The following is a 288,358-nucleotide window of genomic DNA, read 5'->3' as shown; positions in this document are numbered from 1 at the left end:
ATGGACAAATCCACTAAATGCCAAACTAGAGGACGGTAGCAGTTCAAGGAGTAAAATGCAAATCATTTGTTGTTGCTGAAAAAAAAGAATTAAAACAATAGAGAAATTATTACTTTGAGCTGATATAGATGCCTCACACTATACCTCCTCTTACTGGAATATATATATTTTTTCTGTCTTGGATTTTTTTTATGTGGAGCTCATTTAGTTAGAACTACCTTTCCGAAGACAGGTGGGCAGCCAATCTCTGTCCTTCATCCTTTACTAATTGCTGAGTTCAAGCTATCTCGTCGCCTTAGATCCTAACACTCATATTATGGGCTGTAATAATGTGAGTTCTACGGTTGATTTTTTAAGATGCGGAATTAAAAACCCAAGTTTCCCGGAGCGGAAAAACCTAGTTTCCATACTGAAATCGATTCAGCTGTAGTCAGTAACTACAATCAAGCCCATTAACGATCTTTCTTCTGGCTATCTAATGCTATGGATATCAACTCCATTTCAGCATAACTACACAAGCAGGATATACTTATTTCTAGATAAATAAATCATTAGTTGAACCGGTAAAAATCTGTATAATCAAGAAAAACATTTTGCTTATGATAGTTACTTATTACATGTACCTATATAATAAAGATAATTGTGAAACATATATCTCTTAAGTATGTTTAATTCTATATTTGTATTACTAAATATATTAAATGATTTTTTTTAAATACATTTAAAAAAATATTAAATGACTTCCGATACTAACACTAGGATAATGGCATGTGGCAGGCGTCTATAAAGTTCTGAGAGTAGAACTAAGCGAGTTCGTACGGAGACATACCGACAATCAGATGGACCAGTTGGGAGATTTTGGAAGTTGTTGTCCTGCTAGGATGGTTGTGCGCAAAAATGTCTCTGGTATACTAAGAATGATGTTAGACACAAACCAAAATCAGTTAAATGTCGGGCATGGGGCCTCGTTTTTAACATAAAGAACAAAGGACGGGATACAATCAGTTCATTAACTATAGGATATCATTCCGAATAGTAACAGATAACTTCTGAGTACCCCATCAAACAAAAAAGAAGTGATTATAGCTAAAGTTGAAGAGGAAACATCAATATTAAACACCAGAAGACAGCAGATGGGTTGAGCGTGGTGATGAATCCTGGTTCCTGTTATTTAAGGTGGACGAACAAAGGTAAATACGAAATTATGAACAGACAATTATTATTAATAATAATTATGCTTGGTGACAGCAATTCAATCTAAGCATAGCATCGACTTCCCTTTAATTTTTGCGGATTGCCATGACAACAGAGAACTGGAAATTCATCTACATATTTCGCATAGTAGTATAGTATTTTCATATCATTATAATTTAGATATAGAAGATTGCCGATTTAAGTCAAAATTAAAATTACCTGAGAAATTTCAGAAAATATTATAAATGCAAAATTATATTATAAAAAACCTCCGTGATAGAACCGATTGCTATATCTATATTAGCGAAAGGACATCAATCTGTTCGTCAAGCACTTCTGCAAGTGAAAATGATAATTTAAAAAAATTAGTTTTCTGTTTTTCCGTAAAACATCATTACAACATTATCTGGATAATTTATGAATTTTCATTTAAATCACACATTAAATATATTTATTTTATTTAAATATTAAATATTTAGGTAACAAACGAATTTCGTCATCCCTACGAGACCATTGACGAATTATTGGAGGGTTCTAATGAAATTAAAATGCGCTATAAGTTTATCTTTCGTAGGTTGAATTCATACAAAAAATATAAAAAATCTGTGAGATTAGCTGTGAGATTAGAGTGTGAAATCACCTGAGATTAGCTCTGTTAACACATTTCTGAATGCTAACAATGTCAAGTTCTTTCCTAACATCCTCGTTTTTAACATGATATTGCCATCGATGTTATTTATTTACGCCCTTAATCTTTCTCAGGACTCTGATATCTGCGGTCTCTGGTCTTTGGTCAAGTGTTTTACTTCTAACCCAGCTCTCAGATCCATAAGCCGTAATAGTTTTAGAATATAAAACAAATTTAAGGTTCATATATATTTTTTAATTTTAATTTTTTTTAAATATATATAATTCTGACAGCCCATCGTTTGAAATAAAATAATAAGATAAAATAAAAATAAAAACAATTTCAAAGAAACACCATTTTCAATTATGAATAATTGAATTTAATAAGTAGTTTCGAAAGACGTTCAGTATAGACTGCTGAATATTGTCCTTCCCATACATAAAAAGCATATAACACACACACAAACGAAATTCCCTTTCTTCTGCTATATATTTCTCTTAGCTACGACAGAGAACTATATTTTTGTAGAGATTTTTTAATCAAATTGTTATTTCCGAGTCGCCAGAACCATAGCGCTGTGTCTTTAAATGACAGATTCGTGGAAAGGCCTCCGTTACGCATCAGCTATCGAAACTTAATTACGGCTATTAACTTGTGCAGCGGGCTGAAGAACCAAACTCCTTATAAATGGGGATAGATGAAGCAAAGTACGAAGTGATGCCAAAGAGACTTCATATACGCTCATAAAAAAGAATTTACCTTGGCCATAAAATACAATAGTTTTTATAAGACTTTGAAGATACTCTTTGTGTGGAGACTTTTTTTCCTTGTTGGTGTTTTTAACAGGCACAAAATATAAAGACTGTCGAATAAATATTTCATTGTTTGATAAAAAAAGACATTGCACAAGGACAACTCTGACCTCCAAAAAGGACTAGTTAGTTAATCAAAATTCCCCGAAATATGAAATGTGTCATGCTCTGTGAACAGCAATATAAAGAACACAAAAATGCTTTGGTATCAGCAATTACATATTATCTACTGAATAGTTTAGTTTTTTATATGATGGTAAAACCAAAGAAATACAAGTTTTGAATTCACAATGGCTTTCACACAAATTTTGAACTTTTTCAATCTGCAGTCATGCCATGACAAGTGATATTTAACGTATATATTTTAATTAATCTACACATATAAATCTAACATTTTATTCCCTATAAGGAGTATGCTAAGATGATGTAGTCCTATCTTGCTTTTGGAGAGCGAGGGGGGGGGGATTCAATCTCCAGCAATCAGAGATAGCTGGCCCAAGACTATCACCAAGTATAAACGGCATCAGTGAAGAGAGACATACAAGTGTCGCCATCTCCCCGTCTCTAACCCTAACATAGAGACCGGTTAGATATATTCCACAGGTCTGCACATACTTTTAATCCATACATACTTATTTTAAAAAAAAAACAACAAAAAAACGCAAATAATAATAGGCCACAATGATGCAAAGAGAAACAAGTACTGGAGCAAATATCTGATCACACTGTTAACAGCAATAAAGGATTGAGTTGTTTGGACTTATGGCCAAAACAAAGAAGGGTAGAGAGCACTGATATTAGTGCCTATTCTTTGTGTGTGTGTGTGTGTGTTCTTTTAACGGATTTACTTATTTCGATATAAATGTAGAAAATATTTTACCTTGGTTATAATAAATGTTAAAGATACCAAGCTATTTTAAACCTGGTTTTACTCCATTTCCCAAGTAAGCAAACAGACAAACAAGTCAAGTTTGCGCCCGCAAGTGTTGCAAGTCTTGCTGACCCTGCACGTAGTGCAAGACCAAGGCAACTCATGGTAAAAGTAGAATTAGCTCTGATCACTAATCTTAATATTTACCCTTGATGCAAAGCACATCTCCTGGAGGAGATGTATGATACTTTGTATTAAAGGCAAGGGGCCACTACCAAAACCGGTTTCGACCTTATGAATAAGTAAAGCCGTCTCTAAAAATTCGGACGATCGCTAGGCCACTCAATCGTGGGCGAAAGACCGTCCATCTCAGCGTTGGCCTTCCACCCACCACCACCACCGAGCAGAACCACTCATGTTCCGAAGAAAAGCATTCACCGACAAAGCCCCTCAGCGGGCCGTGCCGGAAACCACTTTCCCCGGAGACTCAAATTTCTCCCTTAAGGCAAAAACCTTAAGAGAGCGAACTCATAATAGCCCCCACCGGTTCCGATCACTATGGCGGTGTATTTAAGTAAAGACTTCTCTAAAAATTAGGACGATCCCTAGACCACTCCATAGTGGCCGAAAGACCGTCCAACTCAGCGTTGTTCTACTCGGTGACAGACTCACCCCGTCACCGAGAAGAACTTCTCAGCGTTGGCTCAACCCAGTGGCAGGCTCACCCCCACTACCAGCCAGAGCCATAATCTAATCTCAGCGGTGGCCCTACTAAGATACAGGCAAAAACCTATCCCCAAGGCCAGCCCCCACCAGTTCCAACCCCTATCGAAGCTCGTCAGTGGGAGCCAGGTTGAAATACCAAGATTTTAGTAATACAGAGCTTATAAGTATTTTACCAGAACGTCTTAACCTTATTAAATAAAAATCTCAGGAGAAGATATAAATGTAGAAAGTATTTTACCTTGGGTATAATAAATGTTAAAGATACCAAGCTATTTTAAACCTGAGTTTCCAGTAAGAAAAATGAGTTTCCAGTAATTTTAAAAATCAGTTTCCAGTAAGAAAAACTCTCCTATTGTATGAGACTAGCTAAATTACCCCCCCCCTCCCTTCATTCACAACCATAATAGACGACTATTGTAGTTTTCAAATGCACAACGTAACATTTCCTTTCCTTTAAAAAAAAAAAAAATTTAAAACTTCTAAAAGATATCAGTAATGAAATTTAAATTTTAGACATCATTGAACAGTACGCAGAAAATTATTAATAAATCAGAGTTCAAAATATTACATCACATCGAGGATATGAGGATTACTGTATATCCTCTTAAACCGTATCCAAAAGCATCCTGGAAGATACCCGTGTGATGGCCGGGAGAAGAATAGCTCCACTGTAGCCCATGCATGTTGTACGAGGCGACTAAAATGGGTATCCTGGGAGGGTAATGGATGGCAATGCTGTAGCCAATGAAGTTCTAACTGAGGCTCGGCTATTACTGTTACCCTCCTGCCATGATCAGACCTTTATATAGCTCAATAACACCTTATCCTTACACTGTCCGCTACAGATAACGGGGAACATGAAAAGCATTCTTGCTTTGCCCATCTAGCCAGTCCTTTTAAGGACTTATAAAAAAACATCCTCACTATGGGGAATGAATGTGCGATCCATCATGGGATATTACCAAGTATAACTTTACTCTTGCTAGTTTACTCTGCTGTAAATAAACTAGACGGAATGTCTTCTTTGACTCTTAAATTAACAAATCATAATAAGCAAATGAATAACGAACAAGAACTAGTCATAGTAAATCAATGAATACGTTAGTAAATAAATAAATAAAATAAAATAAAACCGAAATAATTATACAATTCAGTAAAGTTGTAAACGGACAGTATTCGAACGCCAGAAAATTAATTTAAAGAATTTAAATTACAAAATCATATAACCTCAATAAAGAGAATTTGGGTTAATATTATAATCGGATTTACGTGTAGGGCTTAAGCTTTGTAAGCCTTGTCTAAACATTTTACCGACTGCTGTCGATAAAATTATAAACTGAATGCATTAAATAAATGTTAACATAATTAAACTTTTTTTTTTCATTAAATCTGCGGGTTTAATTCGTTTTTATATTTCCATTTGCTTTTTCCTATTTATAGATTTTCAACACTTACTTTGCTATCCTGCCTTAGGGCCATGAGTAATTAAAATGTGGGACATTTGCTATTTCCATATGAATTTATGTTAGTGTGTCAGCTACATGCTATGTAGCGGTATCTTAACCTTTTCGTCAGTAATGGGGTATTATTACGGTGACAGTACCGCTTTGCCCCGTTTGTCTGTTATGGCTATTAATTTCCGGTGCTTTCATTGAAGTTTGAACTTAGTATTACCTATTTTTCGTTCAAAGAAATAAATATACTTATATTTATTAATATTATACTACAGTCATTATCATTTAATAAATAACTAAACTGCAATAGACAAAATATTATATTGTGGTTTTAATCTTACTGAAGCGTCAAGAAAACAATATTTGCACGTGAAGTAGCTTCAGGCTACTTGCATATAGAGACTGTAGATTTCACCTCAATTGCCACGGTGTCCTATAATGCACAGCAAACTTAATTTCGGAAGTATATATTGCTATGCATTATGGGAAGGATCCAGATCGAGTTCGACTTTGATGGAAGTCTCATCAGTGGGAGCTAGATACGATAAGACACTGAAGTAAAATCAATGCATAACTCATTTTATATTTTTTACCACTATGAATCTACAGTATTTTAGGGAAAATATTAATGCCATACTTAATTACATAGTTTGATGTATTTGAAAACTGTGTATTTCAAGATGTCTGCACCAAACTATCGATCTAAAAAGTACGCTTTGTTTCATACTGACAGTTCCAAAAATGGTCAAAAGCACCTCAAAGTGAACGCACGCCATTCCCGACTTCATATTCCGCTACAATAGGACATTTACCTTCTTTGAGGAATCTATAATGATGGAAAACACATATTTGGACATTCTGCAAAATTATGCCATTTTTCGGATTCCAAGAATACCTCCCCTATCATGACAGCGTACAATCAGATTATACCAACCCTGTGACCTTCGCGAATGATCAATTGAACTGGGATCAGAAAAATGGGCTCCATCGTATGGCCTGTGATATTTTTTCTTTGGTTATCTTACGAACTATTTTAATGTTCTTCTGATCAGTATTCGAGTTTGACGGTAATCTGGTTTTCTTTATAATTTCTATTTCTAGTGTTCTTTCAATATTTTTCATTCCGACTATATATTAGTATATATTTCCATGATTTTTTTTGTTCTTTCTGAAAAATTTGTATATTATTATTATTATTATTATTATTATTTGGTTATACCTATTCAAGAGTTATTATGTGATATTATTTTTTTGTTATTGTAGTTTTTGCTCAGATAATGCTGTTTATTTGTTCATTCTTTTGTCTTTTCATCTGCTAACTTTGTAGTAAATATATAAGATTATATTTATTGCAAGATGCATAAACAGTTTATTATTTCTTCCGCAAACCAATTATTATCCCCCATAATTTATATAAGATTATACAGTACAGTAACCAGAGTATGAAGCGCCTGTGACAAGTGTCTAACTTGCGCCCCCAACCCAAAAATGACAAAAATTTGAAAAATTTAAATGTAATATTTAAATTTTACTAAATGCAATATGTTCAACACACTACAACTCATCAAAATAAGTTGCACTGTGTTGCAGAATTTGTGTCTAAAGCGGCGTATTGTCGAAATTTAAAAATAAATATAAAATAGAGGACTTTTATATCTATTTATTTATTTTTATTTTTTACGTTTTGCGCCCCAAACCTAGTTACGCCCGTGGCGAGCGCCTCTTTTTCCACGTCCTGGTTACGGCACTGAGATTATATATTTATTGTAAGATGTAAGATTTAAGATGCATAAACAGCTTATTATTTCTTCCACAACCCAATTATTGTCCCCCATAATTTATCTGGTTATTTACATTTCATTTTGAAACAATTATTCCCTATTTCAACAAATTTCAACCTGGAAGGTAAGAAGTACCTTACAGACTGGTCCTTATAAGGATAAGGACTGGCTTAAAGGGGCGAAGCAAGAATGCTTTTCATATTCCCCGTTATCTGTAGAGGACAGTGTAGGGATAAGGTGTTATTGAGCATTTAATAAAGCTCTGATCATGGCAGGAGGGTAACAGCAATAGCCGAGCCTCAGTTAGAACTTCATTGGCTAAGGCATTGCCATCCATTACCCTCGAAGGGTATTGGATTGAATGTATCAATCTGCAATACCTTCTTACAGACTTGTTAATTAATTTTCAATCTTTTCAAGTATCTAATTAAAAAAATTAAAAGGTGTATTCTTTGTTTAACAAAATTTAGAAATTTCTTGCAGAGTTTAATATTTTAAAAATTTTATTTATAAGTAAGTTTAATAAATAAATTTAATAAAATAAAATAACAATAAAAATTTAATGAAATATATAAAATATTTCAGTATCCATTAAGACTATTAATTATATTTCACAAGATTACAATGATATTTAAATACTACTAAAAACAGAGAATACGGTTCGCTTCATCTCACCCACACTCTATCTCAATTTCATATTCATATACAGTTTCGAAAACATTAATAAATTAATTAGATTTCTCTTTCGATATTTTAAAATAGTTTAAATCGTGATATTATTAAGTACGCATTTTCTCATTTACTAATTTAAAACAGATTAAATATCATTTTCTTGCCAAATAGGAAAGATAATATTTGAAATGAGAGACCAAAACCAAGACAAAAGGGATTGAAAATATATAATGATAGTAGAAAAAAAGGAGCTTCCGCAGCTCAGTCGGTATGGACGAAGCCTTTCGGTTGGAAAGACCTGCGTTCGATTCCCGTCAGTGACGTGAGGAGCATTTATCTGGTCTCTTTCGAACAAAGGTGAGTTAACCGGTCTCATACGGGGGTGAAGGGTTTTTCCTCCCGGTAAATCGGGTTTTTCATCCCTCAAAATAGGCAAACAGATCCTGTGAACACACACGGCTACAGTCATAAAATATACTACGGCAAGGAAGGCAAACCACCTTGCTCATAATCATCTCCCTAGTATGGTAGCATATAGCTACCCCTACCAGCCGTATCGCTTTTCTCCTAGAAATTCATATTTTCAGTCAAAACTGAAAAAAAATCACTCAAAATGCTAATAATAATAATAATAATAATAATAATAATATCCCAAAGGATATTTTTCACACATTTTTTTTTTTTCTACTGCCATTCAGCCAATCTTCAGATAAGATTTTTCTATTTTACTTTTTCTCCATTGCATCTCATTTCTCTCCTACCATGAACTGAAAAATATTTCCAACATCTTCCAATTATTGAAGAAACTTTGCAACCCGTACTGGTCCAATCCATCCTCATACTTCACATTCCATAGTCCTGATAATCATCACAGTTGCGTATCTCTGCAGTTTCTTCATTATTTCTGCACTGCATGAGACTCAGGCAAGCAAACGTGAATTCCCACTTATCAATGTCGTTTTCAACATAGCAGTAATCCTTTGTACTGTCTTCGCTACTTTAGCACTATATCTCCCCTGAATTTCAACTCCTTGTCTAGTCTACATTTTTATATAATCATTTTGCCTTTTACTTGCCTCAGAACTCCTTAGGATTTTCTTCATAATTTTTACTTTCCTTAATCATGCCTCTCCTTTTTCCTGCCTATTATCTGCACTACTAGTACATTACCTCGCCCTCTTCTTCGACATATTTCGTCTATGCAAGCTTCTGCTTTCTGATGTCATTCATCCATTTATCTCGATTTACTCTTCTAACTCTGGGAATACAGTTTATTCACAGAATGCGGTGTATAAGTTCTCCCAATGTCATTATCTCTCTTTCTTCATATCCTTTGCAAAGACAGACATTTGGCCATTTCCATTATCACAACTTGAGATTCGCTCTCTCCACATGGATTTAAGGTGACCACTTCGTTTACAGACATCTGACATTCTCACCAAAATCCGACACCTTTTATCCAATACTGCTTTTTTATTTATTCATTTGTTAGATGAAGTAGACCAAACAAGAGGAAGAAATTCGAGGAATAAATCATCGAAATCATTTTGAATAATTATCCACCCCATCCTCCGTTTTGTTCCAGCTGTGCGGAAATTTTCAGGATACCCTAAACAACACAAGAAACCAGATTTAGTTGAAATCGGTTGAATGTTTACAAGGGAGCGGCTTCTTTACAACCTTCTTCCTTATTTTAGTTTGATTGGCCTATAAAGTAAGTCAGGAGTATGAACAAAGTCAGGAACAGTTATATTCAGGGGTGACTCGTGCATAGGCACTGCAGAACTACAACGCCCTCAATTTTTCTCGATATATAAATACATTTATTAATTTATTTATATTTGGTTGTAATATTTAATTTTATTCATCAACAATCCTATATAATTCTCTTATTTTGTATAAAAAATAATAAAAATCCATCTTGTAGCAATTAGGAGGGCGAAGGACGCTAGCAGCACTGTGTTTTACACAGTGTCATATTGCTACGCGCGCAAGCATATGAACGTCATAGTGAAATACGAGCTATTAGCGTAATGGGGCACTGTCCGTCGCGCAGTTCCACTGTTGTTTATATGCAGTTTATATGCGCCAGTAGTAGAGTGTTCGTAATGCTTATCGTGTTTACTCCGTCTCTTTAAATATTTGGACATTACCATTAAAGGATTTAATGGTAATGTCCAAAAATTAAATCCATTCCTTTAATTACAATTAAAGGAATGGATTTTATTTTTAAGTAATTTTGAATTATATAAACTGTATAATTTTATCGATAACAAACAATATTTTTTCATATTTAATTTTTTTTTAAAAATTTTTCCATAATTTTGATATTTTATCCAAACACATATACACTGTACTTACAGTGTGTATGTATATTTCGAAAGTTGCACCCCCCCCTCCCCCCACGATTTCAAGCCACGAGCCGCCACTGGTTATATTCCAAATCTGATGGAAATCAATTGATAATCTTTATCTTTTGATTTTAACTTAGTTTTAATTATACAGACAAAAGGATGAACATTTATAGTCCTGACTAATCGCTATCACAAATTCCTGACATAATATCCGGCCTGAAAGTTACAGCGATATCAACAAATGAAATTTTTCGACATTTTTCAATTCCAAAAGGTGGATCGACTAGGAGATAGTTCTATAGAGTAGGGATTTCTAAAACGGAGGTCTCAAAAAAAAAAAAAAAAAAATCACGGAGAAGTGATTTTCACGTTTTTTCGATCTTTCATCAAGCAATAACATTCCCCCCCCCCACCTCCTTCCGGAAGAAAATGAATTTTAATCGCAGAGCTCAATAAAATTGACCGTAGTACATTCGAATAAATTTGTTAGAATAAATGGGAACATTAGCTTCTTATCTAGCATGCTGTAAGAATGGACTTAATCTGAGCGATGGTGAGAACAGAGAATGGCTACTATTATATCAAGGAAAATGTAATAGGCGTTTTCCTCTTCTTTTTATTTTATTATTATTTTTTTTTCATTTTATCTTTTTTTCTCCATACCGTACTAGCATGGTCATGGGATAGTCGGTCGTGGAAACATATTCTGAATTTTCTGTGTAACAGATCAGTACTATCATAGGCCCTCGAATAAATAATTTCAGCTTAGTTCAAGTACTGGCTGGCATATAGTACCGGCATACATGAATGAGGCAATGGAAGTCGGTACTGCTAGTACCATTGCGACATCCTATTTCAACTGTGAGAGTGCAAAATGAAACAGCATCGTTAGTGCAAGAGTCCAAGTAAGGAAGAACTAGCACAATAAACGGCGTAGAAGTTATGAATACGTTGTTTATTCTATTCTATTTATACAAAAAATAAAATGGTATATTAATAGATTTCAACAAAACTCTATAATCTTTTATCAAAAAAATATAATTTAATATTTTTAATAAAGTATTATAGTTACATTAAATTTTATTATAGTTTTATTTTATTTTTTATTACAGATCGGCAAAATAGTTAAAACAGCATTTACAGTATTCTGGTACCGAAAAGTAAAAATTTATAAATTTTTCTTCATTGAATAGCGTAAAAGTGGATTATCTAAACACCTTTTATCATCTTACTCTTCACAGAACTGCAATAAGGAAATTGCCGTTCCTTCTTACAACGATTTCAGAGAAATGATAAAAGCGCGCTGTGTGATTATGCCATCCAAGTTTCCTTGTAACTGTGAGAAATCTTCCAAGTTTGGTGTCCGCCTAAATGTTTGTGCAAGGTGAATTCCAATGATTGCCGCTTTAAGACAAATCCTGTAACACGGGAAGTCCGTGGAATTATGCCATTAGATGGCAGTACCGTCGCTATCGCGCTAAAACTAACGCACTGCAGTAAAACCTGCTGCAGTTATCGAATTAGGTCTATCGGTGCATGGGCGGGCTGTCATGCCACCGGAGAGTCGCGTGGTTTGTGGCTCATCTATAACTAGGCTTTTGTTTTCTGAATTCACTGTGTGAACCGTTTGGGAACTTCAAAAACGCCCTCCCTTCCCTTTGCTTTCGTATGCTAGATGTCTATTTTAGTTTTGTAAGTAGTCAGGAAGTTCAACTTCCTGTTGTTCTTTTCAAGTGACGTTTCTTTCCAGGACAATGAGCAGCATATTGATTTCCTGCCGCTACATCTACCTAATTTTCCGTGACAATTTTTCGAATAATAACTTTAAATTTCAATACTTTGCAATAACATTGCTTTTTCTCAAGAATCGCTAACTTAGTACTAATGTTTTACATCTTATAATGTGTTTCAGATCTCGAAACCTATTAACGTTCCATATTTTCCAGAGTTTAAATCGTTTGCTACTTTCCCAAGTTTGAATGAATGTACTGATCGAAAAACTACACGAATATGTATGCATAGGTAGAAGATAGTGACGCAACACATTTGTTAAAAAAATAATAAATGCTATTTAAACAGATTGGCAGTAAAACAATAATTATATAATGAGAAACAATGAACGAATAAAAACTGAATAAATAAATAAATGAACGAAAGTTTGTAAAAGGCGCTATTTTTACGAGTAATTTTTCTCTAATAATTTATTCTTGACAAAAAAAAAGTACAAATAATTTAAATTGCGTAAAATGATTAAGCTAATGATACTGTCAAAATTAAATCATCATTTTATATGGGTATGAAATTTGGATTTATAATAGCAAAACCACCATAAATATATATATTTCCAATTATACAGCGATACCATTAAATATACACTTGCAATTATAATAGCTATCCCATGAAAAATATAATAAATAATCACTTAATTATATAGTCCAAAACTTTCTATATTTGGCTATAAAATATGGATGAATTCATAATATTTCCCATATAAATATGGCGATAATATAAAAATAAAAACAAACGTTGATATACCATTATTTATTCTATACTAATTATATCTTTAATAAACTATTTAAAAAAAATTTTCAACATTATAATAGTGAGATCGCAGTTCATATTTTTGAAATTATGAGAGCGATTTTTTGGTTCCCACTAATGGGACCTCAATAAAGGTCTAAACTGGTCTGGGTAGTGGCCCTTCCCATTATTCATAGCATAGTATACGTCCGATTATACACGTTGCATTATGGGATACGTACTAAGGCAAGTGATACGAAGTCATTAGCTTCTATATATAAGTAGCTCAGACATGAATATATTTCACACGCAAAACATTGTTTTGCTTCCTTGGGAAAAGGATTAAAACCAAGTACAGTATATAATTTCTTGGTATCTTTAACATACTCACATGCTCATTAATTATTATTGCTATTATTATTATTATTATTATTATTATTATTATTATTATTATTATTATTATTATTATTATTATTATTATTATTAAGAGAGACCTCCAGGGAGTCAGAGACTCATCGAGGGAGGCCACATACTACATACACCAGCTATCATACTTATTCTTGAATTCATTCACACTGCTTGCACTCGCAATCCAATGGCAATTCAATCCAATCCATTATACTTTGCGTATGTGCGTATATAATTTAAATATTCTTATATTTAATCTAAATCTCATCAATCTCCAATCATCATCAATCTACGAAAAAAATAGTTTCCAATACCATCATTTACCATAATGCCAGTTTTATTGTACATGGATTATATATATTTACAAATAGGTTCATTATTAATGTTTATTTTATTGTCATGAGCGACAAATAACAGTTTTCCATTATTGATTAAAAAAAAAAAAATATATATATATATATATATATATATGTAATGAAGTATTTGAAAACAAATATATCGGTGTAGATTCGTTTCGCAAGATATAATACGTATTTATTGATGCCTGTCTCTATCTATTCGTCTATCATTACATATCACGTGACTCTCTCTTACGAAAGGTTGTAAATCTCTCGTAAACCTCGCGCGGCAAGCTAAGAATTTAATTATCATTATTATTATTATTTTTTTTTTACTTAGTTCGGAACTCTGTCAAAGAGCCCAAACATAGAACTTTTTCAAGCCACTTCAACAAAGAGGGCAGTATCCTTGTGGTGAAATCTGTCTCCCAATTAAAGACAATCACAAGCTCCCATCCCACGGGTAAGGGGGTATTCGAACTCGCAAATTGGTGGTTGATTATTAAGTTCAAAAGCTTACATGAACTTCGGTTAGTGTTCAAACCATGTTCAGATTTATTATCGTTATAATTTAAATCTATATCGTTTTTAAATCTATAAATCTTTAATAAATATAAAATAAAATAAATATAAACACGATATTTTAGGGGCTCAAAACTCTAGTGGCCGATGTAAGCAACTTCAAATCAGTGGCTATTGTGTATTGTTAATTATCTGTAGTACTTTAAATGGTTAAGTATCTCCCGTCCTTTCTGTGCATAGTTCAATGCTTTTTTTTAAATCTCCCTCCTCTCTATACTCATTTCACTTTGAAAATATAATTTGAATTCCAAATTTACTTTAAATTCCATAATATATGTTTTATATTGTGAACAGCAACCTGTAGAATCGAACGTAACGTATGTTATCATAATTAAAATGACACGGAAACTTTGTTAAATCCGCTTTATCTCGTTCGCATTCCTTGCGAAAGACCAGTGTCATATTACGGATTTGTGCAGATAAAAGTCCTTCAGTTGTCGAGTGATTTCACTTGTAAATATGTTTCATGTGTAAGCAAAATTCTTTCGAAGTCAACGTAGAGAAAGGTATGTGACCTCAATATCATGTTGAAATGGGATAATTGTTAATTTCTCTGATATGCATGGAAGGTTGTTAGAAGGAATATTCTTTCCTACCTGTACGATTATGATAACGTGCATATTAGATTTAACGTGGGAGGTGCTGACGGGAACGGTCGTTTCAAAATGTTTTTTTTCTTTTTCTTTTGTAAAGAAATAACGACTTCAAATTAATAAAGAATAGGCAGAGCAATAATCAATGTCATTTAGAAATGAACAAGGACATAAACACTTAGAAATTAATAGTGTTTGTGTCCTTGTTCATTGCTAAATGGCTTATTGATCAATGCTCTGCCTATTCTTTCCCAGGCACTTGTTAGAAATTAACAGTGCTACGTGCCACTGACTTTTCATGTTCAAGAACATTTTTAAGAGGCCCTTTGAAAAAAGAAATACATTTAATACATTAATTTATTTCTTCTTTCGAATTTATGCCTGAAATAATTTCTTTCTTTAGATTGGTTCCCCCATTCTATCACTGTTCGAAATACAATACTGAAATTACATAAAGGTAATTAACTTTTGCACTTGATGATCTCAGATTGTTCTCGATGCATTCTTTAAATATTCAGCATTGAAAAGCAGGGTGCGAAAAAAAAAAAAAAAAAAGGTTCGCATAGTTTAATAGCTTCTGATAACCGAAAGTTGATGGTTACTACAAACCGAGATAAAATGCCCGCCTGTGTGAATGTGGCCTTGATGCATCCCGTTCTTCAGGTCAAGGAGAGTGTAGATCTTATTGCTTAAATTGCCATGTCTTAATCTTTGGACGGAACCCAAGATTTTCCGTCTCGTCGATCATACAAATGACAATTAACTTTTATTACAAAGCATATTTTCATGCGTTGTGGGAGTCGTACGCAACAGCATAATCACGTGACTCAGTACGTCATTGCAGTGTAATTGCGTACTCAACACGGAAACGACTTCAATAACCTGTTCGGCACTTCTTTTTTTTTTTTTTTTTTTTTTTTTTAACACCCTATAAACTCTGACCGCTGACCTCGTTTTATCATTGGCTCTTGATGGACGGAAATCAACGTGAAACATGAGTTCCCCCCGGTAGCCGTAGCGAGCCACCACATGTACTATCACGTGGATTTCTACTGCGTAATGGCTGCGTGTCGCGATTAGTGTAATATGATAACTACGAGAGGGCGTTATGTAAATAATGCGTTGTAAACTGTCCTCATTAGTGTTACGTCATGAAAAAAAAAAGTTTGTTTAGCTAGCTAGGTAAGGGGTCAGAAAAGACAGCAATTAGGGATTCTTTCTATACGAAACAATTTAGAAAATTTTCTAGTATATCCAAATCATAAAACTGTGCATTGTAGGTTTATAACATTACAATGCATGTTCAATACTAGCTATTAATATCGGTATACTCCACGTTTCGTATTTAGAGTAGTGCTTTCATCAGGAATTTATATTAATTTATGAGACCACTGCATCATAGAAAGAAAGTTAATAAAAATACTAAACATTTTAATCCTGCTACTTCTGTGACCTCTAGCAATCAGAGAGAGACAGACAGACAGACAGACAGAGAGAGAGAGAGAGAGAGAGAGAGAGAGAGAGAGAGAGAGAGAGCATGATTGTTTAGATAGATAAATGATGTTACAGATATAAAAGCAGTTTTACAAAATATTTAAAAAAATCCATATAAATACTAATAACCATAATCATACGAAATCGTTCGATGCTGAGGCTTTGGACTCCCTGGAGTATCAAATAATAATAATAAAGAATGGATGACCATTCAGATGACCTCAAGTATAGCATCATAAGCTGAAGCACTCTTGATATTAAACTTCAGGTCATCTGATTGATCATCCATCCTTTATTCTATGTGATTGGGATTATTAAATTAATGTTCTTAATTATTTATTTAGTCAGTTACTTTTTTTTTCATTTACCTCAGAGACTTTTTGCAAAATTGCAACATTCACAATCTATACCATCATATAATCCATATAATAAACTGAGTTTCTTTTATATTTTGAACACTAGAGGTAGCCAAGCAAAGATGTTTAACATTGCTTTGAATGTGATGGGGTAATTCTACTGGTGCAAATAAATTTAATATTAACTCCTGATGAGTGTACTGCTCTGAGTGCCGTGGAGTTTATAAGCCATAATAAATAGCTCTTACTCAATTAGGTGTTGCAGTTCTCATAAATCTCCAATATGAATTTTACCCAACATCTAATCTTATCACACACACCATTCTTAACACTTCATATCAGTTATCATACATATGATTTCACGTAGTATATTATTTCAAAATAAAGAGTAACAGGAAAGCTTTAAGTATTTAATGTTCTTCTTTTAAGAACAGTTAAACACTTTTATGTACATTTTTTATTAGAATTTTTTTCACACAAAGAATAAATTTAGGATTGATGATTTTTACTCTTCAAAAATCGTAGAAAAAACATTATATTATTCTATATTCTATTCTATTCCCTCAGCTATACAGCTGGTGGGGGTAGCTATATGATGCTACCATACTAGGGAAATGATTATGAACAAGGTGGTATTATATTATTAGAGAAAAAATAAATATGTACACAGCATATTTATACGCATTTATACACATTTTTATTTCATTTCAATTTTCACCTTAATTTAAATCAAAACTAATTTTTATTCAAATTCTTTTTTTTTTTTTTTTTTTTTTTTTTTTATGTGACGCCCACTCATGAAAGGTTGCAAACCTGAGTGCATATGCGTTGGTAAGAATTCTTTCTTTCTTTCTTTCTTTCTTTCTTTCTTTCTTTCTTTCTTTCTTTCTTTTTTTTTTCTTTAATTAATTTTTATAGTTATTTCTTCATGTTTACCTGGTCCGGAAACCATGCTGTAGATACTAAACAAGATTTTTTTTTTTTTTTTAATCAAGTCCCTTTGACTTCTATTATGCACGTTGATGATCTCCCAACGGGAATAGCAGAAAATTTTATTTATAGACGTGCTGTGTTACAGGCAAAATCTGGGACCACATCGTATCAAAAGGGTAATATTTCGAACACTGTTGATTTTTTTTTTTTTTTTTTTGTGGGGGTATTTCAATCCTTTTTTGCAACATTATATATTTTGAAATCAACAACTGGTCTGTCTCATAAGGAAGTGGCAAGGTTTTTCCTCTGGATACTCGACTTTTTCATCCAGCAAATTCGCCACGCGAACACACACACATCTACAGGCATATACTTATTGTTGGATAAGGAAGGCAACGAAAAAACCGTCTTATTCTATCATTACTCCCTGGTAAAAGTAGCATTGCTACCCTACCGATCATTAGGTTGAGGAGAGAAGAAGGGAAAGAATAGACATAATGAAAAAAAAATAAAATAAAATAAAAACAATGGATATGAAGGCGTTTATGATGACCAGATATGACTGTCCAGCCTTGGTTGATGTTATGTAAAACAAATGCCAACATGTGCACTTTCACATGACTAGCATTTGGCACACGTTCAGGACAGGAAACATCTTTTTAGTTTTGTATGGGATTAGGTAAGACATTGAGCTAGAAAAGGAAAAAAAAGCATCTAAATGGTACTGTATCATACGCGGGGTTCATACTTGTCGTCACATGGGAAAGTGGTTATTTTTAAAATCGCGACTGCAGCAGTAACATATCAGATAACAATGGGATATTCTCGATCCTTTGTAGGTGCATTTCGCAAACTACATAAGCAGCTATTAGATTCGCTTTATCTATTAGAAGGAAAGTTATCTGACTTTAGTTGAAGGAATTTTCATATTTAGTATTCAGAATCCTTAAAAAAATATGTTAAGCCCTTTCAATTTTTTGTTACAATTGGATCATTTGCAGAGGTAAATCCGTCGAAATGACATTATAATAACTTTGCTCTGGCTGAGGAGAATTCAGTGAAGAGATTGGGGATGCACACAAGAAGATGCCAGTGTGGCTCACTTTTGGTTTGAATTGGATCTTCCTTCCTTCCTTTCTTTTCCTTTCCCCCCACAAAATCGCACCTATGCGATTCATTGTGACCATCATGTACAAATTATTTTACAACTATCTGCCTGCTGGACAGATTTTCCTCAAAAGTTTTATTTGGAATCAGTAGAAAATAATCGATCAGTTCTAGTTTTTAGCATCATTGTGGATAATGGACTTTATAAAATTTGGGACTTTGAATATCCATAAAAAGAGATTCATGTGGTTCAGTTTTGGTTTTAATAGGAGTATTTTTATGTAAAAAATGGCTCGATCTGATTTATATAATTACTTTACTTGCTAGGTGAAATTTCGTATCTGAAATTGAGATCCAAAATTTGTCTCATTTCAAATTTAGTTACGATTAAACCATTTAAAATGATAAAATCAGAAGGAAAATTGTAATTTTTCTGATGTTCCCTGATTTTGTCATTTCGTTGGATAAGAGACAAAAAATTTCTTTTGATGATATATATTAAAAAAAAAAACGGAGTCGAAGTTTAATGAAACACATTATAATTTTGATCAGCTGGTTGGTTAGAATTCTTTAAATAATGCATATTTGTTCCAGAGGTCATTCTCACGGACGAAAATTGAGCTCTGAACAGTTTTAACATGTATTTTATGTAAATAATTACAGCCCCCCCTCCTTTTTTTTTCTTTTCTGAGCTATAAGTGAAAAGTGTTGATCCCCAAAACTATTAGAAATTATAATTATTTAGTACGCTTCGTTGCATTCATATTTATTGTTAAAGCAGTTTTAGGTTGGAAAATAGATCGATCACTGAAAAATGATTCTCATCCGTTTTAATAACATTTTCATTAACAAAAAAAAGATATAAATTTATTTATTTGTATTTATTTATTTATTTTGCTTACAATTGCTAAACAATTTGAAATCACAAGTTTAATTCCTTCCTAGGGAATGTCGCCGCAGCTCACTTGATCATGACGATGCCCTTTTGGTTAGGAAGCCATGGTTTCGAATCTCATCTAAGATTCGAATGACCTTAATAAAGGACTATAGCAAACGGTGAATGAGCAGATCTCATACTGTGGGAAAAGGCATTTTCAATTCGTAAAATTAGGTAAATCAGCCCAAAAATTCTCGATTTACAACAGACATAATTGCTTAGTTGTGTCTATTAAAAGTAAAATCATGCTACGGTATATAAGCTAAATACAGCTCTATAAAAAGGAAAACTATACGATAATAATGACGTCATTATAAAAATCCCACAACGAAATCAATACCTCTTATATATATAATCGTTTGCTATCTTCAAGTCTTAATATTATATGCATATAAGACGTCAGTCGTTAAGATATCTTTAAAAAAAATAAAAATATATTAATTATCCTTGACCTGTCGTATGTTTCTCTTAAAATAAATCCAACAAATTGTGACTTAGTTGTTATTATTCAGTACTGTTCCATAAAATCCTAAACTGGATTTTCTTTGATCCTAAATATTTTCTTTGATCAAATTTGATCACAGTATTTGAACAGAATGACAACCACTGGTCACCCGATGTACTGGAAGGATATTGTGTATTGCCTTTCGCATTTTTCCGTCAATGCAGAAAGAACTTTCATACCTTCATAATTGAATACCAGAATAAATGATTTCCATAATATTTACAGAGTTAGACATGAAATTAAACTCAGTGTTTGATAATATTTGTTCAACATTTCAGGGCTCTTGCTTGGCTTCTCTCAAGCGTGATAAATTGTCCTTTTATGTACCACAAGGAGACTTCTATGTTGCTAGAAATCAAGATCACAATTGCTTTTGTACGTAAAATCACCATTCCTGCACACTAACTTGATGTTTTCTTTCTCTCTCTTATTTGCGTTAGAAATGTATTTTAACAGGGCTGTCCAACGAGGGCCGTAAAAAAAAAAAAAAAAAAAAATTATCCGAGGGCCGAATAATAAATACAGTACATATGTTATATACATTGGAACAATATAGTGGTGTAAAAACACCAAATAAAATTACCAACATCGAGATTATCGATTAGTGATAGAATTAAAATATTTAATACGCATTGTTTCAAATTGTTATTTTATTTTTTTTCGCTCGTGTAAATCAAAACCTCACAGGCGGGCCTAACAAAATCGCACTGCGGGCCGCATCCGGCCCATGGACCGTGTTTTGGACAGCCCTGGTTTATATGATTATTTTACATTTATTAGAAATAATACTAAAACTTAAATTATACTGAAAAATGTTAAATAATTTGCTAAATATTTGAACTTTCTTTAATTTTCTAGAAATATTAAATTCGTCTTTTTATATTCTATAACAAATTAATATAATTAAAATCATTTTTGTAAACGTCCGTGGGTGGTCATGTATTGATAATTCTTCCTCTACATCTGCATAATCAGATCCCTTAGAATTTTCTTCAATCAGATGAAGAGGGAAGGACTAAGCCCATCAACAACAAAAAAAAAGTCGTTTGAAATAATAATCTAACCAGATAGATGCTAATATTGTTTTATTTTATTAGTGTACGGATGTTTTCAGAATTTAGCTAACAATCCGCAGCGAAGGGTGGTGAAATAAGATACCCGAGCTAGTGCGTTCAGTCAACATCATCATCATCTTTCTTCAGTACGGATGAATATTTTTCCCTTTTGGTCGATCTTTTGCATCTCTCTACCATAAATGTTCATCGCATCTTGCATCTCATCTTACGGCTAGTCTACCTGGTTAATTTGTTCTTGGTGTTCATTCTGTTATTCTCATTGTGCTTTCAATGCGTAGCCATATAAGATCTCAAAACTAGAATGTTGATTTAACGAAAAGTAAGACATATATGTTTACTATCTAAATCAGAGGTCTCCAAACGTTTCACCGTGAAGGCCACATTGAGTACTTCAGCACTGTTCAGCGGGCAGTAGTAATAAAAAACTCTAGAACTAGATATATGAGCTTTATTGAAAGCAGATAAAAACTGATTACAGAAGAGTATGTGAGAATAAATTATCGTATATTAATGACGACGAACACTATCAGCAAATTTTTGCTAGTCGTTAGTTTTTCAACCGAATATACATCGACAATTTACATGTAACTTTTTTTTTTAATTTCGTATAACTTCGAGTTCTTTGTCAATGAATACAGATCGGGAAATTTTGTTTTTATTTCGTTTTTTGCTCGTTAGTTCATTTTAACCGTGTTTTACCGACTTTTTTAAGTGTTCTTATTTCGTGCGACATAAATTTTTTTTGTTGATAAAAAATTTTATTCGGATGTAACTTTTTTATTTCGTTTTGAATTCTTTAGAATTTTTTTTCTTCAATAGTCCATTTTAACCGACCTTTTACAGTCAGAAAGACCGTAACTTGGATTTCGGTTACTTTTTGCTATTCGGGAATATATTTTGAACACAATTTTAATTAATGCATTTGAAATCTATCAACATCCCGTTTTTTGTTTTTTTTTGTTGTTGTTGTTTTTTTTGCGGATTCTTATTGAAAAATTAGTCCAATTGGCGGGCCGGATAAAATCATATCGCGTGCTGCATCTGAACCGTGGGCCGTAGTTTGGAGACCCCTGATCTAAATCAACGATTAATCCCAGATCAAAAGTAGAAACGTTTTAAGTAGTCAATACCTTTCATTTTAAAAAATATATATTTACATTTACGATATATACAGTATCTTGAAATGAAAATTCATGAAAGCTAAATTATGTACAAATACAGTTCAAATAGGTATATGTACGTTTACAAACATTATTTTAGACATTATTTTGTATTGTATCGCACGGTTGCGTGGAGCGATACATAGGGCGAATCGACAGCTGGAGCGTTTGTAAAAATGTTTAAAAAGCGTACCAACTAATAAACGGCAAAAGAAAAATAAGAGTATGATCGTGAGTGTAAACAAAATGAAAGAGCTAGTATTGTACGGAGATTCTTTAGTAAGAGGTGTGACAGATGAGAGTTTGACAAAATCGTACCAATCTGGTGCGAACATTAAGGATATAAGCGAGTCTATTAGAATGAAAAATCAGAGGGTGAAAGAATTGATAGTAGTAGCAGGAACGAATGATTTGAAAGGAGACAAAAATGGCTATGAGAGAGGATTTGAAGGAATTCCTTGAGGTAGCAAAAGAGAAGAGTGAGAGAGTTAGGATGGTGAGTCTGTTTACCGCGGTATGACAATGAAGAGTATAGAAGAAGGGCCATAATTGCTAATGACTTTATGCGCGGATTATGCAGGAGGAGTGGTGTGGAATTTGTGGACGTGTGGAGTGAGTTAGATGGGCGAAAAGATTTATATAAGATGGATGGTTTACATTTGAATGAATTTGGTGTACGGAGACTTGAAAAGGTGTTGAATGAAGTGTAAGTGTACAGAACCAAGGAAACTAGAGTTATTGAGGGGGGGGGAAGTAGATATGCAGACTTTAGGGAGACAGTTGAGGGTATAAATGTGTGTAATATACCCGAGCGAGTACGAAGGACAACAAATCAGAATGGGATTCTGATTAATTCTGGTTAGTATAAGGCATCAAAATAGGGATGGGACAAATGGGCTTCTGCAATTCATGTATACTAATGCCAGAGCATTCGGAACAAGAAGAAAGAATTTTTGGCCTTGGTTGGCACATCCAGGCCATGGGTTATTGGCATTAGTGAAACATTGCTGACAGAAGATGATATAGCTAGTGGGATTGAATGTGAGGGGTATAGTGTGTTCAGGAGTGACAGGGAGAATAAAGTGGGGAGGAGTGTTATTGATGATAGCTGATGAGCTGCAGCCAAGGAGAATAGAAGCGGAACTGCAGGATAGAGAAAAGAGCACATTTGAGGCTATTTGGTGTGAAATTGCGGCTAGCAGAACCAAATAGACAATTCGGTGCTGCTATAGACCAGGTATGGAAAAGATGGTGGAGATAGTATGCATAAACAAATAGAAGAAATGAGCATAAGAAGGGTAATTATTATGGGAGATTTCAACTATGGTAACATTGACTGGATGGAGGAGAGGATACATGGGAGGAAGGAATTGGATTTTATGCGGTTATTAAGGGATAACTATCTACGACAACATGTAATAAAAATACTAGGGGTCAGAGAGAGTGCTTGACCTAGTAATTGCATCTGAGAATTTGGCTGTAACGAATATGACCACGTTGCCACCAATTGGTGAGAGTGATCATAGGGTCTTGACTTGGGAGGTGGCTAAAGGTGTGGAATTTACAATTAAGACAGGGTACATATGGAATTATCGGGCTGGTAAGTATGACAAGCTTAGGAGTTTGATTGGATCAGTGCCATGGCATGTACAACCTCAAGGGCTGGATGTTGATAGTGCATGGGAGGCAGTTAAGAAGTGTTTGCATGAAGCAATGGCTGACTATACCTAGAGTATACCTAGAGTCCGAATAATAAATCAAGTAGGGGTTAAATGGTGAATAACACCATTAAGCTTGAGCTGCAAAAAAAAAGAAATTCCCTCCACAGTTGGAGGGAATTTAAGGAGAAAGGTGACCAGCAGGCACATGAACGGTATAAAGCGCAACGAGTGTGGTAAGAAAAGCAAAAGCGGATTATGAAAGAACATTAGCCATACAGGCTAAAGAGAATCCCAAGCAGTTTTTTCGATATGTTGCAAGTAAAAGAAAAATGTATACGGCAGAATGATTTTAAAGAATGCCGATGGAAGGGAGGTAACCGAATCAGGTGATATAATTGAATTACTGAGCGGACACTTTGGCAAGAGTATATCATCCAGGTGGTGACATTGCAGGAATGAAAGAACCAACAGCTTATACGGGAATTGTGGTGAATGAAGTGGAGATGAATAGTCTATTACAAAACTTCAATGTCAATACATCTGTGGGATTGGATGGTATACCAGCTCATGTCGTACGTGAAGCGGCTAAAGAATTGTCAGTACCCTTGACCATTTTGTTTAATTTGAGTCTCGGGTCTGGGTTTGTCCCAAGAGGGTGTAAAGATGGGAAAATAGTTCCACTGCACAAAGGAGACCCCCAAGACTGTTGTTGTAAATTACCGACCGATCAGCATATCAGTAATCGTTGTCAAGGTCTTGGAGAAAATAGCCAAGAGGAAAATACAGGAGTGAATAGATGAAAATGGGATACTGTATGGGGGACAGCATGGTTTTGTGAAGGGTAGATCATGGCTCAGTAACTTGCTCACGTTTTATAACACAGTGACGACTGAACTGGATAAGGGTAATGGGTTTACAGTGATTCTACTGGACCTTGCTAAGGCCTTTGACAGGATACCAGATGGAATTCTAATCAGTAAACTGCAGCATATGGGGATGGATAGGAGGGTGGTTGATGGAGAGATATCAGAGAGTGGTTTATTCAGGAGTAGAGTCCAAAAGACGGCCTGTGACTACTGGTGTGCTGCAGGATTCTGTTCTTGGACCAGTACTGTTCAATTTGTTCATTAACGATATGGGGAAGGATCTGAGAGGAATTGTTCATTTGTTTGCTGTTAATGCAAAGTTGGGTAGAACAATAGTGAATGCACAGGATGTCAAAATTTTGCAGGATGATTTGGATAGTTTGGAGGACTGGGATAAGGAGAATGGATGTCAATTTAATGTGACAAAATGTAAGATTATGCATTTTGGGGTGAAAAGATTAGCAGCAATATATCACATCGATGGAACTGTACTACAGGAGATTGACGAGGCCAGGGATTTGGGAGTGTTGGTGGATAGGGAGTTGAATTTTAGGGGGCACATCGCAAAAGTGGCTAAATCAGCTCATCAAATCACTTGGTTGCTGAAAAATATTTTAACAAGCAGAGACAAACAGGTTATTGTTCCTCTGTATCGAGCCTTGATAAGACCTCATCTAGACTACTGTGACCAGATATGGGCGCCAGGGTTTCTTCTTGATGGGGAGGAGGTGGAGAGGATCCAGAGACGAGTTACCAAGATGATAGCAGGTCTATGGAATGAACCTTATGAGAACAGGTTGAAGATTTGTGGATTGCAGAAATTGGTTGATAGGCGGAAAAGGGGTGATATGATTGAGACATTCAAATTACTGAAGGGTTTCTGTAAGATTAATTCAGAAAATTTTTTGAGAATTGGACTGGTGGTGGGAGGACTAGGGGCCATACATGGAAGCTGGGCTAGAGTGTGGTTAGCAAGGGTGTTAGAGCTAGGTTTCTTACTTGGAGACTGGTGAAATAGTGGAATGAGCAGAACCTGTTGTGTGTGCAATGACTGTAAATGAGTTCAAGGCGAAGTATGATAGATACTGTGTGAATGTCGAACAGTTGTTCTTGACATGATGTTAGGGCATCCCTCGATGAATCTATGGACTCCTTGGAGTTGCCGTAATAATAATAATAATAATAATAATAATAATAATAATAATAATAATAATAATAATAATAAAACTCTCTCATCAAACTCATCAAACTACACTATTCATTTTGACCGAGAACTTCTAAACACAGAATTACCAGTGAGAATTTTAAGCATACTTTTCTCTAATAGCCTGTTTTGTTCTTCAAAGAAGACCAATACGTAAGTTAAAATGATGCATTTGTTTATCAGATGGAACACCAATTTTTAAAGGAGGCAATACAAGGAGTAAAACAAGTTATGCTGCTTCCAGTGCTATATTGCATTCTTTCTTTTCTTCCAGATAAAATGCGTATAAGAAACTGGAAGCATAGATATTCTCCTACATATAGAAAGATGCTTTGGAACATGTCTCACAGAAGAAGCTGAAAAGGACGTTTGAAGAAGGTGGATGGATTAAGTACGCACAATTTCACGCATATCTCAATCATCCTGATAATACTCTTGCAAAATTCTGATTTGGAACTGTTACGAAATACTTCTCCAAAGAACGTTTTGCAGAGCAACATGCAAAATTTTCAGGCCATATGAATTTACAGGCCATATGAAGCAATTTTTAGCATACCACAGCTTTCTAGACCACTTTCTAGACATCTAGTAATAAATTTAGAAGTTTGCATGACGTCTGTGTAAAATTAACTTGCCTTACCACCTTAGATTAGCTATTCTCGCATGTTCTTGAATATTAATAATATCAAGTTTTTTTTTTTAGTGTCTTAACTTTTAATACTATTCTTTCAATGATATCTTCTGTTCACAATTTTCCTCAGAAAACTGTTATACCTGCAGTCTCTAGCCTTTGATCAATTGTTTTTTTAGTGCATTAATTTAGGATATAACATCGCCTGAAACAACAACAAATAACCGTAAATAAAAATGAAAATCAAAGATTTTAAACAAACTTTTCAGTATTTATTTATTATTTTTATTTATTTTATTTAGTTTTATAATAATTATTATTATTGTTATTATTTTCCAGGCCATCTTTTACTCCAAAATAAATTCATTATGTATCTTCGGAACTGTTTAAAATAATGAATCACAAAAGTGGTACAAATTTTTCGCCTTTATTTCATAACATGATCCTGACAGATGAATGGCTATGACCTTGCCAAACACCTGATTTCTATTCAGGTGTTTGGCATCAAACATCTGAATGGCTCATCTTTCTCATTTGTACCATTTGCGCACTGTGGCATTTTTAAACAACTTTGCCCTTGGCTTAATACAAGTCTTTTCGAGATCTAGAAAACTTAAATACAGTTTTTTTTTTTTTTTTTTATTCCCAGGATTTATCAACTAACTGTCTTAAATTAATTGAGAAATTATCTTTAGAACCACTATTTGGTCTTAACCTAAATTTCACTTCCAAAATTTTTCTTAGCCTCTTCTAAAAATATACTTCCATGATTCTTACCTGGAACCATCAGGAAACTTATGTATAATTCTCATGTTTAGTTTTTATTTCTCTTTATTTTCTATTTCTTATGGGTACTATGGGGGACTACTCCAATTATATTGAATTCAACCAGAAGAGTAAGCCTTGTGTGTTGCGCAAGTATTTCCGCTCTAAAATCTTTTATATCTTAACATGTAGCATCATTTCTATTAGAACATAATCTTTTGCAACAGTCTTTCCAAATTTCAGATTTCTCTCTTCCTTATCTTCAATCTTTGCACCACCTATATTATTTTTGATTTCTTTAACAGTTCTCCTTCCCCCATTTCCAAACTTTATCAATATCCACCAGAACATTTTGTCATCTTCCTGTTATTTATCTTCTGTATTCTTCCCAAAGTCTTTCGTAAATTTTGTTTGCACACATAAATTGCTTTCCTAAATTTCTCTGCATATTCTCTAAGGAGGTATTCTGTGTTACCATCCAACGACTTTCCCTATGTATTTTTTTTTCTTTTCTTGGATTGGCTGGCCTGATCTTTATTTTTTTAAATTTGGCGTGAAGTTCTTATTTTTCTCTTTGCAGACAACTGCATCGCATGATTCCCATGTGTGAGTCAGTTAGCGTTTTCTTTAGTTTACTCAGTTTACTTTATCCACAATAATATTTATATATTTGTCGCCAGTTCATACTTCAGAGTTGTTCGAGTTATTCATTGTTATCTGCTCAACACCGAGTAGTAGTTACTTCTAGTTCAAATTCATCAATCTGAAGACATCTCTGTTGACAATAACATCAATACAACTTGTCTTATTTTGTGTGTGTTCTCTCCAAGTGGATTTATGCACATCTTTGTATTAGAACAGGGTGTTCATAATGAAAACTTTTGAATAGAAATCCGTGTTGTTTTCTTCAAATTTTTTCATATTATTCATGTTGGTTTGTTATTAATTTTCTTCTCTACTGTTGAGATATCCAACAAGAACCAACTTTCTTATCCAGCTTCTTTAATGACTCAAAAATTTCTCCACTTCTTCTTAGTAGAACCTTCTTGTATCATAAGTATGTGTCTCATTATCTAATTTCCATTTTGATATTTACCAGGATGACGCTACTTAAAACTGCTTGCAATTCAAGAAGTTTATCTTCGTATTTAGTATTAAATGCTATAATACTCTTTCCTATTCCTAATCCTTACTGTCCGAATAAGACACCTTCATCTCTTAGCAACAATCTTATCTGTTTTTGTCTCTATTTCGATAACGCTAATTATACAGTTTGCAAGATTTCTGTTTTCAAATGCATATTCTTTAACATATCATGAAGTTAGAAGCTCCTAGTAGCTTTTCAGTAAGAGTCTGTTGTATTTCAATGTGATATAAAACAAGAGCTACATAATAATAATAATGTACTGATAGTAGGAATTTTTTTTATTAATCGGTAATGGTATACTAAAAAAATAATAAAACCAACTAGTAGTCATATCTAATTTATGTTAGGTTGTTTTCTCTTCTAACATTTAGTTATGCTTTATTCTTTCTTAATATCTTGGCATTTTATTCTAAGATATTAGAATAAAATGTTTATTTTCTAATGTACTATTAAGGACTAATAAATATTTCCTTAATACCGTACCATTTGTTTAGTTGTAAAGTAACAATTTAACAAAATAATAATGTGCCACTTTCTTCCTAAAATTTAGGAACTCACTGGACAACCCCCTCCATATCCAATTAGTGAGGACACATCGGTCCTGATATAGTTTTTTATTTATTATTTGTTAGATATTTTCTATAGAAAGCATTTTCCGATTTTTATTTATTTTAATTTCATATTTATAATTTTATACAGATATACATTTAGATTTCTTAGCTCACTATGTTTACTGTTTGGTAATAGTACTCTAGTACATTTTGTAGGTTATGATTCATATCGCAATAAATCTAAATACTTTGTTTTGTAATATTTAAATATAAATCACCAATAAATGCATTTTAGTTTTCTTTCAGTATGACACCGATGCATATCTTAAACACTGATGAATTTTTGCGTCGGATCTTATTCTCCTTTCCTGAATAATGGCTAACGCTTTTCTTTATAAGCGAAAAACGCAAGAAGAACTAATAGAATTCTGCAAAGAGCACTTAACCCAGTTTCCGACATCAGTAATAGAAGTTTTAGCAAAAGAATGTTGTAGATAGCGTCATTACTAAAATGTTCAATCATCTCTATGGTTTCCTTTGGTCATATCTTTTTCCGTCATCCAGCCAGCATCAATTGAATACGGTGTTGCCAGGTGGAGACAATTACCCCGCAGTGTTCAATAAAATCGAGTTTTCTTTTGATTCTCTGGACTTTATTTCAAGTACCTTTTATCACGATATCGTGTTCGTATTGTACAGTTTGAAGTATATTTTTTTTTTCTTTGCGTCATTTTATAGTATGACATTATATGTCGAAATAATAGGTAATCCCATCAAAATGTTTTTTCTTTTCTTTTTTTTTCAATAATAATTAATTCCTATTCTTTAAAAGATCTTAGCAATAAAACTGTATTTTTAGATAAATATTTAAAAAAAAAACACCGTATTATTATTATTATTAGAGCGTCTGTAGTTCAGCCGATTTCGACAATGTCCTTTAAGTGAAAAGACCCGTGTTCGAATCCTGTCTAAGATGGAAAGAAACTTTGTCAGGACGTTTCGATTGAAGATGAATTAGCCAGTCTCAGACCAGGTGAAAGCGTTTTTCATCCCACAAAAACGACAAATTGTCTAGAACATAGGTTCCCAAAGTGGGCAGTACCGCCCCCCAGTGGGCGCTGAAGCCTTCTAGGGGGGAGGGGCTATAGTGGGATCAGAAGCATTTGGGGGCGTTCAGGCGGTCTAAGGGTCGGTGGCTCTTTATAGAAGAAATTAATAATATATATTTAAAAATTAATTATTTTCGTGATTTTGCGATTAGATAATCATTTAAAATTTAAATATTGCATTTTAATTCATCTTATGCCCGTCTTACACGATCAATTTTCTATTTCAATTATTTAATCATTTGAAAATTTTCCATGTCAGATAGAAATATATGTCAATTTTCTATGTCAATGAGAAAATAGAGCATGTACATATGTGTGTATAATAGGTTATGTTTACAGTAGCAAATATATTCGTTATATTTCATTTCAAAATATATATAAAATATATAAAACCACTTTTCTAATTGATTTGTACAAAAATAAACCCAATTTTATATAATTTAATATTACGAGTAAAAATAATAATGGCAAGAAAGAAATAAAATCGTAAATTTTAGTTAGCCTAGTTAGTACTAACTTATATTGCTAACTAGAGGGAACAAACAAAGCAAATATTATTCGAAACTTATTATACTGTTTTCTGTGGTTATGTTTTGTAGGCTTGTTGTTTGTATCTTGTGTAATTATTTTATTTATTAATTATTATTTATAATTATTTGGACAATGTCGTGGTCGGACGAACAAAATAAAAAATTTAACGTGTCATACAGGATATTTTAACTTCTATTTTTTATATACTTAAAAAATGTATTCATTTTTTGCTATTGTAAAAATTGATCGTGCCATACAGGCTTTAGTCTATCCAAGCAGCAGACGAGGGTTAACTAGTAGTATGTCGGTCAACTATTACGTAGGTAATTCACTCAATTCAGCATGTTTTGACAGGAATATGGGTGCTTGCAGTGACTTGTTCAAAGCACGAGTACTATGATATCACAAACAAGTCAATGCATGCAAGTCGATTCGGGCTAGATTTCAAATCTATAAATACCAGTGGTTTAGGAATAAGTTTCATTATTTTTTTGTGTGCTTTGCCAACAATCATCAGTCGAAAGTGTGATAGATAAGTGGAGTCATACAAAGTGTAAATTAAATCTTTTATTTTGTGAATATTTTTCCAAATTTTATTACTTCATTATGTCTGAATATAAGAACAAATGTCGACAGTACAGTATTGAGTATTTGAAATATGGTTTTATTCCGTCTCAAATATTTGAAATATGGTTTTATTCAAACTGTTATAATGGGGGGCGTTACAAAATTTATGTCTTACAAAGTGGGCGGTGGCCCGAAAAAGTTTGGCGACCTATGATCTAGAAGAACAAATTCAATAGAACAACCATAATGCACTATATACTGATAGAAACAATCATCCTATCAGAATATTAATTCGGTTTCAAAGAAACCAAGTTACTCTCGGGTGAGTCGCTGAACTTAACATGCAAAAGAAAAAATGGGACTTCTGCATAATTCTTGGATTATAATTTTAAAACAAACGTTATTATCATTGAAACGTTTAAATTATTAAAATAATATATGTTAAAATTAATAAATGAAAGAAATAAAGAAAGAAAATTAATAAAAATTAATGCTCTCTCTTATTATTTATCAACTGCCTTAAACCCTCCCCAATTGATAATGTTTGGATCCGCCTCCAGTTTAAGAATTTCAATTTTAAAATATTATATCGTATATCAATAATTCTGCTTAAGATGTTGACAGGATTTAAATTTTTCACGCTCACCCTTTCTCTTTAATAAAGGTAAATGTTTACAGATGGATGCGGGTTCGAATCCCACGACATGGATGTTTGAGAATGTCATTTTGTGGAAGACCTGTTAATGGCTTGCAAAAGTTCATTGCTTATTCTATAAAGGACTCTGTTTCCAGATTGTCAAATTCTAAGCCTACCTATTTACCAATGTAATAATGTGGGATTAACATTAAAAACAATTAAAAGTTATAAACAGCCACTTTAGAGTTTAAAATGACAATATCATTGTGGCAATTTTCCGAAATCTATTCAGCTTAGCAAGCAATATAAACATTTATTTATGATAAAAATGTAATGAAGTGAACAATGTCCTAATCTTATACGAAAAAACAATTGCTCATAGTTGTTTTTTTATCCTTTCCAGATACGATACTTGAATAAGTTGATGAAGTATTATATATATTTCTCGTTCTTACTCAACGGTAAGAAACTGTAACTGGACCATTTCCAAGTTGGTATTAGGATCCTGACTACTTCACCTAACACCCTCCTCCAGATGCAGCGCATCTGGAGGAGGATGTTAGGTGAAGTAGGTGATGTTAGGTGAATAAAATAAATAAAATATTAAATAAATAAATAACATATAAAAGAAAATAAGTAAACAAAAATAACGGATGAAATTAATCATATATAATTATTACTATCTCTATCAATTCTTCATTACAACAAACATGTTTGTTCTTTTTGTCCAACATTTAGATAAAATTTTTGTGCTGTGAATTTACAAAGATTCATACTCCTCTCATTTCATTTTTTTTCTATTTTTTATTATTAGCATTAGCCTGAAATTTGCCTCATGAAAACAAACCTTATACACAATCGACTTTAGTACACGACAAAATGTAGAATAAAATGCCTTTAATAGCGTCTTACACTAACTAATTTCCAAGTAGAAGTTCCATCATCACAAAGAACACTTCTTTCATCAAATCAATGCAAAATCTTTCGTTAATTTTATAACTAGATCTGAAAAAAAATTGTTTTGATAAAACTGGCTAGAAGAACACATGCAATTCATAGACACTGACCTCATTGTCTTAGTTGCTTCGGCAGTAAGTTTGTCCCCTTCGGCAGAAGGGGGCATGACAATGTCATGATGATGATGATGATGTTGTTGACATTGTCATTTTTATGTTATGTCGTTGCCGACCTCTGCTCTATGGAAAACTGGAGTTTTCTGCGTAGCATAGAAAAAATATAACTAATAATGAAAATATAGCCAAAATACAATCATATCATTATCACAGTGTATTAATAGGAAATAAAACATCATAATGAAATCTCATAATGTCTATGAAAATATTATCATCACTAGTTGCCAATTTTGACATACTGTGCTATTCAGCATGAAATAAAATATGAAAATTATTATTATAAAATATAAAATAAAATAAATAAATAAATACATTCTGCATAATCCCTAACAGTTGGTGATATGATGTACAAATCTTTAATTGGTACAAATGCCCTCTTTTAGGTTAAATTGTGTTACGCGTATAAGTAATTTTCTAAATCTAAATCTAAATCGCTTCTGATAAAAATTTTATAGGCTAAGCAGATGATGATAATAATAATAATTGCTCAAAGATCAAAGGTAAGGCGATTATAGTGTTTCCTATTTTGGCACTGAAAACAGTGATTCTTTAGCAAGCTACAATAGAGATCTTACCTAGCTAAAAAATGTCACTGCAGCAGATATTGCAAGAAATCTCACCACTTGTAATAACTCCTGTTTTAAGTTTTGAATATTATAATCCATTACATTTATTCGAACAGGTATTCAAAAAAAAAGCTAAAAGAATTTAATATGTCAATAATTCAAGTAATAAAAAAGCTAAAGCACTATGAAAGCGTAAATAAAGGTCTAATGCAACATTTTTGTTTCTTCTCCTCCTTATCTTCCACATTGTTTAACAGATATTTTAACCACATTTGGAATGATGTCGTTTTTATATTGCTTATGATTCTCTGAGAATTTCACTTCAATCAAAATCAAAATAGAAAGCAATTGTAAGAGTTCCTGTTCCTGATGGGTCGCATTACTGAACCAATTTCTACCATATTTGGATTCTAGTCGTTTTTCTTGTTGCACTTAGTCCTCTGAGAATTTCACTCCAATCGGACTAATGTAAGAAGCGTTGTAGAAGCGGAAGAGGAGTTTCCCTTCTCTTCTCGGACACTATCTTGTGTTTAGCCAATCGAAAACTTTTTCGTTTTCGCAGTACTTAGCTTTTTTTTCTTTTTCTCTCTTTTTCCCCCAGCATGATAATTTTATTAGGAGACGTCATTCATTTTAGCATCCAAGCGGGTAAATCATGACTATTCCATAAATTCAATACTGAGTTTATGAACAGCATGGTCACAATAGCATGCTGAACTGTTCTGTTGAAAGAAACGTGTTTATTCGTAAAACTCCCCACAACATCGGAGGCATTACATTATCTAGAAGTGTTGCATATCAGTCAGATTTCATCCTTCCAGGCACTACAACTGAAGATCCTAATTCACATCACGACATTCCAAAAGCACTCAAATTAATCAATTTTTTTCTCCCGAACACCCTATCTGTAGAAGTTTAAAATTAATGAAAATCTTTAATTGGTAAATGTAGTTAATATTGATCTATCCCCCCCCCCCAACCCAAAAAGGCATCTCTACAAATGAGCTAATTCTGAGAGTGCAAGAGGTTTGCTTAATATAGAAGTGGTTATTTAGTTGACATTATTGTAAATGCCACTCAAATTACACAACAATAATAATATCAACGAAGTAGCAGATTCTAATTTATTGGTTAACCTCTTCCTTTGTCTGCACTTGGTGCAGAGTTTTAGAAGATACACCATTTTTTTTTCCGGATGTGGCGTTGATTGGATGAGTCATAAGAAAGTTTTTCTTTTTTCTAACCTCCTCACTTAGGATTCTCCCCTGTATTTTTTTATTTTTTTATTTTATTTATTTATTTTTTTTTTTGTCTTAGCTCAGCTAAAATTTACAGAGATCCTTATGCACTCCGCTCGACTGATTTCCAGTTTGAATGAAACTGGTTCAACAATGTTCTTTTTCATTTTAAGTTCTCTGATCTTTTCATTAATTGGAGTTGCGAAGATAAAAGACTGTGCAAATTGTGTACTGTTGACTTCCCTCGAATAAAAGAAAGTGACGGAATAATAATAATACTCATCCCTGGAAATGGAGTTACAGCAGTCTCTCTTAATATCATCTGTCAGAACCATTTATCTCGGAAGCTTAGCGGAAAAAGCCACTTGTTTGCAGCAAAGACCATGGTTTCAAATCCTGAGTAACCTATTCATGTTTATAAATGAACTCTAGCAAGATAGTACAGTTTCTAGAGTTCAAATCAGGCTGCTATGGCTATTGCATATTTTAGTACCTTGTGTGGGTTAAGATTAAACCCCAAAACCGGTTTCCCTTCTCTAGAAAGCAAAAGTGGATTTTAAGTCACTTCAATCCTCCAAATATCTGGGCAGTAGTTTCACACTATACGACAGAAATTATACACCACCTAAAACAAAGAAACTGTTGGACACAAATCGTCTACTACCTATAACAAAGAAATTGTTGCATTTCTGAAATGAAAAAAATCCAATAATTTGAGAATTAAAAGCAATCTTTATTGTTACTGTCTATCTTTCAGATTTAACAAGACCTAATTAACTGATATTAGGAATAATTACATCACCAAACACATTAGCAAGGAAAAAAATGAATTAAAATTTCTAAAGACGAACACTAATAAGTGAACCTTTTATTTTTATTTTTTTATACTTTATTACTTATTATAATGCATTGAGTTGGTTTTAATTTGTTTTATTTCTAATTCTACAATTTTTATTTAATATTAACATGAATATTTTGTTTTCATTTGTATACCGATATTTTTCTATATTTTCTAGTAAAACAAACTATGTTGAAAGAAATATTGTGATAGCAACTTGAGAGAAACATAGGTTACACACACACACATACACACACGCGCGCGCGCGCGGCGCCTGGACCCTCCCTTTGCTTTGATTAGAACTTCCACTCTTCTAGTACAATATTTACCACCATTTAGTGATGAATCAGGAAATTTATAGCATTCTTCCTTCAAAATGACCACCACTTCACGTACTATTAATGATTACATTGACAGCGATCTTACCACACCTGACATTCCTGTTCATCCAAAGGTGTTCTACGAGGCTAAAATGGGGACTTTGTGCAGGCAGTAAAATTTTTCCGTCATTATCTCGAATCCTGTTACAATAGCATGGTGAATTGCTCTGTTGAAAGAAATGTGTTTATTCGTAAAACTCCCCACAGCATCGGAGGCATTACTTATATAGAAGTGTTGCATATCAGTCAGATTTCATCCTTCCAGGCACTACAACTAAAAACTCCAATTCACATCACAAGAAAGTTCCAAACCCTTAGACCTCTTTCACCAAACTTGACAGTTCAGATAATGCACTCTAGTGTAAGGCATTCCTTTGGCATCCATTGTATCCACAATGTCATCCGATCTCGGAAAAAGGGTGAAGCATAGTTCCCATCCATATCATGGATTTCGAATGGTCTGAGGACTAGTCACAATATATTTAAAACAGTATTGTTCACATCGTTGCTTGCTGTGGTTGCTGTTTGGCTTAATATGTGCATGTATCCTTCTAACGAAACTGAAACTATGAAACGTGGGACCTACTACTAATCTGAACCCCTTTAGGCAGACTCCTTGACTGGTTGACAAATTTTCACATCAGAACGATAAATCCTCCGCCTCCACACACACACCCTACTCTTCCGAGTTTTCCTCTTTGTCCCTTTGGTGTTAGCCTCCTGTGTTTCTTCGCTGAGGTGGGTGCTCATATTTTCTAATGTTACTTACATTTGAGTTTCTTGCATAAACAAACATTTTCTTGCAAAAATGTTTGGTTAATCAACGAGATCTAGAAAAATTGATATTAAACCCTTTTATCTTATAGTTTTTATTTATTTATTTTTTTTTTGTTTGAATTACGACTATAGGATTATTATTGTATTTCTGTTAATGACGTGTGTTCTTGTGGCCAATTAGTCTATTTTCAAGGAATTAAAAAAAATAATTTCAAGGAGGAATCACTCTGCCATGAGATTGCTTGTAGGATCTATAGCACATTAGTATCACGCTCATTTAGAATTCCTATAGCCACAATAGGAATTTTAAATGTGTGCGGATAATTGTGACCGCATGCTAGTGAAGTGATTAGTTTTATGTCTTAATAGTAGTTTGTACAAGGAAACATCCAAACATCTACGATCCTGTAAGATTCTTGAACAGCAATGTATTACGTTCTTAGTGAACACACATTCTTCTACTCTTGCTTTATTCTGTTAGTAGGAAATTCTTTGTAACTTCTTTTTCTACGTCTAAGAGTATTCCTTCATGTCGAAACTGCGTTGACTAGCTACAGTACTATTCGTCTGTTATTTGGGATAATTGTCCTAAAACTTTTTTTTTTTTTTTGACACGGGTTCCTAGAACTATTTTCTCCTCTTTTGACAGCATTTAATTACCTGCATGACTGAACGTGCTATGAGTAGCTGTTGAAACTGTCAACCACAACAACGGTGTTTTGTAAGAAAAACACTATCGTGCTCTGAAAATACACCTTATTGAGGAAGAAAGTACAAAGTATACTTGGTCCAAGCAATTATTTAACACTAATAATATAAATACAATTCGTGTATTAAAGATATGACAACACGAAGAACAGATGAACCTCTTGAGATTAGGTTTGTAATTATGATCGAAAGACCCCAAGATGGGTCTTCCTTCTTCCATAACAACCAACTTATGTGTGTAATATGCTCATGGAAGCGCATCATATGCACGTGTAGACAAGAGTGAAAGTTTTTCCCTGGATTAGCCCTCATATAATTGCAAGACAAATACAGGTAACCCTCGTATAACGCGGATATTAGGTTCCGCAGAAATGTCGCGTTATATAAATCGCGTTATGCGAGTATCAGATCACATAGAAAAAGTAGGGTTATGTTCCAAAATCGTTTTTTTTTTCTAATTATATAAACAACAATGACATATCCAACAAAAATATATTTTTATTTAATTCAGGTAATTCATGTAAGTTAAGAAAACATATAAATTATGAAACAAATACATAGTATAAAATTATAAAAATTACAAATTGTACTTAAACTTCATTGCAATAATGCATAAACGTTTTAGGCAAAATAAAATAGTGCATTTTTTAATCTTTCATATCACGAGGATTTGAGGATTGGTTAATAAACATTGGTTTTGTCATGTAATCACCTGATGCATTACTACAAAAGAGTAGAGTAATTCTATCTTTGGAAACTTTGAATCCAGGAGCTGATCTTTCATTTTTCGAAATATAGGTGCGTTTTTGCACTTTTTCCCAATATAACCCGGATTCATCCGCATTGAACACCTGGTCTGCACTATAAATGTTCATAAACTTTGAGAGCTTTTTGTTTAATAAGATTTCCATCTATAGGAATTTTCTTTTGAGGTGCAATCTTCTATCGAAATCATTAGAGATTTCTCCATTTTTCCATTGGAATATCGCGTACACGAGCAATGCGCTTTGCACTTATCGTTGACCCAGCAATAAACACTTTCTCGGATTTTATGTTCATTTTGTTTGATTTCGAATTGTTGATTCATTTAAATTCAAAGTCCCTGCAAAAACTACTGTTTTTTATCCATTTTTCAACCGATCCAAGATTTTGAATATTTTTCTTCGAGAGAAATTAATTTTGTTTTCAATGTTGGTTTTTCCCTTTCGTTGCAGTTTGTGCCCATTATTATAAAAATATTTTTTTACACAAAAAAGCAAGAATTACATATTGTATGCAATTCACCAGAAAATAAAGTGCTCAGCTTGACATGAACACACTTATGATTTTTAATGCACTTTCCTGGCAGAAACGAGGACAATTTTCAACAATAAACGTTTTATACGGTAAACAATTGAGGTACATGCATGCTAAAGGGTATTTCCCTAATATAAATTCGCTATTTATAATTACATGCGGGATACAGGCAGACACAAATTTAACGAAGATAAAATTTGATTTGAAAAACATGAAAAGATAAAGGGTTACTACAATTTGTAGACCGCGTTGTATAAATACCGCGTTCAACAAGGGTTACTACAATTTTAGACCGCGTTATATCGAAACCGCGTTGTATAAGTACCGCGTTATACGAGGGTTACCTGTATCTTTATAATACAACCCTTGAAGTGTGAGAAGGGCGCTCAAATATTGCCTATTACGTTCTTTTTTATATCTACTAATGCAATTGAAACAATTTGTAGCACAAGTTAGACTGGAATTAGAATGTTTTGAAGTTGATGGATCTAACAACAATTGATATACTAAACATGAAATCAAAAGTTGCCATGACAATACAATACGTCACAAATTAGACTGTAAGCAAAATGTTTTGAAGTTAGATGGATCTAACAACTGATATACTAAACATGAAATCAACAGTTGCCATGGAAACATTGTCACATTTCTCTCACTCAACAGATTAATGAAACTTTACATATACATATATGATTTTGCTAGCCTATAAAATACATGGATATGTTATATATAGATATAGGTTAGAAAAGAGGATAAGACAATAGGCAGACTGAATTTCGTTATCCGCTGTGAGCCAGCTAAACTGCTCATTGAAGCGGCTTGAAAAAATTCCATGTTTGATTTCTACTGGAATTCCAGATAATCTAACTCTTAACCTCTCCCATGTACTATATAATATATAAAATACTAATACATTATAGGTTATCTTATTATACATTATTATAGGTTGTATATTTTACAACCTTTCGTAGGGATTTCAAAGATAAAAAGTCCAGATTATTATTATTTAGTAAATGCAGTTTACAAGCATGGATAGTTATTAAAGAATTAACCTGCCTAATGACCATTTTTCTCGATAATTTTTTTTTATATATTCCATTGAGCGCTACATATTTACACTAACTGATACCGAGGGAAAAAAAAAATTAGGCGGCGTTTCGCAAAATAATTACCGGATCGATATTTGTCGTGTTTGCGATCAGTAGCCTTTAACAATCATTGTTCGCAGTCTTGCAAAGATAAAGGTTTCTGGGTTATTACTCTTGTCACCTTTCTAAATTTGATTGCATGTGTGTGCTAAGGATTCTGATGTAGTTTTTATCAAGTATTAGGTTCCCGTTATAAAATGAACTTGTCGGGTATTGATTCACACATCAGCTTCATATACCGCGTTCTAATGATTTTTAAAAATTTAGCTCTTTAGTGTGAAAAAATATTCTTCTTAACACTAATAAGAGAGATGAAGAAAAAGTGCTCGAAGTACTTGTGATAATCACTGTTTGGTATTTGAAGTATATTTTTAATGTTTTGCATTTCAAGAGGTGAGAAGCAGAGCACTTTAAGTACTTTTGAAATCTAGTGCTTGTTACTCGAAATCCATTTTTTGAGTGTTTTTATCTATCTCTTATTACTAATTAAATTACCGCCATTTTCAAAAACCACACTCTAAGTGTACTTGAAATAACGCGGTGAAGTACTCAATCTTAACCGTTAGATCCACTGTGTTTGACTACGGTCTGAAGTATCCTGAAATGTTGTTATCAGAAGAGTTTTTTTATTTTTTTTTATTGAACAACGTTAGAATTATTCATTAAATTTTTATTTTTCCTATATTATTTGATGAAAATATATAAAATAAACTAAATTTTATTTTTATGTCAAAAATATAACCCTTAAAATATTTTTCTTTCACAAGCAAAAGGCGCCTTATTATTAATATTATTATTTTTTTTTAATTTTGGTAAGTTACTAACCGAAAGTGTTTTTTATTTCAATTAATCTTAAAATATTATAGCTTTCGTGCATTCCACAGTCTTTATTGATATGGCTTGAACGGAGTTCGATGAAGATCACGGCAGAGGTAAGAACGTCTTTCGTGCGTTAAAGCATTTAGTTTCTCTTATACGTTATTTTTTTTTTTATTAAAAAAAAAAAAAGAAAAGCAAAAGAATTTTTTGCTGGTAGGTTTTCTGTTGCCTACGGGGTTTAGCTAGCAGACTTTCGAGTCTACGGGATTATTTACTGGCAGGACTGGTTCCTATGGGATACACTGTAGTGGTTTTTAACCATTATACTTAATTTCTTTATCTTTTTTTTCTCTTTCTTATAACAGTTTAAAAGTTATGGCTTCGCTCTTGCCTAGGGTAAGAACATTAGGCTTTGAAATAGACTCAGAGATAGGGAAAAAAAGAGTAGTATTTAAAGTTTTATGGGAGGCAGCAGGATCTAGCAATATTTATGGATTCGCTCCCTAAGTATGGGGAAGATTTCATAGTCGTCAAGAATGTAGATACGAGAGAAGTTGCTGCAAGGTTTTAAATGCGCCGGGTCCAAAATAACTCCAGTTCTCACTGGAAACCTGCTTAGAACAATTAAAATAGACAGATTTCCTTTAGAATACATTGAGAACAGCCACGATGTCATTCATAAGATCTTTTCGAAATGTGGAATTGTTAAAAGATATCAAGAAGGGTACTGACAACGATAAACCGGAGTGGAAATTTGGAGAGATTAGCTTTACTATGGAAATGAAGAGTCCCGTTTCTAATTTCCTGCTAATTGGTTCTGCAAGGGTTATGGTTAGTTATCAGGATGTCAGGAGGCTGTGCTTAATATGATCATTTGGGAGGGGAATGCGTAAGAGCCAAATATCGTAACTGCAACGAATCCGAACACAGCCTAGAGCACTGTAATAGCCGTTGCAGAAAATGCCAGCAACAAGATCAACACGTCTCCGTCAACTCCCCCATCGATTAATTCAAATAGAACGGACACGTCAGACAACACAAACAGCGCTCCTGAATTTCCATCTCTACCAACAATGACAGCAGGTTCTGAGGAGGTGAAACCCCTTTATTTCCCAGTACAATCAAAGGGGGAGAAATCATAATCCGCTCCTTCCGGGGAACATCTGGTGCAATGGAAAGGCTCCTCGCCGAAGTCGACAGGCTCTGCGAACCGGTATTTTACATATTCAACAAGGAAGGTTCGGTCGACACCCCCCCCCCCTGTGTCAACGTGGAATGGTCTATTCTCTCCGTAACCGATGTACATCAGACGCATTTAAGAACTCTATCTCAGCTTTAAACATGGGTCTTCATGAAGAGGACATAACACACTTACACGAGACGTTAACTGAAATAGTAAAAGGGGGGGTTACCATACTAAATGATTTTTTTTTAAAGATGACTAGCAATTTCCTGTTTCGCGTTGCCACTCTGAATATCAACGGTTTGCGATCTATCTCTCCACACACCGAGCTGTTCGGAGACAATTTTAACTTCATCAGGTTCATGTATTATTTCTGCAGGAGACGCATTTTTATCAGTTCTGGGACATTTAAAACGTTACCTTTGATTTACCTTTGAAAACTTGGATTTAAGCTTATCTTTGAAAAGCCTTTGGTGTTTTTGAAAGTGGTGCACGGGGGGGGGGGGGGGATCCTTGTTCGTCAGCCTATTGTAGACGGGTTTTTCAATGTACAAAAAGATGTTACAGGACGTCTAGTCTCTATAGACTGGGAGTTTGGGGGGGGGGGTTAGAACCATCTGCTTCCTAACTGTCTATGCCCCTAATAATACCCACAAGCGATATAGGTTCTTCACGTCCGTAGAACCCTATTTTTACGGGGTTTAGTATCGCAGACGCACGATATGACAAGGTGGACGGTAACAACTATTCTGGTACCTGTGGCTCTAGGGAATTGCATCTCTGCTGTGATAATGAAGACCTCATTGACATCTGGAGGGAGCATATAGTCGCGAGGAGGAGTCTCAATAAGACTCGACCGCGTTTACATGTCCAGAAACTTAGAGCCACGAGGTGTCACAGTAAAGCATATAGCGGTTAGCAGTTCAGTAACAGACCATAAAATGGTTCTGTTAACTATAGAACTTCCCAAGGTCTTTGATAAATCTAAAGACCTTGGAAAATTCCTCCAACTTTCCCGAAAATGTATAACGAGGATTTACAACTGTTATACGACAAATGAAGAAACACTGATTGGGACGCATGGGATACCTTTAAAAACGAGGTAAAACAGTTCTTTCAGAATTGCTTGAGAGAAAGGGCTTATGTACAAAGGAAAAACAACGAGAAATCTATACAGAGAATTAGGGTGGTACCGTGCAAACCAAAGAAACGGTATTCCCAGTGATTCCCTAATTAAAGAAGTGGAAATCGAGAGGCATATCGACGAAAAAAAGTCGCCAAGTTCGATTTCTGCGCCAGGTTGTTCCTCCGTTATGCGGGAACACCCTCGGCCGCGATTTGCAATCGGCAGCGCATAGTAGCATATGACGAGAAAACAATTTCTGCACATCCAAATTAACGGTCAAACTTTCAAGACCACGGGAGACATCCTGCAGCAATTTTTTAATCATCCGAGAGCCTATTCCGATAACGCTGGGACGACAGGTCACTTTTACGCCTGGAACATAACAAGTATGCCTGAACACCTATGTGCACTTCAAGGTAGACCAACAACATCTGAAGAGGTTAATCGGTCTTACAAAGAACTAAAGCTCAGGAAAATCCAGGAGTAGGTGTTGAGTTTTATCGGTCTGCCTGGAATTTCATACCTTGATTCTTTCCTGATTCATTCGGTTTTTATTCTGGTCTTGATTTTTAATGTTTTTTTATCTACAGGATGCGTTCCTGTTGATTTTGTTAGTGGGTACACGATTTTAATCCCCCCAAAAGGGGGGAGACCTGAATAGTGTAGGCCCGTTTCCTTGACCAATACAGATTACAAACTATTTCACAAAAGTGGTGTGCAGTCGTCTGAAATTGGGCATGGGAAATGTGCTTACCAGCACTCGAGTGTACGGATTTCCGGGTAGGTTGATGGAACTCAACCTATTTCTTATAAGAGTTCTCATTCGCCTCGTGACGAACAACGAACTCGTGTCAGTGGATTTGGAAAAAGCGTTTGATAGTGTAAAGCACAACTTCCTGCACTGTATCCTAGAAAAAGTGGGTGTGGCTTCTTGCGTAAGGGAAATAATCAAAATTATCTATAATAGAACAACATCGCCATAAATAGGTTCCTCTCTGAACCCAACCCCCTACTCAGAGGATTGATAAGGTCGTCCCCTGAGTCCCCTTCTTTTCTCTAGTGCTAGAACCTTTTTTTAATAAAATGGACGACTCTCACGCAGTGAGAGGAATACCGCTGCCCATAGACCCCAAACAAAGCAAGACTGTCGTGTATGCTGATGATATTGTTCGAACCCTTCGGGATTCGATGAGATTTGCATTTTCTTCGGCATACTGCGAGAGTTTAGTGTGCTCAGTGGTCTTCGCGCAAACCCAGAAAAAACGAAAATCAAAACCTTTGAAAAATTCGGCCCTGCCAAGCTTCCGTATAGTTTGACACCATTAACCGGACAATTAACAATATTAAGAATTCCCTTCCTTGCGAGCCCATGTTACCAACACAAAAACTACTCAATTCCTGTCGTGACAAACCAGCCCCCCCTTTAAACCAAAGTATCTCTCTTTCAACGGTAAAGTTAGTCATCAAAGTCATCATAATACCGATGTTGTTACACACAATCAAATTAACAAACATCACAGACGCACAAGATAAAGTTATTTACTAGCAACTAATAGACTTCTTGTGGAGCCACCAGAAACACGAGGTATGGAGGGCATCTCTCCATCGCCCCTCAACCCACTCAAAGAGGGTTTGCCCTGCGATTTTGAAATATTCTTATTTCACTAACATTGTTCGAACCATATGGAAAGCCATGGCATCGAGTCACCCATCTGGCAATCGAATTAAATACTTTATCGGATATTTCCTACCCGGTTTTGGGAACACTGGCGAAGATGGACCATGTGCTGAGATGGTACCAGAGTGGTAATATACAATATTACCACTCTGGCCGAAAACACTTAAAAGATTTGTTACAGATTGGATTCGGATGCTTTAGCTTAGCCCGAAGTAACTGTACTGTTCTTTGGTTTTGAGACGCCTGATCTGGGCACGAAGGAAGAGGTGTTTTTACGAAAATCAAAAACAGCTGGGAACAACGTTTGGTCTGGGAGAATCGCTTACTTGACTCCCGGTGAAATTAGTGAAGTTACAATATCGCCCTCGATCTTGTGACCCCTTTTTCTATGTATGCCATGCTGTAGGGCACCTCTTCTACCAGTGCAGCGCATTTGGCGAAGGCTGACTGAAGAGCTTAGGATTCCGTTGTCCACATTCTCTGAAGTGGTGCTATCTCCCCCCCCCCCCGCACTGGTGAGAAATAAACAAAAAAAAAAAAACTAATTTTTCTCATCAATATTATAAAATATCACATATGGAAAATAAGTAAAAAACAGCCCCTCAATGAGGAAGACAGAATCTACCATCGAAATAGGAACTACTTCTCCCTCTATTTCTGGAGTAGGAAAGATACCGCTTGGGCGAAGAACGGTTCCTAAGGAGATGGTGTAGGCCATCAACCATATGTCAGATCATATAAAGCGAGAATTATAGTGTGCATATGTTTGTAACATCATTGTTTTTATTACCTTTTAAACTGATATTTTGTAAGTTTTGTCATGTTAATTTCATTTTATTCCAATGTAGAGGATTTGGCCTGAACACACCCGGATGCGAAGGCCAACATCGAGGCCGTCCTGAGCACTTTTAGGATGGGATCTCCAGGGCCAGGTGGCCCCAAATTGGTCATTGTTTTTATCCGTTTATTAGATTATACAGGCTTTTATACTTCGTATAATGGTGTTTTAATAAAATTTTAATACTCTTTTTATCTGTTTATTCTTGTTAGATTTTTAGTATATTTTTCCTTTTTTGGGACTTTTCCTTTAATGAGTGAAAAGTCAAACGACCGTTTGTGAAGTACCCGGTGGGGCAACAGAAAACGGGTCAACTGAGGCCTCTTTCTCTGCTGAATCTCAGCCCACTTTTATGCTCAAAAGACCAATGATAAGAGACTTGAACAAAAAAAGAATCTTATAGCTTTGATTCTTTGTGTGGTTGTGTGCTTTAATTATCTTTTTCTTATTATCTGAGGTGATTCATTATCATTGTTTTCTAATTTAGTCTGGTTTGCTTAATATAGAAAGAACTTTTGCCACTCAGTGATAAAAATCTAATGTTTTCATAAGTATTTTTAACATTCTATCAAAGTGGCAAAAATTAACTATATCAATAACTATATCTTGCCTTTGTCATATGCAAAATTCGTGAAAAAATAGAAAAAGAAAAAACTGCTATTCATTGTTCAGAAAGATTGATTAACTGTTCTCTTACGAAGATGGTAAAATATTTCCCCTTGAAAATTCTCCACACACACAGATTCCTTCACCATCTAATGAACAACAGCCAGTTATTAGACAATTGCAAATAACATACATGTTTATATATATAATTTTAACTTTCAGTAGCATCTGCACGAAGATAGAAATTCCAAGTTTTGTTATTATAGTAATGATTGCAAGTATATTATATTATAGTAAAAATTCCAAGTTTTGTTATTATAGTAATGAATCAGATCACGAATAAGGTTCCTCTTTGATTTATTTCTGTCTAGAGAATATATTTTGTTTTATGCATGAAGTCACTGGATAACTTCCAAAAGCGATTATGACTGTCCTTAGAGGGCATAATTGATGATCCTCTAAGCTTCGCCAGTCCATAATTACCAACTTCAGCGAGAATACAGAAATATAGAGCATTTTGAGTACCTTAAACATTACCTACATTTCCTGGCATAGTTAACACTTCTCATCGTATTCTTAAAGCTCTTCTTATAATTCGCAGTTAGATTTGGTCTCTCACAAATGACAGAGCCGTGAAATTTCTTTTGCAAAGTTTAGCATAGCCTGTGACTAATGAATTCTCTACGGGCTCAGTCATCTGGAGCAGCGGTGATTATGAGCACATGCCAAACTGCACTTCTGTGAATCATCCATACCAATGAAACTTGTACGGCTATTTGAGACACTCAATTTGTCTTTCCTGTCTCCAGAAGAAGACAATTCACAAAATAATCATAAGGTACTATTGAATAGAACTAGATCGTATAAATAATATATAACTAATGTTCATATGGCTCGCTAATATGCAAGTGTGTTACGACGATTGTACGCACAACGATCGTATCTGATGTTTAAAATATTTATGACATTCACAAATAGTTTTACTTGCTTAGAGAGTCTAGTATTCCAGTTCTACAAAGTCTTGGCCGTGCTAAATCGAATTGAACTTCGTCGAATATCCTAACATCTTTCCTTCTCATCGAAACTACATATATCTTCACAATGGCAGTCCTTCAAGTGTAGGAGAATATGATCAACTGATCAACATTATTTAATTTGTGCAAAAGCACTTTTTATTTGTTATTTTTTTAAAACATGAGTCACACGAGAGGGTGCAAAACCTAGTGCACATCGTATTGTGGAGATATGAGAGATTATAAAAGGAAGTTATACTGATTACAACTTTATCAAAATATTATAAGATTAGCAATGTTATGAAATACCTTACAGTTTTGGAGCTACATGTTTTATTGATTACATTTTGGTGGTGCTGCTATGGAAAAGCATAATATATAATTATTCAGAAATTTGATTTCATAGAAAGAGAATAACGATTGTGAAAAGAAATAGCATTTATAAGTGACAGAAGTAGCACACTTCCAATTTGGATTGTCTTTACATAGATGTTTTGGAAATATTTTTCATTAGACGGCATGCAAACGTGCCAGCATCCAAGTTCGTTCATAACATGACTAGGTGTCAAGCGTCATTCCAGCTTCAACCACAGCTCGGATTAGCTTCTGTATACTTGTGGAGTCTCTCACAAGGTAGGTTTCAAACCACAAGAGGGTATTGCTTGTCGACATAATCTCTCTCCTGAAAGTGTTGGTTCACTGATATCCTTGAGTTCAATTGTTCTTGAGGTCTTAAAGGCAGAAACTGGCCGCCCATTGATCTTTAAAAAGTTAGTTGACGCTAAAGGATCTCTGCCTACTCCTTTTGCGAATACAATTGTAAGATGGTTTGATTTTTTTTTTTTTTTGATCATCAAATAATGTGCACACGTGCTGGTAGGTGAAAATTCTGGATGCAGCTCATGATTGGATGCAGCAACTCAAACACAAAAATTTTGAGTTGCATGGTCTCTAGTGGATGACACACTACAACAGTCATTAATGGAGGCTTAATGTGTTGTCGTGTGTCATCCACTTGTTGTAAAGCATCATACAACTCAAACTTTAGATGGCATTCGAAATAATGGGTCAGCCTTGGGAAACAACAACAACAAAGAAGTAACTGCAATTCAATGCAATGTTTTTAAAGCAAATGGCACGTGCTCAAATTGAACGTAACATTTTCTTTAATTGCATATGCTCAAAGAACAGACGTGGTACTCTGAGCATACATCTGCCTACTCTCACTTTTTATGGTAGTACGATCAAGGCATATAAACTCAACGCTGCGACTTCTATTGAAAAACATCTTAAGCAAACAGTGAGTGTTATTTCTGTATTCAACGCATTCAGGTCTGGTAAAATCCCCTACATTTGCTTGATTCTCCATAGTTCTGTCGGTTACTGACAATGCTGTTTTGTTGGAAAGATCTGGGATCTTTTATTTTTCTGGGATATTTTTATTTTATGTTTGTTACAGAAACATAACCTGGAACTCTGCTCTGACTACGGGAACATAAGAAACAATTCATTCCTTACTTTTCCTGTAGAATTAAACTTCAAAATCCCTTAAATAACAAAAGAAAAAAAAATGAATTCGACACATCACTCAACTGTCACTTCTCCTTCATTGATCATTCTAGAGGTCGTCAGTATATGTTTTTGTCATCTCAATCAATGATCACACTTGTTGTAAAGTGTGATCATTAATATGTTCCTGTATTATAAGAAATAATATTCTAATTTTCATTCCTTTTATAGCATAACATTCAAATGAAATCATAATACACAGGTGGTGTTTCCTTAAATATGAATGATTTTATTTTAACAGCGTTTCAGATAATATGATGAATTACTAAATAATTGAATTGAATTAAATATTGAAGAAATTTTAAAAAAATATATATATAACTTCTGATTTACAGCAACCAATCTATTCCGCTGGATTATCGTTAGAAGCTTACGCGGTAAAATGAGTAGGCCTACGCGAAAGTGTAACATACGATGTTACACTTCGCGTAGGCCTACTGTTGATGATATCAACTGATGTTGATATCATCAACAGATGCAATAAGTGGATATGACACCTCTTCAGGTGTAGCCTCTTTCTGTGTTCTTTTACTATCGTAGTCTACCTGTCTATTTTGACTTTTTGCTGAATCCTAGCGGGCCACCTTTACATTCTAAAGTATGATGAAAGACTTGAACCCACACGCTATATCGAGTTTTCTGCTACTTAAGTAAATTTCAACTTATGCAATTAATCTGAAAAGGCTAAAAAATGGCGCATCATAAAAATTTTACTTAACCCACCTATGTTATTTGTACACCACCTAACAGCTGTCTTTATTAGTCAGCCCAGGCGTATGCATGTAATCTCCTCGGCCTGTTTCAACAAGGAACTGCTATATTTTAAGTGTTTTAGTACTGCATAATTTTAGTGTTTTCATGCTTGGAATTTTTTAAAAAATTTTTTATTTTTACTCTTTGCATGGATCCTAATGCCTCACAGTGCTTAAAAGTCCAAAGAGGAATTTGTAATTTGTAATGCAATTTGATTTAATAATTATAATAATGCTATATATATATATATATATATATATATTAATCATATTTATATTAATAAAATTATATAATTATTAATTAATTATATATTATAATTATTAAAATTATAAATGATATTTTATTTAGTATTAAAATTATAATTAAAATTTCTTACAGATGCAAGGATATATAGATCGTATGCTAAGACATGATACAAGTGTGTGTGAGTGTGTAATTTGATATAATTTTTCAACATTTCTGTTCTTTTTGTGAATCCCTGCTCCATATTTTATTTATTAATTAAGATATTTTTTAAAATCATCGCATTAAGTTGTGTGCTATTGAACTTGTGCTTGTCCTAGAATAGTCTTTTCTAATGTTATTTTAATTTTTATTTGATCGCTTATAATTCTTATATATATGTAATATTACTAAACTTTGTTCCTAAAATCGTATTGGAGCGATTTCTTTGTTGTGAATTAAATTCCAGTTCTAAATTATGCTTAAAAAACAACCACTCAAAAGAAACTTCATTTCTCCAGAATCAAAGATACAAATTTAAATGGCGGAAAATTAAAAATGTTGCTATTACTGTTATTTTATTAAATAATAATAATAATAATAATAATAATAAAATACTGAGGTGTTTTATTAAATAATTAAAATTATTTAAAAATGTATTTAAAAAATTAAAATTATTTAATAAAATTATTTCATGAAATTGTTGCGTTTTGATAGTTATTAAAATAAAATGATGTTTTTTTTTTTTGTTAGCTATTGGAACGTAAGTCATCCCCACTTTTTTTTTTTTTAAATTGGTTCTTAGTGGAGCATTACAATGCTGGTTCAAAGCTAATGATAAGCAGTAAGGATTGTATGCGCAGTTAGACATAATAACACTGAATGTATATACTTTTGGACTGCAAAAGAAAAGTATTTTAAGAAGTGAAGTTATCTTATTTTATTTACTTTTTTTCAGAAAATTGTATTTTAACAGTGTAAGGAAACTTTACACAACTGTTTATAAATGTAAACAAAGACGGAAATTATAAAAAATAAAATTAAAAAAAACCCCAAAAAAACTTTACAGTCTGAAGCTGTCTTTTAACATTTGACCCAGCTCGCACACATTGTGAAATTAGGCCTGATGCCAAGACGAAAGAATCACAGCTGCTGTCAATGATTCGGTCAAAAAATCTCGAGTAAAATTTGTTCCCTGCTATTATGTAACCACCGAACGGTAGGCAGTTGTACATTTTTTTAAAACTTACCGCATTGCGGATGGCTGTCGAACGTTAGAAATCGGCAAAACAAAAACTGTTTAGAGAATTCTTTGACGAAAGAACACGGGAGATGAAAACTTGAAGTTTGTCGTCCCGAAGTTATGCAGAGTAACACTCCTCTATTGGTATTTTTTCAATTATTACAAAGAAATATAAGCAATTAGGTCTCGTATCACAGAGAAGAAGACATCAAGTCCTAAACAATTTCCCCTCTACCTCCAATATTTCACATCACACACACATACACAAAATATTATTATTATTATTTTCAAAAATTCTAGAAAAAAATAACGCACACCAGACTACAGAAGTGCAACATCATCTCACAAAACCAATACAGCTTTCAGAAAACAAAAAGCACCATCACTTTATTAGAAGACATCGCCGACACAATAAACAAAGCTCTCGACAAAATCAAGTACGCCGTCCTTATACTGCTGGACCTAGCCAAAGCATTTGATACACTTGAACATGATATACTACTCACCAAACTATACTCAATAGGTATAAGAGGAACACTACATACATGGTTCAAGAACTACCTCTCAAACAGAACACAAGTAACAAAAATAGGTACATGTCACAGTCGGGTATACAAATAAAATACGGTGTTCCTCAAGGCGTCATATTATCACCCATACTATTCAACATATACATTAATGATGCTCATAACATGGCCATAAGAAATCAAATATTTCAGTACGCAGATGACATCGCACTACTAGCAATCCACACAGACATCAACACGGCTCCCTGCAAATCACAAGACCTAAATGAAATCACTACATACTTCCACCAAAACGCAATTCTAATCAACGGCACCAAAACACAGATGCTGATAATATACAACCCAAGAATCATGCGCCCCGCACCACTACCGATACACTGTCACACATACCGTTGCATTAACAACAAAAATGCCTGCAAATATCCCGAAATCAAACCTGTAACACATGCAAAATACCTTGGTCTCTATATAGATTGCCACCTTAAATGGACAAAACATATAGAATACCTACATACCAAACTCCGGATCATCGCAGCAAAACTCTTCCAAGTAAAAGACATTATTCCATCCAACATAAAAAAAAAACTCTTATATCATGGTATCTGCGAATCCCTACTCAGATACGGTAAAATAGTCTATGCAAACACATCAAACAGCCACCTAACAAAATCAGAAACATTACACAGGAAAATTGTGTCAACAGTGATTTGGACACCTTATACGCAACAATCAATATCTGACCAGCACATGGCGACACATAGAATCCTGAGCATTAAAAACCTGAAACACTACATGACATTAACAAGGAATTACTTCAACATTACCTATCGAAACAACAGAGACATATATCGTATAACATGACCTACAACAACTCTCTCTACATCTCCACACCCTTAACAACTCACACGGTTCTTTTGTGAGATCACATCAGATACCCACGCAACTCAACAACCTACCAACAAAGTTAAAACACGTCGATAACAACAGAACATTAAAAAAACGAACTCTGGAAAATATACGAACAAAGTTAATACACCATTAACACTAATATACACATCACAAACCATCAACATCCAATGCCTACAGCCCATGCATAAACAGTAACAACAACATAAATAGCGAAGGCTAAATCCCACTCTCTTCATAAAAGCTAACCCAAGCTTCGAAGTAGGTGGGATTAACTTGCCTCATCCATCTACACGTAATCCTTATAATCAAATGCAGAAATGTAACAAAACAGTTTGTAAATTACATAACAATAAAGAAGATACTGAAGATACTGATTATTATGTGATAATATCATTAATATAATATCACTATGTAACATGAAAAAAATAATGTAATAAATTATTCTTATTATTAAAAAAATGTAAATAATGAGTTTACATTGTATGTTTGTAAGAAATAGGAAATATAATCATTTAATTGCACATGTATAAATACTGTAGTATAATCACTCTTTCCCAAACTTTGAAAAAAAAAAAGTAAACTACATGTAATATTATATAACTTGTGTAACTCTGAACTATATAATTGTAAAATATTACTGTGATTGTTATTTTAAAAGATAGCAAAAAAAAACTGTTATCATCATCACTATTATTGAAATTTCATTATATGTAGCACTTAGTGCAGAATCTTGTAAAATATTATACTGAATGTTACTCAAGATGATAATTGTATATATGTAAATATTTGAGAGATCAATAAAAAATGATTATTATTATTATAGCGCCAAATTTTTGTGTCATAGATCAGAGTATGTGGTCTCATACAATATATTCGTATTACATTCTTATCAGCTCACATCATTTCGATTAAAAAAAAAAAGCTTTTAGGGACCTTGGCGCTAAGAAATACCTTTAGAAGAAAAGGGAAAATATTGTTGTTGTTGTTGTTATTATTATTATTATTATTATTATTAGTAGTAGTAGTAGTAGTAGTAGTAATAGTAGTAGTAGTAGTAGTAGTAGTAGTAGTAGCAAAAAATAGGAATTTATAGAAGGGTTTCAACTAAAAGTGAATTTGATGGGTGCAGTAAGGTTTTTTTTTTTTTTTTCCTACTGTAAAATCGCGTTATTCTTTTTTGCCAAACGGACGAACATGTTCAAATCTACACATCTATAAATATTCTTCTAGAAAGGTTTTGAAATTTTTGGACAAGTGGTTGGACAGCTAAATTTTTGTAAACTAGATACTAATTAGGATTATGATTTGTTGTCATTAGAACTATTCTGCTGGATACGACCATTTAGGGTTTTTGTTTTTTAATTGACTGAAATGTAAATGCTTAGATATCAGTTCAATATTATTGATGCAAATAAAGATTGAGGCAATTCTACGCCATGACTATTAGTTGTATGTGTCGACATCTCGGATTTGTGTCTCTATTCTTGAATTCGGGGGGGAAAACCGTCAAATTGTCCAGAAGGATACAAAAGATTTATGTACATAATACAATGACATTGAATTCTGATCCTAATTCTGATATCACCTCCGTCTGAGACCAGAAAGGTTCATTACTGAGGTGCGGGGGCAAATGTTGAATTTGTTTAGGACGCGAACAACCTTTATAAGGGACTTTTCAACTGAAGGTGAGTTATCAGGCCTCATACGGAGTTAAGACGAAACATCAGTGTATGATGACTATCAAGTGTGTATATTCTTAGAAGCGCGTCTTATTCTATCAAATTTGATGCAACATAGTTCAGTTGAACCGAATCACTTCATGACAGAATAGAACTCTCAATAATTAATTAATTAGTACAATTAGCACAATAGTTTGTTCATTAATACAATAATTCATAGGTCAAATGATTATTATTATTATTTTACAAGCAGACTAGCAGGCTTTATATCCACCACTACCTACAATTCCTGTGGTGCTGTAGGCGGATAAAATAAGAAGAAAGGTTATTCCTATTATTTATTTATTTATTTATGTCAAAGAACCTCTCTCTCTCTCTCTAGGAGTGAAATGTACCGCTTCCACAGTATTCAAGTTTTACGTCACATTTGGCAGGATGCCAAGATTTGGAGCATTAAAGGAAGTGATAACGATGTCAGGATGGTTGCAGCACATGGTCAGCAATCTTGGCTTAGTGTTACGAAGTAGAGACATACAGGAAATTGCTGACAATAAAGTGGTGCAAATTAATTTAAAATTAAAGAATGAATCACGCTAGGAAGCTATCGTAATTAGCTGAAAGGGAGTCCTGTAATGGTGAATATAGTAAAAATATTCAAAAATCTCTCAATATGAGAAGATATAATGAGGTAATATAATCTACGTATTTCCATCTCCTCTGTGATTTATGAACTTTCATTACAAGTGTTGGCAATTTCCTGTATGTGAAATGAATGCGATATTCATTATTGAGCTAAAAGTTTGCTTTTAGGTGAAAATATGATGTTCAAAACTGAAGCTGAAATTGAAAAATATAACAATTATATGAATAAAATAATAATGCAAATTAAATATGCAGTTATTATTCTTAATTTTTTAAAACACAGTTGCTTATTATTTTTGAAATAAATTTAAAACACCAAATTTTAAACTTTTATTATTTTTATTTCCGTATTTTTCGTGCCTTGGATTTTAATAAATTATAGCATACTGAAATCATAAATGAGGAGGGGCCCGAGTTCACCCTTCTGATTTCGTGAGACATTTACACCTTGATTGCGGTTCCCCAATATAACATGAAAATCACACAATATTTCATTGTAGGTGCATGGAATTTCCTGATTTGTGGTTTAGCACTTCTCAAGATTCATTATTTGCCAGTGAGAAAGTCCAGGATTTACTACGTTAGAAACAAAGTAATTAAAGCTATAAATTAATTGCCAATGTATTATATCAACTGATTAAGGTTCTTAAGTCAGTTTTTACTACTTTGTGAGGTACGAAAAATTGCGAAAGTGGTAAAGGTAGGTCATAACTACAGTATTATTTGAAGAGAAAGGTACGCGTTTGTGTTTTTTATACAGGCCTTTAAGGCTCATAACAGTCCAAATACCCTTGGCTTACGAAAACTTTTACTAGAATAAGATGGTTGGCATTATGGGTGTTGAAACTATGTTTTGTAGATTGCGGATTTTTCCTGTTTTGCGTAACGAAAAACCAGAATTTTCGCGAGGAAAAATATCCCCATCTCTGTCTGAAAAGAGTTAACGTTATGTCTAGTTGAAAAGCCTTTATAAAGGTTCTTCGCGTCCTAGGGGGATTCGAATCCAGGCCAATCTAGTCCAAATATGACTGAGCTACTGAAGCAAATTTTCAGTGTCTTCTTCAATGTTAGAATTTGTCCTTAGAAAAGTAATGGTTGTGGGCTCGTTGTTTGCAGTCACGGGTAAAGTAACTAAGACTATGAGATCACTGCATTATATCTGTTAATAGTGTGTGCGATTTCTGGCCAGTCTGTCTGTTTTGCGCAATTATTACTAGATCGATTCTTCGTTTATTTCATGAAATAAATGTGACGAAAAATAATCAAATATCTTGTTAAAATGATTAAATAAGAAAATAAAATCCAGTTACAAACCAAAACTTTTATTACTGAAGGTGTCTACGGGATACAAAAACCATTTAATATTTTAGATCAAAAGATCACATTTAGATCACATTTTAGATCACTTCATTCCTTCCTTTATCATTTGGGGATGAGTAATAATTTTTTAGCTATTTTCGAATCAAGTAAATTTTCTAGCAACTTTAAAAAGATTAGGTAGGTGGTTTCAATTGCACTTACTCTTATCTTTTTCTTTTCTTTCTTCTTTCTTTTTTTTTTTTTTTTTTTTTTTTTAATAGGCACGATTTGAGATGAATTTCAATTTAAACTAAAGCTTGGATTTTGATATTAGAACTATCAAAAAGAGCATATCATTTTGCCGGGTTTCAACTGGACTACTAAAAATGAACTATTCAAAATCAAGACATTAATATGCTTATACTAAAATACTCTGAATTTATTTTGTCTTAGAAAAACAAAATATTAATAAACTAAATATGGGAATTATTATTATTATCACCGTTGATGCTGTTGTGTGTGTGTGTATCATTCAGTTCTGAATGATATATATATATATATATATATATATATATATATATATAAGGGGCACCGCCCCCCCCGGCGCCTACGGCGCCCAACCCCCAGTAGTTCCGGGCTGGTAAGCCGGTGAGAGCCGGTAAGCTGGAAAGATAAAAAACGTGGCATAAAAACGTTTCAAATTTCGGCTTATCTTTTATATATATATAGAATAGATATATATATATATATATCATTCAGATCTGAATCTTAAGATCATTCAGAAAAGACTGGAACCATTCATGAAGAGAGAAATGATAGATGACCAGACAGGATTTCGAAAAGGCAAAGGAACAAGAGATGGATGATAGAAATAGCACAGGAATATCAAAAGAATGTCTACCTTTGTTTCCTTGAAAAGCAAGGCTTTTGACTCTGTGAAATCTTCATGTGAAACTGTGGAATGTGTTAAGAACTATTGGAGTACCAGAGCATTTCATTATCCTTCTGTGGAATCTTTATTATGAACAAGAAGCTACTGTCCGGACAGATCTTTGAGAAACTGAACATTTCACAATTGGTAAAGAGGTTCAACAAGGATGTATTTTATCTCCATGCGTCTTCAGTTGAAATTAAAATTGGTGGACGAAATATTAATAATTTGAAGTATGAAGATGATACCACCTTGCTAGCAGAATGCAAAGAAGATTTTGAGGAACGTATTCTGAAAGTTAAAGAAGAAAGTGCTGAATAGGCCTTAAACTTCACCGCAAAAATACAAAAGTTATGGCAACATGTGAACTTAATGATTTTGAAGTAGATGGGGCGAAAATGGAAGTACTTAACAATTTTGTGCACCTAGGATCCCGAATTGATAAAGATTGATATTGTACTGAAGTAGTTAAAAGAAGATTATTACTCGGAAAGAAAGCGATGATAAATTTAAGCAAGATCTCTAAACATAAAGATATTATTCTCGCAACAAAAATCAGAATCGTCAGAGCAATGGTATTCCCTGTGGTACTATATGGATGTGAAAGTTGGACCTTGAGAAAGAGTGAAAGAAGGAAGATAGATGCATTTGAATTATGAGTTTGGAGACGCTCACTAAGAATACCGTGGACTGCAAAGCAAATCAATAAATCAGTGATAGAAAGAATAAAGCCAGATTGCTCCCTCGAAGCTATGATCATCAAGCAAAAATTGTCATACTTCGGACATATTATGCGATCAAATGACAGTCTGGAGAAGATGATGATGCTTGCTAAAGTTGATGGAAGTAGGAGAAGAGGAAGACCAAGAATTAGATGGATGGATGGAATTAAAGAAGCAACTGGAATGCGCCGGGATAAGTGGAATGGATGCAATGTCGATGATAGATGCTGAATGAAAAGACAACTTCGTTAGTGGAATTTCTGATTATCTGAATGACCTTTCCTGCATGCTTGTAATTTGGCAATGGGCTATTCGGAGTTATAGTAAGAAGCAACTAAGGCTATGAGGCAACAGTGTATTTCTTAATCGCATGTATTCTTCTGGTTTTGCTGCTGCACGTGATGAAAATCTCGAGTTTCAGGAAGAAAAATCTCTACCACCTTCTTATGAGACTGGTTAAGTCACCTTCAGCTGAGAAGCCCTGATAAAAGAACCTCGCATTGTGGATGAGATTCGAACCCAGATGTTTACAAGCATAGGGCATCGTCAATACCGACTGATCTATAGAGAATTCGTAGAATTTGGTTGAAAACATCTATTCCAGTCAATTTATATGAATTTTTACGTTGCTTTGATTTTCACAAATTTTTCTTCGTTTTAGATATTCCTTAATGGTCTCTCTCCTTCTTCAATATCTCCTTCTTCAATATATATATCTGTTAATAAAGATCTGGCTCGATGTGCCAGGGTTTCATCAGAAAATCCATTTCACCTGTGAACTGGAATCCGACAACTGTCTTCCATTTCTGGACTTAAAATGTACGAGATGTGCTGAAAATATCAAAATCTTCATTTTTAGAAAACCCACTCACACAGACAGATACCTTCATGCTTCTTCCCATCACTACCTTCCACAAAAGTTTGGTATTATTTCAACCCTGGCACATTGAGCCAGATCTTTATTAAGAGATGAAACAGAAATTGAATATGAACTCAATTTTCTTAAAAAGTCCTTTGTTAACAATGGATTATCTCTTAAAAAGATTAATAAATTTCTCTCTGTCCCCCGCTGAACTGCTTTTGAAGATTCTTCTTCACCAAGAGCTTTTATTTCGTTACCATATATCAGCTCTCTCTCTCCCCAAAACTAGCCAAAATGCTTCAGAAATTCAACATTAGGACTTGCTTCACTACGTTTCCTAAACTTCGTTCCATATTAAGTAGACCTAAAATGAAACATCTTCCTACTCAGTATCCAGGAGTCTACAAGATTTTGTGTGATTGTGCCAAACCAGACAGCTAAATCCATCCTTTTACGCATGGAAGTACACCAAAGAGACATTTCCTACAACAGAACCATGGCCAGCACTCTCTCTAGCCACGTTCTCTTCTCTATGAACTCGGATGAAGGCCGCCAACACCTTGTAGACTGGCCACAAACTTCTAATATCCATGTATGCTATGATGAACTTGAAAGAAGAATAATCGAATCAAGAGAAATATCGTTTTGATTCTTCTCATATTAATAACAGCCTTAGCTACAATATTTCTGATGCACACATTGCCACTGTCCAATACTGGCGCACTCGTGTCAGCTCACGCACGTAGTCAACTTCAGTTGGAACACAAGCACGCATTCCTGTTTTTAAATGTTAATTTACAAAATTAGTTAATTAATTAATTAGTTAATTTACAAAAATTAGTAAATTAACTAATTTTTGCTAGACCCTAAATATACCATATACCAAGGTTCTTAAAAAGAACTGGGCGATGGACTGAGTCCTTGACTCTTTATCCCGTCATCTGATTGAAGAAAATCTGTGTGGATGGGGTGTTATTGAGCTGAAAAGCTCTAGTCATGGCTGGGTAACGGCAATAGCCGAGCCTCAGTTAAAGGCTACAGCATTCCTAAAAAGGATATATATATATATATATATATATATATATATACTAAGGTCCTTATAGTCCTTATAAGGATTGGCTTAAAGGGGCGAAGCAAGAATGCTTTTCATATTCCCCGTTATCTGTAGAGGACAGTGTAGGGATAAGGTGTTATTGAGCTATTAAAGCTCTGATCATGGCAGGAGGGTAACAGCGATAGCCGAGCCTCAGTTAGAACTTCATTGGCTACAGCATTGCCATCCATTACCCTCCAAGGGTATTGGATTGAATGAATCAATCACCGCATCTCACGGTCGATTGTTCATTATCTTTATATATACTAAAGTGTTAGTAATACGGAGCCTTATCATCTTTACCTATAGAAGTTGCAACAACGTGTTTTTATTTTTAATAAAAATCTCTGGAGGAGTTATAGATATAATAAAATTTTTAACTTGGCGATATTATATATATATATATTAGAATAATCAAGTAATTTTATAAACTTAGTTATTTTAACTCCTAATTCCAAGTATGCAAACAATTAAGTTTGCGTCTGAAACAAAGTTCAAGTCTAAAGATGTTACAACACCAGGGCAAACTTAATTGTTTGCATACTTGGGATTAGGAGTTAAAATAACCAAGTTTATAAAATTACTTGGTTATCCTAATATACAATAACTTGGGGATATATATATATAATTTTTTTTAACTTGGGGATATATATATATATCAACGTTTTCAAGTAAGGCTGCATTAGCGAGGTTCGTTTGAAGGAATACAGCACCCCTGAATGAAACTAGTTTTTCCTCCCTCAAAAAAAAAAAAAAAAGAAAAAAAATGCCATATTGGTTGTTAACATGAGACAAGCCCAAATGAATGCTTCTTGCAGTTTTCTTTTTCTCTGTGAAGTTATGCATGAATTATTTCAACCCATTTTCAGTTTCGAAACATCGCTATTAAATAAATAATAATTTATTCCTTTTAAATGAATAGAAAAACCCTCGACACCGCAAGGTAAAAGAGGAGTCGAGGGTTTTTCTATTCATTTAACCGCAACAGGGGTTAGGTGGTTAGCCCCGTGCCTCCCGGGATATCCCATGTCTGTGGAAGCGTTGAGTTCTCAAAGCTGGTTTGCCTGCTTGTGGGATGTAAAATCCTGCAGTCCACGCCCAAGACCGGCTAACTTGGCTATGTCTGAGAAAGATACTAAGTTCCTCACGTCAACGATGGGAATCGAACCTAGGACACTCCTTTCCCATGCATATGACCACACAGAAGACCACACTACAATTTATCTTCTATTGTTCTAGCATTTCGTAATAAAATCAGTCTGGTTACTTCATTGTCAGACGCCATATCGAACAATAGTTTCTTTCTTTCACAAATTCTTCTGGTTTTGAAGTCTCACATTTGCATCAACTACTAAAGAGAATTATTACCCCCCCCCCCATTGAATTCGAAGTTATTCTGTCTGAATTATTTTTCATCTGTTCCAAGTTAAAATCGCCTTCTTAATATTTTATGACAGTGTTATAAATTTATTTCTTATCTCACGGATCAAGCTGTTTGAATAACCTACATGTAAAGTGTTTCACATTACAAGAATAAAGTGGTATGATTGATCATAATTTTCTTCCATTATATTACATTTTTCAGTAAATATTGAATATTAACTCCTTTTTACATCCAAAAAACAACATTACAGTCATCTCCTTGCAATATTTATCGATCCACTGTTCTCAGAACACTTTTAAATCATTTGCTCTTATAAGGCCAGTATTAACATCATTTTAAATGGCAGGCTGTTGAAATGGCTTTTAGTTTTTGGTAGAAGTTTTCACATTACAAAACTGCATCAAAGTTTCGAAGCATACTTTGAAAGGCAAATTTCGGTAATATTAAACCACTGAAAATGAATATGTTGTCATAGTCATTTTTAGAAGTACACTTCTTTTGAACACCAGATAAATTCTCAAAATATGCTAAGTATTTCTTAAGGGGATTCAAGAATGAAACACGATTTGGTTGCTACTAGAAACGACACTCTATTTCTTGTAGCACATTCTAGCAAAGCTGCATTCATAGCAAATTTATAGTTTAATCATAATGGGCTCCAAATATATCTAGAAACTCATCCAGAAATAGTTTTCAAATGCCCAACTATGCACATTTGAAAACTATTTTAAAGTGTCTAATTACGTCATCGCTTTCCAAATATACACCCTTAGGGAATTCAAACCAGGTTGCTTCTCACATTCCCCATTATTTGTAGAGAACAATGTAAAGATTGGGTATTCCTTATAGTCATAAGGACTGGCTTAAAGAAGCGAAGCAAGAATGCTTTTCATCTTCCCCGTTATCTGTAGAGGACAGCGTAGGGATAAGGTATTATTGAGCTATTAAAGCCCTGATCATGGCAGGAGGGTAACAGCAATAGCCGAACCTCAGTTAGAACTTCATTGGCTACAGCATTGCCATTCATTACCCTCCAAGGGTATTAATCACCGCATCTCACTGTCGATTCTCAAAAGTCCTACCCAGATTGGGTGTTCCTTATAAGGACTGTGTTATTGAGCTATAAAGCTCTGATCATGGCAAGATGGTAACAGCAATAGCCGAGCCTCAGTTAGAACTTCATTGCCTACAGCATTGCCATCCATTACCCCCCCTGGGTACCAATTTTAGTCGCCTCGTACGACATGCATTAGCTACATTGGTGCTATTCTTATCCCGGTAACCACACGGGGAAGATTGGGTGTTAACATAACATCATTGGCCAGAAGGGTGAAGCAAGATGCTTTTATTCCCCGTTGTCTGATAGGGAGGACGAATTGAAGGAAAGATTTATGAGCTGTGAGCTCGCCGTCCTGGGGGGCGGGGAACGGAGATTAGTCATTGTTGCTAGTATTTAGGATGGCTTTTGGCCACTCGTATTTGAAGAGGTCAGTTTCCTCATAGTTTGCTGCTTGTTTAACTAGATCGTTGGGGTGTATAGAGATCTTTGAGAAGAATTTTTCCGCTATAGTTATTAGGAAGGAGTAGATGTAGATGTTTGTATCTCTATGCAGTTAGACGTTCCTTACAAACCACGGTGCATCCAAGATCATGCACAAACACTTATTTTGCACTCTCTGCAGCCTGAGGATGTTAGTGTTGGATGTGTGGCTCCAGGCTGAAGATGCATATGTTATTATGGGGCGGATTGTCAGCAGGTAGAGGAGTACTTTGATTCTGGTATTTAGCTTGCTTTTTCTATTTATTAGAGGGTAAATTTGTGCGATGGTTTTAGATGCTTTCGCGCATAAGGCTTTGATGCGTGGGTTGAACGTTAATCTTTTGTCTAGAATTAATTACCCCAAGATATTTTGTTTCTGTTTGCCAGGGGATTTTGGTGTTGAATAGATAAAGGTCCCCCTTGGGAGTTGCCAATCTTCTGGTGAAAAGTATTGCTATACTCTTTGGGGGATTCACTTGTAATTTCCATTTGGAGAACCATTGTTCTAGTTTTAGTAGGTTTTCTTGCAGTTTTTTAGTGACGAGATGTGGTTGTAGAGGTCCGCCAAGTACTGCTGTGTCGTCCGCATAGAGTGCTAAGATGGCTGACATTGGGTTGTCTGCCATATATATCAAGAATAAGATCGCTGCCAGTAGGGAACCTTGGGGAACTCCCGCAGAGATCCGTCGCTGACTGGAAACTGTACCGTTTATTTTGACTTGTATGTGTGTGTGTCCTGGAGGTAAGATTTAATTAGGTGGACGATTCTTGATGGTATGCCTGCTGAGATGAGTTTGTTATCAAAAGCTTTCACTATGTCGAGGAAAACTGCTCCAGTGTGTTGGTGCCAATTGTAGTCGGTGGTGATGTACTCAATTATCCTATGAATTTGTTGAGTAGTACTGTGATGTTGTCTAAAGCCAAATTGTTCCTTAGCAAGAATATTTAACTCATTTACTAAGGCTTGGAGTTTTTGGAGAGGATGATTTTTTTGGCAATTTTGCCTAAGTTTGAGATTAGGCTGATGGGTCGATAGCTTTCAGGCAGGTGTGAATCTTTACCTGGTTTATGCACTGGGACCACATCTGCGACTTTCCAATAGCTGGGGAAATAGTTAAATCGGAACATGGCGTTGATTATGGTGGTGAGATGTAAGACAGCTCTTCGGGGCAGCAGTTTAATTATTCTATTAGTTATGCCATCTGGGCCAGGGTTTTTTTTATTCTTTAGCTTCTTTAGAACTTCATAGATTTCCGCTGGTGAGGTGTTTGCAGGTTTGTTGTTGCAGGTATCGGTGAGTTTTAGTACATGTCTGACATGGAGGTGGATTTTATAGACATGCTTGATATCCAAGTTGTCGTATGTAGGGCTACACTGTTTTTCTAGGTTCTTTGCTATCTCTTCAGCTTTTTCTGTGTCCGTGTGTACTAGCCCCTATCTGACTTGAGTGAGGAAAGAGATTTGTTTTTGTTTCTGAGGCTTCTTAATATGTTCCAGATGAAGTGTTCGGCGGGTGATATAGAGGCTAGTTTGGCATCCCATTTTTCTTTCCTGTGAGCTTTAAGTGCTTCTCTAACTTCATTGTTCAGTTTGTTGAGGATCTTTTTGTCATGAAGTGCACGGGTGTTGTGGTACCTTTTCCTTGCTTTGTTTTTGTTCCTAATTAAATCCATGATGTCTTCGGGTAGTCGGTTTGGCTTAAGAGTGGTTTTTTAGAGGTGACAACCTATTATGGCTGTGTTGATTTGCTGAGTCAGACTTTTGACAGCGTTTTCAATTTCTTTTATGGATCTGATGTGAGGGACAGGTCCAATATGTTCCGATAGTACTTCTGGTAGTTTTTTTCCATGCGATGAAGGAGTGGGTTCATCGCATGGAAAAAATTAGCTTAATATTTTGTAGGATAGCAATGTCAAGTATGTCGGCTGTGCCATACATACTATGATGTGTTGGTTCTGCATGGCCTGCCAGCATGCATAATTTGAACTAGAGTAGCTGAAGAGGGTGTAGCCGTTTCTGTTGGTGGTTTTGCTGTTCCATGCAGGGTGTTTCGCATTTAGGTCACCGGCAATGATGACTTGCTCTTTATTGCCCAGGACGGCATCCAGATCTGAATGTAGTAAATTCTTTGATGGAGGGTTGTAAGCTGAATAAAGTGTTAGGTTCCCAGCTGAGGTAGTGGGTACTACTGTTCCCGTGGCTCTAGATTTCTGGTTGAGGGGCTGGTTACAGAGTGGTGATCGATGTAGCTTTTTATGAAAATGGCGGTGCCACCTCCTCTGTAGTTTATTCTATCGTTTCTGTGGAGGAGGAATCCTCTAACTTTGGGGTTGTCTGCTGGTCTTAAGTGGGATTCCTTTATTAGGATGATGTCTGGGTTGTATCTCACTGCAAATTCTTGTAGTTCCAGAATCTTGTTTCTAAGTCCGTTCGCGTTCCAAGCGATGATCTGTAGGGAAACTGGGGTGCTTTTGTTTTTATGCATTTATGAGAGGTGCTAGGATGAATTGGGTTTCTTGTGGAAATCTTTTTCTGGAGTCCGATGTGGGGTTAGATTTGCTGAAGTCTTGCAGCATATTTTCGAGGGAGTTTGTGATGACGGCTGCTAAATTTGAGAGGTATTGTTCCTGAGTGGCCTTTGTTGAGTGGACTACATTTGCGTAGATCTTCGTCTGCCGTTTGAGGTTTGCTTCGATCGGGACTTCTGGTTGCGACAGTTGGTGCTGTATCGTGTTTTGTCGACCACTGGTGGGTTGAAGAGCTGGAGCTACTGCTACTGGTTTTTGTAGATTAGTAGAGGGAGCAGATCGTCTGTTTTTTGGGTATTGTATGCATTCTTTATAGTTTGCTAGATGTGGGCTCCCGCAGTTTGCACATTTAGCCGTGGTGGTTTTGGCTTGGTTTAGGTGTTTGAGGGGTAGCTCTCACCACATATGCATTCTTTATAGTTTGCTGGATGTTGGCTCCCGCAGTTTGCACATTTAGCCGTGGTGGTTTTGGCTTGGTTTAGGTGTTTGAGGGGTAGCTCTCACCGCATTTTAAGCACTAGTATTCGGCTTTATATAATCTCTAAACATGACCATACTTTTGGCACCTGTATATATATATACATATATATATATATATATATATATATATATTTTGTTGGGTGTTGTTTATTATATATTTTGTTGGGTGTTGTTTATTAGAGTTCTTAAAAGAACTGGGCGATGGACTGAGTCCTTGACTCTTTATCCCGTCATCTGAATGAAGATTATCAGTGTGGATGGGGTGTTATTGAGCTAAAAAGCTCGTAGTCATGTCAGTGTGGATGGGGTGTTATTGAGCTAAAAAGCTCGTAGTCATGGCTGGGTAACGGCAATAGCCGAGCCTCAGTTAAAACTTCATTGGCTACAGCATTGCCATTTGTTACCCTGGAAGTCCTAAAAAGGACTTTTTTTCGGGTGTTGTTTATCATTATAATAAGGAAGCTCTGATGTAGAAATATCATATTAATAATAAAAAGGTATATTTGTAAATTTTATTATTTAATTTAAAATTTTCTAATTTTATGTAATTTTAGCTAGAATTTTATATAGCATATAACTTACGTTTAGATTGTATATATAAATTTAATCTGCTCTATAAAATATGTGACTGTTAACTTTAAGGAAAGAACAACGTATATTATTATATTAACTAAATAACTTTAATTAATACTTCCAATATTTCGTAATGTTACATTACTATCTTCGGGGAACATAAAAATTAATGAAATGTGCACGCAGACACTGACACTGAGAAAAATGGCTGATGAAAACAACTGAAGTCAGTCCTAGAGTCCTAAATGGTGCCACAGAGTGGGCCAAATTGGGTATTAATCTTGACTCTTGGGGCTGATGTTCTAAGAATGCGAGCCTCCCATATTTGGGGTAGTCTCATGCATCCAAATTTATTGAAGTTTGGGGAGTTTTTTAAGGCTGAGACTGATTCTAAGAATAATCTCTCATATTTAAATGTGCTGCGGTGTAGTAAGGAAGCTTTCTTCCAAACGTATTCTATGGCAGGTGTCAAAGGCAAGTCCTGAGTGGCTATAACGGTGGAAACGGATATAATTATTATGTTCAGATATCCTGATATTAGCAGTCCTGCCTGTTTGGCCATAGTAAGACAGTTTACAACGACAAGGAACCTGGGAAACTCCAGGCAGGTCTAGAGGAAGTGGCTGGTCTTTGGGAGAGCGGATAAGAGATGCCAATTTTTGATATGGTTTGTAACAAGTTGTCAAGTCATAGTTTTTTAAGATGTTTGTTACTTTTCAGAAATACCACGAATATTAGGCATAATGACAGATTTAGAGTAGTCCTTGTTGTGGAGGGAGGGAGGGAGGGAGGGTTAACTGGTTTTAATATTTCTTGGAATTTATGGGGGTTGTATCCATCGGCTACAAAGGTGTTACGAATATGAATAAGTTCAGTAGTAAGGGCATTGTTATCTGAACTGATTAACTTTGCCCTGTTATATAGGGATTTTATAATCCCATATTGTTGGGAGTGGGGATGGTGTGAACGCTGGTGAATATATCTACCTGTTTGTGTAGGTTTTCTGTAAACCGAGAAAGCCTAGGATCCATTAGGCTGGCGTCTAAGCAGAGTATCTAGGAAAGCGAGATTGTTATTTTTTTCTTTTTCTAAGGTAAACTGGATCCTGGGATGTTGATTGTTTAGGTGTGAAAGGAAGTTTTCGAGTGTGTCTAGGCCATGCACCCAAATAGCGAACACATCATCTACATAGCGTAGCCAAACAACAGGTTTAAGTGGAGCCGAGTTTAAGGCTTTTTCTTCGAAGGTCTCCATGAAGAAGTTGGCCATGCACCCAAATAGCGAACACATCATCTACATAGCGTGGCCAAACAATAGGTGTAAGTGGAGCCGAGTTTAAGGCTTTTTCTTCGAAGGTCTCCATAAAGAAGTTGGCCAGAGGTGGGGAGAGTGGAGAACACATGGCAGTCCCCTCTATTTGTTTGTAGAATTTTCCTTGCCAAACGAAATAACCTGAGTTAATGGTGAACTGAAATAGGGCTGAGATATCGGGAGGACATTTGCCTTGGATGAGGTCCAAAGTATCTTTGAGTGGAACATTGCAGAATAAGGAGGAGAAATCAAAACTGGTCATTATGTCAGTGTGTTGGAGGGAGAGGTTTTCTATACTGGCTTTAAAGTGGGCTGAATTTTTAATGTGTGAAGGTGTAAGCACTTTGGCTAAATGTTTCGCTAGTGTGTATGTGGGGGAATTGATGCCGTCCACAATTGGACGTGATGGCACAATCTGTTTATGGATTTTTGGAAGTCAATATATTCTAGGGGGTCTAGAGTTAAAAGGTTTTAGTTTATTAGCAACTTCCACAGGCCAAGAAGTAACCTTCTTAAGGAGCCTATGCAGTGTTCTGATTTTGGAGCTGGTAGGATCATATTCTATAGGGAGGTAAGTAGACTTATCTAATAGCAAGGAGGAAAGCTTACCTGTGTGGTCGGTTTTGTTTATAACTAGAGTGGCATTTCCTTTATCTGCTTTAGTAATTATTATTTACTGTTATTTTTTAATTCCTGTAGAGCTTTGAATTCTTCTTTAGAAAGGTTGCATTTTGGAGGTTTAGCTTTAGTAAGAACACTGGCTGCATCTAGTCTGATACTGTTGGCAATATGGTTGGGAAGGTTGCGGATATTACACTCTAATTGAATCATTATTTCTTGAAAAGGGATTTTTTTCGGTGTTATAGCGAAGTTGTGGCCTAGGGAGAGCGCGCTGATAGCTTCAAGCTTCAAAGTTAGGGATGAAAGGTTTATTACTGTGTTGAGAGGCAGTTGAGGTTTGCTAGCCGAGTTCTTTTTCAAACTTTCGATTTTTTTTTTTTTTTTTGATGTGCCGACAACGTACTTTTTGGAATTTCTTATTTGCTGACTAATTAGAGACGTCGGAGAGGATCGTCCAAAGATCATCATTTAGCCTAGCGGTAAGCTCTTCTTCTAGCGTACGAATAGCCTCGTTAATGTTGGCCAAGAGAAAGCGAGTAGCGGTAATTTGCTCAGGTAATAAAGAGAAGCTAGTACGTCTATATAAGCGGAGAGCTTTAGGAGAAGTGAATCGGTGCTTCAATTTTACACAATTGGGGATCACATTATTATCCCGGCAGCGTTTTAGAAAGGCTAATCGATTCAGTTGTCTAGCGATCTTCAGTTTTAACTCTAGACCCTCAGAATATATGGACTTCCAACAATCCATAAACAGAATGTGCCGTTACGTCCCATTATGGACGGCATCAATTCCCCAACATATAAACTAGCCAAAGTGCTCACACAGTATACTGGCAACACACCTTCATACATTAAAAATTCAGCTCACTTTAAAGCCAGTATAGAAAATCTCTCACTCCAACACACTGACATAATGGTCAGTTTTGATGTCTCCTCCTTATTCAGCAATGTTCCACTCAAAGATACTTTGGACTCATCCAAGGCAAATGTCCTCACGATATCTCAGCCCTATTTCAGTTCACCATGAACTCAGGCTATTTCGTTTGGCAAGGAAAATTCTACAAACAAATAGAGGGGACTGCCATGGGTTCTCCACTCTCCCCACCTCTGGCCAACTTCTTTATGGAGACCTTCGAAGAAAAAGCCTTAAACTTGGCTCCACTTAAACCTATTGTTTGGCTACGCTATATAGATGATGTGTTCGCTATTTGGCCGCATGGCCTAGACACACTCGAAAACGTCTTTTCACACCTAAACAATCAACACCCCAAGATCCAGTTTACCTTATAAAAAGAAAACAATAACAATCTCAATTTCCTAGATACTCTGATTAGACGCCAGCCTAATGAATCCTAGGCTTTCTCAGTTTACAGAAAACCTACATATACAGGTAGATATATTCACCAGAATTCATACCATCCCCACTCCCAACAATATGGGATTATAAAATCCCTATATAACAGGGCAAAATTAATCAGTTCAGATAACAATGCCCTTACTACTGAACTTATTCATATTCTTAACACCTTTGTAGCCAATGGATACAATCCCCATAAAATCCAAAAAATATTAAAACCAGTTAACCCCCCCTCCCTCCACAACAAGGACTACTCTAAATCTGTCATTATTCCTTATATTCGTGGTATTTCTGAAAAGTTAACAAAAATCTTAAAAAAATATGACTTGACAACTTGTTACAGACCATATCAAAAATTGGCATCTCTTATCCGCTCTCCCAAAGACCAGCCACTTCCTCTAGACCTACCTGGAGTTTACCAGGTCCCTTGTCGTTGTAAACTGTCTTACTATGGCCAAACAGGCAAGACTGCTAATGTCAGGATATCTAAACATAAGAATTATATCTGTTTCCACCGTAATAGCCACTCAGGACTTGCTGACCATGCTTTAGACACCTGCTATAGAACATAGAATACGTTTGGAAGAAAAGCTTCCTTACTACACCGCAGCAAATTTTTAATATGAGAGATTATTCTTAGAATCAGTCTCAGCCTTATAAAACTCCCCAAACCTCAATAAATTTAGTTGCATGAGACTACCCCAAATATGGGAGGCTCGCATTCTTAGAACATCAGCCCCAACAGTCAAGATTAATACCCAATTTGGCCCACTAGGTGGCACCTTTTAGGACTCTAGGACTGACTTCAGTTGTTTTCATCAGCCATTTTTCTCAGTGTCAGTGTCTGCGTGCAAATTTCATTAATTTTTATGTTCCCTGAAGATGGTAATGTAACATTACGAAATATTGGAAGTATTAATTAAAGTTATTTGGTTAATATAATAATATACGTTGTTCTTTCCTTAAAATTAACAGTTATGTATCACCAACGTATAAGCTTATCTACAAGAATAATATATGTGACTGAAATTATATGCACTAGGAACCTTTGTTATGTCACCTTTGAATGCCACAACAGAGTAGTCATACGGAGGCACTCCTAGTTAAGGTGGCTAAGCTCCTTTCTTCCTAATTATTATTATTATTATTATTATTATTATTATTATTATTATTATTATTATTCGTGACACCGCCAAGGAGTCCGAAGAGTTATCTACGGAGGACACCTATTGTACAACTCTCCGTCTTCACCACTACACCTAACATCAGCGCCATCTACTATCCACCACCACCACAGCTAATTTTTTTTTTTTGTCAGTAAATTGCGTGTGTTCTGAAGGTCCGATTTTTCTGTATGCGGGATGAAAAACCAGAGTTTCCGGGAGGAAAAACACTGCTACCTCCGTTTGAGATCGGCTAACTCACCTTCGATTGAAAACGTCCATATAAAGATTTCATAGAAAGAATTATATTTTCAAGCACAAATGAAAACATATTTCATAACTCGAACTAAGTCTGAATCCAAAGTTTTGAAAACTTAGCTTGATTTCTGGACGAATGTAATGCAATTAGATTTAATGCACATAAATTGCGATTCCGAAGAAAAAAGGAAAAAAAATATGGGAAAAGCAATGAATGTTTATATGGATTGGAGAAGGAAAGACATCATTTTGCGTAAATACAGCACGCATCGGATTTTTTATTGTTACTATTTATATATTTTATCAACTATTTATTTTACATTATTAAATACTTTTATAAAATAATTATGAATCAAATATAAAATTTAATAATTTATTTTAATATTAAGTAGTAGCATATTTTGTTTTAAATTAAAATATATTTTATTAACCACTTTTTGGAAATATACATGGCTAAGCGAGACTTTCTTGGTAGGAGACAGGCAATCGTAGCAGGAGTCTCACAAGGCTCTCTGCTGTCTCCCCTACTCTTCTCCATATACATGACGGATTTCCCCAAGTTGTCCCCATCCATCACCGCTCTCTATGCCGACGACACAATTATCATAGCCAGATCCCTCCGTCCACGTCTGGCCACAAACAAGCTACAGAGAGTAGTCAATGAATTAGAGGACTGATACGCCATCAATCCAGGAAAAAGCTGTGCAGTACTTTTCACCAGACGTAAAGCAGAACCGAACATAAGCATACAAATGTTTGGAAAAATCATCCCTTGGCAAAACTCTACAAAATATCTAGGAGTTCATCTTGATAAACGTCTAAATTTCAAGAGACACACATAAATAGTATCTCCACCAAAGCAAGTCAGACAATAGCACAACTATATCCACTTTTGAATAGGAAGAGCTTCCTAAACATAAATAACAAAATCCTCCTCTATAAATCAGTAATAAGACCACAACTCACTTACGCATCACCAACCTGGGGACACATAGCTAAAAGCAACATCAACAGATTACAGACGATCCAGAACAAATGCCTAAGAATGGCATTTAATGCCCCTTGGTTCATGAGAAACCTCCAGTTACACCAGGAAGCCAACCTTCCAGATATCAAGACCTACATGACAGGCATTGCAGTAAAATTCTTCACAGACACAGATAATCACCCAAATCAGCTAATTCAACAGGCAGCAGACTACAAACCCTAAGGTCATTTCAAACATAAAAAAAAACAAAATCCTCCATCGCAAGATAAAGCTAATACAGCTTACAATGCTCACAATGAGCGGGTAATTTACCCACAATAATCCTCTCACACACAAGCTAAAATCAGATGAAGGGATAAAGAGTCAAGGACTCAGTCCATCTCCCAAAGAAGTTCCAAGTTCCAAGGCAACTCATGCTATTCAATATTCAATGCTAAGAGTATTTATTATCTATTTGGTTTTCATTTGATACGATTTTGGTTTTAGATTGCACGAAAAGCAAAACTGCTGATCATAAAAAAAAATCACATTTTTATTCACTGTCAAATATACTTTAAAGAAATAAAATAAATACTGTTTTTTACAAAGTCAATAACAGAGACTTCGAAATAAAATGAAATAAACAGAAAATGAAGAAAACAAAGTTTGATATTTGATATTTTAGCTATTCTGTCATTTTCTATGAGCGCTCTCTACATTTTATTAAGTTCTAGAAAAAAAAAAACAAGAAATTCGAAATCGAAAACGCACATAGCAATAAAAACAGCTCCGTTTCATTCTTTAGTATTTCCGGTGAAATGAGTGTAATTAAAAAAAAAAAAAAAAAGTGAAATTGACGCCTGTTTGGTAGATCAAAAACGTTAGCGAAAGCAATTGTATTAGAATTTCGGAGTTATAATCAGTCTTGAAGGCTTACATGAATTATTTAAAATAATATAACTATCTGTTAAGATTTAAAAGAGTTTAAATATAAAAAATATTCTAATAAACGTTTATCATACATTTCATAAACCGAGTTGTCATCCTCTCAGGTTGATCACGCGTGCCTATTGGTGAGGGCGTGTTTACAAAAAGGGAGTGATAAAAACATATACATATGAAACATATTAGTTGGATATTAATTATTACATAATATACTAGCTGTATAAAATTTATGTAGAATAATCCGCGATACTTACAGGTCTTAAGGTTCTACTCAGATTGGCTTTCATAACCATAATTCTTCTATTGTCCGATGACGTCACCGTTATAACCACTTTGAAAATGTTTAAGCACGTTTTAATTAGTTTCGTCGTTGCATGTTAGCTATTCCTTAGTTCTTATAACTATGACGGATTTTTCAAAATTAAGTATCTGAAATTTTGGTAAAATATTTGCTTTAAATTCATTTCAAAAATGTTTTAAAATTTAATCGAAACGTGTTGTCTCTGGTCCGACTGAAACGAAAATTATGAAATGTCTACAAAATATTTTAATAAAAAGATCTCAAATATCAAATTTTATTAATGAATTTAATGGGTGCATATGGATTTGCTGTGAAACCACCTCAATCCAATAAACCATCTCCAGGATCAAATTTCTTTCAAATTATCCAGGTAAGAGGAGCAATATTAAATATGTGCAGAGAACTAGAACGACAGAAAAAAAAACAATGTTCAGGGATATTACGTGTAAAAAAGCATCTTAAAGAATTTTATCCACAGAGAGTATTTATTGGTTTCAGGGCAGATGGTCCAAGATTTTTTGTCCTTTTATAAGTTTGTCCAAGGGAACACTCGTCCGGTCGGACACTTTGTCCACTCTTAATTTGTCCCATTGGACATTTCGTCCAATCTCAATTTGTCCCATCGGTCATTTTGCCCAACCTCAATTTGTCTTATATATCACTATGTCCAACCTAGATTTTTCCACTCAGCAGTGAAAACGCAAGAGTGATTCTGGGCCATTTGTTTTAATTTGTACAAATTTCTACAAGATATGCATGTGAGCATTTAATTATAACAAATCAAATAAGGAAACAACAGAATTAATTCAGAAATTGATGTCAAACGGTATGTGAAAACGAGATAATGGATTTTGAAATCTGCGGTGTTTGGAGAATTTAGTCTTCCTCGGCTGGGTTCACCTTCAAACGACAAGCGATTGACCGCAGGTACGTGTTGAGTCTGTTTTCAGCCTTGTACTGAGGATATTGCTGTACTAGGGAGAAAATGCGTTCTTGGTTACGTAGGTACCGGCTATTCACAGGAGCCCTGATGTTTATTTGACCTCCAAGAAAGCGTCTTATATCTTGTTCTTTCTGCCTCTGTTCCTTCTTCAGGGAATCGATGAACCTCCAAAGTGATTGATGGTACACCATCATCGACTTTTGGAATTTGTTATGCCAACCTTCTACAGAAGTGTTGGTTCTCTGTGTCCTATTGATGACCAAATCATGAACATTCCATGCCTCAGGTGGAAAGCGAGGATTTTCCTCCTCCCCCTACACCCTTGAGCTCGACGTCTTCTGATGTAAACATGTTCAACATATTCTACATTCCTTCCAGGTCTTCCGAAAAACACTCTGAAGTGTAGTCAAATACCTCGAGTACATTGTCGATCGGCATGAATGGGAAGCCGAACAGCATTGAAGATTCTTCACGTATAGGGCTTCCTGCAACTTTATGCTGCTGTGACATACCCAAAGCCGCCATATGTCGCTAAAGGACCTGAGAAAAGTGAAATAGACAATATTTCATATTTGCATTAGGTAATATCTTCCGTGCAGCATTCATATTCGCCAGCTCGAAATCCATCATAACAGTATGTAGATTCACAATGATTCCTGCATGTTTTGCGGTGTTGACAACATGCTGCTATATTGACCGATATGTAGTCTCAGTTTTTGCGGGAGTTAGAGCATACACCAGAGGCATGACATGCTCTCGAAATATTCCATGCATAGTAAACAACTGAGCAAATTGTGAGGGCACAGTTTTAAACGTGCCATCGAAGAAGATAATGTCACTCGCTCCAAGTAATCTTAGGTTCTCTGTTGTGGCAAAAACAAGAAGACGATCCTCGTCCTGTACACTAGAATCGTAAAAAAGAAATCTGTCATGATTTAACGTTACTTGATATTCTGCCTCCGTAAACTATTCCTCTCCGGCAGCATAAGTAATACTTCATCTTGCTGAACGTGTCCTATAACCATACGCATAACGTGTGAGGGTGGACCATGCATATTGTCTTGCGCCCTTCTCTTTAGATTATTTTAAACTTTCCTAACCTCTCCGTCCACTCCTGATTCATGTTTGTGATCGTCCTTGCGGTCTTCGTACATTACGATGTTATCTAAACTGGCAGTTGTGATGCACCTAGCATTGCAACTGTCACGAACCTCGCATCGCCAATATCGTCTAGCCTTATTCTAGTTATAAGAGTGAAAATGATAACAATAATTTTGTAGATAAAGCATTGGTTTACCCCTGTCACTCATCACAATTTCTACCATATTCAGCACTGTCAAATTTTAAAGATAAATTACAAATTTTTTTTAATGTCAACTGATTATTATTAATGATCACTAGTTACTTATCACTAATATGAAGAATTGGACAAATAGCATTGGACGAATAACATTGGACGAAATGTCCTACTGGACGAGAAAAGTAATGGACGAAATCGAAGCAATGGACGAGATTTTGATTGAACGAAATAATTGGACGAACTGCCCTGAAACCTATTTATTTATTTGCACATGATGGCCTTTCTTACCTCAACACAAATGACAAAGGAATAGGACTGGCGATTAGCTTAACCGATAGGGAAAAACAAGTCACGTTATTTAAATTAATTTTTATTTGTTTATTATTTTTTTTTTTTTGCAATTGGTATTTTTATTTTTTTATTTCTAAAGTGCTATCTATTTTATTTGTTTATTCCTCAATTATGTTTTAAAATTAAATTTTTGTAATTGGTGTGTGTTTTTGACTCATGAGGCAAGTACTCTTCCTATCTCTAAAGCAGGTCATGCTATGGTCGAAAAACAAAGTTGTAACTTTATTGATAATATGTGTGTGTGTGTGGGGGGGGGAAACGCTTATGCATTCTGTCATGTGATGGCATTTTTTTTTTAAAAAATTAATGGCACGTTATGATATCTAATCACAGTACTTCTCATCATCATAACGTGCTATTAAAACTTATCCCTTTTTTCATTACAGTTATATTGAGTAGAAAAAAATTTATATATCCTACATATCTACAAAGATATGTGGGACACAACTCGACAGTCTCAAGGTTTGGTAATGATTCAGCACTAGGGAAGAACTTCTACTCGCCAGGATCACCCTTCTCCCTAGTGAGACTTAACTTATTATGAGGACGTAATAACTCAGGGTTCCTCCCCATTGAGCTATTCATTTCCTTTTTATATATCGTCTGTTTTCTTCTTCTTCTTCTTCTTCTTCTGCTATGTTTGAGACCAAGGGATACTTTGTTGAAGATTTAGGCTGGGATGCTCAAACAGACATATGAGTCCAGAAACATTCCGGGACCTCACACTTGCTGAATTTGCAATCCAGACATGGATAACGGAAGCGAGAAGCAATTCCACAAATAAATTATGCATTAGTTAATAAGTGCAAGAAATTATCATAAACTGGGTTGTATATTGGCCGAAGGATTTTAAGAGTTGATACTAAGTAAAAAACACCAACAAGTTTCGCCAACTTAGCTGTCTGGCTTCGTCAGGGTGTATAAAAGAGATACAAAACAACTTAAACTGTTCGTGAAGGAATGAACCGAATACAATTGTGTTTTTTTTACAAATACAGAAGAATGAGTACATCAAACGTACGAAGCGTGTATGATATCAACTGTTGTTATGCAGGACGTTCTGTAATTAGCAGCGAAATTTAACTCTGGCGTGCTTAATGATCTTATGAGGGTCTTCCAAATATAATCCTTGGTTTCTATCGAGGTTGCGTTTAGAAAGGATGACTGCTATAGCTTTTTTTATGTTTCGGGAACGGAAATCTTCTTGCAGTTGGGCATGGAGCTTTTGTCCCATTAGATGGCATGGTTTGTCCTCGAGAAATGAAGGGCTAACCCAGAGTTGTCTTCTCTGTTGTTGTTTACATCTCCGACGTGTTCTCTTTTTCTTATTTCCAAACTTCTTGAGGTCTGACCAATGCAATTTAATCCACATGAACAGGGGAAGTTATAGACAACGGCGTATTTGAAGAAGGCATAACTGTCTTTCGGAGATCGTAAAAAATGGCGATAGTCTTTAAAGGTTTAAAAGTCACTCGTATTTCATGTGGCTTGAGGAGTGTAGCAATCTTTTTAGAAACTGTCCCAGCATAAGGAATGGCAATGGGGGATTTGTAACGTGTTTCCTCAGATTGTTGTTGTTGGGGGATCGCAGAAAAGTATCTTATGGATCAGTTTTTTTTTTTTTTTTTTTGGATAACCATTGTCTATCAGGGTTTTTGATATATGGGATAATTCATCTTTGAGATCTTTTTCTTCTGTAGTGATGCTAGAAGCCCTATTTTTGAGCATGTGTACGATGCTCAGTTTTTGAGAAATGTGGTACGAAGAAATGTGAAGTGCAAATATCGATCTGTGTTAGTTGGTTTGCGATAAACTGCAAGGCTGAGTTGTCCATTCATTTCTTTTTTAATTAAGGTATCCAGGAATGACAATTATTTGTTCTTCTCAAGTTCCAAGGTGAACTTTATTTTGTGATGGAAGGAGTTAATCTTAGTTAGAAAATCAAAACAATCTTTTTCTGTGTTATTCCATACGATATTTCCATGTTAAGTCTAGACCTAATCTGCCAGATAACAAAGTAATCTTTAACTTCTCTGACTACGTTTATCTAAACCGGAAGTTAGTATACTGAATAAAGGGTTCAATTTTGCTATTGTTCCAGACCACATTCCTAAAGTGGACGTCATATGTAACACAGAAAAAGCAGTTTCGTCATTACCGGAACCCACAGCAAATGATCTCAGACTGAAAAGCGCCATCAAAAAAAAAAGAGCTATGTCTAGTTTGAAGAAAAACAGGGAAATTATCATCTTAAAAGCAGATAAAGGTAACTCTACAATTGTCTTACACACCAGAGATTATATGAAAAAGATCACGGACTTACTCTCTGACACATCTACCTATCGTGCATTAGATTCAGACCCCACAGGAAAAAATCACAATGCAACAAACAACTTGTTATGTAATATGGACAGCTGGCAAACAAACCTAAAACGAAGATTAAATTCGTTACATCCACTAACCCAGTGACTATATGGCTATCCCAAAGTGCACAAAAATGGAATTCCTCTACTCCCTATAGTGGATGGGATTAATTCTCCCAAATACATATTATCGAAACACCTCGCCAGTCTCCTAAAGGTACATATCCGTAAGTCAGATACCTACATAAAAAATTCACAACACTTCGTTGATAAATTGAAGAAACTTTTCCCTCAAGATATTGCTTCTCTTTTCTATCATTGCCTAAAATCTAATTTTTTCTTATGGAATGGAACGATTTACGAACAATTAACAGGCTCGCAATGGGCAGCCCTCTTCCCCCCCCCCCCCCCTTGCGCAGAGCTCTTTATGGAGAAACTGGAAAATGACTTAGTTTACGGACAATTCATCGGAGGAAAATTCGCTGGGGAAAATTCATTGCAGAAAAAATCATCGCTGAAAAAAAATTCGCTGAAAGCGTTATTCGCTAGAAAATTGAAGTCAGTTTGGGGTAAAACGTGTTATGTAGAGGTGTGTGATATTTGATAAATTGTATCTGAGAGATACCGCGAACTCCGATGCCAGTATAGTATTGGTTTAGTTGTTGTTTTTGCTTTGTATCTTTGTTCAATAATTTCTAGATTGTAACCGAAAATAAATAAACCATCATGTATTATATTTGTAGTGTTTTTTTTAAGTTTTATTGCATTTCAGCATATACTAGTAATGAATGCATCTCTCGGATACACGCGACCTAAGCTGCAATTTTTTCGACCGCGACCTCCGCAGTAGTTTAACCTCCCAACTAGCCAAGACGTATACAATATATACGTTCAGCATATCCTGGATACTAGTCAGACCACCTGTTGAAAAAACATGGATATCAAGTGCATTTGACCGCCATATCCATTAGAAGATGCGATAATCCTTCACGCTGACGAGAACACTTAACCAGATTACCTTGCGTACGTAGCTACGTTCACTTGCCTATTTCCAGAAACGCAGTTGCTTGCCGTTTGCTCGGTAACTGGAATCTAAATTATATTACCTAGAAGGTACATTTATTTTTGCTACTTGTTTTATCATATAATTATAGTTTTTAATGAAAGTGCAAATAAGAGAGATCCTTTCATGCTTCTTCACTTAAGATTGTATCCCTCTGGAGAACAATGCTACTATCATTCCCCCCCCCCCCCCCCTTTAATTATCTTAGTCGCCAAAACACTTTATTATCCCAGAACTTGGATTCAAGATAATTATTTTTGTTAAACAATTATTTTATAAATTCATAAAAATCCCAATCTCAAAATAAATACAGTTCCATCTGTTACAAATTGTTTTCTTTATTTTTTTATTCATAATCTTAGAAAATTAGTTCACAGATTGATGAAAGTTCGCTCTTTTACGATATTACCTTATAGATAATCATACGTAAATCTTGAATCACGTCTGATAATGTATAATATTTATAACGTAATCTGTAGTTCTTTGCACTTCAACTTTGTTGATTTCCTGGAATCTCTTATTACTTATTGAAATGAACGGCTATTATGAAGTAAACTGTTATGCACAAATTTTCGGTAATTTTAATATTATGTGGAAATTTTGAAGTAGTGATACTTTCCCTACAGTTTATCATTCGAAACATGCATAAATGTTTCGAATGATAAACTTTTCGAAATTAAAAATAAAAAAAAAAAAAAAAAAAAAATCAGCTAACGCCTTTTTATTCCCGTATACGGGGAGTAAGCGAGGCCATTTCGCCGGGATGTAAAGGGTACAGTATTTTTAGGAAGGAGTGTGCTACTAGTGATATCGGATGACTTCGATCCAATTAGTGTTGAGACATTGATTGTAATACTAGTAACAGCTTTTCATGTGACAGTGAATTTGAAGCCATCTGGTGTGAGATGGAATCTAACAAAATAAAGTACGCAGTTGGGTGTTGTCACAAACGTAGTGGATCGATTGCAGGTGACGAAGAAATGCATTACCAAATAAAGATAATGGGTGAAAAACGAGTATTTATAATGGGAACTTTAATTAACCAACATTGACTGGGTATCTGTGAAATCTCATGAGAAGAACGAAATTGAATTTACTGAGCTGTTGCGAGACGACCTTATCAAGCAACATGTGATAGAAGGAAATCGAGGTCAAAGAGCGTTAGATTTGATTATAATAAAGTCTAATACTCTTTGATCGCGAGTGAAACACTCTCTGACGTGATAGCATCTTCTGAGGGTGTTTCAGTTAAAGACGTAACTATTCTGCCTCCGGTTGGTGACGGTGATAATACGGTACTCATTTGGGAAGTGACTAAGTTTATGAATGTTCCATTCAGAAAAGGTTACATGCTGAACCACAAAGCAGGAAATTATGACCAAAGGAGGAGTATGTTGGATTCAGTACCATGGTATCAGTTGTTTGATGGGAAGGATATAGATTGCGCATGGGAAGTGTTTAAAAAATATTTAACTGATGCAATATCAGAAAGTGTCTCTAGAGTTCGAAGAATAAATAGGGTAGGAGTAAAATGGATGTGTAATCTAATTAAACAAGTGATTCGAAAGAAAAATTTGATATCGAAGGAATACCATGTGCACCACGATGATGTCAGTCATGAAAATCATAAGCAGCAGGCCAGAAGAGTCGCAAGTGTTATACGGAAATCTAAGTCCGAGTATGAAAAGAAACCGATTCTCCAAGCTTAAGACAACCCTAAATAATTCTATCGTTATACTGCAAGTAAAAGAAATAATAAATATGAAAGAATAATTCTACTGAATGCAGATGATATGCGGGTGACTGATGCAGAAGTGATTGTTCAACTAATGAGTGGTAATTTTGCTAAAAGTTATCATCTTGTGTGTGTATGAGTGTGTGTGTGTGTGTGTGTGTGTGTGTGTGTGTGTGTGTGTGTGTGTGTGTGTGTGTGTGTGTGTGTGTGTGTGTGTGTAACATTGAACGCACAGCTACCTCTTCACTGTGTGAAGAGACTCGCGTGTAAGATGAGGTATTAGAACTGTTTCCCAAACTGAATAAGAATTCAGCAATATAGACAGATAGGATATCAGCACGGATGCTAAAAGAGTGTTCACTGAACTGGCTATTCCTTTGACCAGGCTGTTTAATATGAGTTTCAGAACAGGTAAGATTACACAGGAGTGAAAAGAATGTATGGTAATCCCATTGCACAAGGGAGGCGCAAAGACTGTTGTATCCAATTATCAACCTATCAGTATCTCTGGAATGGTGAAGATTTTATAAAAGTTGGTCAGGGCTTGCCTACAGAAAAGTCAGAGAAACCATAGTTTATAATAACAGCATAGGTTTAATAAGAGAAGGTCATGTTTGGAAAACTTGCTCATATTCTGTAATAATGTTACCGTTGATGTACACGAAGGATTCACCATGATACTTTTAGATTTTGCCAAAGCTTTTGAAAGAATACGGCATGAAAGACGACTGTTGCACAAATTGGAGAATGTGGGATTGGATTATAAATTATTGGCATGTCTAAGAGGCTGGCTGACTGACAAATATCACAAAGTTGTATATTGGGGAAGTGAGTCTGCAAAATTTAAGGTTGTTGATGCCCAGGTGGTGGGAACAGGGCGCCCACCAGCCTATAGCCATAATAATAACGTAAACTATTATAAGAATAACCAAGATCTAGTTAGTAAGATACGGGAGGAGCATGGGGGCAACTCCGAGGTTTGCCAGCGCTACCATCTCTTTACATGGCGTATGGAGCACAGATAGTTATAAAGACTTAAAACAGTTTGGGCTTACGCAGAAGGATATAAAAGTTCTTTCCTTGAGGGCCCTACAGGGCACACTGGTGGCATGGCAACGATTGAATGACTACAATGATAACTAGAACAGGCATAGGGTAAAACACTTGTAAAGGCTTAGGCCTATATCAAGTCTGGACGAGATGTCTGGACGCGATGTAAGGGTAGTACTGCCCATAACCAGTACAAAGATTAATAAAATAAAAAAAATAACCAACCGTGTGCTACAAGGATCAGTCCTTGGTCCATTGTTATTCAATCTGTACATTAATGGCATTAGGAAGGATTTGACAAGTGACATACATATATTTGATGATAGTGCATACATAGTAGGGTAATCAGGAGTGCTGCTGATATGCAGCACTTGAATGATTTGAATAGGCTGGAATTGTGGATGTGAAAATGGCTATCACTTCAATGCTAGTAAATGTAAAGTGTCATGCACTTTGGTGTGATTAGATATCCAATGTCGTATTATATTGGTTGGATTAAGCTAGAAGAAACTGATCAGGTTAGGGATCTCGAAGTTTTAGTAGACAGAAAGTTGAAGTTCACGGTCCATATAGCAAATAAGGAAGATAAGAAGGCATTTTGCCTCTTTACAAGTTGAGAATGAATGTTGTCAAGAAGGGAGTGAGGGGTTAGATTTTTCCCTTATAGGTGCGTGATTGGAATGAATTGCTATTGGATGTTGCGAATGAATTCAAGAATATGTATGAGAGCTGATGCGGATAACATGACCTCCCTCGATCAGTTCCTGACCCCTGGAGGTCTCTCTTAATAATAATAATAATAATAATAATAATAATCGATTTATCGTTAGCATAGTTGGCCATGTGAATAATACCATCTCCGTTCTCCAAACCACAGGCCGCGAGTTCTAACCAGGCTGTGGCATAGGTGTTTGTGAAAGCTTTATTTATTCGGTGGATGATTTTTTTCCCCGGCGTGATTCTATGTTGATATGAATGCTTGAAAAACATTTAAGCTTGGTCTCTATAGCAGGATTTATCCAAATTTAGCCCACGACAGTACTGAATAATATGCTATTAATTTCTAACCTTTCATTGGGAAGGGGGGGGGGATTGCCATAAAAAATGCATTTACATCTTATTTCAAAAAATAAAGTGCATGTAAATACCTACTTTTCCCTCTATTAAAAAAAATGCAAATTGCAAGACGTATTCCCCCCCCTCCCCCCCACACATATATTGTAAGTCTATCCAAAACCAATTCGGTCAATCAGAATGGAAACCATTTCGGTTATTATTATATAGTTCCTATATATAATGTTCACTTCCTATTTATATGCAGTTACCTACACGGTTGATTCTATGCATATCTTCTGCAATCCATTAGCACCTTACGACGGATAGGGTACCTTGATTAGGGGTCACGGCAAATTAATGCAGCCCACATGTCACTCCTGTATTGTATCTCTTAAAGACAAGTACAGTTTGCCTGTTTTGATGGACAAAAACCCCGAGTTCCGGGAAATAAAGTCCTCCATCTCTATGAGACCGGATAATTTCTCATTTGATTGAAAAGATCTGATAAAAGTTATTCACGTCAAACATGGGATTCGAACTTTCTTTTCATCCAAAGGGCTCGTCTATTATTATTATGATTACTACTACGTGACACCTCCATGTACTCACCGTAGGAGGGCATCCTACTCCACTACACGCAACTCACCATCCCCTATCTAATCCTAAAATTACACTCAACGCCATCTAGCGCCCACCATCTCCAATTGTATGGTGTGTCTGTAAGTTGCGTTTGTTCTCTTGGCCGATTTGTCTGTATGTAGAATGAAAAACTCGAGTTTCCGGGTGTCAAAAAATCCTGCTACTTCAGTATGAGATCGGCTAACTCACTTTCGATTGAAAAACCTCATATAATGATTCCTCTTGTCACGACGAGAACCAAACTCAGATCCTTTCCAACTGAAGAGCGCAATATCCAGTTGCTCTAATTTCACTATGGTGGCTATTCTATTCATATAGTGGTAATTATTTCAGTTACATCTATCTGTTGTCAGTTCACTGACTTATTGTTTGTGCTCACATCGCATGTTATGTTTACCTATTTATTTATCTAATAAGATCAACAACTGTCTCGCTTTCGTTATCGGAGATTATAAAAATATTTGCAGGCGAGTTATCACCTTTGTCAAGAATGGGATTACATACTCAATTATTGACATTATAATCAACTACAATAAACATACTATGGACACCATAATAAACTATGGTAAACATACTCAACTATGGACATTTTTAGAATGTTCTTTCAAAAATGTCCATAGTTGAGTATGTTTACCATCTCATCTTCCTTTTTACCCTGCGGTGTCGAGGGTTTATTAATCATCGGACCTCAAGCCGTTCAGAGGATAAGGTGGTCAGCCCTACGCCTCGGAGTATCCTCTGTCCTGTAGTGTTGAGTTCTCAAGGCGGGTTTGCCTGCTTTGTGTGATGAAAAATCCCACAATAAACTGGGGAAAAACCCTGCTGTCCACGCTAACTTGGCTATGACTGAGAAAGATCCTTCAGCTTCTCGGGTCACCGATGGGAATCGAACCTAGGACACTCCTTCCCCAGGCATATGGTTGCGAAGCGCACAGTCACTAGGCTAACCGCGCGGACTTTCAAACTCATATTATATTTTTAATTATTTTAAAATCATAATTCTTACGATAGCCATTAATATCACCATTAATGCAGAAAGATAGGTTCCAGAGAATAGTTTGAAATACCTAACGAGACATTAAAGAACGGTTTCGAAACTCCAGAGAACCATATTTGTAGCTGAATATTATTGAGTTAATGGTTGTGTAATAGCACTGTAAACATTTTGCTTTTATAATTATTGAGATATTTTATTAAATATTCTGCAATAAAACACATTATCGCTGTCTATTATAATGACATTATCGATATCATTAAGATATATTGTTAATATAGTTATATAATTCTAATAACTACTTATGCTGAATATGATTCCATTAATTTTTACGACATAATTTTAATATTTTTCGCAAAAAAAAACAAACAAAAAAATTACGTGTTATTGTTTTCGAAATAGTAACAAATACGGAACTCACACAAATAGCGTTATTGCATCGTTCACTCATGATGTAACGAGGAAGTGATTGCACGCGTGAGTATTAATCAGAAATGTAATATCAGCTCAAAACAAAATCCGTAAAATTAACATCAAATCTAAAAGAAAGTACGGTATGCTTTTTAAGCGAAGCTGATTGTCCTGCTATATGACGAGTTTACCAGAATTCATCGTTAGAAGGGTTTGTACAATAAATTTGTAAAAAAATTTTATTTATCAGTCGTGCTATTTAGATTATTTATTAATTATTATTGTTAAATGTTTATTTTATTTTTTTGTAATATAAGGAGAAGAAATATTTATTTGTATTTTTACAGGCGCCTTGCTGTTGGGTCTTTAGTATTATCAGAAAGCATATGTACTAAGAATATTTAAAAAAATGGGATTTTAGAGAGATGGTGTTCATTGGGATGGGGGAGAGGATTATAGTTACATTATTGTTCATTCAAATATTTTGTATATACAAAAATTTAGGAATTGTTTGGGTCCAATTATTTATTATTATGCTTATAATTATTATTATTTTATAACATGAACATTTATACCGTTTTTAGTTTCGAAGCATAAAAAAAAATTCTTCGTAATAAAAGAGCGACAGTTGAAAGTTCTAGTTCAAATAGTAGAAAGACAATATTTATAGTTTGTCTGCTGTTTTGTTAGAGTTAACACAAGTTTTATTTTTTATTTTATTTTTATTTTTATTTCCCACTCTCAATATGATAACATGCAGTTGTTCATACCCAAAGCCAAAAGTCTCCATCTCATTCATGTGTCGTCTCCTATCTAGGAGGTTGACTGCCACGATGGTGACTCATGGTCGACTACGAGCGTAACGACATGTGGTGAGGACCCATCTCTTTCACATATTCTCGTAAATATTGATGGCTGTAAATCCGTAGTGTTCACAGGACCTGTTTGCCTATTCTAAGGGACGAAAAAACCCCATGTTTCCGAGTGAAAAAAAACTTTCGACTAAAGGTGGTAGAGGGTTTAATAAAAGTTAGCCGGTCTCATATGGTGGTCGAGATGCAGTCATTATCTTATCGAAAACAAGTTTATGCATGGATGAACATTTTGTTGGTGCAGCTAATAAAGAAAGTATTATATTTCGAATTGTATTAGAGTCATTATGATAATACAATCGAATTCTTAGGCCAAGGATACAGTACATTAAGGACACAGTTTCTTTATTGCATCATTTTTAAAAAAATAAAAACATGGTAATCCAATGTAAAAACTAATCTTCAAACGCGATGACTTCTTTATAGATATAATTTATTATACATCTAAATTTATTCTAACTGATTAAGATAACATTTAACTTCTCGGATATATCGTGATAAATATAGATTGGTTTGGAAAGTAATATCAAGCCAAGCTATCTGGAAAAAAAATAATTCAACAATAAAATCAAAGAGCACAAACTCCACCAATAAATTTTACTGCTCTTTTGTTGAAATATATGCCACCGAGTTGCTTTCAGAAAAAAAAAAAAATCCGAAAAATATTGAGATAGAGATAAAAATAAAATCCTTGAGATAAAAAGGCAGTAAAAGTGACAACTGTAATTGCGTATCACATTCTTTAGCATTGTCGTTCTTTATCTGTTTAGATAAATCCGTCTCGAAATAAATCGATATACGAGCCAAGCGCTATCAGTTACAGCAAAGTGGTAGTCTAGGAAATGCTGATAAAAAGATATGAAAACATTTCTTTTGGTGTTTTAGAAAGGAATTCAACTCTTTGACTGATATAATTGAAGATAAACAAAACGTTTTTACTTTGTTCTCGTCTGCGAATTCCCACCGTATTTCTAAATAGGAATAATATAAATCGACTACTGGATAGCTGTTTCTAAACTTTATACAGTGAAGGTTCCACTTCTTAGGAAGAAGTTCCTCGCAATCTTAGAAAAATGTTTATTATATCATTTTTTTATTTAAATAATTCAAAGAGTTTCCGTAATAAATATTCTATTGATTTATAAAATGTAAAAATAGTTTAAAATATGCTAATTTTGATCATCTGAGATAATTTAAAATATTTGGTAATTTAAAATTTAAAATATATTAACATAATATTTCTGGCCTTGGTTATTTCTGCCGTAATCATATTTTTCTTTAATTCTTTGCTAAGCAAACAATGTTTGGACTTGAAGTATCCTTACGACTACGCTACGTGTATATAGAGGTTGTTGACTTAACATCCATCGCTTTAGTATCCCATAATGCAAGGCACACTTCTAAGGATAGGTATATTACTATACATTATGGGAGGGGGTCACTACCCAGACTAGTTTCGATACATGTTGAGGTACTGTTAAAATTTATGTATTTATTTATTCGTATGGAGTTTCCTCCCTTTTTCTCTCCCCTCTCTATTGGGGCGAGGTGAGCCCCCTCATGGCGGGTTAAGTATTTTTGGCTGTAGATCCGTGTGTGTGTGTTCACGGGGCCGGTTTGCCTGCTTGCGGGATGAAAAACGCCAGATAAACTGGCGGAAAAAACCTACTGCCCGCTCCCAAGACCGGCTAACTTGGCTATGGCTGAGGAAGATCCTCAAATTCCTCACGTCTTCGACGGGAATCGAACCTGGGACACTCCTTCCCTAGTCATATGGTTGCGAAGCGCAAAGTCACTAGGCTAACCGCGCGGACACTGTTAAAATGAGGCGTGACTATTCAGAAACTGGAGTGATCTACAAGATCACTTATCTCAAAATATCACTAAACTCATCTTTATCGATATAAATCTCTCATAGATAGGACACTCAGAGGTAGCCGCCACTCTCTGTAACAGAAAAAATCTACCACCAAGCATAACACCACTCTCCACACAAATATCAGTAAAAATGCAGATCATATATATATATAGAATTAGTAATATGGTTTATTAACTTATTATTTAAATAATTTAGATTAAAGAAGATTTTTTAATTTATTTACCTTTATTATAAAATGCATTATACTTGACAAAAAACTATATGTCCGCGCGGTTAGCCTAGTGGCTGTGGGCTTCGCAACCATATGCCCGGGGAAGGAGTGTCCTAGGTTCGATTCCCGTCGGTGACGTGAAGAAGTGAAGGATCTTCCTCAGCAATAGCCAAGTTAGGCGTGGATAGTGGGGTTTTTTCCCCATTTTATCATGGGGTTTTTTTATCCCACAAAGCAGGCAAACCGCCCTTGAGAACCCAACACTACAGGACAGAGGCTGACCAGCTTATCCTGTGAACGGTTTGTGGTCCGATGATTAATAAAACCCTCGACACCGCAAAGTAAAAGAGGGTAAAAGGAAGATGATATGAGAAATTATATTCATTTTTAATCCTTTATTTAATGTAAGCAAGTAGCCAAGTCGTGAAGATATTTCATGCGTAAACTTTGTTTGCTTACAGTTGAAGGATTAAATAATTATAATTTACAGTAATAAATGTTAGTAAAATCACGCTTAAAGTTAGCAGATGCAACCCCTTTATGTTATAAATGTTTGCAAATTTAAATATTAAATGTAAGCGTGTGGAATGTGATGAGCAAAAGTAGTTTTACAAAGCTGAAGATTTATTATTTGAAAGATTCATCACAAGAGACAGAGAAGGCTAAGTAAGCAACAATTCTTTAAATTCAGGAATTGCAACAATGTGCATATTCTGATGATGATGATTTGCTGCATTCATAATTATGGAAAGTTTAGGCTCATCTTCAGGGGATGAGATGGCAGCAGAAGAGGTGAATTTCTTTAAAACTATGTACATTATGTCTAAATTAGTCTGCATAGTTTGCCATTTCTTTTTTGCATAAATTTCTCTGTATCAAGCAATTGCAGGGCGCCTTTCCATGTTGGTTCGATTTCCTCATCTGAAATGTCTTATTAACAGAGGCTCCCTCTGCCAATGTTTTCATAGTGAATTCCTTTTTTGTGGGGAGGATCAGTTTCTGCTTGTTCTTAAGCTTTCTCTCTCTCTCTTTGGTCTGAAAGGGCTACGGGCGACTGACTGAGCTACGGAGTCTCCAGCAGTATCAACAGCCAGAGCAAAAGAATTTTTTTATGTATGAGTGGACGTAAGTCGAGGACTGACTATATTTCTATTTCCTTGCCAATTAATTCCATACTTATTGTACTACTTATGACTACTATTACTTCATAAAGAGAAGAAAGGTCTACGTGTTGGAACGAAGGATCTTGGTAAAAAATAAAAAAGTAAATAGAAATAAAAATTTGGATTGACAAGTGTGACCAACTCTCTTCTCTTTTTAATATCTAATTTCATTAGAGAACTTAGGTTGCTTAATGAGAACAAGCCCGGAGATGGCAAGTTTTTCCCGTCCGGAAACTCAGGGCTTTCTTCCCGCAAAATAGGCAAACCGGCCACTAGAACAGACGCAGTTAACTGACATAATAACACCGGCCTTATGGCCTGCGTTGCTTCGGCCGTAAATCCAAATAAACCAAACTAAACCGAACCTGTTCGAGATTGAAGTAGACATCCATCATTAATTTAAAATTTTAATTAATTTGTTAAAACTTTTAAAAATTTTAAAAAGTTATATTAAAATCATCATAAAAAATCATGTTTATCTGTATTTTTTATATTGATATTTAACGTAATAGTATGATATCTTTGTTTTTACTAATCCTTCACTTTTATATGCGTAATAACAGATCTGAAAAATTGTAATACAGTTAATAAAGGTTTCCATTATTATGTTTAATTGTGTGCATGTGAGAATTCGCACTAATTTGTGTTGCTATCAAATCTTAATTTGATATCACATAGTATACATTAAAATTTTAAAATTCCCTTTTTATGCACAAGCTAAACTTTTTTTTTTTTTTTTTTTGAGAGAGAGAGAGAGAGAGAGAAACCTTTAAGATACCCACCGAACAACACCTTTTAAGAAAAGCTATGCAGTGCTCGACAGCGACTGGCAGAGTTTACTTCATCATCATCATTTCTTTTGTGTTTTCAAAAAATAATTAAGTGGGTATTATTTCTTTGAAAACTGATTGCACAGCACGCAGTGTAAAGGACAGGAAGAGAAGTACTTAAGGTGTTATTACAGTCTAAGCTCTGAGCAGTCAAATTCAAGACAAAACAGGCTCTCGCTTCCAAAGAAAAATCTCAAAGAGAGAGAGAGAGAGAGAGAGAGAGACTTATACCAACACTACGATCATTAAACAGCCATGATGGAAAATTAAAAAAAAAAAATCAACCAAAGAGATCTTCACTGACTTGTGCAAGAAAATTTTCCATTGTTGAACAGTGTCTATACAGCAAGGGAATTTTTGTTTATTTTGTAATTTAACGACAAAAAATAAACAAAATTTGTATGATCAAATAGCCAGTTTGACACTGAATTATTTTCATGAAATCTTCATTATGCATTATAACCATGACTTGATCTTATTGGAATAACAAAGTTAGTATTGATATTTTTTTGAAACCTCATTTAAGCAAATCGTGTCTAAACTGTTCATAATGAAAGTCTAATCATGACTCATCAATTTCGCAACGATCGAAAGAATATTATAATTCAAAACGAACCTGTGCCGCACCCATACTAAGGACTCTGTTTATCCATTTTTATTTTATTTTTTACTTTTTGTATTCCAGCAGTTCGTATCCCTTACGACCAATTAATCACATAATATCTTCTGTACCTTCGCCAAGTAGATCGTCTGCAGAGACTCTGCGTTAGCTTTTACTGAAACTGGCTACGATCCAAAATTTCGGTTAGTTTCATTCTTGGCAAGAAAATAACTTTCTACGTATCGCGTTCGTTTAAGCGTTTATTTCCCTCCGCTAATATTTATTTCAAAGCGCCATCTGGAATTTCTTTTCTTCCGTAGATCAAAAGCACTATACTTTAATTGACTTAATTGCTTTTTTGTAGCCTTTATAAAAGCTTCAGTCAATCATTCTGAAGTGTGTTAATGCTTTCAGTTAATCTTGCCTATAGCTATATAATCTATTTTAATTTCATCAGAAAATCGAAAATGAAGCAACTTAGTTGGATCACAACCACCTTCTATTATGAGAAATCATTTAATGAATAGTTAAACTTGATATCAAAGGCGTACTAAAAATTCAAAAATGTTTTCTGTTAATGTAAATAAATAGAAAAATGCACATCTTTTTTGATTCCATTAAAATTATTCAAATTTAATAATATATATAACATGATCATTATTTGCCAATTTTTTATTTATTACACCTTTTCTTACATGGTTTGTAGCTTGGTCGAATGGTATAAATTAAATTATGGCTAAACAAAAATATATTTTTAAACCAGAGAAATAGCAACAGCTGTTTAAAATGCTAGTTATATTATGGAATTTACATACAGTATATATGTATGTATGAAGATTGATTTACTCGGTTGTTATACATTTTTATAAAAAGATTGAATGACTAGAACCGAGAGAAATGAAAACAATGTTTATTAATACTACACAACTAGTTTCAGTGCTTGTATCAGCCTTCGTCAGGTGCACATTTAAAAAAAAAAAAAACAGTAAAAAACATGGAGGAAATAACTGTAAACAACACGGAAAATTAGTGTATGTATATTTCAACGTTGAAATCTGCGCATTCAAAACTGTTCCCTTGTTGGTTTCATTGAGTGCGCCGACATCAACGTTGAATATACATACACTAACTTTCCGTGTTGTTTACAGTTATTTCCTCCATGTTTTTTTACTGGTTATTTCTTTTTTAAGTACTAATAAACTTTGTTTTCATTTCTCTCGGTTCTAGTCATTCACTCTTTATATATATATACTGTATATATATATATATATATATATATATATATATATATAATTTTAAATAATTAAAGAAATTGAATTTATAGCTTAGTAATGCAACATATTTTTTTCTATAAGAAAAGATCACCCCATATATTATTTTTATTTCTAAAATAATAGTGTACCTTGTCCCTATTCTATGGAACCCACGATTTAAGAGGATTATTGGAAAAAAATACTATATTAAAAGAAATAAATATATATTAAGGCTATTAATGGACATTAAATGTATAAAAGAAATAGTACTTTTGCTAATATTTCGTGGTTCGTGTTCTCAAAAAAAAAAAAAAAAACTTTGCTGTGGAGGTGTAAAACATAAGAAGCATTATTGAGCCTATGTAGATTCGTATTCGACTGACTCGACAAGACATATGACATATGCGGATAACATGAGAACTGCAGCACCTTCATTTTCATAATTCCTTCATGTTTTTTTTTTTTTTTTTCTTAGTATGTGTATGTGTAGAAGGAGTAAATATCAGCAAGTCAAAACTTTCTCCTCCAGATAATCATTTAAATTGTTAACGAAGGGAGAAGGGGATGAGATGGAAAAAGATTTTCTCAAGAAGGGCTAAGGAAGCATCTTTCTTTTTTATTCTTTTAATAAAACAAGAAAGATTACAATAACCACTTTTCGCATACATTTTATTCTTTCGGATTTCTTTCCTTTTTTTTTTTTTCTTGAATCAAAAACCAAGTATATCTTTATATAAGATCACCTTTTTCGATATTCCAACTGAAGCATATTGTTATATGTGCAGAATGATTAATTCCTGTAAAAAACTCAAAAATTCGGTATCAAAACATTCGACTTAGATAATCGTAATTTAGGTAAAAAATAGATCAAAAGTGGGGAGGAGAGGAGCTCCAGTTAATACTATTATTTAGTATTAAATAATACTAAATTAATTAGTACCATTAATTTAAGAATAAATAGCACCTTAACAGAAAATCGCATGGCAAGAATGAATGAAAGAAAGTGAGAGAGTTAATATTCAAGGCTATGGTACTAACATGGCGGTTCATACCTTGACCTCCAAAAGATTTTGCATGAAACCTGGATAATCCAAACAGTACCGAATAATTTAAACATGAAATTTGACTCTTAAGTTATACATCTTTGTACGTACTGCTATTTTGAGAACGTTAGAAAAAAAATTGCACATCGATCATAGAACTCAAATGTCAAATCCAAAGCGGATGACTTCAGAGAAAAAAAAAATGTAGTATTACATAATAAAGAAGCGTCTCTTTCATTAAGTTATGCTATACTTTGCAATATAATCCAATCTAACTGTAATTGTTCAATAATCATTACAGAGAGAGAGAGAGAAATTATATTTTAATTATTATAATAATCATAATTATGTACAGATTATATACTATTAAATACATAATCGGTAATTATTCAGTTAATGGAAATTAAATGAATGATTATAATGGTCATAAATGCACAGTTTATAGAGTTTATAGACTACGAAGTATATAAAATGTAATTATTGAGTTAATGGAAATTAAAACGTAGTTTGAAATATAATCCAGATTTGATGCTTTATTCATTTTCTGCTTCTAAGCGTTTGGATATATATATATATATATATATATATATATATATATATATATATATATATATATATATATATATATATATATATATATATATATATATATATATATATATATATATATATATATTGTGGTATCTCTACAAAATTTAAAATCTCAATATCTGTGCAATGTGGGTACATCTTAAAATGCTTAATGTTGTGGAATACCTCAATCTATTCAAGGAATGCCCAAATGACACTGATTATCTTCGTGTGAGCTTTCTCCCTGAACTAATTTCGAAATTCCTTCCATCCCCGCTAATGAGAACTTTACTGTAAAGTACCAGACTAATAGACAAACTCTCAGCAAAAGTTATCTGCATTACTTTTGTAAATTGAGTAGAGAATTAATTAGTCAGATTCTCTCTCTCTCTCTCTCTCTCTCTCTCACACACACACACACACACACACACACACACACACACACACACACACACACACACACACACACACACACACACACACACACACACACACACACACACACACACACACACACACACACACACACACACACACACACACACACACACACACACTCTTCTTTCTTGCTCAAGCAGATCTTAAATTAGCTGACTTTACTCGAAATGATAGAGGGTCGGGTCGAATAACAATTAGTGACTACATAGTTAAAAGGCGCTCTAAAGACACACTTCTAAAAAGAAATATTGAAATTCTGAAATATCCGAGATATTTCAGACTGCTTGGTGTTTAATCACTGTTAAGGGAGTATTTGGTATACTTGACGTTAGTTATATTATTCAAAGCAACTTATTAATTCATACAACCTTAACCTTACCTTTAAGTTTCATAATCGAAAGAAGAAACGTCTTAATAGTAAATGCAATGTATCTGTAATTATCATAAGATTTTTCTGAAGAAAAAATTTTAAACAATTATAAAAATCGTTTGTTATATTGAATAACTTAAAAATTCTTATTATTATACAGACAAGATACCAATGATGACATTTTTGTTTAGATATCTGGACAATGTAGAGGTATCTCTTCATTTTTCAATCATTCTGCTGCTTACTGCTCAGAGTTTAAGACCCATTCACAGTATACACTGCTTCGAAAGAAGTCAACGGACACCCCATGGCCTAAGTGTATCACCATGTAACGAGTCACGTGTTTGTATCCAGTAAAAACTGGAGGAATATGATGCTGTCAAGTCAGTGCAATTGTGTCTGTCTGAAATGGCTGCGAGAACGGAACTGACGGGGTTTGAAAGAGAAAGAGGCGTTGTAATCGGATGCTATGTTGCAGGCCTATCTGTTCGGCAAATTGTTGACAAATTGGGCCATCCAAGGTCAACAAATAATGATATTATACTGATGGGATGGGAGCGCAGGGAGTCAACTGCAAGTGCTACTAGCAGTGGACGACCCACCACACTCGCCGAACTTGACGGAATGGCTGCTACGAAGAATAGTATGTAAAAACTGTCATTCGTCGGACAAAACGTTGAATGAGGAGTATGGGGCAAGAATCTGCACAAAAACATTCAGAACCGCGGTTCTCAACATTGGTTTCGATGGTAGACCAAAATATGCAAGGCCTACATTACGCGAACATGCAGCGTAATCTTCGCAAAGAGCATCTACAGTGGGATGTGGAAGCTTGGAAAGCTGTTTTATAGAGTGCGTAATCCCAACTATGAAATCCGGAGGTGGGGGTGTGATGGTATGGCCCTATCTTACCTGGTTTGGTGCTGGATCTCTGTTTGTGGTTCCACTGAACTGTGAGAAGTAGTTGAACATTCTGGACAATGCAATACTTCCTACTTTGTGGCGTTTCTACGAAATTGACCATTATCTTTTTCAGCAAGACAATGTACTGTGTCACAAGGCAGCTGCTATAACTGCGTGGCTTGTGGACACGAAGGTCACCATATTTGGCTAGCTTGCACAGCGTCCTGATATCAACCCTATTGAACATCTGTGGGATGAACTGGAGCGTCGGGTGAGGTCAAGGGACGTCCTCCTCACAATAGTCCAGGACCTCATGTCAGTAAAGTTTACTTGTCACATTATGTATCTTTATTAACTGCTTCAACTGCATATTAATAGTTGCAATCGTACATAAGTATTTGAATACGGAAGTTGGTTTTGTATATTGCATTATTGCAAGTTAATTTTGTTAATTTTTTAGTGCTTTTTATTTTTATTTTGTTCATTTTACTTTTTAAAATAAAACTGATCATATATTTTAATACAGTTATGGTATATTGATGTAAATTACCAAAATAGGTTCCAGGACCACGGTCGTCAGAAACACCATACTTTTAAAATAATGATAATAATGATAACGATAAAAAAAGCTGCTTTGTCTCTTATATTTGAGCGCTAGAGTGATTTAATGTTTCAATAACTTTTGAAGTATCTCAGGACCGTACTTACCTAGAATTTCTATCACTTACATGTGATAAAAATTCTAGGTTAATGGTGATCCATCGACACATAAAATTTGTCTGTGAATTTCCGTTAACGCACGTTCAGTATGCGAATTTGTTTAAATACAAGCTTATTCTGTGTGTGTGGGGGGGGGGAATCATTTATGCATAAATTTACTTGATAATTTCTGATCAGAATATTTTAAAAACAGTGCATCGCGTTTGCTATTACGAGTATCAACACTCGACTTGTGCTTACAAATTGAAACACGAATACAGTAAACGATGGACAAACTTTGAAATAGAAATTTCAATGAATGTAAAATGATAGAGCGGTTGAAATAGGGGCCAAAATTAAATTTAGGTTGATATTTTGAAAAAGATTACCTGTACCAAAATGCGTCATTTATTTAAGAAAGGACGGTACATTGCTTTTTTGTGCATGACAGAAAACTTGTAGCTATTATAAAGCCTTCATTTCAGTAATTGCAAGCCAGTTTTAGCTGCTTTTAACTGCTATTAAATATTGAGAGACAGAGACAGTAATTACATATTTTGAACTGACAATAATGGACAATCTTACAGCTGCCTGCTTCCCGTTTCTAAAATAAATAAAATAAAACATTAATAATTTTAAATACAGCGACCTTACAGTCGATATCATCAGGGACACATGTTTTTCTATGAAGCAGAAGCTATTGTTCTTCTCTGGAAATAATGGCTGAGTGGTCACATTCATTCCTCTTACTTGCAGATGATTTTTTTTCCCATACAGTTGTTCTTTGTGGAGACCTCTGTGATTAACAACCGATCTAGAGTTAAAAAATGGAGAGACCTCTCAGCAAGCTAACCGTTTTTAGACTTTTATTCCATACGGGAACAATTCAGCTAAATAAAATATAACTCTAAGATCTGTGATCATTCATTAATCAATGATCTCAGGATGCTATCGCTTGATGTATACAGAAATATATGTAAAGAGCTCTTAAATTCAAAGCATCATCAGTATATGACACAAGAATGATCTATTCATTTAATATGCTCATGTTCGTTTCAATTTTTATGGTTAAAATGATATAGATGGAAATATATAGAAATATAGGAGGTCATTCTGAAGTCCGACTGCTGACCTCCTATATTTCTATATATTTCCATGCGACCTATTTAAAAATAAATGGATAAACGATCAAACTTCAATAATACTGCATTCGACATTCATTATGTCGAATGTAGAAACGTTTTTATATAGAATTTATTAACTTATCTTTATCCACATAACATTTAAAATAATGACACAACTTATTTAAGTTAAGGGATATTACGTGCATCCCATATTGTTTCTTAACCGAATAAGAAACTCAAAGAGTTTCATGCCGAATATAGAAACTATATAAAGTTCGGCGGTTCCAAGCGTAAGCAAATACCTGGATAGTGCAGCAACTGATCCTTAAGGCAGTGCAAGCTGAGGCAACTCATAGCAAAGGTTGAGCAAGCTCCGATCACTATTCTTGATATTTACCCATAATGTGAACTTAGCTCCTAGGAGCTGTATTACTGTTCTACATTATGAGGAAGGTCACTACCCAGCGTACCCAGACCGGTTTCAACCTTTAGCCAGGCTAGAAATACCAAGATCTTAGTAATACAGAGCTTATAAGTATTTTACCAGAACAAGTTACCATAAGGTGTTTTAACCTTATTAAATAAAAAATCTCAGGAGGAGATATAAATGGAGTAAAACCAGGTTTAAAATAGCTTGGTATCTTTAACATTTATTATACTCAAGGTAAAATACATATATATATATATATATATTATGTATGAGAGGTTCTGCTTGGGATAGGTTTTCGCCTGTCTCTGAGTAGAGCCACCGCTGAGATTATGGCTCTGCTTGGTGGTGGGGTGAGCCTGCCACTGGGTAGAGCCAACGCTGAGAAGTTCTTCTCGGTGACGGAGTGAGTCTATCACTGAGTTGAACAACGCTGAGTTGGACGGTCTTTCGGCCACTATTGAGTGGTCAAGGGATCGTCCTAATTTTTAGAGAGGTCTTTACTTAAATACACCTCAATAAAGGTTGAAACCGGTCTGTGTAGTGACCTTCCCTCATAATGTAGAACAGTAATACAGCTCCTAGGAGCTCAGTTCACATTATGGGTAAATATCAAGAATAGTGATCGGATCTTGCTCCACCTTTGCTATGAGTTGCCTCAGCTTGCACTACCTTAAGGATCAGTTGCTGCACTATCCAGGTATTTGCTTACGCTTGGAATCGCCGAACTTTATATAGTTTCTATATTCGGCATGAAACTCTTTCAGTTTCTTATTCGGTTAAGAAACACTATGGGATGTAACATCCCTTAACTTAAATAAGTTATGTCGCCGAATTGAAGCCTTTTGCTCTTCATCTATTTAGTAATGACACAACTATAATTATATAAAACGAACAGTTTGCACAATATCATTCTGTAGAATAGTGGATGGAACTGTCCATTCCAGTTAAAGACTGAAATTTAGAAAGTAAATGAACCGTACGCACCAGGCGGTTATAGGAAGAGGAGACATCTACACAACGTCTTTAAAAGTGCTCTCCTCCAGTAGCGATCAAATTAATCCGAACACTCGCATTCGAAAGAAAAATTTTAATTTTGCAAGAAAATAAGTACAAAAATTTAACTCCAACTTTGCCTAATAATTTCTATGCGCTCCTCTGTTCCTAATGAGTTCATTAACTAGCTTAGGCACTGACTCCACCAAAGTAGGACACATTTTGCTTATTTCTGCATTTCGAAACCATACTTGTATAACGGTTTGTATTAAGTTATTATTTCTATCACAGTTTGATTTTCGTAATCTCTTTTCACTATGGCCCACAAATTTTCGATTCAGTTAATGTCAGGAGAGTTACCTGGCCACTGAAACAATTGGATATTGTGATTTTTGAGGAACTCTTTCACTTTTTTTTTGAAGTGTAGCATGGAGAGAGATCCTGTTGGAAGATGAGTTTTTTTGTCTTTCTGGATCTCTGGGACCACTCTTTTCTCCAATATTTTATGTATTGTTACTTTTCATCATACTGTCGTGTGTAAAACAACCCCAGAACATATATTTTAGCTGGGAATTTAGGAGCTTGTTGATGGTGGGCAGGAAGTCTTCTCAGCCGCTGATTACTCGCTCTCCTTAGACAAAGAAATGGCTCTCATCTGAGAATATGACCTTCTTCCACTTCTCAACAGTTCAATCTTCGTACACGTTTGCACACTGGAGCCTCTTTTTCTGCATAGCCTTCGTAAACAGATGTCTTTTTTTGGTCTTTGGGCAGTCCTCCCTACTTCGAACAATCTTCGACGGACTGTCATGTCAGAAACATTACCTCCATTTTGCTTTTTCTAGCTAGTAAGCGATCTTAAATAAGTGCAGTTTTCCTTTTTTTTTTCCTTTTTCGCCCACAGTTTGCTTTTCTGTGAGGAGAAAAGGTACCTGTCTCCCTAAACCTCTTTAAAATTGCATTAACAGTACCCAAGTTAACATACTTATTGGCAATTTGTTTTTGAGTCGTAGATATGTGCTGTGAAAGAATACATGTTTTTGAACACTTTCTTGGAGATGTATTTATTTTATTGCTACACAAATTTGAATAAAACTCTACGAATGTCAACTTGTTTACACTATTGAAAATGCACAACACTCTTAATAAACATCGTAGAGACAGTTAAAACACGCAACTTTCAACCAAAATAGTTAAATAAAACCAAAACTGAAAATAGTTAATGAAAACCAAAATTATGATGAAAATTCAGCTTTGTTGGATTAATTTGTTCGCTACTGTACAATCAGATTCTTGTAAATGATGCCTAAAATCTTATAAATAGTTTAGTTTTCCATCTTAACAGTTTTATCAGCACGATATCAAACATTGTTATATGAGAACTTAATCTTTTCCAATTTATAAATACTCAGGCATGGCGTTTTAGAGATTTCATAGGCTGTTCCTCACCTTTCATCTGTGTTCGCCTCGAATACTACCTCGTTACTAAGAGTTCATATTTCGTTTCGTAAAACAAGAAGAATGACTTTACCAGATCGCTGCTTACATTGTGTAGTAGCTTCTAACCTAAATGATACCGCAATAAGATCATAGGCCATATGAACAAATAAGAGCTGCTAATACATCCTCCTTTGAATGCAATGTAATCATGTTCGAAGCAGTATAATTCAAATACTTTAAGTTAGACAGCTGTCCAAGCATTTATAAAATTAAGAACTAGTAATAAAAATGCAAACGTTTTACGAAACGAAATATGAACTCTTAGTAACGAGGTGGTATTCGAGGCGAACACAGGTGAGGAACAGCTATGGAATCTCTAAACGATACTTTTGAACGAAATTAAACTTTCACCTACTGGGATCATTCACACTTTTTTCTGGTGAGGGGAAGGACGAGGGATTCTCCTCATTACCAAACAGCAGATTTCATGAGAACTATGAAACCGGTTGCGTCATATTACTAGTAACCCCACAGGTAAACAGAAATTAGATGCATGAGGATACCGACAGCAACGCACCATACCAAGACCTAGGTAACTTTTAATGTCTTAGAAAAGAAAATGAACTACAGAGCGACAACAAATATCGGTCGCCCCTTACATCCTGGAAAAAAGAATTTATCAAGAGAACAAACTAGCTTGAATCGAACCGAATTGAAGAACATGAAAGAGTCTACTAGAAAGAAAACTGACGTATTCAAGTAGAAAAAAAATGGAAAACGAGGACTTTCGAATGACTTGGATGATCTTACTGAGCGACATATATGCAATGAATAGAAATATTTAGTGTAGATACGGTTTGAATAGAATACGTATTCATTGGACTACTTTTTTATTTTTGATCATCACCATCAGTGGTTCTAACAGGCACTTAATCGTTCATCATATTCCAAGTATACCCTTGGATTTCGTAACCATAATTCTAGCATAAGACGGTTAACTCTATGCCTTGCTTATAAGTATTCTTTGTATGTAAATAAACTGTGTCTTCTTCTGGCCGGTTTGCAAGACAAAAAAAACGGAGCTTCCGAGAGGAAATATCCAGCATCGACTGTATGGCTAACTCATCTTCAGATGAAAAGCTCTGATAAAGATTCTTAGCGTCCTAGACTCGATTCAAATCCAGGTCTTTCCAACCAAAGCGCTTCGTATATAACGACTGAGCTACGAGGCTTTTAGTTTTTTATATTTAGTAGCTGTGAAGATGATTACAAGTTGTACAGAGTTTTAGCAAAGTCGAGTGCTAAAACTCTGTACAAATATCTGTGTTTAAATCACAGATATTTAAATACAATGTAAGAAAAATGGATTACAGAAGAGTCTTGGTGATACGAATAAAACGTTGAAACAAGTCTATGAGGATTAAGAAAGCTACTACAAAAAAGTTGAGTCCGAATGAACGCAGAGAAAATACACAAAGTGATCGATCAGCAATCCCAAGGTTGAGATCAATGTTAAAAGAGTAAAAAAAAATGTCGTTTGTTCAGATAACTTCTGAATTATACAAGAGAAATTTAGATAAAGGAGCAGTAAGAACAGTTTTGGTAAGAAGTTGAGCACATTACTCAATTTCTTACCAAAACTTCTTACCAATTGCAGAAATATATCATTCTAGATTAGTTTCAACAAGACTAACGCAACAGACAAAAATAAAATAAATGAATAAAAATAATATTAATAAAACGTATAATATGAACTTTTATATACTGTACTTTAGCATAGAGTTTTTCAAATGTTTCTGAAATGTTAATAGTTTTATATCAGAAACAGCACAAAATACGTTTCACTGGCCAAAAAGCTATACGTAAAACGACTTGACATTTTGTATATTTATAACATACTGCATAAATGCGTTGCTATGGAATTCGATATCGCGTGTGTCCAATGACTACCTACAGCGAAATGAATCAGACTGGCTGTTGTTGTTAGCCGCATTTACAAAAGGGACCCCATACTTAATTTTACAACAGCAGGGGAAAGAAAAAGTAATAGATTTGTGATGATGATGATAAACAGCCTATATATCCATTGCAGGGTGAAGGCCTTTCCCATTGCAGGAGAGTGGGTGTTCTTCTCCCACGGTGAGCCAAAATATCTTAGGATAGCTGAAAATTCTGAGTTATCCCCACATTAGTAGAGATGATCCCGAAGAGTGGAGAGCAGATATCTTCTGCTCTATTTTTTTAAAGAACAGAATTGGTATATTTCAGATTTTGTATATCAAATTGACTTTTAAACAATAAATAAATCAAGATGTATTTTGTAAATGTAATATATTGACAGCAAAACGATTATGAAATTTAGATTATAGTTCATTAATAAATTCTAGTTAATGTATAATTAGTGTCATTATTTTAGCACTAATTAGTATATAAATTTCCAAAATCAATGCATAATGTAAAAAACATTCATTTTTTTCTGATAGCTTTTAGAGTAAGACTAGCACAGAATTATGATGTTATCTGTAACTTACACATGATTTATACAAATCAAATGATCTTAGTACACATCTAAGTGCTATTTTAAATTTTCAGACACACAATGTATACAATAAACAAAAACTTTTTATGCAATAAGCCAGTAATATAAAATTTAAACCCATAAATTGTCTAAGCCAAAATCTCTTTAGTATTTTTTTATTAAAAATTTATAAGTGTATGAAATATGAATCTAACTATAAAAATTGCAAAAGTCGTGATATCTTTATTGTGTGACGCAATCTGTAAATCGTGCAACCAATGTACTATTGTGAGTGAGAAGGTTAAAAGAAGTAATATTTTATTGTTATAAAATATTACTTCTTTTAACCTTCGAGGCATAATTTAAGCTATTTATTTGCTTGAGTTCAAGTTTTTCGAAGGTATTCATAAAAGTTATAGATTTTTATTAGAAACAGCATTAAATATTTTTCACTGGCGACAAAACTATGTAAATGTAAAACGACTGAGACATCTCCCTTCTGTATAACGTGCTGTATAAATGTGTTGCTATGGTGTCTTCGGCGCCTACAGCGAATGGATCAGCCTGGCTATCGTTATTAGCTGCACGAAGGAAGCGCCCCCATATTTATTCTACAACAGCAGAGAGAAAAAAAAAGTATATAAACACTTGGTGATGATACAAATTTAATCCTTCATATGAATAAAAATCGGTCGACTACAGCCTATTTAAGCTAAAATAAATTACTATTTTAACAGAGAAAGACATTTCAGTATTCACTTCAACGAGGACTTCTGATGGCAGCAATTAAACCATAAAATATGTTTTGGTTTTGCTAGAATATGTTGTTTTTCACTTAGAATAATCAAAATAATGCACAAGAAAGGGAGAGAGAGAGAGAGAGAGAGAGAGAGAGAGAGAGAGAGAGAGAGAGAGTTTAATTTTGCAAAGCGTGTTTCAACTATAACTTTGAATCTCGGTTAATTAGAAATTGAGTTAGAATTGAAGAACTTCTTTTGCTTTGATTTTTATTGCTTTTTGCACTTTTTATCTCTTATTTTAAATATAAATCATAACATAAAATGATGTAAGTAAATATTGAACTTTTAATGTTGATTTTCTTATAATTTAAAATTATTGTTAATTTAAAACTATTTACATTTTATTTTAATTTATAATTATTATGTTAAGATTTAAAATTATACTCAGAAGAAAACAAGTATCTGGAATTGCATAAATACAACAAACTCAGAGGATGGACTTAAATTAATATAAAGTAATTATTTTTATCGAATCTTACGCTAGGAGTAACTGCGGAATGTCTCCATCATTCTATATTGCTCAAAACAATTAGGGAAAATTTTGGTTTTCTTATAAATTATAAAGTTATAAAAATAATTTACAAATATAACACATTTATTTTAAAATATTCTTAACATGCAACAGTGCAGAACACGCAACTGCGTACAAAATCATGTTAAGACTTGTCGAAACGTGTTAGCTATTGCTAATGTGAGGGAGATATAAAAGTGTGGCCTGTTGCGCTCACTTCCACAGTGCATAATTATCACTTCACTTGTAAACTTGTGTCACCTATCACCCGTTATTTTGTTAAAAATGGCAGAGCAACACGATATCCCAGAATCCATGGCTTGGAGCTATTGGTCACTTAGAAATTGGACAAAAGTAGGAAATTGTCGCTCAAGCGTGTTGTGTATCTTAAAAGCGTAATTTCGCGTCGCTTTGTGGAGACGGGAAATGTTTGAAATCGTCGTCATACCATAGGTTTATATGCTCGAAGACCAATGGTTTGCATTCCACTTACTGCCAATCACAAAAGAGCAGAAGAATTTGTGTACAGGAATACCACAATCGAACAAATGAGGATTGGGCTCGTGCACTTTTTAGTGACCAGTCCAGGTTCAGTCTGCAACCAGATAACTGACGTCTCTTGATATGGCGTGAAAGTGGAAAAGAAATAATCCACAGTTGGTTCGTGAAAGACCCCAACATCAAGGTGGGAGTTTGATGGTATGAGCTGGAATAAGTATAGGTGGTCATACTGATCTCTATTTTATCAGAAACGGTCTTCCTTAACAGCCCAAAGGTATGGCGATGAGATTTTGGAACCTATAGTTCGTCAACATGCTGCTGCAATTGGCCAACGATTATTGTCATCCACATTTTTATTGATGACAATACTCGTCCACACCGTGAAAATTTGGTACAGGACTGGTTTGAGAAAGGAGGTATTGAACGAATGGACTGGCCTGTCTGTTCACCGGATTGTAATTCAATTGAACATACCTGGGATGCTTTAGGTAGGCGCGTTTCTGCTCGACTGGTGCCACCACGATCGCTTATAATTATCCGACAGAAACTAAAATATCCCCTAATTGTTTTGAGCAATGTAGCTTTTGTAAATATAAATATAACGATAAATAAAACATAAATATAACGATGGAGTGAACTTGCAGTGGTTCTAAAAGCTAAACTGTACCACAGAAATTTCAGTACAATTCAAAAAAAAAAAAAAAAAGGAAAAGTCTCAAGGTCAATTTTGTTTCTTCCATACCATCACTTCGACACACCATGCATACGTGCAAGGATAGCAGTACAATTGTTGTATATATGCAGTCACATCTCAATCTCTTATTTAGTCGGTAACTAATTTGCATATTTACATTTCTTAATTATTTTTATAAAATACTTATATATATTTATATGTAATAACTTTTAAGCCTACATAGCTCTACCGGTTCTGACGATGCCCTTTGGTTGGAAAGACCTGAATTCAAATCTAAGACGCGAAGAAGTTTTGTCTGAGATTTTCATCTGAAGATGAGTTAGTTTCGTGCCAAGGTAGAAGGTTTTTTCTTGATTATTATATAAACGGGAAACTCGCGATTTTTTTTTTTTTTTTTTTTGCAAACCTTCAGATGTGGTTTTCGTAGCCTGCATAGGAGGTTACTGGGCTGCACATAAGTAAGTAAGCGTAAAACAGAATATGAGATTAACTTAAATATTAAATGATACAAAAGGTTAAATTAAATTATTAAAAAATGAAAATAAAAGTCGGCCGTAATAAAATTTGGATAACCCATCTTATAAACATCTAAAATCTATTGAAAATGAAAATAAAGTAATTTTCAAGCCGTGAAACCTAATTGGAGTTGTGGAATAAGCAAGAAGGCTATGGGACAATGTATTATGTCTTTAAACTGCGCATGTTCTTCTTGTGGGCTTTGCTGTATTGTGGAATGAAAAAAAAGCTCGTTTTTACTTTCTCTCAGGTAAACCGAGAATCCTCCCACCTTCACATGAACTCTAATAACTCATCTTCACGAGGTAAAAAAAATATGAAATCGAATATCAAGAAATTTATTAACGTCAGAACAAATTCACAAATTGTGGGCCGACATATCATTGTCATCTATAAGTTTACGGCTTGCTTTGTTTTTAAATGCCACATAGTAGTTATCCAGATTCTATTACGTTAAGTCTTAAACTGGAAAATTAAAACTATTTCTAAAGAGTTGAAAAAATTCCTCTGTTTTCAGATAAGGTTTTGACCCAGGTCTCTTTGTTAACTAGTGTAGCAAACGAAGTGTAAATTTATTTCCATGTTTCAGCATAGAATGTGATGGTAGGGACGTCTGTACATCCTGAGTTTTAAAGGTCTTTTAATCTCCAGAGGGAGCTCTTTTAGCCCTGAGTAACTTTTGGAACTGAGGAAGCAGCTAATCACCAACTGTAGCCGTCACCTAAGCTGAGCTCATGGTTTAGGTGAGAGCCGGTAAGGCAGAGAAAGTTTCCGTCATGTTGTGTTCCTAAACCCTAATACTCATATTGTTGTCTGTAATATAAGTTCTATAGCATATTTTTAAGCCTGGAGTTAAAAACCACCATAGCATTAGTTGTGCTAAATGTCAAATAACTCGGAAACCGGATAAAAAAAAAAAAGTTCTTATCATTGGCGATGAGAATGCGACCTATAACGGTTTTTTTTTTCAAAAGTCAAGTATTGGGCATAGGAAACATTGTTACAAGTCAAAACAAGACTTATTTAAATTTATATGCTCCTAAATTTATATTTTTCATTTTATTATTTATATATTCAAGTATTAATTAACTGAAATCTTTTCACCATGACAATAGTCGATTCATTCATTTTCCCTAGTTGTCCAACTTTGTTCGTCATCTTCACTTTTGGAATTTATCAGCAGGCAATTTTAGTATTAAAAATAAAATAAAATAAAGCATCCCTCTTCAGAAACATTTATACCAATTTAATTCATGTAGATGACCTAAATAAATATGCTTGCAAAATGACTAAACTCGCAGAATATGCAAAAATTTAATCGGAAGGAAGATTTGGAATTAGAATGAGTTCTAAAAGTTTATGATTACCACCAATTAAATTGATAAATTCAACATACAAGTAAGCATACTTGTCTTTAGTATTGAAATATTCACTACACGCACCAACTCTTACAGAAAATCAAGCGAAGTTTTCATTCTGTATTGACTTTTCCTCTACTTCCCAATAGCGTGTTCTCACAGCCTTCAACGTTTACTTACACGGTAATTCGCGAGAGAGTTACCTGTAGTTAAACCCCACGCTTTCGAACTGGCCTTTATACAGCTCTGCAGCTTAAAGATTGAGCTCATTAATCACTTCTGTAGAGACGCTGTGCGTCGTTTATCGGAGAGTTATAGTTCTTATCTGTATTGTATGTCATAACAATACGGAAGGTTCTCCGGCTATTTAATGGCTAAACTGCCTCATGATTTAGGGAAGTAATGATAAGGACCGCTGCTTGCTCGGAGTTAAGGATTACCTGTTTTTATCATCCTCTTTCATTCCGAGAATGAAATGACTACGATAGTGTGAAACACCTATAATTACAGTGCTTTATTGATAAAATGAGAAGGAGACATGCAATATTAATAAAATGATAGGAACCGAATGACTAATTCTTTATATATATCTACTACTTCTTGCGGTATTGTACGCTAGGATGTGTGAGAACACACACACACACACACACACACACACACACACACACACACACACACACACACACACACACACACACACACACACACACACACACACACACACACACACACACACACACACACACACACACACACAACTGGTTTAATAAGCGCCATTTTTTTATAAAGAGGTTATTAACGAATATTGTAATTGTAACGAATTACATAGCATTCGACCTCTTGCTACTGCGGTATAATCGCTTGGAGTTCCATTCTGTATTGCCCTCCTTTCAAATACATGTACATTATCAGTATCATTACTGAGTAGTAATTTTTTGACACTGCTGCATTACAGTGAAATATATATTTGTATTCAATATATTTCGAATTTGGTTAAATAATAAATTTCATAAAAGAATGTTTGTTTCATTTATTTCACGGTTTCGATGGGTATGATTTAAGGTCGACCTTCCCTCGTGGATTCATTGGACAAGACGCTTCGGTTCCGATATAGTTCATGGCTAAGTTTCTAGCCATAATATGACGCAAAAATAAAGATATCATTAAGAAATAACTTTATTATTATTATTATTATTATTATTATTATTATTATTATTCTCCATGGAGTCAAAACACTCATCGTGAGAGACTCTATATTGATAAAATAACCATTATTTACACAATACCTACCATACTCCTCAAACGCATTCACAGACGAAGCACTCACAATCACCTTTGTCAACGCGTTCCACAAATTCACCGCCCTCCGAGTAAAAAATCTAGTCCTGACAGGCTTGTTAACCATATTCTTATACAATTTCCAGGGATAACTCCTAGTTCTCTCCCTTCCTGCACTGTACAGGAAAAAAATCATCAGTATTAATCCTATAAATCCCCTTTAATAACTTATATGTTTCTCTGATATCTTCTCTCTTATGCCTATCAGCAAGTTATTGCAGACCACAGATCTTCAATCTATCTTCATAGGAAACAATCCACAGGCCTGAAACAATCTTTGTCGCTTGCCTCTGTATCCTCTCCACCACTCTTTCATCAGCAAGGAATTCAGGTGACAATATCTGTGCGCAATAATCCAGATGTGGCCTTATTAATGCCTTATAAAGTGAATAATAACTGCTCTATCCCTGTTGTCAGTGTGTTCATTAAGAAAACCATGTAATTTGATGTGCTGTTTTGGCCACCTTTGCAATATGTCCTCTAAACTTCAGTTCTCTGTCCACAATAATCCTAATTTGCCTCGTCAACTCCTTGTAATTCAATTACATTGATACAGTACACAGCATGTGACAGTGGCGCACTCAGGATTTAATCTTGGAGGGGCCGAGTTGAGTAGATGATTTGAGAATACACACTACGCATCGCATACGACTTATGACTGAGCATCTGCAATGATCGCTAATTCATAAGTAGTATAGAAGACACGACAAAACATAAATAAAAAAAAAATTTAGTTAGGAAAAGATTTTTGAAAATTTTTCTAGTGTTTTTTCCCCTTTTTTCTTTAGGGGTGCAAGTACCCCTTGGTCCCCCCCTCTGGGTACGCCACTGGCATGTTATCTCATCCTCCCTTTTCCCATATCGCCAACATATTTAAGTCATCCTGCAAGATATCTACATCAACCTCGTTGACTATCGCTTTTTCCAATTTTGCATCATCAGAAAACAAGTGGATAATTTCCTGTCAAATTATTCCCAGTATCACTAATGTACAAATTAAACAACAAAGGACCAAGTACTGAGCCAAAAGGTACACCACTAGTCACCTTCCTTCTCCTGGACTCAGCTCCTTCATAAATCATTTTTTTATTTTTAAGGCCTGGATTGGCTTCTTTGATATCCATCCATCAGCCACCCTCTAATCCAAATCACCAGCTCCGGATGCATTCCCATTTGATCCAATTTATGCAACAGAGTTCCATGCAGAATCATGCCAAATGCCTTTGCAAAGTCCAGCAGTATAACCGATTAAGGATTTCCTTTATCCAACTCCATTGTCACTTTATTATAGAAAGTAAGTTACTAAGGCAAGACTTACCCCCTCACAAAACCTAGCATAATCACCTGATATACTGATTGGCCTATAATTTGCTACTTCTCTCTTGGAGCTTCCCTTATGCAATGGAATTATTTCCCTCCTCTTTCCATTCTATTGGAAATTTACCAGAACTGAGGCTTACATTAAATAGCTTGGTCAGAGGAGGTGCTAACCCTATGGCAGTGTTAGCATTAAGGTTCCGCAATATACTAAGTTCCTCTATTTTTCTATCTTTAGACTGTCATCTGTCAGTGACACATTTGGCATTGCAATATGACGACAAAGATGGTACACTTTTGCAAAATGATCACTAAGTAACTCAACTATTTGATTTGCTTCTGTTACTTCCCTACCATCAACACTTTTTAAACTCATCCTTCTATAATTAATTAATTCTTCTTTTGCTTGCCACATAGCGAAAGAACTCCTTGGGATTTCTTTTGGACTCATCAGTTAGCTCCTCTCATAATTAGTTTTGGCCTTCCTTAGCATACAGGTCACTCTCCTTGCCTGTACCTTGTACTGCTCATGGGTATGCTGATAATCTTTTTCTTTATACTTCCACCACAACCTTTTCTTTGTTTGCAACTCCTACTTAATAATACTCTTCCTCCATCTTACTCCTTCTTGATTTATCTTCCTGACCCTGGGAATGCAGTCTGATACTGCTTTCCTCAAACATTCTTTGACAATCTCCCACGCACCGTCAATATCTCTGCCCCTCAAATTTTTATGCCATAGCAATGCTGAAAGTTGACCTCTCAGCTTGTCATCATCATCAGCCTTGTAGTTCCAATATACCTCTTCTTAACAGAACATTCTGCACCTCTTACAATCTCCCAGGTCAAGACCACATGTCGCTTTCCCCAAGTGGAGACAGTGTGACTAAATTGGTTATTTATATGTTCTCCCATGCTATGACCAGATCCAACACTCTCGAACCTCTTGTCCCTTCCATTACATACTATCTCAGATAGTTATTTCTTAACAACTGTATAAATTCCAGTTCCTTCTTTCTTTCCTTGTGACCATTCTTCCTCCCAATCTATGTTCCCCATAGTTAAAATTCCCCATAATAATTACTCGACCTGCAATTACTCTTGTACTCCCCCCCTGGATTATAGCATCAACTAATTACATATTTCATCCTGTCGATCTCTATCTCGCACCAAATAGCGTCAAACGAACTGCCCTCTGCATACCTGTCCTCTTGAGGCATTTCTACTCTTTTTTGGCTTCGACTCTTCGTCTATCATTTAGCAACCCCATTCTGTCCCTTCTCTTCTCCCTGAAAATACTATATCCCTTACATTCTATCCATATTCTATATCATTCTTAGTCAACCAAGTCTCACTAATTCCTATAATTTTTGCCCAAGTTGTACTAATGCCAAAAATTCCTCACTCTTATTGCAAATACTTTTGGCATTGGTATACATAAACTGCAATACTCCTTCCTCTCACAATTTATTTTCTGAGAACATTTAATCCCACATTCACGCGATTATTGACTTTAGTACTATTAACAGCTGATTCTGTCACCTGCCTTTCCAACAAGTCCCATTTCCCCATTTCCCATCTACTCTATCCTTTATCGATAAAGGCGCTCAATCCGTTTAAGTGCAAACCATCACTCTTAGAAAAGTCTTTCCTTTTATCAAATTCATCCCAGACATTCATAAAACGAATATTCAATTTCATTTCTTCGCAAAAGTTTTTACATAATCTTTACATCATTCCGTTCCATTTTTAACAATCGCTCGTCTGTTTAATTCATCACTGTCGAATAGCTTGGTATCCCACTCGTGATCTTTCCACTCTCGCTCTTTGCATTCATTGCTATCATCAAATCTTTCAAATCCTGTCTCACAAAAAAATCTTTCGCTACCTAGATCATTCGTTCCCACAACGACAATAATCTCACTCACTCTATCAACTTCCCAGTCTCAGTTACATCCCTAATTTTTTAAACTGGTTAACATGCTTTAATGACTCCACCATCTTTCACACCCTTAATTATAGAATCATTATTCAGCATAATATCTTTTTTCCTCCTTTTAATCTCTTCACGTCCCTTACACTCACTTCTGCTTGCTTTTGTCCCTGTTCTTATCTCACATTCTTTCGTACATCGCTCAGTAATTCCTGTATATGTGTTACTGCACTTTTCATTCCACCCATACACTCACTTAATGCGTTGTTAACTTATATTTTATATTCAAGTTTTTCTTATGAATAAGAAATTGTGAAAGAAAAGAATACGGAAACTAATTCTTAAGAAATTCTTAGTTCCTAAGGTTACAAGTTTAGCATTCTCACCGTTAACGTTTCATGTGGTATTGTCTGCAGTCTCGGACTATAAATAACATGTAGTTTATTCAATGCTCTTTAGGTCTCAGGCAAAATCATGTTGAATTTTACTGGAAATAGTGATCTAAAACATTAGATTGAATAATAATAAAATTTATTTATTTATTGTTTTTTAATCGAAATTTCTTGTGTTCTGATTAAAAATAAAGGTGAAATAAAAGTTTTATGTCTATGACTAAAGTAATAATGATACAGATGGTCCTTAAAATTATGAAATGCAAGTTTATATATACAGGGTGTTCGGGATAAATTTGACAGTTTCGTAAGGAAAAAGAAAATCTTCTTTGTATCTATTAAATTTAATGAATTGACAAAAAAACATTACAGGCAGAGTTAATTACAATACTATCAACAAGATTTACTCAAAATAACCACCATTAGCATCGATCACAGCTTCAATTCTGCTTCGGAACCTCGAACAAGCTGATGCTACAGTCTCCCTGGGAAGGGCCGCAAAAACTGTTTTAATTTTATCCATTAACTGGGCTTTTGTATTACTGGAAGTGCGATTGGTGTCTTTTTCAACTGCGCCCCATACAAAATAATCCATGGGGTTAAGGTCTGGGGAGTTTGGAGGCCAAACATTTGGACTGGTGAAGTCGTAGAAATTTTCAGACAACCATTTTTGACTTTTCCCAGAGGTGTGGCAAGGGGCCGAATCCTGCTGCCATACATACGGTCTACCATTGGCTACCCTTGTTATCCAGGGCTTGACTACAGTTAGCAACTCTACGAACAAAGCCCGAATTCCAATGCCAGGGTTCTTCAACACCTGTTCCTGCAGATTTGCGAGGAATTCTGCTGTACGAACGCAATCAGATCGTCTGCTAGGGATCTTTCTTCTTGCTACATCCTCGTAGTCACCATTGCAAGTCTCTAGTTCATGCCTGATTGTTTTTACTGTATTCAGGGAGCATTGGGCAGCAGTCGTAATATCCTTATTTTGATGGCGGGCACGAATCATCATGATACAAGTTATTCTCTTCCATGATTCAGGTGGGTTCCAGCTATCCATCCTTTCTGACATCTTGTATATGAATGAAGAAGGGTCCAAACTTTTAAATGAAGAGAAGTGTGTGTTAATACATGTAACTTACGGAAAAATATAATTAATTATAAATATGTCAAATTTATCCCGAACACCCTATATATATATATATATAATATTCATCAAAGCTTGATTTGCTTCCTCAGTCTTAAGTAAAAGGCTGGTTATATTCCACTAATTCGAGCCCTACCCAAGGGCCTATGAGTTGTGGAAATACTTTCTGAAAATGAATGCTGTGCCGAACAAAGCGGCCTTTTGCAGCTTCCCAATTTTTAATCCATCTAACTGGAGTGCTTCTAGATGTTTTTTCAATGTTTTAGGGATGGCGCCTAAAGCACCTATTATTATGGGAACAACTTTCGTTTTCTTTAGCCAGATTCGTTCAACTTCGACTTGCAAATATATATATATATATTATTGGTCATAATTTACTCAGTAGAAAATGTATATAAAAAAGATTTAAATGACTGTATACCGAGAAAGAAAAGTTTAATGTTAAAATACAATATATAAGTAATATATATATATATATATATATATATATATATATATATATATATATATATATATATAGAGAGAGAGAGAGAGAGAGAGAGAGAGAGAGAGAGAGAGAGAGATATTTAATGACTAAAAAACCGAGAATTAATTAAAAGCTTTAATGGAAGACGATCTCTCAGACTAGAGTCTACTACCACGCACACAACAAACAATGGCACGTAAAATAGAACAATTTGAATGTTAATCCAATGTTCCTTTTATTTCAAATATGTACTGCAATTTATCTGTGCTTCTCAGTTTTTTAGAATCTTCAGTTTTTATTATTGTTTCCTCTTCCTAAAAATATACCTGATGAAGACTGTAAAAAGCCGAAACTAGTTGTGTTTTTTATCATTAAAGCTTTTAATTAATTCTCGGTTTTTTAGTCATTAAATTTCTTTCTAAATGTATCAAAGTAACCGAGTCAATGCTCATAAATAAATAAATAAATAAATAAATAAATATATATATATATATATATATATATATATGTTATCCGTTTTCTAGTTCATTATTGCATCGGACGATATCATTAAAATAGAGTTTATGGTAGCTGAGATTTTAATGCCCAATTACAAGCTCTTACGAATCGGCAATTAAAGTTTTCATGGTTTTAGAAATGGTGTGAAGAGCTATACTTAAAGAAAGTTATTGTTGTCTCTACCTGTAGCAAACAATTTCCTTAGGACAGTGGAAAAATATATGAAAAACTAATGCATTTTCTAGTATGATAGTGGACTACTTGAAGGTGCTCATATCAATCCTCCTTACGTAAGTTTTCACTTTGTTAATTAAGTTTTAAAATCTTTTGTTGAATTAAATTGCCATCAAAAAAGATACAAGGTGTATATATTATGGCGGAAGAAGAACTTCACATCACATTTTTATAAATGAAAAAACAGTCACAAATGAAAATAAAGCGAAAGCCATGAGAAGATTGAGAGAAAATGAGGTAAGTTTAAATTATATGTGGAATAGCCCCGTAGTCTCCTAATCCCCTGTATTTTTTTAAACTTTGAAATACAAATTTCACCAGAAACAACGGTATGGAGTGTAATAGAGTATAATCGAAATAGAACAATAAACGTTAAAATTAATTTTTTGTAAAATGGAAAAATAACTTGCAAATTTACAAAATTTGAAACGGAAATGAATATATCATATGAAGACGTCAATTTTGGAAATTAAAACCAAGTAGATGATGAAAATAATAAAATAAAATAATTGGATTCAGAACTGCGTAAAGTTTTTTCGCTAATCATCATCAGATGTGAACAGAAAGAAGTCAAAAATTCTTCGATGGAGTCTTATTCTTCTTGTAAGCAGTAACAAAGAGGTTTTGACTGGCTGAAAGGTGGAATTGCATTCCATTTTATTTAAATAGCAGGTTAACATTATTATGTATGGTCTATGAGATTTTATTGCATTAGGACTTATTCTAATCGCGAGTTGCTAAAGTCGTAGTTCTATCATATTGTTTTGGAAGTCCGTTATAATCGCATTTTCAGTTTCTGTGGCAATGTTGACATTGCATGATTGATCTCCTTTTGTTGACGTTTCCTTTGGCTGTTTTCCTTGTACGGTTGGGAAAGGCGATATTGCATTTGCGATAACGATATACTAAACCTGTCCAGAGGATTCAAATCGTAGACCCCCCCCTTGTAGGTGGTCTTACATGTGGTCTGACTACAAAAACTGCAACGTTCTGGTATCAGTAACAAATGACGGATTGTGTTAATATCGTTTTACTTTTTGAGGAACTTTTTGCAAATATTGGTTGATTTAAAAGACAGCTTTATAATCATAATCAAAATATTCAAATATGCGTTTGATGGCTTTAGAAATATTGTGGACAAATGGATTTTTTTTTAATTTGAAATATTCGTTTTTCAGCAGAGTTTTGGCTACTTTGTTTTTGCTAAGGCGATTGCATCATCGCTGTGCATATGGCGACATTAAAAATTGCTTTAGAAGCTTGATTTCTTAGTTTAATGCTGCAGTAGCGAAGGAATATTTTATAAATATTAATAAATTGCGTTAACATACCCCCCCCCCTTTCTATCATATGGATGGTAGGAAGTAAACTAAATATTTAGTGTCCAATGTTAATAGGTTTACGATAAATTTCAGTACTGATATATGGATTAATTTTGTAAGAGTCGGATTTAGAAACTTATCACTCTTCAATTCTCACATTTTATTTTACAATTTAATCTTGAAAGAAAGTTATTAAGTAATATAGTTTACTTTTAATCTGGCATGGTTTTCCCAGATACATAATGAAATACTTGCAGGGCGGGAGACTTATAGAAGTTCCACTCTTGTTAGGCCAAAAATAGTTCGACAAGTTAACCACTGATATTCTAGTCCATTGGGAATCCAAAAATATGCGAATAGATAGTTTATTATTATTATTATTATTAATGTATCTGAATTTGTTATCTTTAAGGTGAAAGGATATCTGTAGGGGATTGTTTTGTGAGAATATTTAGATTTTGATCATATATAAGCATGGAATGAACGATGTCGGGTGTTTTTAACAACCACAGTCACTTTCACACCTTAACACGGTAATACAAGGAAAAGAGTGAATAATATATTTAATAGACGTATATTTCAATCTTAAAATTACAGGCCTTCACCAGTGACACCAAGTTGAAATACATCGCTGTTAAATATATTATACATTCTTTTCCTTGTGTTATCGTAATAATGTGTGAAATATTATGCCAGAAATATTGCGCTGAAATAATAATTATAGTCATTTTACAATATAATATAAAATACATTAATAAACTGTCTAAATCAAACGCTTACAAAATCATTTCGTTTATTTGCATATTGAAGCTGCGATATTTTCCACCAGGTTTATTTATTAATGCATATACTTTTAGTCTATTATATCTTTACATTGCCTTCATTTTGGATGATATTTATTCTAGAGTTTTTGAACCCCTCCCCCTTAAGTAGGTTTTGTGACCTTGCAAAAATTTGTCTTTTGTTCCAGTATGTCAACAGGATATCTTAAAAAATAATTCATAATTCTGTGTAAGGAATTTCAATTTCAATATTTTTTTCTAAGACAGAATGACAGAGCGATATTTTCCGGATAGAGTAACTGGCAATGTTCGTCGTCGTCACCCATACATGCAGAATTTTTCGAACGATTTCGCTCTTTTTCTATGCTATGGAAAATTTTCTCGCTCGATGCTATCTGCAAGGAAATGTTTTTCAGCTGTTTCCATTTCCATTTATGGAAAAGTTTGATGCTTTTATTATTATTATTATTATTATTATTATTATTATTAATAAATTTAAAAGAAACATTAAAATTATACCACACGTGCTCATTTCTGTTATTTGAGTTCATGCAAACATTCTAACTGTGATCACATGAAAATAACTTGACCAGGGATATATGGACATGATAATCTGCTAAAATGAAGCGTATATATGATTTATTATTATTATTACTTTATTCACATAATTGATACACAGTCAAAACAAGATATGATTTAAACAACAGTTTGACTGGTGATACAGAGCAATTCAGATTCTACCGAAGAATCTAAGAATAGTCTGTCAGGTAGCGTCGTAAAATATGGACTGTTCCAAGTGATGCTAGTAATGGTGTTTTTTTGTAGATCATATGGGGTCACTTCGTTGATGTTTAATTACTGTAAATAGCTGGATAGCTTCTTTGAAATTGCACCACATGCACCGATAACTATTGGGATGACTTTGGGGAGTTTAAGCCACAGCCGGCCAACTTCGATGGCTAGATCTCGTTATTTAAAATATGTTTCAATATTATAAATTATTATTATTATTATTATTATTATTATTATTATTATTATTATTATATCCAATTAACAGAGTTGGAAGTTAAAGAGTAAAAAAAAAATAGAAATAGAATAATAAAATCTTTGACTGGCAAATGTATTCAATTCGTGTTTTATTCAAAGGCCTAGGAATCGACTAGATACCGTCGTTAAATGTGAGATCTTCGTAAAATTGCAGTTTTCTGGAGTTGAGATGGTGTCATATCTAGTAGGCTAAACTTTTCCAGATGTTTAATAAATGTTCTTGGTATTGCTCCTAGCGCTTCTATGACAATTGGAACTGTTGTCGCTTTCTTGCTCCAAAGTCGTTGAATTTCAATCTCCAGATCCATATACTTGGTCAGTTTGTCATTTACTTTTTCTTCTACTCTAGTAGCCCCTGGTATTGTCACATCAATAAACCGCATATATTGTTCTTCGCTACAGTGATGTCTAATATATTATGTTCACGATGTCTATCTGTATAAATTTTAAAGTATCATAATATCTTGGCATTTTCATTTTCAATAACTTTTTCAACTATGTATTCCCAAGGGATTTTGCAAGATGGGAAACATATTTCCTGCATAACCTTTAATATACACTCGATTATGCCTTTGATTATAGTCTCTAAAGACAATCTTGCTGCAAGAACTAATTAAATGGTCCACTGTCTCTTCTTTATCTCTGCACAGTCGGCCTTTGCTATAGTTACAGATATTTTCGATCTTCGACTTTATTGCATTAATTTCTAATGCTTGTTCCTGAGCAGCAAGTATCAGACCTTTGTCTATTTCTTGATGTAGCCCGACTGAAGCCATTACCAAGTTAAACGAGTGTCCACTTTCCCTTCAGTATGTTTTCAAATATTGACCATGGAGTGCATTCCAACCTTCTGATCTTTTTACCATTTTTTCTCCTTGTACTGCTTTTTTAAAACTACTACATTCACTACTTTTTCTTTGTAAGATTTGAATAACATCTTTTCTGTGCTTTCCTTCATAATTCAATGCTCGCTTTTCTTCTTCTACTGTTACTTCACTTGCATAAGACTACGTCCTCTACTAGTCTTAGTTGTGTATACGTCATCCACATCAATGCGTGGTTGCAAGGCATGATTCACTGTCATTAATTTTTGTGTTTTACGATCAACTGCTTCCAAATTGGCTTATGTCCAGTCAGTTATCCCTGCTGTGTATCTGATTGCACAGTGTTGCCTCCATTCAGCTTGGACTTTAGAACTTTTCTAACTCTTTACAGATATTCACACAATGTTTTCTTTTTTGACTTCTGAACTTAAAATGGCTTTTCCTCAAGAATTCCTAGATATTTATAACATCCATGCTGCTGCTGTGGCAAGTTTTTAATTTTACTTCGATGGTACCTGCAGCAAATATTTTACTGCTGTTTCCATTTCTATTTATGGAATATTTTGAAGCTCTTTTTGTTCTTTTTTTTGCCATTGCTACAATGATCTATTTACGTTTACTTATGTTATCGAAACATTAAATGATATCATACGTGCTCTTTTCTGTTATTTGAACTCATGCAAACATTCTAACTTGATCACATGAAAATTTATTATTATTATTCTTATTATTATTTACTTATTTATTTTATTTTTCAATTCACACCAGCAGTAACTGCATAATATGCGTTGTTGTTGTTGTTGTTGTTGTTGTTGTTGTTGTTCACAATGACGAACGGTCGTCCTGTAGCTTATTCTATTTGGTTGTGCCTGGAGGGAGTCCTCATAGAGTAGTATGCAGGGGGCAAGGTCGAAGCCACGCTTGAACTTGAATATGTGCACTCTTCTTGTGGGAGTTTTTTCCCCAAGCCTTTCACTTTTGTTCTGCCATACTACCACACTACCATAAAGATACATGATAAATAATAGTGACATTGCTTAAAAAGATGCAACCAATATCATAAAATACAATAAAATTCCATTAAAAAAAAAACTTTCACGTCAGCAGTATCAGGGTCTCAACACAAAAACATTCAGAGCGCTGCACATGCGCAAAAAATCCAAATTGTTTTTTTCTCAATGAATCTCAACCAGCCTTCATGTTTATACCCTTCTCATCCTAATGATAATATGGCATCGCTAGAATCCACTAAAATAAGGGAGACCTCTTGATATTAGCCTTTTTCTTAGACTGTCGTTTAGGCGACCAAGGTAGATCTTCTCTCACTATACCACGAACTGCCCACGGTATGTTTCCTCTGACCTTTCCTCAAATGTATATCAGAAAAACACTCAATAGCTTGATACCAAAAAGTGTCTTTCTATCTGCATTCCACTAAAACATATACTTCAGAATTAACACTCATCCTGTATCACCTTTAAAGCTGTTATATGAATCTGGCATCTATCTAACAGCATGGAAGCAAGCTATTATTGAGCCTGTTTCTTAAAAGGGAAATAGGAGTTAGCCATCAAATAACCTTCCGATTGCTTTCACCTCAATACTCGCAAATGGAAACAATCATTAACGGCCAATTACTTCATTACTTGGGCACCAGTGAATTAATTAGTTGTCACCAGTATGGATTTTCCACTGGTCTTTAATAACCTTTAGCATTTTTCGATACTCCCAGTGGGAAAAAAAGGATGAATTTATTTGGTCACTCTTAATATTTTCAGGGCATTTGGGTGATTGGGTCTATTATCTTGCCAAATTGCTACCTTATGAAATCTCCACTATCCTTTGGGATTGTACTAACAGGTTCTTTATAATAGACCCAATCATTGGGTGTCAAGATGGATAGTACTCCTTAATCGGATTTTTCATCAATATTTGGGTTGTAGCCCAAGGCTCTGTGGGTTATTGAACTTCTGAAATCCTGAATTCCTACTCATAGTTTTGCCATCGACAAAACTATGAGTACATTCTGTTCTTTTTCATTCTCAAAACACTGTAGCATTAAATGATTCAAGCTTAAAGATTTTCTAATTACCAATCTCTTAAACGCAGATCCCTTCGCTATTCTGGGGTAGGGTGAAGATGGTCTAATGAATTTCAAAGCTGTCACACTTCTCTCTTGATTCTCAGAAGAAAGACCTTATTGATAATGTTTAATTTGGGCATCATAACTTTTTCATGTGTATTTTCATAGTGTATTTGAATGTAGTATTTTTTAATCTTAAATTATTTGATTTAATAGAACTCGTTGAAGTCAATGTAGCACCTTCAAGACAGCATTTTGCGGGCGTTATATAATAAAGAAAGAATGTTTTAATAGCCGATTGTGCTCCTTTTAGGCTATTTTAATAATAATTATTGTTATGCGTAAGTTATGGTGACGCCAGCGCTAAACACATTAGTGATATTTTATGAGTTTCTCGTTTATTCCGTAAGCACTGAATGACATGTTTAAAATAACAAAGTGACCATAAAATGATAAAATGAGTGAAAGTGAAAACAATACTCACAAAAAAGTAAGACATTTGCTCCGATTTTAATTAGTTTTAACTGCAAAATATATATTTATATCCAATTATTTATCGCAGATTATAAATAGCTTACAGTGTTGTTCAAATATCAGCCCTAATATCTTGTCATTAATTCCCTATTTTAAATCGTATTGAGTTTTGACGACAAATATATTTAGAAGTCGAGCAAATTTTTTGGTTTTTATTGCTAAACGTTAATATATTTGCTTATATTGAAGCTTAATTTAATTTTATTTATCCGCGTCCCAATATATAGTTCCCTGTTTAATATGAGATTTATAAGTTTATCGAGAAAATGAAAAATAAAGAATCTGTAATCGATCTACGATGATTGGTTGGTTGTTCAAATTACGTGAAGGCTAAGGCTGTCTAAATTCCATGTATTTCTGGCCGATTTACATTTGTTGTAGGTTGTTAAGATACTTAAAACGAGTTATATATAAACGTTCAGCTTTACTCTTGAGTTATTTTATGTGTATATTTTTAAAAATTATTATTTGTTTTATGGGCCAACCAGGCAAGCGAGTTACATAATAGATATTCTATTTGGATTCCGAATAATGCTATGTGATTCTTTCTCGAGCATTATAATCTTATATTCCGATTTTATATGACAAATGAATGTCATCGACTGGTGTGAATCATCACTTTCCTTACATGAAATTATTTGAAAAAAAAAATCCATACAATAATAATATTAAAATTTCATAGATAATCCGCAAACCTTTTAACCCATTCATGGTACTAATGTACTACACATTTACTACATTTTACATGAGTAAATTCATATAAAAAAAAAAAGAAGTAAAATCAGAAATTCTGTTTGAGACCTTCAATATCAACCATAATGCGTGTTTATTCTGCATTACACTCCATTTTTCATGCATTTGGAACTAAAATAAATGGCAAAAATTTACTCGAATTGTCACAATAAATTTCCTAGTAATATTTCTAAACTAGATATTGCCGTTTTCCGAGGTTTACGCATCTTCATTACTTTTTATGTGACTTTTGATAGGCTTACTGTAAATATTTAGCTATGTGCATTTCCAAAATTCGAGACAATCTCTCTCTCTCTCTCTCTCTTTCTATGGAGAGAGAGAGAGAGAGAGAGAGAAAATATTCCGATGCTATTATTAATTCATTCGTTGTATTTTCAGACGATAATCTTGCATTTATAACATTGGACTGGTAACGTTTCTGTTGAATGAACATAAGCTGTTTAGAACATCTTTTCATGAAAGCATTTTATCTTTATCTTTACAAGAATAAATCGTCCCTTAGGAATTTGCTACATAGAGAGAATTTCGCATCTCTTTCAAATATATATACTTTCATATGTACCGATTCAAATAAGTCATATAATAGATATTCTGCCTGCATTCAATAATGCTGCGTAATCTGTTCTCGAACATTACAGTTTTATATATTCTATGCGGTTACTTATGCTAGTTTCGGATAATTCTATTAGTTCCAGTTGTTGGATTTGTGGTATGAAATATTCGCCTTGTCATGACCAAAGAAATTGCAATTAATACTCATTCTTCATGGCATGAACAAAATGCGTTTAATGCGGAGCCTACACCCTCTGGAACCAAATGACCAATGACACTTAAAAATTAAAATAAAATGAAAATAATTATGCCATTATTCGTTTCATATGTACAGAGATTATATAACACGACTGAGAAATTAATTGAAGCAAAATATACTGTGCAGTAAAAAATAAAATAAAATTAATTTGTACTTCATTATGTACCTAGCCGGTACTGTAATATTAGTTCTATTCAAGATTAGGCTCCATGCATTCATAAAATGAATAAACAAACAAACCTTTTCCACAATCACAACGTCATTCGTTAGAAATTTTATCAGTTGCCCAACATTCTGTTATGAAGAGCAGAAATTCTTTCCTTTTTTTTTTTTTTATCTAATATTGTCAGTGAAATGCTTTGAATACTAGTCATGCATCCAGAGTATATTGAGAAATATACTCATTGATGTTGTAGTGTTTCTCGTCTGTGCTTTTGTTAGCACATTGTCATATTAAAACTGTTACTTTTTCCCAGTGAGGATATTCAGTGACGCCTTACGAAATACACTTCGCATTTAGAGAATGCGACTCGCCAATATTTGTCTTAGCTGAATGATTTTTTTTTATTTAAATTTCATTTTACCTAAACGGGTTTTCATACCATCAATGACCCTTCCCCCCTCTTAGTATTTTTTGGCCATGATTGGATTTATATGTTGATCATTTACCATCAGTTTTGGATACAGAAATTTTATCATCCAGTTTATATTATTGAAAAATAAAATTATAGCAAGCTCTTTGTGAAACAGTTTCTATACGTGTTTATACAGTGGTCATCAACCTATAATTGATTATCTTTCATTTATATATTAAATCCGATGGTTTGGTCTGTAACGGCCAAGTAATTTCGCTTCCATAAACCGAATAGTTGCTAGAATGAGAGAGAGCTGTACATTTTGCTGGTTTATAAATGAAAAACCCCAGTTGCCGAATGCGAAAACTTTTCAGTTATTACCTAAGATCGCCTAATGCATGATCAGCTAAGAGCCTAATAAAATTCTTCCTGTCACAAACCGAACGTAAACTAGGCTATCTTTCTAGCAAGTGACTGAGATGCTATCCAGCAGTATGCTTGCTACTGTAGAGTTGCAAATTTATTGACATATTAACAACCTGGTCCTGCAATGTTGTAGTATATAAGTATAAAGATAATAAATAAATAAATAATATTTCAATAAATGTTTGTTTATCCAGCTCCCAGTGGATTCTGGAGTGGTCTGGATAATAAAAATTAAATATGATGGAAGTTTAAGGGCTATACCTATGATTAACGAATATTCATTTATTACAAAAAAATCAGAGATATAAATAAATATTTTGGATAAAAATAAAACGCCTATTTCTAACCAAAGAGGCAAACTAATATTTGTGCTAAGAAAATTCTGTGAGAGAAATATTGCGGTGTGTAGCGCTTAGTTCGCTCTTGCTAAGCGTTGTCTTGGTGTTGCTTTACTAAAATACAGGTAATCCTCGTATAACGCAGATGTTAGGTTCCATAGAAATGCCACGTTATATAAATCGCGTATTGCGAGACTCAGATCACATAGAAAAAGTAGGGTTATGTTCCGAAATCGGTTTATTATTATTATTATTATTATTATTATTATTATTATTATTATTATTATTATTATTATATAAACAACAATTCCATATCCAACAAAAATATATTTTTATTTAATTCAGGTAATTCATGCAAGTTATGAAAATATATAAATTATGAAACAAATACATATATAAAATTATAAATTTACAAATTGTACATAAACTTCATTGCACATAATGCATAAATGTTTTAGGCAAAATAAAATAAAGTACATATTTTAATCTTTCATAACACGAGGATTTGAGGATCGGTTAATAAATATTTGTTTTGTCATGTAATCACCTGATACATTACTACAAAATAGTAGAGTAATTCTATCTTTAGAAACGTTGAATCCAGGAGCTGACTTTCATTTTTCGAAATATAGGTGCGTTTTTGCATTTCCCCTCCCAATATAACCAGGATTCACCCGCATTGAACACCTGGTCTGTATCATAAATGTTTATAAAACTGTGAGAGCTTTTTGTTTAATAAGATTTCCATCCAAAGGAATTTTCTTTCGAGTGCAATCTTATATCCAAATCATTAGAAATTTCTCTATTTTTCTATTAGAATATTGCGTACACGAGCAACGTGCTTTGCACTTACCATTGATCCAGCAATAAACACTTTCTCGGATTGTATGTTCATTTTGTTTGTTCGAATTGTTGATTCGTTTAAATTCAAAGTCCTTTCAACAGCTTCTGGTTTTTCTCCATTTTTCAACCGATCCAAGATTTTAATTTTTTCTTCGAGAGAAATAAATTTTCTTTTCAATGTTGGTTTTTCTCTTTCGCTTCAGTTTGTGGCCATTACTATAAAAATATTTTTTACATAAAAAAAAAAGCATTGCATATTAATTATTATGTATGTAACTCACCAGAAAATTAAGTGCTCAGCTTGAGATTAACACACTTATGATTTTTAATGCGCTTTCCTGGCATAAAACGAAGACAATTTTCAACAATAAACACTTCATACGGTTAACAATTGACGTACATAAGTGCTGAAGGGTATTTTCCCCTAATATAAATTCACTACTTATAAGTACATGCGCGATACGGGCAGACTCAAATTTAATGAAGATAAAATTTGATTTTTAAGTCGCACGGTGAAAAATATATGAAAAAATAAAGGGTTATTACAATGTGTAGACATTGTATTTTTATCAAAACCGCGTTATATAACTAACGCGTTGAACAAGGGTTACCACAATTTGTAGACCGCGTTGTAAAAGTACCGCGTTATACGAGGGTTACCTGTACACGATTCCAGAGGAACACATTTTTGCAATTTTATTAATGTTTTAATTTAAATAAGGAAATAAATAACGTAAATAAAAATTTTGTATTCGTTACTGACTAGTATACAGCTACTGTATGTATTTACACTAGTGTTAAATCGCTGATTATGTGTAATTACCGGTGTCTATACATAAGGTCCAAAGGATACATTAATTGTGGAACTTCATTTTTAAAAAGTAGCGAATGCGGCACTCGTTTTTTTTTTTTTTTTTTTCCAGCTCTAACTTTTTAGAAACTGGTAGGCATTCAAAGGTCTCTCTTTACCTTTCACCATCGCCGAGGTTGAATGTATTTGACGTTTTAGATAAGAGACGTGTCCTGATCTTAAGCAGTATTTATACTAATCATCCTTCTTTCTGTAGGCATAGCTTTGAAAGTGATCACGAGGCTAGGTAAGCCGCGGCGCTGTAAATTTTTATGTTCATTATTATTTTTACCGGTTTTTGTACTTAATTCTCAGATTTTGATGTTTATTAGCCACACCTTTTGCACAACACGTCTGTCGTGGAAAGATATCAGAGAAACCTTATGGCAACTTAGAATATTTTAAATTTTCTTCTTATTCTTTACAAATGGCCTTTTTTGCAGCATAAGAATATAAATAAGAATTAAAATTGCCCTTTCTTCTGTTGTATTTACGAAGCTAAATGGTGCCTAATAAATTAAACGGGGAAACGAATTTTAGGGTAAACTAGTTGGAATTATCTCCCCGGTTTATCACTGGGACTTTTTTTTTCATACTCCTCTTCCTTCCTTCCTTCATCTCTATGTATACGAAAAGAAAATCCAATCTCGCGGGACTCATCTAAAGAATCCGTAGCGAATTTATGGCTAGGCTAACATCAAATTTATCTGATGCCTCTTCGTGCTAGACGTGCCTTGATAAACTAGCCGCTCCATGGAAAATATAGACAGTTGTACGTCTCCAACACACACACACACACACACACACACACACACACACACACACACACACACACACACACACACACACACACACACACACACACACACACACACACACACACACACACACACACACACACACACACACACACACACACACACACACACACACACACACACACACACACACACACACACACACACACACACACACACACACACACACACACACACAAATAATGAAATGTGTATTTAAGGGTACTGCGTCCATAAAATATTAATAACATTAGATTTTTTAATGTTTTTGAATGGGTTTTTATGGGAGAATTTTATAAAAAAAAAAGTGAGTCAGTTAATTTTAAATGGAGCTGGAGCCTCAAATATTTTAAGAAAATAGCGAAGAAATATTTCTTCCTAAAGCATAATTAAAGATGATAAACGGAAAAGAATATTGATTTTTAACGCATTTCTTACCTATATAAACTATTTATTATTTGAACATATAACTAGTTTCGTCTTCTTAAACATAGGGATATGAAAAAAGTTCCATCATTATCTACTTCAAAGGGCTTGGCATCGTTTCTATTAAGTTTATTTCATTATATTTTTGTTTTATCGTCTGTCTTTGCATATAATAACTTCACTCTAACTCGATTGATCTTAATTTTGGTTTAATTAGGACATTTTTAGTGTCAAATTTTGGTAAGGCGTTTTGAAATAATGAAACTGTGTACAGTGTATCGGTCGAAAATGCCTGAACTCTAAATCGCTTAGACTTTTCACCTTAACGACATTTTGAATTATCAGCTATATTTAAAGACATAAGAGTAAGTCAGAATATTTCTTCCTACTGCAACAGTTCGTCATTTATCCATTACAAAGTGCTTGTCTTTTGTCCTTCATCTTCTAGTTCCGGTTACTTCACTTGTTTTCTTTATTGGTGCCTAAAGGCAGAGCAATGGTCTAAGTTCAAGGTTACTCAGATATCAGTTTAGAATTTCATTTTAAAATATTTATGAGTTCATGCCAACCAAGGTATTGGCGCAGACCATTCTGAAGACTGTGAATTTGTAGTATTTTTTTAAGCTTAAGAATTTGTTATATATAAAAAGGCGTTAGCTGTTTTTTTTTTTTTTGATATATTCAGATATTCATGAATATATTCTTGAAGGGTAAAAACTAGTGATTGTGTGAATTAATGATTACATGTAATTGGGGAGTCGGTTCTAGGTTTCCAGTTCCCTGCCTATAAACTATTGGATTTCTTGGGTCTAGTTTAGTTCCAGAAGATTCTGTGTACGTTTTGTGTATTGCATGAATGGTTTTAATTTCTTACTCGTTCCATATTATGATAACGACTTTATTTGCATAGAGACTGTTAGGCTAATTTCTAATGGCGATCTAGTTTTTGACTTCAACTGGACAGCAGTCTGCTGTTTATATTTGATTAAAGGAAGGGCTCTATGGCCAGTATATAAGCGTCTTCCTGAGACACGGCATCACCTTATCCCTCACAAATAAGGAATTGCACGTGTGAGTTGTTTGCTTATTTCAAAACTAAGAGTGATTTTTTGTATACGCGGTTGACTGTTTGTGCGATGAATTCATATCCCCATATCTTAAAGCCATCAAAGAAATACTCGTTTTCAACTTTCCAAAGCTTCTTCTTGATCAAGGCTGATTAGTACTATGTTTTAATTCCGAATTTTTGCAGTAGGGGTGAGGTGAAGTAATCAAGTATCGATCTTCCTGCAGAGAGTAAATTTTGTAATGACCTTAATATCAGAGGGTAGGCTTTAGCAGTTTGATTTGGAATTTATAAACTTTAGCCAGTTTTATTGTGCTAATTACAGAAATTGAATGCAGTTCCGAAGCGCTATCTGATATCCCTTCTTGGGATGAGCTATATTACTGATGTTGTAGCAGATTTCGGAAGCTTCTTCCAGAGTTTGAAGCAGGAATGATCCAAGTTGATTCCAGAAGACCTGAAAAACACTACAAACATTGACGTGAATTCATCCATGCCTAGAAAGTTCTTTTAGGCATGTAGTTACGTGCCTAGTTTATAACTCTTCCAGTGTAGTCAATTTTTAGGCCTTTTTTTGAATGATTGGGGAAAATGTTTGGTCAGATCAGAAATGATCTAATGACTTCTTGGCCGCTACTCATGTTTGATAATTCTGCACTATTTCTGATATGATTTCATTTGGGCCCTTTGTCATGTTGCAATGATACAATCAGGTGACTGGGATATTGATGGTTCTACGATATTTCCGTTGGAGAGTGGAGAAAAAAAAGAACTATTTGATAGGATCACATGACAGGTTTATGTTTGTGTACCGTCATCTGAGGATAGCTCCTTTAGCAGAGTTCCAAGATCAATAATATGGCCTGAAGGATAGATTGGTACGAAGGACTTTCTTCTGAGAAATATTAGAGCTGGTGATCAAGTTTTTTGATATGGATTTGTATCTGCTGACTTTTCTAGTGATATTAGAGTTCAGTAAAAGTTTCAGCTGGGATATTTCACAGGGCCACCACGTTTACGTAGTATTCTATCGTCTTCTGTTTTGAATGGATAAGTTTGAAATCAAAACTTAAAAAGTGGATCCGGAATATGATTCTGGATCTTTGAAGCTTCGGTATTTCTTCCCTAGGCTCGGTTTGGCGAAAATGAAAAGCTGCAGTTTATTTTATTTTATTTTTATTGTTTAAATCATCCCACATGAAGGATCACAAGACCTATAACGCAACAGTACTGTGTGTGGGTAGATGGAGTGATCTGAAATGCAAGCAGGGATGTGAGCGATAGCTCTGATAAGAAGTACAGTGTGTTTATGGTTTATTTTGGGTTATTGGGTTATAGTTCCTCTCAGTCTCCCAGCTGTTATGTGAGCTAATTTACAGATGCGGGACCTTTTATCTCTGTGTTGACGTGAAATTCCTTCCACTTCTATTAAATAAACAATATTCTATTTTGTTCAATCTGAACAATATTCTATTTTATTCGTGGTACGGGTATTCTGAAATTCTTGTCTACACTAATATACGCAGAGTAGACAAGAATTTCAGAATACCTTAAGACAAATACGCTCGCCCATTCGCTCGTGGGGAGTATCTGCAGACCGAACAAAATAGAATATTGTTTATTTAATAGAAAATAACTTTCGAAACATTTCCTTAACTTGAAGGAAACATAGAAGAATATGTATAATATAAAGGCAATTCTAGTAATAAAAATTAATGTAAAACAAATATATTTTGGGGAAAAAAATTGTTTATACTTTTTTTCTTATTCTTATTAATTATTGACTTCTTCTTGGAATGGTTTTCACACAATGGAAATGTTTTCCAAACAACAATATAGCATAACTGATCACTGTGGAATACCTGTTGACTTATTGGGACATATCATTAAAAATGGAAGGGGAGGGGAATTCTTGGTCAAGTACATTTGCCTAATTTGTCGAGTCCTGCACTAGTAACCCACCTCTTAGTTTAGCTACTTAGCTGCATTGCAGTTAAATAAAATGGAAAGGAGAATTGTCTTAAAAGTATGAACATAAAATTAAAGCAACTTTAATACCTTTTTGAAATATAAAAGTTAGCAGCATAATATAAGTTACGAGATGAGTCTTCTGATTAAAGAATCAGGTGAAAATCGAGACATGAATACCACATTCAAGGACATATTCATCCTACAGAAACTAACTCTATTTTACATACAAAAGAAAACAGTAATAAAAACCAATTAGGCAAACAGTTGGAAAATATATATAGGATGGATGAAACTTCCCTTTTTTGAATGCAGGGAATAGCCTAATACTTATTTCTGAAATGAATTATGGCATGCCATACTTAACTAGGCCATGAAACCAAACAGCCTTATAATTTAACTATGTTGTATATTGCATGCTGTATTCAGTTTAATTTTCTTTGCATGTTTGGCTGCAAATAAGATTTGCAGTGATGTAGATACATCAGTGTTTCACAAACCACAATATTCCATTCTCCTTGGTTGATTATTTTCGTTAAATGTTGATAAACACGCATACGCATTATAGTCAGTTTATTCACCAAAACATCAATAATTTTCTGTAGCAGGGCTGGATATGTGAGTTCCTTCCCCTTTTTCCTCCTCTGCTGACGTTCCGACACTTCTTAAGTGTACTATGTAGCTTTCAGTAAAGGACTTTGTTCCTACCCTTTGCTCTTCCATTCCTTCAGACTATGTTGCCACACCCTGTGCAGCATGATGATACATAATTTGGTCGTTTCTATAGAGTGGGCACAGCTTAGGCAACAACACAAACTCTCCCAGAATACCACTTCATTTCTCTTGCATTACGACAAGGACTTTCAGTCAATAGTAGAAGAGACGTCATCAAACATACATTTCGATAGAACGATATATTTGTTATATAACGTATTCCTGATCGCCATATCCAAAGTTTATCTGTCTTGTAGGGTGTAGATCGTAATTCTTGACTCCATAGCAAGCTCAGTACCACCAAACTCAAATAAGATTACAATGATGCCAACTTATATGTAATACAAGCCGTACGTTCTTTTCCCATCTTTTTATGGAAATATGGTAGCATCACAACAAACCTATATAGTTTATTCTTATGCGCGAGAAATGATACGATAATAGCGCCTCGCTAGAAGTCAGGCAACTGTAAACCACTCCTCATTTTCAGTACTGGACACGACTTATCGGCTGACGTGCGCCCTGTGCCCTTGTAACCTGCTGTGCTACGTAGTTTGCCACTAGTTAGCAGTATTCGAGAAAAGTATGGAACATGCAACATTTTTTATTTATTTTTTTGAAGCGATGTCTATTTTTTATAATATTATTATATGGTTGAATTTGCCTAGGTCCGTCTTCATTAACATTCTCCACGATCAATTGAAACCCAACCTGAGATGGTGGGAGGTTCCCCTTTTATATAGTAGAACTCCTTGAAAGGCTAAGCTGATTTTTTGTTACCTAAATCAATGGGTTCTTAATGTGGGATAAAATTACAAGTGAATGTTGAATCATTCTTTACTAAATAAATTGGATGCGTTAGTTCCCTGATATATGGATTATTGTCTTTATTCTAATATCACGATAAGTATCATCTATTGCTAAATATATTAACTATATTTAGTAATATACAATGAATATACAATACACAATCAATAGTAGAAGAGATATCATCAAACACATTTCGATAGAACGATATATTTATTAATTAACTTATTCCTGGTCAATTTTAATAAATTGAATTAAATTTCTTAAATGTTAATAAATCAAATTTCAACAGTTGAATAGTATTACATAAATATTAAATATATTATTATTAGTCATAAAATAACGGCATATTAATGCACTATAAAAACTCAACTCCGTTTGTCAATTTTGCTTCAAGAGCTTTTCCTTTTCACACTATGCGCCACGATATCTCTTGAGAGTTTTAGATATGTCCACTTACAGTTTTCGTAACTTCCACCTTCCTCTCTAGCATTTTCATTAAACTGTACATTGAGCTGTCAGGCTGCATGTGCTGGCAAACGTCTGCTGGCAAGAGTAGTGTTATTGGCGATTCTTCTTACATCTTTTTGTTTCCCCTAATATATTTACCAGGTCGAAAAATTGCTCGAAAGGCTTGAATTCGTAGTCTCTCTCTCTCTCTCTCTCTCTCTCTCTCTCTCTCTCTCTCTCTCTCTCTCTATATATATATATATATATATATATATATATATATATATATATAATAAAATAGTTTTATTTGACTTAGATGGATTGGAGCTAACAGATATACTTATTTGTTTCGATTGCAATAATAGATTGGTCTTTCGTTTTTAACAAGAGAGAGTGTAATTTACATTATAGAGTATACAAGATAGCAAAAATAAAACTAATAAATCACTAAGCATTGATATAAATATAAATCTTATGTAATAAAGAATATTCATCGAATGATACCACCTTGCGTATTGGAAGCTTGACATAACTTATTTATCCCTTGACTCATCATCTTAGGTATTTTGACTCATCCTGCAGTAGTTTCAGAAAGTCTTTGTTTGATAACTATAAAAAAGGGAAAAAATTAGGCCACTCAGCTTTGGTTTTTAGAGTAGATTGCTCAGATTATATAAGAAATGAATATAAAAAAAAATAAATAAAATTAGCCCACCGACTTACTGATGTACTTTACGCTTAACAACCTTTCGTGGGTGTGTGTGGGGGGGTCCCATTCACACAATTCACAAATAAAATTTCATAGCAAAAGATCCTGTGGAATTATCATTAAATCTAATTTGATTTAATCTACATTGATAACAATTTTGAATGTGTTAAATAAAATATTCAAGGATTGATATATTACAAATAACAGACGAATTCGACATTAAAAAAAAAACAGGAACAGAAAAAATATTGAATGATTAAAATAATATTCAGTTTTAAAAATTAATTATGATGAGCGACTAAAATGAAACCTTCTTTCTTACATTTTAATTTACCATACAGCAAGTTGTTAGAAAATATCGCAAAAAAAAAAGAAAAAAAAATGAATGTTTTTTGAAGTCCATTCCTTACTGTCGTTTCTACCACTTTTCCTGGTTTCAGTATTTTTATAAGAACTAATTCAATGTCTTTTTTATCTGTGAGTCGAATTTTCCCGTTTTCAATTTTAACTTAAAATTCTTAAAATAACGAGCAATGGCACAATTCCTATGCTGCTGTCCAAGCAAGTATCAAAATACTGCTTTGAGATTTCTGTAGTGATTTGAGGATATAAAGGCTCATAAATATAAGTTCATAGTTAAAATATTATTTAGGCAAAGGTCTGAAAAACAGACAGAACAGTGATGCAATAAGCCTATTTTTCATACGAAAAGTAAGCTGTAAATCGAATAATGGAATGGAATTTTTGTTTTTCGAATAGGAGAATTAATCTGCCAAGAACTGGTTTCAAGATTCGTAGGAAAGGCTTGCCTCAGTCCTAGTTACTTTGGCGTAATCGAACTAACCAACCAATCACAGGAAGGACGCTTTCCTATATAGAGTGTAACTGTTTTCGTAGAATGCTCTGTCTCTCTCTCTCTCTCTCTCTCTCTCTGTGTGTGTGTGTGTGTGTGTGTGTGTGTGTGTGTGTGTGTGTGTGTGTGTGTGTGTGTGTGATCTAGACTAGGGCATGAACTGGGCGGCTGTGCAAAGGTACGAGGAAATGTGAAATGACCCTATTTCAGCACGTTGAGTACAGCAGAATGTGGCGACACACTTCTATCCATAATACGAATATAGCGTAAAATTGTCATTTGGTACATGCTACATATTTCTTAATAAATGATTACTGTCAGACTACATTAAGCAAAATTAACTTGCACTTCAATAATTAAAGTGAAAGAATACAAAATACAATTTTATGCATCCAACATTCATAATTTTGGATGCATAAAAATTTTAGAATTATTATTTATTTATTTTGCGGATCCTTCCTACAAACGTCTGTAAACCTTGTCGACATAATTATAGATTCTGCTTAAAGATTAGATATTCGGAAATTCAGATTATATATATATATATATATATATATATTATTAATTTATTCGAAATCATTATTTAACCGAAAATAATGAACGAAATTCAATTGAAATAGAAATATTCAATTTGGAGAGAGAGAGAGAGAGAGAGCTGAGGTACCTCATTGTTCTGTGCTTTCTCACACACACACACTCTCTTTCCTGTTATGCCTTGCTAACATTCTCTCACTAACCTCAGATCCTTTTCATAGTTATGCTATGAAAAGCGTTATACTGATGACATACACTACATTCCTCTTCTTTATTCGACAAAGTTTGCAAAGTTCAAATGATTCAAACTTCAAGATTTTCCATAATGTTCTTAATGCAAAATTCTGCGTTTTCAGAAGAATTTGTGAAATACGTGTGAATCACATCTTTAGTTCTTCCTGGCATAAACAAATGACATCTATAGCTAGCTTCCTCAGTCTCCAAAACACTAAGTATCTTCCACTTAAGACAATACTTTCGTTCTTACAGTTCATAATACTATATAAATACAACATCCACCCACTCCTGGAGTACATTACATTAGGGATAGGTCACCTAAACCTCCCCAAGAATGCTTGATATTATCTAGAAGGCAATCTGCTCAATAGATAACTGTCCCTCAAAAATTCCCTGCAGCCACCCTTTCTTTTAACGTTCTGTTTTTATTTTATATCTTTCTATAAGTATTTTCATGAGCTCTGCTTTACCAAACTGGTCATCACATTCATTCACTTTTCTCTAAACATGTTAGAATAAGTGAACATCCATACACAGCTACGAACTTATGGAACCAACTTCTCATCCTTCCTTCAGTCTATCTCCAATCTTTGAAACAATCCTCCCTATACTTTTCCCCCAAAGGACTTCGACATCCAACTGTTCAAGAAAAGCATCAACATGTTCCTTCTTTCTCATCAATCATTACCCAACTATATGACTGTTATGTTTTAGGTTTTGCAACTTCTCGTGTATCGAGTTGATATAGAACAGTTATATGAATTTAGCTAATATAAGTCAGTATATCATTTTGTTTTGAGTAAATACAGGTCCACCGTTTATCGAATATTATCCCCAGTTAGAAGAGATATTTGGACATAATATTGTATTAATTTGGTTACAAAGTATTCATTTGTCATAATGGCATTTATGTCTAATGGCATTATTCATTATCAGTGTAATTGAACCTAGAATTGCTTTTGCTTTTGTGCTGTATAATAGCGTATCGTTTCGAATTGTGTTGCTTAATTTTATCACTGAATTGGCTCAGTTGCGATAACTGAAATGGACAAGTTTATTTATACAAATCTCACTCATGAAAGTTGTAAACAACTGATGAATTAAGGATTAAGTAATCTGGAAAAGATACCAAACATGGATTTTTTTCACGCTATTTCACGCTTCAATAAATAGGGTAGGGAGAGTGATCTCACACTGGACGATGAAATTCCTGTCCCATATTTTGGTAATGAGACAAATTTTAGTAAAGATTCCAAATACGAAAATTCAATAAAATCCAATCAGCCAGAAAGAAATTAGTACATACAGTACATATGTACAAAACAACAAAACGAATTAAAACAACCGTACCGTACCTAAAAAGCGATTCTTAAATAAATAAATAAAGAATTCTATCCCCTCTTTTTTCAAAGAGAGGGCTGACACTGCCTATGTTTGCTTCTAGGCCTCTAAGACCCCTGGAAAACCACAGAAGATTTTATCCTCCATACTGGAATTCGACCTTTTCCCAACCAATAACGTTGTTTCCTATCAACTGCGTCACAGACATGACGTTAGAGAGTTTAAATGACAAAAATAATACATAAATATCAAATCAACCATTGCTCTTTATCCAGGGGTCAAGCATAAACACTTCTTACAAGACGTTCCCATCAGCGAAAAATTACGATGTGACACAACCTCCTTTCAGTAGGATTATTTTATTACTTTGTAATGTATATCTCACTACTTTAAGTAGCTGAAATGCGCAAATCTCACTTGAGTTTATGTAATTAACTGAAACAGTTTATTTTTTAACTCATTTATTTACGAGTATTTCTAACAGAGTACCCAGTGGGTAGATACATTTCTAAGGAATCAGGACACTGACAGAAATATTTTTCTTTACACTGATTATGCAATTTTGGCAAGCACTTTGTTTCCGTTAAATGCAGTATACATATTTTCGAGTAATAATAGATATTTTTCTTAGAGAGAGAGATTATTACTAATATATATGAATAATATGAATTCCTATATTTATATGACTTTTTTCAACTGTTAAATGATGAAATTTTTAATGTCTGTCTGCTTTCTCTTGTCTTTGGAAACGTTATTTATCTTCTCTCTCTCTACCGAACTTTCTGGACCTCGAACAGGGTCCAAGAAATCACCGGGAAAGAGGGAAAGCCAGAGCTATATCTCTCTCTATCAGGTTTTCATGACCGTGTTCTGTTAATTAGTAACTTCTTCTTCTTATTGTGCTATCTTCTATCGAAGGTCAGCGACCATCTTGGCGAACAAACTGCGGTCTTGTGCTAATCTGAGCAGTTGTGCACTGCTCTTTCCTGTCCATTAATTAGTATACTCTGTCTTTATTTTAAAACGTTCTTAGGCTCAATAGTTAATTCTCTCTTTCATTATCCGGATTGTTAATAATATTTACGATATGCGATGCACAAACACAAATTTCAAATAAAATATTTTTAATTGCACACCTTGTCACGCATGTTAAGCGTTCATTAGTTCTTTTAAAGAGTTGTTCACAAGTTTGTCAGTCATTTCCCCAAACTTTTCAGCTTTTCTGCTACTATGTAATTGAAGAAATTTTTATTAGAAATGTTTTGGTGAAAGCAAAAAACTTTCTAGTCAGCAGTAATTTAAACTAAGTTACTTTTTCGTTTGAAAATTGAGGATTAAAGAAAATGAGAAGATTGTGATTGCATACATTTTATTAGTTAAGCAGCGCACAGTTTATAAATAAAGCAGTGCAACATTCATTATCAACAATATTGCGCTTTAGTAGTTTACAGATATCTTATTTTTTAACTCAATGCCACTATATATCTATATTATTATATTAGTTGTGTAATTAGCTATATCTTTCCAATGACGAAGAGAGTTTTATTCAGCTATTAATTGCAAATTCTACAAATTTACAACTTAATTTAAGGCCTGGTTAATTTTTTTAGGTGTTTTTCCCAAAATGCGAAATATTTCGCAAGAGTTTGGTTGCGCAGTCCGTTCTCAAATTTTTCTGGACTCTTAATGCATGAATCCACTCGAATTCGAGTCACAGACGGAATTCGAACTCACTTCTTTCTCACCAAAGCTCACTTCGGTAACTTAGTCGTTCTTATCGACTGAGTTACCGAAGGCTCACGAAACGAGTCGAAATTATTTGCTGCAATAACTTCGCTCACAGAATATAGTAAAGTGACTTAGAATACACTCAAGAAGCTTTCCTATTATTCAGGTTTCATTTGAAATGGCACATTTATATTAATAACATTTGATAAAATGATTCAAACCGATATTAATAATTACGCATGGTGAAATTTAATGAAACTTAATACTGTATTTGAGATATCTATTAAAATATTAAAATTTGTTGACTAGTTTCAATTTCGGTTATAATGGGACCATTTGTGGAAAAATTAGGCAAACACAATTATGTATCGTGAGTACATAAGCCCAAAAACGGGTTGACATTTCATGAACAAGCTATAACTTTTGAGTCGCGCTTTGAACTTCTACAAAGTACTACCACTCAATGAAGTTCGTTAAATAATGCACCTTAGTCGCAAACATCATCATTAGCCCCCCCCCCCAAATCTTTTTTTTTTTTTTTTTTTGCGAGAACTTTTGAGACTAAACAGTCTCTTTCATCCTACTTCAGGCTTCCAATACAAGATGGTGTAACACCGAATACTAAAAATTATTTAGTATAAAGACAGTCATATGCATAAGTATGCATATGATGGTGTTTATATGGTAAATGATTTTCAATATTCGGTTGCAAAGTAGATGATTTATCTTCTACCATACGTGCTTTATGATATGGTCATATTTATATTTATTCTAGAATGATTTAGTTTGCATAAAGTAGAGTTAGAATTCCTAAATTTTTGCTTTTGATTCCTTTACTGAAAGCTACTATCACAAGTAAAACTTTTGTTTTCATGTTTTCTTTAACACAGTGATTTTTGTGACATATATACATTGAAATCGTAAGCTTTTGAGATTATTTTGATTGACATGCTATCTAATGTAATGCTATTTAATTAGAAGTGAATGCAACTTAATTTCCTATAAAATCTCTCTCTCACTCGTTCTTTCTCTCTCTCTCGTTTTCTCTCTCTCTCTCTCTCTCTCTCTCTCTCTCTCTCTCATTACGAGTTTATTGTATCCTACCTTTTATCAGTTTCCTGCTTTCATATGAACATCATTTCTTCAGAAAATACCAAGGGGAAAATTAATACGTAGTGAATCTACTATTATTAAAAATTATATAATTTTTTTTGCATTTTTAGTTAAAAAAGAGTAAAAGATACTTGATGTCACAATTTCATGATCAAAATTGCATGTCAAAATCTTTCCTTTTTATAAAGAAAATATTTCTTACAAAATTATCAAAGCTAGGTACGCTCCTCTTGGAAACAGTAGTAAATAAGTGAGTTAAAAATAAACACTGTTATTAATTATATAAACTTAAGTGAGCTTTAGGCATTTCAGCTACTTCAAGTGGCGAGATATACATTAGAAAGTAATAAAATAAGCACACCGAAAGGATATTGTGTCACATCGTAATTCCTTTGCTGATGGGAACGTCTTGTAAGAGGAGTGTTTATAGTTGACCCCCGGAATAAAGAGCAATGGTTCATTTGAGATTTATGTATTGCTTTTGTCATATAGCTCCTCTAACGTCATGTCTATGACGCAGTTGATAAGAAACAACGCTTTTAGATGAAAAGAGGTCGAATTCCATCCCAAACGAAAAAAAAAAAAATCTTGGTTTCCAACGCAGAGGGAAACCATCTCTGAAAAAGATGCCAGAGTTCGTTCATTCTTTAAGAAACTATTTTAGGCGCGTTTTGCAAAATGCGTAGCACATTTCTGAACTGCATTTTTCCGACTCTAATCATATACTAACTCCATTCTGATAGCACTTGAAATCTAGCATTTGGAATCACGAATGAAATTTATCGAATCCATCTCATTTTGATTTAAATCGGAACAATTTAAAACAAAATCGATTCAAGGTAGAAAAAATAAGTTTAAGATAAGTAAAACGATTCTAATCCACCCATAGTTATATACAGAGCCGGCGCTAGGGTCTTTGTCGCCCGCATGCAATGTCTATCTAAGCGCCCCTGTAACGATCCGGGCGTGTGTGGTTCTTTTACGATAATAAAAATTTAAATTATTTGAAATTTCTTAAATAAATTTTGACAGAACAGCTACACGTTGGTTCGCTAAATGTAACGAACCGGGGGTGTTGACTAGGCAGGATAATCGTTAAAAACCCGAATATTCAAAAAATTCTCAAAAGTTAAAGCAAATTTTGATAAAGCTACTTCACTTTAATCGCTGAATATAATGATACAGGGATTACAGCCTTCTAACCGACCCGAATCGCTAACAAAATTAAAATGAATTTTAATTAAAGTTAAAATTTATTTGAACTAAAGTTTAAAAAATTCTTACATTTTATAAGTTACTAAATTCTTAGTAACTTGTAAAAATTTTTTAATAATTTTTATAAGTGAAACCATCTTTTAGGAAAATAAAAGAAACTCAAGCTAGATGAGAAAATAAGAAAAGAATTCAGAAATAATTAGAACATTTAATATAATTATTCAAAAAGTAACATCTTTACAGAATAACAGAAACTAAATTAAATTACATAAATATACTTGAAATTTTTTAAATTAAAATTTTAGGGTGTTTGATTTCATATTCATAAAATTAGAAATAATAGTCTTAACGTCTAATTCTGCACATATATCATTTTCAATAGCTATTAACGCCAAACTAACAAGCCTTTTTTTGTGACATACTTGTTCTTAAGTAGGTTTTAATCAATTTCAACTTGGAAAAAGAACGTTCACCGCTCGCTACACTAACAGATAAGGTTAATAGTATTCTTAAAGCAATTGAAAAGTTAGGGAAAGATTAATTATTGGACACAATAAAATTAAGAATATCGAAAGGGTTTTGAATATTTAAATTATCCTTCAGAAAAATATCCCAGAAAGCACATAACTCGTCATATAGTTCTATTCTATTTCATTATTGTCGCCATCCTTCAATAGAATCTCTAAATCGTCACAATTTTTTCGTAAATCTTCGTTATTAATTTGTAGTAATCTATACAAGAAATTGAAATTATCATAATATGTTTTTAGTTGTTAAAAACGTTCTATTAACGAACACATTGTAAAATCTAGAAGTTTATAAAACACATTCACTCTAAATTTATCTTCTGGCGATTGTGGCGTTTCGTCATGATGCTCATAGTCAAATTGTCGTGTCTTCTTTCGTCGTCGGACTTCCGTACCAGTTTTAAATTCTTGTTCTCCGTCCATCTCTTCACTCAGTTCTTTTGCCGTTTTAGAACTTCTTTAAAATTTGTGTCTGATCGATACTCTTGTAAGAATATTTTTAAGTTTTCGATAGATACTAAAGCAAGCGTAATGTTCATATTTTTGTCTTGAAGCATTTTACTCACAGGGTTTATTCTGTTAACTAACTCATGCCCTGTTATAAGAGAGCAAATAAATTTGTAGTCCTTTATTTTATTTGTGCTTCATGCTGAGTTTCTTTATTAAAATTTTCATTATTTAAAATTCCAAAAAGTACATCGTAAATTTCTCGTAACTGATATCGTAGAGGGCAGATTGCATTAATTTTACTTTCCCATCGCGTTTCTTATGGCTGTTTCAATGCTAATTTTTTACGAACTTGAAAAGGATTGCCCAACGTTTGTAAGAGAATGAAAAGAAATTGTATATTTCTTGAATATACAATTTCTTGCAAAGAAAACTAATTGTATCTGCATTCACTTTGGCTGCATCGTTAATGATTAAATTTAGAGTATGGGCAGCACATGGCACGTAAAAAGCTCGAGGATTTTTGTTTAAAAGCAAATTTTGGAGCCCATATTTTTCCCCTTTCATATTTGCCCCATTGTCATACCCTTGACCTCGCATGTCTTCAATGGGAATGTTCCATTTTTCCAGTTGTTCCATTATTGTTGCACATAAACCACGTCCTGTGGAATCTGATATATCTGCAAAACCTAAAAGGTTTTCCCTGATCTTGACAATTCCATTGTCACAGGAAACAAAGCGAATAATAATGGTCATTTGTTCTGTTTTACTTACATCAGGTGTGCAGTCTAAAATTATGGAATAATATTTATATTTTCGAATTGATAATAAAATCGTATCCCTGATTGCGTTACTTAAAGTTTCCAATATTTCATTTTGACTGTCTTTACTCAAATAGTGTACTCTATTGTTTCGTTTAGGGCCCTTTCAACATAATTTTCCATAACGAGATCAAACTTCGCAAACAGTTCGACTAATTTTAAAAAATTGCCGTTATTCCTTTCATATAATTTATCAGATGATCTGCGAAAAGCTAAATTTTGGCTACCAAGGAATTTTATAATTTCAATCAAGCGTTCTAAAACACTCGTCCAATGTTTCTTTTCCATTGAGTCTGGCAATCAATAGTAGTTTTGTTTTTTAAATTTTTATCAACTTCCTTCCATTTTAAGAATTTTTTTCATGTGAGTTAAACTAGTCTTATGTCTATGCAAACTTGTACTTACATTTCTCCAATCGTTATAACCTTCTACAAGACTACTTGATTCGGTAAGTGCGAAAGGTTTGCAACAAAAGCAAAAAACATAATTTAACGTTTCGAAATTAATGAGCCATGTTCTTGGCACGAACTCACCATTTTCCATTTTTCTATTATAATACGTGTCTCCAAATTTATGACCATATGTATCTTTGGGATATATTATATTTTTCTTTTGAACAAGCCCCATTTCAATCAAAACAACTCGTAATTTTTCATCACTATTTCTCCATTCACATGGATCTTCTAAATTTACAGGGACTTAAATGTGTTAGTTTCGTGGTCAACTAAAACTAAATCTAATCCTAACTGTTTTTCACTTAAATCATGCGTCTTGTTATCTTGTTCAATAGTTGCCATAGTACTTTCATGAAAACTGGATGATGAGCACTGTTCTTCAACTCTGATTTCTGATGTATCGAGTTGGTTACAATCTGCATCAGAATATTTTAATATTTTAACAAATTTATTAACATCTACTTCTTTCGCAGCATGACGCTTACGATTTTGTGCACCGGATAACTTTTTTTAAATTTTTGATTCCATTTCTATTTTATACCCACAAGAAATTATTACACAACACGACACAGAGACGAAATAATAGTCCGCACTGTGCTACTGTCAGTAGCCTACTGAGATGCGTACCATATGACTGGTTAACTAGCAACAAATGTTTTGTACGAAAATTCGTTTCTGCGCATAAAAACCGTTCACCGTTTCACTTTAGATAGACTGCAGTGGACACAACATTCTGTAGGCAAGCATTTAGCCTGCTCTCGCTGCAAAATTGTAAACAGCCAGCTGATCAAAGCGGCAATATACAATTTTTTAAAAATTTTTATTCGGTGTATCCGGCCTTATTTATTTTAATATTGATCATTCTAAGAATTTTTTGTTTTCATGATAAAAAATTATGTTTCTTAAAAATGAACTTATGAACGGTGCCCCGGCGGTGGCGCCCCCTTCGTAGCGGCGCTCGCATGCTCTGCATGCCCGCTTCCGCCGGCCCTGGTTATATAGGATACAAGTAAAAAGTTTAAGTTTTTTTTTATCTATAATGAAACTTTCTGAATAGCCTTCTCTGTAAGAATATTATATCCAAAAATTTATGGCGTGAAAATGCTGCATCCAAAAGACATTTATAAATGAGGAAAAAATATTTGCTTAAGGGGGTGCTTAAGGGTAACAGCTATATAACTGAGAGGAGACCTCCACATAGCCTTTAAAGGAATGCAGAGAACCGATCAGGGCTTCTGATCTAATGTCCAATCCTCACCTTCTCGGAGTGCACCCTGTTAGGTATACTGAACGCTACCTGGATACTGAACGAACGAGGATGGGCTGGCAATTTGGGATATAGCCACAAATTTTATTCTTATTGGCTTAAACCCAAATATCAAATGATTGTACAACATGACAGAATTTCATGCCGACTGGGGCGTCGCCCGGTTAAACAAGGCCCCCGTTGTTTTTGCCAGGGAACCAGGGCAAACAGCGAAAAGTCAGCTACTGGAACAAATCCTAAAACCCACCCGAACTCAATATCACCAGAGTTCAAGATCAGTACCATCAACATAAGAAACCTGAATGGCAAAGAAATGGAGCTAGCTGAGGAATTGGATAAGTACCAGATCGACATAATAGGGGTGACTGAAACAAAAAAGACAAAAACTGGTGAGATCTTTCTGAGCAATAAATACAAAATGTTATATTTAGGCAATGACAATCAAGGAAAAGAAGAACTACCCATAGTATTCAACACTAAATTTATGACGTGAAAATGCTGCACCCCAAGGCATTTATAAATGTAGAAAAAAATATTTGCTTAAGGGTTGCTTAAGGGTCAAAGCTATATAACTGAAAGGAGACTTCCATATAGCCTTTAAAGGAATGCGGAGAACCGATCAGGGCTTCTGATCTAATGTCCGATCCTCACCTTCTCGTGGTGCACCCTGTTAGGTATCTACCTGGATACTGAACGAACGAGGATGAGCTGGCAATTTGGGATTTAGCCAACAAAATTGTATTCTTATCGGCTTAAATCTAAATATCAAATGATGGTACAACATGACAGAATTTCATGCCGGCTGGGGAGTCGCACGCTTAAACAAGGCCCCGTTGTTTTTGCCAGGGAACCATCGACATACGAGGCTAATCTTTTTCTACTAAGATATAGGAATTTTTTGAGGCTTTAGAGAAAGCAACTGACACAATGAAAAAGAAAACGTTGGTCTTTGTTGGGGACCTAAATAGCAGAGTAGTGATTGTCAGACATATAAACATATTTTTGGAAAATTTGGAGAAAAGAGTAAAGCTTATAATAATGGCAAATACTTGTTGGATTTCTGCTCAGGACATGAACTGGTTATTACTAACACAATGTTCCAACATAAAAATGTGCAAAAATTCACATGGAGAGAAGAGGGAAGTAATAAGAAAAGTCTCATTGACTATGTTATTGTTGATAGTGATGTTCCCCCCCCCCCCCGGTACAGGACACCAGAGTGTACAGAGGATTTGAAATTGGAAGTGATCACCATTTACTCTTGAGCAGGAAAAAATTGAATTTCATATTTAAAAGAATAACATGTAAGAAAGTTTTAAAGCGAACAAAAGTTGAGCAGTTCTCAGATGTGAAACTGTAGACTAAAATACACAAACATTATTGAAGCAAAAATGAAAGAGTTTGAGAACAGGAACCAAACCTTGGAGATTCTGTGGCAAGCCCTAAAGAAAACACTGATTGATTCAGCCAGAGAGGTATGTGGTTAGGTTGTCTGTAAGGATAGAAAATCAGAACTCCATGGTGGACACAGGAAGTTAAAGAGGCAGTGAAAGAAAATAAGAAAGCATATCAAAAGTTCCTGGCAAATAAGTCAGCTTGTGCTCTCAGAGAATAGAGAGACAAATGTAAGAAAGCTAAATACTCTGTAAAACTAACTAAACAAAAGTCATGGGAAGACTTTGGTCAGAACATAGAAAATAAATATCAAGAAGGTGGCAAGTCATTCTGGAAGTTGTTGAAGATGTTCAGAAATGGTGCAAAGAGTGCGAGTGCTATAAAAGGAATTAGAGATGATAAAGGTTACATGAAAACAGGAGAAAAAGATATCCTTGAAGTATGGAGCAATTACTTCGAAAACTTGCTAAATGAAACAAGCAGTGATGACAGCACAGTGATAAAATACATTGACCAGGCATGCAATCAGGAATACATATTCATACTTGAAGTAGAAAAAACCATCAAAGCCTGAAATATGCAAAGGCAGCAGGAGTAGATGATATTCGACCAGAAATGCTCAAGTATGGAAGTATAAAAGTCTTATGTGGCTGCACTGCATAATTCAGAAAGCCTGGGCAGAGGGACAAATTCCAGATGATTGGAGTAGAGCTCTCATAGCCCATATATAAAAAGGGAAATAAAACTGAATGTGAGAATTACAGCAGTATTTCTCTACTGAGGGTTCCTGGTAAGATATATGCAAATATACTTGAGAAACGGCTGAGAAGGATTGTGGAAAAGAAGCTTGGTGAAGAACAAGCTGGATTCAGGCCAATTAGAGGTTGCCAGGATTAGATTTTCACTTTACGACAGATAATTCAGAAATCATGGGAATATAACAAACATCTGTATTTAAGTTTTATAGATCTGGAAAAGGCATATGACAAGGTGCCAAGAGAGAAGCTATTCAAAACGCTACAGTTATATGGTGTCAATTGGGCATTATATCAAGCAATACTTTTGAGTTATAAGTCAGCACTTAGAATTGAAGGAAGTACATGGAGATGTTTAATGTTAAATCTGGTGTGAGACAAGGATGTACATTATCCCCTCTGTTATTCATTATATATATGGATCACATTATGAAGGAAATTGGTATTAAACCTGATATCAAAATTGGAGATGTTAATCTCAGCTCTTTGCTTTATGCGAACGATGTTATACTTCTAAATAAATCCGCTGCAAGTGTGCAAGATTCCCTGACTAAATTGAATAACTATTGTAGTGGATATGGTATGAAGGTCAACATTGAAAAGACAAAGACAATGAAAATAGGCAGAAACATTGAAAATATCAACTGCATTGTGAATGGAGAACCTATAGAACAAGCAAAACATTTCAGCTAGTTGGGCACGATTTTTAGTGAAGATGGTAAATTAAATATGGAAATAGACAACAGAATCAACAAAGCTTGTATGGTAGGCAGTCAACTGAATAAATTTATATGGAATAAGAGAGAAATTAGCCAAAACACTAAATTAGCTGTACGAGACAGTGTTCAAGCCAATTTTAACTTATGGATCTGAAAGCTGGGTTAGAAGTAAAAGAGTTGACCAAAGATTGGAGACCGCACATATGAGAGTCCTGAGAAAGATTAGGGGCGTGAACATATGATATCAATGGCATAATCATATTAAAAACGAAGATATTAGGAATTGCCACTCTCAGCATCCAGGAATGTGTTAGCAGAGCTAATATCAGGTGTTATGGTAACTTAAACAGAATGGGAGAGGAAAGATTAGTAAAATATGTGTTCTCTGCCAGGTTGGCAGGAAAAAGACCCAGAGAAAGACCTAGATTAGGTGGATTGATACAGTAAAAAGTGCCTTAGAAGATAGAAATAAGATCTGATAATGTTGGAGTCTTGACAGGTAACAGACTGATTTGGAGGAAAATTGTAGATAGGAAGTTAGTAATGATGTAAATTTTTCATGTAGAACTATCATATCCTGTACACCCCTTGAGGATATATATCAGGAATTTGATTTGATAATGATGAAAAAAATGTTTTAATTATGACATTATTAGGCTGCTCCGCAAAAGAATACTGTAATTGTCATTTTGGGAGTGTGCAGTAAACTACAATGAATAACATCCGTAGGTACATTTTTCATTTTTTATGCCTTTCTCATTTACAAATGCTATACATTATTTAGACTTATATTCAGTAACAGTTGTGATTTTATACCTTATATATTTACAGAAATTTTACTTAAAAAAATCACAAAATACCGTGATTTTTCTAGTTAGTGACTCCTTCAGAAAACGCAGTGATTTGATTGACTATCAAATCAGCATTCAATTTTACGCAATCAACTTTACTGCTATTAAAGAATAATTAATCATGTTCCTATGTTCTTTGTGGATTAACAAATGTTTCTGAAACAGGGTTTGTTTTGAAAAGCTGACCTAGTTAGAATATTTGTCTCTTTGAATTACTAAAACCGTTTATCTTCCAGAAGACAGGATTGTCATTGAAGCGATTTTCATTTTTCGTTTTCTTCATTTTTCCTTAGTTGAATTTTAGATAGGAATGGTTCATTATTTTCAAATTTCATCAGTTTTTGTGTGCTAAATCTTAAGTTCCAGCTATGCCGATTCCCAGTAATGTGAAAATTGATGACTGCTTTCAGTTACAGGTTTTCAAAATTTCGTTTATCGTTTTTTAATTACATGCATTTGAATATTACTTTCTTAACCAATTGTTTTTTTTTTGCGCACGCACGCGCGCACGCGCACGCACGCACGCACACACACACACACACACACACACACACACACACACACACACACACACACACACACACACACACACACACACACACACACACACACACACACACACACACACACAGAGAGAGAGAGAGAGAGAGAGAGAGAGAGAGAGCAGTTTATAATAGGCAATAACCGTAGAGGTACGGAAGTAACTAGTTTCGCCTTAAGTGTCTACGACTTCTTCGTGGATAAGACAAGGAAGTAATAGATAGATAAACAGTAAAAGGATCAGCATTGCGACAACAAATAGGGAATTATGCGGGATTTTTATTATTTAAATTATGTGTGGATATGCACCTAATTTTGTGTACACTGGCTCTTCTCTCGTTTGATTGCTATGAAGCATTCAAATAAAATAATGCTGGGATTCACATTCAGGTGTATAGAATCTAATAAGATTTTCAAAGATTCCTAGACTTTTTTTTTTATGCTCTGTCATAGCACCAGTGTACGATCTCGAATTCATTACCTAAAACTTGCTCTCTCTCGAAGCATCATATGGATTAGTTGAGGACAGTACATATGAAGAAAGAGCTGTGGCCTCACTAACAAGGTTAGTGTTATATATACAGGGTGTTCGGGATAAATTTGACAGTTTCGTAAGGAAAAAGAAAATCTTCTTTGTATCTATTAAATTTAATGAATTGACAAAAAAACATTACAGGCAGAGTTAATTACAATACTATCAACAAGATTTACTCAAAATAACCACCATTAGCATCGATCACAGCTTCAATTCTGCTTCGGAACCTCGAACAAGCTGATGCTACAGTCTCCCTGGGAAGGGCCGCAAAAACTGTTTTAATTTTATCCATTAACTGGGCTTTTGTATTACTGGAAGTGCGATTGGTGTCTTTTTCAACTGCGCCCCATACAAAATAATCCATGGGGTTAAGGTCTGGGGAGTTTGGAGGTCAAACATTTGGACTGGTGAAGTCGTAGAAATTTTCAGACAACCATTTTTGACTTTTCCCAGAGGTGTGGCAAGGGGCCGAATCCTGCTGCCATACATACGGCCTACCATTGCCTACCCTTGTTATCCAGGGCTTGACTACAGTTAGCAACTCCACGAACAAAGCCCGAATTCCAATGCCAGGGTTCTTCAACACCTGTTCCTGCAGATTTGCGAGGAATTCTGCTGTACGAACGCAATCAGATCGTCTGCTAGGGATCTTTCTTCTTGCTACATCCTCGTAGTCACCATTGCAAGTCTCTAGTTCATGCCTGATTGTTTTTACTGTATTCAGGGAGCATTGGGCAGCAGTCGTAATATCCTTATTTTGATGGCGGGCACGAATCATCATGATACAAGTTATTCTCTTCCATGATTCAGGTGGGTTCCAGCTATCCATCCTTTCTGACATCTTGTATGTGAATGAAGAAGGGTCCAAACTTTTAAATGAAGAGAAGTGTGTGTTAATACATGTAACTTACGGAAAAATATAATTAATTATAAATATGTCAAATTTATCCCGAACACCCTGTATATATATATATATATATATACATGACACTAACCTTGACACATAAACCTTTGCAGTGACTTTTTAATGTGGATTCTCCTCACGAAAGCTTCTAAACCTATAGTATGTCAACACCATTGGATGGAAGGCTAAGGGGGGTCCAGAAACTCTTTTCTGGCGATCAAACATGGAACGGTTGCAAGTCATTTCAGGTTTCTATTTGGGTGATTTCACACTGATACGAAAATTGTCAACCACATCTTGACTTTCACAAAACATCCATGCGGCGTGGGATTAGAACCTGAAGCTTGTTGATATGAAAGAGGATAGGATGATATCCACTCGGCCAACTAAGTTGAATTTATATTGTTGTTCCCCCCCCCCCCCCCCATCCCTTTCCCAGTGTCAGAAAATCGTCAGGAGAGGACAAACTCGCAAGATTCAAATATTTATATTTCAAATATTCACTGAGAAAATACTGTAATCTATTCTGCACTGTCAACTTCATGAAAATTGTCCACTAGTAACTGAATAATTTTCCACTACCTAGAGGCCCATCAGTTAATCAACGCCCACCATTGGTTCTACTATTCAAGATCTACAACTGACCTCTTAGCTTACATCACCCATCAGTGAACATGCGCTCTTGCTCTTGATATTTCCAGAGCTTTTGATCGTGTCTGGCATCGAGGCCTGCTAAAGAAACTGCCATTCTTTGGTTTCTCTGCTATCCTCTGATTGGGTTGCTAGCTTCGTCTGCGGTCGTTCACTGCATGCAAGGGCTAATGCTGCTCTTGAAATTCACGCTTGCTCTTGTTATCATTCAGGGAGTAAGAGGTGTGATTGAAGTCTGATTAGCGGAATAATGAATTACTGACTATTTAAAACTATATATTTAGAAATTTATGTATATTTAATCACACAAATGCAACATTTATTTTACAAATGATATTCTATCTTTTTCAGTTTAGTTACTTGAATACAAATTCTACCCTACGGTTCTTCATTATGAACTGGTTAATAACATCATCATAAAAAGTTGATTGTAACTTAATTTTCCCAAGCAACACGCATACTTGTAAAGGCTGACTGAAGCTCATGGCTAGAGCTACTTTGACTGCGTATGGCGTGTGTTTAACACGGCGTGAAGGGAGCGGAAATGGCTATGCGCGCGCATGAAATCACAGTGCTGCAGCAAGGACCTGGAAGCTCCGACAACCTAGCAAGCCAAGGTAGCTTTGACTAGATGAGCAAGCATCGGCCTTCGATACACAACGCAAAGCTCAATGATTGCCGCGGAAGCCTAAGACGTCTTCTGTCTACAAAAATAAAAGCCTAAATGGAATACTTATAAATGCATGCATTTATTAACAAATAAATATTACTTCTTTATAAATTAATGAGCTTGCGCAGCAAGCATAGCAAGCATGGAGAATTCGCCCCTGACTGCTTGTCATGACTTCATCTCTTCCAGCTTCACTGCCAATGCAGGAGTACCTCAGGGCTCTGTCCTGTCACCTGCCGTCTTAATCATCTTAATCATGTACATAAACAACTTACTTTAAATCACCACTAACCTTATGCATGGCTTTTCTGACGAAATCACTCTCCATTCATGCTACTCATTTGGCAAACCATGCAGTGCTCAGATATCAAAAACATCAAGAACATTTACAACTAATACCTTAAACACTAATTTATGCATTCTCCTTCAGTGAGGTGAAGACAATCTGGTCACCTTCAATGCCACCAAAACACAGTCTTACCTCTACTCTCGCAAAAGAAATCACAGCTCACATTCCTTTACCCTGAGTAGTACACAAATCACCAAATAAGATTAGATCGTTCTGCTTTGACTAATATTCACCTCCAGTCTCAAATACATCACAAATACATCACATCAATAACTTCCGCAGCATAGAAAAAAACTAAGCATTCTCTTTAGTTCAAGATGCTATTTTACTCCCAACCAACTCTAAACTATATACAAATCCCAAATCTGTCCAGGGTGAGCACCTAAAATTTCTCTAAAAAATTCTTCACGCTGTCCCTAGGAGAGCAATTCCGCTTATAGAAAATCCCTCTCTCACAGATTCACTTCAACCTCTATCACACAGATATAGTATTTCAGCTCTGTGTTTGTTCTACAGGATGGTCATTGCTTCTCAACCATCTCTGAACTCGCACCCATCATTCCTCCACTTTCTTTTTATACCTGTTAATACAAGAGCAGCTGCTGCCTAGCCCTCTTTTACTGTGCAACTGCAAACACGCCGAACCTGCTTCTACTTTTCCTCTTTTATTCCATCTATCTTCGTCCTGTGGAACAGCTTACAGCAAAAAGTATTCCTAAACAACTACAACCAGTAACTATTCAAAAATGTTAGTAAATATTTCTCTGGGTACTCACCTGCACACATACAAGGCACTGATGTGCTTATAGGTCCTTCGACCTCCTGTGTATAGGATCAATAAAATGAAATATGTAATATATAATATAAATAAAATAAATTTAAATATATAAATATTATATAAAATTAAAATAAAACAATGAAACAAAAATGAGTCCTGAGTCTTTGAATATAGCAAATTTGAATGATTTTTTTTATAATGACTAAATAGTTAAAATATTAATTGTTATGTTATTTCTCATTATATGCTCGTATAGTTTCACGGTGAATTCAATTTCCTGCAGTTTTCGTATTATCTGCACAGTTTATTATATGTTATTTTATATAGCTTTTTTTAGTCTTTACACTGAAAGAAATAGAATTAGTTCTTACCATCACTTACTCACAAAGCTCAGGGAATTTAGGTCATTACTTTCAAAATTTTATTGACGAAGCCATTCACAGGCAAATATGGCAGTGTCATATGAATAGAGCTCGACAAATTATGCTAAATCATATTCGCTACGCAATTAGGAAGTATTATTATTATTATTATTATTATTATTATTATTATTATTATTATTATTATTAAATAAAAGTATATTATATTCTGTTCAGTATGAGGCTATTCCAACACGGTGCGAATGGGCGAGCGTATTATTTGTCGAACCCTGCCTATGAATATTATTCCATTTCGCAACATTTACAGGACTAAGGGTATTTTGAAACGTAGGTTGAATTGACTTCAACACACACACACACGCACGCACGCAGCGCCCAAAATTTAAAGGCATCCAATATGCTAAATAGAATCTACCTGCCAAGCCAACAGCACGTGATAGCCACCGACAATAAATCTAAAATATATATTAAATTCCGTTGTAATGAGAAATGGTCACGGTTTTTCCATTATCACACACTTCGAACATGGGACAAAATAATGATCGTGTTAATGATAAGAGTATCTTGGAAACCGTTGTCCTGCAAGATAGTTGCGTGTGCAGCAGCGTCTTAGATATATTAAGAATGGTGTGATACAGAAAAAATATCAAGTAAACGTCGGGCATGTGGCCAGAAGCAAGTTGATCGATACTAGAGATGGACGAAGAATTGACAAGGTCGTATACTCCAATGTATATGCTGCAACAGATCCAATGATTGTGCCCTACACTTGGAGACTACCAAATATTATCTAGAATGGAATCTACCAGTGCACGACTAAACGTATTACTCATCTTGTCCGACAGAAACAAGCAGATAGTGAACAGTAGATCATCAGCATTGAACACGGAGGACTGAGAAGGGTCACATGGAGTAACGAATTATAGTTCCAGTGTTTAATGAGAAAGGATAGACAAGGATTTTGGAGCGATCAGTGCAAAATCATGACAGCATACTCATATTAGTAGATCCTTTTGAATGTTTTTATATCACTTAGAAAGATTATTGCACGCGATTTATAACACAATACAATTTCTTGAACCTGGAGTGCATTTACTAAGTCAGTGTTTGGTCAGTTTGCTTTATTTGTTAAAAGTCCGTTGGTGCTTAATTCCATGCAATTAAAAGATGACGGAGTAACGCAGTGGAAAAAAAAAAAATTCATTTCATTTAGACGGAATTATTGATAACAGTAGTGTGAACATATTGCATTTTCAATAACTTCGCCTAAATGAAAATGTCGATATATATATTTACACCTTTCATAGCTTAGTAATTCTAATTCTCATTTCACTCCATGATTTGTAGTATATCAAAATTTGCATATGTGGAAAATTAGTTTTAGCCCGTGCGCTAAAAACGATTATCACGATGTTACGACATATTATAGTCTTACACTTGAATCTGAATTTTTGTTTACGTAATGCTGTGTTATATATCAAGAGACATAATTATTTATTCATATTTTCCCTCTCAATTTTGGAAATCTTGATTAATTCCTGAATCTGAAATGATATGAACTGGATTCGTCGAGAAAAAACACTTAACATAATTGCCGTGCAAATCTGAACTAGTACAGTATAATATAAAGAGAAGAGAGGAAAATGCTTGTCATGAGTTGCATAATAACGTCGACAGATGTACAGTTTTATGCAATCTAATATACATTTCATTAATTTCGCTCATCTGTTATTATGAACTCATATTCTTTTAATAGACGGCCTATTTTAAAAATAATGGGAACATATTTCTACAGATATCTTTCAGATATTATCATATATTGCTTTAATACGCATCGTTTTTATAATAATACTACAAAACACTTTTATTTATTTTTACAGGTACTATTTGTATTATAGAGCAATCTTAGCGAAAGTATTTTTATTATTTAAACATTAAATATCTCTTAGAAAGTATCTGAGCGAATCGGTATAGTACCGGGAAAAAAATGCAGTCAATATTTTGAGACCCCCCCCCCCTCCCCACACGCAAGAACATTATTAAAATAACTGTATTCAGTTGCGCGTAGAAGACATTTAATGTTGGTAGGATAATCAAGTACTGTTTGCAATCAGTGATTTTATAGTATTATTGAATTGGTCCTTAATAAAATAAATAAAAAGATGCATAAATCCTCTGTCTTTATTTGTTAAACGAAAGGAGGTAGGCAGAACTGTTTATCCCCGCACCCTCTTTTATTTTGACATCATTAGCAGACGGTGTCCATTTCTCCATTGTTGAGTGCATTCCAGCTGCGTGCCAAACGAGAGAGAGAGAGAGAGATTTATAGTCTTAAGGTCATTTTTTTAAAGTTATTGGGTAAAAAATGACTTTCTTCTGTGTATATTATTCTCATAGTCATATGGAAAGTGAAAGAAATTTATTAGTTGTAGCAAGTCCAACGTTGCAAATTTCTATACCGTACACAGACAAACCATCCCCCTCGATTAACTATGCTGCTTGTCTGATTTTATCTTAGTAGACAGCATCTCCACTGTCGAACTATGGGTGGCTTTAATGCAAGAATAATGGAAGATCAGGGATCTAGAGGAGCGTCTAAGATGGATTTGGAGCAGGAAGAAAATACTCGCAACCTAAACTAGGAGGCCGTAATCGCAACCTAAATTTGTTGATCTGGTTGGCCCCGAGTATAGCGTTTCTGCTGTCCAGCCAACAGGCCTGTTCTTGTTGGAGATCTGAAGTGACTTGAAGGAAGTTTTTTATTTGCTGTCGAGAACAAACTTCTCGGATGATCCACCATTTACTGATGCATGATAGATTTCGTTAAGGAGATTTATATAAAAATTCATCTTTATTTAATGGATAAAATCAAACAGTACAAAATACAGTAGTTGAAAGCGTTTACTACAGACACTTTAACAGTACACATGTACCGTTAAAGTGTGAAATCTCTTATATCATAAATTAATTGTATAAGTGTAATTGGAATTTATGAGGAACCATTAAACACTTAAACTGGTTATTCGGTGGAATAACAAACTAAGCGTAGTTAATGCATACACTCTAATTATTATTTTTTTTTTTGTGAGCGCATCCCACTCGCCTTACTTATTCTCAAGTTGCAGTTTTGCTGTGCTATTAGTATATAATTATGATTTGCTGAGTTGGCGGATTCCAAACGTTCGAACAAATATTGTTTGCAAGACATTATGACAATATGAAAATCTTATAAACAGAGGCTTGAGTTATTGTGATATAGTGCTAGAAGATGGGACACTCAGGTCGGAAGGCACTGAAATGGCTACTGGGGAAGAGCAGAGATGAACTTCCAATGAAGTTAACAAGAATAGTGAAGCTGGATCAAAGCCTCTGGAAGTTCAACTTCAGAAAGAGTTAATCTCAGAAGAAAACGTCTCCGCTTTACTGATTTACATAAAATAGGAACATGGAATGTAAGAAGCATGTATCCAGGAAAACTGGAACAGGTAACGAAAGAAATTAGAACTCGAGTTAAGATTTTAGGAATCAGTGAGCAGAGATGGACAGGAGTGGATCGCTTTGATACCGATGATTTCATGATGCAATTACTCTGGACATGAAAACCTTCGAAGAAATGGAGGAGCATTCATAGTAAGTAGAGAATACAGAAAATACATTTGGGTTACAACCCAGTGTCTGGTAGAATAATTCTAATCAGAATAAAGGCATATCCAGTGAATGTTATACTCATACAGGTATATGCACCCAGTACAAATTCAAGTGAAGATGGGGTCAAAGACTTTTACAGCAGCATATAGAAAGTAGTATACAGTATTGAGAAAACAGATCTTCTATTGATATTAGGTGACTGGAATGCAAAAAAGTGGGAGATAAACAAGAACGAGGCATCACTGGAAAAGTTGGTTTATGAATCAAGGTTTAGGAATCAAGCTGGAGAAAGGATGTTGGAATTTTTTGTCTAGGACAGTTGCTTTATGGCAAATACGTGCTTTCAACAACATAAGAGAAGATTGTACACATGGACTTCACCTAATGGTGAATACAGAAATCAGATAGATTATATTGTTGCCAGCAGAAGGTGGAACCGATCACCAGCAAAAACACTACCTGGTGCAGACTGTAGGACAGATCATGAATTATTAGTAGCTGAAGTTAAATTGAAATTAAGGGCTAAAACGAAACAAAAGGACAGTATCAGATTTGATTTAAATCATATAAATGAAGCATTTGAAGTAGAAGTCGGAAAAAAATAAAAATGTTTGGAGAAGACAGGAAGAGAATTAGAAGAACTGTAGGAAGAAACAAAATGTAACCATCAGAAAAGCAGCAAAGAAAACTCTAAGTAAAACAACAAGAAAGAAAATTGTAAATGGTTGTCAGAAGAAATTATTCAAATAGCAGAAGAAAGAAGAAAAATTAACTTCAGAGAAACAAAGAAAGGATTAGACAACTGAGTGCAGATTTCCAAAGACAGGCTAGGAAAGATAAGGAAAAACATTTAATCAAAAGGTGAAATTGAAGAAAGCGACGTTATGGGTAAAACAAGAGATCTGTTTAGAAAAGTAAATGATGTTACAGGGAAGTTTATCCCTAGATTACAAGTTGTAAAATGTAATTCGGGAAAATGTCTGATGGAAGAAAAAGATGCAAAGAGTATGTAGGGATGTGTACAAGAAAGATAATAATATTCAAGGAGAATTTTAATCACAACATACAGCTCTCTTATCACTAGAATTAGATGTCAGGTATTTCCATTGATCTCACAACAGACTGTGGATTGTAATGAGAATGGAAATACCCGAACATCTAATTCTTGATAAGAGAGCTGTATGACAACAAGAAGCTTCAGTAAAAACAGCCTTTGGAGAGACAGAAAGTGATCGAGTGGAAAAAGGGATGCGGCAGGGTTGTGTACTGTCGCCCAATCTTTTTAATATTTATAGCGAATATAATATGAGAATGGCTAACTTAGCAAAGATCCTGCTGCGATTAAAATTGTTGGCAGAAAAATAATTTAAGATATGCAAGTAAGATATTTTAAAAATTTCACAGTTTTTATTTCTGATGCGCTAAATATCGACAGATATAACCCATATAAGCAAAAGCTTTGTGATCCTCAATACTTTTAATAACATAAAGGGATCCTGAGACCAAAAAAGTTTGAGAACCGTTGATATAGAGTATTTGTACAATTTATGTCGCTTCTAGAATTTCAAGATCAGTTATGGAGAATGAGATTTTTTACTTCGAAGGCTTTCAAAAAAGCGGAGATGCTAAATAGAACACAGCACAATATATCACAGTTATTGAAAGAGTATCCAACGAAAATTAATACCGATGACAAGACAGTGGTTCAACGAACGTTTTGTAAAATCAATGACAAAATGGTTTAACAAACAAACGCTCTGCAGATGATGATATTAGCACATCCACGATCTGATGACCCAACTCTGTGATTAAGATTTTCATTGTCTAATAATAACTCAAACTGATTACGAGATCGAACGTGAAATGTCAAGAAGAGTTGAAATTAATATAAATGTTTGTAATAGAATTCACTGAGACGTTTTATTATACACTGAAGACCTATCACTTTAATGCAACTGGTATGGTGCAAGCCCATGCGCCTTTCAGCATGATAAAGCATATTAATATACCAGTACAATGTGTTACTTTGTTAAATGAAAATAAAGTTGGAAAATTTTTATATTATTCCAGAGTTAACTATATCTTTCTGAAGCATTGGGAAAGCACGTCGGATGCTCGTAGACTGGAATCCTATTAACAATATAATGTAATATTGCACCGTGGAAATGCATTCAGATTCTTATTATATCTGGAATTGCAGTTGTCATTTAAGATGAAGTTTAAAAATCTGCTAACAGAAACTAAACCATGACTGCTGCTAAACAAGTGAGCCAACACACATTCCAGCAAGCACTAACCCTTTAATTGATGAATGTCAAAAGAAAGATTTTTTCTCCAAAAGTTTGTATATAATTATAATTAATAATAATAATGGCTATACTAACATAGTGCTATTATCTAATGAACAGCTTAAATACATAGCTTCCGTCTGTATTTTTTAAAATTATACTGTTAGAAACATCGAAAAAAAATATTTTTATAAGTTTCTACGTTTTTCTAAATTTCTAACTTCTACGTTAATATAGTTTTGATATTTATTAATTATTTAAAATTAAGAAATTAGGTTAATTAATGAATAAATAAGTTTTAAAAGAGGTATACCGTGAGTAGACATATCGATACAAAATTAATAACGGAAAACTCACGTACAAAGATTTTACTAATAAATAATCTTTGTATGTGAGTTTTCCGTTATTAATTTAGTGAATAAATTTCAATTTTCAAGTAATCTTCCTGCCGACTTCCATTATTCCCTTTCAATTTACAATCGAAAATAAATGTCCCATTTTTCAAAATTTCAAAAATTCTTTAATTTTTGAAAAACTTTAATTTATAGTATTTAATTCTTCATGCTTTAACTGGAGAAACGCTAATATTTTAATAATTCATGTAGTTATTACTACTTACTACTATTAATATTTCAGTAAAACTGTATATATGATTAGTACTGTAATTGAAATGAGATTGTGTCTATTCATAGTTATTTATTTATATTGTTGACCTCATCTGACTTTGTGTGGGCGGACTTCCCTTGACCTCATCTAACACTCCAATTCATCCCAGAGATGTTCAATCGGGTTGAGATCAGGGGACTGCGGAGACGAGTCAAGTGTGGTGACATTCATGTCCACACATCACGCAGTTACAGCAGCAGCCTTATGACACGATGCATTGTCTTGCTGAAAGCGACAATGATCAGTTCCGTAGAAACGCCACAAACTAGGACATTGTATTATCCAGAATGTTCAGATACCTTTTTGGAGTTCACTATTTGTGGCACCACTAATAGAGGCCCAAGGTCAAAGCAGCTAAAACAAGGACCATACTATCACACATTTCATAGTTGGAGTTATGCACTCTAGTAAGAGACGTTCACCGGGCATCCGCCACACCCACACTTGTTCATCTGCTCGGTAGAGAATGTAGTGATGCGTCGCTCCATAACACAGCTTTCCAAGCTATCATATCCCACTGCATACGCTCTTTGCACCACTCAAGATGACGCTGCATGTTGATTCGGGTAATATGGGACTTGCATATTGCGCTTCTAACATGGAAATCCATGTTGTGAACCACATGTTTTTGTGCAGATTCGCGTTTCATGCGATGCTCAGAACTCCGCATTCAACGTCCTTGCTGACGAATGGCGGTTTTTACATATTATCCTTCGTAGCATCCCTACGGTCACGTTCGGTGAGTGTGGTGGGTCGTCCACAGCGGGTAGCACTTGCAGTTGAATTCCTGCGCTCCCATCTCAGTATGGCATCACTTATTGTTGACCTGGAATGGCCCAATTTGTCAAGAATTGCTGAACAGATAGGCCAAAAACATGGCATCCTATCACAATGCCTGTTTCAAAGTCCATCTGTTCCCTTTTCGCACCCAAACACAGTTGCCCTGACTTGGGCTCATCATATTCCTCCAATTTATATCGGCTACAAATACGTGACTCGTTATGGTACGATGCACCTTGTCCCTGGAGGTGTCTGTTGATTTCTTTCCAAGCAGTGTACTTTACCAGGGAATTATTATAGAAGAAGGTGGTTTCCAGTTTAATTCCTTGTTTTCCATGTCCAATAGTATTTTATTGTATATGTGTATATATGTGTGTTCAGGTACAAAACCCTCTACTTCTGTATGAGACCGGATAAATACCTTTGATTGAAAACCCTGATAAAGATTCTTCTCGTCATAGAAGGAATTCGAACCCTGGTGTTTCCAGCCAAGGGATTTCTGATTTTGCTTATATTTCCCTTTTATGTATATTTTCATATATTTAATTCATTTATTTGTTTTATTTATATTCATGCTTTATATATATCTCGAATTGTATTTTTTATTTATTTATTGAATCTTAAAACATCGCTGTGATATATTGGTTTGTTAATTATGATAAATCTTGGAATTGCAGATATATGAGTTTTGTCGTAAAAAAGGACTGAGTGTACCTTTCATTGTATATGTTTGACTTAGAAGTCTAAAAAAAAACCCCTCCTCTACGACCTCTACCGAAAAAAAACTCATCGTTTATGTCTTTTAATGATTCTAACTCATGCATATAAACAACTTAATGATACTTTTGGACTATTCTATTTCTGTAAAGTCATTTCTTTAATGCCATACGGGTCATTTGTTCCGTTTCCGTTTCATGTTTTTTTAGTTACAATTACGGCGGAAGTATATTCTTTTATTCCAAATAAAACCTTGAAACTTCGATATAGATAACTTGAGCAAAATGTTTACATCTATCATTCTTTTATTCTCCTTCGGAACTACAAATACACCCACAACAAAAAATAGAGTAAGATTACATGATCGACACGCATAACTTGGTAACTCAAGAGCGTACATGCATTTCTACTCAACATCAGCAGTGGAACTTATTTGAAGTACACATTGCCTCGATGACATTGCATTTCCTAACAGTATTCGTTTAAATGAGCCTACCACAAACCAGTACCGGCTGGCTTAAGTAGTTAAGGATATAAGAAGAGGGAGGGATCATTACAATGGATAAAATCTGAGATCTATCACTACGTCACCAGAGTAGTTTGGAAAACAGTTTCGAAACCTCATTGACGTTAATATTGTTAATTGCGTGTGTCGTCATATACCAAATCTGGACTGTCATGTGACGTTGTGATTTTGTTGCTTTGTTGATCTGTGCGATACTTTCCCACATCACTTGGCTCAAGACCATTCCGGGTGTCTCTTTTTCTCTCTGTCTTTCTCTTTTGTCTTAAACTTTTTTTTTTCAGTGGATTCGCACCTCAGCAGCTATGGGAGGAAATGCTAACAACAAGGTTAGTCATAATTTTTTTTTTGTGATAGTACTAACTATAATTTATAAAATATTTTCACCATACAAAATTGCGTTGGTGTAATTTTACTGTTCCAAGCTATCTGAATTTGATTACTTTAGCTAGTTTACAGCAACATGCTGTGATACTAAAAGGGTCCGTTATCTTCACGACTGTTTGAAATGAGATCATTTGAACTTTAGATAAGTATTGGTGAATGTTTGTGAAAGTGATTATAGTCTGAAGTACCTTTTATGTGCAGTTCTCAGGTTTTCACGAACATTATGAATGTTTTTATTTGCGTATCCTTCATGATTATTATCTACTACATTGATTTGGGAATGTCCCATATGTTACAGTAAGTAGGCTTTTAGTTCCTTTAAGTTGAACAGTAATGAATAACTTTAAGATGTTATTGTGTTTCTATCATTATATCGTAGATGTGTTGCTGATTGTTTCAAGATTCATTTATGCAAAACTAATTTCCATTAAGTGTAAAAGACAATTCAATTTTATTTTTAAAAAGTTGTTTAGCTTCATGGAAAGGTTAGTTTGTTAGGTGGCTTGAATGACACGATGTCTTTCAAGCAATCCAATAGACATCACCATCCCCCCCCCCTTCCAAAAAAAAACAGTTTTAGTTCAAAATAGGACAAGGTTAAACGTGAATCTTCAGCAATCCAAGATTTGGCTCTATTGCTGCGAAATTTAAAAATGCCGTTCAGATAGAATCAGATTCTCAACTTTAGTTTTATCATCTTTTAATTCGAAGCCCTGACCAGTGCTATCAAATTTGCCAGAGGTATCGGATTAGTCTTACAACTTGTTGTTGTTATGCTTGTTCGCAGAGTTAGCGTAGTTGGTAGCGACAACGCCCTTTTGTTGATAGATCTGGTTTCGAACCCGGTTTGGAACACGAGGAACATTTGTGAGAGATTTTGTGTGGGTTTTACTGGCCCGAAAACTCGAGTTTCTTTTTCCTCGACAAACAGTCTAATGGGTAGAGAACAGATACAGTTAATAGAATTCTATGTCCGAGTATTACTGTCAGAGTTTTAATAATCCTAGCTGATTGTTTGTGACGTCTTGCAGGTAGAGAGTTCCACCTAAGAATAAACTATCGCGTTATGCACTAATGTACTATAGGTTTTGCAACCTCTCAGGTGTGGGTTTAATATAAGAAAAAGAAAACCTGGCGTAACTCGCATGTTACTCATTACTTTGGACGAATCCTATGAAATGGTGCAGAAATCGCATGTGGATCTTGTTTTTATTTTTAAACAAATTCTTCCTTTTCCTTAATTATAATTTTGATTCTGTTAATCATTTATCATTTTTTAAATTTAATTTCGAAGGATATTCAGAATTTTAATGCTGAAAACAGCTAGTGTTGCTAATTCTGGCTCACTGATTTATTCTTTTCGTTTGAAGGATTTGGCGATCTACATCAGACGGCAGCCTTCAGACGTTTCAAAAAGTTACGAATGACATCAGCGAAAACAATGCACACTAATCTGCATCTATTATTCTCTTTCGAAATATGAAATTTCATGATGATAACAGAAGTTCAAAATTTCTTTCTAAACATAGCAAATCGTTAAGTAACATTGTATTAACACTTAGTGTATCGAATATCATGCTCAATTCGAAGTGATTAGGCATCGCGATTAAGTTTGTTTTGATTTATTAAATTCATTACCATTATTATTTGTTTTTATTTAATCAAGTTGTTTAACAATATGCTTTAAGATCATTTGATGAAAATTACAAAAAAAAAAGAAAAAGCATTTAATTTTCCTAGTCTTTTGTGGAGTTCCTCACATTTCGTTTGAATATACCCGACTCCTAACAAATTTTTACGACTAATGCATTACAAATTTTTTTTTTTTGGTTCCGAAATCAGAAAGAAGGAAATATAAAAGTAATGGGTTTCGTGTGTTCACAAAGAGCATGATTACATTTTACATACTTATAATGATACGCAATACAAAACAGTTTTCATCTTCATATAAGAGTACCTGTGGTTCATCTTTGAGAGGATAAAATGGCTATGTTGAGCATCGGTACGAAAACATCATGTAAAGATTTTAAATTTAATAGTACTTATTAAATTTCACCTTTGATTACAGCTAATACGAATGGAGGAAATGAGTGGAAACAGCGGTTTTCGGTGAAAATAAAATTATTTCTTTCTTTCTACGAGAAGACTTTTTTAATTTTTTTTTCTTCCAAAAAAAAGCAATTGCTGCATGTGTGTTAACATACCGAGCAAAACACCATTAATATTTATATGTTTTTAGCATATTTTTCAGCACACAAAACACCCATTCAATTCTCCAGTAAACACTTGGTTTCCAGATTATAATTATTATTGATTACTAACGTCTGCAAAATATAAGCGCACAAAGCAAATACCAAATATGATGCAAGTCTGTCGTGTATAGTCAGAGGCTTTTTTTTTTGTTTTGTTTTCTTGACTTCCCTGTTTCCATGGCAACAGTACGTTCTAGTTGTATCTATCATATTGCTCGGAACATGATATAATGAAATAGGCGACCATTCTTAGCTTAGTGGTGAGCTGCTCGCACTGCTTCTAAACATGCTGCATTTGAGTCTAACTTATGCTACAAATATGCGTCCGCACTTTTATGAATAACAGGCAATATATTAGCTTTATAAAGGAGCCGAACTTTCGATACTGTATAAATAATTTTGACTTAGAAAGAATAGAATATGAATCAATGATATTGATTCACACTAAGTTCCCCCAGTAGCACCTTTGATATGGCATGGATCATTTTACGGATCGTTTCTGTGAAACTGTTAAGACATAAGAAGCATTGTATTATCCCAAAAGGTTGCATATCTTTCGGCGTTCATCCCACTCTCTCCCACTCACCACAACCAAGAATTCGAGTCTATACGGGGAGAGATATCTCCAGGCCATCATTATACCCGTCATCAAACCTCACAGTTGAGATGATGAATACCGACACTAAAGGTGTTCCTCGGATCACACCACACTGCACTCACTCAACCGATCGATAACCACATCATCGATCCATATTACAGACTTCCAACATTCTGCGGACTAGTCTCAATATTCTTTACACCAGCGTAGTCTTCATTGCTGATTTCCATGGTTGATGTTTGACATGTGTGTCCTGTTTTACGTAGAAAGTGAGCTTGTATAGTTCTTTATGTAGTGTCCTCCTCCTATTACTAACCTGAACCTTTATAAACTCTGAACTCCTGATTAATCATGTCCATATCGGATTGCTCAGCAGGCTCCCTTGGTGTTAGCTGCCTGTCACTTTGTTGGCTGATGTGGTGCAATCTCATTTCCATCTGCTAACAATGTTGCCTACAGTTGATGTTACGTAAGGTAGTCACTAACGGACCTGACATGGCATCCTATGATAACGCCTCTTTGAAGTTGGATGCTATTTTAGTAGCATCCGATTTTGATACATCCGATCAGTATGTTTTATTGTAAAACGTGAGGGAGAGAATATCCGAATACTTATTTCACTTAGTGTAGCTATGTATTAGATCAGATGAATGGATGTCGCACTTTTAAGGCGGGAAATCTTTGACATACGATATTTCTAAGAAGCAAAACCAGTTTTTATTAAATGCTTGTACTATTATCTGATGGCTAGAAAAAAGATAATAAAACGATGAAATGATGTAATTTCATACATGGTTCATCACTTTCATGCCCTGATACCTTGATCTTGTGGTAGAGAAAGATATCAAGATGAGGTCGAGCCCCATTATGACACTAATATCGCCCATATAGAGATTAGTGATAAAATTCGGCAATAGTTCGGGATGGACTTTGATCTAATAATTGGTTAATTCTCAATAGTGTTTCCATTCTCGCGGACTGATATTATCTCTTACCTGTGAATTAAATAGAAAATAAAACTGAGAGATGTTGTTTTAAAGAATAGCTAACTACTGTATCTCATTATTTAAAAAAAAAGTTTGACATTCAAGGAGTAATTTGTAAATACTCTATATATGCAATTCTTTAATTCTCAATAGTGTTTCCATTCTCGTGGACTGATATTATCTCTTACTTGTGAATTAAATAGAAAATAAAACTGAGAGATGTTGTTTTAAAGAATAGCTAACTACTGTATCTCATTATTTAAAAAAAAGTTTGACATTCAAGGAGTAATTTGTAAATACTCTATATATGCAATTCTTTGATCTCTTTGTCTCCGGTTTTTATTTCCTAATTTTGCACGCATTCCATTTTGTTACCTATCTGGCCTTTATGCATCTTCATTTGCATTTTTTTTATATTAATTCCATACTTGAAAGATTGCGAAACCTATAGTACATTACCACTACTTGTGTGTGGAGGCAGGAAGTTTATTTATTCTTTATTTTTTTTATTACATATAACAGCTAGAGGTTGTAATCCTATGAAGCGCGCTACTTGAGGGAGCCAGTTCCAAAGATCAAGAGAGTAGTTGGAATCAACAGAGAATGAGAATTTAGTTCCGTAAGTTGGAAGCAGCGTTGGGGGGGGGGGGGGGTAAGGATTTCAAAGAATAATAGATTTGTATGTAACTTTATCACTTGCTATCAGGAGAATTTCACTCTTTATTAATTTAATTTTAATATTATTTCTGTTTCGTCAGACACATTTTAAGAAAATATTATTTGTCGATTTTATGTAAGATTTTCTCAGCATAATTTGATAACTTAGTGTAATATATTTCGCAACTGGAGGTTGACTCCACTTTTTCTGTTCACTAAAGTTATTCCCTGCTTTTCATTCATTCAGAGATTTACTGGGTTTTGTGAGGGTGCTTCACTTTTCCATTCATAAACAAATGTGCTCAGGATAGAAATAAACTCCCATATTACAAAAGAAGTACGTGTAGAGTACCTCACGATATCCCAACGTAATCAAGGCATCAATAATTTCTTAGAAGAAGGTTTTTTTTGGCATTTTCTTACTAAAGAAAAAAAGTCCTAATATAAACTTTTTTTTGTGAGCATTAAAGTATTATAATTGCTTAGAACGAATATCCTTCTGATAAAAGCCTAGTCTCTATTCAAAATAAATCTTTGCTGGAAATGATGGTACTCTTGAAAACACCAACAAGAAACAAAATTTGCTTAACACAAACTACGTATTGATGTTCTTTTAACTCTAGCAGTTTACAATTAAAATTTCTTTCTTTTTTTTTTTTTGTTTCTAGAATGTTGCGGTATTTCACTCTTTCAGCACTGCTATAGTATTAAATATTGATTTCATCCACGTATCCATGGGCTGAGTCTCCGTAGCTCAGTTGATTTAGAGAAGTCCTTTGGTTGGAAAGACCCGGATTCGAACCCCGTCTATGACGTTAAGAACCTTTATCAGGTGTTTTCAGTCAGACGAATTTTAACCACTGTTGAAAGACCACCACCCTATTTGAATCCTGAAATGGCGAAAATGTTTCGTATTTGGTCTCTACAGCAGGACTTTTCCATTATGTAAAAATAAATAAAGATTATAAAAAAAATAAAGATAATTAAAAAACTTTGTCAACTCATGATACTAATGATTTACAACCTTTCGTAGTTAGAAGTCATATAACAATATTGTTGGCTCTGTGGTACAATAGATACCACATCATGATAGATGGGATTTAGAACTTTCTTTATGTATCTTTTATAAATAAAAAATTAAATGAAGATTAGCATTTATATATAAATGTTTATCTTGTACTTTTGTACTTGTAGTACAAAAGTCAGAAACGGTAGATAATGAATTCAATTTAATGAGAAATAAATCGTTCTTACTCCCTGAGTAATGATACGGGAGCCTGAGAGTTATGGGAGACTTTTGTTTTCTTTTTGGACACAGCTAATCATTTTCTCCCTTATTTATATATTTTCTTTATTTCTAGCTTTATTGGAGAGAATAAAAATTCTAATCAATCATTTCCTTGATTAGAATCAAATAAATTATTGAATCATTCCATAATTTGCATACTTGGATTTCTTTTACTTCCACTCTTCCACTTTAGAATTCTGTTATGATATTAAATTTGTATTCATGAAAACATTCCAAAACTCCTAATGTTGATTGAGGTTATAGAGTTTCCACTAGATTCGTTCAGAAATATATATTCTTTCTCCTCATTTTGAAGTTTCAAAAATTATAAGCATCCAAATCAAACTGGAGATTAAATTTAGCATTTTCGAGTGCTAGTTCTGAGATTGATTTCTGAAATTGGTTTTTGTGTACTCCTGGAAGTATCCGTTTACGATTTTCAAGTCTTCCGGCGAATTAGTAGTGTTGGCTCCGAAGTAAACTTTTATCATGTATCTCATCATATCGAAAGCTGTAAAAAAAGAGGCGATAGTTTATTTATGGAATCAAACGCTAGCAGATGAATAAGTGATTTAGATTTCTTAAATTTCTTGGAATTCTTTCTTATCATGGTGAATACTAGGATGTGTTAAGATAACTATGCATTACTGCCTTCAAAATAAAGGTTCTGACGAATAAATCTTTTTTTTTTATTATTATTTTATTTTGTCCAACTACCAAAGCTTGGAAACCTATACACTTTGGTATCGCCGTTGGGCTATGAGTTTGAATCATCCGGAAACCCTCCCTAGACATTTAAAAAAAAAAAAAAATACTCGTTCAAGGAACTCCATCTCTCTCTAGTAAAGAGAGTGGTTTCATCCAGCGATGCAGATTATATACCAGACTAAAGACCTTTGCCAATGTTCATGCCACAAAGAGATTATAAACCATAGTCCTTTTGGTTGAAAGGGAGATGCTGTCTATTCAATCATGGTCGATCAATGTTTTTCGTTTAATGCTGGGTGCGCGTTTTATATTCTTTTAACCCCATCTCTCTCTCAATTTTATCATATTATGATTACATAGGAAACTACGCACAAGTGTAAATAATAAAATGTCTAAACTCTGTTAGCTGTATGATTTATTATCTTCATTATCTTGCATTCTTTGATTGTCATCCATTTCCTTTCCATTTCTGCAGGAATTTGACTATTTCATTCATAAAAAAAATATATTCTCACTCATGCAAGATAAACTGTTTTAGAATCAGTTGGAATTTTATGCAATCGTGTTAAACGTATCCAGGAGTTCTAGTTATGCTGTAGCTCATGCTTCTTTTTTTTTGGGGGGGGGGGGGGGGGGAAGGGGTAGATGACACTGTGATCTTCATTTTTATAAAAATAAGAGGAAAAATACAATTCCTCTTTATTCTTTATTTCGTGATGTTACTTCATATTTTCTTATTTCATGCTATGCCTAATTTTAAATATGTGGTACGTTATTAAATATATTAATTCCATAGCGAAATTACACATTCAGAATGCATGGTATGGCTGATTTGATCATAAATAATTAGCAGCAAAGACTGCATTGTGCCTAGCTCAAAAAAAAAATAATAATAAAAATAAAAACCTTCAGTGTAAGAATTAAAAATGAGAATCTCCCTGTTGAGTATCCAAAGGGAAAAAAAAGCAGAATTTTTGAGAACAGGTTAAGAAAGCTCAAGCAAAATACAGATTACTATGACTGGATTATTTTTTGAGATTAATAGGGTACCTGAGAAATCATGGAAACATTTAAAAAGATCATTATTCAGTTTTGTGATTCATGAAAAATCATAGAATATGATGTTAGAAAAAAATCTATTTTCTCACAATCAATCACTGTGTTGTAGATGGATATAAACATACCCATCTTCCTAGTATAAATTGTTCGCATTTAAAAGTTGAAAAATGTGCTAGGAGATGGTTTGTCGGGTTTAAGAAGCTGTGTGTTCTCTCATACTGTTGGTTATAATATGTATGGCGGCTTTCTTGATATTTACATGGATCAATAGATTAAGGGCATTTTAGCTGTGTGGGTTTTTTTAATGAACCGAAAATAAGAATAAGTAAACTGATACTAAAATCAGCATGGCTAAAATAGTCTTCATACCACTTTTGTTATGTGGATCTTTTAGCATACTTGTTGAGTTTAGTGTTAAGGAAAATTAGAGATACTAGTAGTAGGCATTAGTAGTATACAAATCCATTAAAATGGATATATTAAAAAAGAACTTGATTTAAAAAATCAGTGTATGTCGATCCCATACACATAGAGCATAACTTGTACCATGTCGATGCCGTTTGTGTACATTCAATAATGAGTAAACAGAACCAAATAAAACAGTGCCATTATTTAAATGCAATTACAGACGAAAGGTTAACAAAAACTGATAACTACATCTGTCACTTTTTTGCTTAAAAATGAGAATCTCCCTGTTGAGTATCCAAAGGAAAAAAAATAACAGAATTTTTGAGAACAGGTTAAGAAAGCTCAAGGACTGAGTTATAAGAAAGACATACTAAAACCAGATAAAATTGGAGAAGTGATTAATAAAACAGCGTTCTAAATACTTTTATTTATTACTTCTCTAATTTGGAAATTTTTGGGAAAAAAAATAGAATAATAGTAATGAAGTTGTAATTATGTTACGCCATCATTATCATTCACTTGAGAAAATATTCCAGGAAATGATGGTAACGCTAATGTTACTTCTCTTTAGGGAATGGAAGAATGATAGATCAACCAGCATAGGTTTTGGTTACTAATTTTAGAGTCTGTTTCGAAATAGAATATTCGAATTACAATCTTTCCTTATATAATATTTAAAATAAATATTTAAAAATGGTGCAGGACTCTAAGTTTGATTTACGGAAAATCGTTTAGGACTTCTTTGATGGATCTGTGCATGCTGTTGAGCATACATACAAAAATTCAGAAGGTAAATCAAGAATTTAAAGAAGAAAAAAAAAACACAGAAGGCGCATCATTTATTAAAAGGTGCAGCTTCGTTTTAATTCGAAATTCTTCGTTTTTAATCTTCTTAAGAGGGGCTTCTTTTAATAAAAAGTTGACTTCGTGGAGTTTGTTATACTCATCCTTTTCTACATGCTAACAAACTTAAGTTTTTCTTCCAAGAGAACTTTTGTTATTATAAGTTTTAGAGGACTTACGAGTCTTATAAAAGTTTCATAATAGGCATCCCATGTTAGGCCGAAAGAAAAACAAACAAATTAACCAGTAATAAAATTCTAAATATTAGATTAATTCAGAGTTTTTATTGTTGCTTCGCCAGACGCTCTCAGACAGTTAAGGCTTTTTTTTTCCCCTTTTTCCAGCTGTTGGAATAATCGACCATTTCATACATAGTTGATAATATATACTCTCTCTCTCTCTCTCTTTATGGTTATTTTTGTGGTTTACTTATACAGATACCTCTTATAAATAATAGTTCTTAACATAAAACATTTGAGCGTCCTCTGGTTAGGTAATCGAAAGTTTGCACGTTAATAGCAAAAAACAAACGGTAGCCTCATTCTCGACCACACGTCACGTAAAAAAAAAAAGTTCAAAAACGATTGGCTTTTAAACATAATGTGAAAATACTCCACTTTATGAAAATTAGTATGTTAAATATACGAGTATCCTAGAACTTCGGAGCGAGTAGCGTGCAACAAACATTTAAATAAATAAATACGTTTCGTGTACGAAAGATTTTGCTACCGACAGCAAAAAGCACTTCCACCTAGTAGACTCAAGCAGATTCTATCGTTGCTATGGAAACATTGCAAGTGTATCACATTTTAAACGAAGGTGTTTTATTTAAACGTACAGGAATAAATGTCCACATATTTGTTTGACCTAAACATGCATTTTTATGGCAGTTCCAGATAGGGAGGGAACGATAAGGTCGATCTTCCTAGAAAATCAATATAGTTTAGAATTTTCAGTTAAATAATCTAAACAAATTAAGAAAGCAACATCTATTTTTTTAAAAATTATTTTTACATTATAATACAGGTTATAAATGTAAATAAATATTATCAGTGAAATATTAAAGTCAATTATTTTAGGAAAATAAGAAATATTTTTTGAAAAATATTTCACAATCTCTCCACTGATATTTGCGGGGAGATTGCGAAATTTCATTATTATAATATATACATAACGTTGATTGTATCGTGAACGTATTCCACGTAGAAACATAATAAGCCGTTTTTATCTGACGCAGATTATTTTAGCTGATATGTTTATCTGCAAAGAGGGATAAACTGTAACTTCAAGCACCTGCAAAATTAATAGTTATTGCTTGCTGTTTTGTCGGTCAAAAGACGCCAAGGCGTTTCCAGACTAGCGTCAAGACGTCTTTAGTGACTTTTTATGTTCTAAAAGCAGGTCATTCTGTCTGCTTGTGTTGTTTTGTCTATGTGGTCACATAGTCTTATTATAAATAACAATATTTGAAAACATTTGGAATAATGAACTGTCATCATCTCGTTTATTATCCTGATGTTTCAATTTTTCGAAAATATCTGCTGAAAAGTTAAATTGATTGAAATTAATACATTTCTTGTAAATAAAAAAAAAATCTAGCTATGTCTCGTCAACCGCAACCGTTTTTATAAGTTGTTGACAATCGAACACATGATTACAATTTAACCATATCACTCCTTTTATTTCTGTTACTTCCTGTTCATTTGTAGTTTGACAATCATCAGATTATTTTCATCCTCAGTAATGTTTTAGTTTTTATTATCATTATTTATTTATTTATTTTGCACTGTCCTTAAAACCTTACTTCTAAATAACCATATATCCGCTAAAGAATACACACCCACATTCCAAAAGTAGCGCATGCGCAGAAGAATGTGTACGAGAGAGAAGAAAACCATGTCTGACTACTTTCTAACCGCGGCCTGAATGCTACTTATCAACAATACGAAGAAGGGGTTAGTTAGGTATCCATGTTTGATCACCGTGCACACACTCTCAACTGTTTGCGCTTGTTTTGGTACTCTATCATGCTTTAAACCAGCTCAAACTGGTATCCGTATTATTTATAGAGCCTTTACGCTAGCTGATTTCTCTAAACTTGGGACAAATTCAAGGCCCGAGTATCAGATCCTAGACTCTTGTTCGGTGAAATAAATGGCAGTAAACAGTTCAAAGTGTAATTGAGTGCAACAGCTTTACTTTCAACAAAGTATAAATTTTGGCTAGTATGCTATATATAAATATGTTACGGGAAATCTCAGTGCATACTCGCCAGTTCAACTAAATAAAAATCAAATGGTAGCGAAAGAATACTTGTGAAACCATAATATGCGAAGCCATTGCTTACGTAATGCCAGTTCCAAAAGTATTTATTCCCTAATATTTGTATTATTTGCATTCCTTCTTTCTAAAGCAAAACGTGCTAATTCTGTCTGAAATCATCCCCCCCCATCCCTAGAAATATACATTCAATTCTTTAAGGGGTTTATTGATCCCCCCCCTTAAATTAGGCTTGCTTATTTTATCATTGAAGCTTCGAATAATCATAGGTATGCGCATGTTTTAAATTTTATTCTGAAATAATCGACATATTCACACTGCTTTTTATTCCAGAGCCAAAGCCGTTTATATAATAGCTGTTTACGTTATATAATAGCTAATAAAATCTTTATTTGAAGGTCTGCTTTGTGCCAGTGAATACTTTCCAGGAAAGATGAAAGATGCTGTTATTTTCACTTTTATGCTACTCTAACGTTTTACGTCTAAAATTACCATTTTTTTTCCTACGTATTTATCGAGCCGAGTTCTTGAAATTATTGGAAAGTTTTGAAGTGAGCGGACAGTGAAAATGATAGCTTAGTTGGTTAGTTTTTTTTTTTATGTTAGTACTAGTTTACTGCATAAAAAAATTAACACACACACACACACAATTGTGTGTGTTCAAAACCAACTTCAAAACTAGTCAGCTTGTGCCTGGGATCCAGTAGGTGCCCTCCCCTTCTAATCAAGAATGACGTAATTTTTATGTTTTTGTTTGAAGATTGCATTTTCGACAACAACAACAATGCATTAATAAATATATCAATGAAGGTTTGTTACTCCACTGTCCTTGCTGCTTCTGAGGTGATTATTCTGTCACTCTTTCCTGATTACTGCACTCTTCAGAACAATCGGTAACAATTATGAAATATACTACTTTTATATTTCTCGAAAATTCTGGATTTCATTGGAAGTCAAATGATTTATAATTGTTGAAAAATGCATTCCCGCATCAGTGCGAGAGAGAGCCGAGGAAACAAACGGCCGATTCCTTATGCTCGCAGTACAAATACAAGTTTTCTTCCAACTTAAAAATATAACCTGAGCCTTCTTCTTTCTGCGTGCATTTCATTAAGCTTGTAGAACGCTGCCTTTCAGGATGCCGACATTCTAATACCAAACTTATTATTTTTGAACTGTTACTTGTTCACTTTGCATACGTAATACGAGCTGGCATTGATGTTTGCTCTAGGATCATTAAAATAACGCCATTAACTTTGTTTCACGCTTTTTTTTTTCTTTTTTTTCCCTTCAGTTTTCAACATTCATATTCATTGCAGGTTAAGCCACCATGACTACGTAATAACTACGTATTTGCGTGACTGCAGATACGTTTTCATTAGCTTGTGTCTAGCTGTTAGAATACTGGAGTCTAGAATTGTTGGTCTGATCACCTGAAATACAGACATACGCTAGACAGTGGAATTTGTCTAGGAAACATATTATCACAATATGTAAATTTTCATAGAAATCAGTTTGCAGGAACTTGATAGTCATCAGGACAGCATAATGGCTGACTTTTGAATTGGAAACGATGATCAGAACTAAAATAGATGGGTTCAAATATGTTAGGTCAGTAAATTATAGAAAACGTTAATTTTTACCATACTTAATTACGTAGAACATTTCGGAAGAATTTTTTGTTGGTCTCTCTCTCTCTCTCTGTCTCTTTGGAATGCTGGTTCCACTTACGACAGCTTGGAAATTTAGAACAGTAGACCGAAAAAACGTTAGTCAGCGGAATCCTGTCCCAGAAGACAAATGGAACATTTTCAATGCAATTTAAACATCCACTAAGCAGGGTGGTGGTGATATCGCAAACCGGGGTTCTTCTCCAAACCATCTTGAGAACGCTTGCATTTGTAATTTTTTTTTTTTTTTGCCTGACCTCTATTGTAATTAGTTGGATTGGTAAGGAGGCAGATAAGGTCCATATACATCAATATGTTAGGTCTAAAAGCAATGCATTTGTTATCATATAAATCAATTTAGTGATCATAAAATGGCATGTTTCCGAACAGTTTAGTCTGTCTTGTCGTACAGTGACAGGTTATTCCTCCCAAGAAATTGGATTTAATTCCAACAACAGACAAACCAACCGCAGAACGCACACAATTATCTGATGATTATACTGTCTTCATGGCATTCGTTTTTCACCATGAATTCAAAACCGTCAATCCGAATGCATTGAATATGTTTAGAGAATTTGTCTAATATAACTTTTTTTTTTTCTTATTCTTCTCCAGATTAATCTGAAAAAGATTATACCAGCCTTTGTCAACGGCTACATGAACCGGATATCATTTCTGAGAATCCATGCGTAAACGATCGTAAAAGTGCGTGCTTGCGTGATTCGGCAAAAGCAAACTTGAGGTTTACGAATAATACAGTCTCACTATAGCCTTCAAAAAGTAGTTCTACTTGTGAAGTAGGAGACGGGGAAAAATTTTCCGGTTTCACTATTGTATGAGAAAAAGAGATTGCAGAAAGCACCTTTCTTCCTCCGCCCACCACATATATAGCAAAGAATGGCGAATTTCTTAAGAATATTCTGGCAGAGTTAAACTAAAAATATTTCAGTGACACTGAGTGTTTTTTGCTATCGGTCAGGAATGAAAGTTATAAGAGCTGTCTGTGTGTGTGTGTGTGTGTGTGTGTGTGTGAGAGAGAGAGAGAGAGAGAGAGAGAGAGAGAGAGAGAGAGAGAGAGAGAGAGAGAGAGAGAGAATGAATAATTGAATAATTTTCGAATTATATTGTTCGTGATAGTTTTTATACATAGCCTGTTATGCAGTTTATGAAGGATGAAAAAAAAAACGTATTAACGTCACCACAATGTAAAAATTCCGATCTTGAAAATTAAGCAAACATGCTCAAAATCAAATAGAATTAAGTCGTATTACAGTAATCATATTATCCACTAGACCAAGAACACTTAACAATAACCAAAATATCTTACCTACTACCCATACATGTACTAACGTACTATAGAGTGATTAACCAACCTTTCGTGCATGGGCTCAACATAAAAATAAAAATAAATAAATAAATAAAAAATCTAATGCATTACACATGGCATTTGCCTGCTTTTTATTTTTTTCAATCCTATTTTACACTAAAATATTTTCCTGGATTTATGTAAGTTTTTTAAATGATCTATGTGTATACAATGCATGTACTTTTTTTTATTACAAAGTATATGTATCCCACCATTTCTAAAAGTCTGTAACGCAATAGGACATAATAATGTTGCCATATCCTTGCCATTGGCTGGAATGACTTGCAATTGAATCTTTTTAAGGATGACAGAAACGTAGGCCTTTTCGACGGTAACTGTGTTGAAAGTCTCAGACGACAGCAATGACACATTTTTTTTTTTTTTACAAAACAAATCAATTTGTGAAATAATATAGGGAGTGGAAAAACGTTATTCTTCCGGCACATCGGTTTTTCCTCACATAACGTCAAACTTACCTCGAACACATTTTATTATAAAATGTGTTCGAGGTATGAATATAAATTTTGCAAATTCATACTGTTGTTACTCTATATAAACATAATTCTATTCATTTTACTATTTCATTTAATTCAAACCTACTCGATCCATTATTCCAACTTTTAACTCTTGGATCTAAACGTAATGATTTTAACTAATAGACTAAAATAAAGTTAATACCAGAGGTTAGCCAGCTTCTGTTAGTGACTTTCCTTCATTATATCAATGGTTTGATGGTAGTGGAATGCCACGGGCTTTTGACATTTTCTTCAGATGATTTTCATAGTTCAGTGTGAGGCCTAAGGTGATGTAAAAACGTACAAATTATTGTGCTGTGCCTTTAGAGTAGGGTTACCAAATGATCTAATTCATAGTGCCATCGAAATCTGTTTGCTTATCGTACTCTTTCATTTCAAGAACAGCTTGGTCAATTTCGATGAAATTTACGCTATAGTGAAAAACGCCATTTTAAAGATCTCTTCTTGTTTATTCTTCGCAAAGTTATTTATACCTAGTACTTAGATTAAAAATCAGAACCTTAAAATAATAGTTCAAAATGTGTATTCATATTTTGTCAGCCAGTTCAGCCTAGGGAGATAATGTCATCTCTTTCTACCAATAGGACTGTATTTTCGACACTACTACGAATTTACATAGTAGTGAGAAATTCGACCATCACTTAATTTACTTAGTAGATGCATTTCTCGTCCGGTGTGTGAGACTACGCTACCCTAGGTGGTGTGTCTAGAGTATACACCACAGTGGGTGGCGTCAAGAGTAGAGAATCGGATTATCTAACCCTTATCTATCCTCCCCCCACACCCTTGGTATTAAATGTCCGTTAGATGGAATCCACATAAAAATATTCGTATATAAAAGATCTCTCATCTCATCTTCCTTTTTCACCTTGCGTTGTCGAGGGTTTATTAATCATTGGACCTCAAGCCGTTCACAGGATAAAGTGGTCAGCCCTACGCTCCGGCGTATCCTATGTCTGTAGTGTTGAGTTCTCAAGACTGGTTTGCCTGCTTTGCAGGATGAAAAACTCCAGGATAAAGTGGGGAAAAAAACTCTACTGTCTACGCCAGGCTAACTTGGCTATGAATGAGGAAGATCCTTAAGCTTCTTATATCACCGACGGGAATCGAACCTAGGACACTCATTCCTCAGGCACGTTGTTGCGAAGCGCACAGCCACTGGGCTAACCGCGCAGACTATATAAGGTATAAAATAATAATAAAATGTAATATAAAATGTATTTTTAGTTGAAGAGGTGAAATTTTTGTCTACTTTTTCAATCTCTCTTTTTTTTCTACTAGAGTGTTTATTATTCTTATTGTTATTGGTTATGAACATTTTATTTGTCGTTTCATTTTTTTAATGTGCCTGCTTGCGAGAGATTTTAAATCTATAGTACGTTAACATGAGTAGTACTGTGAGGTTGGCAAGCCCCATTTAAACAGGAAAAAAAAGACGAAAATTCTTCTCACCATTCCTATATATTTCCTATCATCTTCTCGCCATTTTTCACTTCTCACATCACTGTTTTGCGGAAGCTTAATGTGCTCCACCTAGTTTAAAGACTATTCTCAATCTCACAATGCATCATTCCTTTCCAAGAAACGATTATTATATTTTCCGGTAACAGTAGAAATTTAAAAAGTTGCGTGCTAAAGATCCCTAATGATCCTGCATTCTGCCTTTAAAAAAAATTTATTTCCGATTAGAAGACCGCTAAAAAAATACCTGTTACAGTAGGTCTCAAAAATAAATTTCGTAACATGCATGACTTAATACCAGTTTTCATAGGTTGGGTTTGTTTAGTTTATTTATTTAATACCTGAACTTCATGCTGCTTTATGACCAGATCAGTGACCCAAAAGTTTCGGATTTTCAGTCTTAAATTGGAACCATTGATCAGAAGCAGGATAACTGGTCAGTGGCACTCGATGCCTATCAAATGAGGCTACCCTTTATAGACCAAATAACGTAAGAGAAAGTCATTCCTATTACACTCGTGCAGACGGCAAACTCAGAGGAAGTTGGGTATATCAATTAGGTCAGTCCATTAATCTGTATTCGCAATTTCAAATTAATTAGTCATTACGGTTAATATTTCACGAGACATGAATGATATACCCTGCTTATATTTTAATAGCGCACGTTTTTTGCACACAGCACGCGTAGTTGAGAATGCACCCAATTGTGTGTAAATTGAAATCATTACACGCTAGGTTACTGGTGTCGTCTTTCCTTTATCGTTTTTTTTTTTTTTTTTTTTTTTTTTTTTTTTTTTTTGTATTGGAAATATTATCAGTTGTCATTACTGATCACATACGCTTGAGATTACTTTTGTCAAGCTAAAATTTCTCCGCTCTAGCGGCAAATACACACGAGAATCACTTTTAATGCAGTTTGATCACCGCCTTTGCTATCTAGCACAACAATTCTCAATAAGAGCCAGCTCTGTCTGCTTCTTGATTGTGTTCGACGTCTGATTGACCTTCCTTGGCAGTTCTTCACCTGCCAACGTAAACATCGTAAAAACAAAAGAAATGAATAAGCTGAACAATCTAATGAGAATGTGGCTCGCTCAATAGAGAAGTGCGTCTGTTGTATAGAAGATCTACGTGTTGTTGCTGAAATACCTTTGCTGACTGGAAGAATAGTTTCTGGGGTTTTCGCTGATAAAAATGTTTCTTTAGACGTATAGAATTATTTTTGAGATGATTTCTAGTTTGGTATTTGTAGACTTTTGATATTTGCTTGAAAATCATTGGAAAATAAATAAAGTGACAGATCTTTACTACAAAATTATTTGGTTTTAAGAGTCTACATGGAGCTAATAAATAAATAAATAAAAAAATAAAAGCAACATAATAAAAAAAGAAACATTTATATATCATTACATTCTTTATATACGATTGCATTCTTCCTTGAAATTTAATTTCAAGGAAGAATGCAATTAAATTTATTAATTTAATTCAATTAATCAATTAAATTTCAAGGAATTCTTCATTGAAAACATGTTTTCGATATCAACTACGCTCAGATTTTGTTAATAATTTCAAAGCAAGCATCATCTGTCTTCCTGGTAGTATATTGAAATATATAATAATAATAATTATTATTATTATTACTATTCCGTAAACTACTTACACATTTTAACATAAATAGGTCTTTGCTACCTTGAAGGTCTATATTTCGATAAATTTTATGCCATATTTTATGGGACATGGCATTTCTTTTAAATAATCCAAAAAAGAATTGATAAGGTTCGATCAGCTAATTTAAACATTTATTTCCTTAGCCAAAACATGACGCAAAGAAAAAGAGGAAGAGGAAGAAGGTTAATATGGAGGAGCTCAAGCGGGAAGTTGTCATGGTAAAAATATCACTTCATTTATTACAAGCTTTAATAATTCCAAATACAGAGTATTTATATTGGAATGTATGTATTTGAATGGGTCAGTATAATAAATGAATTATTGTAATAAAGTCAAATTCACTTACACCATGTTCATTCTGTGTCCTAACATGAAATGAATAGCTGAATTACAGTACAGCTAACAGTACAGTTACAGTACAGTTACCCTTGAACAACGTGGGGGTTAAGAACGCCGAACCCTTCCGCGTTATTCAAAAATCCGCGTATAACTTTTGCCTTCCCAAAAACTTAGTTACTAATAGTGTACTGTTGACCGGAAGCCTTACCGATAACATAAACAGTCGATTGTCACATATTTTGTATGTTATATGTTATATGTATTATATACTGTATTATTCTTACGATAAAGTGAGCTAGAAAAAAAGAAAATATTATTAAGATAATCATAAGGAAGAGAAAATACATTTACAGTACCTACGTCAATATTGTCTTATAATTTTAGAATATTAATCCCGCCCAGAAAACGTAATGTGGTATCTATCTTTCCAACATCCGTTTACTATTCATTCTAACAGTAGTCATTTATTAAAACATTTATTTTTTTTGTCAAAAAATTGTTTTGATTCTTGTGTCAAAAAAAAAAAAAAATGAAAAAAAAAAAGAGCCTCTAACGGTAATAGATTGTTATACATTTCATAAAGTACCACTGTTGTCATGTACGATAAATGACTGGCAACATCGACACCATTCTGAATTTTATTATAATTATTATCCACAGTCCAAAGTTGATACACAGTCCAAACAATAGATCATTTCAACTAAAGTTTGACTGACGATATGGAGGAAATTCTGATTCTATCCAAGAATCTAAGAATAGTTTATCAGGTAGCGTGGTAAAATATGGACTGTTCCAAGTAATGCTGTTTTTTGTATGTCATATGGGGGGTCACTTCGTTCATTTTTAATTCTTGTAAATAGTTGGATCACTTTTTTGAAATTGCACCAAGTGTGGATAACTATCGGAATGACTTGGGTGTATTTAAGCCACAGCCGGACAACTTCGATTGCCAGATCTCGATATTTAATATTTTTTTCCGGTTCTTTGTTGTTATTATTGGGTGCTTCAATATCAGTAATCCAAACCTGTCGATGTTCGATAATTGTGATATCAGATCAATTGTGTTCCAAATGCCGATCAGTTTTATTCTAAAGTCCCAGGAAATGTTTGCTGTTTCGTTTTCCAGTGCTGTCTCTATTTTATGCCGCCACTTATCAGAGGTAGGAAAGCCATATTTTTTGCATACATTCCAATGAATTATTTTGGACACTTGATTATGGCGGTATTGTTCATGATCATAGTCAGTTTGAGTTATTTTTCTGCAGGCACTGATTAGATGTTCTACAGTCTCATCTTTCTGATCGCATAATCTGCATTTGCTGTTATTATTGATTTCAGAATTTTTGCTTTGATTGCATTAGTTTGTAATGCCTCTTCTTGAGCTGCTAGAATAAATCCTTCTGTTTCTTTTTTTAATGTATCCACATTGTAGCCATTGCCACGTCTTGTTCACGTCAATTTTGTGCTCAGTATCTCGAAGAAATTGGCCATGCAAGGGTTTATTTTTCCAGCGCATATATCGCTATTTTGTTGTTCCTTTTTGTAATCGGATTTGTTTCCTCTTGCTTTTAAAATGAAAGCTATTGTCAATATAACATTTTAAGCTAATTTCTACTTCTTCCACAGCTGTAGTGAGACAGACTGTCTGCAGCAAGTGAGACAGTCTGTCTCACTTGCTGCTGCAGACCCTGTCCACCTATTCTCCTCGGTAGGTACAACGTCAACATCACTTCCTAAAACTAAAACTCTTCCTCGCTGGTCAGCATTTTTCTTCGAATCAAGGTGATTGCAGCTGTAGAGGGATATTTTTCAGATCTTACTGAGAACCACTACAGGGACGGAATAATGGCGCTGGAGTCGCTGGAATAAATGTATTAGTCTTAAGGATATTATGTTGAAAAATAAAAATAATTTTCAAATGATAAATTCGTTTTTTCATTGTCAGGCCGAGAACTTTTCAGACCACCCTGACTCGGTTACTGTGATACATTTAAAAAAGATATTTAATGACTATCAAACCGAGAATAAATTAGAAAACTTTGATGATACAACTAGTTTCGGCTTATTATGGCCTTCATCAGGTATCTTTGTAGATAGAAGAAACAATAATAAAAACTGAAGATTCTAAAAAACTGAGAAGCACAGATAAATTGCAATACATAATTGAAATAAAAAACGTTGTATTAAAATTCCATTTGTTCTATTTACGTGCCATTGTTTATTGTAGGCGTGGTAGTAGACTCTCGAGAACGCCAGTATTGAACAACAGCAGTATGGCTCTCAAGTATGTTATAGCTCAAATTACTGTTCAAATGTTCAGGATTAAGGACGATCTCCTTTGAAAGAAAGATAGTGGAATCCCTGGATTCCACTATCTTTCTTTCAAATTCATCCTTGAAATGGAAAATGTTTTCAGATCTATCCCATGAAACTGAGTGACCTTGAAAATTATCATGAGGATTGTTAGAGAAGAGAACATGGCTGGATAAGGCACTAGCATTTGAATTTTAATACAACGTTTTTTATTTCAATTATGTATTGCAATTTATCTGTGCTTCTCAGTTTTTTAGAATCTTCAGTTTTTATTATTGTTTCTTCTATCTACAAAGATACCTGATGAATTACTTATATATTACTTATATATATATAAGATTACTTTTATATATATATATAAGTAATTCATAATAATAATAATCTTGAAAATTATAGAGGAGCAAGCTTCTTAAATTATTGTTACAAATATCCAGTAGAATATTAAATAACAAATCCAAAATGTTCTGAAGGTTTTTCTGGAATCACAGATCCATTTCAGGAAAGGTTGCTAATGTACAGATTTTAACATTCTGTCTAAAATGAATAATAAAGATTAAAAAAAAAAAAACGTACACTCGCAAAACTCATCACATTTATGATTTTAAAAACGTGTTCTACACTTTTACTGCGTGTGATATTAATGTAAATGAAAAAAAAAATAATATTACAAGACATTTAACTATTAAATAACAACCTGATAGCTATTATAATATGAGTGTGAGAATAATGAAATTAATATATGAATAAAGTCTGAATTACGATCTTGGAAAGAAAATATATTAAAGCATTAGATGTAGATTTCCCTCTCTGTAACATTATTTGATACATATTTAAATGAAATATAATAAATTTTGCATTATAATTAATAAAATAATAATAAAAATAATTCAGATTTAGATATATATATATATATATATATATATATATATATATATATATATATATATATATATATATATATATATATATATATATATATAATCATGCACTTGGATCCAAGATAAAAACAACAAACAAATCTTTCATCCATTGTTTAAACGTAAATGTGATGTCGCGTATTGTTCTCTTTGTTTAGAAAAAATCATTTATGAGAAAGATGAAGCATTATTAACGCATAGAATTTGACAGTAACCGGTGGTTTTAGTTTTCTTTCTTTCTTTCTCTCTTTTTGGCCTTTTTCCTCTCTAAATTACTTATTATGGCCCATGACAGAAGAACGAAAAGTGATGACATCAATACAATGAAGAAAACGGAATGCAGCGGACAAGAATTGCCCAAATTAATTTCCTGTGATGCATTGCTAAAGAAGGAGGGATACATTATAGGGAAGCTTATTAGCAAAGGAAACTTCGCTAAAGTTTGTTTAGCAGAGAAGATAGAAGCAAAACAGAAAAGACCCCTAGCAGTGAAAGTCGTCGATACCTCAAAAGCTGACAAAATCTTTTTGGACAAATTCTTCCCTCGAGAGTTATCCATTTGGCCCGAACTTCGACATAGCAATATAATCAAGGTGCGGGACATTATCACTATTCGTACTATAACTTACATATTCATGGAATTAGCAGAAAAAGGTGAAGTAATTGATTATCTGCAAAGAAATGGTCGAGTTTCTGAAAATTTCGCTAAAATATGGTTCCGTCAGCTTGTGCAAGCACTGGACTACTGTCACCGCAAAGGAATCGCTCACCGCGATGTCAAGTGTGATAATCTCTTACTCGACCGGTATATGAACATCAAGTTAGCAGATTTTGGATTTTCGTGTTATTGTGTCGATCCAAAAACCCGTCATCGCATTTTGAGTGAAACATATTGTGGAAGTATGGCATATGCAGCTCCTGAAGTAATCGAAGGAAAACCTTACAATCCTTTCATGTCTGATGTATGGAGCGCTGGAATTTGTTTGTATGTGATGTTACACAATGGTATGCCTTTTGATAATTCCAACATCTCCAATTTACTAAGGCAACAGAAAAATAGGAAGTGGAAATTCGACCCCGACGTGGAAGACGCTCTTACTAAGCGTGTTAAAACCTTGATACGTAATGTAATCGAACCTGACTTGCTGCGTCGTTACACTTTGGATAAGATAATGAATTCTGCATGGTTACAGAATTGATTTGGTAACGAGTTCTTGTACTCTGCTTTGATCGCGTGAATATGACAGATGAGGACATTATTTCAATTACGTAACAAAATAACTAGATTATGTAGGCCTAATTTACTCATTTACTTCAAGGAAAGCATGCATCAGAATATTTATTAAACATTTCAGATTAGATTGGTTATGAGATTATTTTAATAAGGTCACACTTCACCAATAATTTAACTAAAGACGTAACTATTTTTAGAAAGGTTATACGATGATTTTTATGATTTGAATTTTTATTACTGTTAGTCCAGAAGGCTTAATCGTGCAAGCCCACCTCAGACAATTCTGTCAATTCCAAGGAGTTGAAGCTGTCGGAGAGCTGAAGTGGAGAATGAGTATATAATAAACTGATCAACCACTTTACATATTAGCGGCGGGTAACCAGTTTTCTTCTAAACGTAATTTTTCTCAACGGTCAATTAACATAACCTGCTGTGAATACCAATATATGTAAAGTATTCGGACGCCATTATATTTCGCACGAGCGCGCGCGCACACACACACACACGTTAGACTTCCTATAGGCCTGATTATGCTTTCTATCGTTCTATTTCCGTGATTACTCTTTCATCAAGCTCAGGTACCTCCATGCACTGGATGACCCGACTTTCCACTTCGTCCGGAGACAGAGCACTGACATAGCCCATTGTACTACTGGTAGTACAATGTGCTGTCACTACTGGGTGTCACTTTAAACCCTATCAAGATGTAGATAAGATAAGGAGAAGTGACGTCATTGGTGGATTAGATTAGTGACATCATTGGTTGATTAGATAAGTGACGTCATTCTTTTGGTTCGAGTATGGAATTCTGGGTAATGGTTTGCGTATGGAATTTTGGGTAATGGTTAGAGACAAGATAAGGATCACATCTCTCTCTCTCTCTTTCTCTCTCTCTCTCTCTCTGTGACGTCACGTTGTGACTTTTGGTTCGAGTATGGAATTCTGGGTAATTGTTTGTGTATAGAATTCTGGGTGATGATAGTGGATAAGTGATAAGTGACGTCATTGAGCTGATGATGGTTAGAGTATGGAATCCTTGGAATTTTCCTGGGCACCCGTCCGTATCTGACGTCATGTTGTGTCTTTGGTTCAAGTGTGGAATTCTGGGTAATCGTTTGCATATGGAATTCTATGTGATGGTTAGAGATAAGATAAGGATAAGTGATGTTATTGATTTTTGTTTATTTGTACAGATGGATTCTGGGTAATTGTTAGAGTATGGAATTCTGGGTGATGGTTAGAGAATGGAATTCCACACTGGAACCAAAAGACAAAGCATGACATCATTGGCAACTGGGCTCAACAGACCATCACCCAGAATTCCATACTCTAACAATTATGAGAACATACAGATTTCTGGTAAATTATGCATGCCCATATTTGCATGCTTAATTTACCAGAAATCTGTATGTTTCCAGTAGCAGTTAGACATTCTCTTAAATAATTAATTACTGGATATCAGTGGTGTCCCCCACCACCCACAAACACACATACACTCACATTTTTTTCATTCCCTGCATTAATTTCAATGTAATGTGAACAGATGGCATTACGAATTTGGTATTTTATGTGTTTGTGATATTTCATCCCTAATTTAGACTATAGGAATTTTTAGTTTATTGTCAAGAGAATGTCACCACGAACAGACAGGGATGACAGTAAGGTTTCATCCCCCACTATTTACCTTACTCCTATTTACCATAATGAAACAGAATTGCATTAAGGTATAAAATTATGGATTTAAATATCAACTTCTAAGCAGAATAACTGAGTAAAAAATTTTACTGTGATGTTACTTAAATATGGAAAACACTCCAATGACACAAAACTTTGTTAATTTAAGTTTACAAATGCATATTTTATTTTGCTGAAATATTATTTACAAGTATATTCATAGAGAATAATTGGAAACATGTAATTACCTACAAATATTTCACAAGATTTAGTTTACACTCTGAACATTTTCCAATGAGTTTAATAAAGAAAATTATACCTTAATGCAATTCTGTTTAATTATGGTAAAATAAAGTTAATATTTAATTAGGAAAAAGTAATGAACTCTTAAGATCTATAAAATGGCAGCTATACAAAGACCGTTTGTGTATATTTTGTGGAAAGGAATCTTTAACACCGATGAAAATATTGATTGAGTTATATATTTAAAAAGATTATTGGAAACATAGATTTCTGCTTAATTATGCATGCAAAAATAATTAAGATTTTTACTCAGTTATTCCGTTTAGAAGTTGATATATAAATCCATAATGTTATCCCTTAATACAATTCTGTCATTAAGAAACAAATAGGAGTAGGGTAAATGGTGGGGGATGGAACCTCACTGTCATCCCTGTCTGTTCGTGATGACATTCTCTTGACACTAAACTAAAAATTCCTATAGTCTAAATTAGGGATGAAATATCACAAACACTTAAAATATCAAATTCGTACTGCCATCTGTTTACATTACATTGAAATTAATGCAGGGAACGAAAAAAAAAGGTGAGTGTATGTGTGTGTTTGTGGAGGTGAGGAGCAGGGACATCCCTGATATCCAGTAGTTAATTATTTTGGAAAAAATCTAACTGCTACCTAATGACAAGAAAATGTAAATGTAAAAAAAATTGTGATGACATCTCTTGACACTAAACTAAAAAATTCCTATAGTAGATTTCTGCTTAATTATGCATGCAAAAAATCTTAAATATTTTTACTCACTTATTCTGTTTAGAAGTTGATATATAAATTGTCTACTGCTACCTTACTAAAAATTCCTATAGTCTAAATTAGGGATGAAATATCACATACATTTAAAATACCAAATTCGTGATGTCATCTGTTCCCACTACTGTGAAATTAATGCAGAGAACGAAAAAAAAGTGTATGTGTGTGTGGGAATGCGGGGGAGAAACACTGATATCCATTAATTAATTATTTGAGAAAAATGTCTACGGGTGTCTATTGACCAGAAAACGTGAATGCAAAAAAAAAAAAAAATGCGATGACATTCTTTTGACACTAAACTAAACCTTCCTGTAGTCTAAATTAGGGATGAAATATCACACACAGTTAAAATACCAAATTACTGCCATCTGTTCACACTACATTGAAGTGAATGCAGGGAATGAAAAAAAGAAAAAAAAGTGAGTGTATATGTGTGTTTGTGGGTGGTGGTGGTGGGGGGGACACTATTAGTATCCAGTAATTAATTATTTAAGAAAATGTCTAACTACTACTGGAAACATACAGAAATGAAACTAATTTTGATATTTTCTCATCACCCTTTAATATAGACGTTGAAAGGGTTGCCGAAGAATTTCAAATGAAAATAATTGATTTGCAAAGCAACACTGAACGAGGAAATCAGTTTCAAAATGTTAGTCTTATTGACTTTATAAGAGTTACTTTCCAACTGATAAATTTCCATTACTGGCTACCCATTACAGGCAAATAATGAGTTTATTTGGTAGTACTTATATGTGTGTGAACAACTCTTTTCGAACATAAAAATCGTAAATAATGATCGTCGAAATCGCCTTGATCACGACTGAGAAAAAAATTGTATTAACGTCGCAAAACATATTGAAAAGCTTGTTGATGAGAAACAAAGCCAAATATTTCATTAATTAATTTTCAGCAGATTAAAAATTATGTACGTATACCTGTATATATATCGAAAGTATTATTAATAAAAAATAAATCAAATTAAAAAAAAACTTTTCATTGTAAATTTATGTCGAAAATAACAAATTCCACCCTATAATTTTTTTTATTAATATACTAAAGTATTTAATATTGTGTTCGTTTCGACCCGCATGGAATATTAGGTTTTCAATTGTGGCCCGCTGAAGAGCAATGGTTGCTCATCACTGGTCTAGGCAATTAAGATGTCGCTATACTGGAATTTTACCGAATTGCGTCAAATTACAAATCAAATTCAAATCCAAAAAGCCCTCCATATCCACAAGAGTGCCAATTTTGCTCTGCTACGCGAACAGATCGCTGCTAAGCATCTGAGCTCTCAGCAGTTCTCAACACGGAACTCTGTACTATTCTCTTTAATATTTCAGAAGATTCTACTCAGAAACAATTCTCGAAAATAAAATAAATAAATAAATATATCAAAAAAAGAACAACAGTCTTTTCAGTTCTAAACCTGTGTGTCTAGTTCAATTTCTTTATACAGTTAATTACAACCAAACGTCAAAACAGGCTTAACGAAGCTGCCGTTAGCATCCTAATCACGGCCACAATTTTGTCTTTGCACTTGGACAATTACCAGCACTAGACTTAATGTTGAACATGGAATGCGGAATCCGTAATTTAGGTTTCTAGTCCTTTTTTGAAAAGTTTGAAAAGACCAGCCAAAAATTTCAAAAAGTATTTTGAAATACTTCATGGTAGCGATGCTTTGCAGGCTTATTGAAAAGGCGTTTAAATTCAATTAATTTTGATTTTGTTTAACTAAAAACATATATAAAAGTAATCAAAATATTTATAAAATTTTTTGTGCACATTTAATAAACTATGAATTAATTTAGACACTTTTTATTTTTATTTTTGTTTTATTTAGCCGACCAAATTGTATTCTTGTTGACTTAAACCAAAATATAAAATAATGGTACAACATGACAGAATTTCATGCCGGCTGGGGCGGCGCCCGATTAAACAAAGCCCCCGTTGTTTTCGCCAGGGAACCAGGACAAACCACGAAAAGTTAGCTACCGAAACAAATCCTAAAACCCACCCCAACTCAGCATCACCAGAGTTCAAGATCGGTACTATCAACATGACAAGCCTGAATGGCAAAGAAATTGAGCTAGCTGAGTAATTGGATAAGTACCAGATCGACATAATAGGGGTGATTGAAACAAAAAAGACAAAAACTGGTTAGATCTTTTTGAGCAATAAATACGAAATGTTATATTCAGGCAATGACAATCAAGGAAAAGAAGGAGTAGCGATAGTATTCAACACTAAATACGAGGCTAATCTTCTTGAATAGCAGGTAGTCTCAAATAGAGTGATGTGGGCAAATATGAGAATGGGGAACTGGACAATGAGTATTTTTTGTGCCTATAGTCCCAAAGAAGGTTCTACTAAGAAGTGGAGGATGTTTTGGGGATCTAAATAGCAGAGTAGGAAATGATTGTCAGACATACAAAAATATTTGGGGAAAATTTTGAGAAAAGGGCAAAGCTAATAATAATAGCAAATACTTGTTGGATTTCTGCTCAGGACATGGACTGGTTATTACTAACCATGCTCCAACATAAAAATGCGCACAAATTCACATGGAGAGAAGAGGCAAGGAATAAGAAAAGTCTCATTGACTATGTTATTGATGGTGATGTTTTTCCACTGGTGCAGGACACCAGAGTGTACAGAATATTTGAAATTGGAAGTGATCACCATTTAGTATTGAGCAGGATAAAACCGAATTTCATATTGAAAAGAAGAACATGCAAGAAAGTTTTGAAGCGAATAAAAGTTGAGCAGCTCTCAGATATGAACTGTAGACTAAAATACACAAATATTATGCAAGAAAAAATAAAAGAGTTTGAGAACAGGAACCAAACCTGTTCAAACTTCAGTGGCAAGCCCTGAAGAAAACACTGATTAATTCAGCCAGAGAGGCATGTGGTGATGTCTGCAGGGGAAGAAAAGTCAGAACTCCATGGTGGACACAGGAAGTTAAAGAGGCAGTGAAGGAAAAGAAGAAAGCATATCAAAAGTTCTTGGCAAATAAGTCAGATTGTGCTCTTCAGAGAAAAATGTAAGAAAGCAAAAGACTATGTAAAACTAGCTAAACAAAAGTCATCTGAAGATTTTGGCAAGAACATAGAAAATAAATATCAAGAATGTGGCAAGATATTCTGGAGTTTGTTGAAGAAACTCAGAAATGGATGAAAGAGTGCTGTAAAAGGAGTTAAAGATGATAATGGTGATATTAAAACTGGAGAAAAAGATATCCTTGAAGTATGGAGTAATTACTTCGAAAACTTGCTAAATGAAACAAGCAGTTATAGCCCAGTGGCAAAATACACTGAAAAGCTATGCATACAAACAGTCAGGAATACATATTCATACTTGAAGTAGAAAAAAGCCATCAAAGGCCTGAAATGTGGAAAGACAGCTGGAGTAGATAATATTCGACCAGAAATGTTCATGTATGGAGGTATAAAAGTTTTACAGTGGCTGCACTGCATAGTTCAGAAGGCCAGGACAGAGGGACGAAATCGGTACCCATATATAAAAAACGGAAATAAAACTGAATGTGAGAATTACAAAGGTATTTCTCTACTGAGTGTTCCTGGTAAGATTTACGCAAGTACACTTGAGAAAAGGTAGAGAAGGATTGGAAGAGAAACTTGGTGAAGAAAAAGCTGGATTCAGGACAAATAGAGGTTGTCAGGATCTGATTTTCACTTTACGACAAATAGTTGAGAAATCATAGGAATATAACAATGATCTGTATTTCAGTTTTATAGATCTGGAAAAGGCATATCACAAGGTGCCAAGAGAGAAGCTATTCAATACGCTTCAGTTATATGGTGTCAATGGGCATTATATCAAGCAATACTTAGTCTTTATTTGAGTTGTAAGTCAGCAGTTAGAATTGAAGGAAGATGGTTTGATTTAAATCTGGTGTCAGACAAGGATGTGCATTATCCCCTCTGTTATTCATTATTTATATGGATCACATTATGAAGGAAAGTGGTATTAAACCTGATATCAAAATTGGAAATGTTAATGTCAGCTCTGCTTTATGCAGACGATGTTATACTTCTAAATAAATCCGCTACAAGTCTGAAGATTCCCTGACTAAAAAGAATAACTGTTGTAATAGATATGGTATGAAGGTCAGCAATTACAAGACAAAGACAATGAAAATAGGCAGAAGCATTGAAAATATCTATTGTATTGTGAATTGGAGAACCTATAGAACAAGTAAAACATTTCAGTTACTTAGGCACGATTTTCAGTGTAGATAGTAAAATAAATATGAAAATAGACAACAGAATCAACAAGCTGGTATGGTAGGAAGTCAACTGAATAAATTTATATGGAATAAGAGAGAAATTAGTCAAAACACTAAATTAGCTGTATACAAGACAGTGTTTAAACCAAATTTAACATATGGAGCTGAGAGTTGAGTTAGAAGTAAAACACTTGGCCAAAGACTAGAGACTAGAGAAAATGGACCAGATGAGACCAATGGCAATATCATATTAAAAAAAAGGATATTAGGAAAGATCTCGACATTGTCAGCATCCAGGAATGCGTTAGCAGAGCTAATCTCAGGTGTTATGATCACTTAAACAGAATGGGAGAGGAAAGATTAGCAAAACAAATGTTCTTTGCCAGGTTGGCAGGAAAAATACCCAGAGGAAGACCAAAATATAGGTGGATTGATATGGTATAAAGTGCCTTAGAAGATAGAAATATAAGGTCTGATAATGCTGGAGTCTTGACATTTAACAGACTGATTTGGAGGAAAATTGTAGATAGGAAGTTAGTAATGATGTAATTTTTTCATGTAGTACTATCATATCTTGTACACACCTTGAGGGTACATGTCAGGAATTTGATGAATAATGACCTTTTATTTTGACAGTAAGTTGATCCTTATGATGGAACGGATAGAAAATAGATTTTCGAAGGATCCAGAGGGTAATAGATGGCAATGCTATAGTCAATAAAGTTTTAACTGAGGCTCGACTATTGTCGTTACTCTGTCATGACAGAGTAACGACATATAATGAGACGGGTGGTCCGTAGCAAACTTAAATTAAATAAATAAATAGCTATATTTTAATTATCCAAACAAAATAAATTAAAATTGAATAAGTAATTAAAAATTATTGAAATAAAATGGATATTTAAAAAAAACCCACAAATAACGCCAGAAATACGAGTAATTTTTAAAAGAGGGGTGAAGTGAACAACAATATGGTTTTATTGATTCGGTCTTCCCTTGCTAGTTTCGTCAAATTTGAAGTCAAAATGTGTTATCCACATTTCAACCAATTGCTTGTTGTTTATTGATTTTTATTATTGAAGGTTTTCCTCTTTCAACCAAGGCTCAGTATATCTTCAGAAGTGCTAAGTGATACTTGGACAAAATGTATCATGAGTTAACCCCAGTAGTTATATATTTGAACAAAGTGTGTCGTGAGTTAACTCCAGTATTTATATAGTTTTCGAAAACTTTTTTTAATAATGGAAAAGTGGCTTAGGACTGGGACTTTAAAAAGAAAAACAAATGAAAGAATGATGATAACCCTAATTATGATACACGTGTTGTAACGGCGAATAAATCTGATACTGTTAAAGTAGAAGAAACAAGCAGTTTAAAGAAAAAATAAAGTAGGAAATATAACAGTTCATATTAGGAATTCGGGTTTACTTGGTGTGGAGATGAAAGTGAGCAGAAACCTCAATGTGCTTTGTGTTATGAAGTGCTGTCGAACGAGTGCACGAAACCTGCGAAACTTCGACGACATTTAGAAACTAAACATTATGATATGAAAAATAAGCCAATTGCATTTTTTCAGCGATGCTTAGGGACATTAAATCATGGAAAATATATAGTTTCAGCCATGGATTCAATTAATAGCATCCTATCTCTTAAGTTTGCGCATAGCGAAAACAGGGAAACCTCGTTCCCTGAAAGAAAATTTACCACTTCCAGCAATAAAAGATATGGTAAAAAGTATGTTTGGCAACACGTTACTAAAAGATATTGATTTGATTCCTCGTTCAAATGACACTGTCGGTCGCAGAATTAATTATATGGTAGGTGTAGTAGAATCTCAGTTAATCGAAAGAGTTAAGAAGAGCCCTTATTATGAGTTACAAATAGACGAGACTACTGATGTTACAAATGATGCGCAGTTAATATGCTACGTAAGATATGCGCATGATAACGACATTCATGACGATATTCTCTTTTGTAGAACTTTGTCATCCCGAACAACTGGAGAAAAAAATATTTCACACTCAATAATTACAAAGTACAAAGATATCCAGTGGGAAAAATGTATGGGCTTCTGTTCAGATGGAGCTCGCTCTCTTACAGGCAGGCATAGTGGGGTTGTTTCTAAGGTCAAAGAAATAGCTCTGGATATGTATTGGGTACATTGTTTCATGCATAGGGAAGTGTTAGCCTCCAAAGGAATACTACCAGAATTTAAAACTGTGCTATACAACGCTGTAAAGCTAGTTAATTTTATTAAGGCTTGACCATTAAATAACAGGCTATTTTCAGTTCTCTGCGATGAAATGGGCAGTGAATATATGCAACTTTTGCTTCATTCTGAAATTCGCTGACTTTCCAGGGGCAAAGTACTAACAAGGTCATTTCAATTAAGGCACGAAGTTTATTGTTTGTAAATGAATGTAATTCTGATTTTGCATCACTCCTTGTTGACAAAGCATAGTTATCAACACTATCCTATCTTTCAGAACATTTTTTTTTCGAAATTAAATGAACTAAATCTCTCTTCCTTCAGGGAAATTCTTTAACTGTTTTTGATGCCTACGATAAAATAAAGGCATTCGAGAAAAAAGAAAAAAAAACTGGTGTTATAGATTAGTTATGTAAAAGAAAGACAATTTGCACCTTTTCCAACATTGGAATCCTTTTCAGTGGAAAATGATAATTTTGTTGATTCTGAGTTTCTGGAAAGGGTTTGTGACCACCTCAAAACTCTGAATCAGAATTTCGAAATATATTTTCCGAATAATTTATAAGAAATTTCTCTAGATTCGCGATCCAGTTCAGGCTTGCACTCACAAGAACGACCTTTTGTTATCGAAAAAAGAACAGTTAATTGAGCTTTCAAGTGACAGTGGGCTTAAAATGCAATTCTGTGATCTTGGTATGGCTCGGTTTTGGATCTCGCCTTCAGTGAGAAGTGAATTTCCCAAATTACCTGAAGAAGCATTGAAAATCTTCATGCAGTTTTCTGTAACCTATCTTTGTGAGAAAAAATTTTCATCTCTATTTCAAATAAAAACAAAATACAGAAATCGTCGTAGTGTGTGTGTGTGTGTGTGTGTGTGTGTGTGTGTGTGTGTGTGTGTGTGTGTGTGTGTGTGTGTGTGTGTGTGTGTGTGTGTGTGTGTGCGTGCGTGCGTGCTAATCGTCGAATGAAGTTAACCAATATTGAGCCAGATATTCAGCAACTGCAACGGTCGATAAGCTCAACCATCTCATTAAAAGTAAGTAGTAACATAATTATATCATATTATTTATTTGTTTAATGAAAATTAACTTTGTTCATTGATGATACTTCCATACATAAAATTACATAATTAGTGGTCCGTAGATTTGTTTTAGGCATTTTACTAGTCCTTGGTCTTAGAAAGGATGAGAAACGCTGGTTTAGACCAATTCGCAAAATTTATTCCTAATTGAGCTCATACACCCGGATAAGCAGACAAAAAACTTTCATGAAAACATTCATTCTTATATTCCAACGGCTTAAAAGAGCTAAGATTCGACTCGGCGATAGTTGTGTACACGGAGTTCAAAAACTTTGCTTTAGTGAATATCCTATTGGTTGCTGTAAAGCAAAGACATTATCTTTGCTAATAATCTGTGCTATGCGGTGTGACTTCGTAGCTCCTTTGGTAACCACGATGTGTCTTGTGCTTCCGAAGACGAGAGTTCAAAACTCGTCTACGAAGTAAATAACCTTTTAGAAGGGATATTCAACTGAATTTGAGTAGCTGGTTTCATTTAGAAATTGTAGGGTTTTCCCTCACTGCAACAGTAAAAGAAACAAAAAACTGGCCAGACGGAGATGGGCAGTTAACAGATATAATACGCTGACCTCATAGGCTAGTCGATCGCAGTTAAGTAGGTTTTTATCCCCTCCTGTTTGAAACTCAGTTTTTACATACTATAATTCAGTAAAATCGATCACACGAGTACATACAAATAACTATTAATTAGGATTAAGAACATCTCATCCCATCAAAGACTCAACCTTTACGGTGATTGGTGACAGATGAAGACTGGTTGCCTGTCGATTTTCAAATCATTAAAAGAGTGCCGCTTGTTCACTTTCGAGTTTTTATTTATATATTATTAGAATGTTGATGGACTTGCTTTGTATTATTTTTTCAGCAATGCATTATTTTTCTTTAATAGGATGAACATAAAATCAGTCTTGAAGAATTATGTACTCGCTTGGGAACTGACTCCAATAAAGTAAGTGTTAAAGTATATTTGCCTAGTAAAGCTATAAAACAGTTACAGTAGAGTCGATATTAATCGATTTTCAGCTAACTAACACTCCCGTTTTCTCACTATCATGCGAAATAGTTGACAATATTTTATTTTTTTTTTTGCTAGTTGTCCTTAATGAAATGAAAACAAAACAAAAAAAAAAAAGTCAGATTGTTTGAAGAAACCCAGAATGGGTTTTTAATACTCTGCATAATTCATCATTGCGATTGTATATACATACCTTCATAATGCGTTAATATTAATTGACATTTTCAATAATTCGATCCCTTCCCACTTCCCATTCTGCTTAGGTTGGTCAATCGCACCCTTTATTGTGCTTCTTTAGATTTTAAAATAATCTAGTTGGCTATTTTACCACGCTTGAAAGTAAAGCTTATCGGGATTATTTTCAATTAATACTACGTGAGGTCGTGTGCGTGCGTGCGTGTGTGTGTGTGTGTGCGTGTGCGCGCGCATGTGCATCCAGCAGCTAAATGTTCTTCTTGTCAACCGGAAAGAGCTTAGAAGGAAGTTCGGTCAACAGTAACTAGTGTTCATTTGCATGTTCATTGTCTCAGCATTATAATAATGTATTTATAATTGGGTTAAATCACTGTCAGTTTGATCGGGAACTAACAAATATCTAGTTTTGTTCATTAAATTAACCAGAAGTGATAACTAGAACAAAAATTATTTGGATGCATAGTAATAATACTGATGTATCCAGTAATTGTTTCTGTATAACGTCTATTGCGTTTTGTAATATGAAAGTAGAATATTCACTTTTAGAATGTATACTTAGAAAATAATGTTGAAGTTTTATAAGTGATTTATTCTAAAATAATATTAAAAGTTTGTAAATTGGTTTCCGCAAGAAAAATGCATAAGTTTTAGCAACGAAGCAAAAAAGCTGTTGGCCAGTAGCGAGTAAACCCATCGCTTTTATTATTATTAACTATTAAGCTTTTTTGAATGTATAGTTAGTTTTTAGCCAAGAAAAGTAAACTGTTTTCGGCCAAGAAAGGCTACATTCAGAAATGGCAGGACAGTAATCCGTGAGATGAAAGTCACTACAGTTAAAATTTTTGTTTCAAAGTTATGAAAAAAAAAAAAATCTGCTCGTAGTTTATATCTGACTGTCAGATGTTACAAGTTGAATTCAGTTAATTTTGAAAAGACTGTTGCGACACGCTTTGCCGTCATTTGTGAACAAGAATAAATGATGACAAATATTTATATGCACAAGGAGAAATTTTTTATAATGAGAAGAATAAGGTCCTACAATTAGGATAAACTAATAAAAGTGAAAGCATCGACTCGAAGGATAAATATATGTTGTTTTATTATAATCAATGAAGTACGAGGTGTAATCCAAAATTCTAAAACTGATGTTATAATTGAAAAACATTTTGAGATGGGATCACAGTCATGTTGTTCACTTTTATCCCCTACTTGCTACGAGATATACCATATCTCGTATGACTCAGTTGTGTTTTGGTATGGCTTTTGTCTACTTATATATGGTACTTACTACCTGCTCATATTCAAATTTGTTCAGTTTGGTGCAACAGATAAGGAAACTCATACGGCTATGATTTGGAAACGGAAAGTAAGCAATAATCGTAGCATTGGAAATCAAGAGATTCCTCTAGAGAGAGGGAAGATACGCGAGACCACGATCATGTAAACATAATACAGTCAAGTTTCACAGTTACTTTCCCGAAAGCTGGAGAAGTAATGGAAATCGCCTTCTTTAACTATGAGAGTTTCAATTCATTCTGTCTTTTTCTGTCCAGCAATTTTTTTTGAACAACCAGAACATCCAAACCCTCGTTTGATAAAAGAAAGCCATCTAATGTCCACTCTGTAGAACTCATGTTTTATACATTATTTGATTATGTGAACTCGATGGATGATTAGTGATTAAAAACACAAACCATCAATCAGTGGAATCCGACATAGGATTTATCTTAAAATGCTTATGCTTACTATTGTTTCTTTAATGTGCGATCATTAATATGAAAAATAACTTTGAAATGGAACGCAGACATTCATTCATTTTATTGTTTTTCATTTAGGGCCTTACATTGGAAAAAGTCAAAGAAATCTACGAGAGGGATGGTCCAAATGCCTTAACCCCACCGAAAACAACTCCAGAATGGATTAAATTTTGCAAGCAGATGTTTGGAGGATTCGCTTTACTTCTGTGGATTGGAGCTATTCTTTGTTTTATTGCGTACTCCATTCAATCTTCACAATTTGACGACGTGCCTGATGATTATGTAAAGTTCTTCGCTAGTTTTTTATATATGATTATTATAAAAATGGAGACTGAAAATATTTCAAGGCTTAAGAAATATTGTTGATTATTCAGCCTTAAGTTAATTACGACACTTATATTGGCATAGTTCGAATAACTTTTTTTTTAATATAGACACGAACTACTTACGATTTAACGTTTGAAAAAGTTTACTATGACATTAAGCTATAATCAGTATGGATTGCACCTGGTAGGCCATATTTGATCCTTGATTATAGAACAGTTCTCTTAAATTGTAATTTAATATGAAAATTTAAAGTTTAAAGGGAGCTTTAAATGACTTCGTCTCAATAACTGCATGAATTACTAAAGTACTAATATTAAATGCTACATAATATTTCTCCTGGTTAATTAGAAGTTAATTAGAAATTTTCGTTTCCTTTTTTTCATTTCGATATAAGGAAATTATAAATGATCTCCTTATATTTGAATGCTCTATTAATTTTAACTCATTTTGAAGTTTCTTGTCAAACAGCCGTCATTGCTGAAAAATCAAACCCATTATTCGTGCTTAGTAGTTTTATCCTTCCCTATACGAAATGAAATAAAAAATTGTGTATGTATTTTCATCATATTGACATGGAGTTTAAACCAAAGCAGAATAAAATTTGGTCGGCTAGGCTAAGTTCAAAATTGCCAGTCCATATTACTTCCTTCATTCCAGCCGGATACCTTTGGTATCGAGCCGCAGTAGAGAAGGTGATAATTGCAAAATTAGGTCAAATGTTCGGTCGGTTCTCCGCATTCCTTACAAGCTATGTGGAGACCTGCTCTCTGTCTAGCTTTAACTCCCTTGAGCAACCCTTTATGTTTATCTTTATCATCTCTGATTCTATTTAAAGTACCCTATCCTCCATTTCTAATTTTCCATTTATTTTCTATATTCTTTTCATTAATCATAAATATGGAAGATAACTACCATGAAGATAGCATAATTCTTAGAGGCTATTGAAAAATAATTCGAAATGAAGGAACAAGAGCTGTAAGAGAAAACAGAGATGATAAAGTTAGATACACACATAGATACATATGTGAAGATACATATGTGATTCTAGATGTTTGGAGTTAAAATGTTATCAGAAATCTGAATTGTGCAAAGCAAATGACATTCAATACGGGGAAATATAAAACAATTTATAGTAGATACACTTGCATAAGTCGTATGACTTGGTTAGAAGGTCAATTTCGGATCACCGGATTGCAGTTCAGATAACATCTAGTTTTAAAAGAAAGAAAACAAAACCGAATGTAGAAATTACAGAAGATTTTCTCTACAATATTCCTAATAATCTAATTAGATTTATGAAAGCAGGGATATTTTTAGCCCTTTTTAGAAGAGTACTAAGGAAAATTGTAAAAGAGAAATTTAAGGAAGACCAAGCTATGGTTAGCTTAAGCGACTGAGAAGTAGAATTTTTACTTTACGATAGATAGTCTTGAAATTATAATATGACAAGAATCTGAATTTTAAGGTTTTTAGATCTGTAAAAGGCATGTGTATCTGCATAAGTTTCAAAAATAAAAGTATATAGTGCAAAGTAGACATATACAGACTAATGTATAATCAATATAGCCTACATTTAAGCTGCAAGTCAACTGTTAGAAATGAAGTACAGGAAGAGGATGGCATGAAATCATATGTAAGGCAACGGTACACGCTATCTGCAGTTATTCAGTAGTTATTCATCACCATGTGGAACATAAAAGGAAAGCGGCTTAAACTTAATGTTCAAATAGTAGATAATAACATCAGCGCGTTATTTTATATATAAGTTATATCCTAAATAAATATTCAACTAGTGTTCAGAACTTTTGATATACTATACAAGGCAGCATTGAAACTAATTTTAACTTATGCACGTAAAAGTTAGGCTGGAAATAAATCATTTAATCGAAGGCCGGAGACCACAGATGTTATTCCAAGGAAATTTAGGGACGTGAACAGATATAATAAGTGGCAGAATCATATTAAATTGAAGACAGAAAGGAATTTAACTTCATTAATGTGTAAGAAGAGCTAATCTAATGTTGTATGATCACTTAAATAGAATAGGAGAGGAAAGGTTAGCAAAACAGATATGGGATGTCCGAATTCAGGAAAATGAATCATAGCAAGACTAAGATCTAGGTGGATTGATGCAGTTAGTAGTGTTTTAGAAGACGAACATGTAGGATATGGCAATATCGGAGATCTGGCAAATAACAAATTGATATGGAAGAAAATAATCGATGTGAAGGTAGTAATAGTGTGAGCTTAATTATATAATTTCATAGTACACATTTCATAGGAATATCATGGTGATGATGATGATGATGGGAATGATATACGCATTTTCAAAATATTCGAAATCGAACTATTTTCAATGCTTTTAAATATTGGAATGCCCATACAGGTTATTATGCGAGACTTCACTGATATTTTCTGGTGAATCGCACTGCCAGGTAGTAGTATGCGGAACGTTGCAGTGTCTAAATAAATTGCATGTGTAGATAGTCGCATCTCATTGCACAGTTTCATTCTATCATAGCAAGTTTTTAAGTCAGTGGTTTTTGTTACGGGTTATCTTTTCGTGATGCTAACCTGGGTCTAGTTAAGATTTTGTAAAAATCGGTTAGAGCCAAGCATACAGAAATTAATGTAAATTATCTTTGATAATGACGCAATAAACTATGAAAAGTTTTACTAATAGCTCAATTTTTCAAACATATTTCGAAAGTGATGAGCATTTAGGATGCTCTTTCAGGGAACTTCCATAGCTCATTGATTTTAACGATGCCCTTCAGTTGGAAAAACCTGGGTTGGAATCCTGTCTAGGATGCGAAGAACCTTTATCAGGGCTTTTTAATCGAATGGGAGTTAGCCAGTCTAATACTGGGGGACGGCATGGTTTTTCCTCTCGGAAATTCGGGTTTTGCAAAACAGGCAAACCGGCCATAAGAACACACGCAATTAACCGGCATAGTACACTCTCATAGCCTGAGTTGTGTCGGTCGTAAATCCAAATCAATCAATCAAACTCTTTTAGCTGCTTGGAATAGCAGTTACTGCCGCTAAACGGCGTAATTTATGAATATCCATACAGTAGAGTGGTACACCACAAACGTCTAAATAGGTGGACATCCTGAGAATGAAAATTAGTACCATGACATCACCTGGGTACACTTAATGGAAATCATCGGCAGTTTTCGCTAAACTGAGCATCTCACTGCCACCCTAACACAAGCTTAATCATGTGATTCGTGATTGGACACATAACAACGGGGTGGGATGTAATTGCCATGCCACAATGCTGGAAAACGAGAATGTTGTTGAAGGGATTTACTCACTCCCTTTGAAGTGCATTTTTTCTTCCCATTTAAGAAAGAAAGTGGAATGGTTTATTTTCAGCCTATAGCGGAGATAAACCATTCCCGATCCACGTCTGTGAAGAGAAATATTAATATTGTAAGGCTATTATATAAGGAGATTCGTCGAAGGAAATGAAAAGTCCCACTTTAACCTCTATTTAAATTAGAAGAAAAACATGCAACGCTTTATTTACCATAATTTTAAAACCTCACAAATTTGTAACATGCTTAGATTACCGACTGATTAGTCGTATCAGAAAAAAAAGCATCTTTTTGGATTGTAACTGAAGTCATAAATATAAATATGATAATATGCTATATAGACTTTATTTAATGTGAAATTATATAATTATTTTCTGTTTCAAAGCTATACCTTGGAATTGTGTTAGCTGCTGTGGTGATTATAACAGGTTGTTTCTCTTATTACCAAGATGCAAAAAGCTCCAAAATTATGGAAAGTTTTAAGCATATGGTACCTCAGGTATGTTACTTATTTAAAAACCTATTGATGCACGAAATGAATTTATTATTTTAAATTCAAACATAGACTAATTATATAATTAGCTAAACGTTTAATAAAATATTTAAACTTGCTTTTGTTTATTTTGTTGTTGTTTATATTTGTAAACAATGTAAATATTTTAATTAAAATTAACATTTTATTTTTTTTTCATGGAGCACGAAAAGCCTTTTATAAGATTTTTTAACTTACAAAGATGCATCTACTAAGACTAATGAAATTACGTGATAAATATATGTCTCTTTGTCTTGATACTCGATATATTTTCATAGCTTTAACGAAAGGGATTTATTGTGTAATAAAAAAACCTACTTTCCATTAATCGATTTGTTTCTTATTATCCATTATTGGTTCCGTGAAGTGAGTATTTATTATCTTTTATTTAGCAAGCAACAGTTATTCGCAATGGTGAAAAGTATACAATCCCTTCAGAAGAGGTTGTAATCGGAGACTTAGTGGAAGTTAAAGCAGGAGACCGAATCCCAGCTGATTTTAGGGTGATCACAGCTCAAGGATTTAAAGTTGACAATTCTTCGTTAACTGGTGAATCCGAACCACAGTCCCGTAACCCGGAATGCACAAGTGATAATCCTCTGGAAACAAAGGACTTAGCTTTCTTTTCGACGAACTGCGTTGAAGGTTAGTATTGTGTTTATAATTATATTCGATAGCGTTACAGGAACTGTATAAATAACCTATTGACACGAATGTGCCTGCTTTCCATAACATAAAGGATCAGTTACTAGCTCGATGCAAGGAAGTCTCTATCATAAGTCAGATTCAGTAGTATGCAACAGGTTACATTTCGTAATCTCTTTAAAAGTGTACGTCCAGGAACATACATAAATGACGTATAATAAATAAATGTACTGCTTAAACATATCATTTAAGCAGTACATTTCTTCATAACAGCTTTTCTTCATTGTTTTACATACCAAATTTCACCCAAATCCGTTCAGTAGTTTTAGGTCATGATACGCCTCGGAGGCTTCATGTTTAGAAGTCGTAGCTACATCTGTAGATTGTTAAATGGTTAAAACTAAACCGTACGTGAACCTGATGCGAGATATGTTTATGAATAATTTCGACATCGGTTTCTTCTAGTGGCATTAAAATTCACTCGATATAAGAAAAAAAAGTTTCAGAAAGTTTGTAGGTAATTCGAGTCATTTAAATAGTACCCATATTTTTCTTTTCTCTATGAATCTCATATACAGCTTAAATGTTAATATATAGTCCGAGGAGAAGTTATATAACTAACGAGGAGAATATCAATATAATGAACTTGTGTTTTGTTGTTGTATTAATTTAAATCAATAATATTGTAACATTTTTGTATGATAGATTTATTTATCATACAAAAGACGCACCTTGGACTATGTTGTATGCAGTTGATATCACGCTGTGTGCAGAATCAACAGAAGAAGTGGCAACTAAACTGGAAAGTACTGGAAGAAAAAGGTATGAGACTGAGCAGAAGTAAGACAGAATATATGTGTTGCAAAGTGGATGGCAGCCAGGAGACAGATCTGGAGCTGGAAGGAAATGTCATCAGGAAGGTCAGTGACTTTAGATATTTAGGTTCAACAATGAAAGAGGATGGTGAGGCTGAGAAGGAAGTGGGATGCAGGAGATACAAGCAGGATGGAGGAACTGGAGAGAGAGAGAGATGGCTGGAGTGCTATGCGATAAGAGGGTGCCGATCAATCTAAAAGGCAAAATCTATAGGACAGTAGTGAGACCAGCTATGACATATGCTTTGGAAACTGTGGCCCTGAGGAAAAATAATATCAGCAGGATGGAGGTAGCAGAGATGAGAATGCTTAGGTGGATGTGCGGTGTGACCAGAAAGGATCGTCTGAGAAATTACTATGTGAGGGGAACGGTGAAAGTTACGAACTTAGGAGCAAAGATACAGGAGGCAAGGTTGAGATGGTTTGGTCATGTGATGAAGAGGGAGGAAGAGTATGTGGGAAGAAAGGTCATGCAGATGGATGTGCAGGGGAGGAGGAAGCGCGAGCCGCCAAATAAGAGATGGTGGAGGTGGACTTGAGGATGAAGAACTTGGATGTGGCTACAGTCCAAGGAGACTCACTACAAATTGCGACCCTACTTTAGTGGGAAAAGCTGCAGAAGAAGAAGAATATTACAACATTTTTGTATGATAGATTTATTTCTTCTTATTTCAAGCATAAAACTTATATACTATGTAAATAAATAAATATAATCATAATAAATATACATAAAATGCAGTTTTTATACTTTTAGAAATATGATTCTGTTCTGTTTTACGCTTATGCTTAAACCCCACACTATACTGTGCAGGCTTTCGAAACCATATCTGACGGAATATTAAACCTGTTTTGGGAATGCAAATCCCGAGTTTACTGGAGAAAAGAACTCTCTCGCTCCCATATGAGATCGGATAACTCGTCTTCAGATGAGAAGTCCTGATTAAAGCTTTTTGCTTACTAGACGAGATTCGAACCCAGGTCTTTCCGATCAAAGGACATTGTTGAAATCAACTGAGCCTAGGAGTCTCCGGAAAAATTATAATCTGTTTGATTTGGGATATAATCCAAGAATCCGAAATTATCCCTGAGATTACTGATGGCAATATTTTACATAAAAGTTTGTCTTTAAATGTATTTTCTACAACTTTTTCTGACTGAATTTTTTTTAGTATTTATAATCACTAAGATGGCCACAAAACCTCTAGAACAATAGCAGAAAGCGTCATATAAAATACATATCGCGATTTACCTGAATGTGAGGTTTTAATTTCTTTATCCTTGTAACAGATTAGCTAGTTTTTTTCCTCAATTTTGTAAAAACAAATACGTTAGTTCAAATTTATTTATTTTAAAACAGCTTTAAGCAGTTTTATTTTGACTTCTGATGGCAAATAAATATGAGATTTATTTTGTGTGTGTATGTGTGCATGTGTGTGTGATGTTTTATCAGTCACCAGTGAAATACATAGTTTGCACTTCTTTCTGTTTCAGGTACCGGATCCGGAATTGTGGTTTGTACAGGCGATCGCACTATAATGGGCCGTATTGCGAATTTGGCTTCGGGTCTAGAAGTAGGCGACACTCCAATTGCTCGAGAAATAGCTCATTTTATTCATATCATTACTGGCGTTGCCGTGTTTCTCGGAGTCACATTCTTCGTAATCGCATTTATACTGGGCTATTATTGGCTGGATGCTGTGGTCTTCCTTATTGGAATAATTGTAGCTAATGTCCCAGAGGGCCTTCTAGCGACTGTAACGGTAAGATAGCCGATATTAATCAACAATGAAACATTTTTATTATATTTACTCCTGTAAATTATAATTTAATTATATATATATATATATATATATATATATATATATATATAAATTAATTATTTACTTAAAATTACTCATAGTTTTTACCCACTGGCATCTTATTCCATTCACTTATTCCATTCACTCATCATACATCACTATGAAAATAACCCAGACCTTACTTGTTCCCTGATCCCGAGTTCTCTTCCCATGTTCCATGAGTTGAAAAATTTTCCCTTACTAACTTCTACGTTTCTATCATACAACTGAATAAGGGGAAATTATCTTGGTTAATTTGTGCTGGATCTTTTTCGAATATTTCCTCATCTCCATGGACTTGGTGGACTAGATCTGAGAACAGTAGTCCAGATGTGATCTTATAAAGTGAGAACTTAATTTTCTTATTCCTAAAGTTGGTGTTCTTTTCAACATGACGGCTGCTGACGTGAAGTGTTAACTACCTTAGCAAAGTGCAGCTAAGCTTGAAGTTACCGTTTACAACCTCCTCTGGGCTTCTAGTTTCAGATTTACCACTTGTAGCTAATTCCTATTAATATAATACGTAGTCTGCATTGTCTTCAGTCCAAAATGCTTAAACTTACCCTTAAGAATTAACCTTCTTATCCTAAGAATTACTTCTTCATTGTCTGTTTATTTATGTGTAATTGCTGCGGTGATCATATAATTGATCTATCTGTTTGGCCTAGGTGTTATTTCCTTTTTCATTTAGTATAATCATTTTGTATTTTTATTTTTTTAAGAGCAATAATTAATGATCGAAGTATAAATACTCAAGAATAATTTTCTTTGATATTTTTTTTTAAATGAAAGTTTCAAGAAGGGAATTGACTTTCAGATGTTTGTATGGTTTGGTCGGAAGAACGATATAAACTTTTGTTTTAAGAACGGGTTCGAATCCTGCCAAGGATTCTTACGAACATTTCCGAGGTATTTTCAACTTGATGGGATATAATGAAATACGGTATTTAAAACCATTATTAAAAGTTATTATTTTTTTGGTTTAGATAATTTCTAACAGCAAAATTATGGCTACCAGCTGTTGATTGCTTAATTGCGATAATGATGCTACTTTACAGCAATGCTGTTACTGACGGCATCTTATTTTATGATTATCTGAATTCGTTTCTTTACTTGCCATATCCTAATGTTTTATTTTTTTCTTTCAAACATCCAGTCATAATAAAACTGGAATTGTTTTCGAGTGGTTGGTAAAAATAAGCGTTCAATACAGTAAGTAATATTCTTATTTCATGATAAGCTTAATTTTGGTAAGTCAAGATTTTATTCCATGAATCTATACACTGTATAGATTCACGTCTTTGAACTTAGTCCTAGGATCAAAGTTCGAATCCCAAATGTAAGGAGAAACCTCTAAATTGGGCCAGTGGATTAGTTATATTTAAACATTTTTTTTTTCTTGAGATACTTGAAATGACACCTTTCTTTCTTTCTTTTTTCCAGTATATTTTAGCGGGATCAGTCCGTAACAACTATGGCCGCGTCAAGTTTTATTTTAAAATTTAATTATTTGTATTCATTATTATTTCGTGTTTTATTATAGAGAATAATTTCATATTTTTATTTACAATATATTTTATTTGAAAAATACTTTTTTTATTACTTAAATATCTTATTCTGTCACTGCATGGTTTCGTCAATTGCCTGGGAAAAAAACTTCGGTTTATAACTCCTCGGTGACTGGAACTTTATTTGGTCGTTATTTAGAACTCTCTCTCTCTCTCTCTGCCTCTCAGGACTAAGGTTGGACAACTGTTTTTTTTTTATTTTGATCCCCTGGGACACTTGCACTGTAAGCATGGGAATAGACTACGTTATCCAAGTGGGTAGCGGCTTGACCACCTTATTCTGTTAAGAAGTTTCAATTCAGCATTAATAGCATCCTCAAGATCTTGAATAGATATTAGGATGATTCAAAGAACATTTTCTTAGTATTTTTGAAGAGTGTAGTATAATTCCAATCAATATTGGGTCCTAAAAACTTTAAGATGGACATATAAGCTTTATTTTGTATACAATAACTTTTTTCCTTTTTTTTCTTTTAAACATTTCTTTATTAAGGAATAACATTAAAAAAAGAAGCTCATTTAAATTCTGTTTTAAGAGCGGTGTTCGTTTGTGTTGTTAGTATGAGCATCTATACATGTAATTGCTGATTCTTAAAATTATTTTTTATCCCGATCAAAAAAAGTCTAATAAAAAAGGTCTATTAATTTCGTAGTAAGCATTTTGAAGTTATTTTAATAATAATTTTATAGAAATACCTCATATTTTATTAGATGTACATTTCGACTTGGATGAAGGTTCAGAATCTCATTCATGTTAGAACAGTTGATGGTGCTTCTGTTAGTAACTGGAATATCAGGAAATTCTAAAATTTCTTTTTTTTTTCAGCAATTTTATCGAATAAATGAATTTGATGGTTTAATTCTAATCAATTTTCATTCGCTTTTTTTTTTAATTTATTTCTTGTTCTCCTCTACTTGCAATATATTAATTTCTATGATGTTTCATTCTACTTGGTTCTCATAGCATTTCGATTCCTCCATTTTTTTTTTTTTTGAACAGCTCCTTTCCATTCTTCCCCGATATTATCGTATTTGCTGCATGTAACTTCTAATCCTATCTTGTCCAGTTTTCATTTTATTTTCAGTGGCGTTGTTGGCACCCCTATGTGCTATCCATCGCTCTATATTGTTCCAGTTATCGTTAATCCTATCTTATATTTATGTACGCGTGATACGATCTTCATATAATCATCCTTAATAATAAATTTCTACATCAATCTCTACGCTGTGCTATTTACGAGTACCATCCTTGCATAAATCTCTACGTAAGAATGGTGAGATCACTGTGATGTCTATGTGTCAATTCTTCTACTCCCTTTATTTATTTTCTTTATGGCTGTAGAGTTTCTTTTTTTTTATTATATGTTTTACGGAGTTCATTCTGGGCTTCATTCATTTCTGATTTTTTTCACAAAAAAAAAAAAAAACTGAGAAACTGACTCACGGTCTGCATGCAATTCCAAGACACCTGTCATGGTCGAAGTTACTTTGTATCAAACTAAAGAACTCAGCTTAATCCAGACATTAACTCTTTTATAATTACATCAGATGGCAAAAATGAAATAACAAACTAATCGTAATATCGAAGTGCTCTGTTACTCGTGATCTCATTATCACTGAGGTTTTTGCATTTTCATACACTTGCCTAATTATCTCTAAAGGCACTCTCTTATTATTTTTTTTTTAAAGTCGTACCTAATAGTTATAGTAACTTTGGCATTAGCAGCAGCAGCTAAATATTGACGACGACAGTTTAAAAAATTGCATTATAGTTGGATATTACTTAGGCTTGCTTCTTTATAGCAGAAAAAAAAGTTCTCGATTTATCCTCGCTTATAATAATAATAACTATAAAAAATAGATCACATCAGTTGGTGCTTATCCCATATTTCATCTTTGTATGAGATTGTCTAATTTTCTAATTTGAAATGTAACTTTCATACCATGTTTAACATTTAACATGTACAACTCCTTTTTATATCTTATGAAAAATTGCTTTAATATCATGATTTAAGTTTAAATTGCGTTATTCTTTAAGTAAGCTTACTTTTTTCTCATGCAACCTACATTTAACTGAATATAGGTCGTGTTCTCTTCCATGGCGCAACCTAACTGCAATGAGATTTTTTTATGTTTTATGAATTGGCAACTCGCAGTTCAGAGTATGATAATTTATCAGTATCATGCTCACGTTAGCAATTATAGACTTCATTGCCTTTAACCATTAAAGGCAATGAAGATCAAACATTTGCTTAATTTTTTTTTAGAGGATAGCATTATTTCTAGCCATTTCTGAATTTTACTAACAGTTGAAATAATATTTGAAACCGCAAGACGTAAATATAATGCATTATGTCGCATAAAAATGAATATCTAACTATGAAAAACGACTTGACCTCATTCTGTGATTAACAGACATCCAGTCGGCATTTTGGAAACAATATCGCATGAAAACGGATTATTTATTTAGAAGTCCCTTGAATAAAAAAATAAGAAAAACTATACAGAATCCAATATTGTCATTTTTAAGAAAGATCGTTCCATTACTATGTACTCTTCGTTGCTTCTTCGGCAATCGTGCTCATAAAGTGTTGATAAAAAGACATTTTGATTGCTGCAACCTTTTGAGAATTTATTGATACCCTTCATACTGTCATATCTCGAGAGCTGTTTTATGGAATAGTTTGACCAAATAACTCTAACCAAATTTATTTTACTTTTCTTAACTAAAGGAGTGGATTTATTTTATTTCTAAACTGTAGAGTATCATATACAGTACAATTTTAAAATCGACACTCAGTTTGTGTCTTATTCTTTTTCGCAAGTGTCACGCACGATGCTTTTCGGACTTGATATCATACGTCATTGCAGTTCGTAGCTTTATCTCAATGGTCTCGGAACAACTGGGATAAAATAAACGAGCAAGAGTAAATAGCTTTCGGACAGCATCTTTGTAAATAGATTCTTTCTTGAGTAGAGAGCATTTATATGCTCTTTCATGAATCTAAACCGGCGAATACTTTGTGGACTAAGGATATTTTGTGTCCTTAGTCCACATAATAAGGATATTATTCAGTCCTACCTGTTTCCATTATATACTACAACTTTATTACTATTAAATTAACGGTAAACATAGTTAATTATTTAAATAGCTGTATTACATTGTAAGTAATAAAATCTATATTTAAACTTTAAATTGTTTCCTTTTATATAATTTTTATCGGTATGTATGCATACAAATACTAGGAATATCGAGAACAAAGCCGAGGAAATAGTGACATTAATTAATTTACTTCATCAGTAGCATTTCGCTAAGTAAAATCTAGTTGAAAAGCACAAAAAAATGAATCAGTTATTAAAGAGTGTAAATATATTGCAAAGCATAATAATCTTAAATCATTGGTTGTTTATGAGGTCAGAAAAATACGAACTCACAGCCTCTTTAATGAAGAGAAGGTCATTTACTGAGATTGCTCTTCATTAAACAGGCTGTAGGTTCGTGTCTTGGACATGAAAGTTTGTGATTGTCTTTAGAAGGGAGACGAATTTCATCGGCCAATGTGAGACCACTTCTGTGGTTATTCGAAGTCTGAAGTAGCTTGAGTCGGCAATTCAGTCAATTGCACTATCAGACTGGAGAATCTATTTTCCTGACCAATTCTTAGCTGTTTCTAATGTATCTCCACATACGTCTTTCATAACATTCAGAGGATGTTGTCTTTGTTTCTGGGCTACGTGAAATATAATTGAAAAATATTTAAAAAAATTATGATGTAATAGTTTCCACTTTTACGCCAGAGCCGGTTCCTGTTTTTCGTGCTCTTGTTCCCAAATAACAGACTTCAAAATGGAGGAAAAAATTTGACTCAGGGCAGATATCATGATAATTCCGCATGACAGTGCGTGATAACATACTTCATGTGAAGTATCTGATCTTATAGAAAAGTATGGATGACAAATATCTTTTCCCGATGCATTCCTCCTGACGCGATGAATCTAGATTTCATTCTATTCCCTAATTTAAAAGAACTATTTTGCGATTAAGTTTCTGACAAAGATTTTGCTGAGATGACTCGAATTATCAAACACATATAAAAGGCTTCTTTTATCCAAACGTTGGCTAGTAGTGATAAGGCAGACCTGAGATTATATTGATGGCGTGCCAATGTATTTTTTCAAATAAATGTTCCGTTTAACAATATTTGGTTTAACAACAAAGTACAGTGTGCAAAATTTTTAAAATTACCCTCGTACTACAGAATAATTTAGTACGTATACAGTATAAATATCCCATGTTTTGATTAGGTCATCCTCAGACACATCTCACAATTTAATAGTGTTTCCTTTTAGTAGAAAAAGGAGACATGGTTTTTAAGTAACTCTCAGAATTTATCAGGGATGTCAGAAATAACTTAAAATATTGAGAAAGATGTGAATACAGACATAGAGACTAAAAATAGGAGTTAAAAATTGAAAACTGTAGTTCCACTGAAGGTCGAATCATTAAATATTTCAGTGAGAAAAAATAATACATAATTTATTTGCGATGTCTTCACAGTGGAAATATCCAGGAAGCATTGTTTGGGGAGTAAAGAATGAACATCGTAATAGTTAAACTTATACATCTGAGTGATTTCTTTTTATTTTTTTTTTTTATGAAAATGAAGTCTTTTTTATGAAGCCATTGTAGAATAACATTCTTAAATTAAAAGCGATAAAATTTAATTTAATAATAAAGCAAATAATCTTTGATTTAATATTGTGTCTATTAAACATATTGATACTTTACATTAAATATATTATCTTATAGTATTTATTGATGTTTAATTCCGATTATGGCAGTCTTTTGTTAAATACAATAGAAAGAACAGATGTGTATTTTTTATTTCTATTTCATTTTTGTTTCTTTTCAATATATGCAAATTCATATAATAAATATACGTTTTATTTATATTTTTTTCTGTAATGTGTTTAACCTGCTTGCATACATTTTTTTTTCGTTCGTAAATTGTAAGACTTTTCTGTAGCTTCGAGTATTCTCTCTTTCCAGGAGAAAAGAATACTAAATAATATTAAATAATATTAAATATTTTCCCTATTTATTTATTAATACCAAATATATGCAGATTAAGTATTTACTCGCCTCTCCAGGACATTTTAGGTCCTCTTATAACACATTGTGTCACCACTGTCATACATAAAATCCTATTTCCTCTTCATGTATATTTTTTAAATTTTCATACAGAATAGACAAATAATGTTAGACATCTTTTTATTACAATTCAATACATCATTTTTTTTTTTTGTTGTTCCAGGTATGTCTTACTCTCACAGCCAAACGAATGGCATCCAAAAATTGTTTGGTTAAGAATTTAGAAGCTGTTGAAACTCTGGGTTCGACTTCCACGATTTGCTCCGATAAAACAGGTACCCTCACTCAAAATCGGATGACAGTAGCCCATATGTGGTTCGACAACCAGATCATCGAAGCTGACACCACCGAAGACCAATCAGGTATTAATATATCGTAATAATGCATTCACTTAAATACAAAAGAAATCTTAGGTTTTAGAAAGCAGTCAAGCGTGCCATATTCCAAGAGGTGTACTTCTTTTTTGTTTAAATATGTCTAAAACTATTTTATCATTTTAAATTTATTTTCATATAAAAATATTTTTTATCCAAGGATTGTAATCTAGCTGTATTAGCGATGTGGATCAGATAAAAAGGTATATATATTTCAGTAAAAGTATACTACATTTAATGCGCACCAATATTATTTTTATCGCTGATTTTCCTTCGCGTCTCCGAAAGGTCACGTAAGCCCATATAATTTTATTATCGTCATAATGATGAAGTCGATGAGATCCCTGAAACATTTATTGTACGTTTGGTAAATTTACTCATGACTAGACAACGAAAGGTTCGTTTGTTTACTGTCAATGTGTGTGGGTGTTATATTTCTGGTAAAAAGACCAGTTTTCGTTTGTGTTGAGAAGTACTTAAGATTTTTCCAGAATACTTTTATTTTTTTTATTTTGTCTACCCATTAGCAGTTGTGATTGCGGTTACTTTTAATTACATTTAATTGCTGTCGTTGATTGACGTCGCAATTAAATAAAACTGTCTATATTCAAAAGTGCTTACTTTTGAAGCGCGTATTTATTCACAAAGAAGTAAGTGAAAAGAAAGAATAAAAAAGGAAATGGCTTTTAGCGAGATAAATGGTGTACCACAATTAGATAAAACGGCTCAACGGTGTAAATTTTCATCTTCAGGAATTTAAATGCATTTCAAATGATGAAATCTCGCATGAAAGAACCACTTTAGTATAGAAAAATTTCTATTGTTCTCCGTAAAACTGAAACTAGTTTTTAAATCGAGGACGTTATTACTCTCGTTAGGCTTAGAGGTTGTGGCATCAATTTTACACGCAATATGCTTGAAGGATGAAAGTTAAAAAAAGATAAACCTGAAAATATACAAATCCTTTTCTTTGCCGAAGAAAATTAGCATTTTCTGCGTTTATAATTATGATAATTATCTTTGCTGTGCCAAATCTTAATTTTACTTCCAATTTGGACATTCTAAACAACACATGTTTCTAAATGAATTCCACAACAACGTTCCGCAAAACAGACTTCTCTGTCTGCTTGAAACGTGTTGTTATCTCGCTGTGTAGCAATTCGTTGTATTCTTCGTGACGTACAGTCTTCTCCGGATGACAAAAAGTCACTTGCTTAACATATTATTTCATGCCTTGTCACTTCGTGGAATTTTCGCTATCGTCATAAAGTAGGAAAATTCCCAACCTCAGATTACTTTTCCAGTTCTATCTTCAGATAGGAAATCAAAGAGACATATTACAGCACGATGAAATTAATTACTGTTTGGTCTGCCCATATTGAAAACGAGCATTTAATACGAGCAGTCAGTTATATTTTTCTGGAATGTAAGGTTTAAAGTACTTGTACTGAATGAACCCAGACTCTTAGATTTCTGATCGCTGAGTAACTTTGAATATGAATGTTCAAAAATATTTGCATAACCACAAAGCATTTAATTGTTTGTTTATAAAATGTTTATTTGTAATAATTGTTTATTTGTAAAATGAGTCGACAAACGTTGATAAAACACTTATTGTTATTTCAAACCGGAAATTAAAGTTGAGGGTTCAAACTTGCAATACGAGACGTGTTAGTTCATCCTGTCTCATTGATCACGTTCTGTCTGAATCTTGTTTTTGCGATGGTTAACAGTTTTCCATTTTTCTGCTTATAGTATGAAAATCAAAAATAATGAATGGATCTAGAAGTTTTTTGGTTTTTTAATTTTAGAAATCCTGAGTAAGACTTTCAGTGATACATTACATTACAAAATAATGCAAATACATTATTTTCTAGGGATCCAGTATGACAAGACTTCTCCCGGATTTAAGGCTTTAGCTCGGGTTGCCTGTCTCTGTAGTAGAGCTGAATTTAAGGCAGGGCAAGAGAATGTTCCTGTGTTGAAAAGGTATTTACAAACACCCAAGTACTTTTTGCATCATATGTCCTATTTCGATATAGCAGGCGTCATAGCCTACCTTCTCGGTTCATTGTTGCAGAAAATGCCTGTAATGTAGTGTTTCTCAACGACATTTCGTACCAGGTATACCCTCAACTTTTGAAAACGTGACAATTTATCCCTGAGTACTAACATTTCTTAATGACATAAACATGTCATTGAAACATTAGTTTTCATAAACTTTTTCAGCTTTAGTGCATTTGTTTGTATTAGAGAATGAGTTACACCACAGTGTCCATATTGCATCAAAGTTTGTATACTTTACGTTAGTTATAATATTTTAATTGTACTTTAAATAACAAACCTCTGACATATCTACCATATATGGGTGAGGATATGACCGTATAAAAGGTGTTAAAAATACTTATTGAAAGGTGGGCGTGTATTTTAAATACACTCCCACCTATGCTTTCTCTACACGAAGTCCAGAGATATATGTGTATTACCAGTTCACTGCGATAATGAACGGATCGATGATTCTGGTTTCCCCCCCCCACACACACACACTGCGCACCCTTCATTGCGTGACAAATTGAGTACAGTCGGCTTTTCATAATTTTCGGATGCTTTTAATTTCTGGGTTTAGTGGGAAGGTAGATGTCGATGAAAAGTGAGGGAGTAAAATCCAGCTATTAGCAGGGGTTATTTTAAAACACAAATTATTATTAATAATAATAAAACTACCGTTGGATATTAAGAAAATATAAATGTTCTCTTAACTTCGCATGTTTTGTAAGTTCAAACGTCGAATTTTATTCGATATGTATCAAAATAGATAGTTAACATTTTAAAGATTTTTTCCTTTTTTATAATAAACATCCCGACGATATATAATCATTATTTCTTAAACCAAATATAGAGCAGTTATTCAACAGAGAATCATTTTTGTTGGCCTTCAAGCGTTACATTTCTTTGAGAAGTCGAATATTTACAATTACTTCTCAAAATCATTTGTCTCCCTTTGAAATATTGTAGCTGTTATTTGTAATTTGATGTTCCATAAAATGCAGTCTAAAAGAATTCAAGATGAAACTTGAAAAATCGACTTCCGATATCGATTTGTGAACTGTTGGCTATTTGAACTCAAGCAGAATGTCAATGCTTGCTGGCGACAGACAAAGTTATTGACTGCAAACAGAATCGCATGACTCATTTTACCGCAAGTGGGCTGAGTCACCTTAGTACGTTAAACTACTTATTTATCTCTAGCTGTTATTTATTCTGCCTTCAAAATCCTTTAAGACTCTTATTGTCCTAAAAATAAAAAATAAAAATAAAAGGGATATCCACGACGAAAAGTCAAATGTTACCACTCATCATTCACAGGGCATCTTCCTTTGCGAAAAGTATCTAAAACCGAGCGTATAAAAGTCAATAAAACTATTGCTTCGATCCGGGGGAAAAAAAGAAAAAAGAATAGAAATTTTGTTTCTTTTCAGCATCCATATTAATATTTTCAGTCATTAAGCTGCATAATAAGAATATCAGTGTCTTGTGCCCACTCATGTTGTAATATATTAAAGAAAAATCGTGTTTATCAGCTTCCTTGTAGTTGCATCAGCTTGCAATTGAGTAACTTAAGTTCTAAAAAGAAATCAAGAAGAAGAATGTGTGCGATGGAAGGACAAGAATTTGGAAATCGATATTTATTGGAACACATTCACTTCACTTCTAGGAACTGTTGTACAACAGATACATCAAATGCTTATTGAACATTGAATTATTACACTACTTTGTGGTAGCAATTTTTATTTAATTGTAACCAATAAAAATGATTAAGTGAAATTTGAATGAACACAAGCTAGTTTCGCTTGTGTTATTATTCAAGTGGATTCAGTAATGATTTCACGAGAATTATTACTTCTTGGTTGTAGTCCGTAAATAATAGAAAAAAGAAAATGCAGCAACTGTTTCGCATGTATACTTGCCATTATTAGGAAAACATGAAACGGGTTTTGCAGTTGTTGTTGTTGTTGCTTGAATCATGACCAAAACAACCAAGGCTATGAGAAGCTATTATTGCGGCTGTTAATAGTGTGTATTCTTCTGTCCAGTTTGCCTGTTTTGCGGTATGAGAAATGCTATTCATTGCATAAATATACAAGGACATCACCAGCCAAGAATTGGTATATTACAATGAACATGTTTCCTAAAGTAAACTGCACAAATTTCAAAAAACAAACATTTAAATTAGAAGTTTAAAATTTAAAAGTAGGTTTTTACATAAAAATTCAAACTGCAAAAAATTAAACCAAAATTTATCAGGTTAAGAACTTTTATAGGCGTTTATAGGCTTTGTCCTCTTGCCAATCATTCTTTTCTTGGTGAGAATTTCATCATCTATTGTATTATAGCACCACTTTGAATATTGGAACTCTGATCTGGTGTGATCTCTGAACTGTATAATTCGAAATGCTTTCGAATTGTATAATTCAAAATTTAAGATGCACTTTGAATTATTTAAAAAACTTCACAGTTATGAATTCTGTAATTTTGTACAGCCACTGGCTTGAATTTTATTTGCTGACACGGCGTACTATTGAGCCTACTAATACTGTGGCGTGTCAGCAAATGCAGTTCAAGTCAGTGGAATTGGACAGTATTCGAAACATGTTTCTAAATGTTGAAAAATGTTTCGAATATTGTCTAATTCAGTCTTCAGTAAGGTTTGCTACTCCAACTGCAACTTCTGAATGATTATTGATGAATACATCTTTATTCACTCTTTCATTCACTTTTCATTTTATTTTAATTTATTTTCATTATTATTGCATATATTTTCATGATAAATCATGGTATTTCTATTCCACCATTAGAGACTTTTAGGACGTATGCGAGAGCCTCCGAATCTCAGTCAGTATAGACGAAGCTCTTTGTTTGTAAAACCTGGGTTCGATTCCCGTCTGAGGAACGTTTGTCTGGTTTCTTTCGAGGCAAGGTGAGTTAGTCGATCTCATACGGAGGTAGGGAGTTTTTTCACCTAGAAACTCGGGTTTTCGTTTCCCCAGAACAAGCAAACTGCTACCGTGAACACACACATGGATTACAGTCATGAATATGTCCCAACCATATGCCAGTCCCAAGCCCGGATAAAATTGAGGAAAGGAATAGTGAACTACCCTGTAAAAATCTCTCTCTAGGAAAACTTTGTGGGCAATGCCTACAAAGTCACCTCGGGTCGGAAATGACTGAAGGGATAAACCACAACCACATACACCAGGACGTATGCGCGAACTACCCATCATCATTCAGTTTAGATGCAAACTGGAAATTACAGATCTAGAAACGTTCTAATCCATTGTTAAATTTCTTACCAAACTCCATTTTTTCTAAGGTCGAAATGCTCTATAGCAGAAAAGATTCAAATTATTCAGACGAATTTTGAATTTTTTTTTATAAAGCTAATTTTGGTAATGATAGAGAGGTTAGTCATATTTCCAAAGTCTAGCATGTCTAACTAGTTAATTTGTCCATTTTTTGAAGAAGTAATATCCTAGTTTACGAGAGAAAAATCCTTCCGGCTCTTTACAAGTCGGCTAACTGGCCTTTATTTCAACGTATATATACTCGTACTACAGCGGGAACATTACGAAGGAGGCATTTAACACTACGAGGTAGCATATATCATATCTATTAAATGCATGTATTCTCTGGTCATTTTATCTTGTAAAATAATAATAATAATAAAAAACTAAAAAAAACTAAATTCCAGGAACGAAAACCCTGACACCTTTGGATCAGATCGGCTAATTCATTTGAAAAATCGTGAAAGGTACCTCTCATCTCGAACTAGCCACTCGCAAACTGAATGGTAGTTGCTGCATGCTTCAAGGCGCCTATGCAAAGAATATCGTAACTACCGACTAATGCAGCGTATATTTCATTTATATTTATTCTTTAGTTAAAAAAGAAGAAGAAAAGAGAAAAGTGAGAGATGATAAATTGTTCTGTGGGTTACGAATATTCTACAGTTTGGAAATATCACATGAAGAAGAATAATTTATTTATATATTGCATAAATGCATCAAATTATCTTCATAATTATGAAAGAAAATGAAGGTAATTATAGAAAGAAAGAATGTGTTTATCTCTCGTACCAGCACACGGTAACATGATGTATTGCAACATACATCGTTTCCACTAGACAGAAACAGGCGGTAGCTTAGACAGAAGTCTCAGCTACCGCCGTTTGACTGATAGAGGCTTAGAATGTCGCAAAGTGTGGTTAACAGACTGTGGAATCGGGACAAGTGTGTAATTAAATGCACCTCTTCAGGATTTGCTGGTACAACGAGCTGTCATTTATCGATCCCAAATCACATCTACCGTACTAGGTTTAATAGGTTGTATCGAGACTAGGAGATCGTGAAATAGTATATCGTCAAGTTCTTAAGCACCCTTAACATTGCAGCACTTAAGTAGATCATGGCATCTGAAATACTCATAACATATCAGCTTCAGATCTCTTCCGTAACGACTTGCGAAACGATACGCAGTCAACTAATTGTACGTTGCTATTTGAGAGAGAGAGAGAGAGAGAGAGAGAGAGAGAGATGAGAGCGTTATTTTAATGAAGGTAGTTTAGTTGCTTGTTTTTCTATCGTCGATTTATTTGTTTGCGAATCGACGTTATCACTTATTTGTGAAGCTCTTAAAATTGTTATTACTAACGAAATATCAAACCATTTATAACTGAAAATGTCTCATCTCTCTATCTTTCTGCATTTGGAAACTAGTGAAATTATTAGGCAAGAATTCAAGCAACTTTCCATTACAAAATCTTTGTTAAGGTACCTGAGGTAAATAAGGCCCGTTTAAAAAAAAAAAAAAATCATATTTACGGGTTGCGCCGGTTTGGTTTCTTACACACAGAGAGGACGCAATACAATGGCAAATCAGTGGCGGCATATTATCTAGCGACTGTATTGTGTCAGTTTGACCTAGACCTTTGTGGGAGGTTATTGTGTCTTCCCATTTAATAATATTACGCTGCAATAATTCATAAGTTTTAATTAAAATATTGTTCTTTTCGCTTTCATATTTTACGTGAAAATAGATGTTATCTAATCTAGTTCGCGGCGGTTAATAAGGCCCAGTAAATTTGTTGATGGGCCTTATTAAACTGCTATAATTTATGATTTTATTTTTTGGTGATTGCCCATAATAGTTATTTATTTTATTGCTAAAGGCCTCTGAAAATGTCAGAAGTTAAGAAGAAACGGGGTCTTTGGACTGATGAAAATCTAGAAGCAGCTATGAAAGCTGTGCAAAGAGGACGACTATCAGAACGCTATGGATTACCTAGAAGAACATTGAGGAACCATTTAATGACAGAGAAGATGACGAAAAGATTAGGAAGAAATACTGTACGAACAAAAAAACAAGAGAAGAACTTGGTAGAAAGAATAGTAAAGTTTGCTTCAATTGGCGTCCCTTTAACTTCAAAATCTATACGCAGCCAAACTTTTATATTTCGCGAACGAAATGAAATTAGGAATAACTTCAATAAAAAAATATGGCCTCTCAGGAAAAGATTGGTTGAAGTTATTTTTAAAGAGAAACCCAACAATTTCTAAACGTAAAACTCAATTATTTAAGTTAAGGGATATTACATCCCATATTGTTTCATAGCCGAATAAGAAACTATATAAATAAAGTTCGGCGAGTCCAAGCGTAAGCAAATACCTGGATAGTGCAACACCAGGGCAACTCATAGTCCACTTGGTAGTGCAACAATTGAAGCCTTTGGCTCTTCATATAATTAGTAAAGCTCAATTTTTGAATCCTGCTTGAGCTGTAAGAACATCTCCTAATCCTCCATCTTGTGATTCAGATAACTCCGATAATAAGATTCCATTGGCAAATCTAAAAACAAAGAACTTTGAAGTCATCGTTTCAGGAGTTAATGCCAACGCCAAATTATGTAGTTGTAAAGGCAACACCACGAAGAAAAGCTTTTAAATTATAAGGGCCAGAGAGTGACCAAAGATCTTTTCAAAGAAGAGGATAGTAAGAAAGAGAAGGCTGCCACTGAAAAACAGGAAGAACCAAATAAATAAATAAATAAATAAAGGAACAAAGAGTGTCAAAAGAGCGGGTGGTATTGCCATGGATGCCGAGAAGAAAAGGTTGCTGATATGAGGCAATGCACACGGTATCTTAAATGGTACCATGAAGAGTGTATTGGTCTCACCAAAGAAGAATGTGGCGTATTTGCATGCCCTTATGACTTCTTAAGCTAATAATTATGATTAAAATTAATAATAATTAAAAATAATTGTTCTATTCTTTTTTAAATATTTAATTTTGTTCAAGGGCTTTATTAAACTACTATGGTTTAATAAGGCCCACAAGGTGTTTTTTAAAGACTTGGTTAAAATATAAATTACTGCAAGAATTGTTCTTATTTGTGTTTTTTTTTAATTAGTGATAATACAAACTTTGATATGAACACTGTTGTTTCAATTAATCTAAACAATTGTCTAACTTATTCAAATTTTAAATAAGGCGGGCCTTATTTGCCTCAGGTACTTTATATGCACTGTGTTGATATAAACTTGGAAGCTAATTGACCATTTTTTAAAATTTATTTCCACAGATTACTTTGAAGGAAAAAAAATCTACTTTTAGGATGCTTCCAAAAGTTCTTTGAAGATTGTTTTAATTTCCAATATTTGTATACTGTTTTTGTAAATTTTAAGATGCACTTCATGTTCAGAATGAAATGTAACACTGATCTTATAATATATATACATATATATATATATATATATATATATATAACACATAAATTAGTAACTTCACATTTTATTGGTTTTAATCAATCGATGTTTTGATTAAATCGCCTTTCCGTCCGGCTGTTGCTGAAATGAATTTTTTTTCTGCGATGGTTTAGAGATTTCGATGAATAGTGGATTTTTGAACGATTGCCCGTCGATGAATTGTTGCTAATCGAATTTTTCATCAAACAGCCTCCACTGTATGAAATTAAGATTGTTTAGTATTTCCGATATTTTTTATGTGAATCATCCCATTCCCGAATGGTAAGATAATCCGGAAAATCTAAAATCGCTTCAATTTTTCTTCAAGCGATTTTATGTTTCCCGTAAGTACGGTAGTACTTACGGGAAATGGAAGATGAAATTCATCTGTCACCTAAAAATATTCGGAAACATCCATATCAACGGTGCCGGCCTGGTTGACCTAGTGGATAGCATACTCGCTATCCAACATGTGTTCGTGATTGTCTTCCTAATTCTGTGAAAGCTCAGCTGCGACTCTACCATTTTTTTTAGTTTAGTAGTGACTTCGCTCTCAAAACATCTAAATAAAAATGTAGGTTCGAAGACTCTTTATTCTCAAAATTCCTTTTGACTAATACTTCAGGTTCCAAGATTCCATGATAAAGAATGGATTCCTCTGTAGTATAATCATGAAATGATTGTATAACAATTTTCCTATCAAATAACATTTTGCTAGTCTCAAACAGAACATCGTGCACAAGTAACAATTAAATTATTCGCTTATTAAATCATTCATCTTTCTTTTCAGAGACTGCACTGGTGATGCGTCCGAATCTGCTATTCTTAAATGTATGGAACTGGCTATTGGTAATGTGACTGAGTTTCGTCGTCGGAATCCCAAAGTCTGTGAAATTCCTTTCAATTCTACAAATAAGTATCACGTACGTTATTATTTTTTCTTGTTTCTGTATTGATAATTGAGATAAGTAAGAGATAATTACAAAAGACACAACTGCAGCAATGTGTAGCCTTTAAAACGATCTCATTATCTGCAATTCATATTCACGACATGTTTATAATAAGTATTAGTAGAATCACTCTCGATCTTGGCTATCGGAGTTAAATGTTAGTTATTCCCCCCCCCTCTCTCTCTCTCAAAACACACACACACACACACACACACACACACACACACACACACACACACACACACACACACACACACACACACACACACACAAAATTTTCTAGCACTTTCGGTAAATATTTAGTATATTTGTAAATTTTTATTTAATTTACACCCCACGAAAATATCCCATTTATCTTATCTATCCATCCCTAGAGCCGGTCATTGTTGATAAGTAAAGGAAAAAATAGGATTGTGAAAAAATAAAATAAATAAATACTTTCCAAACATTTACGTTTGAAAGTCGCAAGAACTTTCTGATAAATATATCTAATTTATAATAAGCTTTAATCAGATGATAACGTAATATTTCAACATTTTCGTTTATATAATTAACCTGTATTTATGAGCACGGTTTACCATATATCACGTGAATGGCTGAAACGTGAGACTATCGGTCTAAATTTTTTTTTAATTACCATTCAGCTTAAGATCTTACTTGGTTACATCTCATTTAATTATTAGGTGACGATTAATGAGACCGATGACCCGGATGATCCTTCCTACCTATTATGTATGAAAGGTGCTCCTGAGCGTATATTGGAACGTTGTTCCACTATTTTTCTGAACGGAAAAGAAAAGGTACTGGATGATGAAATGAAGACAGCTTTCAATAATGCTTATATGGAATTAGGTGGAATGGGCGAGCGAGTTATAGGTAAGGTACTACATTAGTTTATCATTAGTTTGTTTATATTAACCTGGAAATATCGTACTACATAGCGCTCTAAAATTGTTCAGGAGGAGAGAAAGACTAAGCAGTATTCAATCCATAATACTGTTATCCATATAAAATAATGAAAATTATTAATTTCGATGGTGCAAATATCGTTTTTAAGAACACTAGGATTTGCGGGAAATTTTTCTTGTAAGCTTAATAGGCCATATGCTATATTATGAATGTCTTTAGGTAGATGAATTTCATTGCTGGTGAGACCATCAACACCGCTTGTTGAAGGCTTGAAGCGGCAAGAAAAAGTTCCTTGTTTGTTCCATAGGTTTTCTTATTATCTATTGAATCGTTTTGTTGAACTTTCAACGGTGGAAAGAAGCAAAAACTAGTTGAGAGAAGTGATTTGGTGTAGATGGATGCTTGAGAATGCTTCATTCAGATTGTACCAGCAACTTTTGTGTGTATAATCCTTTGAGAATATATAATGTCATTGTTGCGTAGAGAGTAATCTGGCCTCTTGAGATGAATTGTCCTGATCTTCGAAGTGGAAATTGGGACAAATCTCCCAATATCAGCATTTTCACTTTTCCGGCAGAAGCCATGATGACGTTGACTTCTAGCCAATTAATGAACATAACCTCGGGAACGTGTAGTGGTGGATCCATGTGGTGGGAGACAGATCAACATGCATGTAACCTGCTCTCCTCCATTATTGGTATTCGTAGTATCCAACATGTACATACACTCTCTGACAGACTGACATTGTGAACATTGTATTCTTCAGCATTCTATGATATGTTAAACTACGATGTAGCTTGCTTCAAAAATTCATCTACCGCCTGAATCAGTAATCTTTCATGTATGCGGTCAATACCGAATTCAGCTTTTCTGCTGAAAATATGCTAAAATTGTGACATTACTGAAGCTTTAATTATTAGCTAGAAGTAAAGATTTTCATCTGCTTTCCTTGCATATTTCGCTTTCATTCACGTGGTTTACGTTAAAATGATATGCAAGGAGAGATCACTATTCTGTTAAGACCAGTAATGGTGACCAGTTTGTTTAGTCTATAGGCCTTTATATTTATGGAATGACTGTTTATGTGAATATCCCCAAATTAAAATATATTGTGGAGAAATATCTCGAGATAAAATAAGGTGATATAGTCCTACCTTAAAGGAGGTTATTAATTTTTTTTTTTTTTTTTGCTTGCGTACATTTATCATAGTAAACGTCATCTCGGATTTCAGTTTATTTTGTTTATTCTTTTAGGTTTCTGTGATTATAGATTACCGCCTAAAGATTATCCAAAAGGTTATCCCTTTGATCCTGAGGAACAGAATTTCCCTCTTGAAAATTTACGTTTCGTTGGTCTCATAGCTATGATTGATCCACCACGTGCTGCAGTTCCGGATGCAGTTTCCAAATGTCGAAGTGCAGGAATTAAGGTAACAAATCAAAATAGGGAAATAACAGTCATAGTAACGCTTACCTTGAGATAAGAATGTCTTCGAAAAAAAAATTCTACTTGCAGAAAATTGTTAATAACATTAAAAAATAATAATTTAAAATAACTTTAGTCTTTACGAAATGATTCTTTTTATGTTATCCGATATATTTTAGTACATTTATTTAAGTCACGATTCACTGCTTTATACCAGATTACGAAACTCAGCTATAACGAGCATTTCCAAAATAAGCAACTTAAAAATACGAACTTCTTACTGATCGAAAATCACGTCTTGCAGGAGTGATATTAAGGTAGATTACATGATCCAACGAATACATTATAAGATGGCTTGTGCAATCAGAAAAATAATTATTTCATGTCAATCTTGTATGTCATGTACAAGAGATATACATTATATGAGCATGGCATACAAGAATATTTCTAGTGCCTATGCTGTATCCATGTATCGTTTAGTTACCGAAAATACCTAACTGTATAAAGAGAATTGGCCATCTGTTTATTCTCAAAATGCATCTTTTAATTTATGCCGAAAGACCCCTCCCCACATCTGTTCATCGATGTACTACATTGGAAGAAATCCATCTTAATACCGTATACGAACAATAAGGTTCTTAATAACAGTTCGAATTTGGCATTTGGACTACTGTCTGAAAGTTATTTGTAATCGCGTGCGTGAAGCAGTAATATGTGTTTCTCAGATCGCATGCTGTCCTTGACATTGCCATATCGCATAAAATGGATATGGAAATGTCTTCCTAACACACTAAATTTGGTCCGTCTGAGACTATATTATATCTTTTTCCTATATTACGCTCGAAATAGTTTAAGTACAATAAAATAACAAAACTGTAATTACTGTCATTTTGAAATTTAAGAAATATAAATATAAACTTATATTAGAAATATAAATTTACTTGTTGTTTCTTCCACTCCTGTTATTAGGGAAGCTAGATAGGAATGCAATCCATAAGTACAAAAATGTTGCTATTCAAGGTAGAAAAGTTATATTATAAATCACATGTCAGATCTAAATATTATTCGAATATGGAAGCATTTCATTATTCTTTTAGTGATATCAGTAGATCCAAATAAGCAAATTTTCTAATTATCAAATACATTGCAATTGAATTTTTTTTTTATTTATGTAGGTCATCATGGTTACTGGGGATCATCCAATCACTGCAAAGGCCATTGCGAAGGCAGTAGGCATAATATCTGAAGGCACCGAAACCGTTGAAGACATCGCAGAACGACTAAATATACCAGTTTCACAAGTTAATCCAAGGTCAGGTTTATTTAAATGCCAATACTTTTTTTTAGCAATGTAAATATTTTATCAGAATTCGAAAACAGTCTAGTCTAGTCTAGAATTACAAATGACAATTTAAAATACAACATCTAAAGGAATATCTTTCTTTCTTTTCGCTGTCCTTAATGTATGAGATACAGGCATACCTAGTTGAAATCTTATTCTTCACAGTAGGATTCTCTTCACTTTTAACGTTTGCATGTAAAATTGCTTTTAGCGATGTATTCACATACCGTGACTTGTATTTGAGTGTGGGCGCTTCACTCAAAGAACCCTCGGGATTTTTGATCTACTTTTTTTTCAGTGCTATAAATAATGATAATACCATGTAGAACTTCGTAGCTATAAAGAGTATTTCTAAAGGCACATTCCGTTTTCGTCGTATAAAGCTTCTTTTATTTTACAGATTTCTTTTTTTTTTTTTTAGTAATTCTTCCAGTTGCTACTACCGTGTATTCACATGTCCTGCAGTGTCTTCAGGCTGATGGCCTGCAGACACTGCAGGACATTTCGAAACCCACTGCATTATATATGAAAATATACAAAAAAGGGGTATATTTGTTTATCTAGCATCTGGATCGAACATTTCGCCTATTTTAGTCTGTCGCCCTTTTTTTAGTAATATGAATAGGCAAAAGAAGAACAGATGCATTGGCTGTGATCTCTAAGCTGATCATTATAGTTACATACATTTCCCTGCAATAAAACTTAAGTACATCATCTGTGGGTTTGAATCCCACCGTGGGCATGGTTGTAAAAACCTGCTCTTTACAAGTTTGTATTGCTTCTTGAGTTTAAAACTTGTCTATTTATTTCCTAGCAAAGACTGGTTGAAAAGCTCTTTAGCCACCCCTATTGAAGTGTTAATTTTTTGAGTACTTCTTCGAGATTAATATACACACCGACTGAGAACATGCAATTCATTCACATAAGATATTTGTCTAATAGCGTTTGTTGCATTGACAACACAACCTGCAGTAGTCGAAATATGTTTTGAGATACGCAGCTCGCGCTTTACAGTCATTTTGTTTAGAATAATTTCACTTGATACTGGGTTGGTATTGTGTTCGGAAGTAAGGACATCAAAGGATCACTGCATTGTGTGTCACTTATGCGACATCGTCCAATTTCCTGATTTTTTTGGACGAAAAAAACTCCCAGTTACTGCAGTTTTTTTTGGTTGAAATAATCTAGGTTTGAATTTATGTTAAGATTTCAATGCAGATATTTTTTTGAGAGAGGCTAGGCATTCTTATGAGATAAAGCCGCAACTCCGAAAAGAATGACACGGAAGTGTAAAATATTTGATAAGAATGACACATAGGGAAGTGTAAAATATTTGTAATGGTTCAATGTAATGTGACTAATTTCAGATATGGAAAACACTACACAAGTTTGAACATATATTATTACCTGCTTTAATGATTTAACGTTTTGATAATTATTTTAAAAACAGAACCTGGTTCGACTCAGAACCTCTGCAACAGAAATAAAAAGTGGTGCATATGCGAAAAATCTAGATTTGGATATACGCTCCTCTGATAGGACTTTTCTCTTAAGCACAAGGCGTAAAATTGAGTCTGTCTTGGAAACATTCTTGATTAGTATTTTAAACCTACCCAAAAAACAAAGGACATAGATCAGTTTAATAATAATAATCCGTGGTATCTTTAGGCCCACGAAAATTCCTCCCCCTACCCTATGAGACCAGCTAACGCATTCCTTCAATTGAAAAGCCCTGATAAGATAAAAGTTCTTCGTGTCCTAGACTGGATTCGAACCCAAGTATTTCCAAACAGTGGACACCGTAGGGGAAAAAAATGAGCAACGGACACTATAAATCAGTTTAATACCTATTAAATGTAAATAGAAGGGTACACATTTCACTGGATTTTAGACAGTTATGGTTACAATTGATAGAATGTTGATTGACACACAGCATCTCTGTAGCGCATGGTTGAAAAGGTGGATTCGAATCTCATGTAGATCGCATTGGGATATTCAGAATTGTAGCTTGAAGAACTCAGGTTACGAGGGAAGCATTTTTTATTTGTTAATTGCCTGTTTTACAAGAGAAAATAAAAACTTTCTCACCTGTGCTAGCTAACTTACCTTCACGTGAAAAGATTCTTGGCATCCTAAACTGAAGACGATTTAGTAAGTCCTATATAGAGATGGCATGATTTTCCTCCCGCAAAGCAGACAAAACACACATTGAGAAATATAGTAGATTATAGAGATCGGATTAACTATCCTATCATTAAAAAATGGGTTTTTAATGAAACAGATGATTTACTTGTACATAACAAGCCTGTTGGAGTCTAGAACACTAGGTTTACTAATGCGATCAATAGTTGAATAAGTGACGCTTAAGGATACGAGACTTGATCAGAGTTCTAAATCAGAGATTCACAAACCGCATACGGTCCTTGAGTACATTTTATGAATGTCACAAAATAGTTTTATAATGCTAAACGCATGTTGAATTAAAATGCATCAGCCTGAAATCTTTTGCCAAGCCATAAATTCTTCCAGTTTCGAATTCGATAATTTTCTAATCTGCTCAATGATAAAATCAATTGAGAAATCGAGAAATAATTCGAATCGCTAAACGGCCTAATTAGTATCTTCTGAGTTGATTACTAGAGAAGATAAAACCCGACCAATAGAAAAATGGATCGACTAACCATGGACTCAGCTGAGAGAAAAAAATTAGAAAATTGTCCTTTAGTTGGTAACTAGAATCGAACCTTTGATGGTCTTCAGATCTAGTGTCATGGAAATTACAACAATAAGACAAACTTATTGTATTAATTAATAAACACTACAGGATAAACTGATTTTTCTTAAACGAAAAGAATAATTTCTGGTTTGCACGCAAGCACAAGACTGATTATAGTAATGTTTCAAACTTTTATCAATGCTGTGAACACTGAAAATATTTTGTCATTTATTTTATTTCAATCTATTAAATGAAAATATAATGGTAGACATTTATTGATTTATTTTTCATTTTATTTTATTTAATCGCAAGCAAAATTTAAAATTTTTTGAATGTTTAATAACGTATTACTCTGACTAGCCAGAAGGGTGGATAATAAGTCAAATAACAACAACAACAATAATAATAATAATAATAATAATAATAATAATAATAATAATAATAATAATGATAATAATAATAATAATAATAATAATAATAATAATCATCTTACAGAGTATTTACATATATTTACATATTACATTTTTTTCCGGTGAATTTCATACAAATTTTCCCGTTTTTTTGTATTCTAAAATGCGCTAATAATAGTTACTATGGATGGTAATTTATAGTTTGCAATTGGATAACGTTACATTTTTTTAACAGCATTTATAGTATAACAGTAAGTTATATATGTTTTACAATTTTTGCTTTATAATGTTTTTAACGGCTGTAACTACACCACTTCAATGTAATAAATAATTCTTTTTTTTTCTGTTGATCTCAGTTTGAGTTGTAATGTCTCAATTTGCATCCTCGAAGCTTTTTAATGAGCTTATCTGAGGATGACACCGGTTAGATTTATGTATTTTATTTTTTTTTTATTGATTTGGTTGCTGTGTTGGAAGTAAGCTGATGTTTGGGAGGTCAAATGAATGATCTGAAAGGTCTGATCAAAGTGAAATTGCCGGTATGTTCTGGTGTTATTGCATCTGTCTTGATGGTTCACATTCATTTTTATTGTTATCTTCTTTTTGAACTAATTAGGAGATTTTTTTTTCACTGTAGCAGCCTTTCTATGTCTTCTGAGCTTTTAATTTGTATCGGTTTTGAAGTTTGTGACTTCCTCAAGAAAGAATAATAATAATAATAATAACAATACACTGGTTTTCTGTAAAATTTAGTCAGCTTTACTGCAGTTTCTTACAAATTGGTCAGTAAAATGTTGATAATCATTAATACTGTTACAAGCGGTGTATTTAGTTGACATCAGAGTATTACTGTTATGTGTTTGACAACGTAAGTGACTTAGCATAATTAATAGAGTGGTATAGAATGAGATGGAAGGAAGAAAGAAAAGAGAGAAAAAAAACAGATGACAGACGAATAACTGACGACCAAGTAAAGAGGCGACAAAACTACAAAATGTTTTGATTGTAGCAAATAATAATAATAATAATAATAATAATAATAATAATAATAATAATAATAATAATAATAATAATAATAATAATAATAATAATAATTGAAAGAAAAGGTAAATTTTTAAATCGAGTTTTTTTAAATGATAATAATAGTGAAAGTAACGATAGAGGAGATGAGGTGTTGATGTTTAGGTGATGTAATCTCACTGACTTTGAAGCTAGAGTAAACTTTTATGAAGTGAATTGGATTATAATAATATACTATTTGTTATTTGGTATGTTTTTATGGATGGGATATAGAAGTATTGAATATTGTAATTTTTATAATTTATATGTGTGTGTGTGTGTGTTCCACTTTGTGCTTTTCGGTCCGACTTCCGTCTAGAACTCGAATGATGATGACTAAGCCAGTCGCCTATGAAGGTGGAAAAGGCCTCCAGGATCTGTCATTTTTTTAAATTCGGCAAGACAAAGAAACCTCTATTGAATACACGTTCAATCGAATAACATGAATTTTATGATAGGATTAATAGCCCTATCATAACATAGCATTAATTAAATTAGTTAGGTTTCTATGCAGCCACAATGCTTGGTCGTGTGACAATTAGTCTAACATGGAATTAGAAGATGAAATAATAATAATACGAAGAAGAAGAAAAATTACATTACCATATCGCAGGTTTCTTTATAAAATTTCAAAATCAAGTTTTCATATATTTTTATAAAAAATTATAAAAATTTATAAAAATCTCTGTATGAAGTTTACAGTAACAGTTATTTTGGAACACACCGCAAGAATGTTTTTCATTTATATATGTTGTTTAGAACATGTACTTGATTTAATAATAAATTCGAAAGAAAGACATTACATATACAACTATTTCAGAGAGTTATCTTCCTGAAAATGGATTGCACAAGTGATTCACATAAAAATCCTAGATTCGTGTTTGGAAATCACAAGTTATATTCAATCTACAGCTTAGTACAAAACTTCGTGGCTATGCATCAGTAAAACACAAGAAACGGTAACAAAAATAAGCAAAATGGGAAGATTTCGAGCGACTGCTTCAGCCATAAAAAGATTCGTTTCCCAAAAGGTTAAATAAAATAAATTCTAGATAGGCTGAGAAATCACAGATATTACTGAATGTTTGCACTGAAATTTTTCTTCGCATTCAGAATTTTTGGACTTCAACTTTTGACTGATATCAGAAAACAGAAAATGATGATATGCAAATATAAATTAACTCATTGTACTAGACATATGTTTTAAAGATTGCCGAATTACTAATTATGGCGTCATTTATTTACGAAGTAGAAATTTGATTATAAAACTCGAGAAACTGGTGGTATTTAATATTAAAATGAAATTTTAATATTTGGTGAAAAAAAATTAAACCCGGTAGTACTAATATAATTGGTTCTATCCGAATTAAAGTGAATAAGAATATATATTACAATAAAATATTAGCAATAAATAGTTTAATGCAAGTTGTATTCTTATTAATTCACCATAAGACAACTAAAGCCATGAGTCACATGGGTTATATCTGAACGGTGTTCTCAGCCCTCTTTGTTTTACAAGTAAAAACCCAACTTTCAGCGCTTTTCCTTGTAATTTTCCATCTTCATCAGAAATCATTTAACTAGTTTTTAGCTGAAAATCTCTTATAAATCTTCATTACATCATTGGCAGTATTTGAACTCAAATTTTTCTAAAAATGCGATCATTTGGACTGCACTACGGAAGCACCTTCTCACATGAGATAATTCCAATACGTGGATTAGTTTTGACACATAACTACAATAATTGTAATACTGGTAAAGCTCTTTATTTATCTGACCAAAAATTAGAAACGAAGGCCAACGTTCTTTGTCTTACCTCAGATTGGCTCACCCCCTTCCTTTTTTCCCCCCCGATTCCTTCATAGGTTACAGCATCTAGAGAATCTTCCTTCTTTTATCCTTGTTTAAAAAAAGTTAAAAGAATAAAAAGAAATAAGTATAAATTTTAAACAATAAAACACATTATTTTAAGGCTAAAATACAAATGAAATAAAAAGGTAACTTGATATTTGCGAATAACTGATGCCAACTAATCTCCACATCCGTTACTGTATATTGAGTTCACATACGATCACCAAATTAGTAATCATTTCTCGGTTAGTTAAACCTAAAACAGCAGGAACTTTAAAAATTCAAAAATAACTTTACTTTAACTCATGCAAATCTATCATTCGCTAACTAGCGCATTTACAAACCGAAACCGCCAATATTTATACTAGAGAACTAAATTTTTCCCCTCACCCCACTCATTTGCAGGTATAATAATTGGACGTTGTTTCAGTTAATACTAATAAAACTTATTTGTTTAAGCGATATTTCTTGGTTATAATGTTAACTTTTCAACAATTTATACTTTGGATCATATCAAAATTAATTAAATCAGTCTGTCAACTTTCTATTAAGCTCTCTCTCTCTCTCTCTCTCTCTCTCTCTTCCCTGCTGTTTGTTCGTATGCAGTACGTACTTATTCGCAAAATGTTATAAGACAAGAAGTTACATCAACAAAACAGAGTAAGATACTCGGATCCGAGGTAACGATTGCCAGATTTGTATTTCATTAATGGAAGAATTTTAAGTCTGTACACAAATACTGGAGTGTCTCGATCGATATTCCTCCATGTTTAAATACAGTATATCTCTATTCTTGTCAGTTTTTGCTGTGATGGAGCATTAATTTGAGGATTTTTTTTCGGTTATTAAACTACACATTCAGAAAATTTACCAACTTTTGTCCAGCAGTTTAATGAAATTAGCAGAATCTCTGCTAATTTCATGAAACACAAAAATCTCTCCAGAGATATTTTTGTGTATTAAACGTACATTATATACAGAAAACTGTGCTGAAGATTGAAATATGGTGAATTGGTAGAATAATACTGTAAATTAAACTAAACTTCCTTTGTTATTGTGATTTAATCCTTAGGAATACAAAAGGAAGATGCAAGAAAGTGAATAGAACTATTTCTAGACGAACAAAGTGAAAACCTGTTTCCGAGATGATAAAATAGGTTGAAAGCATTTTGTGTGGAAGCTTCTTCTCATTTTTCAACCAAACAAACCGTAGCTCGATGCATCAAGACAAAGTCTCTGTTATATATTCCTACTCCCAAAATAAACGGGACACTTTTTTTGCTGACAAAAAGTGTTTTCTTGTATTTCGTCCTCCTACAGAAATGAAGAAAACCGTTTCTTTGGATCGGCGTCTCTAAAAGATGATCCGTCCACTTTATCTATCACGATTAAGAGTTTAAAATAAAACATACGATTCAATTCACAATTGCTCGTTCTCTCCGTTTTTCTCTTGTATTCTGACAAAAAAAACGCAGAGACTCTTTTTAAAAAATCACGGCTTCTTATGTTATTCAGAAAATAAAAACACGCATTCGTATTTTTTTAAATTTTTTCCCCCTGAAATTCATGTTTATATCGCAAGTTATAATATTAATCTTATTATATAAGAAAAAATTGGGTTCTCCAATAATTTTAATCCTTTTGTGTAGAGATGCCAAAGCGTGTGTAGTTCATGGATCGGATTTGAGAGATTTTACTCCAGAACAACTAGATAATATCCTTCAGACTCATCCAGAAATTGTATTCGCTCGCACTTCGCCCCAACAAAAGCTTATTATTGTTGAAGGATGTCAAAGACTTGGTGCTATTGTGGCTGTTACAGGTGACGGAGTCAATGATTCTCCTGCTCTTAAAAAAGCCGATATTGGTATGTTTTAAGTGAATTTTGTATTCACTGATATTACTTAAATTATTTGAATATAAAAAAAACGCATGACTTGCTCAATGTTCTTTATACACAAAATTTCATTATACATTATGCTCAATGTCATTATACACAAAATTTTGAATTTAAAGAATGAATAACAGCCAGGTTTTTTTTTTCAGTTAAAGTAAACAGGCAAAAGATTTCTTAGTATATATCTTTCTGTTATTTTTTAGTTTATTATTCCTCGCCAAGTTGAAGTTTTTTAACTTTCTGAAAGGATGCGTTACTTACTTTTAGTGTTTCATCCCATATACAGGGTGTTCGGGATAAATTTGACATATTTATAATTAATTATATTTTTCCGTAAGTTACATGTATTAACACACACTTCTCTTCATTTAAAAGTTTGGACCCTTCTTCATTCATATACAAGATGTCAGAAAGGATGGATAGCTGGAACCCACCTGAATCATGGAAGAGAATAACTTTTATCATGATGATTCGTGCCCGCCATCAAAATAAGGATATTACGACTGCTGCCCAATGCTCCCTGAATACAGTAAAAACAATCAGGCATGAACTAGAGACTTGCAATGGTGACTACGAGGATGTAGCAAGAAGAAAGATCCCTAGCAGACGATCTGATTGCGTTCGTACAGCAGAATTCCTCGCAAATCTGCAGGAACAGGTGTTGAAGAACCCTGGCATTGGAATTCGGGCTTTGTTCGTGGAGTTGCTAACTGTAGTCAAGCCCTGGATAACAAGGGTAGGCAATGGTAGGCCGTATGTATGGCAGCAGGATTCGGCCCCTTGCCACACCTCTGGGAAAAGTCAAAAATGGTTGTCTGAAAATTTCTACGACTTCACCAGTCCAAATGTTTGGCCTCCAAACTCCCCAGACCTTAACCCCATGGATTATTTTGTATGGGGCGCAGTTGAAAACGACACCAATCGCACTTCCAGTAATACAAAAGTCCAGTTAATGGATAAAATTAAAACAGTTTTTGCGGCCCTTCCCAGGGAGACTGTAGCATCAGCTTGTTCGAGGTTCCGAAGCAGAATTGAAGCTGTGATCGATGCTAATGGTGGTTATTTTGAGTAAATCTTGTTGATAGTATTGTAATTAACTCTGCTTGTAATGTTTTTTTGTCAATTCATTAAATTTAATAGATACAAAGAAGATTTTCTTTTTCCTTACGAAACTGTCAAATTTATCCCGAACACCCTGTATATGTTGTCAAATTCTTTAATCTAGAATTAGGTCTATGAAAATGCAAAAATAATTATGATATTTTAAGTTATTTCCACCAAGTACTTTCCATCAATTTACCGTAGATCAATTAGGTCTGACTAACTGGTGGGACAGAAATATAGTTTTAACAGTTAATTTAATTTTTTTTCTCTTATATAAAACTCTTCTGATAACTGAATTGATTTTCGTGAATTGTTACTTAGATAATATCTTCTTAAATATAAGCATGACTAGACTTATTCATCGTATGGCTAGTCCTTTTTTACCATTCATTTTAAAGTATGATTCATCTTTACTGTGTGTTCCAAATTTAGGTGTGGCAATGGGTATCGCCGGAAGCGATGTGAGTAAGCAAGCGGCAGACATGATTTTACTGGATGATAATTTCGCCTCCATAGTCACAGGAGTGGAAGAAGGTAAAGATTTCAACGTTTTGATTACAGTTCTCTAATTTTATTTGCGTAATACAGAAACCATTTCCTATATGAACTAATATAGGGAATGTTATGATAGGAAAGGATAAATATCTTATTACAGTATACTGTTTGGCAAGTATACCTTTAAAAATTCTGTTGTATGCATAAATGCAATAATTCACTTACTTTTAATATTTATACTTCATGGAACCTTTTGAAGCCGTCCTTAATCTTCCACATCACACTTGGCAAACTAATCAAATTAGAGAAAATTAGTTCCACATTTCAATGAAATTCCAGAGATGTTCAAGGGTATGAGAATAGTAATGTTATCATTCGCTTCGGGATATACTTCCTGATATTTGGCCAATCATGATTCCTATCTGCAGTATATGAAGTGTACGGAGATAGCGGATTCATTCTACTACGGAGTCGCTAATGATCGTAGAACCATTAAACGTTACTGTCATTAATGTCAGTCACAAGAGATAATAATATTAAAAAAAAAAAACATCCTCATGTTTTAGAAGGAATTGGGGTAAGAAATACCCCAAGGCCTGCTTGAAAAGAGAAAAGAGGCACTACATATTAATTAGTATTAACAAAGTTCTGTGCTCAAATCGTAATACTGTTTTTGACAGTGAGCGCTACGATATTGCATAACAAAATATTTTGTGAATTTCTGTATTTATCTAAATCCATAGCAAAGAGTTAAATTTCGCGATTGCATCGTCTCCTGTGTTTTAACACGACAAAAAAAAAGCGAAAACGGTCGGTCCAAAGGCACATTAAAAAACTGAAAATCTGGCTGTTTAATAAAAGTTTTGATAGTGCAGGCAATAAATTATGAATATACAGTATGTTGAAGTAAGCATTAGGACGTTGGAAGCTTTTTTTTATTCTACTTGGTTAGACTATAATAAATTTAGTTTAATCCTTTTATCCAAGTGTAAGCAAACAAAGTTTGCGCCTGAAGTGTAGTGTGGCTCTTCCCTTAATGAATTGCATTATGGGAGAGACTAAGACAAGTGATGAGAGCTTGTTCCCTCTTTACCACGAGTTGCCTCAGTCCTGAAGATACTTCAGGCGCAAACTTTGTTTTGCTTACAATTGGATAAAGGATTAAACTAAATTTATTATAAGCATTAGGGCATGACTGTGTTAGAGAGAGAGAGGGAGAGAGAAAGATCTGTACACCTCAGTAGTGTAGGCTGTCCTTTGTGCAATCATTTCACACTTCTAGGCATACTCTCTACCAACTGGTTTCGCCTGCATTCCTGTTTGTCTCAGAACTGTTCTGGGATGAACTGGAAATCGGACCTCGATTTGTTCAGTAAAGTTGAACATCGTAAATTGAATCCTCGTACTGCTCAGTAAAATTGTTACGAGGTACACATACCAGTCACTGAATCAGAAACCTTTATGCAAATATACGTAAACGTCACTTATGTGCAATGTATATGCAAAATACTTGATCAGGTGCGTCACCATGTTCTAGGCAACTATTTAAGAATACTGCTGGTCAGTAATCATCAATAGTGTTGATCATTGAGAAAACCAAAGGATCTTTTGGTGTTCGATAAACGGCTTATTGTCAACGCCCTGCTGACTGGAGCCACGATTTTGAAAATAGCAGAGCTGACTGGTTTCTCAAAATATGAGATATCTCGAGTGTTTAAGAGTGGAAATATAATCCGCATTGGTTGTCTAAGAGGCGTGACTGTGGTCCTGAGACAATCAGGAATAATTTGCCATTGTCTGAGACCTGAACGCACAAAAAACTTCCTGTGTGCAGCAAATGACGGTAGCATTTTATGAAGGCTGTTCTTTTATCTCACCGAACTATGCGCATGGAATTGAAGAGGATCAATATTGGCAGTCGCATGCCTATACATAAAATGAAAGTTTCTAATTCAGTGGCCAGTATGTGTAGGACGTATTGGATTCTTCAGAAGTGCATATTCCTCGCCTTTCTTCTTTCTAAGCGCCCAAAGGTTTGATTCCATTAGGAGTCGGACATAAGACATTTCTCAGATATCATCCATATTCATACTCACTTATCCGAACCAAAAGGATGCAGTATGTTTCATAATCAGTGTAGTTTATGCTATTCATTGCCAGTAACAATGAATGACTTATGTATATATACCCTTTCTCTCATAGGACCTGAGACTGCAACTCATTACGTAGTGTCCAACTACTAACCTAAGCACCTTTAGGTTGACTCGTTGAACTTTTGCTTGGTTCTTTTCACATCGGACTGCGAAGATTCCTGTGTACCCCCACCCTTCCGAGTACCTCTGGTCCCTTAGTATTAGCTTCTTGACTGAGTTTGCACTTTCAATTTTCCATCAGCTAATGATGCAACTTTCATTTGGCGATGATGCAGTCTTTTACCAGTGTCATGAACAGGTTGGCTTATGATATGACATTCTATGTTAATGCCTCTCATGGTCTGTAGGTTCTTGTTCCTGTGCTATTAGATGTACCTCTTTGCCTTATATAACAGTATACGTTATGTCCTTATCTGGCTAAAAGATTACGGGATATGTTCCATTTCAAAACCCGTCACTTCAAAAAAAAAAAAAAAATGGATCGTTTGTTAAGTAATGCACTATATCATGTCATTTTCTTGCTAACACATTTATTGAGATAGTTGTTGTATTCGATTAACCCAATTGACATTCTTTAAGTGCAGAAAAATTATTTCCATAGTAACTTCCTCTTGCAAGCCCTTCAACCCATCAAAATGAGACGGAGTAACACTACACACCAGTTAATTAACTTAAAATATGGACATTGGACTGACTACAATGTCAGACATGTGAAGAAAATGAGACGAAGACATAAGGTTCTACGAAATTTTGATTGCCATAGCAAAATTTATACATAAAGGTTTTGTAAGCATGGTAATCAGTTATACACGGCCGTGGAAAACCAATGTCAGAGTGTTGAAAGTTTTATTGGTAAGTTGTTGTTGTCCATAGAAAAACTACATAGTCACTATGTCAAGCATATATGCTACGTAATGATGGGAACTAAACAACATATATCCACTTATATACGAAAATGACAACGTCTAGGTTGTATAATCTCTTATTTGTTGCACTGCATCTTTCATCACAATATACACACACATAAATCTAAAACCACCCACCCACATACCGAGAAAGAGACGAAGCTGTTAGTTTTGAAGTAGTTAGTATAAATTATTGTGGTTTCGTGTTATTGGTTCAAGGATCGCCAGAAATTGCAAAGAAATTACTGAATAAAATTATCTTTACTGCCATACATTTCCTTGTTACGAAATAGACTATAATAAATGAAGTTTACGTAACTTTTTTTATGTTGCTCCCACCCACGCAAGGTTATTTGTAAACTTATAGTACATTTTATACTGTGGGGAAGCTAAAGATATTTTTTCTATTTTTATCAGTTTTATATATTTTTTTATACTTCAATTAATTTTTACATAGTCCAGAAACCCTACTCTAGAGACCAAACATGAAACTTTTTTAAGCCACTTCGGATCTCCAGTAAGCAGAGATGGTCTCACACCGGACGATGAAATTCAAGCAGAGAACCACAAGATCTGATGCTGATGGAAACATCGGATACTACGCGATAACATCTTACAGATTCCTATAATTCTTTATTTATTGGTGAATAATTTATAATGGTGCAATGCACAAAATTGTGTCTAATTAGACACAACTTTGTTGTGTCTAATTTTTTGTGTGTCTTTGTTGTGTTAACAAAATATGCTGTGCAATTGCACAGCATATTTTTTAAGTTGTTTCATCGCCTGAGCACGTTGTCTCACATTTATTCATAAAATTTTATTTACTGATTTACAGGCAATAAATGACTATCATCATTTATTGCCTGTAAAATTTAAGGAATGTACAGTTCTGAAGAAATATTTTGTTAAGTTTATTCTAAAGTTACTCATCCCAGATTCACTTGCACTCATCGCGTGGACTTCCTTGAGGAAATGACATCTTGTCCATGTGCACTTTTTTTTTTTCCTCAATTGTCTTTCTGAATGAAAAATGATATCCAAAGTTGCCTCTGGGAGATTTTGACTGTACTGTCTCTCAGTTCTCTGATTATTAAGTGATGCATGCTGAATAAAATCCATCATCATCCCTCCATATAAAAATAACTTCCTCTGCATTTTCGATTTTTTGATATGATTAATACTTCCTTACAAATGCAACAAATCTTGTGACGCTGATATTCTCTCCTTAGTGGAACATATCGGAATGCAGTGAACATTTTTCTTGGGAACATTACGCCGCTTACTGTATCTAACATTTGGATAAATGTTAGATACACACCCGTCCGTAACAAATAACCTGATATCACAAGAACAGTTGCTTTGCCCTAGATTTATTTAAAGCTTAGCATATACCTCCCAATTTTCAATTTTTTTTTATATTCCGAAAGTTTTTTTGTAACGGTGTTGAAGCTGATTTTGAGAACAATCACGCAGCTTTCCATTTAGTGATGCCTACTTATATCTTTTAAATTTGTTAATCTTGATCACTACTGTATGTATATGAAGAAATATCGATCTATTTGCTGCAAAAAAAAAAACTTTATAATGACGTTATTTCACTTTTAAAATGATTTAAAATGGCTTATGGATAAGTTCAGTAACAACTTAAAATTATACTGCTTCACTTCTGTTATTATATATGTCAAATGTAATTTCAAATTGCAATTTTTTTTTCTGATCGTCTTGTATTTGACTTTTCAGGGCGACTCATCTTTGATAATCTTAAGAAATCTATTGCCTATACCTTAACCAGTAACATCCCGGAAATTTCTCCCTTTCTGTTGTTTATTATTGCTGATATTCCATTGCCGCTGGGCACTATTACCATTTTATGCATCGATCTAGGAACTGACATGGTAAGCCTTTTTTTAGGGAGAAGAATTGTGTGTCGTTATTATTTATGTATAACTTCTGTGACCAATATATCTCTCATATCTCTTTATCTTATGTCTTTCTTTCGTATGCAAAAAAGATACGAGTAGAGTATAAAAGTATTCAAGAAATACCAGAGATATGTGTAGTGGCCTGTGAAGATGGCTGCCAGAAATTTAACGGAGTTTCAAAGATGTTTTGATTTTCGTGTGCTATATCAGTAGAAATTCATTTTGTGAAAACATAGAATACAAGTATAGTTCAGAAATCAAAATAATATAATAGTTCACAAGTAAGTCATGAACTGGATATTTGGATGATAGAGATGGTGAAGCCCTTCCTAGAGCACGGTGTGCTATCTGCTAGTACTACATCGTGCTGTAGGACTTTTCGTATATGCCTATCATCCTAAAGGGGTTATGTCTTAGTTTTTATCGCACAGCTGCAGCTATCAAGTTCCAAACAGTACTGGTTTGGTGTACTGCATTTCCCATTGTCCTTGGACTAAGGAATAATAGAAGCAGGTCATATGGATCAGTGAATCGTGCTACACACTATTAAGGTAGGACTATCGAATTTGATTGAGAATCTACGGAGAACGCTATTTACAGCAGTTCATTTTGCCAACAATGGTTAGGATAAGAGGCAAACTATTCTCATGGTTCGTTTGTCACTGTTTCAAAGCCCTTAAGTGCGCTGTGATATGAGTATAATAATTGTGTGGTTATTTGTACCCATTGTATAGATTCTGGTCTATGAATGATTTATTGATCTGCTCCATAAAATTACGATCCAGTGCGTAGTTCAAGAATTGGCAACCGCGCTGTCTCAGTACTTAGATAAACTGGGATGCGGATCAATACCACATTGGTCTTATGTACTAATACCGACTGCATTAAGGAATAAAAATAGTAGCAAAGTATGGTTACCTGCTCGTAACCTCATTGAACCATCTTGGTCATTTTGCCAAACACTGAGTATTATAAATTCTGATGTACAAAAAATTGACACGAAATTTTTGAAAATAATTTCGTGTCAATTTCATTAAAAATTAATTTTTAATGAATAATTTCATAAAAATCAATTTCGTTAAAAATTCATTTTTAACGAATAATTTTATAAAAAATTCATAAAAATTCATTAAAGGAAAGGTTTAGTACATACTCTGACGTTAACAGAAAAAAAGAAAGAAAAAACGGTGCAATAAATCATCCACTTCCCTTGTTTTTCCACTTGAAAAATATCCTCTTAAAAACAATTTTGTTTTATAAAACCAAATATATATTAAAAATGAAAAAAAAAACATATATTAAAAAATCGCACTTTCATCTTTCTGAATTAAGAAAATTTGCAACAATTATTGTTAAAAATAATAAACACTATCATGGAGCGAAAGTGGTTTTGAGAGGAATCGATTGCGGGCAAAGATGCGATCGCAACAGCACCAGTACTAACAGTATAGTCGCAAGTGGCAGTTTTATAAACAGACAACGATAGATTCATAAACAGCAAATAGTTTCAGAGGTAAATCACGTTGATGTATCTATGCGTGCAAAGTAAAATAAACCTGTGCGTGTATGGAAGGGGAATTATTACTCGCACATGGCCCTCAATGGCCTCAGAAATAAATTAAACTTCTCAAGAGGTTTATGTTTGGAAGCCCAGCAATTTCTTGTGAAGCCTAAAGAAAGCAAGCGCCTGAACAGAAAATAAATTGATATATTAAGGAACAGAGGCTGAATATATATATAATAGTTCAGAGAATGTTTTAATCATGGTTCAAAGGAAATCGATGCAATAAAAAAACGTTTTTGTCTTCTCTCGGCCGATTAAAGTGGAAAATAAGACCTTTCAAAACTCTCAAGAGAATTTTCTACCAAAAATAGTGCTTTTTTGGTAAAGATTATGTTTTGCACCGTAAAATTTTGTACTAAAAGTAGTCTGCTTCCATTTTCTTCATCACTAAAGGATTGTCCACAAATATTCAAGTAGAGATAGGTTATTACGTTTTGTCTTTATATTTTTGAATTTTCGAATAAACCACGAATTTCACGACGTTTAGATTATTTAAAACATATAGTAGATATGATCTACTATTGAACTCCAAAAATTGTTTATAATCCTTTTTGTGTGTGCTTGAATATGTATCTGAAAATGACATTTATTCACGATTGGTATATTTGTTTGTAACGAGATAATCTAGCACTTTGATAAGACTACTTTACTAAAATAGACTGATATCAGTTACCTTAGAACTGGGCATTAAAAAAAAGCAGTCACTTATTGTCCCCCCCCCACGTTGATTATAATATCAATGTACTTCGGAAAGGGAAAATAAAGGCACCGCTGCAAAGTGCAAGTTAGAACATAAGTATCTGTCCCATTGTTTTCTTTGACTCTCTAATTTGTTTGAACAAACGTTGTAAAATGAGACTGTTAATTGTAGGGAGAACACAGCTCCAATATGATTCAACTTAAGTATTGTGGTTGCTAAAATAAAATTTAACACGTAATAATAAAGGAAATTATATCGTTTTATTTAATTTATTATAATTTATATATTTATTATTATTATCTTTTAATGCGTATGGCCATAATTTTAAAAGTCCCAGCTTTTTATGAATACCCCTTTTTTTTTCTCTGAAAACATTTTACCAATGAAGAAGGGAATGAGATATTTTCTTCTTAATTTATATTTGTAAATATCAGTTTTTACTGACGTTATCCCATCAGAATCGATCATTTGAAAGCAAAGTAATGTTTTAGTTTTTTTTTTTTTTTTTTCCGTATGTAACTGGCTTAACAATAATATAATGGTCACAAGCCATTTGATTCTCCTCTCCATAGCCTGTCATCATACCGGATGCATCTTTTTTGGTTGAACAGCCGCCGCCTACGTGCGGTAACGATGTCGAGTGTCGTCATATATGCCGCATTAATTTTTGTAATAGATTCATTGCTGTATGTGATATCCTATGTGTATCATGATGCATTTTTGCTCACTTATAAAACAAGGTCAGGCTAAATTTTCCGTTTTCTACTAGCATCAGTCAGAATAATATATATATATATATATATTTTTTTTTTTTGGTTAATGATATCTAAATTATATATAATTTGTTCTTGTCTCTCTGACTGACAATTACTTTATGTATGAAATTATTATTCTGCATAGTAATGCAAGTCTGGATCTAATGACAGATTTCTGTCATTGCAGACTGCTTACACCATGGAAATTACTCGCATTTCAGCACCAACAAGGCGCTTTGATAAAGCTGAGTTTATGCGCATGATTTTAGTGCTATACATTCGGCACATTAATTTCATTAATTGCAACTGGTCGAGTGGATTGGTTGGAGAACGGACATACTAACCAACCAATAATCTATGGATTGTAGGGAGTATTTTCCCACTTTTAGCATAGCTTTTTGTGAGTGTTTTTTTTTTTAGGTAGTAGATGAATTTTCACCGCTGTGTTGGAAAACACTACTTGCTCACTATATTGGAGGACTTAAAAAGAGTTCCATGTTTGGTTTTCGGAGCAGGTTACCGGATTAACCTTAGTCCACCCACCATGCTAATATATAAATAGCTAACAGCATTTCTTTGACGGGATTTACTTAAAACTATTACGGCACCTAGAGTCATTTTCTTGTACCATCGAAAAGAATTGACGAATAAACTTCAGGAGGTCTCGATAAAATGAATAAATAAAATAATAAGATCAATTCAAATTCTCCTCGAAATCAAAATTGAAAAGTGCCTTAAAAGAATGTCGAGCTTCTTCGAACAGTAAGATTTTGGTGTTAGCTCGAACAAAGAGATTGAAAATTTGCGAGTCTTCCACAAAGCTAGTCGCATCACAATGCGTACAGAATATCGCAGCAATAAATTAATTGCTATTATGTTTAGGACTCAAGCCAGTCTTATTCACGTTTTTTTTGTTTTGGTCCAAGTTAGTTGAAGCATATTCTGAAGTTAATTGTATAAAAATATATTTAATCACATCTCATGTAATTACTCTACTTATGACATTTTATATAAAGAAGAAATTTAAAAAAAAAATTATTTGTATAAAAAATGCGATTGCCATGTACTAGCATAATTCTTATGGAAAAAAAAATATATATATAGATTTTTGAAGGAATTTCAAACTAGCATCACTTCAGTCGGCAGATATATTGGAAAATAAGTAAGAATAACGCAGTCACTGGATAAACTTCCTCAAATTGGAAGTGCTTTGAACATTAATACTTTCTGCGTGTCGGAACTTAGCATCTACATCCCCCATACTGGGTCCAGCGAAACAAATATTGCTTGCAAAATCCATTGGAAGAATAAGCCCATTTCATCATTCCCCAGATGTAACTACCATCTCCCACCAAACAAGGCCTGGTGGAAGACGGCAGTTTTTCACAAGAAATTGGGCTGACAATTTACGATGTGTGAGATAATAGGTCACTTCGATGATTAATCCAATTTTGATTTACATCCAGATTTATAAGCGGCTCATTTTTGTCAACTTCCTTTACCACACTTTAGTAGTGTTTTATTTTAACGGAGTACATTTACTGCATGTGTTTCAAGAGCACGTTTTAATAAGTACATTTTTTCGAAACGTCCTCCTTTGGAGATGAAATCGATTTTGAATGGCAAGCAAACTTTGTTTGGAGATGGATGGAAATTTATGCAGCAGTATAGATTGTATAGAGATAATAATCATTTGTCTGCTTTGTCATTCATTCAGCGTCGCAGTTTTTCTTTATATGTGATCATATTGCCTTGAAACAGCAAGATATTGTCATTCAGCTACCTTACTATTACTATTCTTAATCTCTGGATCTATGCCCAACCCACCTTCCCGAGTATGACTATTCGTAGTCTTTATTTATTTATTTTTATTTATTTATTTATTTATTTTGTTACAAGGATCTGGAATAGCATCGTCTGGCACATGTGGACAGCGTTACAAAAGCATGCCTGGAGATACAGCTCGTTGTCAACTCCGGAATAATTTTTTAAAAAAAGGAATTATTCATCAAATATTATCAATTTTTCTATCAACTGTTTTTTTATATCGAAATGAAATAAAGTTCACTAGGAGAGACTGGGAAGGTAAAAATGAAACGATAACCAAAACTACACAAGAAGAAATATATCTGATGCATAATGCGAAAACTACCGAGATGAACTCATTTTAAGGAATATCAGAAGAGAGTATGGGGGAAAGAGAAATGATTAATATTATACATACAAGAAATCATCAAAAATAAACTCAAAGAATATTTTCAGAAATCGTGAATCAAGCAAGTGAAAAAAGAGTTGTGTAATGGAAATTTTAAATGGAAAAATAAAAGAGGTAATAAGGAATGCAAAAAAACAGAGGCTTCTCTTTTCCTTTGGTTGCAAAGACCTGGGCTCATCTTCTGTCTAGGATACTAGAAACAGTTAGAAAGGCGTCAACTGAGAGTACTAGTCGGCATTATAAAGCGTATTAGGTTTTTTGTCTTGGAACTCAGATTTTTCCTTCTGCAAACTCTCGTCATGGCCTTAGTTGTCATGTGTAATTCAACCCATCATCAACTAGTTCAAGAAAAATTAAAAGATGACAGGAATGTTTTTTTGTTTCTTAAAAAAGTTCAAAAGAAAGATTAATTTTTTAATATCATTTTCACTCACGAACAGATAAGCGGGAAACCTACGCTGAATTTTAGTGCCAGGGTGGGGATATAACCCTGCATTTAGGATGCCACTTCAAGCCTCCTCTAAGCAGGATGGTGGTCTCTCATCGGGTGATGAAAATATCTACCACCTGAACTATATTAGTGATTATAGAAGTTGCATAAAATATGTGGAAAGTGAAAGAAAAAAATTGTTATATTGAGAAAGGTGATAAAATGGAGAAGGTAAAAGTGTTAAGCCTTTTACAATTCATAAACAGTATTGATACTGTGAGTTTGGATTCTGGAGGAACGGCGATTGACAGATACATTCATATTATGAAAAAATTGAATATTAATCGTTTCATGATTTACATCGATACTGTTGTCCTGTTTTATTTTCATTACACAAAGAAAAATAAGTAAGAATAACAGAGCAATGTAGGAAGGTAATGAGAATGAGTGGAAAAGGAAAGAATTTTGACATCGAAGTTGTTGTAATCTGTTAGACTCTCATGCTGAATCAATTTTTATTCAGTATGGGAATTTATCTTACCTTAGTAGTGGCATTTTGACAGATTATCGGATTACAAAGAGAGGGTACTAGATGAAATACAGCAGATGCTGACAGCACAAACAGTGCGGTAGAATATTGACATATCGGAGATAGTACAAGGGAAAAGAACTAGGATTTAAAAAAAAAAACTATAACAATTTTGAGGAAAAGTATGGTAGGAAGCTAAGTGAGAAAACAACGGTAAAAGCTAGCAGGAATAATTGGAGAGAGCAACAGGAATTAAATTTCTGGGAGGGGGGGGGGCAGAAGAAAACAAAAATTCGCTAAAGCAAACATAAAAGGTTGTGATTTAGTTTGGGTCTAAATTACAGCCGAAGCACTAAGCGAATGAGACTAGTGTGTTACGACTTTTCTTCTTCTTCTTCTTCTGCACTTTCTCCCACTTAAGTGGGGTCACTGTTGATGATGAGTCTCCTCCACATCCTCCTGTCTTGGGCTGTCACCACATCCAAGTTCTTTATCCTCAAGTCCTCTTCTACCAGCTCCCTCCATCTCTTCTTTGGCCACCCACGCTTCCTCCTTCCTTGCACATCCATCTGCATGACCCTTCTTCTCACATATTCGTCTTCTCTCCTCATCACATGACCACACTATCTCAACCTTGCCTCCCGTATCTTCGCTCCTAAGTTCGTAACTTTCACTGTTCCCCCTCACATAGTCATTTCTCAGACGATCCTTTCTGGTCACACCGCACATCACTTAAGTATTCTCATCTCTGCTACTTCCATCCTGCTGATGTTATTTTTCCTCAGTGCCACAGTTTCCATAGCATACGTCATAGCTGACCTCACTACTTTCCTATAGATTTTGCCTTTCAGATTGATCGGCACCCTCTTATCGCATAATACTCCAGCCATCTCCCTCCAGTTCCTCCAACCCTCTTGTATCCTACATCCCACTTCCTTCTCAGCTCCTCCATCTTCTTCCACTGTTGAACCTAAGTATCTAAAGTCCCTCTCCTTCCTGATGACATTTCCTTCCAGCTCCAGATCTGTCTCCTGGCCTCTGCCAACTGTGCAACACATATACTCTGTCTTACTTCTGCTCAGTCTCACACCTCTGTCTTCCAGTACTTTTCTCCATCTTTCCAGTTTAGTTCCCGCTTCTTCTCGTGAATCTGCACACAGCAAGATGTCATCTGCATACAACATTGTCCAAGTCGCATTTTCTCTCACCTCCTCCGTCACCACCTCCATTACAATATTAAACAGAAACGGACTTAATGCTGACCCGTGATGCAAGCCAATTGTTACTTGAAAACTTTCTGTCTGTCCCAGACAGGTCCGAACACTTGTCTTCACATTTCTGTACATCTCCTGCACCAACCTGACATATTTCTCCGGAACCTTCTTCTCCCTCAGACACCTCCAGACTTCTTGCCTTGGCACTCTATCGTATGCTTTCTCCAGATCAATAAATGCCAGATGTAGCTCCCGTTGTTTCTCTCGAAACTTTTCCATCATCTGCCGCAACCCAAAGATAGCATCTGTTTTTGATCTACCAGGCATGAAGCCAAATTGTTCCTTTGCCTCCACCTCCTTCCTCAATGTTCCATCAAGAACCCTTTCTAGTATTTTCATTTTGTGTTACGACTTTTAATTGCGTATATTGTTCTGGCCGGTTTATGTTTTGCGAAAGAAAAAACTCTGTCACCACTATACGAGACCAATTGAAATAGAAATAATAAATAAATACAATGAACATTCTTAAGCATAGTGTATTCATATTTCTTCTAGGAAAAGTTAATTATAGCGAGTTCATGTGGTTAGTCAGGAAGTGGATATATATATTTTTTATATATTTTTGTTATAAAGCTCCTTTCTAGGTTTCTTCTGGTAAACTAATTGCTATAAACGAGTATTCTCTTTTGCAATTTGTAATGGTATTTCCCCTGACTAGTACCTAAAATTCAGTTTTTAAGTGTCAAACGTTTTAAGGGAATTACAATTATGTATGATATATTTTTAAAATATGATTCGACAAGTATGGGAACGATCACAAACAATCAATCAAGGTATGGAAGTGATAGGTGACAATCAAAACACATGGAAGTTATTAGAGATAGCAATAAAACAGCGAATTTTTAATAGCATTCTTGTATAATGATTCATTCGTTCGTTTATGTATTATCATTCTGTTGAACCTACAGTTTTTTGGCTGTAACCTGAACGTAATTTTGATTCGTCTGATTTTATTACTGAAATGTATCCTTTTGAAGCCAAAAGTGAGTTTAGTTACTAAATTTTAGTTTTGCTTTCAAATAGAAGTTTCATTACGTGTCATCCAGCTAGAGTGGAATTATAATAATTTTGAATCGATTTTCCAACTTTCGACAATCAAATTGAAATGGTTAAAATCAAAATTAAGATAGTCCGACAGATCAAATATCGAGCATTGAAGATCAAGTTTGGCCATCTTTAATTCTTAGCCGCTGACAAGAAATGATGCAATCTGTTGCTGGGAAACCGCTGCCTATAAAAATAAATAAATAAACAGATTGACCAGTCATTCTTTCACTGGCTTAAAGTGCAATACAAACCTTGTATTGTACTATATAAGCTCTAACATGTGTTTAGAATTGAATGCTATATCATCCTAGTTTTATCTAGGCTGTATTAGAATCTGTACAGGATACGTTAATCACGCAATTAAATGCATACAATTATGATTAATCATTAAAATAATGCGTTCGATTAAATTACAAGAACGCGTTCTTTTCCATGTATTGGAACTCTTTTTCCACATCATTTTAGAAAACCATATGAAATAGATTTTTATATTTTAAAACCATAAACATACGTTTACTCTTCTAAAGATACAGACTCTGAAAATTATTATCGTTTAAATATTTTTGCTTGCTTTTGTTTATATTACATTATAAACAGTCTTATCAGTAAAAAATGCAACGTTATTTCTTTTTTGAAATCTTTGTTTAAATTCTTTGATTCATCCATGAATTTCCCAAAGCAAATTAATTTAATAACTTCGTATTAGGTTCCCGCTATTTCTTTGGCCTATGAAAAAGCAGAAAGTGATATCATGAAACGAAGACCGCGAGATCCAGTAAATGACAAATTGGTGAACGAAAGGTAAGTATAGTTGATTTTTGTTCTTTGGTGTTTTTCTTGGCTTCATTCTTGTCTGTTCCAACTCGTACATAGACGACTATCGCAAATAACGTCCTAGAACAGCGTTTCCCAGATTTTTCCTACGACGGAAGACTTCACAAATCCTGAAATGTTCATGGAACACCTTGGTTTTTTTTGTAATATATTAATAATTAATTATGACATAATCATAAAGAGTATTATTACACTTATGCATACGGTGTGACATGTTGACAAATATAAAATTACATTTAAATCAGTTATCAATCACTGGACTAATGAAATCTTGTAGCATGTTGTAGTTTCCTCAGGCCAACATCATTAAATTAATTTGTCCTGATTTTCATTGATATATCCCATTCTGATCACCAAAATTAATAATATTGTTATAAGTACTTATGCATGAATGCAGCCTTTTTCTTCTGTGTGCTGGTAGTTTTCTTCTCCTTTTGTACATCCAGGAGATCGCTTTGTAGGCTGGAGGGGGATGAATCACTATCTGTTGAGTCACAAACACCTTCAATAAAAGATTTCTTAACACCAAAATTAAACAACGTCTCTTGTCTCTTATTCATATTAAAATTTAAATATGTAGGCCTATTACTTTTAAAAAATCATGGCACTACGGTTTCGAAACAAGCACTTTCACCCTACAATACGAAGAAAGTATTCAGTATTACTAGATTTGAGAACCGGATACAGACTACCTTGATCTTCAATTTCAGTGGAAAATTTTTCTTTATACTTCCTTGCTGATTGGTCACTAACATTTGTAAAACAGGTGTTATTTCTTTCAGTTTTGAGAATAGAGGATACGCCGCCCATTGCTGTAATCGGCTTGCGGGCAATTTTTATGACCAGTCATAAACAGCGGTATTCCCTTTCCCGAATTACTTCCATGTTTAAAAATACACAGCTTGGTCACTGACATCACGGAACACTTATTCACTTTCCGCGGAACACAATTTCGGAAACCCTGGCTTAGAACATTGCATCTTATGCCTCCTGAGAAAGATATGAAAGGAATCTTGAATATCGGATACTACAAAGTCAGCCAGTTCTTGTGGAATTCCATCCATTGCGGTCAAGAGATATGCTCCTGAACTAACACCTGTTCTCTATTATCTATTCACTACTCAGCTGACATTCACCCTTCAGCATGGAAGAAAGCTCATATACAACTAGTTCCCCAAAAGGAGATAAATGTTTACCATCAAGCTATCGACCTATTGCTACATTAATTTTATCTAAAGCAACGGAGAAAGTTATCTACAGTCAACTTCTTTAACACCTTGAGAACTGCTGTCTAATTAGTGACCACCAGTATTGATTTCGTCACTCCAGATCCAAAGGAGATCTCCTAGCCTACGTCACTCACATTTGGACTCATTCCATGGAAAGGTTTGGAGAAACCTTTGGTGTTACTCTTGACATCTGGCTTTTGACAGGGAGTGTCATCGAGGACTTCTCAACAAGATACCATCATTTGGACTGCTTTTGTCCTTGTATAAATGGATCACCAGTTTTTTCTCGGATCGATCCCTATGTGCAATGGTAGATGGTGTTCTCTCCTCAGGGAGTGTCATCGAGGACTTCTCAACAAGATACCATCATTTGGACTGCTTTTATCCTTGTATAAATGGATCACCAGTTTTTTCTCGGATCGATCCCTATGTGCAATGGTAGATGGTGTTCTCTCCTCAGACTTTCCTGTCAATGCCGATATCTCTCAAGGCTCTGTCATTTCACCCATCTCTCCTTGATTTATATGAACGACCTGCTCTCATTCTCTGCAAACCCCATTCATAGTTTTGCTGATGATAACACACCTCCACTCATCCTACTCATATGACAGGCCTTGAGAGATACCAAGATCAAGATCATCTATAATAAGTGTCCTGAACACTTATCTTCACAGTATTCTTGATTGAGGTGAAAGCAACCTAGTCAACTTCAATGCTTCCAAAAGGCAGTTTTGTTCATTTTCCCGAAAAAAAAAAGTTCTGAGATCTCCTCTTACTTTTGATAATGCTGAGCTCAACAGTCAAGGCCAAATCTCTCTTCTCGGATTGACTCTTACTTCAAACCTTTTCTGGCACAATCATATCACAGCTGTAGCATCAACAGCTACCAAAAAACTTGGCATCCTTTTCTGGTCAAAACGGTACTTATCTGCCGAACAGTTACTTAATCTGTACAAATCCTAAATCCGACCAACATTGGAATACTGCTCTCATATATGGGGTGATGCACCTAAGACTTCCCTAAAAATTCTTAATGCTGTTCATAAAACGGCAATCCGGTTGATAAATGACACTTTCTTACGACGTTCTTTAGCCAATTTCCCATAGAAGATCAGTTACATAAAAGATCAATTACAGATATTTCCATGGCGATTGTTCAGCAGAACTAGCCTCATACTACAGCTGATCAATATCCTTTTACAGTAGAACTGCACACTCAGTGAACCTACTATTCCCAGTATCTTTCATTCCTTCCACCTTAATTCTTACGAAGCATTTTCAATGACTACAGTTTTCAACAGTTCAAGAAGAATATCAACAGATTACTTCATTCCTGACCCTCCCTCACACGACATCTGTTTGCTATAGGTTCTCATGCCCTTCGTATGCAGGATAAATAAATGATGTTCAAGAGTGTTTGTTTTTTCTGTGGCTGTGGTCAATGGCGTAATTATGGGATTCAACATTTCACTCCGCCTCATAATTTTGGGCTACCTTAAGAGTTTCCGTTGGGCTCTTACAAGCCTTCATTAATTCATCAGAGTTTTCATCCCCAACTTCATTGTAGGGTTTCGCGGTACATTAGCTACTCCTCTGCATATGACTCACCTTTAACAAAATGCAAGGCTTACTCACTATTTCTCAGTGGAAACTGAGATTCGCCATCTTGGTCTTCATTACTTCGTCTTATCTGAGGTATCATTCCTTCAGGACGTTTTTAGAAATTAACTGATTGGAAGATGGAAAAATCTTGGTCGAAATCACTAAAGAACTTTTTTCTGTACTTTTTTTAATTTAATAAAGACTGTTTTCTTCTAGAAACAGATAACAGAAACAGAAACACACATAACTGGTCACCTTGACGCCTAATACATCCAGTTGTAAACTAATTGGAAAGTACAATAAAGGACATACTACGTTGTTTGCTTTTTAGGGCACTTAGAAAATGCGACAGCGGATATGCTTGTACAAATATTATTGCAAATTAAAGAAGCCGGTTAATGACTTCTTTTCTAGTTTCCTGTCGCACCCATTTTGTGACCAATGAATAATTTTGATGAATCGTCGATTGGAAATATTGTCGGAGTGAAACTTTTCGAAATATTCCTATGACTCCAAAAATCAAGCATTGAGAAGTGCGAGATGCTCTGTCATATATTCAGCTCATTGCAATTCTTCTGAAAAAAGAAAGAAGCCATTGGACCATTGCAATACCTTCACTGCTATGAAGGTATACTGTTATGTTATACAGAATAATAATCGTTTGTTGCGTACATCATTCACTTCTTAGATATCAGAATCTACAGCATCGAGTAAGACTATCTACTTTTACAGATTGTCCTTCTCGATGCTGTTCAGATGAGCGTTGAGGCTAATGTTATCTTCCGCCAAAGTCAGAATTATGAAATTACCCTGGTGAGTGACAGCAAAGACAGTAGTTGGAGATAATTTCATATAATTAAAAAGTGGGAGCTGGTGATCTAATGGCCTTCACTTTCCAACACATAAAAAAATTACTATTATCATCATTACATACGGTTCGAATTTTATGGTTCTAATTTGAATAATCTTATTTCTATAATGGTGTGATATCTCTTTCAAAAGATGTCCTCTTTGATTTAGTGCCATTTGATATTGACCTTTATAGAACTTGTACAATTCCAGGCGATTTTAATTCTAGTTTGTTTCACTTTTTTCCATACTGAACAATTTACAGTTGTGATTCTCCAAATTTTTTTTGGCAACGTGCCAGGGATCTGCTGGTCAAACTTTGCTTGCTAGCGTCAATGGTGAATTACACGTTAGGTAAATGAAAAATATGATTGTAAATTTTTAACCGGTGTATTAGAAATATAATAAAAATCATTTATAAGAAGTACATGTATCAGTACGTATATCTATATTCATTTATGTAAATATATGTAAACATTATTGTTCTTTCAAACTACTGCTGAGTTAACAGGTTGCTGATGATGTTCGGGAGAGAAAGGTTTTTTTCTCTCCCCATAGGGAAAAGTTTTTTTTATTTTATTTCATAAAAGAAATAAACTTCGATAAACACAATTGACTGGCCATACATTCACCTCATGTCCGTAATTGCTTCCATGTTAATTCGATGTTAGAATCAAACTCAAATTTATATTATAATGAATGTTTTCATGCTTTTTTAGTATAGTAGAACTTCCAAATAACGTTGGACTAAGCTGCTTAAATCTCAGAGTAGAGGCATTTGACAAGCTATACAAATCAGACTTGCAATTTAATCTGCAACAGGAACAGGATGCCATTTCTTAGAAAATATGAATTATTTTCTCTTGGACTGAATAACGTTTAGACTCTCTGCGAAAGATATTTTTCTGTAATTATAATCCTAGCTGTGTGTTGAAGCTCATTATAGCGAAGCATTAACAATAAGCAGTACGAACCTTGAAATGCAATTTGCACTTTTTTAACCTTAATTTCGAGCCATTAGGACTCCCATTAACCTTCACTTTATTCATCTGTTCAGTTTTATTCGTGTAATATGAATGTTATATGAGCGTGAAAATGACACTCTTTAACTGAAGGGAGTTGGATCTTTTGCTTTTCACTAGTTGTCTGCGCGAAACGGGTTTTTTTGAAAGTTATTAAAATTTATCAGTCAGTCACTTCTTTTCCACACTGGATAACAAAGGGGACTTTACATAGAACATCATCGCGTGAAACTTCTTATATATTGCATAATACGTTTCGTGTCAGGTCGATTTGTAGATCGTACAAATTATTATTATTATTACTACTTTATTCACACAGTTGAAACCAAAACAAAATATTCAAACAACAATTTGACTGGCAATTCAGAGCAATTATTATTAACAATTTATATGCAAACGAGGGAGGAAAGTGTATTTTATGGTCATCATATGAAAAAGTAACATCGATTTAATCTCTTCTTACTTATCACTAAGTTGTACCCTTGGAGGCAATGCAGTTTGATAAAAACGAGGTTATCCTTATCATTTTAGACAGATCGCCATAGTTCATGTTACCATTATGCGCGATATTAACATGACTCATCAAATAGTATCAGAATATAACAAATATCATACAATGCTTTATGATAACAACAAGCAAGAGAGAATAAGACTAAACATTTTATATATTATTATTATTATTATTATTATTAAAATGAAAACCTCCATGGAGTCAAAAGACTCATCGTGGAAGGTTCCACTGTTATGTATATTTTGAATCTTTTGTATATTATTTTTCTATTTTGGATTTTATAAATTTTGAATTGAATTTTGTAAACATTGTTATGATAGTTGTTGTTGTTGTGTTTTCAAATAAGTATGTTTTTTGGCATATAAGACGAAATGTTATATCATGAGATTCCAGACCTTCATCAATACTTCACGTTGACTTTGGATTGATCATTAAATTTCTCATTATGAATAACATTAAAATACCTTTTCAACATGCAAAGTTCATCATAAAGAAAGATTTGAAATCTGAGTGAATCGATCAAACAATGACTGAAAAATTATCCAATCAAATCCTGAGGCGCATGCGTTCTGAATCTGTTTCCGTCTTAGTTTATGAATATTGTCATTACTAAGCGGACGCCGGAAAACTTAGGTTTACATCTGACTGACTAGAAAGAAAATGAAGTTCTTAGCCTCTAGTTATTTTCAGAAGAATGTAACTGTTCATGAATGCTAAGCAGTGGTGTAGCTAGAGCTTTTGTCACCCGGGGCGATCCCTGAGTTTGCCGCCCCTCTCAATACACACCAAAAATATTACAAAAAATCAAAACGACGTATAGGGAAATAAATTAAAACACTATGTTTATTTTTGAAGTAAAACTTTAATTTTAACATTCTAAAATGTAATTTTTCTTGCTTTTCTGTCAGCAAAATCGTCGATGACATTGGCGAAGTCTATTTCATGATAATGTAGGTAATTCTTAATCAATTTTATTTAGAAAAACTCCTCTCACAACTAGCAACACTTACAACAATTGGAAGGAAACTTTGCTGTAGTATTACAATAGTTGGAACTGAGTTCTCGAGACTGTATTTTAGAATTAACTGCAAAAGTTCAAATAGGTTCAAAGTGTTGCCCGGGGCGGATCTCTCCCTCCGCTCCTCCCTAGCTACGCCTCTGATGCTAAGTGGTCGACTGCATTATGAGTTGTTTTCTGTGAAATATAAAAGCGTGCTTCGTATCCAGAATAAGTGATTTCGCTACTTGTTCAAGAAAGAGATCTGGATACGAGCGCAGTCTGTGATGTGAGAAATGTGGAGTTATCCGGTTCTTGAAAAAAAAAAAAAAAGAAAACATTGGAGAACACACATACGCAACTTAAAAACAACAGGAAAATGAATAAGATCTTATTTCTTCATTCATTGTGTTAACGATATCTGGGCTTTACCGCTAGGACAATTATTTCGACTGTAGTCGTAGTTCCATTAGCTAGTGGACGGAAACCTTTGGAATATAGTGAGTTAACTGAAATAATGAATCATGAAATGGAAGTCCGTTTACTATAATTGCTATGTTTAAGACAATTATATAATTACAATAATGAAAAGCAATATAGACTCCTAACTAGGGAATGTCGTGTTCGATTATAGGAGGTATACAGAGCAATTTATGATGTAGACAATCGTTCTCAGCAAGGAAATGTAGTCACACTCTTACATCTTTTGATGTATACGTAACTAAGGGATGAATTAAAAACTTTGAGTGCATGAGTACGAATATGAGGAAATTATTCCTCTTCAGTTATGCTGATTACTTAATAATAATAATAATAATAATAATATTTTTTAAAAATTGGATTAAGCTCTACAAAGAATAATAAGGCGCATTTTCTAATTTTAAATGTTTACGTTCATATTTTTATCTTCACTTAGGTTGATATCGATGGCTTATGGACAAATCGGAATGATGCAAGCTTCTGCTGGTTTCTTCACTTACTTTGTTATCATGGCAGAGAATGGCTTTTGGCCAAAAGATCTCTTTGGATTGCGAAAGGCCTGGGATTCAAAGGCTATAAATGACCTCGAAGACTCCTATAGGCAGGAATGGGTAATTAGTTTGTTTATTTTGAATAATACATTTATAACAATCCAGAAAGATAAATCATATAACTGAACACTGAACAACTAACAACCTGCTCATTATATATAGCTGCCAAATGAATTTTCACCACGTGTGAGTTACTCTGTAGTATTCTTTATGCACTATTTCTTGTGGGCTGCATAACTGTCAGTAAAGGATTTTAGTAACATATGCTGATTGACAGTGTAGACTATGCGATATTGCATGCCTTTCTTCTCTTCGCTCAATTTTGTTTTCTTCGGGGACGATAATTCAGGGGCGGGGTGCATGCATGCATGCAGTAGTCATAAATATACATAACATTTTCTAATTCACATTAATATAATTATTTCGATATGAATTTTAATTATCACTGCTCATCTTTTCAATTTATTATTTTTTCAGACGTATACCGCACGAAAAACCCTAGAATTTACTTGTCACACCGCATTTTTTGTATCTATCGTGGTTGTGCAGTGGGCAGATTTGATCATTTGTAAAACCCGTCGTAATTCTCTTATTCATCAAGGAATGACGTAAGTATAATTATCGTTGCTATTAGAAAATCAATGTTAACCATTATTACTTATTTTTATATATATATAAAAAAAGGGATTCAAAAATGAAATTTTTCAGTAGATTGTTTAAGAACAATAATTCGCTAATTTTTCTAAATTTGGGGAAAATCTTTAGATATAAGCATACGAGTATAATACTCGTATATTTGAAGAATAGCAAATTACTCTAAAATGCACTTCAATTCAGAAGTTAACACAATCTTTGATTTTTGTCTTCACTTCTGAGAACCGAGAATAGAACTCAGAAGTGAAGACAAAAATCAAGAATTGTGTTAAATTCTGATTTTTTTAGATTAAAATAAAATGTCATTATATAATAAAGGTTTTTTTTTTATCTAAAATTGGAAGGATTTCCTGTGAATGTATTTCGCCGTGTTTTTCATTTACTGCATAAACATTTTGATTTAATAAATTAAATGAAGAATAATTGAACTTTTGTATCAATTTAAAGAGTTTTATTTGAATGAAACTATGACCCCCAGGTTCATTTAATTATAACTGTTTATTCAGTGTGCTCGGACTCGCATACATGTCCGTGTTTTTAAAGTAAGATTTTTTTTTTTAGTTAAACAATACTTTATTATCCGATGTGAATAATGGATATCCATAGAGATGCCTGTATAATTTTAAAAAAAAAATTTTTTATTACATATGATACATACGTTACATACATGTGATTACATATGATACAACATTGTGCACATTAGTTTGCATATGATACATACATTACATGCATTTGATTACATATGATACATACTTGATTACATATTTTTCTTTTAAAAAATGCAATTTTTTTTTTAAATTAAAATTATGATTCATATTGTGATTACATATTTACAACATAAGATTACCTATTTACAACAGGTTTAATTCTGTTGATATATTTTTTTTGTAATAATGAAATTCGTACAGTGTGTTTTTTCTTTCTTTCTTTTTTCCCCTGTATATTGTATTTTTTTTAACATTTTATTATTTCTCAGATAAATTACATACATTATATGAAGACAATTATGCATAACAAATACTTTCTCGTACATAAAGTTTTTTTTTAAATAATAATAATAACAATAACTGTTTACAACATATATTATTATATTATTCATAATGATGATTATTACAGATATTTCTTTGCAATTTTACACTCTATATATACAATATCAATGGATATAATCACTCTATATTGCATACTTTTGTTAGAGTTATTACATACATTACATACATTTGATTACATATGATACATTACTTACATTTGTTTACATATGATACTTACATTACATACTTCGGTTTACATGTGATACGTACATTACATGCACTTGGTTACATATGATACATCTTGGATGAGAACTAATTTCTCTGCTTTCATCCTCAAAGCTTATCTGAGGATGACACCAGTTGGTTATTATTTATTGGATTTTTTTTTTTTTGCTGTGTTGGGAAGCAACGAAATCTATGATTGAGAAATTCGCTCACGCACGCACGCACACGCACGCACGCACGCACGCACGCGCACACACACACACACACACACACACACACACACACACACACACACACACACACACACACACACACACACACACACACACACACACACACACACACACACAAACTTGGAATGTATTGATGTGTTGCTGAACTGGAAGCCTGAACGAATATATCGTGTTTCATTAAGTTTGTTGTATGGTATTTTGGGTGCGTGTTTCTTGTTCATAGTATGTCCTTAGAGCTCTTTTCAGACTGTTGTAGTTTGTAAGATTTCTGTATTCAAAAGGTAATTTGGTTATCATGTCTGGAATGTAGAAGTTTCGCGTGGCCTTTCCGTATTGATTATTTTATTTATATGTGATATAATTAGTTGTCTGAGGTCTTGTTATACGGTATGTATTTCTGACTGTCCTGTAGTTGGCATCGAAAAAAATATTTTAGCAAAGCTGCATAGTGACATAAATGTTTTGCTGTCAGTATTTTGTGTTCTGACATTGCAATGTATATAAGGTTGTTATTTTCTCTTTGTTCCCAAAAGGTCAGTTTTATCATTTTGTACTGTAGCGACATTAATCTATTTAATTTGTAGGGTGCACAGAAAGCATACGTTGTTATAGCGTATCTTAGTATATTTTGGCATAGTGCTTCGTATATTAGTGTTTTTAGGCGTATGGGAACTATGTCTTTTAACCTGTAGAGTTTGCCACTTATTGTTCGGAGTTTGTTGTGTAGATGGTTTATGTGGCTATTCCAGTTCATATCTGCATCGAAGTAAATTCCAAGGTATCGTATTGTTTCAACCTGAGTGATTGTAGTGGTTTTGCTGTTCTGTGTGTTTTTTATGTTGGAAAGTGGATGTTGGATGGTTATATATTTGTTATCAACTGGTCGAGTCAGTGGATTTCTGAATATCATTAATTTTGTCTTTTCTGAGTTTAGGTGTATGGAGTTTTTCGTGAGCCAGTCTATGATCAGATTTATATCATGTTGCCTATTTGTTTGGGCTATGCTTGCGTTATTATGGATGGATATTATTGCTGTATCGTCTGCGTATTGGAATATCTTACCATTGAGTGGTAGCTGATTAATATCGTGCGTGTAAATGTTGAATAGAGTTGGGGAGAGTACAGCTCCCTGTGGTACTCCACAGGTTACTGGTAGCTCTCTGCTTCGGTTTGACCCAATAGGTGTGATATGCTTTCTATTTTGAAGGTAGTTTGTAAACCACCTGTGAAGAGGCCCGTCTATTCCAACATGCCTCAGCTTTTCTAACAAGGTTTGATGTGTAAGTGAATCGAATGCTTTAGTTAGATCAATAAAGACTACCACGACAGTTTTGTTTTTGTCTAAGGCGGTATTAATTACGTCTGTAAAGTCTTCCAAGAGAGATGTTGTTCCCTTATTTTTCTGAAAACCATATTGTGTTTTGGGGATAATATGAAAGATCTCAATGTATGCTGTGAGTTTCTTCAGTATAATCCGCTCCATAATTTGATTAATAATTGGTAATGTTGCTATGGGTCTGTAATAATAATAATAATAATAATTATTATTTTTTCCCAATTCATATTCGTATACGGGTTAGAATCTCGCCTGTGAGGGCGAAGAAACTTCAGTAACGGCTTTCCAGTTGAAGATAAGTTAGTCGGTCTCATGCTATGGGGGCAGTAAGGATTCCTCCCCCCCCCTCATGAAAACTCCAATCAGGCAAATTAGTCAGAATAATTACATGACAATTACAGACATAATATATTTGTTTGATATGTTTGTGCTCGTTCCTAAGGTCCAGGTTGTAATAAACGTATGAAATCTTGGAATAAGATCCCTACGATTTTCTTGACTGACAGCAGGTTTGCTGTCAGTCAATAATACGTTATTCTGAAAATCTTCTCCCTGTACTATTATTAAGCAAAACAAATGTTTCAAGCTTCTGCTTTGTGCAAATTCTTTATCTCCGATTAGGTAGTGTTCTTCTAATAACTAGATAAATACTCTACTACTACTTGGAGGGTATTTTCATCTACATTTATTTGATTTATCACATATCACACTTGGTTAATTGAAGATATATTTTGCATTGTTCGGAATCAGATAAATGAATCTTTTACAATTCATAACTGCTTTTGGGTTCCAGGACATGATCATTTTTAATAGTCTCTCCTTCAGGAATTTTCCTCACTACCCTTTTTTTTAATCAGCATAATCAATCCAGTATAATTCGCTTTGATTAATCTACTATACATCGACAGTTAGTGAGGTCAGTACGTTATGTAGAACATTCGTCCACAGGCGTTAAGTTGGATAAGCTCATAAGTTAATCGGCTTCAAGTAATATTTCATAAAAGACGTTTTTTTTGTTGTTGTTTTCATCATGGTTGTGAGATAAGAAATCAGATTACTGTGCTAAACCTATCATTCACAGCTTGTTATAAATAACTTGAAATCAAACACTTTTTCACCAAACATTTTTATGCATGATCTACTTCAGACGAATTTCGACATTCATTAAAACATAAATGTTAAAAAAATGGAATAGTTTGAAAAGGTTATTTACCATCCAAAGCTGTATGGATGAAATAGAATAAATGATTTATGCTTCGTATCCATATCATTGTATTAATATATAAATGCTATTTCAATTTCAATATAAACACTTCGCATCCACTTATTTGTTTACACGTCAAGGTTGTAGTGTGGTTTTAATTAGTCTGTAATTGGTTCTCGCTGTTTCTGTCAACGAACCTCATTAAGAAGTTAAGTAACTTACGCTGAAGCTATACGTTTAGTCATTTTTATACGTGCGTTTCTGAAGAGTAATAATGCTTTTTCTTTTTTTTTTTTTTGTGCATGGAATAAGGTTTTTCACTGACTCCTTTTGTCTGCTTTATAATTCAGAGTGCATTTGAAAATGTGTGATGGGATTTATAGTAATTATAAATATAAATTTACTCATTCCTTTAGTCGTTCCTTGCGGCACTTCTCCTATTATGAAAGCCGTTTCCAATATATTTTAAGAATATGACGATAAACTCATCGGTTCAGAACAGATTAAATCTGTGTAAGTTTGGCAGTGAAAACACTCTTAGTTATCTATCCATCACTTAGCATTAAACATTTTATTCCGTCGCCTCTCACTTTATGGAGCAGAGAAAGTGCTATGCGTTTATTACAGGTGGCAAGACAGTCTTTATGAAATGCTAACTTGTCAAAGTTTCAATAATTAAAATTATATTTCACAGTGGTCAAGATGGTATTTTTGTGGACAGTTATTTCATTTTCTTGATAAATGAAAAAAAAACCGTGGTAGAACCACACATAATCTACAGCGATAAGAATGACTTCTCTCAGCCCCCATAAACATTATTGGTAATTTTAAGAAAAATCTGAAATGGAAATAAAAGGAAGTAATTTTCATTATATACTATAATTTCCATTATATTTCACTAATTCATTCGGATTTGAAAATCGGAGGAATCGTATATGCGCCAAAAGATTTCATAGGGACATTCTGAATGAAATTAAGTAACACTGTCATACTGGAATGGCAAGCTAAAAACAACAAGCGAGGTCGCACTTGCTTTATTTACAGCCAACACAACCTTATACAAGGTCGAACTTTGCAAATTAAAAACACGAAATGTATATACGAATTAAGATATACGAATGAAATGATGAAATTAGGCCTCCTTGAATTTCTCAGATTATAAATCAATGATAACATATTTCTCTCTGAACTACCGAGTAAGAAAGGTTAGTGATAAATAAGCACCATTTTGTGCTTTTAGAAGATACTTTAAAAATGAATATAAGGAAAATAAGTAAACGTTATTACTCATAAGTCGTATAACTCCAACATCTGCACTATTGAAAATTTTCTGCAATTTTAGGTGTTTTAAAATAGTGTTCTTTTATGAATTTTTTTTGATTTTTTGAAAACAGTAAAAAAAATGAACGAAAGAGTTGTTGTTTGTTCGAGTACTGCTGTAACAGGAAACTTTCCACAAAATATGTTTAGTATAGTAACGTAATAATAAACTCCACACAAACACATTTCGTTTTATAAATACATAAAAGCTTTCGAGCAACCAAAAATGGAAGTGAAGTGTCATCATCTAGCAAACAGTGACTCAGTGGCTGACTGGTGCTGTATGGATGAAGCAGAGACTGTACCATCGGTGAGAAAGCACAGAATGCTATTTTCAAATAGTAGTCTTTAGGTTTTTTCTTTAGGTTTTTAGCCATTTTTACCAGTTTATATTACAGTTATTGTGAGAAAAGAATAGCAAAAAAGTAAATTCAGTAATGACTAAACAAATATCTATTTATAAAATGGCGCAAAGGGACAGAAGGAAAAAAAATGAAAAATTCATATATACCTAATTGACCCAGAAAGGTAATATATGATAATAATAAGATATCAAAATGATAAAAAGAAGAAATTGACATTTATTGGAAACAAATACTATAAAAAAATAAATAAGTAGAAATCACAGTAGCAAGTTACAACAGTTGTTATTGTAAAATTATTTCAGAGCAGCCGCTGGATGATGATGATAACAGCTACATTCACAAACCACATCACTCTGATCTGGCCTTTTGTAATGGACAAGGTCATAAAAATAGAAATCTGTACTATGAAATCGTAAATGCCTGTTGGGACTCAGGAATGGTTCTCTGGAAATTCTGGGTCCCTGCGAACCCTAGGTATGATGGCATACCTACTTCTATTAGGTTCCTCCGTCACTTTATTATGGGAAAGAACTTAGGGTAAACATTCTGATAAATAAGATTTGTTCTTTACATTGCGCCTATCGTATATCAGAAAAGTGATATTATTGTACCGAAAAATTGAAATAAAAAAATAAAATGAAATAAAATAAATAAATTGCTGTACGAAAAGAAATTAAGTTATTTATTTACTAAAATGTAACAAAGGAAAGAATTAAAATATATTCCAAAGTGTCTGATAATTATATCAAGTGAAGAAGAACTCTAATCTTCAGTTAACTTATCACCCTCGTTCTAGCCATTGCTTTCATTGCTAAGCAGTTTCCGATAATAAAACATACTTTCCTATCCTGTTTCCGATCTGCTAATGATTACAGCGGCATAATTATCTTTGTGCAAAAGACACAATTATTTTTGTGTCTGAGTGTGTCCAATAAATACACTCAGACGCCCCTTTCCTAAACAACATCTTAAAACGCCTATTGAAATCTTGTTCAGTTTAATTTACAATAATTTTAAATTGTATGATTTAAAATTATTTTAAATTTAATCTAATTATTATTAATTTGATTAAATTGAATTAATTTTAATTAATATTGGTATATATAACAAATTAAAAAAGTTTTAAATATTTTATAATTTAATATATATTATACTATTGACTAAGTATGCCTACGCGTTTAAAGGTGATAGATGACTCGCACCGAAAGAGGACATAACCGCACAACAGCCTTTCTAATGTCAGCGCATGATACAGTGACATGCTGTCAAAAGTATATTTATCTACATGTAATAACTGCATTATGAATATAATTATCATTAACATATGCTAGTGAAAAATGCTCGCTTTGAAAACTAAAATGTATTAGCATTATTTATGAGTTACTTGGACACAGAATCGATTAAATGACTCAACTTTTCTTTCAAATGAACTAAATCCATGCTTACAAAATGATATAGATGAATTAATATCGCCATATACAGAAACCAGTCTGTGGTTGGCCAAGTATCCAAGGCCATGCGGACAATCGTTGAAACGCATTGATTAGTGTGAGCTAGCAGAATCTTTATTAAATGGAAGATTGTCCCATCCTTCTTAGTCAATAACAAACAAAAGTTTGACTATATAAAGAGAGACATAACAATGCTAAAATAATAGATTTTTATTGAATATTTTGCATAAATAACATATAGTTATTATATTTCAAAATTAAGAAAAAAAATGTACATTGAAAAACATTCAGTGGGTGCTACCAATATTAAAGTAGGTGCTAATTTGGAGGATCTGAAATATCGAAGTTATAGCGTTGGCAGTATAGTTCTAAAGCTTTAAAAAAACCCATCCGTAAAACTGAAATTAAATATTAAATTCAGACCCCCCCACACACACACAGTTTACTGCATCTGAGACATCATAGTATCCCACTTGTGACTTATGAACATCTAACGTTATATTTAAAAAATCCAAATGGCAAGACATATCCAACTCATATTGTTTTTGATTTTACAAAAAATCAAACTTGACTCCATCCAGATATTAAATATTCTAAATCAATTTTCCAGTTATTTTTATTCTTAAATTTTATTAATAAATCCAAATTATAAATTCTAAACAATGCCTGATTTACATTATCTTATTATTTTTAATGTGATGTAATGTTGCACTCATATAAAATCGGAATTGCTAGTGATCACATTTTATGTACTTATTTATATAATACTCTATTTAATTTACTGTTTACCATCATTGTGCTCCTTCTTCCACTCTCTGTCATTCACCTTTCTAAATTTAGAACTTGAGCTTCTCATGCAGCTTTCCACACTGTGGAATACTACACTTCATTCTGTTTTTATTTATAGACTAATACTGAAAAACCAACGTGTGTGTGTGTGTGTGCACGCGCACAAATTCACGTATTATTATAAATACTATTTTTATTTAACTGCTGTTGCCTATTGGTATGTTCTAATATGCGAAATGTAATGAGAAAATAGAAAAAAAATTGATACATACGTTTAAGCAATTCATTATATGTAAATACAGTTTCAAGATTAAGTCATTTTCTTTCAGAAATCATGTCCTGAACTTCGGTCTGTTGTTCGAGACAGCACTGGCATGTTTATTGTCTTACACCCCTGGTATGGAGACAGGTCTCCGGATGTATCCACTCAAGTAAGTGTCGTGTTTTATTCTTTTTGGTGGTGTGTGACAACTAAAGGTTTGTTTCTGTACAAGGGTTCGCCCTAGCACAGAGAACTGATCTAAAAATAGGAAGCACTACAGTTCTCATCGTTTTGTTTGTCCCTTGCTGGGCCTGTAAACAGATTAATGGGAATGCTAGTACTTCTTCAACGACTGCACGCGAATATGCAATACTCAAGTGCTATTTTTCGCATTATTTAGTGATTTCGCTCCGCCTTTAAATCGATGTTATAAGTGTCGGTAAGAAATTTTTAGATAATTCCTAGTCATCCCAACAAGAGGGGGTTCTAGGAAAATGCCGGTATATGAAATGCTAAATGCAACGTTTTCATTAGGATTACATAACATTAAAGGGGGGGGGGGATTTGGTGTAAAGCCAATAACACGTAGAGCAATGGAATGAACACTAGTGGATATCCCCGCTATCTATTCCTCCTGGCGCATGTGTGTGTGAACATTGCTGTTCTCTGAAAATCAGACTTATTTTCAAAATTAACACGACCCACCGTTAAACTTGACGGTAGGTTTATAACCTGTCTTGTGAGTGGAAGGAGTCACATAAAAATAATTATACATGGTTAACAAATTTCTTTTTTTCCCTCCCACCCAAAATGTATAGAATATTGTTCTTTATAAAAAAAAATGTTGGAAACTGACTAACAAAATCGGCGGTGCGGTATCGTTTCTAGATGTTTTTAGAAGGGATTTCCCCTTTCAATGATGTAACGGACAAATCAGGGATCTTCTGCAATGGTATGTAGGGAATTCCCATAATGTCGAGATCTTTCACATATAGATTTCTGTTGAGGAAGAGAGATTATTTTTTATGTTATTAACTAACTCATTATTTTTTATTTATATTTGAAAATCTCAATGAAATGCCATATACTTCTGAACATATTTCCAAATTTATGTTCAAACAATGTTCATTTCAGTAGTACATTTACGTCCACCTTATAATTATACTTGGATTGTACGTTATGTAAAGTGTGCCAATCTCATTTCCAGTTTAATATTCTTTTCTGCTCTTCTAAATGCTGAGTCCATGAAAAGATGCTGCCTTAAATGAGTTTTTAGGCATTCCCCCCCCCCTTTCCCAGTAATTCATTTTTTTTTTAAATTTTATCTTCAGTCATGTACACAGACCCCTTGATAACACACATCATAGCATCTGCAAACATAGAATACGATATCAATCTCTATCGATATGATAAAGAATTAAGAAAAGGCAACGCTCCTATTTTTATGGTTGCTACGATTTTTTTTTTGTTAACCGATACACTACAGACGTATGATTTTCTTTTGTTTCATTTTTCTGGGTAATATCTCATTGAAGCCAGCATTGAAAGAGCTCTACAGATGTCAGCAGAAATTAGAAATCCCAGTTAACGAATATTAATGTGTACGAAAAAACAAAATAAATGTAATAGGTATTATGCATTGTGCTACCTAAAAACGTCTTAAGGGGATATCTCAAAATACACAAAACAAACCAGAAGTAAAAAATGGAATTCACAAGTATAGAAATGAATGGATATAATATTATATGATAGAATGGATTATCAGTGGCGGATTAAGGATAGTTGGGGCCCCTAGGCAAATTATATTTGGGGCCCCCAAAATAATAATAAAAAAAGAATTTAAAAAAATAAAAGTTAGGTGGCAAATAAATGAAATTTTGTACTTTTGAATTTTTTGAACTTCTGGATTTTTCTGCCTGTTAAAAGGTTAAAGGATGATAAATAATAAAACTTTTTATTTTTTATTTTTATTTTTTAAATTTTTTATCAGTTTTTTTTTACAATTTTACAAAGTTTTTTTTTACTTGCACTACATGCAAATAATGAAAACACGAAAAGTCACACTAAAAAGTTATTTTTGAAACAAACACCTCACTCCTACACGATTCAATAACAAACGAAGTTAAGGAGCAACCAGGCGAAACTTCCTATCTCGGAATGCAATCAGTTTTCGTGATTTCGATGCTGTCAACAGCGCCGTGCGCTGACATTGGTAATGCGGTTTAATTTAAAGCATTGATAGCGCGCGCTGTTCAAAATGCAAAATACGAAGCTTGTCAACTAGCGCCGACATTGGTATTGCGGCATTATTTAAAGCGTAGATAGTGCCCGCTGTTCAAAATACGTATTAAAACGTAATAATTGGTTTGAAAAAATTTTCGCTTAAAATAATCAAGATTTTATAATGTTTACTGAAAACATTAATCTATTTTAAAACACTATAGGAAAATATCTTAGCTTGGTGGCCCCCAAAGTTTGAGGCCCCTAGGCACGTGCATCATTGCCTTAATGGGTAATCCGCCACTGTGGATTACCAAAGCTAACATGTGAATACGAGGTAATAAGATGTAAAGGAAATATAAACAGAGAAAGACTATTAAACGTCAACGTGAGATAGAAACCAGCCTGAATTTGCGCGCGGTTTTGCCTTGTTGATGGAGCAGAAAAAGTTTGCTCAGTGATTTCTGTTGAATGCACTACGAATGCAAGAAGGGAAACCTTTCTTCATTTATTGATTTTCAGTAAATATTTGAGTGTAAAATTGGCATAACAGTCCAAAATATTCCAAATGCAATTTATTTGAAAGAATGGTAGCTGATGATTAGTGACAATTATTATTTAATAATAAAAACAGTTTATAGGGCTTAGATATAGATGGGAGGAGGCGAGAGTTTCAGAGGAAAATAACATTATTTCATTAATGTTTAACATAACTCTTTTAATCTCAGTAATAACGGAAAGGAGTTCTTTTGACACACACACACACACACACACACACACACACACACACACACACACACACACACACACACACACACACACACACACACACACACACACACACACACACACACACACACACACACACACACACACACCACGATATTGTTAATAGGACAATATCAAGTATCCACTCTACTGCCAACAACACATGCCACAAGCGATTAGGATTGCGCTTCGTTCGCCATTTCATGACATGATAGGTGATGGTTAATGGAGTGTTGGATTACCTACCGATAGCCATTTGCCATGCATGTTTGCGTATGGTCAGAATCACCATTGGTGAAGACAACTAGTCATATTTATTATATCAGCAGAGCAGCTGTTAGCTGGCATGAATATTATCGGAGCACTAAATTTCTCGCTTGTCTGTTCTCTGTTATGAGTTGCTGTTGTTTGCGTAACTGAAAGGGAACTATGATATGTGCATAATATTTGTTTGATTAGGCATTGTACTAATCATTCACATTTTCTGAAGAAAATATAAAATCTGAATAACTGTCTATTCAAATTCGTTCCAATATATTTGCTGATCTAATCTTTATAATTATTCACAGTTTCGAGGAGGTATGTTGAGGATTCGTGTTTTAGCGTAGGTTATAATGCAGATATATATATATATATATATATATATATATATATATATATATATATATATATATATATATATATATATATATATATATATATATATATATATATATATATATATATATATGAGATATCTATTAAAAAGCGCTTATGTGACACAAAAATGTGCTGAAAGATAAAACAAACTAAACGAAAAGCCAACTGAAAGAACACATCACATTAAAAAGACCTAGGTTTTGGATGTCTTAGACGACATTCAAAATGCAAATCGAGGATTTCGTTTTGTATTATTGAATCTTTGGATCCTAACCCACTCATATGCTAGCAAATAGTAAAATAAAACTTCGATACAAGAAAGAAAATTCAAAATGATAATGATAATATCCTTGTCATTTAGGTGCAATGGTCTTTCCATTGAACCATATGGTCTTATTTTGCTTAATTAAGTAAGGGGGTGCTAGAAACACTAAGTAAATCTTCTCTTCGGCCTTAGATCATGGATCTCTTACGATAGCATTCGTTGCAACCTATCACTTTTTTTTTTGTGTGTTCGAATTGTATTTTGTTTTTTCTATTCTTCCAGTTATCGTATCATTTTGCATTCTGTTAACACGTTTTTGCCATTCTTTTTTCTGTTTACCGCCCAATTTATTTGATGATTCTAAGGTACGTTGTTTTTTTACGTTGTTGATAGATCATCTATGATCTATCAGTTTTTTTCCCACATTTCATTTCATTTTTGTATTTTCATTTAAATACAAAAGGTAGTATTTAATGTTTTGATATCTTAATTGTATCAGCTCTTTTTCCAATGCATTATTCAAAACTGCTCTTATTATATTTTCATATGGGTCTTAATTACATAATTTAAATTCTTATTGTTCCATATTTATAGTTTTAAGCATTCAGCAATCTGTTGGAAATAAGATGTTTTTTCTTTATAAATTATCTTTAAGTAATTATATAAATGGCATTAGTACGTCAATTGCAAAGAAGATCTGGTTTACTATGTTATAATTAATTTAATTCTTTTTCTTTAATTATATTATTATTCCATCCATTACAATATTGAATAATAGTGGACTTAACATATCGCCCTGTTCAGATTCCTATGATGAAAATGTAAAGAAACAGGAAGAAATACCAAGGAAGAAATTGGATGAGACCAAAGGCTTCATACAATTTACATTTATCGAATTTAATGTGCCATTTAATGTGCCTCGCGTAATCATTTCTGGCAAGATGCCCATCTAAGGTAAAACAGACTGGGTTGTTTCATCTGTCAAGTGTATGTGTGGTCAAATGATTTTGTCTGTTTCGGAAGGAAAGTTTTCTCACTGAAACTTTCGGATGGATCTGCACTAAAAATAGATAAACCATTCAGATTACGTCAGATTTAATACACTGGTCTCATAACCTTACTTGCTAACTCCAAACAATAACTAGGTAATTGAGAACAGATAGCTAAGAAGGACCATCGTATACCACTATGAGGCTAAGGCAATGCCTACCTGAGGCAAGTTTGAAGAGCAGCAAAAACTAACAAAAGTATATCTCAATCATAAAAATGCTGTTTTTTCCTGAATTTAGAAGAAGAAAAATATTGCTTTCCTAGGGGGGGCGACATTTATCCTAACGATCGTGTAAAACTTGTCCACTGTTTTAAAAACTTTGTTCACGGTTTTTGTATCCTAGACGGCATTTGAATTCATGTTTCTCTGATCCAGAGTACTGCATCGTTTTTAGGAGTGCACTACGTCACAAGTCAACAGAATCTGTTTACGCTCAGTTCTGCTATGATGACATTTCGACAACCTTTCGAAGTTGTTAAGTTCCGTTTTTTTCACGTTTTTTTACGATCCGAAGGTCATTTTAGTTCAACCTTGAAAGCAGTGCTTGCTAAAATCTCCCTTCAGAAGAATTAGTCGCGTTTACATGTTTTTTTGGATCATGTGTTGTTCTGTTGTTCCAGTACTTTTGGCAACATAGTGTATATAGTGGTTGCTTTTCCTTTATTTTCTTCGTATTAGTTATTCTCTCTCTCTCTCTCCAGAGTTAGGTTTTGCTTGAATCAAATAACACTCGTAGAGAGTGATTACCTACAGGTAATGGTAAAAAAAAAAAAAAAGAAAAAGAAAGAAAGAAACAATGACACGTTTCGATTAATATGGCGTTGGTCCGCCGTGGGTATGTAGTACAGCCTGTATTCTTCGAGAGGAGACTCTGTCAGTGCTTGGAAATCAACAGGAGGGATTTTATCCGACAGAAACTGGATCACCATTCATCCGACAGAAACTGGATCAATTCGCCTTTGTTCTTTGGAGGTGTTATATAGGATTTAAATCTGGCGATTGGAATAGCCATGGCAGAGAGGACACCTCCGTGTTCCGCAAATCACTGGATGACCACATTTATTGATGGATGGGAACATCATCCTGCTGAAACGTGGCTGGCTGAGTAGGAGAAAAGTGTGTCAACATGGGATGAAGATGATCACTTATTGAAATATAACGTGCAGCATCCTCTTTGCCTTCCAATACAGCAAGTGGACCCAAACCATGTCATGAGAATACGCCCCCCCCCCCAGACCATTACAGAACCACTATAACCTTTCACAGTTGGAAACAAGCACTCTGACTGGTAAGCTTCTTTTGGCTGACGCCATACACATATTCCTCCGTTTGTAGCAAAAAGTATGAACTTGGATTCATCGGATCATATCACATCCCTCCACTATTGTGTAGTCCACTGCCTGTGATATTTGCGCCATTGGATGCGACGACGTGCGTTGACGGGAGTGATCAAAGGCTTGTGTAAGGCAACTCGACCGTGATATCCAATTCTGTGTAGTTCCCGGCGCAGAGTTTTGTTGAAATGGGTTTCTCACGATCGCTGTTAAATTTTTCACACAATTGCTCATCAGTAGCCCGCCTACTTTTTGTGGTACATCACACTGATACTCGAACGTCTCTCTCTCTCTCTCTCTCTCTCTCTCTCTCTTGCAGTAAGCGCTTTCGTCCTCGCTCCAACAGTCATGCCCCTTTCAAATCACTGAGGTCGTCTCTGGATTCCATTCTAACATACACTAAACGGCAGTAGGCCTCCACTTACTTTTATACACACCTCCTTAGGAATGTCGGGAGTACATCTGCATATCAACTGCATCTGTGCTTAGTGCATCGAAGACGCTGCATTGCAACTACCGATACGACCCCGATAACTCAGTGTTTCCATTTTTTTTTTTTTTTTTTTAATCCATTACCTGTAATATCATTCAAGAGTATCAGTCATTGTAAGCTATACTTGGCATCAGTCTAACGAAGTGGCGCTTCTCCGATACATACGTGCATTTTCGTAAGAAAAACTTGAATTCGATCGTTTAATTTGACCGTTTTTCGCTTCGTCAAGAATACGAGGAGCTTTTATTCCCCTTAATCCGTCACTGCCACGGCTGTTCTCAGACGGATGTGACAGAATTTTTCTTCTCTAGCAACTTTCAGAAGAAAAATAATTTCTTCCATCTGTAAAACAAATAAATTGAGAACATGTGCACTTGACAAACAGAATATAAAGTTTAACCAAAAATGTTCATGCTGATTAAGATGACAGTGCTGTAGGTAGCAACAAAAACTCATCCGCCAGGTATTGGTAGAGCACAATTGGCTGTGTCAGCTATTCTCCTCTTCTTTCAAAATGATAGTTTGTTTTATTCAGAAGCAATACTTTGTAAAGGGGATTATGGTGTGTCCTTTGCCATTTCCGCTCCATAAAAAATAACAAACTTCAAAGAGCAGAGATTAAAATTTGACACAGAGCATGGTAATTTTTTCTTTACATTAATTCAACTCTTTACACGAGCAATTCGTTTCCAAGGATCAATATAAGAACAGCATTTCTATTCATATGTATTTTTAAAGTCTACTGGAAAACTATCCGAAAATGGATTCAGTGTAGATTAGGTTCTTCCCCACGACAATGCTCTTGCTCATTGCAATTTCTGGCGAAAAACGGCACATTGTTCCTTATCCTTCCTGTATATATTTTCTTCTTTTTACAAAATTCAGTTGTGGCTACAAGAAGAAATGTGAATTCAACCACAAAAGTTTGTAAATCTTAGATACGGTGCCCTTTCTTTACAGATTAAATATGAAATTCACTCAATCCACTTCAGGCGTATATATATATAATTTTTGCCTGCATAATTTTCACAATATACTCTGAATTACGTTTATTCTAAGAGTATTCCTTAATTGTTTTTACTCTTTTGAGAAACAAACACTTTCCTTCTATGCTTCAAATTTTTCATGCAAAAAATCGTCTCGTTTTTTTTTTTTTAGGATCAACTGGTGGATACCAGCAGTGCCATTTTCTCTGCTGATCTTTATTTATGATGAATCCCGTCGATTCATCCTGCGGCGCAGACCAGGTGGATGGGTAGAAAAGGAAACCTACTACTAAGTCTTATCAATATGTATGTAATGATATTTTTGTAATTTATAGGAGTTGAACTACTGCCTCCCAGTCAGACTTCGCCATCTGTGTTGTGTGACTAGAAATGCTATTGAAATATAGTTTGAATATAGTTTGTCGAACGGAAACTAGCAGTTTATGCAATTTTTTTTTTTTTTTTTTTTTTTCTTTTTTTTTAAGACGGTAGAAAGATTATCCTAACGCTACAAATTCATTTTCTGTTTCTCAGCAAAATTGACATCATAGTTCCAATGTACATTTCCTCAAAATAATTTTATTAAGTAAAATATGATCGTTTCTTTCAAAGTTAAGCTGTTAAAAATTAATTGCTTTTTTGCTGAATGTTCTGTAAGTTTTGGTCACAGTCAGCATTATTAATATAATACAATATTTATATAGCTTAATTTTATTTTTTATTTTTACCCACCGCTTAAATATTCAGTGTGCTATATAAAAATTCCTTGGAGTCATTTTTGGAAAATAATTCGAAACAAAATTATCTTTTTCGACTACAAAAACGGTGTTTCGTGGTGATATGCAAGTCAGATATTCTCGACTAGTTTGAACAGTAATGAAAATACAGTTTTTTTTTTTTAAATAATCGGCAATTATATAAAAATAATGTTACTACTTTTCGATGTAAAAATATTAACAAAAATACTTCTTTATCAGTACTACTCAAAGAAGAAAAAAAAAGAAAAGAAACGAAATTCTTAATGTATGTACTCAAAGCTCTTTAAGAAGTATTCGAAACAATTTATAAAGTTGAAATTAAATTTCGTTGATTAATCTTTGTTTTCATTCGCTCAAATCAAGAGATTTATCTTTTGTCAAAAGAAAAGGAAAATATACTATAATAGATTTCGATAAAGTTCCTTACTTTTACATTTTCTGTTCTTCACAGTCTTCAAACTTCAGATTTCATTGGACGCGAAAACCACTTTTTTAGCCAAATCTGAATTGTCAATCTCAGATGGGCGAATGTTTTTTTTTCCCTTTTCTTCCAAGACATGTCAGTTTTTTCCCCTCGCAAAACGGTCAACTTGTGCGAGAACATATAACAAATATGATCGGGACAAAATTTCCACTTGCTGTTTTTATTATTTCTTACACAGCCCAGGTCAATATTAGGCCTAATTTCTCTACTGAATTGTTTTTAACTATATGGAGACAAAAATGAAATTATGTTTAAACCATGAAATATAATCTCTCAACCAAATAAATAAATAAAAACTCCTTAATCTCTTTGACAAGTAACCTGCAATTATATAAATTGGAAATATTTATTTACCTTTAACTTTCAAATGATGAACGCACCTTCTTTCTTTCTTTAAAAATGCAAAGGTTTTCGTTAATTTGATTTTGTTAAATTATCTTGTCCACCACATACCACATCCTTGAGTCTTGAAGAAATCATATTTTTACACGACTTCGAAATTCTAAACTATGGAAAGATGTACAGGAGGTTTAAAATATAATTTATTATTTTGATTATCGTATCTAATTTTGAATGCAGTTACCATGTATATTTTGATACATTGTATAATATTTTAAACATTGTACAGTTTAACAGGCGAATGACGCTTTCTATGTTTTCGTGTGATTATAATAATCTATAAATAATTGTATAACTGAAACAATAAGCCAAAATCATTATTAAATCTGGATAGGAAGTTTCCGTCTCTTAGTTGACGAACGAAGCAATTTAAAATTGCAAAATTCAATAAAAATGCGTATAGGTACAAGTTATTATTTTTTCCCTTAACGGTCCTATAATAAAGATTACATATTTCAATTAAAACTATTAAATGAATGGAAAGTAACATTGTCTTGCATAAAAATTATATTTTTTTATCTCGCTGCTTTAAAGTTAGCTTGCTTATTTTTTATAACTCGTGTTCATTTAACTTAAAAAAAAAACGAGTTAAATCCTAATTATTTCAATAACTTAAGTTACTTAAATTACATGCCTTTTGATTTTGTATTTCAATCGTGTTCATTAAACTGCGCAAAAAAAGTCATAAATGCAATGAACTACAGAGATCTTCGCTGCTCTGTTGATTACTCTCACGATACTCTACCAACACAGACCGTGTTTGTATATTAGATTTAGCCTCCAGTCTTACATCTCTCATTAGATTTTTTAACGACAAAATTGCTCCTAATAGTAGAAAATCGATTTTTTTTTTTACGGTTCTTCATATCCAGATATAACCTTTAAGTGGTTTCATTAGCGTATGTAAATTATTATTGAGGTTATGTTTTGAAAGCATTAAAAGTATGTTTCTTTTCTTTTTTTTTTTTTTTCGTTTTTTATTGTCGGGTCTAGAATTCATATATTAAAGAGGTTAATTTCACATATTTGGCAGCATAAAAGCATTGTAAAAATCGGAATTTTTCTCATCCTTATTTTGTATTCAATTAATTCACTTAAATGTTATAAAATACTTCTAGTCTCAGTGATTTTTTTTTTGTTTTGAAATCCTATTTTCATTTTTTCTTACTTTGACTCTTTTTGAACTTCGCAAAATAAAGAATAAAATAAAATAAATAAATAAATAATTGGATTTCTCAATCTTGTCGGTCAACAGATGTGTTTTTGGTTCACATTAGCTTGAAACTGTAAATGATGTACCCGATATCAAACTGACAGCCTGCTTATTTAACCAGCTGGATCAGTATGATAAATGCAAACACTGGGAGAAATTATGGTATGCTATTACAAATCTAGTGTTTGAATAAATGACATTGTGTGATTTATCGAAAATGTTCGAGAAAGAGCTCCGGAGGTTTTGCTATCAACGTTTATTTATTATTAATAGTAAAGAATATTTTCCTTTCAAAACTTAATAAAATTTTATTCTGCTTTTAGCATAAAGTATGGCAAGCATTATTGACAGCTCTGCACGCATCAAAGCATGATTCAACTTCTGCTTACGGCTATGATCGTCATTGTGATTCATCACAAATCAGCGGTACTGTCCACGTTTCCTGTACAAACCATCTTAAGATATCCCCAGAAAGGAAAAAGAGTCCACTGAAGTTAAATTGTTTTTTTTTTCTCGATAGCCATGAAATTTGCTGTGTATATATATAAATTTTTTCCAATCCACTGATCAAACTGAACATCTAAAATAGTTGAGAAGCCAAACATAACTGCGAAGTATTCGGGGGGGGGAGCTAACAGAGGCATTACAAATTACAGTAAACCCCTCCCCCCACACACAGAATTTACTGGATTTTGAAAGTGGTAAATACTGATAATTGAATCTCTGAATTTCTTTCTCATGCGTGCCCTCTACGCGGTATACAAAGTTGGTAATAGTGGTAATATTACCAATTCTTTTACAACAGCAGTAGAGTGTAGGGTTTTCTCGAATTGAGAAATAACCACGCTATAAACTAGATTTTGCTGTTGAAATATATCACTTAATCAAAGTAGTAAGGTGGGCCAAAGCAAGAAAATGGCTCAAAAGGCATTTAGCCAGAAGACGACCATAAACATCTTTGGCCATAAATATTTCCATTGCGTTATTGATCTCGTGGGTCTAAAAAAATAGTCTTATTTATTACTCGAATATTTAGGCCTTGTTTTTAGATACGAGTCGTATTCTGTGAGAGGTTTATAAGTTATTTAATGCCAAAAATTAACTATAACAGGAATTTCAGGATACAGCGAAGGACAAATCTTTTCATCAAGTCGTATAGGCAAGCCAACTTTTATTATGCAAGAAGCAAAATTGAAAAATCGACTGGGTCCTTGAGATAGTAATAATTAGCATTAAAATATATTTTTTAAAAAAGATTGAAAATAGCTACAAATTGCGCCTTCAAAAAATCACTTTGTCGTCCTTGTCAGATTTAATGTTTACATTTTATATCTTTCTCCAAGTACATTTACATTCACCGTTGAGTTCACGTAGGCTTCTACAAACTGATTTGGTGAAAAATGACGGCTTGTGCTCTGTAGTGTTGCCAATTTAGCTCTTTTGGAGCTAGATCTAGCTCCAAAAGAGCTAGATCTAGCTCTTTTTTTTTCTTCCCTAGCTCCAAAAATTTTAATCTAGCACCTAGCTCCAAATCTAGCTCTTCAGAACTAGTTTCAGCTCTTTTTAGTTGTTTTTATAACTTACTGTTAAAGAAAGAAATTGTTTTAAAAGTTTTCCAGATGTTCGCATTTGATAAGGAATTGTATTATACGTTTGGTACGAGCATCGCACACGTTTCAAATACATGATGATGTCATCAGTCACGTGGCCCAACAGTCTGCCATTTTGTCGTTTTAAAGTGGATAGCACCGCTACAAGTTAGTTTTTGCACAGTATTCAGGTTGGTAGTTACAATTACGAGTGCGAAGTTTTCAAGGACTGATCGTAATTCTTGCAGTAAAGAGTTGTATACTCTTCTTCAAAAATGAGCAAAGAAAAAACTAAAGCTTACAAGCAAAAATTGAGGAGGGAGTGGTTACAAATGGGAATGTTTAGTAAATGGTTGTGTGAAGTTCCTGATGACGCTACAAAAGGCCCCTGTAAGTTTTCCAGATGTGATATAGCTGCTAAATATTGTCAGCTTGTAAAGCATAGCGAAACTAAGAAACATCTTGCTGCAGTTCCATATAAGGCTGTTCCAATTACAAATATGCTTGTGAAAAAGTCTGATGAGACCGCGAACTTTGAAGGTAGGTTAGCATTATTTCTTTGTTGTCACCCATCATTCAACAGTCGCGATCATCTTGTAGATCTTTGCAAAAATATCATCCCAGACAGTCAAATTATGCCAAAGGTAAAAATGCACCGAACTAAGTGCTCTGCAATTGTCAAGAATATTCTAAGTGAGCATTTTGAAGAAGATCTAATTGCGGACATTGGAGATGGAAATTTCAGCTTGCTAATAGACGAATCGCTGTCACAGTGAATAAGATTTTAGGAATGGCCATCATTTATTATAGCAGGAAATTCAACAAAAGTATGCATACTTTTCTGAGCATGGTGGTTCTAGAAAAGTGTGACGCTAGTGGTATTGTGTCTGCACTGAAAAAAGAGCTCTTGACCAAGAAACTGGACATTAAATATCTCATTGCAATTAGTACAGACAATGCCAGTGTTATGGTGGGTGTCAATAATGGTGTTTATGAACAACTGAAGGCATATATTGCCTCCTTAATTTTAATTAGATGTGTATGCCATTCATTACAACTGGCAATGTCTCACACTTGTGCAGAATCTCTCCAAAGAAAATTAGAATTTTTATTTGCCGAAACGTATAAGTGGTTTTCACATTCTTCTTCAAGACAAGCAGCATACAAAGAGCTGTATCAAACTATCAACGAAAATGATGCTCCTCTGAAAATTGTAAGCAATTGTGCAACAAGGTGGCTCTCCATTGAACCTGCAGTAGACAGAATTCTCAGCCAGTGGTAGGAATTAAAAACTCACTTTGAAGTCGTGAGTGTGACTGAGAAATGTTACAAAGCTCAAATTTTGCGGGAGATGTACAAAGATTAAAAGATTAAAAGCATCCTGTTCTAGTTCAAGTTCAGCAAGTTAACAAAATTTTTGCATCTAACAGTGCGGATAAGATGAGATTGGTTGAAGACCTTTCTCGTTTGATTCGCTCTATTGCTAATATGTTAATGCTACCATCATCCATATTCGACCCTCTAGAGTAGCGATTGATAGGTATTTGGATCTCAGTCCAAATCTTGGTTACAGATTTGAAAGAAAAATTTCAGAGTTGATGATACAAAAGAAAATAACGCAAAATGATGAGCGAAATCTTACACGTAGAGCAAGAGAGGTTCTTCTTGGTCTCTTCAAACAGCTTAAGCAAAGGTTGCCTGAAAACTTGAATATTTTAAGAATGAAGTCTTCTTTTTCTGTTCACAATATCCTAAAATATATAAAAGAACCTGCTACTCTCATCTTAGAAATAATGTTGAAAACAGAAAAAGATGTTGCTGCTGCTGAATACCAGTACAATACTATCCACTTAAATAAATGGACAAATATAGAAAACACTGAGCTATTCTGGACTGAAGTACGAGAATATAAAGATGCATCCGGAATGAATCCATTTAAAGAAATTGCTCAGTGCGCAATAAATTTATTAATACTGCCAAATTATAATGCGGAAATTGAAGGAATGTTTAGTTCCATGAATGTAGTTAAAACTAAATTAAGAAACAAGATGGAATTGCCAATGCTGACAGCTATTTTGTCAGTCAAGTATGGTCTCAGACGTCACAACAAGTGCTGTACAGACTATCATTTGCCAGCATCAACACTGAATAATATTGGAACGATGGCCACATATAATAAAGCTGAAATCTAAGTAAAAACATGGTTGAATTAAGCGCAGAAGACAAATTGGAAGATGTATTTAGCCACTTATACGCAAGTATCACTTCAACTTGAATACAGTAAGTATCTTATAAGTATCAGCTACTACTTTTAAATTTTTAGCTGCAAAATTTTATTTTTAACTTCTTTTTAGCTTTTTTTTTTTAAGATTTAGCTGTTTTTAGTAATTTTCATTTGGCAACACTAGTGCTCTGTACTAGTACAATACATTTTGAAGCCTGAGACAGTTAAATAATTCAATACCTTTTTTAATTAAAAATTTCTAACTCCGTGACTTTTCTTTAAATTTAAGAAACATATAAAAAACAGCACTTTTACTCCTTCAATTCTGACCACTCGTCATTCAGGAATTGAATGGTTTTCATTAATAAGTAAAAATAAATAAATAAAAATTCACCACACTGTTTCCAGTACTATGGTTCTGTATAGTACAGTGTAGCACTTACTTTATACCTTACTTCCTTTGTGTATTCAACTGCAATTGCTAAAAATACGCACAGAATTTTGGCCTGTTCATTTTATGATACTTTTATGTGTTATAATAACTACCATTAAATTAATCATTTGATTGACAACGCTACCTTTGTTATGGGTAAGATTGCCTTACCATTACGTATAATCATCGGTTAATTTAATTAGTAATTCTACTAAACATTTTTTTTTTCAACAATGGCTCTCCAGTCAAGTTAATTCATCGAGAATCTCTTATCTGTTTCATTAGCCAACAGAATCAGTGAACCAAAATACAGTTCGAAGCTGTTAACGAAAATCATTGTGGAAGGTCTTAATGTATGTTGCCTTTTTGTATGGCCTTGTGCTTCCTCGCTTTCTAGATATAAAAATCTGCTGCAATGGAGCATGATAGTTTCTAGTTATTTACAATCTTTTATTGCACTTAGATAACATCATATGGCATTAAAAGAACTGGAATATAATTTTGCAACTTTTTGTTTCTCTTTCCTATTTGGGAAGAGAATAATTATTTTGCATTATCAATTCAGCTTCAGCAAAATGGATTCACGCGTTATTGACTTTGCAGTTTGCGTCAGAAGGAAACGAAAGACAGAATCTGCTTATCCTTGATTTCTTTTCGAATGGCTTTTGGTAGTTCCATGACGTAGGTCCATAACGACTTGCATCAGCTGAGCGGAAAGTTGTAAGATTCGAATTCTGAATCACCGGAAGAACTTTATCAAAAACCTTTTTATTCTACAGCGAGTGGTTGTCAGCCAAAAGTCATAGGATGGATTCTTTAGTTTCTTATGCCACAAAGAATGACATAATAGATTAGTTACATCGTAGGCCATTATTTTTGCTAATCGAAAACGAAAGTAACCAAATTATTTTAAAATAATTCTATGTAGAAAACTGTTTATTTTCATTCAACTGCTTCATTCACTTCATTCTTTAGTTCATGAAAATATTTTTTTCATGAACTAAAAACATATTCAACAACTAAAAAACTAAAAGTTCACTTGAAACATTCAATAGTTGCAAAATTCAAACTATTTATTCATACAGTACTTTTGAACGGATCTCAAAATAACCAAATTATTCAATGTACTTATTGTCTTTATTTCAACAAGCAGGAACTGTGAAATATAGTAGTGTAATGAGTTTTAAAAAGGGCAGTGCTGATGATAAATGTTATGACATATACAGCAATTGAGCAATATGCTCTCTTCTCTCTTGTTAGAAACTCATTGGTACAAAGAAGATTGTTTTGAAAGCATCTTAGTAATATTAATATAAATTAATATTAATATAAATTAATATTAATTTCTGTTGTGTAAATATTAGTTTAAACGTAAAAATACTTTTTTTTGTCCTTGTGTTGATGTAAAAGTTTTCTTCAAACACAAGTTCGGTCCAAGCATTGATGAAACAAACTTCTTTAAGGTTGCCCAATGCTTTGAATTTGGGTCAGGAACAAATGGCTTTCTTTTTGTTTTGATAATCTTAGTTTATCACTCTGCAAAACATTAATCAAAAATTATAACGAACGCAACGTAAGGGAATGTTATGACCTCAACTATTACTCTGCCAATCAGAACGCTGAATTCTTCCTTTTCATCTTATCAGAAATGAAAGACGGGAAATGCAATATCGGAAGTAAAATAGGTGACTGTCGCTGACATCATGTTTCACATGCAGCAAACAAAGCTTTTTTTTCTTCTTACATTAACTAAGAGGTGGATTTCGTAATGTGGCATATACGAGTAAAAGAACTGAGTTGCTGTAATAGTTCTTCATGAACTTTGGAATTCTTTTAAAAATGTTGAACCAAAACTCCATTGTTTATATCAGGCCTGCACAACATACGGCCCGCAATGCTATTTATTTTGGCCCGTCTGCCTGATTGAATTATCTGATCATATGGGGGAATATGAAAGTAGACTATTTATTCCTAGCGTTGAAATAAATTTTTACTAAGACTGCATGTTTACGTTCATGCGATTAATGTCACAATCATTCACAATGTTTCTTTCAGCTCGATAACAAATTGCATTTGGAGTTATTCCCACTGTCGTATTTAATAACAAATTATTACAATCGCTTCGAGGTTTTGTTAACTAGTCTCGCTGCGGGGAAATTCAAAGTTGCATCTCCGTGATAACGACTTGTCTACGAACGAGAACGAATCGTATTACAAAGTTGGCCGTGCCTTGACTGGCTTTGGCAGTGTAGTGGTTGGTTGTAGGTGGAACAATACATTACATAACTCTTATCATAACCTGCATTATTGTGAGTTTTTCATCATTAGTTTTTGTAATTAATATTGTCAATCTAGACACAATGAACTTAAGTAAAAAGCGTAAAATAGATTCGGAACATAGAGCATTTAACCTTGAGTGGACAAACAAATATTTTTTTTACGTTGTTTAAGGACAAAATGGTGTGCATTGTTTGCCGAGAATCTATCACTGTGCCGAAAGAGTACAATCTGAGACGTCATTTTGAATCGAAACACCCTAACCTTGGCAAGTTGGATGCAAGTGAAAAGCAAATAAAAGCAACAAAGTTATTGAAAACCCTTAGCGGTGAGCAACAAGCCTTTAGAAAAGTGACATCTGCAAATGAAGTTGCCACAAAGGTAAGCTTAAAAATATCACAAGAAATAGTTTGTGCTGGCAAATCATTTACTGAGGGAGAGTTGATAAAAAAAACTGTCTGACGAATGCCGTTTCCGAATTGTGTCCTGATAAGAAAAATAATTTTGAAAATATTAGTTGGTCCCGTATGACTGTTCAACGCAGGGTGGCTAATATTGCAGAGGATCTTAAAGATAACCTGCAAAAATCGGCTAGTGAAATTATCTATTATTCGCTTGCTATGGATGAAAGTACTGACGTGAAAGATACTGCACAGCTTTTAATATATGTAAGAGGAGTTAATAAGAATTTTGAGGTGACAGAGGAGCTTACTGGTTTGTGTTCAATGAAAGGAAGAACAACAGGAAAGGAGATCGCAGAAAATGTAAAGATGTGTGTAACCGAAAAACTATCCTTAAATTTCAAGAATTTAGTAGCAGTTTGCACTGATGATGGCCCCATCTATGTGTGGAAAAAATGTTGGTGCTGTAACATTTATGTTCAAAGGTTTTGCAGTTTGATCATGTAATTAAAGTAGTATTTGCTTTGGTCAACTAAATTCGAGCTCGGGGTATGAAACACAGAATGTTTCAGGCGTTTCTAGAAGAAAATGATGCGGAGTACGGGGATCTACCGTACCACACTGATGTATGTTGGTTGAGCAGCGGTAAAGTTTTGTCACGCTTTTTGTCGCTATAAAAAAATGAACTAGTTGAATTTTTGGAATCTCAAGAAGATATGGAAAAATTCCCAGAAATAATGGATGAAGAATGGAATCAAAATTTATTTTTCTTGTGTGACATTTTGGGTCACTTGAATACCTTAAATTACAGCTTCAAGGAAAAAATAAGTTTGTTTTTCAGTTAATGTCTCTTATAAAGGCATTCAAAATGAAATTAAGTTTGTTTGAAAATCAACTTGCTAAGGAGGATAGGTCACATTTCTTAACTTGTCGACAGAATATTTCATCAGAATATCATTCAATGGTGGGTGGAAAATATAAGAAGCACATATCACTTCTAAGTGAGGAGTTTCAGAAAAGAATGCCATTAAGTAATGAAGACGAAGGCCACATAAAAGTGATTGAGGATCCATTTTCTGTTGAAGCAAGGAATCTACCTGTCGAACTCCAGATGGAAGTTATTGATCTCCAGTGTTCTGAAAACTATCGGGTCAAGCATAGAGAGAGTACTTTACAAGAGTTTTATTTTATTCTGGATCAGGATAAATTTAAAAGTTTGTTGGATACTGCCTACCAGGTATTTTGTATGTTTGGGAGCACATATACTTGTGAACAAACATTTTCGGTCATGAACTTGAACAAAACCAAACAGCATTCATCTTAAGTGACATCAATCTAGAAGCCATATTAAGAACGGCCACTTCAAACATGACACCAAACTTTGATAAAATACTGGCAATAAAGAAATGCATTCAGTTACTGATATTTCACTGAGAAAAAGTGTGAAATTAATAGTAAACTTTGCGTTTATGTTTAAGTGGTTTATATTGAGAAATTTTGCAGCTATATCTGTTTGTAAATAATTTTGATTATAATTTTAATTGTAACTCTCTAAAAAATTTAAATATACATATTAATTAGTATTTACTGTAGACCTACTAACATATTTACTTAAGTTTAGCTACAGTGGACAAGTCTAAGATTCTAGGTCCGAAGTGATCTGGCCCTTGGTCCGGTGGTCCAAGTTGTGCAGGCCTGGTTAATATGAACAATGGAGTTTCGGTTCAAACAATTTTAGCACATAAATATGAAATTACATTATGACTAAATTATGCCAAATTCAATAGTATTTTGTATACTATTTATAACAAAAATAAAACATGGGGTTTTCAAAGTGGGAACTGCTTACACTGTTGTTACATAATTAACATGATCTGATCAATGTTGTTACATAAATTTAGAAAATCCGTAGTCAGTCCGCATCTGTTATGGCCTTAGTTGGAAAGACCTCAGTTCGAATTCTGTCTAAAATGGAACGTGAAGAAACTTTAAACTGAAATAAGTTTGCTCGATCCCGTACAGTAGTGAAGAGTTTTAGTTGTTTTGGTCGTAATTCCAAATAATAATATACATTATTAATCTCAAATAAACAATTTCAGATTTACAGATTTAAAACGTACAAGAAAGAAATTTATTAAGAAAATAAATCCTATCAGTGGCTTGAAATAGCTTTTTAAAGACTTAATTGTTCCACAGCAAATTTACTCTTTTCTTCTCGATTTCAAGCGAGAAGAAAAGAGTAAATTTGCTGTGGAACAATTAAGTCTTTAAAAGGCTATTTCTAAGGCGTTTCTAAACATCGAAAATTAGCTGTATTAACAATATTAAACTAAAAGTTTGAAAACATTTAAATACTAACAAAAACTACACATTAAACTAAGCTGGAACTTTTAATTCTAAAACTATCAAGAAATATATGAAATACAAGAAGGTCAAAATGTCACAAGTATTAATAGAGAACTTTATGCATTGTGTAAAGTGGTGGCTAGAAATCTTTTTTTTTTTTTTTTTTTTATTCTTCTGCCAGTTGCCTTTGCACTAAAATTATTCATATACTGTAATATTAGTGACTAATTTGCCAATATTAGAGTTAATGTAGTGTTCTGTAAAAATGGCAGATAAAAAATAATAACATATTCTTAATCAGCAAAAAAAGAGTGTCAAGGATGATACATTGCCTTTGTTCGGGAAAGAAAAAAAACTAATTTTAGTTCTGTCGAATATGATAAGAACGTTTTTTTTTTTCCCGTAAAGAATGACTCGTACACTACGGCGATCGGACGGAGAATAATGTCTACGACCACCGAAAGAATCAGCACACTCAGCTGACAACCACAGCACACTGATGCATCGTGGTCTTAGTTGCCTCTGTACTAATCCTAAATAATCCAACCCACTATAAATACACACAAATTTATTTCTTTATATTCGATAGTTTTATATGCTTATATTTCATTAGGATTTAAAAGCGAGTTGTTTGCTCTCAGTAATGTAACATAGCCTTTTGCAATTTCCACAGACACTACCCATACGTACACGAATACATGTAGTAGTGGTGACGAAGTATCGACGTGCTTCCGCAGAACGTTGCACAACTTTTATATTGTGCCATTAAGATTGCGTTATCATTTTATTTATCTTTACTCGTCTTTGTAATAAAGTATAGTCGTAGTAATAAAGCTATTCAGTCCAAGTAAAATTCAAATTCAAATTTGTTCACATAATCATTCTGAACATCATCATCAATATACATCATATATATATATATATATATATATATATCACAGGTGTTCCTCTAACACGTGTGCGGTGAGCTGGAAAGGCAAAAAAAAAAAAAAGCATGTGATGAAGGACAGAAAGATTGCGAAAGAATGATATATAGCTGCATTAAAATAAACATACCATCTGCATAATATTATATACGCTATGTTGCAAACGTTGTTAGGCGCGTTTACCTAGGTAGACTTTCCACTAAACGTTAATGAAATGTTCGTCGCTCTCAACAGACTTTCTGACTTTTTCCCATAGAGCAGGTCTTTCAGGAGTGCTCTATAACCTTTATACTTCCATTCTTCAAACTACGTTGTACCGTAGTTCTTGCAGTATGGTATAGTGCTGATGTTAATACTTATTTGGAATATTTTTCATAGAACCCACATTATAAACTACATAATTGTCCGGAATGGCAATATAAAATATTTTTTCCCCTGAGAACTTTGGCAAGCAGTCCACACGAGGTGGAGCATTCCCATACAATAATACCACTGTTACTACACCTAACAGATAGAATGACAGATCTGGCAAATGGCATTCTACTGGCACCCACTATATTCACGTGTATCTGATTTGAAGAGGATTCATCACTCATATCATGACTTTTCAATGGCTGTTGCCCAGTTGGCTAGTTCTGCGTCATTTTAGTCCAGTGGTTAATCTTTTTTGGCTGGCGTTCCCTTTCAACTATTTGTATGGCCTGCCGCCCCCTGCTAAATTTTACACTAGGTTAATAACTCAATAAGATAATTATAATATATTATTAGGCAAACCTAAATTATTATCAACACATTTGAACTAATAATTAAAAATGAATGACTTTGATATAAATTAATTTTTACTCAAAAAGATGTAAACTTACTGTATTTAATAAGCCAATCATTAATGGCTACCCTGAGCCTGATGAGATCCTGCTAATTTTTCAATATCAGGTTCAATGTTCGACAAACGAAGTTTCAAGTCTCCTCTTTCACTTATTTGCAATATATTTCGCTGCTTAGCTAACAATTGCAACACTACGCCGAATCCTTTCTCGACCAAGTATAAAAAGGAAAAGCAATAAATAGTAATTTTATTTCTTGCCAAAGCTGAGAATATTTCCATTGCATGTTTGGCCAGAATCTTTCATATCCACGCTGTTGAAATTGTACTTGAGCATCAAAATCATTTTTTAAATCAATAAATTCTTCACGCAAATTTGGATGAACAGAAGTGGTATCAGAAAGAAATGGATTTAAGACCCAACCGGGTATTTTAAGCTTATCAACGTCTTTGAATCTGATCATCAAGTCTTCTTGCAATGTCAGAAGATGGGAACAATAACAGTCCAAATCTGTATCTAATATTAAATCATCATCTATTATTTGTAGACTTGGGAACTGCAGAAAATCTCGTCTTGAAATGCTCTGCTTGTAGAGCATTGCAAGACAGGATAAAAGCATTTATAATTTCCTTTGCTTTAATAAGATTCATGTTGCTTCCCTGCAATTTGATGTTAATCTCATTTAATTTGGTGAAAATATCGGAAAGATCTGCGATGTCACCCTTTTCCTTTTTTTGAAGAGGTTCTCAAACTTTCTCAAACGCGAAAAACTTTCTAGTTTGAGAAAGTTTTTCACATATTAAGCACATTGGTAACTGCTCATTATTTACAGACGGAATAACTCCATATTTTAAATATTCACTTGAATGTTGAGGACACTTTCTTTTTTCACTCATTTTAATGGGCTACAGTGCTACACAATATCAACGAAGTGCGCCACACGATACCACGGGCTAGATGTAAACTGCAAACCAGGGTTATCAGATGAGGTTAGAAAAAGTAGCAGATAAAGCTTATAAAAGTAGTGGATTCTGCTAAAAACATCCCAAATTAATTATTTTCAATGTAGAGAATTAAGACCAAAAAGTATCCCCATTACTTCGTTTTCAATGTAAAAATTCTAAAAAATAAGTAGCGAATAAATCTGAACTGTGTTGCCAAACATGCAATATAAATAGCCATGCTAGATTAAATACGGAATTTTTTGCTGTTATTATATTTTTAGTATTATAACGCTTACCGTCCCTGTCAATGTTCGCAGCGCCCCCAAGGGGGAAGTACCACTCAGGTTAAGAACCACTGATTTAGTCGAACTAGAGCATTGTCTGGGGTGATGTTTAGTATGCTAGTTGGAGATGTTTAATGAAACCAGAGGTTATATATTTAGGTACATAATGAGCTAATGCATAGAAGGGAGAGAACGCATAACCGTTTTAAGCGCCTCTTTTGCATGGACGATGTCACATTTGCCTTTCGGTTGGAAAGACCTAGGGCTCAAGGATGTGGGGAACATGCATAAGAACCTCTTCAACTGAATGCGAAGGTTTTTTTTTTTTTCTCCTCTTGGAAATGCATGTATTTCATTCAGAAAAATATTCAAACCAGCCCGATGAACATGCACGATCAAGAGATATGCTAATCTGGTCTCATACTTTTAGTTGCTTCGACTATAACACTGACCAAACTAAACTAATTTATCACTCATTTGTCCCTTTTCCTCAGTTTATGTCGTTTGACTGACTATTTCTCTGTTTTTTTTTCATCTTTTAATGACGTCACTACGGTTGATTGCAAATATTCTAATTGCGCTGTAGTCCTATGAAATAATTGACGAGCATTAACTCACACTGAGACAATATCCTTCTAATAGCTGTTTACCTCTAAGTCTTGTACTATTTTAAAAACACAACTACAATAATTTTGCATGCACTCTTGCTACAATACATGATTTGCCACATATCACAATAAACACACATGAAGTTGTCAGAATAATTTTGAAACATCCCTTTTAGAAATTCTCGTGTGTGCGTGCCTCTAATTAAGATATCTAATTTATATTTAAAAAAGTAAAAAAAAAGTATCCTTTATAGCTTTATGACGCCAATTGTAAATGATAAATTCGTTGTAATAATTTAGTATGCCGATTACTCATGGGACATTGTTTGCAAAGATTATCAAAATGCTTTGTACTGAGCTCGAGATGGATGTCCCACGTGCTGTAGCGATAAGATTACTTTACCTTCAAGTTAAAAATACTTGAAGATGTTTATCTTTTACTGTAAAAAGGGAGTGTCATCCAGTGATGCCTGTTGGGTGACACATCCTTTTTGGTTA

At 34.0% G+C, this 288,358-nt stretch overlaps 1 protein-coding gene and 2 long non-coding RNA genes across 4 annotated transcripts; 2 read left to right on the top strand and 1 right to left on the bottom strand.

Annotated features, from left to right (window-relative positions):
* The first annotated feature begins 12,038 nt into the window (after positions 1–12,038).
* Positions 12,039–29,876, top strand: LOC150093893 (uncharacterized). The gene is made up of 3 exons (XR_016550345.1): positions 12,039–12,184; positions 19,769–19,934; positions 29,633–29,876. It is a non-coding gene; the product is annotated as an uncharacterized LOC150093893 (long non-coding RNA).
* Positions 29,877–85,384: 55,508 nt separating this feature from the next.
* LOC150093891 (sodium/potassium-transporting ATPase subunit alpha-like) lies at positions 85,385–274,914 on the top strand. Of its 2 annotated transcripts, none has more exons than XM_090413198.1 (21): positions 85,385–85,512; positions 178,466–178,540; positions 194,284–194,343; positions 196,440–196,643; positions 200,397–200,510; positions 200,936–201,188; positions 203,555–203,823; positions 210,785–210,983; positions 212,873–212,984; positions 220,587–220,719; positions 221,430–221,622; positions 222,910–223,085; positions 224,257–224,393; positions 232,109–232,326; positions 233,893–233,994; positions 238,757–238,911; positions 248,159–248,253; positions 255,413–255,587; positions 256,005–256,135; positions 264,462–264,563; positions 272,323–274,914. In XM_090413198.1, exons 1-21 carry the CDS (start codon positions 85,480–85,482, stop codon positions 272,441–272,443), a joined length of 3,057 nt encoding a protein of 1,018 aa, XP_090269324.1. In that variant the 5' UTR covers positions 85,385–85,479; the 3' UTR covers positions 272,444–274,914. The 2 variants fall into 2 exon arrangements, with proteins under 2 accessions (XP_090269324.1, XP_090269325.1); XM_090413199.1 differs by lacking the exon at positions 85,385–85,512 and adding an exon at positions 160,328–160,484.
* Positions 96,519–135,784, bottom strand: LOC150093892 (uncharacterized). The gene is made up of 3 exons (XR_016550344.1): positions 135,448–135,784; positions 132,267–132,368; positions 96,519–96,947 (listed from the first exon to the last, which is right to left on the bottom strand). It is a non-coding gene; the product is annotated as an uncharacterized LOC150093892 (long non-coding RNA).
* Positions 274,915–288,358: the final 13,444 nt, after the last annotated feature.

This window comes from Typopeltis vanoorti, chromosome 23, assembly GCF_054136105.1.
Source record: "Typopeltis vanoorti isolate ZY-2024b chromosome 23, IOZ_Tvanoo_1.0, whole genome shotgun sequence".
In the NCBI taxonomy this organism is placed as follows: Eukaryota; Metazoa; Arthropoda; class Arachnida; order Uropygi; family Thelyphonidae; genus Typopeltis; species Typopeltis vanoorti.
The sequence above is the reverse complement of the archived record's forward strand: the minus strand, read 5'-3'. Positions and strand labels throughout refer to the sequence as shown.

Bases quoted from the DNA above. Each gene is read 5' to 3' on its own strand.
- LOC150093891 (XM_090413198.1), top strand. From the start codon at position 85,480: ATGACGAGTTTACCAGAATTCATCGTTAGAAGG. The intron at 210,984-212,872 runs GTATTAATATAT...ATTATTTTCTAG, and splicing joins CACCACCGAAGACCAATCAG to GGATCCAGTATGACAAGACT. The intron at 238,912-248,158 runs GTAAGCCTTTTT...ACTTCGTATTAG, and splicing joins TCGATCTAGGAACTGACATG to GTTCCCGCTATTTCTTTGGC.